The sequence below is a fragment of the Mustela nivalis genome, assembly GCF_964662115.1.
Source record: "Mustela nivalis genome assembly, chromosome: 2".
Classification (NCBI taxonomy): domain Eukaryota; kingdom Metazoa; phylum Chordata; class Mammalia; order Carnivora; family Mustelidae; genus Mustela; species Mustela nivalis.
In genome coordinates this window covers 177,802,198-178,087,155 of record NC_139021.1, presented here as the reverse complement: position 1 = coordinate 178,087,155, position 284,958 = coordinate 177,802,198, and the positions used below count along the sequence as shown (strand labels likewise).

At 51.2% G+C, this 284,958-nt stretch overlaps 5 protein-coding genes across 22 annotated transcripts in view; 2 read left to right on the top strand and 3 right to left on the bottom strand.

Annotated features, from left to right (window-relative positions):
- The window catches only part of BTBD16 (BTB domain containing 16), a 42,238-nt gene extending 3,026 nt beyond the window's left edge, over nt 1-39,212 (bottom strand). The window contains exons 1-13 of one of the 5 annotated variants that reach the window (XM_082722705.1): nt 38,289-38,675; nt 37,772-37,833; nt 36,089-36,237; nt 32,429-32,502; nt 30,173-30,316; nt 26,214-26,303; nt 25,133-25,247; nt 21,983-22,052; nt 20,616-20,746; nt 13,062-13,181; nt 3,645-3,736; nt 2,743-2,825; nt 945-1,022 (exon numbers count right to left, since the gene is read on the bottom strand). In XM_082722705.1, coding sequence (XP_082578831.1) covers nt 945-1,022; nt 2,743-2,825; nt 3,645-3,736; nt 13,062-13,181; nt 20,616-20,746; nt 21,983-22,052; nt 25,133-25,247; nt 26,214-26,303; nt 30,173-30,316; nt 32,429-32,502; nt 36,089-36,237; nt 37,772-37,789 — 1,164 coding nt within the window. In that variant the 5' untranslated portion in view covers nt 37,790-37,833; nt 38,289-38,675. Of the gene's footprint in view, nt 1-944; nt 1,023-2,742; nt 2,826-3,644; nt 3,737-13,061; nt 13,182-20,615; nt 20,747-21,982; nt 22,053-25,132; nt 25,248-26,213; nt 26,304-30,172; nt 30,317-32,428; nt 32,503-36,088; nt 36,241-37,771; nt 37,834-38,288 lie in introns of all 5 variants that reach the window. The other 4 variants (XM_082722706.1, XM_082722704.1, XM_082722708.1 and 1 more) reach the window with 4 other exon arrangements.
- Nucleotides 39,213-46,191: 6,979 nt separating this feature from the next.
- Nucleotides 46,192-248,845, bottom strand: TACC2 (transforming acidic coiled-coil containing protein 2). 14 transcript variants are annotated; one of them, XM_082722662.1, is made up of 23 exons: nt 248,751-248,845; nt 231,428-231,505; nt 224,595-224,654; nt 209,613-209,722; nt 183,183-188,390; nt 182,510-182,623; nt 146,010-146,135; nt 92,348-92,493; nt 84,595-85,906; nt 80,909-80,969; nt 79,619-79,817; nt 72,999-73,060; nt 71,821-71,936; nt 70,426-70,597; nt 69,024-69,164; nt 68,061-68,150; nt 61,315-61,458; nt 60,726-60,802; nt 56,838-56,881; nt 50,855-51,015; nt 50,563-50,669; nt 50,070-50,190; nt 46,192-46,741 (listed from the first exon to the last, which is right to left on the bottom strand). In XM_082722662.1, the coding sequence occupies exons 2-23, from the start codon at nt 231,458-231,460 to the stop codon at nt 46,676-46,678; spliced, it is 8,670 nt and encodes a 2,889-aa protein (XP_082578788.1). In that variant the 5' UTR covers nt 231,461-231,505; nt 248,751-248,845; the 3' UTR covers nt 46,192-46,675. The 14 variants fall into 14 exon arrangements, with proteins under 14 accessions (XP_082578788.1, XP_082578794.1, XP_082578795.1 ...); XM_082722668.1 differs by having other exon boundaries at nt 92,357-92,493; XM_082722669.1 differs by lacking the exon at nt 224,595-224,654.
- Nucleotides 245,699-248,744, top strand: LOC309858764 (uncharacterized protein; the record flags this gene model as incomplete). The annotated part of the gene is made up of 3 exons (XM_082719066.1): nt 245,699-245,745; nt 246,103-246,719; nt 247,215-248,744. The coding sequence occupies 3 exons, from the start codon at nt 245,699-245,701 to the stop codon at nt 247,418-247,420; spliced, it is 870 nt and encodes a 289-aa protein (XP_082575192.1). The 3' UTR covers nt 247,421-248,744.
- Nucleotides 248,846-258,531: 9,686 nt separating the features above from the next.
- NSMCE4A (NSE4 homolog A, SMC5-SMC6 complex component) lies at nt 258,532-271,373 on the top strand. Its single transcript, XM_082722726.1, has 11 exons — nt 258,532-258,939; nt 259,654-259,731; nt 261,665-261,795; nt 263,619-263,770; nt 265,546-265,645; nt 266,540-266,630; nt 267,492-267,586; nt 269,351-269,399; nt 270,105-270,199; nt 270,291-270,375; nt 271,204-271,373. The coding sequence occupies exons 1-10, from the start codon at nt 258,654-258,656 to the stop codon at nt 270,363-270,365; spliced, it is 1,152 nt and encodes a 383-aa protein (XP_082578852.1). The 5' UTR covers nt 258,532-258,653; the 3' UTR covers nt 270,366-270,375; nt 271,204-271,373.
- A 3,301-nt stretch (nt 271,374-274,674) lies between these two features.
- LOC309859378 (uncharacterized protein) lies at nt 274,675-282,825 on the bottom strand (the record flags this gene model as incomplete). Its single annotated transcript, XM_082720007.1, has 4 exons — nt 274,675-276,511; nt 278,480-278,555; nt 279,850-280,208; nt 282,787-282,825. The coding sequence occupies 4 exons, from the start codon at nt 282,823-282,825 to the stop codon at nt 275,822-275,824; spliced, it is 1,164 nt and encodes a 387-aa protein (XP_082576133.1). The 3' UTR covers nt 274,675-275,821.
- Nucleotides 282,826-284,958: the final 2,133 nt, after the last annotated feature.

The window sequence follows — 284,958 nt, the reverse complement described above, 5'->3', positions numbered from 1 at the left end:
GGGTTAGCACTCAGTGACATATTAATTGCTCTGTGCGCCCGCTAGTGGGGTGAAGAATGCATTAGGCATGTTCTTAGAGGTTCAGGGGCTTGCAGGCCTTTGGAATAAAGCATCTGCTCCAATTTAATGGGCCTAAAAGACACTCCATACTCATGGTATCGTGAGGTGTGCTGACCCCGGAGGTCGGCAGTCTGTCTACTTAAGCAGGTCTCTGCAAGCAAGGCGGGAGACCCAGCCCATCCAGTCCTGACCCAGAGGGGAGTTTCTGATGATAGATTCAGAGCCTCAAGTCCCTGGAATACAAAATCTTTTGAGATCACTACTGGGGAGGCTTTAGAAAATCAGAGAGCAGCCATTTCTTGGAGAACCGTGCCTATCCCAGGTAGCCCAAGATAGAAGACCGTCCCTGGCCTTGCATAGTCCCTTAGGGACTGAGCGCCCAGATGCCTTGCAACCAAGCTCCCTAACCCCTGCTGCTTGGATGTGGGGGAGGGACCCATCAAAATATCCACCCAGAATAGGTTCCCCCTTGCAACTGTAAACACAGGCTTGGAGTAAAATCTCTCATCGAGCCGTTGGCAAGTCTTGATGTTTGTGGAGAAGAGAATGACCAATTCGTCCCAGTTTGTCCAAGCCTTTCCTGGTTTTAGAACAGAAAGTTCTGCATCCCAGGGAAACTCCTCCATCCCTGGAAAACTAGGACAGTTGGTTTCCCCTCAAGGAGAAATTCTGGATGTGCACACCATGTCGATGAATGGCCTGTCCCAGGCCCCTGACTTGTGAATTTCATTTCCGAGGGTGTTGTGAACATGCAGGAGGAGACACGACAATTTCCTTTTCTGTCCTGGTCTTGCTAAGGGAGGGAAGAAGCGATTATATAGAAGTCCTTAACGAAGTGTGGAAGGGGATGGTCCTTCTCCTTGCTTGGGCCCAGTGGTCTGTACCTTGTTAAAGAGCAGCCCGAATCTCATAGCCTGGGTGGCGAGATCTTTCACATGGACCATGTCACCTCCATTCTCCAGCTGAAAGAGAAGCCCACGAGCTACCTGGACACCAGCTCCTCTCACCATCTGCACGTCGGTTCGCTGACCCCACAACCCCACCCATGCTTGAAAAAGAGTTCTGTCTCTGGATCCCACACTCGGCCACCCAGCCAGGCTGCAGGATTTGTTGAAGCCTACCATGCGCCAGGTCCTGCCTCAATGCTTTGAGAAGATGCCAAGATGAGAATGGGAAACATGCCTCAGCAGTCTCCCCCGGGAAATAAAATGTGTACATAAATAGCCTGATCACTTGTAGAGGATGATGGTGGCCATAAAGTCACCCGCATGATCCCGCATGGTAGTATGCGTGACACTGGCAGCAAGGGGCAAAAGGATGGAGGTGGGCTGGGTCAGAAGAACAGAAAGGGTGGGGAGCAGGGGGGACTTCCTGAGGTGTCCAGCCCCAGGGACGGTCTCCTGCCTCAACTGTTAGAGCCTAGATCTGAGTTACGTCCAGAGACGCTCGGTTCCATGGAGTCATTATCTGCTGTGCTGGGGCACTGGGCACTGTGGTTTGCACATGACAATAGGTGTTTGTTGGGCTGAATTGAGTTTTAACCAGTGACTCATAAATCCTCAGAACTCAAACACTGCCCTACTTCATCCCTAAAAATGCATGATTAGAAACACAAGAAGTACAACAGTTCGTGTGGACAATTCACAAAGGGGGACATGCCACATGGAAAAAATATTCATATTTACTAGTAATAAAAGAAATGCATAGAGAAAAACGGGATTTCATTGTTCACTTCTCAATTAACAAAAGTGATCCAAAACAAAAACGCCCCACATTGCTGAACATGTACAAAGGGAAGTAAGCTCATTCATTCCTGGAGAAAGAGTAATTTGGTCCTAAATTTTTAATATGTATCAAGAACAAAAATGAATGTTCCTTTTTGGGCCAGTATTTTCTATTCTTAAGATCGCCTGTAAGAAAATAATTCTGGGACGCCTGGGTGGCTCAGGTCACGATCCCAGGGTCGTAGGATCAAGCCTGCATTGGGCTCCTTGCTCAAGCAGGAAACCTGCTTGAAACCTCCCTCTCCCACTCCCCCTGCTTGTATTCCCCTCTCTTGCTGTCACTCTCTCTAATAAATATAATCTTTTATAATAATAATAAAAAAGAAACAATTCGCAGTATGGTAAAATAAACTATCACGTGCAAATATGTTTCTCATACAGTCATTTATAGTAGTTAACAATTAGGAACACCACAAATTTTCCACTCGAAAGGAAAGGCAAAGTAGCATTGTTTAGAGCCAATGTTCTTGGTGGAAGAGTTTACAGCCAATAAACACAATGAGATCTTAGCAGGCGTTGTCTCTGGGCGATGGGTCTGAGGATATGTCTTTTCTTTCTTTCAATTTCTCTGCATTTAAAAAATTCCCAATAGCAAGCACATGTTACATGCGTGTCCCGGGAGTTTGGTCCAGAGGGCCGTAGAGCCAGCGCTCCCGGACCCCATCTTGTGCTCTGGGTCAATAGCGCGCATGCGCCGGGTGCCTGGGTTCCTAGTCTGGGGTCCCCTCCCCCTCTGGCCCTCCAGGCTTGGCTTTCCCCACTGCCCCAGAGGAGGAGCCAAAACCATCTCGACCTCAATAGCCCAGGGGTTTCAGATGCAAAACACATCTCCAGAAAAAGCCAAGTCAGAAAAGCAATAAATTTCAATAATTATTTCCTTGCTGAGCTGGAAACTCACTGCGTGGTAATGGTTGGCTGTAACTCGGATCAACCAGGACTCCGGGAAGAAATTAATGTGCCTTAACTCCTCCAGATTTTTGCCTTGGAAGAAACACAGAGAGAAATTTTTATAGTATATTCATCACAGAATGGCAGAAGTCTAATTTATGGAGAGAGGAGGAAGTTGAGGGTTGAAGACTGGAGGGTCTAACCAGGGTCCCAGAGATCATAAGGTGCGTGGAGCCCAAATGCGACAGCACCGAGCGTTTTCCCCCAAAGTGTTCACAGCCCCCTGGCTGAAATCCTGCCCTAGTAGGGCAGGTTGGGTCTGATTGTTGGTGTCTTTGGGGTGTCTAGAAGCAACTTGGACAGAACTAGCTGGGGTCCATCAACTATCCCTGGGTTTTAGAGTTATCCATCATATCTGGATAATGTCCTTTCATTTGCAAAGTTCTCCCTGGGGGGCCACCTGGGCAGCCCCAAACGCAGTCCCCACTAGCTTCTGCCTCTTTCCAAGTCAGAGAGGCCTCTGCCAGGCCCAGCACAAGAGGCTGGCTTGAGAAAGCCAGGCATGGAGCACAGACTCACAGGCTTCCCCCCAGCTGCTTGACCTGGAGGGGATGCTACTCTTAAGAGGGGGGCACATGGCTAGAGGACACTCACGCAGCCCTTGGCAGCCACACATGATTTTGCAATCCATAGGGCCCTCATCCACTATCATACTTCATGGAAGCTCTGACTGTCCCCCACTTTACAGACGAGGACACTGAGACCAGAAAGGTACGTTACTTTCCCAAAGTCACACAGTTTGAAAGTGACAATGCCGTCGCTCAGCCTATTCCTACAACAATGCCTACTGGGTCTTTCCCAGGAGTGGCTGAGGGGCGGGGCGAGTCCCCAGCAGCTCCCCAGGAGGCTTACCTTTGATGATTCCGTGCAGGCGCAGGCAAAGGAAGAGGGGCACCAAGCTCTGTCCTGCGTCCTGATCCAGAAAGGAATGCTTCTTGGGGAAGCTTAGCAGAGAGGAACAAGAGACCGTTATCAGACTGCTTTCTGGAACTGGTGAGGGGGGTGGGTGGAAGTCACGTCAAAGGGACTGGTGGTTTCGCCAGCCAGGAGTAGACGGGGCTTGGTTCTCTCTGGATGGGTGAGGGGTGTGGAAGCAGAGGGCAGCTGAGGCAGCCTGGGTGAGGGCTGACCCCAGAGGTCGTAATGAGGCACTGGTTCTAGTCCCCCTGCCATCCCCCACTGAGACACGCGCCTGGCAGGTGCACAGAGCATACCCAGGAAGTGACTGACGGTAGTGAGTTACTGTATAGAGGATTTTGAGAAACATTTTCTCACTTGGGTCTCACAAACCTTTTGTGGGCCAGAGAGGGCACATGTCTTGGGCTCCATTTCACAGATGAAAAACAAAGACTCAGTGAGGACTTGAACCTGGGACTTCAGGTTCCTCCTCTACACAGGCTACCATTTCAATAGTGGCCAATGTAGACCATTTAAAAGTGCTTGCTCGGGCACCTGGGTGGCTCAGTCATTAAGCATCTGCCTTCGGCTCAGGTCATGATCTCGGGGTTCTGGGATCCAGCCCCACGTTGGCTCCCTTGCTCAATGGGAAACCTGCTTCTCCCTCTCCCACTCCCCCTATTTTGTCCCCCCCCCTCAGTCAAATAAATAAGTGAATAAATAAATTTTTTTTTAAAAAGTATTTTCTGGAAGGATTAAAAAGGAGGACTGTGGGTAGCGAGTTCTAGTAGCTGTTTCCCAATCAGGCCTTCAGCGGTTACTGCCCATATTAAACTCCAGTTAATTTCCACACGTGGCTGAGGTCAGGGCTGGGTTGAGATCAGATTCCCTTTGAGAACACGCGTACACATAGACACACACCCACCACTCTTGTTTTGAAACAACTCGTTTCGTGAAAGGGTCACTTTTCACCAATGGAGACCACGGGGGTAATTTTTCCAAGTCCCTTTGGAAATGCAAAGTCATTCCCTCAAGGCAAATCCGTATGAGACCAGCCAAGGGCTCTTGTAGATTATTTTTCCATGAATCAAGAGGGATGTCCAAATCGCACCCTGTCTCAGCCAGACTGAACGCACCATTGGCCCGTGTCCTGCCTCTGCTGGGGGTGCCCGCCAGCCTGCCGAGGACCATTTGCTTTCAAATGGGAATTCTTGGGACTCTCCGTGTGAGTGGTCCCAGGAGAGAGTGTAAGAATGCCGAAGCCTTGTGGGAGGAGAGAGGGGCACAGCAACAAATGAGTTGATTCAACCCAATGATTATTAATTAGAATCTGCTGGGCGCCAGTCTCCAGGAGCGGACAGGTCGGGCCTAGGTAAAGGACGGCTGATGCTTTCAGGAACGCAGTGCTAGTGATGCCGGAACCAGCCCTCCATTCCCAGGGCAGGCGGAGCTGGGCTAGTGTGGGCCACACCAGGGCCCAAGAACACGGTATCTTAGCCAGACAAATAACACTGGCTTGCCTCTCTCACACCATTTAACCAAGGAAAGAGCTCCGTGCTATCACGTGGGGTGCAGGTGCCAAGGAGGGAAGAAGGAGCCGGGCTGGCACAGTCCCTCTCATTCCCTGTCAAGCTGAGCGCTCTGGGGAATGAGCCTGCGCCCTTGGCAAGGGTTCCCACAGCCCAGCACTGCCCCTAGAGTGAGAGCCTGCTGGAGATGTGGGTTAAAGACAGTTTCAGCCCAAACGGGAAAGGACAGTAAGAGGACAGCACTTCAGTGACTAGGAAGCCCCCGGGCACCAACTCTGCAGCTTTGTGGGAAGGAAGCCAAGACCCCTGAGTCTCCCTGGGGCAGGTGCTCAGACCTCAGAGCCCATCAAAGGAGCTCTCCAGACAGACCACCTTTCTGTCCTCTCTGAGGATTCCAGGAAGAGATCTGTTGAGATACGTGATTGGACTTTAAGATCCCTTTGGGTCACAGGGACGGCGCATTGGTGGCGGCCAACTTGCGAGGTCATGAGTCTGCTCATCCATTGTCCAGCCATGCTTTGGCGAGGTGCCAGTCCCACGCTAGCTGGCCATCAGTCATGGGACTGAGCCTCCCTGAGCTCAAATCCCCTTCTCTGTCCTGTGGGGACAACAGCCATGGGTGATGGTGCTGGGCACAGTCCACCCCCGAGGACTCCCCATCGCGTGACCACCACCACTGTCCTCTTGTCCCTGGGAAAGGGACTTAGAGTCAAGCTGGCTAAGTGCGTGGACTTTGTGATCACTGCCACCCCGTAAATGGCCCAAGCCCGGGGCCACCTCCAAGGAAGAAAGCAGTGGCCTCTGCTGATCTTCTAAAGTCTGAAAGCATGAGCATCAGGGGGCTGTGGTCCAACGAGTCAGTAGAGCCCCGCCCCTGGAGCCCAGCGAGGTCCACTGTCACAGAGCCAGGACTCTCCCAGGCCTCCTGAGGACAGCCTGGGGGCATTTCCCCCTCTCCTGGCTCCTTTCAGCTGTCCGGAGGCAGAGGCTTCGACTGTCTCGGTCTCAACCATGAGCGCATTCACCCCACTTCACACAAAGTGAGAAAACGCTGACGCTAAGTCGGGGGCCTCTTTGTGTGGCTCTGAGGGTGCGATCGAGCGCCGGCGTGGGCCCCCTGCCACGCGGTGCCATGTCTGTGCCAAGATCTCTCTGGGTTTAGAACCAACTTTTCTGGGGCAAACTTCAGGCCATGGTGTCTGAAACCTGAAACCCTTGGGTCATGACCCCTTCTGGGAGGACAGTTCCTAGGCCTTGAGACTGAAAGACACACCCAGGTTGGCTCTGGGTCCTGCTTTCAAGGGCCCGGGGACAAATCCCCCACAGACTTCCTGAAAGGCAGTGCCCGGGACAAGTGCCCCTCTGACTGTCTCAGGTTGTCATTTTAGAGCCGCCCTTCGCCACAGCCTTCTCACTTCCCCCATCCCGTCATATGTTGGTCATTCGTCCTTCCTGTGAGCATCTGACTCAGAGCCCCAGTACCCCAGGACTTGATTATAGCCTTAAAATTCACCCTTCAGAATTCTGACCCATGGTGCTCCACGGACAAGCCTCGGGGACTTCATGCTAGGAGAAATAAGCCCAACACAAAAGAATGAACACCGCCATTCCACGTAAGCGAGGTCCCCGGGGTAGTGGGACTCACAGAGACAGAAGCAGAGCGGTGGGTTCGCTGGGGCAGGGGGCTGGCTAGCTGCTACTGTTGAATGGACACAGGGCTTCCGTTTGGAAAGATAAAAACATTCTGGAGATGGAAGGAGGTGATGGCCGCACAATAGTGTGAATGTGTTTATTTATGCCACTGAACTGAACACCCCAAAATGGTTAAAATGGTCAATTTTATGTTCTGCATAGTTTACCATAATAAAAAAAGAGAGTTAAAATATCGCTCCATTTCTATGAGCAATCCATGAAGTAATAGTTTACATTTTAAGGGGAAGTTTGAAGAAAAAAGTTACACATTTTGGGACAATAACTCATGGTGAGAAAGGAACACGGCTTTTTTCAAAATGGAACTCGGTATAGAACCGGCCACCTTCGGCCAGCTGGGAGCCAGGACCCGGTCCTCTTGGCTCCCAACCCGACAGCCCAGTACATGAAAACGATTCTGAAGGCTAGTAGCGTCTAGTAGACGCCGCTGCCCAATGAACTTGCCCCTGCCCCGATATGCTAATGTCCATGCAGGAAGGTCAGGCCCTCGCCCGAAGTCTCCCAGCCAGTTCATAGCAGGGGCGGGAGCCAGACCCCGGGCTGCCATCTACTAATGTACATCTTATTGACCGAATGTATGGTCTGTCTCTGCTTCTGAGGTGGGAAATGCCGCAAAGACGGGGCTCGGCGTCTGTTTTGGCTCCGCTCCTCTTGGTGGTTCTTGCAGGGCCGGGCGCTCCGTGGCCTTACAGTATGTTGAGTGAATGAACTGGATGAGGAGTTGGTCCCACCGACCTGGCAGCTTCCACCCTTCCATCCCTTCCCTCCACTCACCCACAGAGTCTCCTCGAGGAGGGCCAGCTGTCCCCGTCCCCAGCGCGCGCGCGCACACACACACACACACACACACACACGGGTGCACGCAGATGAGGCTCTTACGTGCTGATGTTCCTGTGCTCATGGGAGTCCCTCCTGCTGCCGTTGCCGGCTTATCTGCCAGGCCAAGTCCTGGCAGACATTCATTGAGTCCCTGTTCCAGTCCTGACCTTTGTCCCAAGGCAGAAGTGGGTCTAGAAATAATGGTCATTTGCTCTGCCCTTTGTAAGGACTCTTGAGTCAGACACTTCTCATCCCTGAGACCCCTGCCACATCTCTAATCTTGCCAAAGACGATGCACTGGGGCTACCCGGTTTGAGTGGAAAGCCAAGAAGCCACAGGAGGGAAGTGAAAACTTAGCAAGGCATATGGATCAATGATATTTAGAGACTTTGAAAACAAAGGAGCTTCAGTGTCCAGAGAGCTAAACTCTAGGGGAGCAGGGGCAGCGTGGTCAGAGCAAGAGAAGAAATTAAAAAGGGCAAGAAACACCAAAGTCCAATGATGAGAAACCCTGTTGCCCCCAGATATAGCCACCTCCCTGCACAGGGCTTGGTTATCTGAGACAGAACCATCCGAAGGCTCTCATGCCCGTGACTCATGGGATGTTTCAAAATGAATGCTGTGGTTAAGAGATCAGAGTTGTCACACCAGGGGTGCCCAGTTTCATGATGACTGTGGGGCCACATCTGCAAACGCCACTCTTTAATCACAATAGACACATGGCTGATGGCCTCCCTGTCACACAGCATCACAAAGCGTGTCCTTGGAGACATCAGTGGGCTTAGGTGTCAGAGATGTAGGGGGCCGTGGAGTGGCTCTACGCCAAGGCTCCCCTCGCGGGACATGAGGGGAGCACAGTGAGAGCTTTATCAGGCCAGAGCCCGCTCACACGGTCAGCACGTGCTTTTGTTCTCTCTGCAAAGAGAAGCTCAAGGAAGCAATTGGTCCAGTGAGCAGGTGAAATCTGGGAGGGCTTCCTGGAGGAGTCCTTGGGTCACACTGGGATAGCGCCAAGGAAGGAGGGGAGACTCAGCTGCAGAGCTCATCGAAATCTGGGAGTTGGGGTCACGTGGAAATTGGCTTTGCTGGTGGCTGTCAATGACCTCCTGGAGAGGTTGTGAGCCCACTGCTGGAGCCCACCCTTGTGTCAGAGAGGGACCCACTTAGTGATCAATCAGTCTGTTAAGGATTAGAATTATGGGTCCATCCATGACTTTCCCTCGACCCAGAGAATCTCAAAATAAAAGAAGTTCAGGGAAACCCAGGTCAGCTCCTACCCCACCACCATGTTGCTGACGGATCCTTGCCTTCCCCGGCCATCTGTCCCTGGATGGAGTTTACAGATGCTCCAGTGAGTGAAAGGGAGGGGAGACATTAAAAGTGTGTACTGGCAGGTTCTATTTATACAGCGTTCAAAAGCAGCCAAGACATCTTGAAAGGAAAGGAAGCCAGGATGTTGTTTGCCTTTTTCTGGGAAAGGTGAGGACAAAGATAAGACACTCCAGGTGGCTGGTCACGTCTGTCTGTGGGGCAGGGGGCTGCTCCCACTTTCTGGAAATCCACTTTGGGTTCACGCACTTTTCAGTATGTATTTTATACTTTGATGAAAAATGTGCTTTTTAAAAAAGTGCAAAGTTTGCCTGCCTCTGGCTTTACTCCAACCAAGGAGACTTTCCAGCTCTCGTGGATGTCCTCAGACTGCTCACTGGAAAGAAATGATGACTTTTCCTCTGTGGACAGAGGCAACAGCTTTGCTTACATTTTTTGTTTTCCTACAAGGAAATGTTAAATTTAATTCTGGCCAGTCTATTTGTTTTTCTAAATTAACCATTGCCAGAAAACAGACTGTGGGTGCTGAGGGGAGCGAGCGAGCGAGCGTGCGTGTGTGTGTGTGAGTGTTCCCTTCCTATAATATTATACTTAGCAATGAAAGTAAGTTGGAAGATGTTCATACACTTCTAGCTAGGCGGAGAAACTTCCCTTTCCCCTTTCCATCAGTGTCTCTGGCATAGAGTGCGTGTTCAGTAACTATGTGTTGAATGCATAAAACATTGAAAAAAAATCAATGGATAAAAGAAAGTAGGAGAATAAGAAAGGCTTGGACCTGTGTCTTTATTTGCAGGCATTATTCAAATACCTTCCCTCGTGGCTTGTTTTCTGGACATTGCTAAAAGAGATCAGAAAAGGGGCATCTGGTCTATTTTTACACCATCACTGCCCCAAGCCCCCCCGATGTGGATGCTGGGCTAGCAAAGACCACATCCAGCATGGCAGTGTGGCTTGTCCCCAGGGGTCACAGGACCTCCCTTCCCCAGCTCAGATTCAGGCGGCACATGTTATCAAAGTACAGTCCCTTTGGGGAAGTCCCCATCTGGTGATGGTCTCAAAATGTCCACTCTGAGCACTGGGAGACCCCTTGATAAATCACTCTGCCATTTACATTACATCACCAATAGTAGCAACTTTAAAAACTGGGCCAAAGGGTCAGCTTCGTTGATTCTCATTCCTAAGCCTACACCTTGTCTCCCAGAGGCGGCTGTCTCATCTTTTAAGGCCCCATGGCACATCCCTGTTGGCGGCCACAGAAGCATGACTACCTGTGGCCTCATTGAACTGTGTAGTTTAGTTCCCCTGGTGACCCGGCTCTGGCCTAGGTCTATGAGCAGAGATGCCTTCTCACTGCCCGAACCTTCAGGCCACCAGCCCCATTGGGCCAGCAGCCCCGAGGCCCTGCCCTGCTACGGGTCAGCCCCAGGGTTGGGGCTGGCTAGGACGGGGTTGGCCAATACAGAGTAAGGGAACCACCGCCGTTCACTGCCATGTCTGGGGTAGACACCGCTAACCCGCCAAGACGTAATTTCTCCCTGAGTCTAGAGAAAACCTTGGAACCCTTCCTTGGCCAGAACACCAAATGGGCACCTGCCCCGAGTCACCTGCCTCCGAGCCCCATTACTCCTAGTTGCTACAGACAAGGCATTCTTTGAATTTTACTTCAGCCTATGAAGACCCACTTCTGTGAGGGGAACCAAGCTACGTGAAAACCATGGATGGGAACTCATCACTCAGTAAGCCCTTCTGTGCACAGCACAGTGCCGGGAAGCGAGGGCTCAGGGGGAGGCCCACACCCCCTTCCTTCAGGCCGCTTGTGGTGCTCCTGGGGGTCAGGACGAAGGTACCACCGCGTGGTCATAAGGCAACTGGTCACAGAGGCTCTCCAAGGAGGCCCCGCCATGCACAGAGTGGCCGAGTGAACAGAGCAGCCTGGGGTCAGGGAAGTAGGAGCAGCAAGTTCAGGAGCTAGCCGAGGTTCCAGAGATTGGGGTCCCTGGGCACATGCATTTGGGAGGTGGAGGCCCTTGATGAGGGAGCCCTTAAAGGTGACCCTGTTCTGGGGCAGGAGACCTGGGATGGGTGGAGAACCACTCAGAATCCTAAAAATGGGCACGCGGTCCTCAAGGTCGGGGGCGGCCCTGATGACTAAGTGAAGGGGCACCAAGGCCCAGATGGTGCGTCTCTTCTCCCTGGGGGCACAGAGCTTGCTGGAGGGAGCCGGAGGGAAGGCAGGCCCGCAGGGGAGTCCCTCCTGTGCCGCGGTCTGAAAACACGGGGCCGAGAGGAGGTATGGACACCAAAAGGAAACTCACAAGTGGTTTCTAACCAGGAACGAGGTGGCACCGGGGTCTTGGGAAGTGCCACGGAGGGGAGGTGTGGGCTTAAAATAAAACCCAGTGTAGATGCAAGAGAAATGGAAAAGCTAATGATGGTGGGGAGGAACCTCGCGACCCCAGCTCAGGAAACCCAAGGACACCCCCCCCCAACTCAGCGGAGGGCGCTACACACCTGAGAGCCTCATTCCCAGTGTTTCTCCCACATTAAAAACACAGTTTCCACATCCCAGCTCATTTCCTACCTCCTGGTTCTAAGCCGTTTCCAGTATGAGTGCTAACTTGGAGCCAAATAACGAGTTTTCCTGGTGCGTGTGACTCATAGGAAAAAGTGTCTTTTGGGCTATTAAAAGAGTCGGTGGGGGGGTGGTTTAAGCATTTGTGTTCAAAGCAAATTATATAGAAACTAAGCAAAGTGCATGTCATTCTGGCACTGAATACCGCTTTCCACAAATAATGAGGCAGGAAAAATGAGCTCTGTAGTTAACATCGTGCACAGATGTTCCAGAAAAGGATTAAATGCGTCAGAACAATGCAAATGAAAAACTTGGCTTACACAGGTCAGTCTGCTGATGACGATGGGGCAGATGTGTTTATCTGTGAAACTTATACGTGCACAAGAAACGGAGCCTGTGGGCTTCCTGGGACACACTGGATGGTGCCTGGAGAGCCCCTTCCCGCCAAGGTGGGGGACAGGCTCCTCAATCTGACAGTGACGGTGACGCCATCAGTGACTTCCTCCAGGCAGAGCCTGAGGACCACCTGAGACTATCTTTGGCGACAGGACCCCCACACCCCACAGCCAGCCTGTGTGATAGACATGAGTGTATTCACAAAGTATCCATTGAGGCTAGAGAGGTGCAAAACAGAGCCAGTAAACCACCAATTTCAGCCTCCCCCGACCCTGCCCTGCTGCCCCCAAGCTACCACAGCTTAACGGGGGACTCTTGACTGAACAGAGAGAAAACTCACAGCAGAGAGCCGACCAGGGAGGGGAGGACACACTGTAAGTCCTCAGCTAACAAAAACATGGAACCTAGAGGCAGCCTCAGAATCTTTCTTAACCCAGCGTGCAGGGAGCTATGACCAAACCAGCTAGAGCGGACACAAGAGAGGAATCCTATCGGCCATCCTAGGGATGGGAAGCAAAATGCCTTGGGATTCAGCAGACCCGAGTTCAAGTCAGACCCCGTCACTTGCATCATCTCTGACAAGATAGTTCATCTCCACCTTGAGTTTCTTCATCTGTAAAATGGAAACAAAACCAGCCCCCGAGTCCAACTGAGATTACAAAGTGCCGTTATCAGAATTACGGCACTTAACACGCAATTAAATGGTGTCCATATAGCTGAGATTACTATTTTTGACTGCTCTTTCGAGAATTTCTAGAATTTATAAGTTTGGAGCATATAAGAAACTGAGCTAATTCTATGAAAGCTTTGTGCATTTTCCATTTGTCTAGGAAATTCACGATGTCATCTGCTCTCATGAAACATAAGAGAGGATGACCTGGTCTCATTTAGACACATTTTAAACATCAGGGCACTCTGGGTGATGCTATGAAAAATCGTATCCCTGAGGCTTTTCCTCCAGGATATTATGAGTGTAAAAACCAGGTATTGTTTCATCAATCCGCACGGTTACGTTACCTTTTAAAAAACGCCAGCACAGTTTCATGCACCGGAACCGTCTGGATTTTGTGGTTCAGTTGCAAGAAGACCCACAAAAGTAGGGTTTTCAGAAGATGAAACTCGTTAAAAGTGAACAGCCTGCCAAAATGAAAGAGAAGAAATTTGAGGAGTAGCAACAACTCAGGCCATTCGTAAGAAAAAACAAAGAGTGAGTTTAGGAAAGAGGCAACACCACCCCTGAGTCTGCAGGTCAGTTCAGACAAAGAGATGTTAAATGACGTTCTCAAGGTCACATTCTCAAGGTCACGGGACACAGTGACCCATGGGTGATCCTTAGAGTGAGCTGGGATATGACCCTCAGCAACCCGCCCCCCACTGGCTGTGCTGCCAAGCCAATGGCCAGCTTTAAAGAGACAGGAGTGCCAGAGATGTTTTCATCTGTTCTTTCATTTAATTCCATACAACAACCCTGCAAAGTATGTTCCTTACTTATGTAGATAAATTCAGACTGACCCTATATTTATTTAAAATTTTAATATTTCGTTCATTGTGGGTTTTTGCATTAATTTTGATTTTAAAATACTGTACCACAATATACTTAAGTTTTGCACTGAGATAAATGCCTCCATCATCACTTCCTAGTCCCAGCTGGGACTGCGGGCAACGTAACTGAGTTGAGTTCACAGGACTGTGGGGGCAGAGCTGGGCGGGGGTCAGTCCAGCCTCCCGCAGATGCTTGTATCCATAGATAGTGGTGACAGCAGGTGCTCAGGTTTCTTTAAGTGGCATGCTGTTTCCTGTCGCTGCTCTAACAAACCGCCATGAACCAAGTGGCTTAAAACAACACACATTTATGATCTTATGGTTCTGGAATTCAGAAGAACACAATGGCGCTCACTGGGGTAGGATCAAGGTGTGGACTGCATTCTTCCTGGGGACTCTACAGAGAACCGTTTCCATGCTTTTTCCAGCTTCCAGAGGCTACCCACATCCCGTGGCTTAGGGCCCTTCCTCCATCCTCAGGCCAGCAGCACAGCACCTTCCAATCTCTTTCCTGGTCTCACGTTCCTGCCTGTGGTCTTCTGTGCGCAAGGATCCTTGTGATTACACTGGGTCCACCCAGGTGATCCAGCAAACCCTCCCCAGCTCAAGGTCATCCCTCTGCAACCTTCCTTCCCCTTTGCATGCAACCGAACATATTCACAGGCTCGAGTTGGCATGTGAACATTATCGAGCCAACGACATACACAGAGATCATTAGCGCAGGGCCTGGCATGGAGGAGCGAGCTAACGAATGGCACCTCGGACTCCCAAGTGACAGGGCTGGGTCCTGGCTGTGGAGCCCACGCTTTGCCCGCAGTGACATGAGACTTCTTATCTAGAAACAAGTGGTGAGGAGGAGTGTCACTCCCTACAACGTCAACTCTGTAACCTAAGGAGGTCTCCCGGAGAGCTGCTCCGAAGCCTCCCGCCAGCTTGATTATCTAAGAAGTCATTCCAGCTGGTCTTAATACCCTCCATATCTTCCACCATGAGCACAGGGATGGCACGTTTGGCTCCCTAACCTATCAGAGCCTCTGATAGTCCACCACTTTGAGTGGTCTTGGTGGGTGGGACCCAAGCTAAATGGTGACTCTAAAGGAAGTGGAAAGGTCACCCACCCACCTTTCACACTATTTCTGGCCACAGGAGAATGTCTCTTTGCTTTTGTTTTCAGGCCACCTACAGAGGCATGGGCTTTGATGCTGGTTAGACAGGGTCACATTTGCCACTGTCTGGGCAAAGACGGGGCGAAGGGATGGGGGATGTCACAGAGCCTGTCCGTACACGCTGTGCCCACACAGAACTCCGCCAGTCCACCACCAGCTCTGGCTGGGGAGCTGCGTGACGCCTGGTGCAGAATCCAAGCCCCGGGTCCCCAAGCTCGGAGGTTCTTTGGGACCTCACCAAAGAGGAGCTGGCAGCAGCATGGGAAGAGTCACTGGGGCTCCAGGAATCAGGGTCCTGGTTTTACTTTATTATGAAGGGTAATTGTTCAAAGAAAGTCCTCTGTCTTTAAAGATTTATTTGAGAGAAAGAGAGTGTGTGTGCGTGTGTACAGGTCGGGGAGGGGTGTCAGGCAGGCTCTGCACTGAGCGTGGAGCCTGACACAGGACTAACTCAGGACCTTGAGATCACGACCTGAGCCGAAACCAAGAGCTGGACGTTTAACTGACTGCACCACCCAGCTGCCCCAGTCCCTCCATCTTTAGGCCAAGTTCCAGTCTCCTGAAGTACTAGTTCCTGCTGAGGACATTCTAACATATTTTCATTTACTCAAGAGCTCTGACGGCCTCCCAGGACCCAGAGATCCCTCCAGCACAGGTGAACATCTGGGCTGTTCGACTTGTGTTTACGGGTGCTCAGTAGTAGCCATTGGGAGGTAAGTGGTATTTGTTCATGAGAAAAATGTTAACAAGACACTGCTTGTCTTTTTTTTTTTTTTTAAGAAAATTATACATAAATAATAAGGGCCCCCCTTTGAGTACAGACTATGAAGAAAGCTGTATCAGGGCAAACAAGAAAGCATGAACAAGGATCCCGAATAAATAAAAAAGCAAAATAAAACAAATGGCTATTAGGAAGGGAATGAAAAATTGCTCTCTATCCATTCACTGGCAGCCTGCACAACTTCAAATTGAAAATGCTAATGAGATAAGCAAGCATCGACATGGAGAGAACACGTCTCATTGTGCCAGAAAATCAAGGAGGCTGGAGAGCACTACGGTCACGGTGAGAACATTGATTCGAAGTTTAAGGTTTTTTTGTTGTTGTTTCATTTTAAAGATTTTATTTATTTATTTGACAGACAATGATCACAAGAAAGCAGAGAAGCAGGCAGAGAGAGAGGAAGAAGCAGGGTCCCCACTGAGCAGAGAGCCCCATGCAGGGCTTGATCCCAGGACCCTGAGACCATGACCTGAGCCGAAGGCAGAGGTTTTAACTCACTGAGCCACCCAGGCGCCCCCAAAGTTTAAGTTTTTATGAAACGATATTACACGTTATTTATAGACACGCATGTATGGAGTAAGAATACAATCACAGGACTGGGTTCACGCAGGCCCGGGACAATGGTCTGATTGTCTTGGGGAGGGGGAGAGGCCAAGAGGATGCTGGGGAGGGAGCATGGTCGGCTTCTGCTTTGTTGGTGATGTTTTCTTTCTTACGACAAAATGTCACTGTTCATTTTGGGAGGGGCGTCCAATGGTGTGTTCTAGTCGCCTCCTAACTTTAAAATTGTTTTACAATAAAAACTAACCATCAATATCCTTATTGATCTTGATTATCAATAGGGAAAAATGAGTCCTCGTGCAGAGCACAGCGGTGGGCCGGGCTGGTCATTACCTGGGGCTTTGAGGCTGCTCAGACCTGTGTTCAAATCCCAACTCTCATGCTGTGCGCAGGGAAACTGGGCCAATCCTTTCCTTTCCTACACATGAAAAGGCAGATAACAGCACCCACCTCACTGCATGGCTGTAGGAGTTAGGCCAATAACCCACTCAAAGTGTCCTGTATACAACAAGTGCTCAATAGTTGGTAGCTGTCATTGCCATTAGCCAGAGAGCCATCAGCTTCAGGAAGAAGCTGTTTGAGAGCCACGCCCTATGGTGCTCCAGATGTTGTGGGACTGGGTGGAGGGTGGACAAGGGTGACTTCTCCTGGGAATTCCTGAGCCCTCAGGACCGATGGTATCATGGGCAGGAAGCCTGGGAAAAGTGGACAGAGCCCGGGTTGTAGGGCGGCTCTCCATATAGATAGGAACTGGACAGCTGGCGGAGTTTTCCATTTCTCCTAAGTCTACCAGGAGCTTGGCTTCCAGAAAAGCAGAAGTTGGAATGAAGCTTTCATAGTATTGGAGTTCACGGAACAGGGTAACCTAGTGCTGACCTCTGAAGAGAAACTGAACTGGCAGCCGAAGGCCCAGGCGAAGAAATGAAAAACCAGAGGCCCCAGAGGTCAGGAAAGCTGTGTGTAGTTTATGTAAGGCTGTTTACGAAACCCAAAGGAAGATCAGGTCAAAGGGGCTTCAGAACGAGAAGGTGAATGGCCCAAAAGCTGAAGCATCTGCTGAGATGGACGTTGTTCCCACGAGGCTTAGAGACCCACACGCCATGACCAGAAGCTGGGGGATGGGCCGCTGTTGAGCCTAAGTGGGCCCAGCGGGATGGGCCATCCCTGACCCCTCATGTGCTGGCATTTCCAACAGCCCCTCTGGGGCCATGTGACTTGCCAGGACAACCCAGTCCCAGCTAAGGTCTGGTTGCCAGGCAGCGTGGCCTCTGGAACAAATGACGAGATAGTGTATTGCGGAGGGAGGGAGCCTGGACTTTGTAGCCTGAGCTCTGGGCTTGAGCCAGCCCTACGTTTTATTGTCCCTCTTATCCTTGGGACACTAATTGCACCTGTCACACAGGGCCGTGGGGCTTGAAAGGGACGGTGCACAGAGCAGGGCACCTACCCCAAGGGGCTCAATAAATGTGAACTCATCTAAAGGTGCTTTTTTTTTTTTAAATTAACATATATTGTATTATTAGCCCCAGGGGTACAGGTCTGTGAATCGCCAAAGGCAAGGGAAGCAAGGGCAAAAATGAACTATTGGGATTTCATCAAGATCAAAAGCTTTTGCACAGCAAAAGAAACAGTCAACAAAACCAAAAGACAACTGACAGAATTGGAGATATTTGCAAATGACATATCAGATAAAGGGCTAGTATCCAAAATCTATAAAGAACTTCTCAAACTCAACACCCAAAGAACAAATAATCCAATCAAGAAATGGGCAGAGGACATGAACAGACATTTCTGCAAAGACGACACCAGATGGCCAACAGACGCATGAAAAAGTGCTCCACATCACTCGGCATCAGGGAAATACAAATCAAAACCACAGTGAGATATCACCTCACACCAGTCAGAGTGGCTAAAATTAACAAGTCAGGGGATGACAGATGCTGGCGAGGATGCGGAGAAAGGGGAACCTCCTACACTGTTGGTGGGAATGCAAGCTGGTGCAGCCGCTCTGGAAGGGTTTGTTCTTAATCAGCTGCGGTCCAAGGTGGCAGACCCACCAGCCAACCAGCATGCCCAGGTGAGGCGCCCGAGCCTGGGTAAATGTCTCAGACCCCACCAGGCACCAGGTATGGCCAGGCCCCGATTTCCAGCACCTTCTGTTCTCCACCTCCCTCTAGCTTCAAAGCAGGTGGGGGCTGACACCACCACGGCGCCCCGCGACCGCGACCGAGGAGCCTCTGCCTGGGGGAACGTGAACAGGAGGTCAGGGTGCTGCCAGCTGAAAGCCTCCAAGGCACAAGGGCTGATGACTTGCTTGAGGCCACGCAGGGCCCTTTCCCCTGTCGCTGGGATGGCTCTGGACTGTGTGTGTAGACAGCTCCCGGGGAGGGGCGGGAGGAGCAGGACCCCGTTCCCACATCAGTCATGTCTGCCCAAGCTTGTGCGTCTAGACACTTGACGTGGAATGTACTCGACCTCTTTTCCTGCCTCATGTACATTTTGTAAGACCCAATTCCATCACCGAGGCTCTGGCTGTGGTCAGACAATTTTTCCCTGTTCTTGGTTAAATGCTACGAGGGTGCGACAGCTCAGTCTTTCCAAGGGAGGGACAGTGTTAGGAAAAGTCTAAGGGATGCCATGTTTATCTTTTCTTCAATGGTTGTGTAACCTTTGCTCTGCTGGAGGGTGGGGGAGGGCACATGCGGGGGGGTGGGGGGAGCAGCAGGGAGTGGGGCAGAATGACACCAGGAGGTCGCCCAGATTCCCCGGGGTGCTCCTGATAAGACGGTCTCCCTCAACATTAGAACTCTGTTCTAACAACCTCATTACTCTTTAAGTGTGAGAACATCGCAAGCCCCTGGGTAAATTCAAACCAACAGTGGAATGAATCTGTTCAGATCTGATTTCTGAAATCTGATTGCTTTCTATGCCATGAGCACGAGTAGACATTTCATCTCTGACATACGGCTACAAAGTTTAGTAGGATTTACTTCTCGCTTTTGAAGTTCACCCCAAGGGGATACAATCCTGGTAACTTGGCAATGGCCTTGTAAGGAGGTCCAAAGATCCTGACAGGTAAATACAGCCTGTCGCCCTAAACCAGAATGTTCTAAAGGAGAGCGCTGGGCCAATGTCGTCAGCTATTAACATCAATGCCACATCGCGTATGGTTGGTAATTGCACTGTGGTCACATTAAAAAGTTCTTTTTATCAGCAAATAAACACGGAAGCATTTAGGAGGAACTGTAGCTGGTGTAGGTACCCTGCCCCCAGAGGCTTCAGGAGCAAGATGTGGGTACGAAACTCCACACTGATGCAGATAATTGAGCAAATAGCAGAAATTGAACAAAACAGGGTAAAGGGTATATAAATATTCTTTGTGCCATTCTCACTATTTTAAGTTTGAAATTATTTTCAAATAGACTTTTTTTTAAAAATACTTTTCACTTGTGACAAACCCAGAAAGTCCTTTTGACTTCGTTAATGGCATGTCTAGAAATTTAATGTGGGAAAATAGTCCGAGATAGACACACGTACATTGAAGGAGATCACCACGATACTGTATTTATATTGGTAATATACTAGAAATAATCTAAAAGGTCAAGCACTGGGGATGTTTCCGTGAGTGACTCGAAGGACCAGAAGGAGCCAGCCAGAAACCAGGCATTTCGGGCAGGAGGGAGAGCACACCTGTGGGTGGCAGGTGCTCAGCGGGGCTGGAGTCTCAGGTGGTCCCATGGATGTCTCGTGGCTGCTGAGACGGAGGGACAGATGCGCGCACCAGAGGCCCTTGGGCTAGAGACGTTCTCAGTGGGGGTCAAGAGCAGACACAAGACCCTGAGTTAGAGGTCCCTGCAGTGGTGCAGAGAACACATCTAGGCTCTGGCTGGTGCCCAAGAAGAGAAGCCCATAGAGATGGGCTGGGTCCTGGAGTGTTACTGACGCGCTCGGGGTGAAGGCCAAGTGGGTGTGGAAGGGTTCCCAAGGTTCTAGCTTGAGCAGCTGCTGAAGGAACAGAGGGCGGGGCCCCAAGAGTTGGCTGTTAGCTCGAGCTGTCAGCTCAAACGCATGTCTGGGTCAGAGCTGTTCCGGAGTCAGGGCTAAAGATAGAAACTGACTTAGGATAAGAGGTTTTATTTTCTGTTTTCTAATTTTCTCTATTTTCCCTTTACCACCATGAATGTGTATTAATGTTGTCAGGATTTTTTTAAATTACTTAGGCAATATTTGAATTAATTACCATGTGGGTAACGAGACCGCGGGCACCCAGAGCGTCCCTACCCCAGTGAAGGAGTGTGAAGGGATCCATCCCCACTCCCCCCAGCACTCCACCTGGGGCGGACTGGCCAGGATGGCGGGGAGTTTGGGAAGGAGCGGGTGCTGAACACTGGGCCTGGCCATCAGGGGTATGGGGGTGCCCCGCTTGAGCACCTCCCTTCCGGGACCAACCCTACTGCCCCAGGATCCCCCCAGGGACAACTCCTGGTCCCACACACATCACCCCTCGGGACCAGCTCTGACCTGGGGGACCGAAGCACTTTGTGGAGCAGCTCCTGTGGGATTTTCCGGAGGTGGATCTGCGTCCCCACCAGAGGGACCAAGTTCATTTCCAGCCACTTCTCACAGGCAGTGGTGAGCTGCTCTTCCTTATACTGAGGACAAGAAAAGCCAATGCGTTTAGAGATCCCCGAACTCCCAGCGCCCTCTGCTGGCCCGTGACGACACTACAAGCGGGCTCTCGGGTGTGTCCTGCTAAACCTTTTCTTCCAAACACACAAAATGCAGCAGATAACATTTTTGGAATGTTTGCTATGCTCCTGGCCATGCACCAGGTTGATTTAAGTTAATATTCACCATAATCCTGTGTGGTCAGTTCCTTATTATCCCTATTTTTACTGATGGAGAAACTGAGGCCCCAAGATTGCTGCTCTTGCCAACGATCCAAAAACCAGCAAGTGGCAGAGCTGGGAGCAAACCCTGGTGGTGTGACCACAGGGTGGCACGCTGAAACCACTGATCGTGGAAGGGCCTGCAGGTGTACCCCAAAGGGAGGCTGGTCCAAAGAAAACGACAACATTCTCCCAGGGATGGACCTGGACAAGGTCTTAGCACCCCTTGCATGTCCTTGGAGTGACAGTCCTTCCCAAGCCAAAGAGTGGCTGAGAAATGCTGACCAGAATGCAGAGATGCTGCCCACAGAGTGATGCTTTAGTGCCCGATGGAGTGAAGGTGAGGGCACTGCATTATCTTTGACGAAAGAGGCAGTGAGTGCCTTCTTAGAGGCCATCGCAAGGGCACTCTGACATGCCGATTGTGCACGGACTGAACTTGGCAGTCAGATGGACCTGTTTCCAGGTCAATGGCGGCCTCACAGAGGAAGGCTGGGATCGGGCCTGGGGTTCGAGCCCAGCACCGCAACTCAGAACTGACCCTGCTCTGTTTGCTCCCCTCCTTGGGTCTCAGTGTTCTCCTCTGATAATGTGACCCTTATGATGACATCATTTATTCCCAGTAGACACAGTGGCTGGCCCCAGGCAGGGAGACACACATAATTTCACCTGACTCCAACAAGAATGTCCTGGAAGATTGCCTGCTATTTTGGGTGAGAATAGCTGTGCTTTTGTCTTCCTAATTTTTCAGGCTTTTTAATTTCTCAATTAAAAAAAAATTTGGTTTTAAAATGTCCTTTTAAACAAAAGTGATTTTTAAAATTGTTTCCTTGGCAAAATAAAATATTGGTACAGTTAAGTGGGTGCTTTCAGATAGGTCTGTTTGTTTTTTGTTTTGGTTTTTTTTTTTTGGAGCTGGGCCTGATAGGTAAAATCCCAGAGCCTGAGGTGCTCCCGAAGTTCCCCAGGGGTGATGAGCTCAGTCCAGGTTATCCTCACCTTGCAGCCGGCCAGGTAGAAGTCCTTGATGGTGCTCGGCATGAGTCCATTCATCATCATGGCCACACACCTGCAGAGAGAGGAATGGGGTTCTTGGAGACCCCCAGGCAGAGAACTCGGCAACCCCAGAGGTTTGCATCAACTCCAGGACGGTAGCAGGGGTGGAACCGAGGTGTGAAAGGGCGTGTGTGGAAGGTGCTGGTCCTGCCCCCGACCAGGCCCTGTGTTCTTCAGGTGCTGGCTTTTGGCAGTGAGACGTGCGAGCAGAATTAGCAGGGCTTGGAGTTGGGGTACAGAAATTGGTGCTCCAGGAGGCTGACACGTCACATGTGTCCCCCCTTCTCATGGTCATACTCATTGGCCAGGCTGGACTGGAATGGTCAGGCTTCCCCAGATTGGGGGACACAAAGCAAGCCTAAAGCATGCACATACGTCTACTCACACAGCAAGCAGGATCACAGCTGTGCCACTGCAGGTGTGCAATGCACAAAACCAAGGACCAGTACCAGCTGGAACCTCCAGGCACACACCACACCCCCCGAACACTGGAGACCTCGGCGGTGTGGGATCCAGACCTAAGCAGCCACGGGGGTGATTTTGCACTTGGCCAGGAGCTCAACTAAGATGGTCTTCGAGTCTCATCCAGCACCTGGATTTGTGATGCTATCAGAGTAACCCAGGGCATTTCTGTTCCACTATACGCTACACACACACACGCACACACACACACACACTGAGGCATGTGCTGCCACATCCTGGCCAACTGTACCATCAGCCTCTCAAAGGCAGGTGAGAGCCAGCCCAGTGGCATGCCTGGCCCACTTGGATCCGACCTGTGACACCCACCACAATTATCTGAAGAATCCTGAGCAAGACCCCTCTGCCCCAGGCAGGCCGAGGTTTGCTCATCTGGGTAATGAGGGCTTGTTATCTCCAAAGCCCTTGCTACTCTGACCGTTAAAGCAAGTCGTGGAGTGGAGGAAGGAAAATGAAGCACCGGTCATTCTTAGCTCAGCCCCAGATTGCCAACACCAGGGCTCCGAGAGTGAGCTGCGGCTAAGAATTTGGGCCCAAGGTAGGGCAGCTGGGGCTGATAGACAGAGGCTGCAGACCCTGCTCCAAGAGGAGGCAGACCTTCCAGCTTTCAGGTCAGAGATATCAGAGAACCAGGAATCAGGAAGCCGTGATATTGTTCTCATTATGGCGATATGGGGCTGTAAACGGGTGGTGCAGGCCATGAACGGGGCATGGGAAATCCCAGCAAAAGCCAGACCTTGCTCCAGTGGAGTTAGCCCCAGAGCCCACACAGCCCAGCTCTGCCTACACCTCTGGTCTCCCATCTCCCACAGCCACCCACCCTGCAGATCAGGCCAAGATGACATGCTGGAATGTCTCTTCCAGACTCTGGTCCCCTTGGCTGTCACGTCCAGGCCTCTGAGAGCCTGCAGCCCTCAGCTCACAGGGCGTCTGCCTCCCCAATAAGACTTCTTGAGACTCCAAATCACGTGTCTGGCTGGAGTCATTTCGGATGCCCCAAGAATGAGATACTGGCTCAGAACTGTCTTTGGGGTCGAATCTGGCTGTTTGGAGTCTCCAGAAATTAACTTGAAACCAGCACAAGTCTGGAGAGATCTTGCCCTGCCCTCTCCAGGGCAGCTGATGTCCTCTCTTGATCAGGACAGGAAGTTCTTGCATTCTTTCATTTCCTCGGATAAAGATCCCGAGGCAGAGAGTGGAACAAGTCAGACGGACCGTCGCTGCCCTGAATCCTTCTCTGTGTGGAATCGCCTCAGGTGCTATAAAATCAGAGTTCGACGATACCAGCTCGATGCTCAGGATGTGAGGGCAGTAGGCACACATCCCAGGAAAAGCCCGAGGGAAGGGACAAAATATTCTAGAAAAAGCGAATCCCATCAACGATTTTCCATTTGGTTCACTTACCCTTTCATAAATGTTACTGGAATGGGGCAGTGTTACAGGATACAGAAAAGGGAAGCCCTAAGAACTGTTCTGGTTAATCACAGGGACCTGTTTACTTGAAATTAATCATACGTAACACAAATGTTCCGTTTGGGATCCCCATCCTTCATTCCACTTTGCTCATTTCCTGTGCCCTGGAGACCTGTGGGGCAGGAAGCTCTAGAGAGCGGGGACTCTGACCCTCTGGTCCTCACTGTTCCCAGTGTCCTGAAGACACCCGAGGCATCGTTCATAAAGGAGGAGATGAGTGACTGAAGGTGTGTTGGATCAAAATGACCGGTCACTGGCCCCCAGCAAACCCGGCCTCACTAAGTGCCCCTTCAGGGAGGGGAGCAGGAAGGCTTCATTCCGTGGCAAGTGGTGATGTCACCACCCCGCCTGAGCAAAACAGAAACGGACAGTGTTGGGGTCCAGGTTCTGCGGCCCCTCGACCTCCTGCAAGCTCTGGCTGCTCTCCTGCGGCCTTGAGCAAGTCACTCACCTCACAAGGGCTCTGTTTCCTTGTCTGTGAAGTGGACATAGTCACGTACCACCTCCCAGGACCGCAGGGAGGATGAACGAGGTCACCCTGGCCAGGAGCTGAGGGCAGTGACTGACTGTGCCCGATGCTCCTGCTCAGAGCACAGCCCCTCACGCCCGACAAAGTCCTGGAAATGTAATGAGCCCCAGTTCACAGCTGAAACCACTGAGGCACACGAAGAGCAAGGAACACCTTACCACAGGGTTGAGCACAGCCCTGGCTGCTTACACCCTAGGTTTGCTGTTGGCTCTGAAGAAAAAAGTCTAATGAAAACCGGGAGCCTGAGTGGCTCGGTCAGTTGAGCGTCTCTTGATTTTGGCTCTGGTCATGGTCTCAGTCCGCCCGCGGAGGTGTGCGCGGTCAAGGAGAGGCTGGTCAGCGACCAGCGAGCGCGCTGAACTGACAAGCAAGCAGGGTGGGCGGCCCGGGGGAGGCTGGAAGGCGCTCGCTGCTGGGGCGGAGGCTCAGCCGTGAGCGCAGCACGTGCAGGTTAGGGCCTCGGTTCCTCTGCAGACTCACAGCTGTGATCGGTGCAGAGAAACCCAGCTCTCCTCGCCCACGGAGAGAAATGGTCTATGAATGGGCCAGGAGGCCCCCCCTCTACCTCGCCCAGGGCTGGTCCGGGCCCCGTGCCTTGCCAGGCTTCTTACCTCTGAAACAGGCTGCTGAGCTGGAGAATGTGCGCGGAAGCCAGCACGCCTAGCACGTCGTTCGAGTTGATCTCCACCTCGCTCAGGTAGAGGTTCTTCAGGGCCGTGGCGAAGGCTGGCGGAACAGCAGCCGAGAGAGAAAGCCGTCATCTCAGGGCTCTGCACCCTGTGTCCCTTACCTGGGGGTGCCCTCCCCGCTGGACATTCAAGTGTCCTGGGGCTGGCTGGGCAGAGATGCCCTTAGAGGAAATGAACCTGCTCGGCCCTGAGTGCAGATCCAGCCCGGGCTCCCACCCTCCCCAAAGGAGTTGAGGATGAAGCCGAGAAGAGCCGGCTCCTGCTGAAAGAACGCTGCCCTAATCCCATCCTGGTGTCTGTGCCTCAGGGGTCCTCCGCGCCCGGGCCCTGTGTGCTGTGCAGGGAGGTGACTGCCCCAAAATGTACAAACACTGTGTGCGTGTGCGTGCACTTTGTTCTCTGGAGAGGACGCTTAGCTTACAGCAGACTTTCCTCAGAGTCTTCAAAAAGGCTAAGGACTCCTGGCAAGAGCCAGGCTGATGTCATGTTGGAGAACTGAGCTCCTGTGACCCGGGAGCAGAGGGATGGGGCTTATTCTAAGTCCGTCTACCTGGTCCCATTCAGCACGGCAGCCCAGCCCCGTGCTCTCCGAGGACAGCTGGCCTGGCCAGGGCTTTCCGGGGCTGGTGTCCTGACCTGTAGGTCCACACACCGTGACAGCATGCAGCTGCTTTAAGACAACCCTCTGTCTCTTTTCCCAGGTGGCAGGCAGGGGTGGGAGAGGGTGAGCCCAGCGAGGGAGGGGCGTGTGCACAGCTGCCCGGGAAGGGCTTCCCTGTCATCGGGTCGGTCTGACCCAACACCTGTTGCTTTTTTCCTCCCTGGCATCCTCCACGCCTCTCTTCCAGGGATGAGCACCTCTCTCTAGCACCTTCTCTGCTCCGCACAGCTATCTTCAACAAGGACTGAACACCATGTGCCACTTGTTTGTTCTATTGTTTCTAAATCTAGCAGGGCTGCAGCCGCCCTGGCATTTCAGCACAAGAAGACAGGTGTAACTTACCAACTTTAGTGACCAGGGGGTCATTGATCTTCAAGGAAATGATCATCTTCTTTATGGGGGGTCTTTCCTTGACATTCCCACGCAAGTGGGCTGGTAAAGGAAACAGAATGGGGACGTCAGGACCCGACAGTTGTGGTGAATTGTGTAGGATACAGCGTGAGGTCCCCTGGCCCTTTGTACAACCTTGACCTTGGCATTCCCCACACCACGTGTTGTTTCTGCTTGCTTGTTTAGGGGATGCTTTTTTGAAATGATTATTTAGAAACAGCTGAAGACTCCCAAGGAGGGGCGAAGCCAGTTCGGAGCTCTATGCCCCCTCGGCCGCCTTCCCTGCTCATCTTCCTGAGACACCGCGGCGGCCAGGGCTGGGAAACGGATGCTGTCAGTGCAGGAGATATTTTTTACTGGTCCCTGCCCCTCTCCCTCTCTCTCTCCCCTCTCTTCCCTCTCTCTCCTCAGGCCATGAGCAGTTGGAGGGCAAGAGCCGGGCCTTGTTCCCTCTGCGCCCCCAGCCCTCAGCCCAGATCTGGCAGGAGATGGGACGACAGACACCACCTGCAAAAGGGTGCGCATGGGACAGACGCAACCGCTTAGTAGCTGTCAGAGCTTTGCCCCACAGACGTCCAAGGACCCCCGTCATTAAGGGCTCCCAGGAGGCAGGGAAGGGGCTGCCTGGTTCACCACCCACCTCCCCCGACCACTCACACTTATTCTAAAATGTGAGTTACAACACCCACAGCTCTCATGTCTCCAGGGACATCCCAAGCCTTTGGCACAAAGCCAAAGGCCTCTAACGGACCCAAGCTCACTGGCTCACTGGACCCCAAAACTGCCTTCTTGTTGTTCCATAGAAGAGCCACAGGGCTCCATCCCCCCGCCCCATCAGAGACCCACCTGACTCCATACGGAAGGTAGCACCCAACACTACCTTCCCCCTAAGTGGCTTTCCTTTTCCTCCCAGACCCACCGTTACTACCACCTGTTGCCACGTCGTGTCTCTGTTGGGCGGGCGCACTGGATGGCTTCCTCGCCACTCCCTCCCCAGGCCCCGACACCGTCTTGCACACACTGGTCCTCAGTAAACGTCACCCGAATTACCGGAATGAGACTCTATCAGAACCCCAAGCCTCCTGAGCTCAAGGTTCTGGGTAATGAAAAATGGCACGAGGCAGGATCCAAGAAAGGATGTCACACGGCGAACCACAGAGACCACAGAGCAAAGGGGGAGAACAAACATCCGTTCTGTCATCGTCGGGAGAGCCGGGCTGTCGAGCCTCCCCTCACCGGCCCCCTCCCCGTGCTCAGGGCACCTGGCTCCGTCCACGCTCCCACTCAGCAAATATTTACTGAGCATCTGCTGAATGTCAGGCCCTGTTCTCCGCTCTGACTCCTGGTCCTCCAGGATTTCAAGACCGCCTCCCGCCTGCACGAGGCACTCTGTCACTCACCCGCCCCGGGGCACAGCCCAGGCCGTCCGGTGGCAGCTCCTATCATGCTGCTCCTCACACTCTGTCCTTGTTTTGGGTTGCCTTGTCCACCCCCCAGCCCAGCCCCCGACACCGAGTTCCTAGCACGACGCCCAGGCTAAGTTCAGCGCTCAATATTTGTTGAGGGAAGAAAGGAAAAATATCTGCTAGGTCAGTCAGTGGAAGTCAGAATTTCAGCACAGCCTGTTTTACCAAAAACTTCAAAATCAAGCAGGAAAGTAATAATCCAGTCAAGTGTTTCGGAAGTACTCTGAAACCAAGTGGTTCCTTTTTATGAAAAGAGTACCATTTCCTTTTGGGGCTTCCTCCTAGAGAATAAAGGGTCCTGGGGGTTGCCTGGGTGGCTCAGTGGGCTAAGCCTCTGCCTTCAGCTCAGGTCATGATCCCAGGGTGCTGGGATCGAGCCCCACATCGGGCTCTCGGCTTGGCAGGGAGCCTGCTTCCTCCTCTCTCTCTCTGCCTGGCTTTGTGCCTACTTGTGATCTCCGTCTGTCAAATAAATAAAATAATATTAATAATAAAAAGAATAAAGGGGTCTCGCTGAAGCGCAGCTCATCCCGGACTCTCGGTGGCAGGAACACGACCAGCTGGGACAGCCGTGTGTGGCCAGGGCAGGGCCGCTGGTGCGGGGCTGCCTCTGCACGGCGCCCACTGCTCCAAGACGGCAGCACATAAGGCAGTAGCTGCGAGACCATCTAAACTGTCATTGTGGGGCACCTGGGTGGCTCAGTGGGTTAAGCCGCTGCCTTCAGCTCGGGTCATGGTCTCAGGGTCCTGGGATCGAGCCCCGCATCGGGCTCTCTGCTCCGCGGGGAGCCTGCTTCCCTCTCTCTCTCTCTCTCTGCCTGCCTCTCTGCCTACTTGTGATCTCTGTCTGTCGAATAAATAAATAAAATCTTTAAAAAAATAAATAAATAAATAAACTGTCATTGTGAGCACATCCTGCTTTCACAGGAGCACAAAGCCGGGTGACCATGTCCCCGGAACAGTACGGGCACACAGTTCCCAGGACCAGACGCAGACCCTGAGCGTTCTGACAGTGTGGGCAGCGGGGGTCTTCATCTCTGCACTGACGCAGTTGCCCCCCAGGCAGGCCCAGCCTCCAGCAGGGGACTTGGAGCCGACGGGCTGTGTTAGCAGGGGCCAGCCTTTTCAGTGAGACCCTTCTAGAATGATAAAAACCAAATCATTAACAGTAAGTCCATCTTCTCTTTCCAAATTCTCTTGGTTTTCAATGCATTCACGTCTGGATCTCCATGGCCTTTCCTTGGGGGCCTGGGGAGTGCTCCGACCTGGGCAGGGGACACGCCGGGAGGGGCTTGGTCCCACTCTCAAAGACACTGGGACCATGAGAGACTATGGACTCTGAAAAACAATCTGAGGTTTTGAAGGGGCGGGGGGTGATGGGTATTATAGAGGGCACGGATTGCATGGAGCTCTGGGTGTGGTGCAAAAACAATGAATACTGTTATGCTGGAAATAAAAAAATAAATTAAAAAAAAAAAAAGACACTGGGACCAACGCTTGGAAAGAGCAAAGGAGATTGTCGAGTGAGTGTGAAGGTCGTCCCAGTGCTGGGGGAAAGCCGCAGCCTGCTCTCAGCTCCCAGCTCGGCGGGGAAGGGCTGAGTCAGAGGCCTTGTGGCCGGGCTGATTCCGGCTGGCAGCCGGGCCCTCTCTCCAGGCTCAGGGTGGGGCAGCAGCTGGGGGGCTGGCCAGCCTGTCCGGCTCTGGAATAACAGAGCTTTGCTGCCACATCCTGGAAATGTAGCCTTATCCTGACTGGTCTGCTGGTTGGCTTTGAAAACCTTGAACTTTCCATAGTACCTGTTTAGAGCCATCCTGAAATGATGCCCATCTGTTACCCAAAGAAGGCTATGTGTCCGGAGAAGAACTTAGGGGACAAAGAAGGGAGCCTGGGGGTTACTAGAGTTGAAAAAGGAGAAAAGGAAAGAAAGGAGTGGCCCAAATACTTTACGTAATGACGCGAAGTTAAGAAAAGAGAAACCAAACCAAAAGAAACATAACCTCGACATTCACATGAAACCTCTAACCAGCATCCTGGGCTAGAGGTCAGAACTATGCCTTCCTTCCAAAGAGCCATCCAGAAGACTCAACACAACTGTTTGCTCCTCTCTAAGAAGTAGGTAGAGTCTCCATTTCTGCTGGCTAGGCAGGATTGGGTTGTTAGGAGAAAAATAAATGACATCTCCTGAGCACCTAATATGAGCCCGGCATTGTTCTAGAACTCTCAGCTCTACCGTCTCCAGGCTTCAACGCAGCATAGTGAGAACGATTATTCCCATGTTATAGCTGCAGACCAAGGTTAAATCTGTGATGAGGTCACACCATGGGCTTTGCTCATCTCTGCCAGAGTGACCTTAGTCCCTAGAGAGATGACCATACGCCAAGCTGGGGACCCTCAAACCAGATGGCATTTGGAGATCTGTGGAGGGTACCCGTAAGAAAATACCTCGCAGAAGCCTCTCCAGTTCTTTTGTGGGGCTTGTGGTGCCTTGGGCCAGTGCCATCAGGAAGAGCTTGGCCAAGGTCTCCGACTGGAAAAGCTGGGGCTGGTGGAGTTGCCATTTGGAGCCCAGACAGGTGAGAATCACGTCTATGGAGAGAACGCGGTGATGAGTAAGTGGTTTCGTGGCGCCCCTTCCAAGAGACCGGTCAATTCCCACCCGCCATCTCGTCGCAGTCACAGAGCAGATGGGCAGGTGGCTTTGCTGGGCTGCTCCAGGAACAAAGCAATGAAGACCGTGTGGGTCTCAGGTCAGTCACTAGCCCCCAACAGATACAGTGAGCGGCCTCACAAGGTAACATAGATGGAGAAAAGTATCCAAGAGCAGCTGACGCATAGCTGTAGGACTTCGGAGGCACATGGGCTGCCCTCCAGCTGGGGAACTGGAATGGCTTCACTGGGAAGGGACACTGGCTGGGACACGTTTGGGGACTTCACCATGCCCTCCCGTTACAGTGTTTCTCACCCTTGGCACTCTCTGTATTTGGGGCCGCCGTGTCATGGGGCTGTTCTGTGCCTTGTAGGTTACTTAGCCACATCCCTGGCCTCTACCCAGAGGATGCCAGGAACACCCTCCCCACTAAGTCGTGACGATCCGGAATGTCTCTAGGCATCGCCAAATCTCCCCTGGGAAAGGATCTCACTACCCAGTCCCTTGTTGAAGCTACTGGCGACTGGTGCTTAGTGATCGGCCACCTGAAAAGTGACAGTCAAGTGCAGCTCCAAGGCCCATCCCCAGGAGGCAGAGACCTTGTGAGCCTCACTTTCCTCGAGGGAATGGGGAGCCCCAGAAAACCCAGCTCACAGGTGTGAAACAGGATTACAGAGTAAAGGAAGCTTTTTGCAAACTGTAAGGGGCTTTATGCACAGGGCTTTATCTCGTCCATGGATAGCATAGGTGATTAAAGAGAGAGCCTTTGACAGGAGGCCAGATGGAGGATCCAAGGATAGGTCAGGTGAGGCGGGAGGGGCCGTGGGCAAGAGACCTCTGCAGGCTGAACTCCTGTCAGCACAGAGCTGGGGGAGGAGGGTGGTGCTCGCCCATCCCCCAAACCTTTAACCTCAGTGTTGGATGAGACTTTGAGAGCCCCATCCACTTGTTAATGACCTTGCCATTACTTTGCCTGAGTGAGCGCAGGCATCTCCTCTCATTAACATTGTGATTCACCAGCCCTATGATACTGTTTCAGGCTGGGTTCAGAATGTGGGCTCGCATCTCAAATCTCGGGTCACCGCTGGTCATGCTGGGCTAGAAAGTATCCCACCCGTTAGGGTGATTTTAGGCAGGAGCAGCATGGGGAAAGCGTGTCTTCTCCCCAGACACCCACAGCTGCCTTTACAGGGGCACATGCATGGGAGACGTCACTCCCAATCCCAGAAGTCTTTTCCCTAAGCCGGGAGATGTTCTCAGACTACTTCTCAGGGCCTCCAGTCAACCAGAACCCACAGGCAAGGAAATCAATTAGCCTCCCCTGGGGAAGAAGGCTGGCTCTGACCTCAGGCAGCTTATCTTAAAAAATAAAAAACTCCTTTACGGGGCGCCTGGGTGGCTCAGTCAGTTGAGTGGCTGACTCTTGATTTTGGCTCAGGGCATAATCTCAGGGTCAAAAGATCGAGTCCCACAGCCTCTGAGTTTGAGGATTCTCTCCTTCTACCCCTTTACTCTCCCTCTTTAGAATAAATAAACAAATCTTAAAAAACAACAACAATAACAATAACAAAACCTCCTTTACGGAGCAGAACTGTCCAGGCCTGGTGAGGTTCAGTGAGCCTTTGCCCAGCAGAACAGACCTAGCCTGGTTCCTCATTCTCAATCAGGAAAGTCCTCTTGGACAAGTGCAGAGGTGATGTCCAGCTCATGACTGGTTAGAGCGAAAAGGGACAGAGAAGAGCCACCCATGCTTGATGGGGCTTCTGTTTAGTCTTCATTCCAAACGCTGTTTATTTACATCAGCATGTTTGTCTTCCCTGTGGCCATTAGCATATAAAAATGTGTTTGCCAAGCCTGGCTCCATTCATCATCCCATGGTGTGTCTGACAAATATTTACAGCGCCTGTTTGTAGTTACACGGTGTACAGTGGACAGAAACTGGGACTTACAGACCAGTGACCTGGCCTAGTGTCTAGTTTCCTTCTCTCGAAACCACAGCTGGCCCTGAGTGAAGTGGCATTTGATCATATCCACTGGTGACAAGCACTCACCTGCCTCCCCACTTGGGATGGTCTTGTTCTTCAAGTTCCCCGAGAAAATTTTCTGGATTTGTGAAATGCATAACCTCCAGGGAAAATACAAACAGAAGAATCAGGAGTTAACACTGACCTTCTTCGCCAACTGCCACACGCATCATTCTAGTTTAAGTGTCCCTATGGCATCCATTCATCTAGCTTAGGTCTAGTCTTAGGTCACCATTTGTCTGCTGCTTTGATTATCTGTAAGCTTTGTGATTATCTGGCTCCAACACCCATTCCCGTTTTCAGTTTGCCGATAGGCTTTCCCGAGAAGGTAGTTGGAATTATATCCAGTTGCCTGAATGACTCCTCTCTGGGTGAATGTCTAAAACAATGTCTAGCATAGAGTAAGTATTCCATAAACACCTGCTAGAGAAAGCAAGAGAGGGTTCTGGGCACTTCTGGGAAGTGACTCACTGACACTTCTGTTTAGGGGACATGCATGCCACAGTCTTGAAGTGTCCGGAAACTAAACTCAGATTTTATGCCAAACCAACCCTGCTCTTTCTCCAGTAAATGGTACCACTAGCCTCCAGTTGCCCAGGCCAGCAGGCTGACTGTTGTCACAACAGATCACTCGCCTAGATCTGACAAATAGCAGATGTCCCTGCCCCCTTCCTGCTGTGAGCCGCATCCAGGCCATTATTATCTCCCTGAAATCGTGGCCAGTCTCCAGTCTCCAGGAAGCTCCCCTCAGATACACAGTTGATGCCGCAGCTTGAGAACCGTGTGCAACGCACATCTGCTCTCACCTCTCTCGTGCTGAGAATCCTTCCGTGTCTTCCTGGGGCTTTTGGGGGAAGCCCACACTCCTCAGCATGGTTCAACCCTCTACCATCCCTGCTCTAGCCCTTCTCAACAGACTGAAGCCACCATCTCTCACTTCCATTCTCTTGCACCCACAGCACCCGCTGCCCTGAGTGCTGTCCTCCTGGCCTCGTCACTTGATGAGCTCCTACTCTCACCCTCGTAGATGAGCTCAGCTGTGGCTTTCTCTGGGGACACCAAGCGAGTGGTCCTTCCACTGACCGCCTGGAACTCCCCCCATCGGAGCTCCTTCTATTGTGTCTTGCGGCCACCTGTTTGCTCATGTGTCCTCCACTCAAGACTCTGCATTCCACAAAGACAGATCTGGCATTTATTCGTTGCAGGAACCCCAGCATGGGCACTATGCAAGTGCTCAATAAGTATCTATTCAATGATTGAATGATGACAAAGGTAAGATACCTTCTCATGAACACTGACTTCGTCCCGTTGAGCAAGGACATGAAACACAGTTTGAGTCACATAGTCCCAGCTTGAAGACAGTCCATCCCAAGAAAGCCAGCTGGCCAAAGGACACTGGATGACCACATCTGGTCCGTGTCACTTTTACCATGCTGTTTTCCAAGGGTTCCAAGAACCCTCGTGGCCAGGGTACATAGAGGGGGGCCTGGGTGGGGGAAACCATGTCCAGAATAACACTGACCACAATCTGCCCTTTCCAAGTGGAGAGGGTAGCTACTAGTGACTCAGCCCCAGAAAGGCCATGAGAGCTTGAGGTATTTATCCAACAGGAGTAGTGGACCTGACCCAAGCTAGCCTCAATCCTTCTGGTGGCTTGGGTCACACGTCTAGTAAGAGTTGGCCAAGGTCAGGGGTTCAGACTGTGATCTCAAAATGGAGCAATGGACTTTGGAAACTGTGGGCAATGCCTATGAGCTCAACTACCCTCACAAACATCAGTGTCGTCGGCGGAGCCAGACAACAGAAGTGACCTCATCGCCTTCTCCTGGTGTCATGGGTCCTCGCCAAGATATACCATCTACCATGCGGGCTCTGCAGATTCCAAGGGCTAGGTTTATTTTAGGACCATTGGAAAAGGTAATGGACTAAATGGCATCTGTGAGCTGTCCTCTTCATTCTTTGGGACTAGACAGCCTGGGATAAAGTAGCATGTGGGAAAACTGGAAGCATGCTAGTAGGTTGGGGACTTGGTCTCCCCAGTCATGACCCACGATGGAGAAACAAGATGGGGAGGGAGAAATTCCCTACGTGTCTCATGGATGGAAGGACTTCCTGCAGCCAACTGTCCAAAGGGCTTTTGGCTTAATACTGGCAAGTCCAATTTGATGTCCTGCCCTTGACTTTGAGTTGGGCCACGTGGCTTGCCTTAATCTTAGCGGATGTGATGTGGCTAGAAGTTTGGAAAGCACTTGTGCCCCTGGGCTTGCCTTTGTCCTCTGCCATTATCAGCATGAGAGCACACCCAGCGAGTCGACCGTCTCAGGAGTGATCAGCCTTCCCAGAGTACGTCCTTGCCCCAGCCGGCCTCTGGACGCACGGCTTCCTAGCGTCACCAAGGAGAGAGGCGCACTGTGCCACCCGAGTGGGTAGGCCAGGTGCCTTGCTTTGGGGGAAGGTGGTAAAAGGCAGAATGAAAAATGGGGCTGTTGGCTGGCAAGAGCACAGGGCCGGCACACCCCAAAATGAAATCACCAGGACCATTAACTAAAACTTGCTCAGGTGAATAAAATCTCCATTTATACATCATCTACTGTTCGCTAGACACGGCACTAAGCATTTGCAAGGGATCGGCTGATTTAATCCTCAAGATAACGCTTCCAGAAAGATGCTCTTATCACCATTTCACAGGTGAGGAAACGGGCTCAGAGAGGTTACTCCACTGGCTAAAGGTTACAGTTAGTAAATGGAGGAGAAGGAACTCTAACCCTGTCTGACATGTTACTTTTAATAGTCCTGATTCCCAGCACGACTGCCACCACCCTCTGGCTTCTGTGCCTCGCCTCTCAGGCCACCCCCCAACCCCCAGTTTAGCTCAGCGATCGCACAGACGGAGTCCCGGAGACGTCTGCTCCTACCGCCCAGCCACACTCATCAGCTTTCCGGATCAGTTTGCTTACACTCCTGCCATTGAGGAACACCATGCATTTTAACCCTAAGGCTTCTTCAAGGCCCTAACCAGACAAAAAATAAAATCAATATACAATAGAAAACAAATTCAAGATAGTTGAAGGCTAACGTCCTAAATGGTAACTCCCAGCACTCACCTTTTCTAATCCGGGGTCATCCGAGAATTAAGGCGCCAACCACAGATGGATTTCATTTACCCAAGTGTGTGGAGGAGAGTCGCCGGGGAGCGGGGTGGGGATTGGAGCAGGGCTGGCCTGGGACAACCAGCTCAGCCAATAGGGAGCGAGCGGCTCCTCTGTGCCCGGTGCTTTCCAGGCACAGGCTGTGTGCTCACGAGCCGGGTACCAGCGCCCAGGGGGAAATGGCACCAAGTAAAGTTCAAAGCACCAGGGAAGGGACTTCTTCCTTCGGCAGTGGGGCCTGGCTCCATGTCCCAGGAGAGACCAGAAAGCACTTGTCACAGGGAGGAGGAATGCTAAGCCAGCGGTTAGAATGCCTTGGGAAGGAGGGAGGAGCCAGCTTGCCACACACGGGGGGTCGCAAACATCTCAGACATCCTCAGGGGAAGGGGTGACCCTGAAGGCTGGTACCAACAGCAGCCCAGATGAGCCCATCTGCCCAGGGAGAGCGGCCCAACCACCCGGCCCTTCCCAGAAAAGCTTGTCCGGCCCCCGCCCCCACCAGGGCCATCCCGGCCGCCATGGCCTTTGATCACCCTACCTGTCTGGGTTCTTCAAAACTTCTTCAAAGTCCACGTTCAAAGCCTTGCACATCTGGGAAAGTCCCAGCAGGTCCCCGGAGAAAGTCTCTCTGGGAAAACGCCACCGATTGGTCGAGCCAACGATCCGGCGCTCCAGCCGAGCTCTGTGCTGCTTGGGGAGGCAAAGGCAGGCAGAAAGTCCTTTCTGAACCTCTCCCAAAGGCCAGGTTTTCCAACGTGTACATCAGAAAAAAAATCAAGACACATTTGAAAACACTGGCTGATTTTCAAACATGGCCAGGGTTTCTCAGGAGCCATCCTCTCAAGGCCAATATTGTACTCCGTAGACAGAGGGGTTCAAGGAACATAGTAATTAGGATCTAGAACAGAAGGTTCCAGAGACAACAGGTCAGGAGGCAAGATTGTGTCTTTGCGGGCGGTGCTCAGGAGCCCACGGGGTGGGGGGGATAGGATGACATTTCAAGAGACTCTTCCTTAGGTGTTTATCCTCACTGGGGGTTCGGAGAGACACCAAACTGAGAGATCGTAGGTGGGGACTGTTTTTCTCTCTCCTTGTTGTAAGAGACACAAAACGTAACATTCCCCATTTTATCCATTTCATCACATACCACTGAGGGGCATTTGGTACATTTACAAAGTTGCACAGTGATCGCCACCATCCAGTTGGGGGCATTTTCGTTTCCCCCAAAAGGAAACCTTGTAGCCATCAGGCCCTCGCTCCTAACGCCTTCCCCCAGCTCCTGGCAACCCGCCGTCCGCTCCCCGCTTCTATGCATTCGCTCTGCTGGACATTTATATAAATGGAATCAGACATGTGAGCTTTTAGCCTTGGCTCCTTTCCCTTAGCATCATCATGTTTTCCATGTTCCTCCCTGTGGGAGCAGGTATCAGAACTTCATTCCCTGTTAGGGCTGAATAATATTCCAGGCTGTGGAGAGACCACATTTTGTCTGTCCATCCATCATCTCCTGGACAACTGTGTCCTTTCTACCTCTTGGTGATTGTGAGAAATCCTGCTGTGAACGTTTGTGTACAAGTTCTTGTTTGAGCACTCGTTTTCAGTTCTTTGGGGTCTATACCCAGGAGTGGAGAGCTGGGCCACTGGGCAGGGACTTTGACTTAGATGTTTCCTTGAGGTCCTCAGGCTCAGCAGCCTCCTTAAGGGAACAGTAGAAGGTTCAGCGTGGCTGGGACCCTCAGACTTGGTGGCTCGAGGAAAGCTAGCCGGAAAAGGTGTACCACGAGGGACCCGGAGATATGGGTGTGGTTGTCCCTAAGCCAAGCCAGTCCCTGGCAGGGTGATAGGGAGACCAGGGGCCAGGGAACGGAGAATTTAAGGTCAAATCTTGTTATTGCCACTGAAGGGTTGTATGGCCTTGGGCAAGTCATTTAACATTTTGAGGCTTTTGGTCCTCATCTGAGGATGGCCCTGGCAGCAGTGATGATGTCAAAATGACAAGAGGAAGTCTGGGAACTAGATTTCAGTGTCTGGAATATGGCGGGCGATCAAACAGTGTGGAGTGTGAATCTGATGCAGTCCTGTGGGTGCTGGGCTCTGACAGGAGGGTCAGCCAATAGAGCTTGGAGTCAGGAGTTGTACACAACCCGTCCCCTCCAGTAAACGCGGCGACAGAGCTGTAAGCTGGTGCTTCCGCCGCTGGCCAGGAGCCCACGCTACTCACCGGATGCAGCATTTTCATGAACGGTCGTGGTGACGACACCCAGGGGAGGGTGGAAGAAACACCTGGAAGACAAAAGAGGTAAGGTTGACATTTTCAAAAACTCTCCAGAGGGGCTCTTCAAACAGGGGATTGGCCTGAAGAGCCTGTATTTTGCCACAAAACAAGTAATGGGAGTAAACTTCCAGGGTGGGTTATTTGTCAAATCGAGAGTCTCTCTGACTTTTTAAAGCCCACTGGGAGAATGACCGTTCTCTGCTCTTGCGCCGGAAATGTGGCTCAGGAAAAGCCAAATGGGAGATGAGCCACCACGCTTCGCCCCTTTGCCAGGAACCGAGGTCTCTAAGTGGGCTGCTCAGATCATCTGCTACTCGCGACGGTCCCCGGCTTCCAGGCCCCCTGCCCTCAGCCTGGAGCCCCCGCAGCCCTTCCCTGCCTAGTCCAGGCAGCGCCGGGCCCTGGGGATGCCCCAGGATGGCCTCCGTCTCTAACAGGGATGAACAGCGCTGGCCGTACTCACGGATCCAAAGCCTCCTCGCAGCCCTGGGCGGGGGGTGTTCACAAGAGAAGCGGGTCGAACAGAGGCAGTTCCGTGGCCTTGGTCTCGGAGTGACAGGATCGCTGCGGGCCGCTCGCCTTCTCACCCTGAATCCTGGGAGCGCTCATGACATGCGGGGGCTCGCCCTGTTCTTCTTAGAGGCCAAGGTGCCTTGGCAGGAGAGCTTGCCCTTGGTTTCCCAATTGTGGGCACCATGGCAACCGGAGGAAAGGTTCTGAGCACTTCCTGTTCCTGGCCCGTCTCAGCAGGGCTGGGGGCTGCGGGCAGGGTGGCGTCTCGCAGGCCGCACCTGCCCTCTTGCCCCAACAGTGCCGTGTTTCCTCCCAGCACCAGAGGTAACCTGGAGGATCCGCTCAAAGGGCCCAAAGGGCCTCAGGCAGTGTCCAGCCCCAAGTCCGCAGGCCTCCTCTGTCACATGAGAGGATTGTTCCGGAAGGTTCTCAGATTCCTGCCAGGTTGGGCATTCTGGGTGCTCTATTTCTGGCTCGGGCATTCAGATATGTTTGGACAAAAATATCTAAATAAGAATTAGAGAGTTTTACATTATTAAAACTATGCCTCATGATTTATTTTGTGGAGAGATGATTTTTAGTCCACTCTCTCCAGGAACAAAGATCTGCCTAAAAGTCAAGAGTTTTCATGCTGGGGGCCACAGTGGAAATTTCCAGGGGCTCAGTGACCTGATCTGTAAGGCGCAGGCCCCAGACTAACCCGGAGGTGGAGAGGTGGAGACACATCCACGATGCCTGGAGTCTTGGTCCATCAAAGTCTCAGACCTCCAGCCCCGGGCTCCCCGAAATCCCAGCCACAGCAAGAACCACCAGGAGTCGGTGCAGCTCGTGTGACCCAAGACAGGCTCCTCATGGGCAGCCTTTCCCGAGTCGTATAAACTATGCAGGGAAACAGGAAGGTAAGTGCTTTGCCTACTTGCAGCTGAGTCCCAGAAGCCATAACACCCTCCAAAGACAGGAGGCTTCTCTAAACGCCCGACCCTCCTCACCCTCTGATCTCTGCTTCTCCCTTTCCTGGCACCCACACTCCCTTGCTGCTCCCTTCCCTCCACTCCGAACTTTTCTCAGCTACCTGTCCCTGGAATGTAGGCCCCCATGGAAGGTTTCGGGGAGAGAGTTTGAAATACCTTGTCATGGACCCTGTTGTCCACCGCAGGCAAGCGCAGGAACACCCTCCAGGCACCACCGCTGGGGCACCGCTGAGAGCTGGGCCTTGCGCGCCCTCTAGTGGCCACTCGATGGAAGCATCCCAGGGTGCCATGCTCCCCATTCCTAAGCAGGACCTTGGCCTTGGCTGTGTCTATCTCTCCCTGTCGAGTCTGACCTCAGGGATTCCAGGCCTTCAGCTCATCCGCAAAGCCCTCTGCACATGCATCCCCCATAGAGCTCCGGGGAGCTGAGCTATTAGGCAAAGCAAAGCCAACTAACACAAATAAGTGAAAATGACTCCCAGCAGGTTTCCCTAAAGGCCTTTTCCAAGTGGTACCCAGTGTTCCAGAATATATGCCCCAGAATATATGGGCCCAGACAAGCCAGACATCCCAAGAACAAAGAATTTCAGACACCAAACTCCACTGAGCACAGCTCTCAGCTAGAACCACCTTGTACCAAAATCTCCCATGCCAGTTACAGGGGGATTCTGGTGGGATATCTATCTTCTTGAACATTCCAGGGACGAGCTGCTTCCTAGCTTATGAGAGCCCATTTCAGCTCACTTCATCCAGTCACCCATATGGGGAGAGAGTGAAGTACAGAGTCAAGAACTCCTAATTCCGACCCTGGTTCTGGCACTGACTAGCTATGTGTGACCTTGGACATGACCTTCACCTCCCTGAGTGGAAAGTTGACCCAGAGGCTTGGGATCCTGGTGGGTTAGGTCTTACCCTCAGAACCTGAGTGCTGGCTCTAAGGACCCTCATTTTAAAAGATTCAGAGGCCAGGACACTGTGTGTCCTGGGAGGCTCCTGTGAGTCGCCAAATCTGGACTGCCTGGCTCCCCAGGAAAGGGGGGGCACCTATGCACCAGGGTCTAGGCTGCAGGGGATGGGGTGGGATGGGGATCCTGGAGTCGAAGTCTCTGGCTGAGGCAGTGCACGAGCCTGAAGACGGGCAGGGGCTTCCACCAAGAAGCAGAGAGTGGGTCCTGTCCTTGAACTGCGTCCTATATGGCCAGGAGTGGGGTAGTCTCAGTGCCAATTGAGGAGCCCTGGATTGGCTATGACCCTGGCCACTGACTTGCCATGTGAGCTAGGGGCAGCCTTCTCTCTGGCTCTGGGCTTCACTCGCTCATCTGTACAACAGAGCTCACACGGAACAATTCCTCAGCTCTGTCCCTGCTCATCCCATCATCCCCAGGCTCCCAGGTTGGTACAACCAGGGCTGGGGGAGGGGTGGGGTGACGACAAAGCGTACTGGCCTAGGGCTAGTCCCATCCACACCTTTAAACAGAGCTTGAGGGTCAAGTTTGTGGTGGGGTTGGGGATAAAATGAGAGCTCAGCGGAGGATGAGAACCACCTGTGCACCGTTCTAGCCCCTGGGATGTTATTCACTTGCAATTGCTTTAAATTTATCTTATTGATGAAGTAACATTTGGGCATGCTGATTTATTTCTAACACGCATTCCATTCACTACATAACTATTTTTAAAAGTCCTTTGTGAGCTGCCCCGGAAAATCATCTTTCTGGATATGCACTGCACTTGTGGACATTGGTTTCTGCCCTTAGGAGGCTCGCAGGGTCAGGGGGATGGACAAGCCAAAGGTCAAGCTCAGTCCGCCCAGGAATGCACAGGAGGGTGGCCGTCTGCCGTAAGCATGTCCGTGTGTTCTGCTGCTTGACATCTTGACGTCTTGCTGACCAGGGGGACTGTCTGACCTGCTCAGGGTTAGCCAGTTCCTAGAGCCAGTAAAGCAGCTGCCTATTAGCGAGTTCCCACCTGCAAACCAGCCAACCCAGAGCCCACATCCCCATCACCTCTTTTATTGGCTTTCACATTCAGGGCTGCTGTCCTCCAACCCTGATCACCCCAGGGCCAGAGAGCCCCTCCGGCTCAGAGCCTACTGAGATGATGTCAACTAGCCGACCCCAAGCTGATGGACTCCCCTCACCTCTTCCTTCCCTCGGGAACCACAGTGGAGTCCCTTATCCACATCTTCCCTTCTCCTCTGTCTCAGGACCAACACTGGTGCTTCCCTACGTGATCCTGCCTGGCACGGCATACCCTCTTCTCCGGGGAACTGTGAGTCACCAGCTGTCCTCAATGACACTTGTCTCCTGGACTGTGGGCCTCATCATGCCTGAGTAATAATAAAACCCACATTTAAAAACACTGACCCAGGCCTGGGGGTTCAAGGAGGGCTCCTTGGAGGGAGTGGCATCAACAATGAGCCTTCAGGGAGTGGGCTGGGGAGACCAGATGATGGGGCGGGGGCGGGTGTCCCCGGTAGAGGGATCAGGACCTACTAAAGAAATGACCGTGCGCCTCACTGCACCATAGGGAATGGGGGAGGAGCTTTGTCTAGCCCCACCTCGTTGACCTCCACGTTGTGTTCCCCACTCCTAATAAACCCCAAAGATGTGAATTCTCTGTATTCTGCCTTGATGCTCCAGCCGAGGGGACGCAGGAGCCCGGCCACATGCAGGAGCCTGGGGAGAGGCCACAGGTCTGCTGAGGGCAACACATGAAGACCAGGCAGAGCGGAGCCCCTCACTCACACCCACCCAACACTGCGCCCCCCGGGGAGCCCCACAGCCACTCCCAGCTACTGGACCAACAGCAAGGTTTCGTTGCCCATGAACACAGGAGCAGAGCCAGCCCGGGCTCAGGGCAGGCCTGCCGACCAGGACGTGACTGTGACCAGGAATGGCTGTGAGGACCCCTGCGGGCTCGGGGCCGCACTCCCTGCCCTGTGCCTTCTCTGGCTGCCGCCGTCTGACGGGCGACCTTACGCAGGAAGCTGTCGGCCGGAGGGATGCTAGGGACGTCGCAGGCACGGAAGAGCCGAGGCCCGTCCGGGCTGCCCCATCTCCAGGCCGTGTGGCTCCATCAAATCCCCAGGTTTTTAACCTCCAGGAGCCTCTGCTTCCTTCTTGTAAAACAGAGGTAACAGCAGCCCTTATTCACCAGATTGTCTCAAGGCCAGAGGGCGCAAACCCCAGGGAAGCCCCGGCGCCTTAAATGTAACAGCCTTTTCCTCCTGCCCACCCTGCCTGCCCTGCCCATGCGCACACCTGCACCCTGCCCTAGTCAGAACACCCCCCCCCCCCCGCCTGTTCTACTTTTCAAGCGGAATGTCCTGGAAAGCGGAGAGGCTTGGCTAGAAAACCTGAGCATCCTACCAGGGCCGACATTAAGTGAGAGAAGCACCGTCGGGGACCCTGAGCCCCCACTCAGGCCTGTCACCTTGTCACCTGTCCCATGCACAGCACGGATCACTTCTCTCCACGCCTGGAGTGGGTGGGGGGTGGGGGTGCTCCTGGCGTGGCCTTGGGTCAGACCTCTCCCCTCACACCTAACGGGGCTGAAGCCCAAACTTGAAAGACAAACAGCCTTCCTCCGCTGAGCGCCCCCATCCCGGGCACAGCGACCACCTCCCTCGTCTGCATCTCCTTCCCCATCTACTCTGTCTTCATGAGTAAACTTAGTATCTCAGTCACGTCCTCTGTAACTTGAGAGCCCTAAGGAAATGCTGAGCCAGAAAAAAAGGAAAAAAGAAAAAAAAAAAAGAAAATGATGTTCAAACTTCAGGATTTTAACTGACTTGGCAAACTGAATTTCTAGGAGCCGCTAAGAATCTCAAAGGTTGTCACGCGGGCCGCCGGGGAGCTGGGATGGGGGTCGGGTGCTCCCGTCTCCTGCTCTTCCCACTCATTCAGCAGCTGAAATAGCCCTCAGCAGCCGTCACATGCGTGCGTCTGCAAACGCGTGTGGCATTCTAGAAAGTGAACGCAGGACCAAAAGCAGCTGATCTCAACCCACAGGGGTTCCCATGGCCGGCACTCTGCGGGTAGGTCTCGCGAGGGAGCCTGGCACCCCGCGGGCCTGAAGCTCAGGTGGGGGCTGGGCATCCTTTCAGACAGCCAGGAAGCCCAAAGACAGACGGACGCCTCGAAGGTTATATACTGAGTATGTGTGTGTATTGAGTATGGACGGGGGAGGCTGTGTATTTTAGTACAACCGTAGTGAAGGCCTATTTGGCCATCAGTTTCCCAAACTTTAAAAATGTGTATAACCCTTATGATGCCCGGGAACAGGCCTGGCACGCCTGCGGGGCCTTGCTGGTCTCCTGCGGATCACAACTGGTTTTGCCGAAAATCAGTGTCACAGTGGCCACACGTGATGGAACAGGAGAAAACAGGCCCACGCCAGAGTCAGTCTGGACACACAGAGAACCTGAACCTCACAAACCACAGAAAGGACCAAACAGCCTTCCACCCTGGCTAACAGATACCAGAAACTACTGCTTCTTTACCAGTAGGTTTGACCTTGGTCTAGATGAGAAGTGCTGAGATGCCCCACCTGAGAACGGCCTGCCCGGAGAGCATCCAGCACGGACCAAAGCCCTGCTTCCTTCTGCCCACCCCCCCCCCCCCCCCAAGCAGCGGACTCAAGCCCGGTACCTCCTGCCTTCCTCACCGTGGCCCCGCGGCTCCCCCTGGCGGCTGTCCTCCCTCACTGCAACGAGCCGCACAGCCAGTTTGCTCAGCGCACGTGTTCCTGGTGGCCTTTGGCTGGAGTAGTGACAGCCGTCACCCAGGTTATCCGCTTTAAAAATTCAGCCCAAGGAAAACTCGTGTTCATAAATGCATGCACGTAAGGAAACTCAACGCAACGCGCGTGCATATAATGACCGCAAACCACTGGTCTCTGTGTAAATGTCCATCAGCGGGCGGCTGCTTACACGCGTTTTGTGACCATGAAACACACACAGTCAAAATGTCAAAATGGTGACAAAAAGGTGTATTTATTTACAGAAAAGTCTACATCACATGATGGTTACATTCTAGTATCACATGAAAAGAGGGTTTATAAAACGGTGCACAGGGGCACTGCAGAACTCTAACGAATCCTGCCTTTATAAAGATACATATTTCATACACTGAGAAAAAAGTATAGAAAAATCAATATAAAAACATTCACAGTTATTATTGCTTGGTTTGGGGATTATGGTTGGTTTTTTTTTTTCTTACCTGCATCTCTAGACTTTTTAGCAGTGGGAAAAAGTTTTTTTTGAAGATTTAAAGAGAAAGAATGTGTACACACGAGTGGGGTGGATGGAAGAGAGACAGAGGGAGGGTGAGAGAGAGAGAGAGAGAGAAAGAGAATCTCAAGCAGACCCAGCACTGAGTGCAGAGCCTGACGTGGGGCTCGATCCCATGACCTGAGCCAAAATCAAGAGTGGGCTGCTCAACGGACTGAGCCACCTGGGCACCCCTGGGAATGTTTTACTTAGGTAATAAGAAAAAAGGAACTTTCAAGAGCTAGGGGCTGGGCTTTTCTGAGAACACAGCTGAGAGCAGAATCTGGGGTGAGTGTGGAGGAGGGGTTTGGTCTGGACAAGGGTGCATTGGGGTGAGGGGACACAGCTGTGCCCCAAGGAGGGGAGACTGGGAGAGGGGACCCAGCAGAGGTGGCTGGGCAGTGGGAGGAGGCCAACCCCTGGCCATCTCAGGGTCCCTGCCAGGTGGGGTTCAAGGGGGAACAAGAAACGGGCATTCTCTCCTTGTGCTGCCTGGGGTACCTGCCCCACCGGCGTCGCGTCGGCTGGGCCCGAGGAGGGCACCCGGAGCCGAGGGCCACCAGGGGCTCAGGGCTGCTTTCCAAGCTCACGCTGCACACCACACCCCCCACAGGCACACTTGGGGGGGGGGGCACAAAAACGCTTCCAGCACTGAACCCCGCTAGCTGCGAGTGTGCCCTTATGTGGAAACGGAGTCTTCATAGATGTAATTGAAAATGCGGGGCGGAGATCATCCTGGATTTGGGATGGGCCTGAAATCCGGAGAGCGGTGTCCTTACAAGAGAGGGGACAGGGAGCTGAGCACAGAGGTGACACGAGTGACGCAGCCACCGGCCACTATCCAGAAGCTGCGAGAGGGGCAAGGAAGAGGCTCTACCTCAGAGCCTCGGCGAGTGGGGGCGGGAAGGGGGGAGAGAAGGGGGGGAAGTAGGGGAGGAGAGTGGGGGGAGTGTGGGGGAGGCGAGAGCCGCGGGTGCAAACCCCAAAGGCACTCTGATCTGGGACTTCTGGCCTCTGGAACTGTGAGAGGAAACATTTCTCCTGCTGAGTATGTGATGTCGGGGCAGTCCTAGGAAACGAAGACCTCTTCCCACCAGTGCCCCCCAGTGACGCCCGCCCGTCAGCCTGGGGGCTCCAAGGTGAGAAGCAGTTAAGGAATCTAAGGGCGGGCGCGACCCGATTTCCTCTCCGACGCGGCCGTGCTACGTGTCTCCCACGGGAAACCGCTCGCCCGGGCCTGGTCCGTTGGCGGGAACTGGGCGACATTTTCGTGTTGATGGTCACACGCTAAGGAACACACAGGAAGAGGGACAGCCTGCTACTTCCTGGACCCAGTCAAGGGAAATAGACATTCCCGCCGAAACTCACAGAGGCTTTGTAAAAACAAAACATACGCCAATTCAGAACACCCCCTTAACCATTTAAGCAGCAAGTCGAACCTTCCCATTAGCTTCCATCTCACGAGCAGCCACGATAACGGAGGAAATGTTCTTGAAGCCCCAGACAAAGAAGGGAGCTAGACAGAGAAGAGGGAAGGGCCAGATCTGATACGATTTTAACAAAGGCCAGAAAAGACTCAACCCTTCCCAGAAAAGAAATCATAACCACACGTATTGCCAAGATCCAAAGAAAAAAAAAATTTATTTACAATAGAGAATTTTATTCGAAACATGCATTTTTTTTTAAAACAAATCAGCAAATGCAGATCAAGTTTACACTCCTTAAGGCAAGAGTCCCTGTGCAAGCTGTACATGTTCATATTAAATCCAAAAGCCGCTCACCCTGGGAACTCATGTACAAAGGGCAAGGCCAAGGTCAGCGACTTGTCTTTTATTAGAGAATCAGACAATCTCCCTGATACAGGAACTCTGAGGTCAACTTGCTATGAATTTATACTAAGAAAATGCAAACCAATAGCAAGAAATTCTGATAGTCTCCTTAGTACTGCATACAATCAAATCAACGTTATTTAGAAAGGAAATACAGTAGTGCATACGAAAAAGTGAAGACAGAGCCTGTCCGACGTAACCAGAGGGACAGCAGGGAGCCGACGGTCATATTGCACGCAAGGGTCAAGTCCAAACATTTGGTTCAAAGTTAGCTTTTCCCCATTTTGGCAATCAGTTCATCACAAATCTTGGTGAGTTCCTCTATCTCTTTATTCTGAAAGTGAAGACAAAAAAGAAAGAGGTTGCTGAAATCTCCTGGCTGTTGGAAATCAAGCCCAACAGAATGAGCTTTGGCTTCTGGGTCCTCCCTGAAATTATCTAACGCAGGGAGAGAAGTGACATGGAGACACATCAACTAAGCACACATCCCAACTCTACCTGTGACCTTGAGCAAGTTACATAACCGGAGCCCTGGTCTCCTTATCTCTACCATGTGGAGGATGGCGTCTCTCTCTCTGAGAAGGGAGTGAGGCCGGAAGGTAAATAAAGCTCCCGAGCACAGTGACCAGTGCCAGGCAAAGGCTTCAGTGGTTTGGGTTTGCTTGTTTTTGCCTCCGAAGGATGTGGACACAAAAGGTTGGTCCTGGGTGAGCTCTTGGGTGGTTTACTTGAGAAACGCCACCAGGAGGAGGTAAGCGATTCTACTTGAATAGGGTTGCTGGCATTATTTAAGAGGACCCCCAATGAGGGGGTGCTGTGGGTACAGGGGGGTCGAGCAGGGAGAGGGGGGAGATGAAAGATGGCGTCAGGTGCTCCTTGCGCCAGGTCCTGCCCTTGCCTGGAAGCAAGGGAGGCCAACCACACGCTCATCTCGCACCAACGATCTGGAAACACCGTCCACACTCTAAGTACTGGGATCCAAAGGGCTGAGTCCATTCTGAGGCAGGTCAGGCTTTGCGCCGATGCAGATCCGCTTCAACCACCGGTGTCGAACCGCGTTCTTCAAAGAGGCTAGATCTTTCTGGTATCCCAGGAACCTACTGCAGCCAGTTTTTTTGAGGTCCCTGCAGAAGGTGAGTCTTAACCACAGGCCTCTCCCCTGAGACTGTACTGATGCCCTTCCTTGGAAACCGTGGAAACTTCCTGAGACACGGCGCCCGGAACCATGCGTCCTGTGTTTCCAGGCTGGGCTCCGGGCACCACCTGTGACTGTGACCGTATTGGGAAGAGCCGGGAAGTCCCCAGTAGAAGAGGAACGCAGTCCTCACTGCAGTGCAGCCACCAGCCCCGCCAGAAGAGAAACATCTGGAACAACAGCTTGGCTTACGCCCTTCTAGAGTCTCCAGCCCCAAGAGGCTCGATTCTGAGAGGAGCTGAAATGTCTGTTGGAAGACATTCTGCGGGAACGCGGCTCCAACTGTGAATCCTGGAAGGACTCTTGCCACGACGGCATCTGCTGGAGCGGCTGATGGGGACTTTTCAACCTCCCGTGTGCCCGGCACCAAGCTAACCACGCCCCAGGCTAGCCCCGCTGAGCTCTCACAACAGGGCCTTCATGGGAGCCCCTGATATTTCCACTTTCCAGTGAGAAACCGAGGCTCAGAGAGGTTGAGTTGTGCTTAATTTAAGGTCACACAGCAAGTCAGAAGCGGCAAGCCTGGAGCGTGAAGTCAGGCTGGCCTGGGCCCTGGATGACTTTGCTGTTTTACTTGTTAAACATAACATCCAGCGACTGACTGCGAGGTACCGTCAGACCCACCAGCTACGGACTCCTGGAGGTTCTCCAAGCTCCACCTCGGCGTGCCGGCCCCCCACCCACACACGGCTTTCGTGCAGCTCAGCTCGCTGGGCTTCCAGCACCCCAACTGGGCAAAATGCCCAGCGCCTCCACTTAAGGACAGCCTGGGGTGGGGGGAGTCATGCTTCTGAAGCTCTTTACAACAGAGACCGACCCCTCTGTCCCACTCAGAGAACTTTACGGAGAACGTGTGTGACGAGCCCATTGCTCCTCGGTTTCGGTCTAAGACAGAATTATATTTGCAGATCTGTTTGTATCTTTTCTGTTCTCCAAAACCACGCAAGCCACCTTGCCTGCTTCTTTGTCTTTCCGTTGCCCAGAACACTCAGCGTCGCCTTCGTCCGGCAACTGGAAGGGTCTGAACAGGCCAGGTTGCCCAGAACACATCTACCCTGGCTCCGGGTTTAGCTCTATTATTTCAGCCAACACCGGGTGCAGTTCAAACACCATCAGATCCGGACGGAACTGGGAGGGAACAAACGTGCCGCCGCCTTTCTCACCTGGAAACACGTGCTGCGAGCTCACTGCCTTCCCCCCGAAATGATGGGGGCAGGCGCTCCTTACTTGAAATACGGATGGGGTGAGCAAACGCTCGTGTTTGACGGCCCCGGCTCTGGGCTCGCGGCTTGAACAAGGCTCAGAGCCGGGAAGACCGAGGCAGTCGAAGAGATCCGGCGTATTTGACACAGTCCCGCCTCCACCCTTCTTTCCGTTTCGAGGGACTCTTCCCAGACTTCAGGTTTCAGCCTCCAACATGACAAACACACACAACCTGAGGTCAAGTGTGAGGCTTGCGGGGGTTATCACGGACGGCAGGGGGTGGGGGGTCCGAGGCTTCTGAGTCCCAGGGCTCGGTCCGTGACATCATTTAGGTGAACTGAGAGATAGTATGTGCCCACTGCTTGGCCCAGACCCACCTTGGGACCACGGTCAGTCCCCATGGAACCTGGCTGGGTAGGTGCACAGGAAAAGGGCCAGAGGCTGCTGGGCGCTTCTGGGTCAGCAGAGGCCATCGGGGAGACACGCTGGCCTTCAGATGCCATCAGTCTATAAAGGACGTCATCCCCCCCCCAGCCATGACTGCCCTTTAAGGTCCAAATGCACGAGAAGTGACACTACCCCAGGCCACCAGACTCTCCGATTACCATCCAAGGGACTCCTAAGACTCAGTAAACCAACCAGGATGCGGTCACTTCTCCAGAAACTCCCTTTTTAGAAATGCACTTAGGGAAGGGGCTGCCTGGCCCGCTATAATCTGGATTCAGGCTCGCGAGGCACTGCTGGGCGGAAGCGGCTTCTTGTTCAGATGCCCAGGGAGAGGGTATATGGGGTACACTGGGCGCTGGACCGGAAATCAGGACAAGCTGGAGGACCTCAGGAGGGACCCCCCCATCTATGGATACAGGAGGACATCTGGGGGCCCTTTTGACCCCAGTGTGGCCTGGGGGTTACCCCATTCCCTCAGCAGTAAGCATGCTGGGGAGGGTTAAAGTACTCTGGCACCCTGCAGATACTCGGTGAATGTGTGACGGGTGAACGCGGACAAGGAATGGACAGACAAGGAATGGACACCGGCCCTAAACCTCGGAGCAATTCCAGGACAGGCAGGCAGGAGGACAGCCTTGGGGCTGGCATTACACAAAATCTTCTAGAGGGAGGACAAGCATAGGCTCCCAGGGTCTAAAGCTGTCCCGGGAGCTGCAGAGCACACAGGGAAGCCCAGCCTCTGCTTCTCTGAGGCTCTGGCCAGACCCCCGCCGCCTTCAGGCCTCTGCCCCTCCACCCCCCAACCCTTGGCTGTTACCTTCTGCTCCAGCGTCCTCTCCAACGCGTCCACACGAAGCTGCTCCTTCCGCAGACTGGCCTGGTAGGCAGCCTGCTCCTGCTGGGCCTTGCCTCGGACCTGCGCGATCTCGGCGTTGGCCCTGCGGAAACAGGGTGAGGGGGTGCTCAGAAACGACCCACCTCCCCGGGAGACCCCTCCCACCTTGCCCCTCCCAGCTCTGGACACCCGGCACTGTCTGGCTCCTACCACTGGGGGCCTGGTTCGGGAGCCCACGAGCACGCCCTACTGCAACCCCATTCCCGTGATGCAGAGGTGCTCTGGGCGGGTGTCCTGGAAATGACATGTGTCTTCTGCTTATCAAAATGCTGAGAAGACACTCTTATCACAAGTCACCCCAAAAAACACAAACGGATTATCCGCCTTTCCCCAGCCAGCGGGAGCGGTGCCACGGGAGCGCCTGGCCTGCGGGGCTGCTGAGAGGCCTCTGGGGGCCGCCCGGGGGCCGCGTTACCTGTCCAGCTTCTCCTCCGCGTGCACCTTCAGGGCCTGGTACCTCTGCTCCTCCTTCTTCACGCGGGACAGGTACTCCTGGGCACACTTCTTCAGCACCTCCTCATTCTGACGGGACAGAGGACAGAGGTTGCGCCCACAGAAGAAACACCCCAGGTGCTGGGAGCCCCGAGAACTCCCTGATGCCTGCTGAACCCTGGGCCGCCAAGTCCTGGCCCCTGTAATCTCTCCCAGCCGGCTCCCACGTCTCCGAACCCCGGCCCAGCGTCCCGCTCTGCCCGGCGCCAACACACCTTGCGGAAACCCTCGAGGACCTCCTTCATCTTCTCGTATCTCCTGAAGAGGTCGGCCAGAGACTTCTCCACAGAGTTCAGGTCGGACAGGGCTTGCTCCTTCTCCAGGACCAGCTGCTGGACAGTCTGGTGGGAGACGGACTTCTCCCTCTGCTCATCCTCTGTCAAGAGACACAAGGATCCAGACAATGGGGCTGGGGGCTCCCAACCCGGTCTTGGGGGCAGCCGGGGCCTCAGACCCAACTCAGTCTGAGCAGCAGGACATCCCGGACCGGGGACAGACCCACCTCCCAAGCCCACCCAGACTCTGCTTCTAAGAACAACACCTGCGGCCCCAGCATCCCGGGGCTGGGCCCTTGCAGTGCAAGATAGGATGGAAACTAGCCACGGATCTTGAACCTGGTCACTGCAGACCCTTAAGAATCCACATTCGAGGCCCCATGGAGTCTGTTTGGTTGATGGCAGCAAACAGATCCCTAGGGGGGTAAATCAGACTGAATTCTGAGATGACCAATATTGCAAGGTGCCGCAGTCTGAGCTCCAAGGAGCAGGCCTTTCTGGGTGTGATCAAGGTAAAGAGACGGTTGTTGGAAAAAAAAAAAAAAAAAGAGACGGTTGTTGGGAAACAGAAAAGATTTCTTCATCCTGAAAATATCCCACGAACCGAAGCCCACATCACAGTCCTGAAACTCTGCGTCGCCCAGAAAACGGACATCTCCTTTGACACAGCAAATGTCAGCTCTGAGAAAAAATGGAGCTCTTTTTGGCAAAGGGAATGTCTCAGTTACATACAAGAGAATTAATTCTGGCGCAGTTCAGAGTGGTTGATCCTAGTAAAAGGATCGCTCTATCCCCGACCCCACCTCTCTGGGCGGCCACCCGCTAACACTCTCCCCCAAACGGCTTGCTACCAGCTTACATTTACGGGAGAGGCCTTCTCTGCCCACGCCATATGAAGGACCCTTTCCCACACGGCACCATCTTTTGTGTGCTGACCCGTTCGTCTCCCGTCTGGGTGGGTGAGGAAACTTTTGCTCCCATCTGTCTGGACCCTTAGGGGCCCCGCACTGGACAGTGTGGGGAGGAGAAGCCCCCGCTCAGAGCTCTTGGGGGAAGGAACCCTGCAGAGCTGTCCCTCCATCAGCCCCAGGTCACCTGGGTGGGGATCCTACCGCCCAGGACTGCCTCCAAGGGCTGGCTGCCAAAGGGCAGATAGCTCTGGAAATGACAGACGTAACAGCAGCAACCAGGGCCCACCCAGCTCTTGCACGAGTCTGGGGCCCTGCTCCCTGTCCTATTCATGGGACACTCCTAGACCAGCACTAGGCACCAAACTGAACTTAAGTCCAAACTCAGTCACCGGGCTCCAGCTCAGAGCCCCCCCCCAGGGTCCTCCCTGAGCACTGGGAATGAAGTCTAAACTCCAGGGATGCCTGGGTGGCTTAGTCTTAAGGTTAAGCATCTGCCTTCAGCTCAGGTCATGATCTCAGGGTCCTGGGATTGAGCCTCACATTGGGCTTTCTGCTTACTGGGGAATCTGTTTCTCCCTCTCCCTCTCTCTTGTGCTCTCTCTCAAATAAATAAAATCTTTAAAACAAATAAGAAATAAAATAAAATCTAAACTCTAGCCCCACCTGCTCCAGCTAGGCTGGCCGGCACACCCCCCAGGCAGTCCTGCCTCAGGGCTCAGCAGCCCCAGAGCTCACTCATTCCAGTCCCTGACATCAGGCCACCTCCCCAAAGGAGCCTTCCCAAGCACCCTCGGGGAACACCTCCTCCCTACTTTCTAGTCCATCAGACTGGCCATTTCTAGCAACGGCCAGACATGCAAGCGCGCTGTCCGCCCAGAATGCACGTTGCAGGAGTCTGTTTTGTCCACTTCTCTATCCTACAGTCTAGGACAGTGCCTGAGTCACAAGATACCCCAACACATCCATGCTGGGAAGGGTGGAGTGGAGGCCGGCCACAGAGCCTGATCCAAACCCCAAGCCGCGCTCATGGCCAAGTTTCTCCCCCGAGCTCCCTTAGAAGCAGAAGGCAGCTGGGGGATTCCGGAGGGCACCAGTGATGAGCACCAGCCACAGCACCGAGTGCTGAAGCACCATCTGGTACCTGAAACTTGTATCACACTGTATGTTCACAGACTGGAATTGAAATAAAAACTTTAAATAAGAAAAAAAAAAAAAAGCAGGATGCTGCTGCTTTGGGTTCTTTCCCTTAGATTCCTGATAGACACTGTCCTGTGCCCTGAAGTTAGACCTATTCTTGCTGCGTGCTGTGGAGGAAGTGCCCAGAATGGGGGTGGGGTGGCGGGCACATCCTGGGTTCCAGTCCGACAGGTGTGCGGTGTGGCCGAGACTCTGCATGGGGGACAACCTCCCCGATGACAGTGAGGCAGCGGGTCTTGGGGAAACGCCTGGAGGGTCAAGGGCCCAGAAGATGCCTGATGTAACCTCCACCCCTGCCTCTCAGAGCTCCTGCTACCAAGATGGAGGTGGAGGACCCAGGAGCCAGACCCTGAAGGCCCCGGTTCCATCCTGGCTCTGACACTTCCCGGCCTGGCCACCCTGGGCAGGGTTTGTAACCTCCCCGAGTTTCAGCCTCCAGAGCTGAAAGAGGGGTTCATGGTATTTATCTCACGGCATTTGGGGAAAGATGACATGAAAATGTATATAAAGCCTTCAACACTATAAGAACCTAGATCAGTGACCTGTTACTGACAGCATCACTGTCTCCCCAAACTGGCGTGATGTCCCACTACAGTGACTTCCAAAGGGGAAGCTTTTAACACATAGCGAGAACCAAACTGCCAGGGGCTGGCTTGCCATTCCTAGGCTCCCCGCAGAAAAGACGCTTCAAAGGTTCACTAGCAACCCAATGCTGATATTTATTCTTTGGGTTTCAGCTGCTTCCTTAGTCCTCGGCACATTCTGGGCTGATCTGAGGCCATGTATACATTTCACTTGGCTCGAAAAAAGCCATTTATCACACGGAGTCCATCTGATTTCCTGGATCTGAGGCTCAGCTGGCCTCAGGTTTCCTGTCCTCCCCATAAATGTTTGTAAAAATAGAATTTCCCGGTTCCCAGGATACCAAGGAGGTGCGGCTGCATCGCCAATTTCTGTAAATTATGAATGCAGTCAGGTTCTTCAAATCAGGAAATCAGCCCCAAACTCCAAAGACTCTAGCCTCAACCACAAAACAATGCCCCTGGAGAAGTTTCTGGCTTTTTCAGGCAAAATATGATTAAATCACGTGGGGGGATGGGGGAGAAATGCAGCAAATACACAAGAGCAAAAGTAACAAAAACAGAAACCAACCAACCAACATGGGATGCAATGGGCAGGTGTCAAATGAGGTGAAAAGCATTTACTTACCAGGCTTGCCTGTTTGTTTTGCAAGCAAAGGGCAAGAAGCAACAGAAAATGGAAGCAAAACAGAGAATCAGAGCAGTTGTTAGGAAAGCAGGAAAAAAAAAAAAATCAACTGCAACAACCTGGAATGCAAAAAGCACAGAGGTCTCTTTTTTCGTTCTGAATCCCAAATAGTCAATATTTGAATTCGGTTTAGTAACATGGCACGAGAGCGGACGATGACGGCAGGACAGATGTCACGCTGGCGTGGAACGTCGGCGAGGGTTACATGAAGGCCAGAGAGCCGGGCGCAACCAGGAGGAGCTCGCGGAGGTGGGGTGGAACCTGGTTTTAACTGCAAAAGGGCTACTGACATTCATCCCTCCCTCCACTGCCAAGCTCCTGGGGGCTGAGTTTTCCATCCCACCAGGGCGAAAACCAGAAGAGACAAGGGACCCAAGAGCCACGTGGATGTACCTCCGCATACGGAGACTCACGGCCCCCCCAGAAAGGAAGCAGGTGCCGCCCACGGCGACAGCGAGTCCCTGCAGTGCCTCAGCCTCAGGCTGTCCTTTTGCAAGGTGACGAGGACCTCAAAACCCGCGGCAGCCCTCATCAATGCCCTGCAGTGGTGACTGATGGGATGACAGCCACCGACGTGCCACCTGATGGACGAGGCCTGAGCAGTGGCTGATGCCGACCCTGGAGGTGCACGAGGATGGGGAACCGGGGGCGGACAGGCGCTGTCCCACCCCCCCCGAGTGGCAGTGCCACTTGCCGCTGGGGACGCTGGAGGGGTCTCCCGGAGCCGTCGGGAGTGCTCAAACACCCCTAAACAGGAAAATGCTCGGAGGGGTGAGATCACACCTCTTGCGAGGGGCCCTCAGGCCAAATATACCAGGTCTCCCGGGGGGGGGCGAGGGGGCTGGGGTGCTGAGGGTGGGCCTGCGCGGCCCCAACCTCGGGAGTCAGGGTTCTGCGCACTCCGCGTTCTTCCAACTACTCTCACCTGCAAATACGCTGCGAGGGAATCAGAGCCGAATCGTGTTTTCTGTCCAACAGGGACAGACAACTTGCACCAGGCAGACACTGCCTGCTCTTTGGTTTTCAAGAGGGAACGTCTGCTTATCTCCAAACTGTCGGCAGATGCGTAACCGACGGCTCAGGGCAGCTTCTCACAGGGGCAGAGGCTCGTGCCCTTGTCCCCCCATCTCAGTGCTGGCCCAAGTGTCCTCACCGAGAGCAAAAATAGCAGCATCGAACTCAGACGCGGAAAGCTATTTCCAGATGAGCCACTGTAGGTCTGGGGGCATTTGCACAACCCGAGACTCCAGGAGGCCAAAGGCTGGGCTCAGCGTGCCAAACGCTGTAGGTTGGAAGGCATAAATCCTTCTCCCTGATTACGTTTACAGGCAGTTTTGGTTCCAAGAGTTTCATTTTTTATCTCATCCATATGTATTCATAAATTCTTATACCGATTTAATAAAGAGGCTTCATTTGATAGAAAGCATATACCATGAACTGATCCTTAGGAATACCCCAGTGGGCTTTCTCTGAGATCTGGGAGAAATGGCCTTTATTATGATACATCAAAATTAAAGCCCCTTTGAATAGAAAGCACTCAGCTGTCGGCCTCTTCACCATTCCCAAGCCTGCTCTCATATTTATTCTGGGACAAGCCAGAGGTGTGGTGTGACTTGTATCCAAACGTTTGAGAGAGAGGAATCCTCTGTTAACCCAGCATCCAGCTTTAACACAGAAACTGGTTTGCAGAGAGCTGGGATTTTTTTTATTCCGAAGTCCGTAGGAGTGAATTTTTTTTTTTTTAAACCGGTATCACGGACCTAAGCAGCAAATTAAATAGAGAAACAAGTATCTTCACGCTACCACTCCCCTGCCAGGTCATAACATCATTTCTGAACAGTGATCTTCAGTGTAAAAACAGGCTTAGAACTTCTGCAGGATCTCATCTCATTATCATCATTTTTTTAAAGAGTCAGGTTTTTAAAAAAGAGTCTCTTTTTAAAAAGAGTTTTTAAAAAAGAGTCTCTTTTTTTAAAAAGAGATGGTGACTTGAGGCCATCTTTTCGCACAGGCCAAGGCAGCGTCGGTACTGGCTTCCAGGGACTCTGGGTTAAGATGGATTCTGAGTCTGCGTCCATCTCCGGGAGGTGAGGTAAATCGCAGGAGGGCAGGGAGGGGTGGGGTGGGCAGCAGCGCTGACACGGGTCCCCCATTCTTGCCCGAGAACCCTGCATAAGGCTGAGGATTTTGTCACTTGAGTCTAAATCAGAGTTGAGGGATTTGATTCTTAGTCTCTCCCATGAACAAAAAACTCCCCCCAAATGTACAAGGAAATGACCCAAATCTGTTTCCCCATGAGGCTCAATGGTGGCCTTGGAGGTGACCGCCATGGCTTCCCACAGGCATGAATAACGCTAAGGGACATGCTCGTGTGTGTTCCCGAGAAGCCCCCAGGCTCACATTCTGGGATGCTTTGGTCTCTCCCTGAAGGACGTCATGTTCTAAGAGGGGCCCAAGATGAACACATGCAGAAAGTGTAACTTCAAAGCCCAGCCCAAAGGTTAGAAGCTTCGGGAAGGGCTGAGCCCACCCGTCACAACACCCACCTATCATCTGAGCGATGGTCTTCTCATACTCTGCCACTATTTTCCTGTAAAAGAAGCAAAAACATATTTGGAACCATGACAACAGGATGGTTTCTCATTAATACTACAGCCCAGGTGCTGGACAGCAGCAGCCTGACCAAGGTACTAGAGGGTCAAGTCTTATTTATTTGTCGTAGTTGGCTTACCCCTCTAGGTTCACCTCCAACCTGAACTCTCTTCTTGCATACCCAAGTAGGTTCATTTTCCCAGTGCAGGACTCTGAACACACCACACCTGGTGCAAAACCCTCAATGTGTCTCCACTGCCCACAGAGGAAAAAAAATAAGACTAACCCCTTCAGCCTGATAACCAAGCCCTCCACAACCCGAGCCTGATCACTCTCATCAAGCTTACCTCCTTCTCTGCCATCACGAACAAAGTGGTTCCATGAGAACAAATGAGTTTTTGTTGGCTCTGGGGTTTCTCGCCGCCATGACCTTCCCTGCTCTATTTCCAACTTTCATTGTCTTAGCTACTCCTCAAGGCCCAATTCAAATGCTGTCTCCTCCAGGAAACCTTCCCCGATTTCTCCTCTGAAATGCATGACATTTTATCTGACTCTTCTAAAACACCTCACACATCTGGAGTCATAGTACACAAGAAGGTCCTCAAGGCCCAGGGCCAATACTTAGTCACCTGTGTCAGGGGCCCAGGGATATGTGTCTTGGATAGCTTCATCAAACTGTAGCTACACAAAAGCATGAAGATCCCTTGCATTTAAGACTGCCTCACTGCTGCCCCCAGGCAGAAAAACCCAGGCGAGAAGAAGCCCTCTATCCAAAGTCAACCTTCTGGAAGAAAACTCTCAAAAAAGACTCGAGGGTTTCACCTACATTATCCAAGAGTTAGTTCTTCTCCATAAGAGAACCAAGAACTGCTAACCACCAACAGAGTCAGGACCTGGATTACAGCTGGTCCCAGACACTGGGGGCTCAGCTTACTCCCTGGTGTGGTGAGGATTACCCCACACCCTGACTTTCAGGGCCAGAGGGAGAATTAAATGAGGTTAAAAGGGGCAGTGAGCTAGGCTGGTGCCCCTTAAGGCTTGAACTTACAACTCCAAGATCAAGAGTCACATGTTCTACTGACTAAGCCAGCAGGAGCGATGGGTGTTACATACAACTGATAAATTACTGAACACTACATCTGACACTAATGATGTACTATATGTTGGCTAACTGAATTTAAATTAAAAGGACAGGGCGCCTGGGTGGCTCAGTGGGTTGGGCCGCTGCCTTCGGCTCAGGTCATGATCTCAGGGTCCTGAGATCGAGTCCCGCATCGGGCTCTCTGCTCAGCAGGGAGCCTGCTTCCCTCTCTCTCTCTTTCTGCCTGCCTGTCTACTGTGATCTCTCTCTGTCAAATAAATAAATAAAATCTTTAAAAAAATAAAATAAAAAAAAAATTAAAAGGACAGTGTCTCACTCAAGGGCTGACCCTCAACAAAAAAGGGGACCACACCACGGGCCCACTTGGGTTCTTTCTGAATCCTACACAGAAGCACAGCTCCCTGTATCCCTGAATCACAAAGCAGTGATGGACTTTTGAGGCTGCAAGGTCTAAAGCCCCCACTGCCAAGGACAGAGGCGGGACCACCGCAGGTAAGGGGTGTGTCCTTCCAGCGTAGGGAGGCAGTGGGGGGGGGGGACCCATGCTCCAGAGCTGCTTTGGTGGCACTGTATTTGCACTGTGTTCTCACAGCAAACCCAAGGGGTGGTGTCCTGAGGGTCCCCAGAATTGCTGATGGGAATACTGAGGCACGGGGTCACGCAGGAACCTTTCTAGGATTGACAGAGGAGCAGAGCTAGGATTTGAATCCAGACATCCGCCTCTGGAGCCCTTTCTACCGCCTCTGGAGCCCTTTCCACCCCGGATGCCTCACAGCCCCGAGGTGTTGAGATTCCTTCTTCCCAGAAGAGGCGGGTCAGGTAGAGCTACGCAAACACGCCCCACAGCAGCCAGGAGACCAAGCCCAACGGGCCGGGTCCAGCTCCAGAGGTGGACTTGGGGGCCTTCAAACACAAGGGCTGCTGTGCCGGCTGGCGAGACCCGAATCCCACCATCCTGGTTGGTAAGCAGCACCCCCCAAAGCTTCCAGAAATGGAACTTGGAGCCTTCCCAGCACGCCCCGCTGTCATGCCCAGAGTGCGCAAAAAATGACAGCCACGTAGCTCCCTCCTCCACTCCCCTACCCCCCCAAAAAAGGGAGAGAGAGAGAGAGAGAAAGAGAGAGACAAAAGAGAGGTTTTCAAATGATGCTACCGCAGGGCCCGAGTGTGAATGTGGACCCACTGAGAGTCACCTCCAGAAGTGGTCACAAAACACGTCAGGAGGAAGAAGGAACTCACAAGAGAATTTTCGGGAAGATACTATTTGACCTAGAAAACGGGATGGGATTACCTAAATCCTTTGTTTGCTCCTTAAAGCAGTAGCCAGGAAGACAGCCGCTTCTGATAATTGACCAGCAGCTGCCTTGCTGTTAAGTAACTAGAAAAGTACTCATTCCTCAACCCATTTAAAAAAAATTCTTCTATTCCCTACTTTCAAACTGTGAGCCTTAAAAAGGAAACAAGCCTATCAGAGATTTTTAGCATCGCACCAGATCTTCTGTCTTGTGAAAATGATCGTGCTCTAACTCCCATCTTCCCGTGCAACTGGAAAACCCATGTGCCCCTTCAGCCTGTGTGAAGAAAGGCAGCGGGGGCAAAAAATGAGCTGTGCCCCTGGCAGCCAATCTCAGACTTGGCGGCAGTAGCAGCCAGAACCCGGGATGGCCAGAGCAAAAGTTTGCTCCAGGTTTCTTTAAAAATGTCGCTTACAACAGTTTTTAAGATTACACCCCAAGGGTAAGTTCCAGCCCCAGAGATGGGTTTTTAGACTCTAAGATAATGATGAATCATGAAGGAAAATAAAGGGCCAAAATGTGCATCAGATGGGACAAGGAGGGAGCCAGGCCTCTGGGCACCGTGTGAAGAGTTTTGGTTTGGGAATCAGAAAAGTAGATTCAATTTCACAGACTTCTTCTTCTTCTTCTTTTTTTAAATATTTTATTTATTTATTTGACAGACAGAGATCACAAAAAGGCAGAGAGACAGGCAGAGAGAGAAAGAGGAGGAAGCAGGCTCCCCGCTAAGCATAGAGCCCGATGCGGGGCTCGATCCCAGGACCCTGGGATCATGACCTAAGCCGAAGGCAGAGGCTTTAACCCACTGAGCCACCCAGGCGCCCCAAATTCACAGTCTTCTAAGTAGAAGCTGGGGGAGCTTCCTACTCTTGGTTTCAGCTCAGGTGGTGATCTCAGAGTCGAGATCAAGCCCCACACCGGGCTCCAAGCTCAGCAAGGAGTCTGTGGAGTGTCTCTCTCCCTCTCCCTTGGCCCCTCCCAATTGTGCTCCTTCTCTCTCTCACATAAATAAATAAATCTTAAAAAAAAAAAAAAAAGATTTGCTGAGTTAAAGAGAGCGTAGAGTAATGTACATTTCCCCTTTGGAAGAAAACAAAGGCGTCTGTATAGGGACACATTCACACATTTGCAATCAGAAATGGAAAATTCTTGGAAGGCTACCCCAGCACGAGTGGACAGCAGCTACCTGAGGGGGATGGAATTGGAGGCTGAGTGGGAAAGAGATCTGGTTTTCGTTGCAAACGTATTTATTTGTTTTGCAGTATTTAGCTCAGGTGCATTATATTTTAATAACAGTAACATTACTAAAAAGACTTCCGTGACCAATGTAAACCTTGTCTTACGAAGAACAGGTAAGTCTTGGGAAGACACTGTTCATAGACCTCACCAGCTCTTAGAGACCGCAGGTAAGCAACCCCCCGGTACCAGGAAGCATCGCGTCTCACCTCATTTCCATCACTTCCCGCCTGCTTTCTTCGTATTTGTCCTTCCACTCGGAGACCTCTCTCTCCTTGGTTATGATCTGGCATCAGGGAGAAGAGAGAGGTGAGCCCCAGAAGTGTGAATTCAGATCTGAGCAATTCATGGACCCAAGATAAGGAGACATTGAATTAAAACTTCCTACACCAAACAATAATTGTATTGAGAGAATTTCCCAGAGCATGAGACAGAAATCAAGCAGATATCAGACTCTCAGAATGCCCCACCGGGGAGCAGCTACAGGCATGTGCTTTCTGTTATAGATCAAACAAGGCCACAGAGGCACGTCAAACAAGGCCACAGAGGCAAGTTAAACAATGGTGTCTAGGAAGATCAAAGACAGTTTGCTAAAGACGCCTCTGCCCATAGTGGTTGCAGGAGAAAGACTGTGTCCAAAGATGCTGGCCTTGTGGACTGTGGGTACATATATGCATACAGATATATATATGTGTATATATATATATATATATATATTCATTTACATGTGGCAGAAACCAGAGCTTTCCCAGGGCAACCAAAGCCAGCCTCCCCCAAGCCATACCCGTGGCACAGTACCTCCGCTCGAGCAATCCGGAGTGCGGAGTCCAGGTCGGGCTGCTGGAACAGAAGGCCTGCGGGCTTCTCCACCTCACTGGTCCCGATGCGGGAGTACAAGGCTGTTTTGGAGATGGAGACATCTGTTGGGTGAGCAGCTTCTCTCTGTGGAATGATTTTTAATTAAAAAAAAAAAAAAAAAAGTTAATATCGCTCCTATGACAAAGAGGATTTGCATTCATCCCCGCGTGAATGGGTCAGTTGTATGGTTTTGAAACAAAGAACATCCAAAGTATGAGAAAATGCTTGGACTGATGAGTGGGGAAAGGCCAGATCCGATCTATGGAAATCGATCATTTGGCACCTGCACCGGGCAGACAAAGGAGCTGATGGCAGGGGCCTCGCAGCTCCCCACTCTGGGAGTCCGGCATGTCTGCTGCCTGCTTATCACAGCCATCTATCACCCGCAGAGGCATTCAGGCACAAAGCTTAAGAACCAAGGCCATTTTCCAGCAGGCCCCACTTGCAAAATAAAAGCCTGAGGGTGAACTCTCATCTACATTTGCCTAGTTTTGAAGAACTGCAGATCTGATCATTTTTGTAAGACTGTCCGCATTTCAGTGTGGGGGGCGTGGGGGGCATGGGTTGAGCTCCCTCTGAAAGGATAGCCTGGCACAGAGCTTAACGTCCACCATACCGATCAACCGGCGTCACCTTCCAAAGCTAGTTTCTGGATGCCTCAAGGGAAGAGTTACTTTGCAGCTATGTTGCCTTAAGTCTGCTGTGACAACGGCAACACTGAAATCTGGGTCAATGACAGTATCCACATTTGCTGGTGAGACCCTCAACACCTGGTGGGATTCCCCACCCCCACACGACTGACACTGGTCTGACTGTCCAGGGCAGCCACGAGCCTCTTGGGAGGGAGGGGACAAGGGAGGAGAGGGCCGCGGTTACTCTCCCTCCCGCTGCACAGCAAGCTCGAGCCGTCTCCAGCACACCTGGAAGGCCATGTTGAGCATCATGGACCAGCACAGAGGGGCGGGGGGGTGGCCGGTGATCCAAGCCTGCAAGACACTCTCAGCCTAGCAGACTCTCAGTCCTATGCATTAACCTCCTGGTGGCCGGCACGGATGCCAGGGTAAACTACTAGAGTCCAGTTCGGTGTGGAGGCCTGGCGGTCTGCCCGTCAGAGTGTGACTGCAGCTCCCAGCGACAGTGGAAGAGACGTGAGCGGGGAGCACAGCAACAGGTGGCGGAGAGGGGTCTGCAGCAAGAACCGTGAGGCCCGGGAGTGGAAGCAGACGCGATTAAAGACCCAACAATGAGGGGGGAGGAGGCGCCCCTGAAGGCACTCTCTCTGTCATTGCAAGAATAGGCAGCCCCCCCACCCACCCAATTACAGAGAAAACGAACTTGAAACAACTTAGAAAACTCAGGCAGAAATGTAACGGATAGAACTGCAGAGGACAGGTTAGGCCCAGTTAGCTGTACACATGCACAGTGAAGGACGTGGTGTGGGGCTGTCCTAAAAAGGGGCCTGGATTTCCCTGGCTCTGGGGGTGGGGGTGTCCGTATTCTCCCTGTGCAGGAAGACCCTAATGATTACTCCGGTCAGAGAGGGGAGGGAGCATAGGCACCCCTGTTCTCCCAGACCCTGGAGATGTGCTCTCCGGGCCAACGGGACGCCATGATCTTTCCATCCTCAGGTCCTAAAGAAGCCCCCATTATAGGACATTTGACCAAGGCCCAGGGGCAGGCAGGCTGACCTCAGAAGAAAGGACGACCTCAGACCACAGGTGCAGAGGCTTCCTTGTGCTTGGGTTCATCTCTGCTGTTTGAAATGTTTTCAGGCCTCTACTTGTCATATGGGAAACTTTTCAGGAAGTAAACAGAAAATTATACCCAGAGGTCTTGTTTTCCACTCAGGTCAGGACCTCAGGATCATGAGATCAAGCCCTGCCTTCCTAGGTTCTGTGCTCAGCAGGGGGTCGGCTTGGGAGGCTCTCTCCCTCCCCCTCTGCCCCCACCCCCGCTCCCACTGTCTCTCTCAAATAAATAACTAAATGTTAAAAAAAGAAAAAAAGGAAGGAAAAAAGAAGTCATACCCAGACAATAAGACTCTACTTGTATTTATGGAGGAAATTCATAAACACAAGATTCTGGGAAGAAAAAAAAAAAAACTATTCATGTTACTTTTTAAGTAAAATAATGTGTCCTTTGAAAAAAATTAGAGTAAAATATCAGAATGGAAAGAACACCCACCAGCACCCAGCACTTCGTGGGCCTTTGGAAAATGAAAAAAAATGGAGGATTTAAGGGATTTGACCAAAAGGTTTCCCAGAATGAGATTCAATTCTGACTCCAAACAAGCCAGCTCTGAAGGGCGAGGGGAAATGTTGTAAACCTGACTTCATCACGCTGGGCAGAAATGAAATCCGACCAGGGCAGGAACTGGTGATCTTCAAGCTGCCTAAGTCCTTTGTACAACAAGGAAGGGAATGAAAACTGAATGCATTAATGAGCTTTCTAAGTAAACACAATGGTTAACCACCACATACAGTGACTCAGGACCACCTTTCACCCGGCCACCTGGTGTTTTCAATAAAGGAACAGATGACTTCAGAATCCATTTGAATTACTGCCTGGAATATCTGCGTGTTAATGAAATTCAAAGTACACACCCTGGTTTCCTCTGACAACCAAGAATCATTTCTAAGGGAGATAGGCTTGTTTCTCGCTGATATGTTAACATCAGGCTTAGATTAAGCTGTTTCTCTAGCAGAATGCTCCACTGGCTGCCCCAGGGGAGCCCAAAAGCCAAGAGAATCACAAATTAAAATGTGAAATAGCCACCGCTCAGAAAGAGCATGAGCTTTTGGAACCCGCTTCCAGCCCCACAATCCATTGACTCGCATCTCCGGGGACCGGGCACCTCCGGGAGTCCACCTCCGGGGACCCCCAGGGTGCCGTCACCCTCAGACCTGCAGACGGCCTGCCTGGGGGCCCTTCTGGCCTTGCAGTCCTGCCACTCACCCAGGCTCACGTCCTCCTCGTGGCCAGTTCCCTGTCGCTAGGCCTCAGGGGAAGCTGACACTGGAACCACGGCGGGGTTCCAGTCTCTGGGAGTGGGCTGGCCGGCCGTGACCATGGCAGGTGTGTACGCAGTGTGGACCAGGAATCTAGATAAGGCCAGGAGACCATGGTAAGCTGGGCCAAGTCATGGAGAGTGGACCAGGCTGGGCCCTTGGGTGGAGTAGGAGGGCGTCCAGGCTACATGACGCCAGGTGGGGCAGGAGAGGGCCCTCTCCCTGGGGAGCTGCGCATCCAAATTGGACAGCAGCTCAGGATGACGAGCAAGAGGACACTCAGTATGTGCCCCAGTCACACCCACAGGAGGCACCACCAGCCACCGACTGGTCACTCCTTCCCACTGAGTCAAGACCTGGCCTCAATCCTTCTCAACACAGGCTCTGTCTGACGGCCAATTCCCCAAACTGGCAAACAGTTGCTGAAACCCAGGGGGCAGGCCTCTGCCCCTGCTCTCCAGACTTCCTGCAGCTTTTAGGCATCCCGTTGTGAAACGCCGGGGGTGCTGGGTGGTTTCTGGACACAGCACTAGAGACGGAGCCCTGCTATCAGGCCAGTCACCAGTTCAGGTTGTCCCAGACCTAACTCCTTCCCTGCCCCCGGAAAATTCAGGTCTGCCTTTATGGGCCAGGACTCCTGGAGGAGAAAGATCAGCACCCTTCCCCTCCCGGAGGGGCCCGCTTCTGGGACTTCCTCCGGTCCGGCAGCTCGCTGTCTGTATGACCCTGGTTCCTACCGGACCCACACACATCCCTGGGCCCCCTACTCCAGAAAGGTCAGTGGCTTTAGGGATCACCACCAGTATCTGTCATATACCTGAATGAAATCCATCCCCCACAGGCCACATGCCCCTCGCAAAGCCACACAGTCGGGACACCGACCGTCTACCCATCCTGGTCACACTCGGGGCTGCTGTACCACAGCCGGCCACCCCGGTCCGATGAACCCCGGGAATGCAAGTGAATCCGAATTCACTTGAGCCAGACGCGCCCCAGCCCAACACTCCAGCCCCACGGAGCCTTCCTCCTCTCTGACATTTTCTGACTAACGCGGCAGGAAACCCCCACTGGGTCCTCGGAAGGTCAGCTCAAGGTCAGCTCCGTCTACAGGGAAGCGGCCCATGTGAGCAACCAGGAGTCGCGGCCACCACATTTCATGCCGCTCTGAGCCCTCCGAGTGATTTCTTTTCATTCCAAGTGATTTCGTTTTTGTGTTAGCAACAGTCTGAGACCACGCTGCCAAGAAGACTGGGCTATGTCACCTGCAGCCGAAATTTATGGGCAGAAAAAAGAGCAAATTGGATACACAGCTGCTGTTTCTCTCCATCAGCGATTTCCGAGGCAGCGAGGGGCAATCAAGCGTCTACGTGAGCAAGAAACCACAGGAACCTGAAACGTGGTACCAGCTACCGTGGCCGAGACAAAGGCTCCCCACACTCCCAGACAGCTCACCCCCACCAGCATTTCTTTCAGCAGATCCTTCTGAGATACATAAGGAGGTAGCTGGGGCCCGTCCCTCCAACCGATACGAAGTGGATTCACGTGACAATGTTTTCTACATCATAAGCAGGAAAGGGGGTCAGAGAACAGGCTGTCGTTGACAGACGTCAATGGCGGGCAGTATTTGCCGACCGTCATCGCTGATGCATCCCCAAAGGAAGAAGGCCAGGGGGCACCAGGCACTCGAGAACATTCCTCGCTCCATCTGAACTCTTACTAGAACAAGCTCAATCCTGCCTCAACCCTCTGGACAGGAATATACTGTAGTTATGGAGGTCAGATCTGAAGCCATATGTTCTGTCCTTAAGCCATTTCCCCTAAGATATCAAGAAATAAATCTAATGGGGAAACGAATCCTCACTGCTTGATGCTTTCTAAAAATCTTACTCATGGGCACTAAACCCAACCTCAAGGGCTGACGACGAGAACGGGAGTGCCAGCAACGTGTATGAACATTCTCGTCCCTGTGCTGGGTCCCAGTATTCCCAGTCTGGACACCCACAGCGGGACTACCTTCTTTCACTGAGAGATGTCTCTGAGAGGGAGCCCCCCACCTTGTGGACAGTTCCCAGGGGAACCACATGTGGGAGGCCTTGAGGGCAGGAGCAGCCCATAAGCTCCTGATCCTGGACCAAGTGAGCTGTTCCTTGAGATGGGATAGGCAAGGGGTTCCCATCTGGAAGCCGGAGTCTGTTCCCGCCGGGTCAGTGAATCACTGCTGGGCCTTGGACCCCATTCCATGACTCCACTTCCCCATCTATAAAATGGGACCTGGACCCCTCCTATGGCAGAGATGCTATGAGTGTCCAGTCAGACAACAGAGGCAAAAGTGAAGGTCAGTTATCAAGGGCAGCTGTCAGTTACTGCGCACCTACTGTGTGCCCGCCACGGTGCCTGTTTTCCACACATCATCTGCAGCCCTTACAGCAATCTGCAAATGCACAGTTAGTAGCCCCATCTCACAGCTGGAAAAACGGAGGCCCAGAGAGGTTCACCAACACGGTCAAGGCCACAGAGCACGCCAGGCTACCCAACACGTGCGGCATCAGGTGGGAATGAAGTGGCCTGAACCTCAGAGGACCACAGTTTTGCACGCCTTCAGCAACTCGTTCAAATTGTTAAGAAAAATTACTCCAAACTTGGAAGCCAGGCAAAGAAATTTCTGCATGCGCTGTCAGTATCTCACTCTAGAGCAGGGCTTGGCCAACGATGGTGTGCGGGCCAAATGGCCCAACACCCTCTTTGGTAAAGAGGGTTTGACTGGAACGTCGCCACCCCGTTCATCTACACATTGTCTGTGGCGCCTTTTGAGCTGTGACAGTAGAGGGGAGCAGCCGTGGCACAGACCAGATGGCCCACGAAACCTAAAACATGTACCATCTGCCGTTTAGAGGGAAGGGTTGCCTTGCTCTAATTCTACTGACTCTGGCCTAAGGGGCTGTCCGAGGTCTCAGGAAGGTCTCGGTTTCTCTCTTTAGTATTGATTAGCGTCCCGTCTCCGTACGGTTAGATACTAACTTGTAGAAAACAGAAAGGCTGCAAATGATTTCTGTTCAGTGGAGAAGCAAATGATTTTTGCAGAACACAAACAAAAAAACTTCGAAGGGTATACTGCACTGTCTTGTTTAGCCAGTATTAACTGGTTTTATAGCAAACCTTGCAGTAAGGTCACAGTTAAGATTCTGGCCTTCTTGGGGCGCCTGGGTGGCTCAGTGGGTTAATGCCTCTGCCTTCAGCTCGGGTCATGATCTCAGGGTCCTGGCATCGAGCCCCACATTGGGCTCTCTGCTCAGCTGGGAGCCTGCTTCCCCCTCTCTCTCTCTCTCTGCCTGCCTCTCTGTTTCCTTGTGATTTGTCTGTCAAATAAATAAATAAAATCTTTAAAAAAAAAAAAAAAGATTCTGGCCTTCTTTGTTCCACTGGCTCTACACTGGGTTCCCCATTTTTCTCCACTCGACCTGCTTCACCGCCCGGCTGGTTCCTTCATTACCAAGTTAAGCAGATCTTAGACATAGGCTCAGCGTCTACTTAAGCAAGAGTTAAGCTTTTAGCTTTTTAGAAAATTTTAGACGACTTTGTAGAACACCGGCATTGACTGCTTGGCCAACGGTTAGCAAAGAAACTTCTGGACCACACCACATTCTCAAGAGGCCGTGCACGGCAGCAGCAAACCCGTACCTTGGTGTCCTGGCGGCTACGGGAAGCCAGGGCAATCTGCCTGGCTAGCTTCAGAGCTTCTATCCGCATGACAGCAAACTCTAACTCCTCCTGTCCGAGGGGCGGGGGGTGAGCAAATCGCAGGGGAAATGCATCAAGACAAGACGTCAATGTGCCCCACATCCAAGAAATGAATGTGCCATGTGAATGTATTATAACAGGGACTCAGGAAAAACACACGCTCTGGCTTTCTTGCACAATTAACACCTCAGCAGATCATGAAATAAGTGTTTAATTTTTTTTTAATTGCCCTTCAGAATGTCTGTTGGGAAGGATCATGTGGTCAAATATGAGCTGATTTTTAAAACGGGATCAAAATTTTGACTGCACTGTTTCACTGGATTTCTTTCCTTTTTGTTTGTTTTATGTCAAGATGGTCAACAGTTTCCATGAATGGTTTCATATTCTCAAATGACTGTTAACCATCTCTCCAGGTTTGCTCTGAAGTTCTTAGTCTAGAGGGTATCAAATTAAGTTGTCAGGTTTAAGGCAAAGAGTAGCTAATTGTTTTGGTTCCAGATGTGAGACTGAGTCCAGATGTTATCTCAATGGGAGTCTGAGATAGCCTCCCCTTCCATTTATACAAACAGCTTGGCTCGCTGGTGATCTAATACTCTTGGTTCTGTGAATAAATCACAGACACTGCTTTGGGGGCTATCAAAACTGAAAAATGACTCTTTGGGTCCAATTTCCCATTTGGAATACAAATGGTTTGTCCCATCTGTAATCACACAATTTATATCATTTTGGCGTCTTGGATCAAGAACAGCCATCACACATCAGTCTTTGAGGGAGAAGAGATTTCATCTGGAACATTTCCAGCAATCCCTTGTTAGATCCTGTCTCATTGCATTTGGGGCTTGGAGTTCATTCTCTACTGAGGTTTTCACAAACTCCCCAAAAGGTCACACATGGGCTACAAACCTGAAGTTTCTGGGCAAAAACTGGGGGGTTCTTTTCTGCTAAGTCGGGTTCCAGATAGTCAAGCGCACCACAGAGAGAGGCTGGATGAGCTAGCCTGCTGAGGAGGGCGTCAGCAGAGGCAAAGGAGCCCTCAGGAGCTGTCTGAAGGCCAGAAGAGGACACAGAGGAAAAATAGAGGAGACACAGAGTGACATCGATACCAAGCAAGGACCATGCACCCATTTGCTGGACATTTCTGACTTAACGTTAAAGAGCATTAATGAGGTGACACTACTTTCCTTCTCATCTGGACTAATCCCCACCTGCTGGTGATGGTATCTTGAGATTGACGGGCTCCTGCGCTCCCATCCCCCAAGCCTTAGGTGCCCTCTTACCCCCCATGTCGCCCTCACTCCCTAACCAACCAGTGGGATGGAAGTTAACATTTACTTAATTATTTGAAAATCTTGGTGGGGGAGACAAGGCAGTTGATGGGTTATCCAAACATAATATAACTCATCAAGAAAACACCTACAAGTATGTGTCAAAGGTTTTGGTAAAGGTCATTTTCTAAATAATAGAAAGACAATTTCCAATGAAAAATTATCTCTGGATCTATTGGGAAGACTCCAAAGTCAAAAGCCAACTTTGTAGAAGTTGAATCATGCATGAGACCTTCCATAGTGTCTTTTTGAGAGACTGAGTCCTATCTACTTTCTTCTTGCTTACTAATATTTTTCCAGCATCTAACTGCCACACAGTAGGTGCCACACAGTAGGTGCTCAATAAATATCTGAAGCACGAGACAAATGGTCAACTAATACAGAACAACAAAAGTAGCACTAAAAGTAACTAAGTCAACAGCTTCAAACCCTCTTGGGGAGGAGGTAAAAGAGAGAAAAATAAAAATTCACCTAGAAGGATAGCCCGTTTTAGATATTCAAGGAGTCTGTTTACTCTGCAAGACTCCAGAGGGGTTGGAAGGGGAGGGATATACAAAGAGGTCTACAAACAGAAGGGATTTCCCATCACCAAGGCCTGGGAGAACCAAGTGTTCCCTAAACGAGTGTCCCCTGCCCTATCATTCTCTGCCCCTGACCTAGAGTATGGAGAAGCAGGTACAAACTGAAGTCCGTTCCAAAGCAAGAGTCCAGCCCCAAGGGACTAAAGTGGAAAATCAAGAACCCTGAAGGCAAATAAAGCAGTGAGATAAGAACTACAAAACCACAGAGAATGAAGAGCTTTTCTCTCACGGCTAGGGCGCAGGGTCTCGGAGGCCGGCTTCTGTGGTCTGGGGGTTGGGTGGGGCCCCACGCCAGGTGCCAGGTAAGTGTTGCTCTGAAGGACTAGACCCCTTGGTGACGGGACCCACCTGGCCCAGGCCTCACCCGCAGTGATCTCAGGCCCCTCCCACCCCACTTACAATTTCAATTGCGTCTGAAGCAGTGCCCAAGGTCATGGCCTCCAGCTCCTTCTGGGAGGATTTCTCTGGCACCTGCAAGTGTGGCTCTTGGTTGGGTGCCAGTCCTCGTGGGACAGGATGCTGGATCTTTGCCCCTGCGTTTACAAGGGCTTCGGTTTCCTCAAAACTTGACCTGAGGAAGCAAAGAGCATCTTTGTCTCGTTGGAAATCCCACTGAAACTGACCAGGATGGAGTCCGGACTCAACCACCCCCCCACGACACCCCACGCTTCCACAGCTGCGTTCCCAGAGCGAAACTGGGGAGGGTGCTGGGTGGCCAGGGAGCCTGTCGACTGGACAACCTGAGGGAGAGGGTGGCCCAGCCCCATCTCAGGGCCGGTCAGGAGCACAGACACTCCCAGCTAAAGGCACAAGCCAGAGTTAGGCAGACTGTCTGTCCCTTGGCGGCGCACCTGGGGGAAGTGACTGTGTACCACATCTCGGTTTCCTTTTCTGTAGCACAGGAGACCGCGCTGGGTGAAGGTCAAGGGAGACACTGCCCACATGGGAAGCACCTGACACGGTCCCCATCACCATGACTATCGCTGTGACAACACCACCACCATCTTTCTCAATACCCTGGGTGGATTCAGGAGTCTGTCTGGGAAGTCAAAGCAAGTGCCTTCACTTCTGCTAGAGAATGGGGCAGGGAAAGGGATGGGAGGGTCCCAGCCCCAGAGCAGTACCCCACCCGCACCCATCTGCACCCACCCGCACCCACCCGCACCGGCTCAGAACAGGGCCCTAACCAGTGCTGATTCACAGCCAGAGAACAGCGAACGTCTCCCTGGCACTCCGCTTTCCTTATAGCATCTCTGTTACATCCTCTTGGTAGCTTTGGAGGACAGGCACCCCCGGCCAAACGGCACAGTTGGGGGGGCTGCCTGGAACACCGAGAGCCTCATTTAATCCTCATAAAATTTCTACAGGATCGGTTTTATGACTACCCCCTTTTACCCACGAGGAGATGGCAGCACAGGGGCTCAGGGAACCTGCATCAGGTCACACAGCTAGTAAGGGGTGTGAGTAGAACTACGGGTCTGAGTGCTGTGGCACGCTGCCTCCCCATGGGTCAAGTCACAAGACCATAGTGTAGGTGCGGGGGTGGGGTGGGGTGGTGGTGGTGGTGGTGATGGTGATGGGAGGGGCTCACGCATTCAGCTGTGTACAGGACAAAGGGCAGCCGATAACACCCTCACCAGCCGGTGTGTCCGTGGGGACACTCAGAGACCCGGAAGTGGGCTGCATGAATTCATCCATGCAAATGAACCCACGTCAGGATAAGCAGTACCATGGGGCTCAGAGGCTTGGGGACAGACGGCCTGACCCGAAACACTCTCCTCCTGGAAGTCATACCCTGAACACGGCGTCGGGGACTCTGACGTCCGGACGGGGGGAGACTTGACCGGGCTCTCCTGAGACGTGTCGAACACAAGGTACAGGGCCTGCTTCTTCGGGGCATCATCATCCTGCTGCAGGGATCAAAGGCACAGGTCAGCTCGGCTGCAGGTGGCCTGAACACGCCAGCGAGATAAAAACCGGAGCTCTCTTCTACAGAACAAGGCACTCATCGGGGAAAAGCCTTCGTTCTTCTCAAGCCAGAAGGGAGCAGGAAGCCAGTGTGGCCCGGGGAGCGGAGAGGGAAGGTGGAGGGCAGAGGAAATGTGTGCTGCCGGGAACAGTGTCTCGGGGAGAGGGATCGTAAGGGGGCTGGGGTGCTGCACAGTGTGGGCCGGCGTTTCCTGGCCACGCGCTCTGGATGGCCAACCATGGGGCCACTGGGGATAAATACAGGGGTAGGCAAGACCCCAGCCTGGGACGGGCAGACGGAGGGGTGAGGGGACGAGCACGGTGGCCCAGTGTGGAGAGCAGCTCCACCATGTTCTGCCGACCAAGGGTCAGGAGATGCAAGCCTAGCATCTACACATGAGGCAAAGAAAGACAAAGATACGAGGATATGTCCAGGCCACTAATGTCACAGCAAGCCCTTCTGGTGCCTCCGGGCCTCTGACGGCATCACTGGACAACAGCACGACGCAGGAGGTCCTGCTGGGCTCTAGAGGCAGCAGACAGGAAACCCGGGGTCCACCACCCATCACAGCCACTTAAATGAGAAAGGGATGGCAAGTGGAAGGCGGGGAGGGGGGGATGTCTTGCCAGAAAAGCCACTCTTCAGTCACATAAAGCAATTAATTTGAAGAAAACAGATAATCGTACACCTTAAAAACTACCAACCCACTGCTACACCTTTTTTAAGAAAATCTCCGACTACTTCTTCCATAACCTAGGGAAATAATGATGCAGGAAGCCTAACTGCATTCTCATTTGCTCCCTGAAAATGCCACGTGGAGGGGACCGAATATAAACCTCCAACCGCCCGTGGTCCCTGTTCACCCTTACTGTGCACCCAGGACACTGCGGGCACAGAGGACCCCCCTGGATTTGCGACCCGAGCTCAGGAGGAGGCCGGCGCCTGCGTTTTCACAAGACAGGGAAGTGAAGCCAGTCCGCTGCTGGCCTGAGGCAGGACTTACAGGTAAGGAGGAGCCAATCTTCTCCATATATTCAATTTCATAGGAGTTTCTGTAATCCAACTCTGCAAAAGAAACAAAAGGAGAGTTAGTGACTGTGGGGCGGGGAGGAAAGGTCTGGGCCAGGCAGGGTGGGATCTGGAACCAGACTCTCAACTCTGAGCTTATCCACTAACTCTTCGAGGTTTCTGATTTGGCTGGAAGGGGAGGCTCCGCTCAGCCATTTTCAGACCACGCGTCAGCCTCTTGCAGCAAAGGGACTCCTGCCATCTGGGGGCCTGAGACAGTCCAAGGGAGTTCAGGTGTGAGCGGCAGAGGTCTGAGCTGGGGCAGATCTGGGCTCCATGCACCGAGTTTTCAAACAGTCTGTTCTGAGTGTTGCTTTTCTCTGCGTCTCCCGCACGACATGGAGAACATTCCCACATGGCTACAGCATTTAGAACCCACCCCTCTGCGCTCCCTCTCTGAGAATGCAGCCCCGCCATGCTCCGAGGCAAGGAAAGAGCATACATTGTTCCTACAATGTTGCTTGTTAAGAGAAGCTTCACAAGTCCCCTGGAACATTTCCAAGAACCCTGCCAGCGCCCACAGGGCTGGTCCAAACCAGATTTCCAGATGCAAAGACTATGCAAGTCCAGTTAGGTGGAGAAATGACCTATTTCAAACAGACTGGAGACCAGAGGCTGGAAGGGAAACTTGAAAAACTCTCACTGGAGACTAGAAGCCCTCGGTCCCTTGGGTCCCCAAGTGCGGGATTGGGGGGGGGGGAAGTCCATGAGGACACCCAGGTCTGCCTCTCAGCAGAACTCCCTGTCCAGGGAACGGATTCCGAGCCCACATGACGTGCCCCAAACCGTGCTGGGCACAGTGGCTGTGGAGGTGAACCAACCCAGAAAGGGCTTGATTGTCCCAGAAGCCACATTCGCCGCTAACAGATGGCCTCTCCTACTTGAGAAGAAAACCAAGAGGTCCCACGCGACCTGCTCAGAAAGCAGGTCTGCAAGAGCGTCTGTGGCAATCCCTGATGTTTGTTTCTACCAAAACATGGGAAGAGCAGTTCTGCGTTACAGCACCTGTTTCTCCCTATGGTTGAAGGTATCATTTAAACAGTGATTCCTGAATCTGAGCTCTAAGAGGACACATTTCCTGGAAGACAGTCCCCAAACCCACGAGCATGTGGGGATGTGGCCATAGGAACTCAGGCACTGAGAACACATGCACGGCTCTTGAGTCTCTGAAGCTCCCTGGGGAAGTAAATGCCTCCGGCCCAGGGACTCGGCCTGCCCTGGGCTGCAGTTCAGCATCCGGGACTGGAGTCGGTATCCGTTCTTAGGGCGCACAAGGATTTATGAAGACTCACTGTCTTCCTTGTCTTGTAAAGGTGAGGTAAGCGAGGGGCAGTCAGAGACCAGGTGATTTCTAGAGCCCCCTGCAGATCGCTCACTTTCCAGATGTAGGACCTCAGGACTATCATTTTATTGTCCTATTAAAGACTGTTTTAAGTTGAGAAGATAACAGTGCGTCTGCGGCCTCCTTCGCCAAGGTATTATTATCAGCACCAAGGCATTATTCAACCCTAAATTATTTAGCAGAAACCCTTCAGCACACCGGCAGTGGCACAGAGCACCCAGGATGCACCAAACAGGCGTGGAGCCACCACAGGGATTTTTCCAGGGACTGAGGCCCTGGGTGCGTGCCCAGCTCTGGTGACCAGCTCGACTCGGTCATGCATCCCACTTGGAACCTTAGCTCGTCCCCTGGCAGCTGATCGGGGGAGTTTCAGGTCACCAAGCTCACTTACCTGCCTTCTTTCCCACCTGCCAATGGGGTCTCCCTTCCCATTGCCCAGTGCCCCCCATCCCGCCCTTCAGAGGCAGCAGGTGGTAGTAAAATAGTGGGGGATTGTCTCACCACCCCCCACTCCGTCCCAAGAAATGTCTGCATCAGCCACGGGAGCTTCCGTTCCTGGTGATGCCTGGAGGCGCTCCTTCAGCACAGGGCCTGAAACTTCCAATCAGAGCCATGTGGGGTTCTCACTTATTATTTACCAACTGGTGCCTGGGTGGCTCAGTCAGTTAAGCGTCTGCCTTCGGCTCAGGTCATGTCGCCAGGGTCCTGGGATCGAGCCCCACGTCGGGCTCCTTGCTCAGCAGGGAGTCTGCTTCTCCCCCTGCTCGTCCTCCCCTACCTGCTCATGTTCTAATAAATGAATAAAATCTTTAACAAAAAGAAAAAGGCCTGGAAAAGGTGCGAAGAAAAACAAATTCTCTTCTTGTCATTGACATCATCTCCTGTGCTTTGATGGAGAATCTTCCAGAATGTTGCTTTCAAAATCTCACTCATCTGCTCTCAGTCTCTCAGGGCTAAAGCCTCTGCGGGTGGGCCTGGAGGCGGAGCCACGTCCGGCTTCAGCTGTGGCCACACGCAGCTGACCGGCGGGGAAGGGCGACACCACTTACACCAAGTGGCCCAACACCTTCATGTCCAAGAGAGGTGGGTGCGGCCTCCCGACGCAGAGGCCCAAAGGGATTTTTAATGGGTCCTGTCATCTCTGAGGTCGCTTCCAGTAATCATTTCACGCTCGTCAACGTCCCGTGAGGGGGCCCGGTGGCTGTTCTCCTCCGACTCTGGCTGCCAGAGCTTGGCTGGGGACTGGGCAGAAGCTGGAGGATGCGGATGAGTCCACATCGTCCTTCCCAGAGTCGGGGCAGCCAACTCCCGGGCTTCCTCTGCCTGCTGACTTCCCTACAAATGGAGCTCAAAGGGCCTCCATGTTGCAAAAAAAGTTAATGATGTCAGGTAAAAGCCCTACCGCAGGTTACACAAACCTAAGGAATTGTGACCCCGTATGTTTAAACAGCTCATGGCTAGTATTTCTGGAACTTCTAACATAAGTGATGAGATGAAGGGACCCTTTGTTAGGGGATAAGGATGTTCCTCCCAATGTCCTCACTGTCACTCCTCTGAAAGTCTGTAGTGTGACAGCGATGGCGCCTGCCATAGAACAAGAGTTAGGCTCTTGAGGGGGGCACCTTCCCCTCTGTTGGAGCGGGAAGGTGAGGGTAAATGTCGCTGTGTGTTAGGGAGACAGGGTTGCTGGGTGACCCTCAAAAGCCCACCAGACTTGTGATTCTAAAACACTGCTCTCCTTGGGTCTCGGGGACCAGAGCTGGGAGAGGCTTCGGAGGCTCCTCATCTTGGAATCCCTAAGGACCGCAAGAACTAGGATTTTCCCTACCATGTTTCCAAGATTGTGCAAGAGGCCATTTACTAAGCAAGCATCTGAAGAAAAACATTTGAGATCACCAATCTGAGTTGTTTTGTTTTTTTTTTTAAAGATTTTTATTTATTTGTCAGAGATGGAGAGAGAGTGAGCGAGCACAGGCAGAGGCAGAGGGAGAAGCAGGCTCCCTGCCGAGCAAGCAGCCCGATGTGGGACTCGATCCCAGGACCCTGGGATCATGACCTGAGCCGAAGGCAGCTGCTCAACCAACTGAGTTTTTAATCAGGGATATGATCAGTGTTGCCATGAGCTGATGATATTAGCACCCAGACACGTCCTTTTAATGAGCTGGGCATCTTTCTAAACTAGTTCCATCCAGGTTTCTCCAACTACTCCGACAGCGTGAAGCTCTTGTGGACCCAGGTCGGGAAGCACCGCTGCGTTCCACACCCTCTTTCTAGAGACGATGAGAGAAGGCAGCAGGGCGCTCACACACGGAAGCGTGGTGAGGAAGGGCAGGACGCTGAGGAGTCTGGCAGCCCTGATCTACAGGGACTCGCCCCACATCGCTCAGCAAGTTGGCACGGCTCAAAGTCTGGGCTTCCTTGCTGCTAGGTGGGGAGGAGCAGAAATCCACTCTCTAGAACTGAGAACGAAATGAAACCACATATCTAGGAGCCTCAGTGGGACTCCGAGCACTGCACTGGTGTCAAGCCCTCCCTATACGTCACTTTGAGAATTGGTCTTGTAGCAAACACCTGTTTAGAGGGTCCTTATTTCTAACCCCAAATCTCGTTTTCCTGTGATTTGTGACTTCTGTGGAACAAAGCCTCAATCAAGGCTACAGCTCTGGCCAGATTCTTTCTGGTGATGATAGCAGCACCCCTGGGGCATGTCTGGACATGACCTCAGTAAGTTAACAGGAAGGACGATCTGATAGGGGGGCCGGGCATCCAGTTTCTACAACTGACCGCTGGAGGGAAGCAAGCTGTGGTCAAAGGTGAATGCAGGGTCAACACCTCCTGAAACTCTAACTGTCCCTTGTACGTACAGATGACAGTTTCCGATTGCCCGCCCAGTTGGGACTTCCCGAATCTTCCCGATCATTTTCTAAGAAGGCAGGTTTAATAGAGCTTTGTTCAAATGTACAGGTTTACCTATCAGTTGAATTTTTGCAGAAAATAAGCAATGATCAAATATGTCAGCAATGATCAAATATGTCACTGAGCTAATGAGTTGTCTGTTTTGGTTCCATGCCAAAGACGAACAAACATGTTAGCATAGATTGGGACACTGATTAGCTTAACAGGTACTATTAGGATCTTTATATTTTCTATTAAAAATGCACGTATTGGGGGGCGCCTGGGTGGCTCAGTGGGTTAAAGCATCTGCCTTCGACTCAGGTCATGATCCCAGGGTCTGAGGATCGAGCCCCACCTCAGGCTCTCTGCTCAGCAGGGAGCCTGCTTTCCTTCCTCTCTCTCTGCCTGCCTCTCTGCCTACTTGTGATCTATCAAATAAATAAATAAAATTTTTTAAAAAATGCACGTATTGGGGCACCTGGGTGGCTCAGTCAGTTAGGCATCTGCCTTCGGTTCAGGTCATGATCCCAGGGTCCTGAGATGGAGTCCCACACTGGGCTCCCCCTGCTTGTGCTCTCTCTCCGATAAATAAAATCTTTTTTAAAAAAAGCATGTCATCATCATTACATCAAAAAGTGACCCCAGGGGCACCTGGGCGGCTCAGTGGGTTGAGCCTCTGTCTTTGGCTCAGGTCATGATCTCAAGGTCCTGGGATCGAGCCCCACACCGGGCTCTCTGCTCAGCGGGGAGCCTGCTTTCTCCTCTCTCTCTCTCTGCTTGCCTCTCTGCCTACTTTGATCTCTGTCAAATACATAAATAAAATCTTAAAAAAAAAAAAAAAGTGACCCCAGAGAAGCCCAAGCCAAGCATGGGAGACAGGACACGGGGCACTGCGGAGACAGCCAAGCCGGGGAGGAGGTGCACACATGGGGCCAAGGGGTTCCTTCCAGCGGGGCTCGTGGCCCAGGTGTGTGTGCAGAGGAAAGGCCTACGGAGGGGCAGAGGCCAGGACCCAGGGCCCCTGGGGTCAGGCTGCAGTGAGATGGTCACTATCAAGCCTCCCAAACCCCAACCTGAGGGCAGCCCGGAGAGCCAACCAAAAGGCTCTATTCTACAGAACACACAATGCCAAAACACCCAACTACACATACTTCAGATGGTCTTTTCATCCTCAAACCGTAGAGCGGCAATCTGGTGAGAAGGTCCATATCCAAACCCCCCTCCCCGCCCAAAATGAAATGGACCTCACTCGTGTCGTTCAGAGACTATGGGCACAAAGCAAGCTGGCGAGTGGCCAGGACAGGGGAGCGTGCCAAGGAAGCAATACAAGCTACCCACTCTCTGTTACACCACTGCCCGCGGGGAGGGAGCAGGTGGGGGTGGGGGGAGGGGCAGGGAGGTGGGGGTTCCTTAGCAGCAGCCAAGAAGTACGGGTAAGCTTTTCAGGTGCGGTGGCCGTCATATTGATTTCTACTCATTTTTTTGGAATGGTCGGATATCAAGAGCTTGGAAAGGGAGACTGAGAACCATCCCAACAGTTCCGAGTGCTGGAGGGAAAGACCACCATCACCATCAGCCCACGAGATGGTTTCAGGCCCCAGCAGTGTTCCTGACAAAGAAGGGAAAGTGTGGGAGCCAATACAGAGATTCAGAAAAATCACTGTTAGCGGAGTAAGCAGTTTACCAAAAAAAAAAAAAAAAAAGAAAGAAAGAAAAGAAAAGGTCTTGATTTACCCAATCATGCTGTGCTGACTTAACACAGATGAATTTTTGAAGCCAAAGGATCAGACAGAAAGCTGAAAGCAAAAATACATGTAGGAGGAAGACAGATATTGATGAGCAAAGCAACACGCCTGGGGCCCCGTTCAGGAAAATGGGCCTCTGGCTGGCAAGCCTGGAGTGAACCGTCTGGTTTGGGGGCTTGAGTGGAAGGTGTGGCTCCCACTGTGGAACGTGCTGTGGGGCTGATGCACGGTGGTGGCCCTGGGAGACCCCAGACCTGGGCGGGTCTTGACCCACACGGAGCAACTGGCTTGACGGTGCTGCCTACAGCTGCGATAGTGTTTCAAAATCACCCAGGCGAGTAAGCCAGAGAGTAAGCAAAGCTCGAGTGAGCTCAGGGCAGGAACTGGGGGGCTCTGAGCGGACTGGCCCTCGGCTGGCATCTTGGGGTTGGGGTACAGCTGGGTTCAAGCCTTAGCTTGGAGTGCCTGGATGGCAAGGAGACCTGGCTTGGAGGTTTTTTCCCTGGCCCTGTGCTCCGCAGGGAAGTGGTCTCCAAGGCAGGGTGGGGGTCCGGCCGCCACCAAGGGGCTTACCCTCTGTGGGCGAGCTGAATTTGGTGTCATTGACGAAGGTAGACAGGTCCGAGGGCTGTGGGTAGTCCTGCTTGTCAGCCTCCAGATCCACCGTCACACACGTCCACTTCTGGTTGGTGACCGCCAGTTTCTCCTCATCGGTGGCGTGGACCACCGCGGAGATGACCGGCGTTTCTGGTGTCGCCGCTGGCGTGGAGTCCTGGGAGCAAAAGAGAAGCAGTCTCTCCTCTCACACGGTCTCTGGTCCCCAGCGGCGCCCTCCCACCCGGGTCTGCGGTCCCTCCAGCCAGGACAAGTCCCCATCAACGTCCTCAGCACGTCCTTGGACTTTGCTCAAAGTGGTCCCAAGCACGCAAATTCTTTCCTCTGTGAATTCCCTTATTCCCTTTCCTGATGGGTTGTTACTGGGGTGGAGTGGGGGGGTGGGTAACCGTGGGTTTAAAAAAAGAAAATCAGGAGTTTGTGTCTGGGTTATCACAGAACTTCCTGCTCATTCACTTTGAAAAAAATAAGGAAATTTACTTATTAGCACTTTTATGTACTGCAACTACTGTGTTATGTCCACACAGTGCTTTGGGGCCTGTGAACTGATCGCATCAACATCACCTGGCAATCTTCATGCCTGTCCCCAGAGGATCTGCACAGGGCGGGCAGAGGAGCACTGGTGGGGAGCCCAGAATTGTTAAGAGCCGACTCAGGCTCCTCTCCTGGGTCTGGGGGCCTTTCTCGGCAGCCACCTGCTCCGGTCTGCTGGCTGGGACGTCCCTAGCTCAGATCAGGGCCCGACACACATGCCGGAGGCCAACCTTCTCGGTCCGTCATGGTGCAGATCTATCTCATGAAGGAACTAGTTAGAGGGGAAAGGGCCCAAACCCCACTTCTTCAGGGCGTGATTTCCTCGATCTCCCTGCTTGGGTTTTGGCTACACAATCCAGTGCGCCTGACACTCCTTTCTCACTAGATCTTCATTTATCTCCGAGGACTTTCTCAATTTGGTATTCACAGGTGTTCTCCGCAGATGAACCGACCAGAATGGGTCAGCGTGATTCCTCCAGAACCCACCAAACACCTGTTTCTCTACTCTTGAGACACGCTCTCATCAGACCCAAAGGGCAGGGATCAAAATGATGTCTTGCAAACGGCAAGGGAGCCCCCAGGCAAAGAGGATGCTGGAAACGGGCCCGTGATGAGCAGAAAAGAAAGCTCTGTTGACCAACAGGGAATCAAAACGCATGGGCGTTCGCTGCCCAGGTAAGGGGTAAAATCATGCAAATCAAAGGGATATCGTACCTGAGAAGGTGGATCAGAGAGAGGAGACCGTTTTGGCGATCTTTTCACCCTAAATGTGTCACTGGAAATAAAACGGAGAATGTGAACACAGCAAACAGGGGTACAGAACAGTCCAGAGCTACACAGCGCGGACCGAAGCCACGCCCTCCGGCCTCCGCCGCCGCACACCGGCTAAGAGAGGGCCACGCTGACGATCCATCCCAACCCGACACCCGAGATCATCGCTGCCCCCCAGGGAAAGAATCCTGGAGCTGGAAATCTTTTAAAGAGATGCCATTTTGGAGAGCTGGCCCAGAACACGCAGCTAAAATTAGCCAGATGTTCTTATTTTAAAAAGCAGATTTTGGTGAGGTTAATGTATCCAGATTCATCCAAGAACGTCTGAACCAAGTGAGGTGCGGGGCAGGGACCTCGACTGCTGACACGGATGAGCGCGACCCCACTGACGGACTGGCAGGTCGACACAGCAAACCACGGACAGAGCCAGAAACAGGAAGAACGTTCTGGGTCTTCAGGGAAAGTCCCTTCCCGCTCACTGGAACTCAGAGAGTAAAGGAGTCCAGCATCTTGGCACTTCTGGGTGAGAGTCTAACCAGAGGCGGGGCCAGGGTGAAAGGATTCTTTTTTAAATTGCAGCGCAGTTCACACAACATACAATTTACCATCTCCGAGCGCCGTCAACTACTTCCACACCGTGCCAGCCACCTCCGGCGCTCTTCCGGCACGAGAGGATTTCTCTACGGTCTATTCCGAACCACAGTTAAGGACTCTAACCTCCCTTCCTTTTTCCTTCATGTAAATAATTAGGGGCAGGGGCAGGTCACTCAAGGCAACGGGAACATCAGATCAGACTTGCAAAGGGGTCCACGGTGGAGAGCATTTTTAGCATAGACGGTTCCAGTGAATCCCTGAGCGGGCAGGGGGGTCATTTCCCAGGCAGAACGGAGGCCTCCCCACCTGCAGCCTGGCCCCCCGTCTCAGGCCCCTCTGTGGTATGGTCTTGCCTCCAGCAAAGCAACAGTGTTTTGGGGTGTGGGTTGTCCCCCAATCTTAGACCCCACTCCTTCTCCCTACTCTAACATTAACTGGATGGACAGGGCAATTCAGGACTCAAGTTCCCTCTCTGTGTCCCCTTCAACAGCACGCTCCAGCAATGGCATCCAGTCATGAAAAAGTAGAGAAATGGTGACTTACAGCATTGACAGCATCTGCCTTGCTCGCCATGCAGCCGTAGCCCGGAGCATGTATTTACCCATGCATATAAACATTTAATTGTGTACTGGAGAGTTGCTAACTGGCTCTAAAAAAACTCAAGAAATCCCTTGGGCAGAAGCAAGCCTGACAGACTCGACCCTATTCTGGGGGCCGCTGGAGGCCTGGGACCAGGCCAGCTTCCCTTGTAAGATGGGGTGGGTACCTGTCCTAGGGCCCCTTGGAGGTGCCCACAGTGACCCTCCCGTGGTGGCAAAGCAGTACGGGCACAGAGGGGTTGGCTCGGGCTCCACTGATACCCAGCAGGGTGGCCCACAGTCGGCAAGCCAATGGAAACCTGGCCTGATCCTGGGAGGCCACGGATGCGGGCCCAGAGCAGGCTGGCGAGGGCTCTCACAGCCGTGCGCTCCACTCCGAGCCCACCTGGCATTTTAGGGGATCTCAATTCGAACCAGCCCCACGACCTCCACTTCATATGGTAGCATGAACAAGCGACCTCGGGCCGCTGCTGTGGTTGGCCAGGTGGTTCTGTCATCGTGAAGCCTCCGAGCTTTGAAAGCAATCGCTCCCTAGTCCAGTTGGAAATGAGAGAATGGAATGAAAGCTTAAAAAAAAAAAAATGTATGGGTTTCAGATGAAGACATCCAATATGCAAGAGGGGAAAAAAAAAAAGTTCCATTCCTGACAAGCAGACAGATGTGGATAATCACATTTTCACAGCCAAGCAGTTTCACTTATGCTAATCGCTCTGAAACAGGAACGTAAGTCTGCTCCTGGGGAGCCCCACGCCCCCCGCCGTCCCCAGGCCCGACACGGAACCATGTAAGCGGCAGCCATGGCGAGGAAATGGAGAAACAGAAAGCAGAAAAACAGAAAGCAGAAAAGCACAGGTAGGGTGAGAGGCAGATTCCATTCAATTTACTTACAACAGAGAACACACAGACATCACATCTTCAACCATCCTAAGACAAGAAGACAAGAAAAGAGAGACAGACAGAAGGAACTGACAAAAAAGATAAATCTGCAGGCGGCCGGCTGTCAGTGGGTTGGGATACAGAAGCCATCCCTGTGGCAAGCATGGCCACCGTCCCTGCTTTCTGGAGAGGGGCTGTGGCAGAGCACCTTCCTCTCCTGCTCCCAATCACCCTGTAGGTGCCAGTGCCCGGAGGGCTTTGTCTCGCCCATGTGGGATTCCAAGCCTTCGGCACGAGCGGTGAGACACAGAGACGGGCTGGCTTCCCTGACCGGTCAGTTAGCGCCGACGGCAGAGCAGACGGTACCGCGGCTACCCATGGGAAGGAAGGGATGCGTGATGGCTACAGGTTGGCCCTCGGTCCAACAAGGAGAGATCACAGCTTTGTAGTCTGGGCATTTCAGACTTCTGTTCGAGGCATTGAAAAAAGCTTCCAACACTGCTTTGACGGAGTGTCTAGGAAGGGCCTGGCTGGGAAGCTGATCTCAGAAGAGTCTTGGGATCCACGGCCAATGCCTGCTTAGAGAACCTCCTCTCAGGAAGCCCCGAATGGGAGTAAAAAGGTCACCTTATCTCAGTCCGTACCAGGCACAGTCAGAGAGGCCAGCGGCTGTACTCTTGTCTGCCGAGTTGGAGGCAGAAGCCTGGTCTCTGGGCCTTGTTCAACTACTGACCATACTTCCCGGGAGGGCAGGAGAAAGGCTCTAAGCACCAATCCCATCACACTGGGACCCACATCCTGAGCAGGGACCCGCAGCCATCCAGGTGACAGCTGGGTCTGGGTCTGGACGCCAGAGGCACTGACATGGAGTCCTGAAGGGTACCCTACTTGGCAGGGGTATGGACAGCAGGACTGATTAGGAAGGGCCACCCAGGGACTGTTTTCTCATTGATCTCTTCTGGACCTCCCAGAGCCTTGGAGTCTTGTGTGCAAAAGATGGCCAGAAACACGAATGAGCACAAACGAGGTACTTCACACGGGCTGGCTGCAGGGCAGGCAGGGGTCCAGGCCAGATCTCTCGCTTCGGGACCATTAAAGGGCAGATGCAAATCCTACAGATTCTAACAATATTTTCAAGATAGCTCTCCCTAGCTTGTAGGCCACCCCGAAAGCAATTCCCATGCTAACCAGGGAAAAGCTAAGTCACCAACGGAAGGTTGACCAAGTCTCTACTGGACAGTCCCTTCTTTATGGGCCCTTCCACACTCCCCTGGAATCAAATGTCAGGTCTGCAGCTAAAAATAATGCTTTAAACCACTGTCATAAGACGACAAAGGATCAAGGACTCTAGACCCAAAGGGGTATGTGGCGGGGAAATGCCACCACTGTGGGTGCAGACAGGAAGTTGAAACAGGGACAGTGCTGCAAACCTAGCGGCCTTACGGCAGACAGACGGAGGGAAGGGTCAGGGCAGCCACATTCATCCAGACACACGACCCAGGATCACAGCCAAAGCACAGGCCCGCCTCTGGTCTTACCACCTCGCACCCCTGAACTTACGTCTTTAGGGGGGTCTTCTTCTTCTTGGCGGGCTTGTTCAGCCCATCCCCGTCCGCTCCATTGGCTTCGATGGCACTGGCCGGGATCTCAAAGGAGGCTGGGGATTTAGAAGGCGAGCTGGGGGTCTTAGAGGACGTCTTAAAAGGGTCAATGGATTCATCACAGGCGTCTGGGTCAAAGTTGTAGGACTGCTGGGGCAGTGTGGGAGATTCTTGCATTTTTGAGGTGGAAGAAAAAGGGTTAAAATTGGGGTCATCCCACTTGTCAATATCAAAGGTGTAGGTACCTTTGGCGATAGGGATGTCGTTGGGTTCATCGGGGGATCTGGTCGGCGAGGCAGGAGTGTTGTCCAGTTTCTCGGGTGTTTTTTTCATCTTTGGCCTCCTTAGGGGCATTTTGGCAACCGGCTTTTTGCCTAGCTTTTTGGTAGGAGGAGGGTTTTCCTGTTGGGTATCCCAACTACCCTTGTCCTCAGAATAGTCAAACTCCAGCCTCACCGAGAGCCCTTTGACTGGGGAGTCCTCCTGCTCCCCACTATCGGATGGGGTCACCTCCACTGCCTCTGGAGCCGTGGCAAGGGGCAACGTTTTCCTTCCAACCGGAGGGGAGTTCTGCACTCTGCCACTTCCAGAAGATGGGGGGATGGCCCCTTCGGCACCCTCGGGGTCCAGAGGGCAGGCAGCCTTGGGCACAGCAGTGGGTTCCAGGGGCGTCTCCTCCAAGAGGGCTGGGACAGAACCCTCCGTCTTGGCCAATTCTGGTTTTGTCTCTAGTGCTTGATTCTCCTCACTGGGGACAGTATTCTCCTCCACTGGCTCCTGTTGTGTCTCTTTTACTGGGGGGGTTTCGGTGGGTTTCTTTGTGGTCTGCTTCTTTTTTAAGGAAGGCGGCCTTGGCTTTTTAGTTCGCTTAAGGGTGCTGGAAGCACTGCTTGAACCTGTGCTATATGCATCTGGGGCCAGGGCCACGGCCTCGGGGTTGCCTGAGCAAGAAGCACCATCAAAGTCACTGGCTTGCAGGCTAAGAGAGCGGGACAGCGTGGACTTGGAGACGGGCACAGAATCGGTGGATTTCCTCCGCGTGTTCACTTTGCATTCCTGACTCTTAGAGTCTGAGCAGCGGGGCTCCAAGGTCTGGAAGTCGTCCACCAGCTCGATGCTGTCAAAGTCTAAGTTGTAAGTCCCGCTGCTGGCTATAGGCTTGTCTTCATCAAAGACGGCAGAGAAGGAGTGTGACGGGGGGCGGAAGGGGCTCCCTTCCACCGAGCTGCTGCGTGGGCCATCGGGGACAGAGGCCGGCTCGGAACCGCAGCCTGAGGAAGAGGAGGCAGAGGAGTCACTGAAGGACACAGGACACCGGAGCATTTCGGCCAGACTGCTACCCTCTGAGCAGAGGCCCAGCCCCTTCCCCTGGGCCCCCACTGGGGGGGCACAGTGCTGGGGTACAAAGCCTGCTCTCACCCATCACTACCCTCCAGGAGGGTAGCCTTACCCTCCGGTCTCTCATCTGTAAAATGGGAGTGATGAGGGCTGTGTAGGGAAGAGCTCAAATCATTCAGTCATTCAGAAAAAACCTTTACCAAATTCCCAGTCAGGACCAGGCACCACTGTGGGAGTTGCGGACTCAACAATGAACAAAACAGACCAAATCTCACCCTCCTGGAAATTACATCCTTCAGGAAGAGGACAGTTTAGAAACAAATAAGTAAGATGTATAGACGACCAGATGGTGATAGGCACTACAGAGAAAAATAAAGACAGAGTAGGGGCATTGCAATTTTAAAATAAAGTTGTTGGCAAAGCCCTCCAAGGAGGAAAAACATAAGCAAAGATCAGAAACAAGGTAAAGACATGAACCAGGAGGATATCTGCCCCCTCCCCACCCTGCCCTGGGAACGGGGAAGCATCATAGGTACCAGAGCAGAAAGTGCAAAGGTCCTGGGGTAGAAGCTCACCTGGCATGTTAAAGAAATAACAGAGGCCAGTGTGACTAAAGCAAGGGAGAGAAAGACAGCCATTACTACCGTCAAGCCTGTTCTTGACTACTCGGAGCTTGTTGTGAGGAGCAACAGGCAGACTTTCTGTGGAGGCCTCAGGCCACTGTAACACGCCTTGCCTGCCACCTGTCCCTATACCAGGCATCCCTTGTAATCTCTCCCTCTAGGCCTGCCTGCCATGCTCCCCTTCCTGGCCTCTCCTCCGGTCTAGTCCCTCTCCTCTCTGCTGCTCTTCCTCCCAGCCTGCCCACGCCCACGACCACTGCCGGCCACAGAGGCTGCTCCATCACCTCATGACCCCACGGCTCCATGGAGTTCTGGCCATCCTGGCCTTGGCTCGGCCCCATTGGGCTCTGCCTGCACCAGCTGGTGCCTTTCATGCATTTCTGGGTTCACAGCTGTCCTGGGCAGTCAGCACGCCAGAAGAGGATGGGCCAGGAAACTAACAATACGTCACTGGACAAAGAAGGACAAATGCTGGGAAGAGGTCTGCAGAAGAAGGGACTGGCGAGTTGGCGCAGGTAATGGCCTGGGGCAGCGCTCCCAAAGTAGTGTTTCACTAATGCGAGTTACGCCCCTGGCACCCACCCTGTGCCCGGCTGCGACAGAGACCAGATAAAACACAGGCGTTCAGTTAACTTGGAATTTCAGATCCTTGAAAAAGGGTTTTCGTAGAAATTTGTCTTGGTAATTCCTTGTTGATTATCCGGGATTCAGATGTAACCGGACACCCTCTATTTCCGTTTGCTGAGTCTGGCAGCCCCGGCCCTCATCCCCACAAACGGACATGGCTTGGGACGCACTCAGCTAACCCCGCATGGGCCTCTCGCTGGACATCTCGGAGCAATCTGTGCTCGCGACTGCAAATGCGCGGGCGGGCGTGCTCGTGCGCGGGCCCCGACTTGCTCACGAGCAGGCATTTCCCTTGGAGCACCTGACCGAGAACCCAGCCCAGGCCACGACCACACAAGAAAGTCCAAGCTTCCTGAGTTCAGGACTGCGTCTGACTCATCTCTGCTCTTCCTGGATTGGTCACACTTTCTGTTGCGGGCTCAGTAAACACCTCCAGAATCGAAGACACCTTCTGGAAGCAGGTGCATTCACGGTTCTAAACGTTCCAGTCTCTCCTGCCCCCGGTGCCCCCCAGGCCCTACTTGTAGCTGATGCCCTGGAAGCCGGGGGTCGCTTCCTTAAAGCCTCACATCTCTGCCAGCAAACGACTCCTCCCGCACCTCGGGAACACTCCCACTTCCTTCCCATCTCAAAAGAAGAAGTCTCCTCCCTGCTTCTTTCCAAAACCAACTCCCTCTCTCTGCTTCCTCCAGAGCCTGGTCCCCTCAAACAGCCTATCCTCTTGCCCAAACACATGACACAGAGGACAGAGAAGGACCAGAGGACCCAGGGGAACACGGGCTTTCAAGGGGGCCTTGCAGGAGGGAGAAGGAGCCTCAGTCCATCCCACTGTTTCTAAAGCGAGGCCCACAACCACCAGTCTCCTCTCTCTCAAGCTGCCCCGGGCCTTCTGAGACCCTCAGACGGTCGGTGGTTCCCCAGAATCAGGGAACAGGCTGCCATCTGCTCATCGTCTGGCGCAGAAGGAAAGCTACCTGCCCACCGTCCTTTCCTCTTCACTGACATTCCCGAATTAACTCATCACGGACCAGGAAACCTAGTCTTGCTGCAGGGTGTCTCGGCCTTGGCACTGGGCCATATCGGGATGGCTACTTGTTAGGGGGGAGGGGGTGCTGTGCCGTTCACTGTAAGCTGTCAGGCAGCATTTTCAGCCTCTTACCCACAAAAAGCCACTGGCACACCAACCCCAGCTGCGACCATGTTTTAGGGGCACCTGGGTGGCTCAGTTGGTTAAGCATCTGCCTTCGGCTCAGGTCATGATCTGGGGGTTCCAGGATCAGGCCCCACGTTGGGCTCCCTGCCCAGTGGGGACTCTGCTTCTCCCTTGCCCTCTGCCCCTCCCCCTTCTTGTGTTCTTGCTCTCTCTCTTTGAAATACATAAATAAAATCTTAAAAAAAAAAATGTTTCCAAAAATTGCTAAATGTCCCCTTGAGGGGCACCGTGATCCCTGGCCGAGAACCAGTCTCATTGTGTGGTCATTAGCAGGTGGTTCCACAAGGCCCATTTCAGGGCCAGAAGAGCCTGAATTAATCTGAAGACGGGGGCCTCGAACTACCATGTGGAACCCAACCTGGGTCTCTGCAAAGCCCACACTTCCCATGGAACAGTAAGGAAAGGTCTAGAATGGGCATGGTGTCTCCAGTCACCTCTAAGGCTTCCACATGGGCTTTCCCAGGCAGTGTCCCAGCGAGGCTAAGAAAACCGTCTTCACCCCAGGGGGAAGCAATGGCCCTGGAGGGAGGCCACCATTGAAAGAGCCCACCTCTGCGCCACGAAACCTGGTTCACGGGGTCACTGACCACCTGCTTGCCCCGACAACCACTGTGTCCACCCTCTGCCTCAGGGTCCTTACATGCACCAGCGCACTCTACCTGCACACAGCAGCCTGGTTTCCCAACGGAAGAGAGTCAAGAGGCCCGGGTTCCTACCCCAGAGCCCCCCCCCTGCGCTGCAAGACGGAGGGCGAGGTCTGGAAGCCGCACATCTGACTGGGGAAGCAGGAGATGCCATCTGACACGCAGGATGCTGTAAGCACGGGGAAGGACGCTTGGCTGAGTCAGAGATGACACCCCAAAGAACCCAGCGCAGGCCTGGCCTCAGGGGACACTTCCAAGGGAGCTGCCATTTAGTGATGCGACACTTCCTTCTGTCCCTCGTCGTCCAGTTCTGCGCTCTAGGAACACGGCCACCGGATGGCAGCCGCACGTTGCCAACCCCGGACCAGAGAAGGTCAGAAAGGGAAGGGGGACCTCAGAGGGCTGGCAGGCTGCCCTCCTCACGTTACGGGTAAGACAAAACCAGGCTCAGACAAGCTGCGTCCTGACCCAGTCCAGCCCAGACGAAGGGCAGACACAGGCGAACGCCCTGCATCCCCCTCACCATCCTCCTGTCCCATGGGGCACAGCCGTGCTAGCTGGACCCAAGGTGAGGCTGGTTGTTCCCGACAACGTGGGTTTCCAGGGGAGCAAATCATGTCTTTATTCATAGCCAAGGGTCTAGTCTGTTAGTTCTCTTTCAGCACCTTTAGCAATACCCCAGATGCTTTACAGAAGAGAACCAAACAACAGATATGCTCCGAGCCCTTTCCTCCCCGCGGGTCTTGGAAAGAACTTTTCTTCCCCTCTAGCCACCTCTGGAAGCGGGCACACCTGCCTGCTCACGCCTCTGCTGTGCCCCATAGTGCCTGCAGGATGGACGAGCAGACTTTTCTAACAAAAGCCGCGAGTCAGATGGCTCTTTGCACAGCCCAAGCCCGGGGCGGGGCGGGGGAGACTTTGAGCCGTCACGGTCACGGTCCTGGTCCCAACAGTAAGAGTCCTGATTGTGGAAGCCACGGATATTTAGCTTCAGTGGAGTTTTCCGAGAAGGAGAAGCACAAAGTCCCGGTTCAAAGACTCCCACTGACGCAATCAAGGTTCTGTGGGGCTGTGACTCGTGGCGATTACCAGCCCCAACCCCTTCCAGGTGGGGGTTTCCTCCTAATCCCCTGCAATGCTCATTTCGTTCTGAAGTTGCCCTCTAAGAAAGAGGCGGGAGCTGCGTGTCTGTTTATTTTTAAGAGTGGAAACGGCTCTTTGCTTTGTTGAAACGCAAGTCAGGCAGAAGGAACAAGGACAGGCCACAGACAAGAACAGAAGCAGCAAACCATCCCCAGACTCTGTCAGGTTATGTGGCTGGAAATCCCAGAAGTGGCACATGGACTCACACAATGGCCCTTCCCTGTTCACTCCTTGGTGCAGGAGAATGGGCCGTACGCTGTGATGCACCATCATTTTCTTCTCAGTTCTTTCCCAGAGTAGCTCATGTATCTGTGGCCATAAACTTGTACCCACAAAAAAAAGGATGGTTGATTTCCAATCACGTGTTTGATCTAGGGATGACGATCTATTTGTCATTCCCTTTCCATTAAACCTAAGGGTGATTTTTTAATAGTATTATAAAAAATGAATTGTTATATGCTTCATAATATGAAAGAAAAAATGGGAATGTTAAAACCCTCTCAGCAGACCTTCTGGTTCCTCCTCTACCTTAAAATCAAATAAATTGCAACAATTCCTCTCTCAGGGCCCAGCCCCTAGACTAGCCATGCAGAATCAGATACTACTAGCTGAGCTATCAGAGACGGAAGACTATAAAAACAGCATTTGTCAGACACCAGCAAAGACACCTGCCCTCCCCCCCAAATGGTCCTAACCCTTTCCCTCAGGATTGGGGAGCCTATCTGGTTAGGAAGGGCGCCTGGGTGGCTTAGTTGTTAAGCATCACCCTTCAGCTCAGGTCATGATCCCAGGGTCCTGGGATAGAGTCCCACATCAGGCTCCCTGCTCGGCAGGAAGCCTACTTCTCCCTCTCCCAATCCCCCCGCTTATGTTCCTTCTCTCGCTGTGTCTCTCTGAAAATAAATGAAGAGCATCTAAAAAAAAAAAAAAAAAGGAATCAGCTTCCAAGTGTCTACCCTTTCTAAAGTAACAGCCTATCTGAACCTAAGATAGGCAGAAAGAATTCTGCCCATTTCTTTGTAAAACCAACATCGAGGTCAAAATATCATTTGACTTTATAGTTCACCAGGCTTCTGGCCAGGGCAAGAGTATGAATGGAGGCCCAGCCCTACACTTGTTCCTCCTCCTCCTACCCCAGCTCCATCCCTTACCTGGGGTGGCCTTGAGCACAGGTGTGTGGACACCCCACCTCGGTTCCTCCTTGGCTGAGAGGTATAAACATGGGCACAGTCAGCCCTGGGAAGACGGGCCATGAGAAAGGGTGTCCAGAGTGCCCAGAAGGTGGTTTAGGAGGAGATGGGCCCTACAGCCTCACCACAGAGAGAAGACCGTGGCTGGAGGAAAGCCAGAGTGGGGTCCACTAGAACACACAGCCCAATGCAGGAAGGTGGTCCAGGTCTAAGAATGGTACCGCCTGGCTCGCTGACCAGTCTGCTGGGCCAGTTCGGGCCGTCCCCGTCTCCTTCCAGGTCTCGTGTTAAACTTGCACACTGGAGGTGTAGCTGGAGGATACAGGCACAAAACCCTGGCCGGGTCGGGGGCTGGGGAACGAGATCTGTCCCATCCCCTGGCACCTCCAGCAACCACAACTGAAAGGTATGGAAAGATCCACATTTTAAGTCTCACTAGGGGAGAAAGGAGGCAGGAAAGTGATACGAAATCAGGTAACTTGAGGTTAACGAGGAATAAATGAACCATTCATGCATGGGTTTGGCTATCTATGGCTTTCTCTTCTTTCCCATTTACTACGTATCTCCATTCCCAAGCCCAGGGGGGCTATGGTCTTTCATAAAAATGCAGATTCATGTGGGCTGTCAAGCACCAGTGTTCTGATGGGAGCCAAGGGCCACATATTTGAATCCAAGATAGAATCGCAAATAAAAACCTCCCAGACCCCCTGTCCCCTTAAGCCCCATTCTGGATGCCAAGTAAACGGTACCCAGAGCTAAAGAAGGCGTTTCCCACAGGTCCCCCCCAAACACCTTCAAAGCAGACAGAATAATCCGCGGTATCTGCTCACTCTTAGTTTTCACTCACAAAACGAGCTCCGAGCAGGGAGGGGGCCCCCCTCCAGCTGCCCTAGCCCAGGGCTGCTCCCAGGCTTCCCCGAGGGGAGCACCTGACCTTGGTTACCTGGTTCTTCCAGGGGGGGCTGCGCGCTGACCTCAGGTTCTGGAGTGACTTCGGGGGGTGGCGGGGGAGGGGCTGGTGGAGCTTTGACAGGAGTCGTCGACTCGGGGGTCTCAAATGCTTCTTCAGAGTCAGAACTCCTGATGGAGAGAGAAGGAGAGAAACTGGGTTAGGCAGGCGTCTGGGCCAAGTCGGCTCTGAGGGGCCAGGGGCCCCTGCTGCTGAGGCCATGTGGCCCTTGGATCCCTGCCTGGGACCCCTAAAACCGGGCTGGTTGCCCGATGAAGCTATTTGAGGACAGATGTGAGGAAAGTCATTTCCCAGCATGATTCCCAAGACTGAATCTCATTATCACCCGCTTTGTTCCCAAATGACATATGCTTTGAACTTAGCCCTATGAGAAATACGTATTTCTGGCCTCAGGGACAAAAACAAACAGGGGAATCTTTTGATCAACTCTGGCACCCAGTCGGTCAAAAGACAGTTGCAGAAACACATTTCTTTGCCATGGTTCCAACACATCATAGGGTCCCCACTCCGTGAAAGCAAATCGCGTTCGGCCTTTCCACACCCATCATTCTCTCCTGCCGCCCTTCCCGGAGCTTCTCGGAACTTATGTAGATTTAGTCACCTCCTAATTGTGTTAATTATCATTCTCATCTCCTGAGCTTCAAGGCCATGAGGGCAGCAGGCCTTACTTATTACAGCACCTCTGAGCCTAAGCCAGGAGGCAGTGAATACACATCTGTTGAATGAATGAATGAATGAAAGAAAGCTGGCAAGCCAGATCTCTGGAGGATGTGCCGGACCAAGCCACAAACACAGCCTGCTGATCTCCGTGATACAGTAACAACCACTGCCACTCTACCCAAAGGTCTGATCTCAAAGAAAACTCTTCATCCAGAGAACTGGACCAAAATTTCACCCACAGGACACCCACCCCACCCAGAAACAAGGGGGAGGCTCCTCAACCAACGAAAGCCGTGTCCTGGGCTCTGGAAAACCCAGAGTGGACAGCCCTTCTCCAGCACTCTGCTTCTACAGGGGGTTCAATTTTAAGCCAGAAAGAATGAAACTTCCCCAAATCATGGAGCCAGGCCTGCGTCCCCAGGCCACGGGGCAGCTCCTCCCTTGCTCAAATGCCCAGCGGGGCGCGATCCTGGACCAACCCCACTCAAGGCTGCCAGCGGGGCATCCCCTGGGCTGAGTCCCTACTCAAGCCATCATACAGAGACTAAGATGCCACTCGCTCATTTGCAACAAGCAAGGTCATTAGCAAGAGAGCGGATACTCAGGGCCGCGGCTAGCACGTGTGACCCAACTGGCAAATCTGGGTGAGGACGCGTAATCAGAGGTGGACGAGCCAGGAGAGTGCGGAGCACGGAACGCTCTCGCTGCTGAGCTCCCACAAGGTCAAAGCACTCGTGACCTCCGCACGGGGCAGCCTCTTCTATAGACTGTGTGCCAGCCGGGAGAGAGAAGCAGGAAGCCGGCCAGTCCCTCCACCGTCAGCCAGCACAGGAAAAACAGCCATTTGGGGAGTTCTCCTTCAGAAAAATGTACACACTGATGTTTTTACGACTTGTTAGTGACTCGTTTTACCAGTGCCTCAAGGATCCTGGCTCCTACAACCCACCGCAAAACCCTCCCACGGCCCAAAGAGATGAACAGAAACACCCAAGAAGCTTTTGATGGGCTCCGGGGAGCTGAAACTTGCACACTATCAAATTTCATGAGGAAAGACTCAACCACCACACACAGGACAGCCACAAAAGCTGACTTTTTACAAACACACGTTAATATCAAAGGCCTTAGCTTTTGTCCAGGGAAAGTGAAGGAAAACAATAGATCAAGGTACCTGAGTTTTGCAAGGTCCCTTCACTGGCATGAAAAACACAAGGAAGTTACACAATGGAGTAGCAAAGAGAACCAAGAGTTTGGATCACCCTGGCGGGCCCCGGCTGTCACCCTGCCCCCAGCATGGCTTGCGTCAGGGGCAACACTGACAAGACACACGGAGCCAACTTGCCTCTTTCCAGAGCTTCCTTGAAGGGCCATCAGACTGGCTTCTCCACTGCTGGTCACTGCTGTCCACATCCACTGGGCCCACTCCACCAGGGGCCACATCCGCCAGGAGGCAAAAGCCATCTCTGCCAAAGGATAGCCTCTGTCCCCTGTATCTCTGGGATCTAAATCTGTCCAAGATGTCAGCAAGGAGTTTTCTGCACTGCCGGCCACGGACACAGCAGGCTTCCCCAGCGTGCAGCCGGGACACGGAGTGAGAGGCTGCGTGCTCCTCCTGTCGCTTCTGTAGCCCTGGGCCCTGGCGATGCACAGCCTTAGAGCACAAAGGACCCCTACTCTTTCCCTCAGCATGAGCAAGCGACAGGGAGAGCCGGATGCTCTTGGGTCCGAGCTGCTGAATTCCAATGAGGTCTCCCAGGCTGCAGCTGCCCGGCCCGTGCACCTGCTCGGAAGGGAACGCCATTCACCACTGCCCTGTTGGGAGGGAGACGGCCCATCAAGCCCCTTTGTGGCTCCTTGCCTGTTGACCATGAACCGTTTCTGCATCAAAACACCACGGGGGACCGTGGACCACGAGAATGGCCCTCACTTCCGGTGATGCCTGCGTTGTGTTCACATTTCCGCGCTCTCTCCCAGGAGCAGAGAGCAAGTTAATTAGAGGAGGCGGATGGCAGCTTTTTTAATTAGCTCTTTTCCCCCTGTTCAGTTTCCCAGAGGGCTCAGAAACATTTCTGAGAGCAGGGATTTCTGCAGTCCACCCACAAAGAGCTTGTACATAAAAATAAAGCAGCACTTTGGAGGCCCAAGGCGGAAAAGCAGCTCCCCGTCGGCTGTTTGATTTTTTTTTTTTCCCCTACTAGAAAAAAACCAAAGTACAATAAATGATTCTGTTATGGCTCCACACACTTTCCAAATGAAAGAAAAGGAAATTAATTTGCTGCAAAGATGCATCAGAAAGAACGTGCCACTCCAGTCTGCTAAAACATCTCTAAATTAGAGGGAAATGCATTCACCAGGATAGACGGGTGCTATGTTATTAGATAAGCAAATATGCAAATGAATGCAAATAAAATGAGACATATGTCTTTCCCTCATGTCAAAAGCTAGCTCATAATGACCACGCATGAAATATGGTCCCAGCATGAAAAGCTTTATAATGGTTATCATATGCCCAACTTTCTGTTACGAGTCAGGCACTGGGCGAAGCCCATTTGCACATTTCTCTCTCGTCTTCAAACCAGCCCGCCTGCTAGAGAGCAGGCCCACTTTACAGATGGCATCACTAAGGCTTAGGGAAGCAAATTACTTTGCCCTTGGCCATCTAGTTAGCAAGCAATGGCAGATGGGCTCAAATCTAGAACTGTATGCCTATAAGATCCGTGCCCTTTTCACTGTCTTGGTGGTTTCCAAACATTCTCAACAGCAGAATTCTTCTTCCAAATACATCCCCTGGGCGGAGCAAAGCAGTATTTCATTGATTTTATAAGCTCAATTTATAATATATTCTTATGACAAAGTCTATCACTGGGAATAATAAAGCTGTCTTGACAAACTTGAAAACCTGACACCAGGGGTCGGGGATGCCAATCGCAGCATCAGACCTGCTAATAGCTCCCGGGCTGGCAGTCCTGACACAGACGATGACTGACTGCAAACAGCACCTGTTTTTTCATGGCTTGTCCTATGAACACAGGATCTTCTCGAGTAAGGCAGACAGGGCCGAGTAGCTATGTAGCGGTACAAAACCAATTCATCCATCACCACCAGGCCATATGCTGATGGTATCCAACCCCACGCAGTGTAGTGTGCACGGACGGCAAGGAAAGACAGAAACATGTAACCCCGAGGGCAGAGAGACTGTGCTAGCCACCAAAACCAAACCCGCCAAGCTCCCAGCAAAGTATTAAGAGTATTTTTTCGAATATTTTTTCAGATTTCAGAGAATCTCTAGACAGTTCTGAGCTCCCGCTGAGCACACAATGAAGAAATCAGTCCCTCCACAGATGACGCACCGTATTAAAACAGAGCACTATGTGGAAACTGTCCCCAAAGTGAGCCAGCTGGCAAAATGTAGAACTCCCTAGGGCCCGTTGCCCTATCTTTTTGCTTAACTCTCAGTATTTTCAGGTTTTCCTTCTATGAACTATAACAACGAAACAGTGTAAGATCAACACCCACCAAAGAATACATTAATGTAATATAAGTTAGCATAATAAATGATAAAAGTTAGTATAATAAAATCACATATACACAAAAGTATGTGTGAATATATCCATGTATAAATAAAATACGATTATCTCTTTTTTTCAAGATTTTATTTATTTATTTGACAGAAAGATACACAGTGAGAGAGGGAACCCCAAGCAGGGGGAGTGGGAGAGGGGGAAGCAGGCTCCCTGCTGAGCAGGGAGCCCAATGCGGGGCTCGATCCCAAGACCCTGGGATCATACCTGAGCTGAAGGCAGACGCTTAACAACTGAGCCACCCGGGAGGCCCTCTTTTTCTTTTTAAGTTTATTTACAATCCCTACCCCCAACGTGGGTTTCAACGTGGGGTTCAAACTCAACAACCTCCCCATCAAGAGTCACACGTTCTACAGACTGAGTCAGCCACGTGCCCCCAAACCTGGGCATCTCTTACTAAAGAGACGCTATAAACGTAGTTTTTCAGCTTATCATTAAACAGTTACATTTTGCTCAAGTTTTATGGGAAGTAATTCAAGGGCTCAGGAAAAGAAATCTCAGACACAGTGGAATGAATCTTCCAACTCTGAAGATGGAAGAAAATGTCCTATCCCGACACGCTTACCACGTCCTTTTAAACAGGAAAGGAAACTGAGGCCAGGAGAGCTGAGGCGACTTCCCAAGGGTAACCAGCCCATTTTGGCAGAGCTTCAGGTTGGCCTTCCATGGAACCAGCCTGCTTTCATTAAACGCTGCCCGCACATAAGAAGGCAACCCCCACCTCCTAGCCGCAGTGCCCCGCCCCCTGAAAATCTAAAGTTACCTGTACCTACGTGCTATCTGATTACCAAGAAAGAGTTCATTCTTTTTTCTTTAAGGATTTTATCTATTTATTTATTTTAGAGCAAGGGAGAAAGAGAGAGAGAGCAGGAGCTGGGGGAGGGGCAGTGGAGAAGGGAGAGGGATGACTCCGTGCTGGGCGTGGAGCCCCATGTGGGGCCTGATCCCACAATCCCCAGATCATGACCTGAGCTGAAACCAAGAGTTGGACGTTCAACTGCCTGAGGCACCCAGACATAAGAAAGAGATCCTTCTACAGCATGGCTAAAGGGAAGTTACTATGTAGAAAGTCGTCTATTTCTACAGCAATTTCTCAGGATTCTAGTGAAAGGGAGCCTGGGGACTGAGGTTTTGCAACCACCTGCCCACCAAGAGTGAAAGGCCACAGGCAGGGGCCCAGGAGACCCACTTTCCGTGACATACGCCCCACTCCCGAGCAAGACTACAGGCGTCCCTCTGGCCTCCCTCCCTTTGAGACCAAACCCAGAGAGATGTCATAGTGCTGGCCCAGAGCCCGCTGTCGAGAGGAGGCTCAGATCCTCCAGGCCAAGAGAACGCCTGTCATTGCTGAAGAGAGGGAGACCTTCCAGAAACAAAACGGAGCTCTCGGCAGATCAGACCAGCTCCTTCCTCTCCGCATGTAAGGATCTGATGGGTTTGTACGTGAGAGGGTATTTTTGAAACTGCTTTGCATTAAATTCGATTGATCAAAATATTCCCCTCCAGACAGCCCTGACAAGAAACGCTGTCTCTGTCGTCACATGGGCACGTACTCCCGCGCGCGCACCCACACAGGTTCCCCTCCTGCTCCAAACATCCTGACCAGACGGGCCCCGTTTTCGGGCTGACCGAAGAGAGTCCATCACGGTCCTGTGCCCGTCGTGCGGACAGAAAAGGAATCCGCTCTGCAGGATCCCTCCTCAACATTCAGGTCATTATTTCAGGAACATGATTTCAACACGACCAAGAGCTAAGACCCTTCTTGAGCTGTGAGGTGACTGAGGAGACCACGGTCAGGTGCCGTCTTCCACGAACACAGAGCTAGTTCTGGCGAGCCAGGCTGCTAGAGTTTTCCAGGCTGAAATTCCCGCCAGCTACGTCGCTCCCTCTATCTGGGTGAATAAGGGCCAGTCACTTGACCACCTGGGCCCTTGGATGGTTTGTCCAACCTAACTGGGAAAAATAACTGTAAGGATCATCCTTTCCCCGTATTACTGCAGCTCTGATACTGCCCTTGGCCTCCAGCCCTTAGAAATTGGGGGAACTTCCTAGCAAGCTAAGTCTTCCTTTTCATTTCGTCACAGCTACCGATCTGGGCATGAAAGAGAATCTGGAGCCTACACACTATGTGGGATGTCTGTCCTGCCAGGCAAAGGGACTCTCAGGGTCACACTGACCTTGACTTCATCCTTCCCTCCAAGTGCACACCACCCACACACCCCAGGTTCGGGGAGGGTTTCCAGAATGGAGGAGGCTTTGGTGTGGGTTGCAACGGTGTGTACACATGTGCCCAGCGAAACATCCCTACACACTTTGTTTTGAAATTGGCTTCTCTGCAGCAATACCAGGCACTTAGCAGAGCAGACGCTCCAAGGGCCGAGTGCCTTTGCGCAGGCCACATCGGATGGAGGCCGAGCCAGCAGCCCTGGGCTCCTGCTTCTACCTGTTTGTAACTGGATCCTGGAGAAATGCCAGAATGCCAATCAAGTCTCAGGAGAAAGAAAGAAAAAAAAAAGAAAGACAGAGAGAGAGAGAGAAGGAAAGAAAGGCCTCGACTGCCCTTCAATGCCCTTGCCTTCTGCAACGATATCGCCAAAATCTCATCTTTGTAGCTGAACTCCTTGCTTGGGTAACTTAAGCTGGAATCTTTAAACTCAGCTTCTTAAAAACTCAACTGGAAAAAAGATATTTATAGACACTAGCAAGAAAAGATGGGACACACAGAACTGAGAAAGACCTAAGAAGGAGCTTCCAGCAGACTGTCGTTAAGGGTCCTGCTCTTTTCTCTAGAGAGAACCCCAGAGCACTGTGCCCGGTCCGACGGCTAACAAGCAGTCTCCCACGCAGTGAAGACAGCACCAGCAGTCAGGGAGACACAGAAATGTCTGTGTTCAACCACGTATGCTGAAGACCCTGCACCTTCCTCAATGAAAAGCTCTTCTGGTCTTGTCTGAAAACACACTTATCCTCCTTTTATATGCTGTTCTAATGGGTTTGTGTTACGGATCGTGTGTGTGTGTGTGTGTGTGTGTGTGTGTGTGTCTGTGTGTGTTCCCCACATTCGCACTGAAATCTCACTCTCAATGTGATGGACGTGACTCGAAGCTGCTCGCGCCCCATGAAGGGTATGAGTGCCCCTTACAAAACAAGCCCCAGGGAAGAGCCTTGCCCCTCTGCCACGTGAGGACGCAGGGAGAACACGACCATCTATGACCAAGGAATCAGGTCCGCACCAGACACCCAATCCACTCATGCCTGGACCGTGGATTCCTCAGCCTCCAGAACTGCACGGAATAAATGTCGGTTGTTGAAGCCGCCCCGTCTGCGGCACTTTTGTCATTCCAGCCTCCGCAGACCAAGACAGTCTCCTACCTCATTTCTGAAACCAAAACAAATCAGAAGGAGCAGGGAAGACAGACACGTAGGCAGCATCCAGGAAGCCTGAGTGATCTGTGAGACAGAAGGGCCATCAAAGACGATGCAGGAACTCGGAAAGAACAGTAATGCCTGCTGAACCCCTAGGGTGTCCCCAGCGCCCCGCAGGTACCAGAGGCCCCCCTCCCCCAGCACCCACATGGCTGACGCGGGCGTGATGGGTTCACGTGTATAGTCAGGATAGCTCCAAATTGAGTAATAAGTAGGAAAAAACAGCAAATTAAGGAATTACATAGAGTGAGAGCTTATCTGGGACACAACAATTAGATATATATGCAAATATACATGAACACCCATGCATATTTACATAACACACGCATATCTGTGTGGAGACAGATATAGACGTACACATAGACAACAACGTGTGGTTTCTGTAATCTGAAAGGAGTATCCGAGCACAAGCGCACGCTGGCAGGGTGCTGGCCTGAAGGGGGCAGAGCCCAGCCACAATGCTGGGGACGCCAGTGGCCTTCCCAGATCTGCTCAGTGTGATCTCCCAAAGCCCAAGGGTCCAGGATGCAAGGAACGGAGCTTGGCTGGGTCTGATTTGCTGGATTATGTCCAAGGCGACATGGTGTAAGGGAAGGAGCTGACCAGGAGTTCGGGGAAAGGGCAGCAGCCAGAACCTAGCCTTCCTCACGCACAGCCTAGGACAGACCTGCCCGCCTGGGACCTGCCCCTTCAGGTGCCCCCGCAGCCGGCAGGAAGCACCCATCCTGCTTCGCGAGCTCACGCGGCACACGGCACAAGCATCGCTCTGATTTCGGGGTGCCTTCCCCGGCACTGCCTGGGTTCCAGGATGGGAGCCTCAAGCAGGGACCGCGCACCTCAGCGCATGTCACAGTTTGTTCCTCAGTTCCCTCACCTGTCCTCCCCCTGGCCCTCAAACAGGCAAGGCATGTGGACATCATTCCACAGTTTCAGTTGGGCTGGACACCTGTTCCGAGCTGGGCACCGGGGCGACCACGTCGGACACCCCAGCTCCCTGCTCTCAGGAAGCTCCAGTCCTCCTGGGGCCTGAGGGTGACAATCCAGAACCGAGGGGCCCAGTGGCTCGCCGAGGGGCCCAGAGCCCTGCAGAGGCAGAACCGAGACGAAGCACAGGTCCCTGTCCCAAACCAGTGGGTCTCCTCTACGTACCAGGGGCTCCTGCGCATTGGCAGGCTGGAGGGTGTGAATCAGTCTCTACCACGTTTGGGCACCAACGGTTTCCAGGGCATCGCCAGCTCCAGGGCGAGGGACCAAACAACAGGGTTTCCGCATCTGGATCCGTGACCGCCCCCATGGGGACAGCCGGCCAGGCCAGCCGGTCTCCCCTGCCCTCTGCCCCTCAGCCTCACCTTAACCCATCCCTCATTCAACCACCACTTGGGTGCCCAAGGGGCCCCAGCTCTGCCCTCCTGACTATAACCTCTGGAGGTTCCTGGAACCTACCCTGGGTGACAGGGGAGGCTGTAGGCTAACCACACCCAAGAGCCTTCTGCAGGAGGGTCAGGTCAGGTTACCCTCACTGATTGGCATCTTGGACAAAGAGAGAGATCATCACCGGGTCAAAGGAGACTCAAGTGCTAAGCTCAGAGCAGATGCCGTCCGCTCAGTAGAGCAAGGGCGGTCCGGCCTTAGCTTTCTGGGCCCCCAAGTTCTTTATGTCCAAAGCACCCTCACCGAAGTGTCTGTCTGTCCGTCTCCATGTCTATCTCTGTGCGTCTCTGTCTGAGGCTCTGAATTGGGTTCGGTTTCTCTCTGTCCTAGAGCGCGTCTCAGTACGTGTCTTCCTCTCCTCTGCCCTCCCTTGCCCCTGTGTGAGCGTGAGTGTGAACGTGAATGTGTGTGTGTGCGTGCACGTGCCCTCCACCCCTGCCGGGCATCTGCATCCCCGACCACCACCACCCCACACTGATCTTTGGTCAAAAGGGGGAAAAGCACATTTGGAGGCTGTCCCGCTACCCTGAATTCTGCCCTTTCTACCGATAATTAAAGCTCATGTGTTTTGACTTTATAATTCATCACTTATAATTCTGTCTTTAGAGTGGTCCTTCAAAGCCTTGCAAATTATTATTAATAATAGCAACGGAGAAAGGATTTGAGGGCTCTTACTGCATGGGACGTTATCCGCCCCATACTCACCCCTTCCTAATGTTCAGCGCACACTCATTACTGACTCACGCTGAGGCCAACGCTTTTAACATACAGAGCTGACCCATGGACCACACAGGGGTTGGTGCACCAACGCCCCACGAGCCGTCAGAATCCAAGTATAACTTTTGACTCTCCAAAAACTTGACTAGTAGTAGCCTACTGTTGATCCAGAGCCTTCCTGGTAACATAAAGAGTTGATCATCACATATTTTCCATGTTACATGTATTTTATACTGTATTTGCACAAGACGGTAAGCCAGAGACAAGAAAGTATTGAGAAAATCGTAAGGAAGAGAAAGTATATTGACAGTACTGAACAGCCGCCAAAAAACCCATATAAAAGTGGAGTTGTGTCGCACAAACCTGTGGGGTTTGAGGGTCAAGGGTACATACCTTACAGGTAGATTTCACCCAGTCTGCTAAAAACCTCAGCGGCCCAGAAAGCATTGTGAGCTCCCTGCGCCATCCAAGCAGCTGTGACTACAGATGAGAGCATCACGCCCTCCCACTGAGACAACTGACCTTGATCGAGACCCTGAAGCTTTGCTCACTGAAAGAAGTGAGCCCAGAGTGGGTTTAGTTTGTTTTATTTCATTTATCTGCACATCAGTAATTCTCCCGACATTGCCCAGAGGTGACACTCGGCCAATACCTCCCCCAGCAGCTCCTCGTGAAGCACCAAGACAAACTTCGGAAAAGTTCCTTCCCAGCTGTGCTAAGTAAATGGCGATGTGGGATGCACTGGGTATCTCAGCCACGACCATGACGTTGCACCCAGAAACATAAATGGAACAAACCTGGACGTGAGCTAGAATACTTTAGTAAAAAGTCTGGCATGTAGAAAATTTTAAAAGCTCATTTTTCTACCAGTGTCTGCAAACAGGCTTTTTGTGCGATAAAGGAGCAGCACTTAAATCTGTCCTTTCCTTCCAATCTCTTTACGGGACCAAAAAGAAAAGAAGGACTTGTAAACAGCCTGACTGTTGCAGAGAATAAGTATTGTTCAACGCCTTGAAAACGTGCATTTCCTGAAGGCACGGACTGCTTCAGAATATTTCCACCCCGTTCTCTCATACATAATGCAGCAGCATCACACAGTTTTTGACCCACTTATTAAAAAAATTCTGAACAGAGGGGCGCCTGGGTGGCGCCGCTGGTTAATCATCAGACTCTTGATTTTAGCTCAGGTCAGGATCTCAGGGTCCCGGGATCGAGCCCCCCGCTGGGCTCCCCCCATCGGGCTCCCTCCGTTCTCAGTGCGGAGCCTGCTTGGGATTCTCTCCCTTTCCTTCTTCCCCTGCTCCTCCCCACCCCCCTCGAAATAAATAAATAAAATCTTTAAAAAAATATTCGGAATAGATAATGTCTGAATGAAATCATGTTCTTCACGTATACTATCGGAATGACCTGATTCGGATAATTTCGTAGAAGGAAACCAGCACAATATTCACAAACTATAAACAAGAGTGCTTACAGACCTGGCTCCAAAATTTGTACTTCTCCACCAGGAAGGTGAGCGATTTCGGACAGGTTCCTGACACACCTTACCTGGGCCCTTTTCCTCATCCGTGCGGTGGCACCTGCCACCAATGGCATGAGGTCGTTCTGAGAAGGGAGTCTGCCCTCAGACCATGCCGGGCACACAGAAGGTGTCTACTCTCCCCAGTCCTTACCATGTCAGAATTCTACAGCCAGGAGTATCATATCCTTTGCTGAACATAATCAGAGAAACCCAGAGCCAAGTCCATTGTCCCTGCTTGTAGTCAGGGGACAGCTATACCAATGATTGGTGAATTTCCAGAGCAATGAGAAAAGAATGTGATTTTTTTGCTCTTCCCACACACCCTCGGCTCCCCTCCCCAGCTCACACACACACACACACACACACAGCCTGGTAAAACGGCTGTGGGTGAGGAATTGTAAAATCAAGCAATAAATCCACTCGAATATTTACTGAATTAATTCACAGGCAGTCTGACAGAAATTGTAATCAGCAAAGGAGAAGGAGTGTTCTGGGTTCTGGGGTGCACTGGGGAGCTTTTCTCTCTCTTGCATTCCCTGAAAGGAAGACAGACATGATGAGGGAAGGAGGAGCCAGTCATCCCAGGGCTGGGGAAAGAAGGTTCCAGGCAGAGAGAACCACAAGATGGTGAGTCCTGAGATGGGAAGGGGCTTGCCAGTTGCAAAGGGCAGGCTGAGTTATGGGCCCCCCAACCGCTGGGGAAAAGAAGAGGGCCAGGAGGAGAAAGTCTGCCCTGAGGAGCTGGAGAGCCTGGGGAGGGCTTCACATGGGGAAGAACTTCCCCTACATATGGTCTTCAAGGCCACCAGGACTGCTCTGACAAGGGCAGCAAGGCAGCAGTGGGGGAGGGAGACAGCACATCACCTCGGCGGGGAGACAGGAGTCCAGAGACAGAAGGTGGGGCCCTGCACTAGACAAGCAAGGGGGAAGGACAGAGGGAGAAACAGCTGCAAAGATGAGTAGTCAGACTCGAGACTCCCATGGAAGGTTAAGGAAAAAGCTGAGATCCCAAGTGTGCTTTCAAAAAGTTTTGGCTAAGATAAGCATTCCCTTCTTCTGTCACTGTAACAGATACTAGAAAGAAGATAGCTTTTCTCAGGGCGCCTGGGTGGCTCAGTCAGTTAATTGTCCGCCATCAGCTCAGGTCATGATCTCAGAGTCCTGGGATGGAGCCCCCGTGTGGGCCTCCCTGCTCAGCGGGGCATCCCTCGGTAGCCTCCCCACCGCCCCCGCTCCGCTGGTGCACTCGCTGGCTTCAGCTCTCTCTTTCTCAAATAAATAAATAAAATCTTGGAAAAAAATAAAGAAAAAAAAGAAAGAAGACAGTTTTTCTTGACTTCAAGGGACCCTGAATCATCTCTTAACAGCAGTCGATTTAATAACAAAAGTATCAAAGCCGTAATCAGTGGTTTGACTATGACAGGGCTGAGAAGCAACCTCAGATTTCAATTACATAGAACAAAGCTCCAATGAAAGATACGATTTCCCACAACAAAGGAGCAAACTGTCCCAAGGTTAAGGGTTTTGTGACAATAACCCAATTGAGTTAAAATAGACTCTCAGAGCTGACCTCCGTGCCACCACACTACTCAGTTGGATGATAAAAGGAACAGAGTAAGGTATAAATCTGACAACGGCCACCACCTGACAATTATTTCCAGTCCTCATGCCTTCAAGCCCTCCGACTTACCAACAAGCCCCAGCCCTCCCCCTTATTTTTAGGACAAGGGCAGCCCTTTGTGCTTTGTCTTCTCAAATCTCTTGCATCAAAGGCTCCAAGTTTTCCATTATCTCAAGGGTCCTACTATTTTAAAAGTCATGCTTCTGGTTTCAGCTGGAATCTTAATGAAAGTTGAAGCAAATAATTAGGGGCTTATCTCTTCTTTATTTGTCACAGGACATGCCAACGGGCCAAGCATTAGAAGTAAGAAAAAGAAATAATCACGGATTTTGGCTCGCACAAGCGGAAGGAGGTGATAGCACACATGCTCTGGTATGAATGGAGAATCTGACACATGCTGCCCAAAATTAAGATGGGAAAGCTCTGACTCTTGACAATTCCATATTGCACTTCCTTCAAAAGCCAACACCAGAGGGGTTCATTTGCTTGTCTCAGGAAGTCAAGGCCAACAAAGGACTGAACGGATTGGCCCGTTCAACATCAGACATGATGATGGAAATCCATCAACCAAATCATCATTCCCGGGGCACCTGGATGGCTCAGTCAGTTAGGCGTCTGCCTTCAGCCCAGGTCACGAACTCAGACTCCAGGGATAGAGCATCAGACTCCCTGTATAGCAGGGAGCCTGCTTCTCCCTCTGCCCATCCCCCCTTTTGTGCTCACGCTCTCGCTCAAATAAATAGGATCTTTAAAAAAAATAAATAAATCATCCCAGAGCTGCTAAACAAGTAAATACAAAACCTACAACGAAGACCTCAGTGATGGAAAACTAGCATTTCCACCAGAGAACACGCAGAAATACTCTGATACAGGAGAAGAACCAGACACTCTCCTATGTGCTATTTCAAGACAGAGGCCCCGCAAATCCTCGCTTTCCCCCCCGGACACCACTTTCACCCCAGGATGTGGGAGCAATGCCTCCGAAAGAAAGAGAAAGAGAAAGAGGAGAGAGCCAGCATCACACAGAGCAAGGGACAGACACTTGGTGCTCGAGCAGGTAACGGGGGCTCGTCTGCGGGGCAACCAGAGGTGAGCCGGACCGTCCCCTCCCCGTGCATCAAATGCTTTCCAGCTCTTTCCAGGTCCCACACAGGAGAAAACGCCCGCTGCTTACGGACACGTACGCCTGGGGTGAACTCCAGGCTTGGGCGCCTCTCAAAGCCTGAGATGCTGCTCCTTCATCTCCTGGGAGAATTCCAAGTGCCCAGCCAGGGTCTGGCGCTGCAGCAGGACCCTGGTGCCTGGACAGCCCCACCTCCACTCCGTCCCCCAAATCCCTTCTTCCCGCTGCGGAGTAATGCCATGGCTTCCTCGCAGCTGCCAGGCCTGGGCCTTATCCCTCCCCGTTGCCTTGTCCTTCCTGCTTCAAAAACCTCACCTGGGAGCCTCCCTTCCTTTTATTGCTTCCAAAAGGCCCCCCGCACAGGCCCCTCGCCCTGCTAGTGCTGCTTCTCCCCCACGCAGCTGCCTTTCTCTCCCTCTCGCCTCCAGCCACCATGGCTCCTTCCAAATTCCTCAAGTTCCCACCGCCGCCTCCCTTGGGGGCCGACCTGCTCCAGCCAGACCTGCTCCAGCCAATCGCACACACATCCTGGCTTCCTGGGGTCAGACCAGCCCTTTAAGCAGCTCTCATCTGGGAGGCTAGCTACAAAGCCATACATTTTCTCAGGAAAAAGAAAAAAAAAAAACCAAAATTATTTCTGTCTACACGTATAATGAGATCCAAGTAAAATGATGCTGTATATTCACTCAGTCGGGATGAATCGTGGGCCCTGCACAGATGTCCTCTTGTACCCTGAAGAACAGCCCCGCCTACTCCAAACAGCCCCCAGATGGGCAGCCGTGCAGGCACTAAACCGTTATCTATGGGGGCATAAAACTAGAAGGTTCTTTATTAACTAGGAGGGACCTCGGGGGAGAATTTCAGGAAAGCCAGTTTTCAAACAGCTCTAAAGAGGAAGATCGGCTCTTAAGTCTATGAATAAGGCTGCCCAGTATCTTCACTGGCAAATCTGGAAACTCAGAATTACAGTTTATGTGACAAGGAACATAATAAAGAAATAAAGGTGGGCTGTCTTCTCCCTTGCCCCTTGAACACACACCCAAATCTGGTCACAAGACTCCTCCATCAAAGGCTGCCCACGGCTGCCCGAACTCCTTAGTGCGACTTGCGAGGCCTTCCAAGATCTGGCCCCTGCAATCTCCCTCTAGTCCCCCACACCCAGCCCTCCAGGACCCTCCCGGCCCCTCTGCACTGGCTCTTGCTGTTCCTTCCACCTGGCTGCCCTCCTGCCCAACAGACACCTGCTCAGGAAGGTTCAGCAGGATGGCCCCTCCTCCATGCAGCCCTCCATTACTTTATCTCCACTGGACGCTAAAGTGTCCGTCCCAGTGCCTAAAACACCCGAGTGCATGTTTGGGGTGCACAACATCAGCCTCCCCCAGGAGACTGTGAGCTCTTTGCATAACGGTTCCTTTGTCTGTGCGTGACAGTGGCCTCCAAGGTACAAAGGGCCCAGCCATCATTCTGCCTCTTTGGCTTCTTCTATTTTTCTATCTTACAACCTGACTGGTCCAATCCCATCATATATATACGTATTATATATACATATATTATATATATATATTTTTTTTAAACCAATCAAATATTACACCTGGGTATGAGGGCAATACTTCCCAAGGCCCCTGAGATTTGGGTAATTTATAGTTTCTCCAGGCAAGCCTTTACCCATCACCCCCGTACCTCTGGTTCCTTCCCACACACCATGCCAGGAATTTAAGCTCTGAGTTTTAGAAGAGGTAGTCACGTATGGAGATGGGGGAAAGGCAGTATTCAGGAAATTACAAATATAACACAACATGTAATAATGTAGCATAACAATATAATACGACATAACATAACATAATATGATACAACATAACATAACATAACATGACCTATTTTGCGTAAAGCCAGGAAAGCGAACACAAGGACGGAAGGGCATTATTTGAGAAAGCCCATCCGAGCGGGCTGGTTTCCGACGCCAGGACCTTCTTTTCCACTTCACAGGCACTACGGGGTTTTCTCGGGGAGTGATACTAATGCATCCTTTGGCACCATGTGCCAGCATTTCAGGGTTTTCTTCCCCAGACTTCACTAGGAATTATGCTATATTAAAACAAACAAAAACCCACGAGCAGAATACTTCACAAACATGTGCATGTGCTCCCCAGCGTCACCAGCATGACCATGCCTCCTCTCTCCAGCTGCAGAATCTCCCAGCCACAGGGAGGGGGCGGGGGTGCTAACCCCACCGTGCAGATGTCGTGACCGAGGCTCCACGGGCACAGAGTCGGCTGGCAGTGCACACGTCCGGGAACCCAGGACAGCTGTGCACTGAGCCAGCGCCACGTTCCGCTAGCTTTTCAAGGTGGCCTCTGTCGAACCTCGTGCTGCTCCTAACAGCGGAGCTGGGCTTGTCTGTGGTGAGCACGTTCTCCCCATGTTTTCTTGGGAGCAGTGGGTCTGTTCGTCAGGCATCCTGTCCATCTTAATGCTGCCCGGCTCTCTGGTCCAACTACAGTGCACTGGCCACAGAAATGGACCCACAGTCACCCAGTCATCCAGTGAGGAGACAGAACCCTGCCCTGGCCCACGGAGGCCATGTGAAGGGACAGGACTCAGGGCCTCCCTGAGGGAGGGAGAGAGAGGCCAGGAGAGCTCTGCTGGCTGCAGCCTCCGCTCAGGCCCCTGTCCACGGTCCTGTGCATGGGAGCAGGTGGCTGGTGACCACAGGGCCCCAGCTCAACCTTGAGGTGGCCCCAGAGTCTGGAGGCAGCCCCTGGATTGTACAGTCAGGCAGGGTGCTGAGAGCTACATCCCAGCGAGGGGCTGGCTCCGACAGGCTCTTCCCCCATCTGTTACTAGAACAACTGGACGTGACAGACTTGGGGCACGAACACGTCTTCATTTCCGAAGTCCCACTTTCCCTCATCCGCACAGACAGCACCGTCAGGCCCCACCTTCCACCCCAGTATACCTCATCCTTTTTTACGTGGAGCCCCTTCCCTCAGCAGGAGGGAAACACAATCAGCAGGAAAACACTGCTGGAAGCTTCCAGCCAGACGTGACTGTCCTCCTCCTCTTGCTCCTTCCCCTTCCCTGGGCTTCAGGTCACGTCTCTCAAGCCTGGTCACTAAAGATATTCACTACAGGTGTCAAAACACCTGAGTTGTCCCCAAGCAGGCTTGCCTCCCGAGACATCCCAGTTAGGGCAGGAGATGTAAGCTAAGCGGCTCAAGATCCATCACAGACCAGCCGCGCACTCCAGTGCTCCCCAGTTTCCTTGCCCCTCTGCCCTGGTGTGTCCAGGTCCGTGCAGACAGTACCAGAGGCTGCGGCACCCAGCTCCCCCAGCAGCTAGGGTGCCAGGTCAGAGGGGTCGCGTCAGGTAGTCTCAGCGGCAGGTCCCCTGTTGGACATCAGAGAATGATCCTAAAGGCCACCAACCCTATCACTTTAGGTGGTTCGGAGCTTTCTTCCAAAGGGGAAGGAGGGAGCAGGGTCCTTTTTTCCAAAGTCGTCCTGGTAACTATCCCTGGAAGAACCCTACGTGTTGGTCACAGGAGACACAGGAGACCTCTGGTCTTTAAGTTACTCTGAATGGTTTGCGTCCACACCTTCCACCAAAGGTGCCTGGCTAAGTCCACAGGCAAAGCCCTTCTGAGGAAGGAACATTCTAGGTACACCTCTCTCCAGGGACACCCTACCAGATCCCAGGCTCCTGGTCACAAAACTTCCCATCCAGCACTTACAAACGTTGCCAGTCACTGGTTCAGGAGTGAAAACGCCCAGCAGACTCGGGCTGTCCTGCCTCCGCGGCCGGACTTGGCCCTGTGCTCCAGCCCCACAGCCTCACACACGCCCAGTCCCCTCCACCTTCTTCCCCAACAGCAGGGTCCCTCAGACACTGATGCTGTGGGAGACCTTCTCTTCCCCACAGCCCTGCCCTGCAGAGTGTGCCTTTGGGCCATTCTCTCTCCCCTGAGCATTAGAGGAAAGGAACACAGTCCCAGGATCCTCCTCAGAACGAGGCTGGGCCAGGAAATTCCACGCATGACCTACGTGTGTACAGATGTTTTCCCTAAAGTAAAGCCAGCCTCTCCAGCCTTCTTCCTGGAAAATACTCCCACTTCCAAGGCATGCCTCCCTCAGCAGAACAATTAGCCATTATGAACTTCCACCAGGGCCCTGATGAATGGTTAAGAGGAACAACTCTCAGAAGTTGGGCCCCTGTGATCCAGACTATTCCTGGAGTTCCAGAGACCCAGACCTGATCCCCATGAGAGATGGCGCTTAGCGGGGAGCGCCTCGGGAAACGCCGCCCCCCCCCCAAAGCAAGCCAGCCACACACGGATTGGGAACTTTTACTCTGACCTTCTGCTCCCCCGAGTATTTCCCCCAGCCCAGACAAAGAGCAGCCCAAGCTCTAACAGATGCCAAGCTTCAAGTTCAACAAATGGTCTATCTTTAGCCAAGTCCCACTCAGGATGAACCTGGTAAACAACCACCTTTTTTTGGAAACTGATCGTCTGAGCATCCCTGAGGAGATGGAAGGAATCAGAAAAAAAATGATACTTTAGGGCAAAGACACAAGTTAAGACACAAGGGTAGGCCACAGTCATGGGCCCACGGTCCATGATTTTTATCCCCAAATTAACCATCCACTGCCTTCCTCTGGGGAGAGAGAATCTGCAGTCTCAGCTACTTTGCTGCCCTGGGAGGAAGCCCCAGTCCCTGCTCATCAAACGATACAGTCCATCTAAAAATATATTTTTTAGCAAATCGGAAGTTAACGGGAAGAGACTCAAATGACTGCCAGACTCTCTGAATGAAGATCAGCAGGAAAGGCCCCAGTGGTGTTTCACAAATGATGGGCTTGTGGGATCTGAAACAACGTTCTGGCAAAAATAGGCTCCCCATGACTTCTAAGATCCTGACGTTTCAGCTCTAAAATTCCCCGACTCTGGGTCTCCACAAACACCTTGGAGTAAGTGAAGCCCAAATGCTGAGAGCAGCATCCTGGGCCCGACAGTCGGCCTGCGTTCTCAGCCGCACAAGGACACAGAGCAAACTGGGGGGGGGGGGGGGGGGGGGCGCTGCTCCCACCCCTGCCTGGAGCCAGAGGCTGCTCCGGCCTCCATTTAAGGACGAAGCAGAGGAAACCGAGGAAGGGGCCAACCCAGAAACAACCTTTTGCAATCAGGAGGGCTGACAGGTGCAAAACGTGCTCTGGGAAGCCCACCAGCCCTGCAGGGACTTTCCTGCACAGCCCGGGCAGAACCTGTGCAGAAGACCCAACTTCCTGGCCCCGGGAGCTGCTCTCCTTCGCAAGGGCTAAGAACGCAGAAACAAAAGGAATCCACTGCAGTTTGCCCTCCACGCTCCCCCTCTGCCGCCCCCCACACTCTCCCCTCCGCCCCCCGCCTCCTCTGAAGCCTCTGGAGCTCAGGCAGGAGCTGCCTCGTCCACCCAAGAGGCTTCCTGAGGTGGAAGAGATGAAGGCAGCAAGAGACACCCCCCGAGAGATGGCCAGAGAGAGCGCAGAGCTGAGCGCACAGCTCTCTAAGAAGAGCAAACCATGTCAGAGGGGAGAAAGGGAGATGGGCAGAGAGAGGCCCCAGCTGTCACGGAGCTGACCTGCCGGCCACCGAGCCATGGTGCACTTTCCTGGGACGCTGTGGGAACAAGCATTTAGGCAGGATCACACATCCTTCAGCCAGTAGCACTGGCTGGCTCTTGTGTCACCACACGGTGGCGACAGGCAGGCCGATCACCAAACTGGCTGTCCCTGCGGCCGTGGGTCCAGTCCTCACGTGGGGCCCGGAGGACCTTAACACCTGAGGTCCAGTCAAGCTCCCACTGCCCCCCAAGTCCCCGCTGCAGGTCCCCCTCCGCGGGCTCAGTGTGCCTATGACTGTGCTATATGTGTTCAACGAGACACTTAGCGAGCATGTCCTGTGCTGTGTGAGAGACTGGGGACAAGCAGGATAAACAGAACGCTCTCAGGATCCTTCCATTCTGACGAGACCCGTGGAAAGAGACTGCAAATAACTACCAACAGGCAGAGAATTACAAAGAACTCACACAGGAGAAGGCTACGGAGCTGTGGTGTCCAACACAACTGTCTCCTGCCAGACGCAGCAATTTCAATTAAAATTTAAAATCCAGTTTCTTGGAGGGGCTGCCCACATTTCGAGGGCTTAAAAGCCACATGTGGCTAGGTGGCGGTCATCCTGGGCCGTGCAGATTATACAACTTTTCCATCATCCCAGAAGGTTCTACTGGACAGCACTGGAGAGTAACGGCAGAAAAAGCTATGGAGGACTGAAGCTGGAGAAGGAGCCAGTCCGACCAGCACAGCGCAGAATGCTTTCTGGACCAGCTACCGCATGTGCAAAGGCCCTGAGGTGGCTGAGCACTGCATGTTCAAAGAGTTGACAGGTGCTCAGTGTGGGTGGAGAGCAGCTGGCAAGGGGAGGTGGGAGGCCAGTCCTGCAGCACCCTCCCCCACACAGGGAAGCTAGAACTTCAGATGGAAAGCCATGGGAAGCAGACACAGGGAAGGGCCATGATCCAGGCTGTTTAAGGAAGAAGGAAGGAGAGGGAAGAGAAGATCAGACTTTACTACCAGGTTTCTGGGTGCAGCAGGTGGCTGGCTAGGGAGCCATGCGCTGAGACAGGGAGGGGCACTGGGACTGGGTTGGTGCGTATATAGGTTATTTGTGGTTGAGAGAAGGAAAGTCATCAGTTAAGTTTTAGATACTCAAAGCCCGAGCTCTCCGTCAGAAACCCGAGAGGAGACACGAAATGAGCCGCTGGAGCTCAGAGGAGAGGGGAGGGTATAGACCAGGCGTTCTTGGTATGTAATAGTACTCAAGTAATAGTACTCAAGTCCATGAGACATCTTGGGGAGAGCAGAGAGAGACATCAGCTTGGCCCAGGCCAAAGACTTGAGGATCCCTGAGCTCATATATGGTCATGAGGGTAGGGGGACACGGAGCCCTGTGCCACCCCAACCAGCTGTATGACCGGGGGCAGGGGATCAGCAAACTATGACCCACTGCCTGCTTGTGTAAATAGGGTTGCCTAGAACAATGGCTTACTAATGGCCTGTGACTGCTTTCACACTTGAACAGCAGAGCTGAGTTCCTGCAACAAAGACCATATGGCCTGCAAAGTCCACAGTACTTACTCTTCAGCCCTTTACAGAAAATGTTTGCTGAGCCCCCGACTGCTCTCCCAACCTCAGAGAGCCCTCGGTTTCCTCACCTATAAAATGGGGGTGGAAGTGCGTGTCTCATAGGATTCACGGATATAAAAGTTCTATAATGGGAAACACCCAGCCCAGCACACGAAAGTTTCTGCTAAATCTAGTCTGCTGGGCCGGGGGCTGCAGAACCCCTCACTCTCGGCTTTCCCACTGCAGCATCCAGCTCTGTTTCCATGTTCCGTGACGTAAACAGCACACACCTGCTCTCCAGAAACAACGCCTAACCTGAGTCTGTAAGTACAAACAGTGTCCTCTGAGCGACTGCCCACGAAGGGTGGGTGTGTGCAAGCGACTCGGGCTAAGTCGGCTCTTCGAGGCCAGCCAGTCCCACGCCCCAGGACTCCCACCCAGGCTGAAACCCAAGCATTAGCCCACACATAATTGGTTTTCACGGAGCCACTGTGTGCAGTGCCCAAGTCCTCACCATCAATCTTAAGGGGAGAGGAGGGAATTATTCAACATCCTTTGCTTACCCAGGAACTCACCCATCTCAGGCAATCCATCTGGCAAGGACAGCCAATCACATTGCTGGCAAGGACAGCCAATCACATTGCTGGCAAGGACAGCCAATCACATTGCTGGCAAGGACAGCCAATCACATTGCTGGCTGAAGTGGTTCCTAGGCAACCAAAGACAGAGCCACAGAAAGAACCCACAGAAGGTGGAAAGAGACATGGGGACGGGTGCTGAGGGTCAAGGCGGGGAGAGTGGCCCAGACTCCACTGACCCAGAGGTAACGCTCGCCCGTCCTGGCTCCTCACCCCACCATCCCGTGGGTGGCGCCCCAGCCCAGTGCCCCAGCCCAGTGCCCCAGCAGAAAGGGACAGCATGAGTTCCCGGGCAACCGGCAGCTACCTGGGGGCCTTGGAATGTTCTTGGCCGTCAGCTCACCTTAGAGAAAGCCTACAGGTAAGCCCCACAGAGAAAGCAGTAAAAGGCAACAGGGGCCATACTGGACGCACCTAGGAACGACAGCCAAGGAAAAGCACCTGCTATTGGACTCAATGTTTTTGCAACCCCCCCCCCCCCCCCGCCCCGGCAATAATCCATTTGTTGAAACTCTAATCCCCAGTGTGTTGGCATCTGGACGTGGCACCTGAGGGAAGTAATTAGGTCAGAAGGGTGGAGTCCTCGTGAATGGTGTCAGCGTCCTTCAAAGAAGACACAGATCTCTCCCTCTCCCCGCCCCCTCCCCTCTCCCTCCTCCAGCATCCTCCTCCCCTCTCTCCCCCACCACAAATCTCTGTTCCCTTGGCTGTGGCCAGGGAAGCACGGAGGGCACAACCATATGTAAACCTGGAAGAAGGTCCTCACCAGACACCAAATCTGTCCGCACCCTGACCACCTGGGACCTGAAGCCCCCAGAACCCAGAGCCATCAGGGTCTGCTGTTGAAGCGCCCCCAGCTGTGGTATTTTTGTCCCAGCAACCTGAACTAAGAGTCCCCAGCAGGTTCCTTCAGGACTCGGGCAACGCCCAGTTGCCCAGCCTTCGGAGGGTCGGGGGAACAAAACTACTAAATTTCGTCCAGCGCTAATATACAAAGTGAAAGGCACTTCCTGGAGCTGGACTGCTGCCTGCAGCCCGCAGCAGGGATGCTGTCATTTAAGCGAAATGACTTCGCCAAGGGTCACCTCAAGAAAGATCCAGGGAGGCCTAAACACTGATCCTTATCAGGAGCTCCAGCAGGCCTCTCCGGCCCCTTCCGAGCTACTGAAATGACAGCAACTTCCAGGCACATAGTGTCCCCACTTTTGTCACAGCCCGGTGCTCTTGTCTTCTGAGTCTTCACAGACAAGGGTCCTCCCCTCTGAGAAACTCTGGGAGGCAGGTGAGGACTGAACAGCCTCCCAGATGGAAAGACAGGACGGAGGATCGGGAACCACAGGAAAAGGAAGGGCCCAAGTCTCTGCTTCCTCTGCTTTCTCATCTGTGACTCAGATGGGTGCACAGGTCTGTCCCCTGCCCCCACCCCCGGCCCCAGGAGGTCCACCCACAAGTTCTCCCTTGGCCTGGCCACTGTCTCAGTTACTGTTCTCATCCCACCTGCTCATCAAACCGCAGCCCAAACTCATCAACTTTCCCCCAGGCTCCCAATCCAGTTCTGTCCTGGCCAAGGCGACATCGTTCTCTTAGTCCCGAGAGGAGCGTAAAACCTTCACTGCATCCCTGCCACCATGTGCAACCTTCCCCACCCCCCCACCCCCACCAAGGCCGGCTGCTCCTGGCTTCCTTGCCTTTCTCCACCTGGCCTGGCGCTCCTACTCTGATCTACAGGAGCATGGGCGGCACGGGTTCCCCTAGCTGATCGGGAGCCCTGGGAAAGGGGGGGGGGGCGCTCCAACCACACAAAGGGTAAAGTACTTCCTGCTGCTGCACTTAGCAGAGGCTGAGCCACAAGGGGCTGCCGGGGAGGGAAGGCACAGGCAGGAGCGGCCAGGCCAGTCTGACCCACAGCCTCTGCCTGCCACGCTCCCTGGAGCACTTCCTGTCCCCTCCCCCCCACCCCCACCCCCAATCCTGCACTGTCCAGCTATCCACGCTGGGAAGGAGTGTTTTCTGCAGAGGATTTCTTCTCTCTGAGCCACTCCTGTTCTGTTTGGAAACAGGGGCTACTGCTGCTACCAGACCTTCTTTCCCAGACAGCGAAGAAACAGCCCAGAAGTGGTCAGAGTTCCTCAGGGACCAGGACGGAGATGCCTAGCTAGCTTGGGGCTTCTCAAACTCCCTTTTCTACATACAACTCACCTGGCATCTTTACAAATCTCTGGTTCGGGGCACCTGGGTGGCTCAGTAGGTTAAACCTTTGGCTTAGGTCATGATCTCAGGGTCCTGGGATCAAGGCCCACATCCGGCTCTCTGCTCAGCAGGGAGCCTACTTCCCCACCTGCCTCTCAGCCTACTTGTGATCTCTGTCAAATAAATATTTTTAAAAATCTTAAAAATAAATAAATAAATAAATAACAAACTCTGGCTAAGTGGAGATTTGGATTCAGCTAGTCTGGTGGGGGAGGGGGGGTGCTGAGGTCATCTGTAACAAGCTCCTGGGCAAAGCTGATGCAGAGTCTGGGGACCACCCCGGGAGGAGCAAAGGCAGGGTCAGTGCTAGAGCTTCCAAGCCCCTGCCCCACCTCCCAGCACTAAGGGCCTTCCTGCTCCTCCAGACCAAGCAGGAGACCCAGGACTCACCTACCCCACCCCGACCCGCTTACCAGACTGCACTCTGTACAGAGCGACACCACCAGCTGGGGGTACAAAAGCTGTCCAAAGACCCCCCAAACCTGAAATCAGAAGGAAAGACATCCTGGAACTAACAAAATTCCTGCAGGCACTTCCAGATCATCTTGCCTCCCTTGGTCCTTGGGTTTCACTCTCTGCACAGGCCCAGCTCAGGCCCACCTTTCCACAGAGAAAAAGGAGAAATGGTCCCCCTGGATTCCAGGTTTCATGGATGGTGTCTCCGCAGGTGTGCACCCCGAGTCCGCCTCCATCTCCGCAACCCCCACAACAGCAGAAGCTCCTTTTTCCTCCTTGAACCAGGTGCTGCCCTGAGTTCTGTATTACTCACACACGCACGTTTTTAGGCGCATGGAAATACAGACTATTGTGAAAGGTTTGTGCCTGTACAGAAAAGGGGTGCTCTCTTAACACATTTTTTTAAACCTCTGGACTGGAAATGAGTGACCCTGTACTGGAAAAACAAGCTCTGATTACTGAGACAGCAGAGTTGGGATTTTAGAGAAGAGCAGTTGCTAGACATGGCACCAGCCCCGAACATTCCCTCTCTCTTCATTGCAAAAAAAAAAGGTTAGGGGAATGGAGAGTGGGATCTGTGAGCGACTATCCTACAGACCCATATTTAGAGACGTCGTCGCACAAGCAGCCCTTCCGGGAGAGAAGCCCCGGGCTGGTGCACGGGGAAGAAATCAACAGACAATACTGATAAGCGGCTCCCAGCACAATGTGGCCCGTCCTACTGGAGATTCACTGCAACACCACTATCCCCACAAGGCAGAACCTCAGGGGCCTTACCAAAAGGCAGCTTCTGCCTAAAACAGAATCTTCCCCAAACTCAGCCCTCAACCAACAGAGTACGGGGTCATTTGTTAACTCAATGAGGAAAGAGGGCGGGGCTACTAGGGGCTGGTGAGCTCAATTTCCAATGGCTGAGGAGCGTATTTTCCCAAACATGTGGTCACATTGTCTTTTCCAAGTCCCGTCTGCTCTTTGACAGGCGTGAGACCTGAAACCAGCTAGCTGGGGACTCACCCCCCCCAAAACTCACTGATTTCCAGTTTAGAGACTTAAAAAAAATGGGTTGAAATTGTTCTGTTCTGCCCAGGCTGGAACATGTCATGGTGGTTTGTATTTCCACGCATCTAACAATACTACACATGGACGAGAAACAGGGTAGGCGTAGTCCAGGGCTCATGGCATTTAAAAAAAAAAAAAAAAAGTCTCCAGCTTGATGGGCCTCCTGTTGTAAGATGACGCTTTCCCAAGCTACAAGGATGAAGACAAATGATCGGTGCACACCTGCTCCTAACTATGGCTAAAGAGACCCTGGAAAACCATGAGGCTCAGCCCCGCATGACATCACCGCACTGAGACAGCTCCTCATTGAAGCCCAGGCTCGGGGACCAGGAGGAAGCCCACATGGCACCGGGTCCCTACTACCCCGGTCCCTACTACACCCGCAGACCAAGCCCCGTTTATCGTTTAATCAACACATTAATGGTTCTCACCAACCAGCCACTTTACCTACTGCCCCACCCCAAACTCCCCCAAAATACTCTTTTCTGAAACACATTCTTCTCTTTGGGAAAGCAGAGTAGGTAAAGCAGGGATAGGAAGGCCCACTCTGGACATGAGCCTGAGCTGCCGAAAGGTGCCCCTGGCAGCCAGGTCGGCTCGGTAAGCCCCATCCTCCAGACATGCCTGGGGAGGAAATGGAGCAAACCGTACAGAAATGGCAATTCCAACTAACACCCAGCCAGGATAAAGGCCACTTCTGGGCAAATCAGCTCTGTGGTTTAGAGAAAAGATCGGTTCCTGAATCAATGCAGTCAAACCCGGCTTCCACCAGCGGACCAATGACAAGACTTGGGCTGGCTTCACAAATAATAGCAAGCAGCCTCGGCCCCAACAGGGTCCACCCGGAGTGAGTGTGGATGTCTAGGCTAAGAGGACTGAATGTCCACTAGCCATGATCCACACCATCTGCCGGCCACGCGGCCAGCTGCCCCTAAACTGGTCTGTCTCCATGGCCACCAAGCTGCCACACTCAGGGGCTCTTCCCAAGAGGCCCGGCCGTTCCGCTGCAGGAAATACCACTGTGCCGGGGGTGCAGAGTTAAGATGCCCACGGTAGGAACCCCGGAACATGCACTGGCCTGCTGAACTGAAATCGAACGCCAGAGGGTCATTTTGTCCCCCCCGCCCCCTTTGTGGGGGTGGGGCAGTATCCTGGCGCTGCCAGATGCCCATTCCAGAGCGAGCACCAAATGCTACAAGGAGCAGCCACCAGGCAAAGCCGCGCAAGGCTGCCGGGAATCCTGGGCCGGCCGCGGTTCCAGGCTGCCCCCGCATCAGGAGACTCGACACTAACAAAGCCCAGGCAGCCTCTCCTCCACCCAGGAGGATGGGGCGGGGGGAGGTTCCGGGCTGGCCCGGCGGAACACTTACATTGCCTCGGAAGCCTCCAGGTTCGGGTCGCTGGCTGGGACTGGCTGCAGGGACTGCGACCCTCCCATCCTCGCTGCGCCCTGGCGAGCACACTAGCCGCGAGCGGGGCCAGCGTCCTGGCGCGGTTCCTGCAGCCGGGAGCCGGGGCGGACCGGCCGGCGGCCGGGGCTGCTGCACTGCAGATGGGAGCAGCTGCGGGCATCCGTGGCGGCGGCGGCGGGGAGCGGCGGCTGAGGGCCCGAGCCGGAGCCCGGGGAGCGAGCGCCGCGGAAGTGTGCGCGCGAGTGTGGCCGGCGCGCGCCTAAGATGTGCGCGAGTGTGGCCGGCGCGCGCGGCTCTGCCCGGGGCGCGCGAGTGTGAGCGTGAGCGCCGGTGTGGTCCAAGCGGAGCTGCTCCTAAACCCCTCGGCAGACCGGCTTCTGTGTGTGACACGGTGATGTCATCACCGCCGAGCGCCCCGACGCCTGCATCTCCACAAAGCTCCGACGCAGCCTCCGGAAACGGGCCGGAGGAGGGAGGGCGAAGACCCTCCCTCGGCACCCACGCCGCCTCCCCCAGCCTCCCCCAGCCTCCCCCAGCCTCGCCCGGACCGCCCGCATTGTGTGGCTTTGAAATGCAAATGCACTGTGGGCTGGGGAGGGGGGGCAGGGGGAGGGGCGTGGTGGTCTCCGCCTGGCTGACCGCAGAGAGAAGTGGGGGTAATCTCACCCTGGCTGGCTCATCCTTCCAGGAGGAAGGGAAAGAAACCTCCCGGTCCTGGGGTGTGTGTGTGCAGGGGGAGAGGGCAGGTAAACAGGCTGCAGTGGGAAATGGATGAGATGTGTGCGGTTTCGCACTGCCGGCTTCTGCCTCCTTGGTTGTGGGGGGTCAGCGTTGCCAGGCCTGAGCCCGATGAAGCTTGTTTACCATGGCGCTTCCAGGGCCTGGCCCCCTGCTCACAGAGAGCCCAGGCCCGGCCTCCAATTTGCTCACACAATGCAGACACAATGCGGACGGTGGGCAGCGGACGGTGGGCAAGGCGGAGAGAAAGCAGCACAGGGCCTGCCATGGGGTGGGCAACCCCACCTTTGGCCACCAGGTGAATTCTCCACGCAGAGGCCCTAAGCAAGTGCTCATCCTAACTGTAGGCCTGGAAAGCTGATAAGCCCAGGCCAGGCCACCAGGTGTCCAGGGAAAAGACAGCTTGCTGTGACCTGCAACCAATGGCCCATCTCTGTGATTCTAAACACATCCCATGGTGGTGTCCCCAGCACCCACCCCACAGCCTGGCTAGGACAACAATGCCTACCTAGCCAGGGCCCCCACCTGGCTCCAGCTACCTCAGAAAGGTTCAAGGCTGGGGCCCCTGCGTCTTCTCACCAAAAGCTGTTAGGGCAGGGTTTCATGTCTCAGGTTCAGAGGTTCGGGGCACACCTGGGAGCCTGACCATTTGCCCCTGCTCTGCTTTCTGTGCAACTGCATTCAGAGCTCCAAACACAGACAGACAAGGGAATTAAAGTGAGCCCCTGAGGGTAAGTTGAAAACCCTTCTACACTTTCCCAGTGTGCCTTCACCCCGCCGCGTAGTGAGCTTAACATGCATCTAAACTGGGGTTAAAAGAAAAACAAAACGAAAACAGAACTGCTCAAAGCATCTGAAAATGTCCTCCAATGCCCTGAGTGTTTTCTGAAACTGTGGCAAGGATATGTGGACAGGACCTTTGCAGTCTGCAGCTCATAATGTCAGAAGCGTACTAGACTTCATGGTGGGCTGCCTTTCCTCTGTGCCTGTTTAAGATTAGTGTCAAACAAAAAGCCAGAAAAATCAAAACTGTTTCCCAGGACGCAGCAACATGAAATTTCCAGGAAACGCTGAGAAGGTTTACTTTTGCATTTCCATGAAGACGGCTAATGACTGTGTCCCTCTTGCAGGGAAGATCACTGTCAAGGTGGAGGAGGCTTGCTCTGGAGAGCAACTTCTGGCTGCTCGTCACTCACTGCCAGGGCAGGGTGTCATCTGGGCTTGGGGATCCTGCCATGTGTTCCCCTCCAGTGCCCCGAGGCTTTGCTTCCCACTAGACAGCCCATCTCTTGGGCCCTGTGGGCCATTGGGAGTCCCAGCAACCCTATCACGGGGAGCTGAAGATTCCAAAAGCCCTAACCTAGACTTGGGTTTTTAAGGAAAGCAACCCCTTCCCTGGGCACGGAGAGTATGGCCCTGAGCCAAACTTGGCACTACAGCAGTGAAGAAGCAAAATCAGAACCCATCTGCTTTTCCGTTCGTGACACACGAGAGCACAGAACCATCCAAGTATCCTCCTTGCCCCTCGCAGGTAGGGGTTCGCTGCAAGAAATTGGAGAGAGCTTTGAAATGAGACCGGAATTCAAATCCTGGCTTCTCCTCCATTGTGGGGTGGCCTGGAGCCAACCACTTAACCATCCCGATCTTCTGCTTCCCCAGCGGGCAAAAGAGAGAAAGCATCTATTTTGCAGGATATTGGGAAGTTAAATCAAATAATATATGTGTATACATAGGGTCCCAGGAGCAGGACTCTAACTGGTGCTGAGCAGTGCTAATTTTCTTTCCTTCTTTATGAGAAGCATTTTCCCCTAAGTCAGTGCCATAAAGGAAACAGAGAAGCAATAAAATGAGTTGCTTTTATTACAAGTCCCAACAACTCTAACGTCAGGGCCCACTGACACTTCACAGGCTGCCACCAACTCAGTGAGGCCAAAAACACCACCCAAGAACCAGGGCAGAGACAAGTGCAACACGGGGACCAGCGATGCCACACAAATCCACACAAGGTGAGCTTGCACGGCGGGCTCACGCCCTCACTGACTACTTCTTGCTGCTTAGTTTACACACAACTGAAACAGATTTGGTCATCTAGTAACTGAGCAGACAGAAAATGTAAAATGAGAAAAGGGGGGGTGGGGGGAGGGAGAGCTGTTCTGGAAGGACAAGGTCTTGCTGTGGGCTGCAGGTGCGTCCCAAGTTTGTGCACTCACTCTGGTCTCCCCCCCGCCACCTTCTCCCTCTCTGTCAGGTGAGGACAAGCAACAAGGCTGCCTTCTGCAAACCAGTGAGATAGCTCTGGCTGGGAACCCAGCCACGCCATCACCCTTGCAGCCCCCAGAACTGGGAGCCATATGTGTTTCTGTTTGTGCCACCCAGACCGTGCTGTTTTTGCCACAGCAGCCCAGGCCGCCCAAGACAAGCTGCTTAGCTTGGACCCCACGCCAGTGCTCTGCAGACCCAGCCCGGGGTTACGGTCCTGCTCAAGGACAGCTCCTGATACAGACGCCACCCCGCCCCTCCCACTCCTGCCTGTCCCCTGCCTCCCCCTCCTCCCCGATTCACCCTGTCCCACCCAGATCATTCCACGAAGGCTAAATCATGGGTCTGTACAGTGACAAAGCACAGATTCCATCTGGAATTACTAAAGCGCAAGCAGTTAGTGCTCTAACCGCTCGCTCCCTCAGGTACGTGCGCCCACACGGAGCACCCAGTGGGGTGGGGACCGGGGGCTGAGGCTACAGATGTCATGCCCGTGGTGGTTCCCCTCTGTGGACTCCGAACCTTCCGGGAGGGACTGCCTTCACGCGGCCCGGCTGGTCCTTCCTTCCCTACCACCTCTTCATTCCCAGCCCGTTCTCCAGACTTCACCTGGGCCGTCCAGAGCAGAGCATTTCCCCTCCAGAGCAAACAAGTGATCCCTGGAGCTCCTAACCATGGCTGCAATGAGATCCTGAGCTCAGCCGCTCTTGGGGCCTTTGGACCATGGGCCACATACTCTGGGACCCTGATGCAGGCTAAGCCCACTTAGGCAACGGGCTCCCCTACCAACCCTCCCAGGATGTCTCCCAGACCCGAGAAAACTAGATACATCAAGGGATGCACCCATCATTTCTGAAACTATTAGCAATTCAACACATATCAACACACCTGCCATGTACTGACCTATAAATGAGTAAGAGGAGTAAGAGGAGCCTATCCTCAGGTTACTGACACATCCCGGAAAGATGAGCAAACCTCTATAACTGACAGAAACTCTGGTAGAGACTCTTAAATGCCAGTGAGGTCCGAGGGACTGAGCCACAGTCCAGAAGGGCGAGCCCTTTGAAGCATCTTTGATACCCCAGGAAACACACACTGGAGTGGCTCTGTCCTGGCCTGCGGCCTCGGAGAAGTCTCCAGTTGCCATAGCAGCCACGCTTTCCAAACAGGACCGATGGACCCCTGCACTGCTAATTAGCCCAAGCACAGACACTAAAGAAAAGTAGGTCAGATCACAGAAAAAATCCATCTGGAGAGCACGAAGAATGTAAACACAGATGGAGAATGGCCCGGGTCCTGTTTCTTCCAGTCGCTGGCCTTCCCCACCGTCCCCCGTCCCGCGGTGGGGACTGCAGGGAAAGCATGAGCACCTTCTCTTTAGGGGGCCCAACTCCAGCCAGGCTCCTGCTCCGCCAGGACCACCACTGCCTGCTGGCAACTCGCTCCTCCACTGGGGACCCCCCAAATCCACGTCCTGTCCCACAAGTCTGTGCTCACTGCCCTCCCCCGAGGTTCCAGCTGGTGGGAGCTCTTCCATCTCAGGCCTCCCGTGTGGCCAAGCTCCACATCCAAGTGTGAACAGGAGTCTGAGACCGGCAGGACTGGCCAGGGAACAGGACCGGGGTGGGGTTGGGGGCAAGGAATGGCACACTGCTGGCACTTTCCCCACCAGGATTTACGGATCTGGGATTCCATTCTCTGGGCTTTGGAGATATAGCTTTTATGTCACACAAACTTGCTCCAAAAGCTGACCCCAGCCTTCGGGAAGACGTCCCAATTCCGTATCCTGGCCTTAACCTCGTGACTCACTCCACCCGGGACCTTGAGCAAGCAGGGTCCTCCCTGTGACCTCACTGCAGAGGGGAGTCCCTCCCCACCTTCTTAGCTCTCTCGATGCCTCCTGGGTATCAGCCCCAGCTCTGGGCCAGCTCCTGGGAGGGAGAGTCCCGGCTGAGCCCCAGACGTCTCTCAACCACTCGCAAGTCAGAGCCTTGGCATTTGCTCACGCCATTCATCCCACTGTATCCACGTGTCTGCACCTGCACTCTGCTCTCCAGCCCTGCAGCACACCCTACGCACAGCCAGGGCTCCATAAACTCGTGCAGGGGACACCTCAGAGGGTGTGGGAAGAGGTCCTGGCAAAAGTCTTCAATCATCTGATAAGCAGAGAAAGGGGAGAAGATCGATGGGTTCTTCCACTTCCAGGGCCACGGGTACTTATCCATCTTCCAGACTCCAACAATCAACTTCATATGCTTGCGCTTAGGAGCCCGAGTGGTTTTCTTGGGCTGAAGCACAAGCTCAGGTAAAACCCCATCTCTTCCAGAAAGTTCTTTCTCTTTCTTCTTGGAAAGGGCTATCTACTCTACGTTTTCCTTGTCAATTTCATACCAGATCTACACATGAGACCTTCCAGAGTTCCTTCCAAGCAAAGACAGCTCTAAAAACTACCCTTCAGGGGGTAAATCCTTTCAATTCTGTCATGATCAAGAATGGAGATTGAGGGGTTCACTGTCACACCCAGAAAGGCACCCCAAAATGTGCTAGAAGAGAAATGGGTAAAGAGAGATGAGACTTACTTTTGTTTCAGAATGACCAACGCAGGTTACAATGGTAATCTTTGATGCCCACGAGAAGAAAGGCAGCCAGGCTGGTGCAGAAAACACCAGGTCTACACAAAACTTCAATTAGTGCCAAGAAGTCTCATCATGGAGGAGGAGTCAGTAACACAAACACCACATCCGAGAAGACGAAATAAGAGCCTCGAAATCTTTCTGTCTTTACCAAATTCATTCAGCTCGTTTGAGATGGATATGGTAGGAGAACTCCTGAGATCATTTTTTTAGGAAATAATACCTACCTAAATTTAGAAAAGATTTAAGCTTGCAGTTCAAAAGAGCACAAAAGAAATTGGGCTAGAAAAGGTGTATAAAAGCTAGAGGGGGTGAGGTTATTCCAGAAATACTTATTGAAGCCTTTGTTGGAATAAGCTGCAAGTCTGGCCCTAAGTTTCCCAACAGCCAGGGCAAAAAGGGAAACAATCGCAAGCAGTTACATAATTCATTAAACCCAGCAGGTTTGGGTGGGGGGAAAGTCACTCCCCGGATGAGCAGGTGTCTCGTGACTGCCGTTCTCAACATACTCTCTCCTGTGGGCCCTCTGTCAAGAGACCTTGACTATGGTGGACCATGCTTTGACAACAGCGTTCCACCCATATAATGTTCTGTGCCATTGGGCTGCCCCTGTGAGCAGAGTCGCCGCTACTCAGCTCCCTGCAGCAGTCAGTAAGATCAGAAAGTGAAGAAGTCCCCAGAGGATATATCTTGAGTTGCCCCATCCCGCTGAAAGCATCTCTAAGCATCCATAGTGCTAAGGCAAATTGGTTATAGAAGAGAAAGGAAAGGTCAGCCTGCCAGGGTCTTTAGCAATGAAGCAACCACTTACAGACTCGGTGCTCCCCTCAAGTAGGGAAGGAAGCCCCTCCTGGCTTCCAAAGTCTCTGCCAGTTGTCTCTCCACGACTGTCGGGGCAAATACAGAATGCCACTGACGGCACAGGAAGCCTACGCCTGGCAGAACGCGCAGGACCCCGTGAGGTCAGTGAACTGGATTCTGAGGAAGGTGGGACGCCCTTCCATGGGAAGCTGTGACAGGTGGCCATCCGTGAGCCGCGCAAGAGAAGTTGGGGAGCATGAAGAAGGAGGCGGCTTTGAAGAGGGAACGTCAAGCTCAAGGGCCCATCCGTGAACTGCTGAGGATTTACGGAGAAGAGACTCAAACGTAACATAAGGAACACACGACCTTGAAAACCGGACAGAAAAATTGGGGCAGACTTCCTTGTTCGTTCTAACTAGTAGCCAGTTATCATGGAAACCTACATCTGGTTCAATATAAAACTCACCGTTTTCATAATTCTTCATTTCATTTTTCAAGGTAAAGTTGCAGTTAAACCCCTTCCGTGCTATTACCATAAAACTTTGACTTATTAAGCAGATTCGTTTTTAAGTGGCCTTTCTCAGGTACCAGCTGTCTTTTTCCAGACCTGTTCCTCTCACAACTTTTACAAATGAGGTTTAAGGTCCCAGGCAAAAACTGGGTGGCCAGAGGTGGTCACGGGCCAAACAAAACTCTGACCTCCAATGTTCAAGCTCGTACTTAGAAATAAAGTCAAGTTTCCCCTCAAACCTGGGAAGAGAGAAACAAGCGACGTGCCGCAGCAGACGCCTCTCTCTTGGACGGAGAACAGAAGCAGCGTTCTCTCCCTTTCTTCTCCAGGAAATAGTTCCAAGAACAGAAAATTCCACAAGCACTTTCCAGTGCCTGTTAAGAGCTCAAATACTGTACTTAGTTTGAATGCCGATGTGTTAATCCACAGAGTTCCTCCAGAGCTTAAGCGGACTGGTTTTAGAGGCTACTTGGTACCGGGAAAAAGAAGAACATTCAGGTGGAAACAGAGAGGGGCCGTCCCGGCTGCCAGAACCAGCAGCAGAGTAGTTTCTGCAGCCAGACTGGAGGGCCAGACTGGGTTGAGAACTCCAGGTCCCACCGTCTACAGGGGGAGAGGGTTCCTCCCTGTGGCTCCAAAGACGCCATCCCGGGGGTGGGGGGGGGGCAAGGCTTCCCAGATGAAAACACAGACAAGCACATTCAGAGGCTCTGGGTGTCTCACTCCTTCCCTCACTCTAAACAGAGGGTGGGTCCTCCTGAAGTCCCGGCCGGAGCAGCAGCCCCCTCGCAGGGCAAGGTGGTCAGCTGGTCTGGGGGGCATCCCTTTCGAGCCTCAAGAGCAGGGACACAGAGCCTGGCGTGGGGCTGCCCTAATTGTGAGCCGCGCACGGAAAGCCAGGAGCTGAGGACCAGAACTGCTGACTCAAGGCTCCGGGAGAGAAGAGAAATCCAGAAGGGCTGGGCCAGAAATAGCATCCACGAGCACCTACTGATACTTAATTAGCATAACATCTGAGGAGAGACTGAGCGAGTGTGCGTGCGTGTGTGCGCATGTGTGTACACCCCCGTGCGTGTGCACAGATATGCGTGTGTGTGTGCATTACCAAGCCCTCAAAATATTTCCCTCTTCGTAACCCTCCCAGTGGGTCTGTGTAAATCCCCCCCGCGCCCTGTCTAGTCGTCGCTGGATGCAATTAGCCCGCAACGGTGTCTGAAGAGAAGGGATTACTTCTAAACACTCAGATTTTTCGGAATTGATTTGTCCACGTGAAGACAGTCTTGCCGTGACAACAGACTGACCCAGTTCCATGCCGCTGACTTTAAGGAAATGTCGGAGGTCTCCTAGCAGCTTTCAGAGGCTGATTACTTTTTCAATTTTGACACAGAATAAACGCATGGTACGTTTACATGGTTTTGCAGCTCAAGTGAAGAATCCAGAAAGAGATGAAGGGCTCCTGCTTTGGGATGGCTCAGCCTGGGAACATGCCTCCAATCCCCAACATGGGGGCGGGGGGAGGGGGCCGTTTGTTTCTGGGAAGTCAACATCTCTCTCCAGAAGGGCCTGCCCCGACCCCCTCATCGTAGGGTATCATCCCCCTAGGGGAGGTGGGGAAGGCTGGGTGCCCAGGAACGAGGTTCGAATTAGACTCTCTTCCTCATTCACCTAACTCCGAAAGATTCATGGATAATAGGAGAAATTGCTCATTCACCTGAATCCTTAAGCTGACCCAAAGAAGTAACCAAGCCCCTCTGGCCCTCAGTGTTCTCGTTTGTATAACAAAAATAAATTGGAACTTCCCATCAACATGGATATTGCAAAAATGAAATAACAGATAAGAGGTTCTTTATACAGCTGTGCCAAGCATACAGCAAGTGCTCAATACGCATCAGCTACGACTGCCGCTGCGGCTGTTTCATGGAAAAGCAAGAAGGCCCTCTGTCCCCACTGACTCTCACAGCAGCCCCGGGACACCAAGTCCGGAGCTCCTCATCCAGCTGTCAGGCTTCCTGGAAAAGGAGTCTGCTGAGACACCAACCGAAACGGGTCCTACCACAACCTTGCTCCAGGAACTTGTGACCTCGGGCAAGGTCCTGACCTCACTGGGCCTCAGTCTGCCCATCTTTAACATGGGGCCGATAAAAATGGTGAGGAGGGGAGCCCCATTATCTAAACTCCAGAAAGGCTGCAGGACCATATGGTTTGCAGAGTCACCAGGCAATGATGCTCAGTGAGATGGATTTCTGAAGTCAGGAGCAGGGGTACTTACTGGGGGCACAAAGTAGGGGAGTCATCCCTGAAGAGCCAGCCATTTCGCCTTGTAGCCAGGACAGAAAGAGCTAGGACTGCATGCTGGATGGAACCCCGTGGCAGATTATACCCCTCCCCTCCTGAGCCCCAGGTTTGGGCAGCACGGGGAGGAAAGGCTGGTGCCGAGCCCAGGGTCCCTGGTGACTTGGCCTGGGAGCTCCCCCCACCCCAGAATCACAACCTAGCCCAGGAGTCCCTGCCCCTGCAGAGTCCCCTCAGGAGAGTGTGGCCCCGGTGCGTGGGAATCACTACTATACCCCCAGAGGCCTGCACAGAGCAGAAGCTCAACAGACATTCACGTGTGAATGAAGGAAGGAAAGCATGCAAGCCATGAGGACAGATTCACATCCTCTATACCCCCACAGCCTCCACCCATGTTCCCGCCACCGTCGCCTCCCAGCTGGACCATGGTGACAACCTCCAGTGGTCCTGTGACCTCCAGCCTCTAATCGCCACTCCATCCCCCTCCACCCCTGCAACTCACCTGGGTCCTGACTCTCTCCTGCTTTAAAGGGGAAACGATGCCCCCTGCACATCGTGGGTCCCAGCGAACTTCCGGGACCCTGGCTGCAGGCCCTCCAAATCCGCCCACCGCCCACCCCATCTGCCACTCCGCCACTAACGGCACCGCTCTACCCCCCGGCCACCTGTGCTCCCCCGGCCCCAGGGGGTCCAGGCCTGCCCTGACCTGCTGCCTAAATCTGCTGGGCCTCTCCACCGCCCATCCAGCCGCGGCACCTGTGCTTCCCCTCTGAAGCACCCTGGCCTTCTTCACCCCTCGGAGCATCCCCGGCCTCTCCAGGCCGACCAGATGCTTTCTTCTGGCTCTTCTATTCTCAACTCTGTGGGACACTTGCCATGCTGTATTAGCGCTGTGTCTGTCTCTGTCTCCTCTGCCCCAGCACTCCCAGCATGACTGGATGTCAGCAGAGAGCCGACATTGCTGAAATGGCTCCTGTTTGCAAGCACTGAGCCACACTCTCCATATACCTCGTTTACTCAGTTAATGCCAGTTACACAGTTAATTCCAGGATGCAGTTATGACTAGCCTCGTTTAACAGATTTTAGTGAACGAAGGCTCAGAGAGGTCAAGTAACTTGTCTGAGGTCACACAGATCCTCAGTGGGGCAGAGGCAAATCTCTCCAACTTGACATTCCTCCCCCTAAACCACCTCACCCATGGGGTAGGGCACAGATTCAACCCAGGACTTGTATACTGAGCGGGTGGGTGGATGGATGGATGGATGAACGAACTGACAGACAGACAGAAACCAAGCAGAAGACCGCACTACATGATCTGCTTAGACTCGGAGCACCTGTCACCTTCCTGCAGCTGCCGCACCAGGCCTGGGACTTCATCTCATGAGCCTGAGTATAAGAGAAACTAACTTGCCAAAAAGGCCCTAGGAAGGGAGGAACCCCGAGGCAGGCATGTTCTGGTGAGAAGCCCTCTCCCACCCTCCCTGCCTGGCACCCTGTCTTGGTCTGCGGGTCTGTTTCTCCACCTCCCCTTGGGCAGTCTGTGACCAGGCCTGCTGCCGGCAAGCCCTCTCTCCTCCTACCTCCAGCCTGTCTGGCACCTCCAAGGCACGCACTTGGCTTGGAAGCAAAGCAGCCACCTCAAGGGCAAAAATCTGAAATTATCACGTGGCAGCCAACATAATACCGGGCCAAGGGCATTACCAGGAATGGAGGGGGAGCTCCCAGAAACTCCCGCTGCCCTGAAAGCACCCACCCTCCAGCAGCTGAGATGGGCACCCCCAGCCACACCCTCACTGGCCCCTCCCAGCTCCCCTGGACCATCTGCTCCCCATGTCAGGTCGGACCCCCTTCCCGGCCACTCTGAGGATCTGGGGACTGCAATCCCGCTGGGGTCACAAAGCTGTGCTCCAGAGAGCCTCCACCTGGCTGCCCGCTCTCCTTCCCACAACAGGGACAAGCAAGGACATGGCCAGGGGCCTGGGTCGCTCCTCTCCACACTGGCTCTGCCCAGAAGGACAAAGCCACCTTCTACTGACTCCACTGGTGAAGTAACAGTCCCTCTCCCCTGTACCCCTCTGCTGAAGGAGGCGGGGTTCCAGACGTGACCACCCAGCTGCCCAAACACCGGCTCCCACTCAGGAGGCCGACCGCAGCCAGAAGCCCCAGCTCGGAGGCCTGTGCCTGGGCCCGCCAGGAGAGGGACACTCTACAGCACATCCGGGCCCAGTCTGCCCTAGAAGAAGTGGTCTTGCAGGCACGAGAATGCAGGTAATGACGTGTGGCTTAGGTGAATAAGGAACAAGCCGGCTCCGGTGTGAGTCTGCTCAGAACAGTGCCTTGCTGATGGCATCAGCATCCTTCAGAGAGGAGGGTCCTGATCCCACCTACAGAATTAACCACTGGGCCGGCAGCTGGCAGACACACGGGCTCTGAGTGCAAGAACGTGCAGCAGTTTTCAAGGAGGTCACGTGTCTAACCTGGAAGGAGAGGGGACCCGCCTGGGTGGGGCCAGGGCCAGCGGCACTGACTGCCTCTCCACCCAGGAAAGCCTCTCAAGTCTGGGACGAGCCTGGGGAGAGAGATGGGAGCAGTGCAGGGCTGCCCGACGCGGGCGGGGCCGGCAGACATCTCACCAGAAGCCATGGTGACCCAAGGCCACCCGCCTGCCCCCACCCCAGGCTGCGGTTTGGGGCAGCCTTGCTCAGGGGTGTTGCACCCTGGGCCTTCTGCCCCAGCACGGAGCTACTTCCTCCTTGCTGGAAGATGCTTCTCCCGTCTCATTTCTTCCAGGTCTATCCAGGCAGCCCTTGGTCATTCCTTCAGAACAGCAGTCCCCAGCAGGCCGACTGGTAGATCAGCTCTGGACAGGGACACTGGCTCAAGTTCACACCCACCTGGCCCATAGGCCAACACACCAGGCTCTTTGCCACGAGCCTCCAGAGGGTCCAAAAACGCATGGTCAGCTGTGGCAGCCTTGGCATGAGTGAGGGCTTTGGACCTGCATCACTAGAAAGTTCTTTATCATGACTGCCTGTATGGAGTCAGCTTCCTGCAGCTCAATGCATTGATAGCTGATGCTCTCAAGACCACCTTCGTAAGCCGGGGGGTCCGCTGAGCATGGATGCTGCAGAAAGGCAGAGCTGGAGGCAAAGGGAAGGCCGGAAGCCTGGCCCCCCGCAGTCGACAGCGTCCCTCCCAGGACAAGTTCTATGCTTTAGGCAGGGTTGCACACAAAGCTTGCTTCTCCCAGAGTCACATCTGTTCTCCCAAAGGCTTGTGTCCTAATGATTACCAGCGGGCATGGGTGGGGGAGGTGTGTGAAAACTCCTGGAGAAAAGCCATTTGCACTGGAAATGTGGGGTTGTGTCATCATTTCCATAGCTGCCGTTAGAGGCAGAAGGAGGTGGCAGGAAGTCACCCAGCACGCTCGCAAGAACAGAACATCTGTCGATTCTGTAATAAGATGTGCCCCGGGTCTCGCTGGCCCACCACTCCCCTCCAAGCCCAAAGAGGTGAAGACAAACCAGCACTGGCGGGGGAGGAGGGAGTGCGGGGAGGGGGCGTGTGGGCCACACCTGGGCGTGCCGAAAACACACGGAAGGCATGCCAGCGCCCACAGGAGAAGCCCAGCCGGAAACGGGACGGATGCAGGATGTGCCTCCAACCCGGGAGGCCAGTAAGGACCTCAGATTCTGGCCCACACTCAAGCAGCAACAACTTCCATTTCAGCAAAATGAAATTTTCACGGGTGCATTTTTGAAATTAATTTGAAAACCTCCAGGGACCCACCAGAAGGGAAAAGACATGTTTTATTTGGATCCGTACATCTAGGCCACCGCCCTGTGGCTAAAAGCCACCGGAGAGGGAGCGAACTTGGCACCGGCCCACAGGTGCGGTGGAGGGCGGACTTGGGCAGCGGAACCACAGCCACACCCAGTCCTGTCCTGGCCCACGGGCCTGACATGGAGCCTCAGGACATGGGGTGAGGCAGGGTGGGGAGGGGGGCCCTGGTCAGTCCAGACACCAGTCCTGCCCTGCCAGGCAGCTGGAGAAAGCGCCTTTAAAAAAATGCAAATCTGACTCTATGTCTGTCGGGCCTTGGGCCTTCTGGATCCTCTCAAAGGAAAGCCCGGCAGCCCAATGGCCAAAGCTAAAATGAGGTGGCAAAAATCAAAAAGTAAAAAAAAATTAAGTGGTATTATATTATGGCCTAAAGTATAAAACCGATATCCACGAGTCCATCTTGATAGGAATAAATGAGGGGAAAAGTGGGGACCACCCCTCCAGGGAAGAGGGAGTCTGCCAGCAGGCGGCCTTCAGACTGGAGCAGCGGCTTCAGCCCCTGCCCCCCGCCCCCCCCCGCCGCCGGCCACTCCTGTGGGCTTTAGACCCGCCAGTCCCCATCATCACTTGAGCCAAGTCCTCACCATGAATTTCTCTGTCTATACAGATCCCACTGGCTCTGCCTCGGAAGAGCCCTCATAACCCGTTTGCTCCTGCAGGGCATCCCCAGCATTCCGTGGACACTTGCCTGCAGGGGCAAACTTCAGACGAGCTCCAGCCCAAAGGACCACTCATGGCATCACAGATCTGAATCGTCAACACCTTGCAGGCCCTGTTTCCAACGCAGCCCCCGCCAGGGCCTGGGGGGGCAGAGAGCACCAGGCCCCTCCTCTCCCGGGGCAGCAAGCGTGGAAGGAAAGCTTTCTACGACAGCTGCTTAAGTCCTTGGCCAGACCCTGGTGGGAGAGAGCAGAAGCTTCTACTCCATCACAGCTGGAGCAGGAGGCAAAGACACAAGTTCGGAGGCTCAGGGAGCGAGATCCGCAGGGGTGGCAGCTGGGGACGTGCTACGGACACAACGGGAGAATTGTTCCCAGCAGAACACAGCTCCTTAATGGCACATTCATCAGGCCCCCCCACCCCACCAAACCCACCCCAGACATGTGGAAGGGGCTATTTAAAGACGCAGCATGCTGCTTCCCTCCATCCCTGCCCTGTTCCCTGCGGCCTTGGCTACACGCAGGGGAGGCACCCTCCAGGGCAGCAGCAGCCCCCATCCTGCCCTGCCCTGGCCCGCCCCCGCCAGGCATGAACGCCTCCTGTGTTAGGTTCCAGCAGAACCTGGAGTGTCTCTGATGGAGCCCGTGTGGGTGCTCAGGACCCTCTGACTTGTTGTTTCATTTTGGGGAGCAGACCTTTGCATGATCGTTCCTAATACTTCTTTTAATGAGAAGTGAACTCTGTGAATTGAGAACTACAGCACAGCTTTGCAAACTCCCTGGGATACACCCCAAAATCCAAGGCTAAGAAAAGCCAAGGCCAAGAGGCTGACGGGTAACCAAGGAGCCTGTGCCAGGAACAGGTGGGGGACCCCTCGGCGGGAGGGAAGGCAGGGGTTGCACAGAGATCTTTGGAAGAGAGAGGTCCCGCATTCAGTGGGTGAGTGCCCCCTGCTGGACATCCCGGGAAATGCCTGGAGTGCAGACCGGCCTCCTGGCGGATGTGAGGGTACTTGGGTAGGAAGGAGAGCCAACTGCAATCACGCTCTCAAGCAAAGAGCTCAAAACAAGTTTGGTTTTCTCCTTTGGCAAAAAGCAAGGCTATCGATGCTGTCCAAGGGCTAACGTGTGGGAACAGTCCTCTGCTGCCCACCAGGGACCTGGCAGGGCCAAAGGTGGCCCAGCTGGTGTTAGATGACTCAGCAGCAAGAGCTGAAAGCAGGCCCGAGGTTGAAGCCAGGCTCTGGGGCTTCCCAGCCTCTGGGAGGGCTCGGTTCTTCCCTCTGGGTGGAAGCACCTGCAGGAAGCCCCAGCTCCAGAAATGCAGGACACTTGGGTATCAGTGTCCATAATGTTCTGCTCATTTCCAGCTCCTCCGACTCCACCGCGTGGCCGGCTCCCAGGCCTGGAGGACGGCGGCCCTGGGCCCCCCACACTCACCGCGCTCAAAGGACTCACAACTCTCTCCCCAAAGCCCTGCTGCTGCTTAGCCTCACACCCCGCCGAGCTCCGCCATCCCGGCCCTCACTGGCTTGCTCCCACCAAGCAGGCCTCCCTCAGTGCCCACAACACTAGCTGCCCATGCTGCCTTCTGGGCTTGGGGCCCCTTCGCCTGGCCAGGCCAGCGACCCCTCAGCCTCCACGCCTCGGCTTGGGCCTCGCCGATTAACAGCATGAACACAGCAGGAGCTCAGCCCCACCGGGGAGCTCGGGCTCTGTGCACGGTCCTGGGCGCCTGGTGTTGGGTGCCCAGCCCCACATGCCCAGCACGGAGCACTTTATCTATATATGACCTCAAATAACCCTCACGACAACGCTTTGAGGCAACTATCACCTGCCTGCTTTATAGAGGACACGGAGGCTTAGGGAGCAGAGGTCACTTCGGCAAGGTCATGGAATCAGCATCCCAGCATCTGGCCAGGACCAACCCCCGGCTCCCCCTGCCCGACAGTGAGCACCTAATAAACACGAAGGGGGAGAGCTGGGGTGTCCCAGCTGTCTGTGACCAAGCCGGGGGTCAGGAACAGAGGCAGAGCTGGAGCTCACCCTGCCCTCTTCCCTGAACCCCGCAGACATGAGGAGAAAAACAGACCACAGAGTCAGGACCAGGGCTAAGCCCGGAGCGAGGCCAAGCCACAGGTGACCAGCGTGGGTCGACCGAACTCGGCAAAGGCCCGAGGGGGTTTCCAGGCGGAGGGACGCCTCGCCTGTTCACGCTGATCCGTAACAACTGGGACAGGGGCTAGACGAGTCTATTTTATAAAGAAATGACTCAAAAAGAAGAATGCGATCTATTGAGGGCGTTTAAGCTCCTCAGCCACTTCCACACTTCAAAGCTTCCATTCGCTCATATTCCCCGGCCACGGGCCGACTCAAACTCCTCATCTCAAACTCCGTTTCCGAAGGAAGGCGCGCTGGCCGGGCGCCCTCCGTGCACACCTCGTGAAGACTGTATTTGACGGGACGTAAACCGAAGAGAGGGGACATCCCGTGTGGTTCTGCGACATCAAGTGCAAGGAGAGATTCTGTCTGAAAACCCTGGCAGAGGGGAGAGGTGGCGCTCGGACCTGTGGCCTCAGAGCAAAGCCGAAGCCACAGGGGGAAGCCCAGCAACAGTCACACCCCACTGACGAGGGTGCCCACAGGTGACAGATTTGCCACCCCCTGAGCACACGGGGGTGTGTGCTGTCCAGGGTGCCCCCTCAGCTCTGCAGCCCGTCAGCCCGGAGGCTGTGGCACCTGCCCCTTCCACTCTCCCTCCTGCTGGTCCCACCACGGGGCCCCGTCCTTCCTGCGCTGCCCTCTCAGGACCCCAAAGACCAAACAAGGGACTCAAGTGCTGATACGAACGGACCCCCACCCCCACCCCGCGCCCTCCCGGCCTCCAGCCTGCTGCTGGCCCAGCCCCAGGGACCAGGGAGGTCAGGCCCGACAGGGAAGCTCCCGGTGACTCAGATCAGCAGCAGAAGTGGGGGCTGTCCTTGCCTCTCTGTCACCCCTTCCTGCTGAATCACCTCCTCCTCTTTCCGAAACGTCTCTATCCTGCCCCCCCTACCCCGGCTCTGCTGGTGAGGGCCACCGCCCCTCTGAGCGGACTCCCACATGACCTGTTCTGCCTGCCTCCTCTGTCCCCTCACATCGACCCCCAGAGACACCAGGATAACCCCGCTCGAGTTCAGATAAGGGCCTTGCTTTGCCTGAAACTTTGAGTAGCCTTAGGAATCCAGGCAAGAAAACTCCCTGGCCTCCCACATGGGCTCCTGTGCCCCATCCCTGGCCCTGTCCACTCCCAGGCTTGTCCCCTCCCTCTCCCTGCTCTAACCTCACCAAGCCAATGCCCTGATGCTCCTGGCAGCTTCTTCTGTGCCTGGGCTCCGGCAGACGCTGCCCCTGCATGTCTACCCTCTCAGGCCCCTCCCAGCCCACCCTACAGTCATCCTGGGGTGTTACCCAAACACGGAGGCCCACCCCAGGTGGGGGTAACCGTGCCCACCCTGTAAGGCCAGGCTGGGCTGGGCCCCAACCTCTGAGTGCCCTGTTTTCAGCTAGGGTGTCCTGCTCCCCTACTAAAGTCTTGGCCACTGCAGCTTCTCCAGCCCTCCGCACACAGCCCAGCCTATGTGAAATGCTCAACACATGGCAGCTCCTTCCCTGCGGCCCCGACCTCCCCCACGGGTAGGACAGGCCACTGACAGCTGACAGACAGCAGGGACAACTGGGCCATCTTCTTGGAATCTGAGTCTGAGGCAGGACCTGCAACCTAATTCGCAAGCAAAGTGGAATGCTAATGAATGCAAAGTGAAAATGCAGAGCCCCAGGTTCCAGAGGGATTGAGAATTTTAGGACCAGGAATTTCAGGACGGTGAGAGCACAGCACTGAAATAAGCACAGGGTCCTTCCAAGCACCAGGCCCTGGGTGACTGTCCGGGTGGCATGTCCATGAAGCCAGTCCTTGTTCTAGACCCTAAGGAGGAGTTTACCCCGGGGTGCCTGTACTACCCCCTGGGCTGCCGGAGGGCTGCGCTGCTAGAGCAGAGATGAAAAGCAGGTGGGGACAGTTCAGCCCCTCCGTGCCAGCTCGCCTCCACCCATGCATCCCTGACCCGCTGGGGCTCATCCTGGGACATCATTCTCAGGGAGCTGGGCCCTCGGCCATGCCCAGTGCCCCTGCCAGCCCTTAGCAGGACTCCTGGACAGACCCTGAAACAGCAGAGCAGCCAGGGCCCGGAGTTGAGGGCCTCACACGTCTATTCTCGTGTCACGTCGGTTCGCATGCCTTCATTTCTTCTCCTGTAAAATGGGCTGGGGGTAGGGCAGGTGAAGGTCTTTCTAATAAAACTCTCAGACCCCTTTTCCGGGTTGAAGAGTTAACCAATGTTTTCCAAGTCCTAGTGGAATAACAAAGAAGCTGAATTCAAAATTCACAGCATGTTGGGGCGCCTGGGTGGCTCAGTGGGTTAAGCCTCTGCCTTCTGCTCAGGTCATGATCTCAGGGTCCTGGGATGGAGCCCTGCATCGGGCTTTCTGCTTGGCAGGGAGCCTGCTTCCCCCTCTCTCTCTGCCTGCCTCTCTGCCTACTTGTGACCTCTCTGTCAAATAAATAAATAAAATCTTTAAAAAAAAGTTCACAGCATGTTGATATTTTTGGAAGATGACAGAAATGTTGATTTAATTTAAGCTTTTTGTGTCAAAGAGAAGCGTTAACTCCCAGAGGGCACATAAGCCACCACCTTCCAGGAGGCAGACTGAACTTACTGTCATGACATCCTGTCCTGCTACGTCTAGCTGTACGGAACCTTACAATCCCTTGGGACACAGAACCTTAGGGAGTCATTACTAATGGTCAGAACTCACCCTCCCTGACTCAGCACCTCGCTGGCAAACAACGGGTCTCACTCAGATGCAGGTTCCCCCCGGACAGAACCTGAGAAACATGGACAGTGCCAAAGCCGGGCTTGCACTCAGCCCGCCAGCTCTGCAACGCCGGCCCTGGGGAGGTGCCGTCACTTACTGTTGCCTGTTGAGTCCCTGTTCTGGGATTTTGAGCCCTTCTCGGCAGATCCCCCACAGACCTGATAGCAAACTGCATTTCAGAGATCGGCCAGAGTTCCCAAATGAAGCCCCTGTCCAAGGACAGGCACGAGAGTGACCGGGCTGTCGCAGAGGGTGACAACACCCCTACGATCCAGGCCCAACACACCACGTCCTGTCGGGCCAGAGGGGCGACAGCATCTTATCTCCCGTACACATCACCATCTGGAAGGTATTAGCACCACCATCCTTCCTCACAGGCGCTTGGTTTTTCCTCCTCCGATCCCCAAGTGCACATGATCACATCATCGGGTGGGAGCTAAGGCCAAGAGCTCAGCTCAGATGGAAAGTCACATGCAAGCTAGAGGGAAGAAAGCACTTGGACGCTGCTGCCCCGGGGAGCTCAGCTCAGTGCGTCGGGGCACTGGCCAGCTGGCCAGCAGAGGGATGTGCTTCGATAAGGCGAGCCCGGGCGATGGGAGACACAAGCACACTCCTCTGACAGTCAGCGGCCGCCGTGCAGCAAAGCCCAAATCCAAGGTGCCCAGACCAGCTTACAAATTGGCTGGACACTCCAAGGCAGGCCCCTCGAGCTATTTCTGGTCTCCCTGCAGATAAACCAGCATGTGAAACCCAGCCCACGAGAGAGTGCGAACAGCCCCTTAAACACTGCTGACCTTCACACGTCCAGCTGGGGGCTGGCTATGCACAGTTAACCCTGAACAGGGGTAGCCATTCCTTTCCGGTACATTCTCACCCTCTCTCCCTCCATAGAGCAAACCTGTGCTCACAGAGGAAAATTACTTTTAAGCTCGACCCAAGCAAAACTGTCTACTTAAGAGAGAAAAGGTCATAAGCACCATCCCAGACCTATGTGAGGGCCTCTGTGGCGGGTCAGGAATTGCCACCGGTCACCGGTCACCCAGTCACCCAGTCACCTGGGTCCTGATTCCTTCCAGGCCCGCCCAGGCGCTGGTGACAGAGACTGCAGACAGGGGGAGGCAGAGGACACAAGGAAATGCCTCAGATATCCAAGATTCAGGGATTTCTTCAGCCCAACACAGTGAAGCTGCTCGAGGCCCGTGAAAAACCACCACAAGAACATCACGTGATCATCTGAAGTATGAAATTGTCAATATTTGAACATGGCCGATGGGGGCCTCCATCTCCTAGGAGCCGGCTGGTCTGGAACCTCAAAGGCCCTGAGCAGGCGCAGAGATGCACCCCGATTGCCTACGCCTGCTGGGAACGGGCCGTGTCGTTTGGATTTGTCGGCATGTACCTTTCACAGATCTCTTTTAAATGGCACAAAGGAATTCTGTTATTTACTTTTGATTTTTTGAGAGTCTGTTGTTTAGAGAAGAATTTTGGGTTATCCCTTTTCTTTAAAAAAAAAAAAAGGTTTATTTATTTATTTGAGGGAAAGAGAGAGGGAGAGACAGAAGGAAAGGGAGAAAATCTCTGCAGACTCCACGCTAAGCACAGAGCCGGATGCAGGGCTCAATCTTATGACCCTGAGATCATGACCAGAGCCGAAGTCAAGAGTCCGACGCTTAACCAAGTGAGTCATCCTGGTGCCCCTGGGTTGATCCATTTCTAAATTAAAACAAAAACAGTAATACTTCCACTCTGTCATTCAGTTCTTCCTAAGGAGCTTGCTTACATAAAGATTCAGCTAACTCTGTGAGGCAGCAGAACCCACTCGGGCTAACCCACAGCTGAAAATCTTTTTGTGCATCGGATGCCGCCAAAATAAACGAAACGACTTGGGAGCAAGAAGGAAAACAGAAGCTGTAAGTTAGGATGAATTCCCTGTACTTCCAACTTCAGAACTTTCTGAACTGGAGGCTCTGACTCTGGGCCGGAGGGAACCACCTGTGCTCCCGGCACTTTCTGCCGATGACAGAAATCAGAAACCCCAGCCACCAGCCGGGGCAGAGGTCTCCAGTCCTGGGGAGCTGCTGGTAGCCAGACAGGGGAGGAGACCAGCATCTGGACAGGACAACTTTCCCCCATGGTTCTCCACATGTGGAGCCCACACCAGCAGCACCGTCACCGGGGAAGCTGTAGGAATGCCGAGGCCGGGGCAGCTCCCCAGGCCTCCCCAGTCAGACACCTTAAGGCCGGGGCAGCCACATGTGCTGTAACTGGCTTCTTCTGGTGCACACTGGAGTCTGGGCTCCACGGACTTGAGTCAGTTGACAGGCTGCCCCGAGGTGTCCAAGGGAGCGCTCCAGGGTCTAAAGGGACCCTCGGCTGGGATTCCTGACTAAAGGAAAAGCTCAGGAAGTTCTGGGACATAAGCAGACTGCCCTGCTACTCTGTTTATTAAGTGTGGTACCGCTGCAAGGTTTCATCTAAACGATTCTGTGGCTTTAAAAACATTTTTGAACGTACTTAACAGATGGGAGCATAAGCGGCCACGGACACACAGTCATCTGCAGAATGTTCTCAAAGGTCTGGGCCCAGGGCAGCCCACAGCACAACGGGAAGCTCAGCCCGTAAAAGCAGGCTCCCGGGCTGCTCCCTGAGCAAGGAGCACTCTTGGATGTCCTCCAGTGGTTTTCCGAGAGGAGATGGGGTTCTCCCCAATTCCTTCTACCTTATTGGAGAACTGCCTCAGAGATGGGGATGCCATCTCTCTTTTTTCCCTATTCAGAAAGAAGACATCTTGGGGTGCCTGCGTGGCTCAGTTGGTTACACAGCTGCCTTCGGCTCAGGTCAAGATCCTGGAGTCCCGGGATTGAGTCCCACCTCAGGCTCCCTGCTCGGCGGGGAGTCTGCTTCTCCCTCTGACTTCTCCCCTCTCATGCCCACTCTCTCTCTCTCATTCTCTCTCTCTCTCACAAATAAATAAATAAAATCTCAAAAAAGAAAGAAAGACAGAAGACAGCTTATGAAGGAAGGATATAGCACCAAAGAATGGACAGGGAACTGAGAGGGACATACACGGCTTAAAGCAAACCCTCCAGCCCCACTAAAAATTTTTTGTTAATTTCTAAATTTAAAGTAACAACCCTGCTCCTGAGGGGGGCAGCCCTCTAGGGGGACGGTCACATGTCTGCTCTGCCTGCTTCCTCCCGTTCCCATGCCTCACGCTCTGCCTCTCCTGCCACTACTCTCAGCAGGATGAGGAGGGGCATCAGAGGAGGGTGCTAGGGTGCTAGTGTTCCCCTCAAATCACAGTTTGGAACCCTAATCCCCAGTGTGCTGGAATTAGGAGGTGGGGACTTTGGGAGGTGCCCAGGACCAGAGCACCCCCACAGACAGGATTAGCGCCCTTCTCAAAGGGACCTCACCGAGCTCAGCCACAGCTTCCCCTACATGAGGACACAGCAAGAAGTCCGCAATGTGGAAGAGGGTCCTCACCTGACCACTGGGCAGCCAGCCTCCAGACCTGGGAGCAGTACATTTCCGCTGTTTCTGAGGCCCCTGGTCTGGGATGCTTTGTCACAGCAGCCCCAGCGGGCCCAGACGGGTGGCCTGGCCCCGCAGGGCCTCGGCTGACTTTGCTAACAGTCCCTGCCCGTCCAGAATGCCCTTCGTAGTTACTCCCACTGATCGGCAAGGTCAGGTGCAGCTGATTCTTATTATCCATGAGGTTACATTCTAGAAAGGTGTTACGGGCACTGAATTAGCTAGTTCTGAACCACTGTCCCCAGGGGCTATGCTGGCTTGGGTTCCTGCAAGTTGCTGGTCATAGCTCTTTTGTTAACGGGTCACCACGTAACCCGGTGTTACGTGCATTTCTGTGTGAAAATGCCTTATTTACTAGACATCACTGAGTTCACAGCCAACAGTGTCGGCACCCCTTATGCCCAGGCTGTTTATCTAGCAGGAGTAGCCCCTACAGAAGGCACACCACAGCCTTCCTGCACCGAAACGCACTCCACAGCATTTCAGCAACTCCACTTGGGGGCCACGGTAAGCAGCAAAACCATGAACGAAAAAGCACAACATGATAAAAACCGTGGCAGTAAATATACCAGGAGAGGACCCTTGTTTCCGGCACGAGAGCTGGAATAAGACAGGGCCTCCTGCTCTACCCCAGCTGGGCACACGCCCCCCAGGCACCCCCGAGTCCCTGGCTGCTCTGTGCACACTCCCGGAAGGCCACGAGAGAGCCGTGAGCACTGATCGCGGGGTCACAAACAAACCTCAGTGAGAGGCAAATTCACGAAGACGGAAGCAACGAATAAGGAGTATTTTGAGGAAGCGGCCGGTGACCAAAGCCAGCCGAATCCCTGCTCCCGTCAGCACGGCCCCTTTTCTATTAATTTCCAGTAAAATCCAGACAATGCACCTCCGGACAAATGTTCAGTAATGCTGGCCAGGCACCAAAGTCGCTCACTGGACTCTACCTGAATCTGTCCACTGGGAGATGAAGCTAGAAAGCTGGGCACGTTCTCAGCATTGAGAAAATCTGTACTTAACCCCGGGTTCCTTCCTGCATCCTGTGATCCCTCTTGGTCACGGTGCGAGGTGACACAGCTTCTCTACGATGCGTCACCTTCCTTGGACTTGAAAGAGGCCAGGGATGTAGGTGGAACCCCAGGCGTCATGGAAGGAGGAAACGGACTCTGCTGGCAGCCAGGGAGGCTCAGAACACAGGCTTGGCAGACACGCTGAATCCGCCTCAGATCCCAGTGGGGCCGCTCACCAGCACCGGGCCCTTGAACACACCAGTGTGACTGAGGCTCGGTCGGCCCCGATGTTAAAGGGCAAAGAGGTACAGGACAGAACCCCTCACCTCCTAGGGATGTTTGTTGGAGGACTTAACGGGGACACTCGATGTGACGTGCTCCGTAAGGCACCTGGAGCAAAGGAGGCTGCCTTGCGTGCAAAGAGCAGTCCTCACTGGAGAGTCTGGGACACATCACTTAAAATACAGCCCAAGTTGGGGTGCCTGGGTGGCTCAGTGGGTTAAGCCGCTGCCTTCGGCTCAGGTCATGATCTCAGCGTCCTGGGATCGAGTCCCGCATCGGGCTCTCTGCTCCGCAGGGAGCCTGCTTCCTCCTCTCTCTCTCTCTCTGCCTGCCTCTCTGCCTACTTGTGATCTCTCTCTGTCAAATAAATAAAAATAAAAAATCTTAAAAAAAAAATACAGCCTAAGCGCTGGGCAGGGACTTTGGAAACACTGATCAAGACCCAAGTGCACTTCAGTTCTTCTTGGAGCCACAGAGCTCCCCAGCCAAGTCCTCCTGCATCCAATGCTCAGAAAGCTTCCCCCTCGCCTCTCTGGGTCCCTCCGTAAAATGGGAGGATGAGGAATGATCTCAGGCCCCTTACAGGCTTCACTATGGGAGAGCGTGCCCCACCAGCTTCCCAGGTCGGGGTCAAATGGGAGCAACCTGTTCACCATGGTTTCCCTAGTGCCGTGAAACACTGCAAACGGGGAGCTGTTTTAGTGATACAAACATAAATCAAAATGTCTGTGTATAACACCTTAAACTTATACAATGTCACATTTGTATGGAAACAGAAAAGACCCCAAAGAGCCAAAGGAATGTTGAAAAAGAAAACCAAAGCTAGTGGCGTCACACTCCCCAATTTCAAGCTCTATTACAAAGCTGTCATCATCAAGACAGTATGGTTCTGGCACACAAACAGACCTAGAGATCAATGGAACAGAATAGAGAGCCCAGATATGGACCCTCAAATCTACAATCAACGAATTTTCAACAAAGCAGGAAAGAATGTCCAACAGAAAAAAGTCTCTTCGACAAATGGTGGTGGGAAAATTGGACAGCCACATGTAGAAGAATGAAATTGGACCATTTCCTTACACCACACACAAAAATAGATTCAAATGGATGAAAGACCTCAATGTGAGAAAGGAGTCCATCAAAATCCTAGAGGAGAACACAGGCAGCAACCTGTGACCTTGGCTGCAGCAACTTCTTGCCAGATACGTCTCCAAAAGCAAGGGAAGCAAGGGCAAAAATGAACTATTGGGACTTCATCAGGATAAAAAGCTTTTGCACAGCAAATGAAACAGTCGATAAAACCAAGACAACCAACAGAATGGGAGAAGATATTTGTAAATCTCTTATTCAATAAAGAGGTAATATCTAAAATCTATGAAGAACTTACCAAACTCAACCCCCAAAGAACAAATAATCCAATCAAGAAATGGGCAGAGGGCATGAACAGACATTTCTGCAAAGAAGACATCCAAATGGCCAAGAGACACATGAAAAAGTGCTCCACATCACTCGGCATCGGGGAAATACAAATCAAAACCAGTGAGATACCACCTCACACCAGCCAGAATGGCTAAAATTAACAAGTCAGGAAATGACAGATGTTCGCAAGGATTTGGAGAAAGGGGAACGCTCCTCCACTGTTGATGGGAGTGCAAGCTGATACAGCCACTCTGGAAAACAGTATGGAGGTTCCTTAAAAAGTTGAAAATAGAGCTACCCTACGACCCAGCAATAGCAATACTGGGTATTTACCCTAAAGATACAAATGTAGTGATCCAAAGGGGCACATGAACCCGAATGTTTATAGCAGCAATGTCCACAATAGCCAAATTACAGAAAGAGCACAGATGTCCATCAACAGAAGAATAGATAAAGAAGATGTGATAGACACACACACACTCACACAATAGAATACTACTCAGCATCAAAAAATAAAATCTTGCCATTTGCAAAGACGTGGACAGAACTAGAGGCTAATACACTAAGCGAAATAAGTCAGTCAGAGAAAGACGATTATCATATGATCTCACTGATACGTGGAATCTAAGAAACAAAACAGAGGATCACGGGGGAAGAAAGGGAAAAATAAAAGGAGACAAAATCAGAAAGGGAGACAAACCATAAGAGACTCTTAATCATAGGAAACAAACGGAGGGTTGCTGGGGGGGGGGGGTGAAGGGGTGGGGTAACCAGGTGATGGACATTAAGGAGGGCACGTAATTTAAGGAGCACTGGGTGTTATATAAGACTGATGAATCGCTGACCTCTACCTCTGAAACTAATGATACACTACATGTTAATTAATTAAATTTAAATAAAAATAAAATGGGTATAACACCTTAAACTTATACAATGTCCTATGTGAATTAAATCTCAGGAAAACTGGAAAAAATGTATCTGTATACATGACATAATCCTTTATGCATACACTTGGGGAGTGGGGTGGGGAGGAGCGGGTGTGCACAGAGAGATGGTGTGTGTGTGCGTGTGTATTAGCACAGAGAGATGGCCGTGTGTGTGCGTGTGTATTAGCATCTGAGCCACGTCCTGGGGCTGACTCTGAGCAAGTCCGGGTCAAACACAGTAAGTGCCAGTGGGGTTAAGAGCAGCAGACGTGGACGTGCGCGCCGGTGTGGGGCTGCCGGGTATGAAGGGCAGGTGAGGGAAGACCCCGCCGGCCAAACCCGTTCGCCAAGCAAAGGCCCAGGACCTGCTCCCGTTCCCCCTTGCGCCGCCTGCTCCTCTCTCCTCCCAGCACCCCCAGAAGACAAAACAAGCAGCTAACGCAGCTCGTGTCCTGGGAGGTCAGAGGCAGCTAACCAAGTTATTCCTTGGCAAGGTATAAATAGCACGTCCTTTCTCCCAGAGGACTTCTATTTTAAACAGGGGCCCTCAAAGATCACAAGGGAACAAATTTCTAAAATGCTGGTTGGGGCAGGGTCCTCCTGAGCTGCTAAGGAAGGGGCCCTAGCCCTATGTAGGGGGGCATGTAGACCTAGGTAGAGGTGGGCATGCAGGGGAGGGGAGGGAGAGGTGGGAGGCAGCCGCAGGGCCTGGGCCCTGAGGTCCCACCACCAGATGCAGACCCAGCCCCCATGTACCTCTGGGCCGTCACATCCCTGGAGACCCGGCTGAGGGCATCACCGTGGTGTGAAGAGGCAGCTAACAGTGGGTTTTCCAGGTCCTCAAGGGCAGCTGGCTGGATGACATCATCTGCTACATGTGACCTGGGGAGAGGAGAGGGAAAAACCAAGGCTCAGAAATGTTCCCAAAAGTTTTCAGTGTGTTTGAATAGCACATTTTATGCGGACGGTGAGCAGGGCCGAAAGTGAGGGGTCTGCTGCTACTCCAAGTGCGGCCCACAGGTGGCGCTGGCCCAGGAGGGCTTTGTTAAAAGCAAAGAAACCCAGGGCAAGTTTGGAAGCCTGCAGAGCGACCTGAGAGAGTAATTTCGTCTGCTGAATCTAATAATAAAGGTCAGGATACTGCAAAACATCCTACGAGGCACAGGCCAGCCCCACAAACCAAGAACTACCTGGCCCAGAACGTCAGTGGTGCTCAGGCTGAGAAACCCTGGCCACAAGTCTTGCTCCATTTTCTAGGAATTGTATTTTTTAAAGTTTTGATCTATATGCACTAAAAACTTAAAAAAAAAATTTAAGGGGTGCCTGGGTGGCTCAGTGGGTTAAGCCTCTGCCTTCGGCTCAGGTCATGATCTCAGGGTCCTGGGATTGAGCCCCACATCAGGCTCTCTGCTCAGCAGGGAGCCTGCTTCCCACCCCTCCCCCCCTTCTCTCTGCCTGCCTCTCTGCTACTTGTGAGCTCTCTCTCTGTCAAATAAATAAATAAAAATATAAAAAAATTTTAAAATCCTATTTTTAAGTAATCTTTACACCCAATGTAGGACTCAAACTCGCCCCAGGATCAAGAGTCACACACTCCACCGACTGAGCCAGCCGGGTGTCCTGAAACTCAAAACTTAAAAGCAACACTGGCCCTTCATCTGTTGAGAAGGTGGACACCAGACAGCCTCCAAGAGCAGCAGGCTTTGCAAGTTCAGAGGGACATGGGTCACTGTCATACACTGGTCACACTTTAGCTCACTCCGCTGATTAACCCCTTCCATAATCAGGTGCGTCTTACTAGCTCATCGGGGAGGAAGGACCATGAGTTTGTCTTTCTGATGAACTTGGCCCTGGGCAGGAAGTTGAAGGACGATCTCTTTCATTCCCTGAGCGAAGAGCGAATGCATACAGGCCCTTAGGCCATGAACAAGAAAGAGGTGGGCCAAGCCATTGGAGTTGAGAGGCTCAGGAAAGAGTCATTTTTTAAAAAATGCTTATTTATTTAGTAACAATTGTAGTAGACACTAAGAAGAACCATATCGATGGCTAAGAGCATAAACCAGGAGGTCTGGGCCAGTGGTGGGAGTAGGGAATATTTCCTTGTGGAGTGGTAAACTGAGGCCAGACAGACAGCTTGGTGATAATGACTACACGCCAGGAACTGTTCATCTAAGTATTCATGGATGTCACCACTTATGGTCCTCACAGCAGCCCTGTGAGGTGGGTCCTCTCGCTATCTCTTTTGATGGATATGGAAACCAAGACACAGAGAGGCTGAGTAACTTGTCCTTGGTTACACAGCTAGTAAGGGGGCAGAACCGGTTACAAACCCAAGCCTGATGCTAGGGACCATGTTTTTAACCACCACTCTAGGATGTGTCCCAGAGGTTGAAGAGTAAGAGAAACGGAGAGTGTGTAAGGTCAGGGAAGCCACCTATCTGAAATTCCTGAACCAGGAAGGAGTTCAGCATCTGGGAGCAATGAATGCAAAAGGTCACTCTTGCAGGAGTGTGGATGATGGAGACTAGGAAGGGGAGAGGTGGACAAGAGCCAAACCCCACGGCCAGGTCAAGGGACTGGATCCTAAGCCAAGGAACGAGGCCCAAATCTGCCACAAAGTGCTGCCCTTGGCCTGGAGATGAATGAGAGGCGGGGAGGGTTAGGCTGAGTTTCCTACGTTTAAGTATGAGTTTTAAGTATGTTACGTTTTAAGTATGAGTAGACCAGCCCATGCCCGCGCCCACCCCTTATTATTCATCCCCGTGGACCCTGTGATGCTCCGTTCCTCCTCCACTGTTCCCATCCACCATTCCAAATCCCCCAGCACAGGATCCCAGGGCCCTGGGACCGTGCCCACAGAATCCGAGAGAAACGGGTACAAGGGAAAAGAAGGAAGGAGCCAGCCCGGAGGGGAATCCTCAGCTGCAGACACTAGCAACTTTCCAAAGTCAGAAAAAAACCTGAGTGGAAAAACATTACCCAGGAGCTTTGGCAGCACACACTGAGAGCCATAAAAGACTTTGTTTCCTTCAACACAGTCGTTGTACTTCCAAGAATTTATTTTAAGGAGATGATTCAGGGTATGAGCAAAGATGCTGATCATAACTGGGACCATCATAGCAAAAAAAACAAAACAAAACAAAAAAACTAGAAACCACCAAAATGTCCCCCAGTAGGGGACAGCTGATCACATGAAGGCACAACTGCAGAATGAGCTCGTTAGCAGGTATTTAAAAAGATTAAGGTAGATCTCCGTATAGCTACAGGAAAATGTATCCATTGTTAACTAAAAAGAGGTTTTAAAACTATCAGGGGCATGACCCACATTCATGTGCGAGTGTGTACTGAGGTCTGTGAGCGTGTATATATATACGTACACGTATGTATAAACACACATGCAGGAAGTGTGCAACTGAGTGAATGAGTACCCAGCAGTGAGGGAGGATGTGTGGCAAGGTGTGAACAGTAATTCTCCTTCCGTAGTGAACTTAGGAGTGTCTTCCTAAAAGATTTTATTTTTACATAATCTCTACGCCCAACCTGGGGCTCGAACTCACAACGCTGAGATTGAGTCGTATGCTCCCCCGACCGAGCCAGCCAGGCACCCCATGAGTGTTTTCTCCTGTTGGATTTATCTCTGTTTTCTAGTTGGGTGCTGACCATGCCCTGGTTTTATAAGCAAAATAAATAAGAAAGCATACATAAGGACAATTTTAAGTGACAGGGAAGAACTTCAGTTTGTGCATAACTCAGGGAAAGTTGTCAGAGATGGGATAATCGCAGGAAAGCCCACTTTTGTATTCACATTTTCCATGGGGAGGACCCAGACTTGTCCGGCTCATTCCGTCCTGAGGCAGAAGTGCAGCCACACCTGACTCATCAGGCACTACCAGGACAAGGACGGTCCCAGGGGAGGATCTGTGGAGGAACAGATACAGCCTGCATATTCTACAGGGTGGCTTTTTTATTTTAACTCTTTGGGAGGAATTATGTCTGAAAGCACATCAGACACTTCTCTGAATTTTCTTTCTTTCTTTTTTTTTTTAAGATTATTTATTTATTTGACAGATCACAAGCAGGCAGAGAGGCAGGCAGAGAGAGAAGGGGAAGCAGACTCCCCGCTGAGCAAAGAGCCCAACGCAGGGCTCGATCCCAGGACCCTGAAATCATGACCTGAGCTGAAGGCAGAGGCTTTAACCCACTGAGCCACCCAGGCGCCCCTTCTCTGAATTTTCTGGACAGAGAATCTTGAACACAATGAAATGTTTTCTCAACGAAACACAATCAGCATCTTGAGTAACTATGATGTAAGTGACAAAGTATGCTATGGCACTAAAACCACAATTGTCCATGAAGTCGAGAGGGCGGGGCTCTGGACAGGCCCCACCTTGGGATTTCAGTCAGGTGACTTCTCCGTCTGTGAAAGCAAAGGCACTAGACTGCCCGGTCCCCAAGGATGCCCCCAACTGAGTCTCGCCCCGCACTCGCTGGCTATCAGCCACCACTTCTACTCACTCACCTGCCTCTTCTCTACTTTGGGCCTTCAGTTCTCTGCTTCTCTAAGACAAGGGGCTGAGGGTGTTTAGAATAGTGCGTAAACCAAGAGTTACTAAGCACAGATAAAGATTTATATACCATACATCATTATAATAATTTTAAAATATAAGTGTACGTGTATATATACACATATTAGCTTGAACCACATGAAACCGCTAAAAAAAAATATGAAATTCACACTGTACCAGCAGCTCTAAGGCCTTTTTGTCTCACTTCCTAGTGACCCAGCTATGTTCCCGATGGCTAAGAATGGGGCAAAGCTGACTTCTGGGTCAGTGGAGGGATTCCTACAAAGCAGCTCTTCCCGGGCCAACTGTAAGAGGCTATAAATGGCTTCTAAATTCTACCAGTGCTGCTCCTCAGACTAGAGTGACTGAAATATTTTTCAGAGGGGGAAAAAAAAAATCTGTCCGAGATTTTAACCACCAGCTGCTGCCGCCAGCTGCCAGGACCAGCCCGCTGTAAATTTTGCCAGGCCAGCAAAGGGTTGATTTTCCACTGGAATGTCAGGGAGGGACCTTTGCATCAACAAGTGCTTCTCCAAAGGGCCATGAGTCACCCTCCCGTCAGAGAAGGAGGTGGGGAGGGTCTGGCTTCAGAAAGGAAAGCAGTCACACTCCTGTCTAAAAAGCCAGCACCTCGAGCTCTACACACAGGCTCTGTGTCCCAGAAGGGCCCCAGGCTCAAAGTCCTGGAGAGTCACTGAATAGTGATCACGACTGACACCAGTAATGAGAATGGGAGGTCTGGGAGGTGAGGGACGTGTTCACACCCTGTTGGCGATGAGGGCATCACAGGTGTGCAGCCCGCTCCAAACTCGTGGAGCTGCGGACAGGCACTAGGCACAGCTTTTATTCAATCACACCTCAGTACGGTGGTCTGAAGAAGGAAGGGGGCCGCACCGTCCAGGGCGGACAGGCCGGTCAACAGCACAGCGGGTTCAAAGTCTGAAGTAAGGAGAACAACCTGCTGCTGTAGAAAACCAGGGTTCTCTCGGGCGGGGCTGTCTGGAAAGGCCCCTGAGGGCTGGGGCAAGCCAAGAGTTTGACAGACCCAAGAATGCAAGGAGCTTTCCAGATTATAACAAAACAAAGCCTTCACCCTCCTCTCTCTCTAATGGTTCAGATGGAAAGCCATTAGGATTCTCTTCCCTTCTCGTGAACAGGGCAAGGAAGGTCCCAGAAGGGATAGAGGCTGCCCCTGTGTTACCCACAGGGAGGGTGATGGGAGCCAGGTCCCCGCAGTCAGAGAATTTGCATATACAAAAGGTGATTAGGCTCCAAAGCACTCCCAGAGCTCTGTTGCAGTCGGAGGTGTGTGAAAAGCAGAGCTGGGTGTAGGGGTGAGTGTGTGTGCGCACATAATCGTCTACTTCCCAGCTCCCTCTGCAAAGAGAGGTCAGTCAAAAGGACATTAAGAATTACCTCAGGGGCACCTGGGTGGCTCAGTCACCAAGGGTCTGCGTTCAGCAGATCGTTCACAATCTCAGGGTCCTGGGATGGAGCCCTGCATCGGGCTCCCTGCTCATGGGGAAGCCTGCTTCTCCCTTTCCCACACCCCCTGCTTGTGTTCCCTCTCTCACTGTCTCTCTCTCTGTCAAATAAATAAATAAAATCTAAAAAAAAAAAAAATTACCTCAAAGGGGCTGCTACTGGCCAAATCTGGGACCACTGGAGCATTAAAAAAAAAAAAAAAAATACAGACACTAATGGGTTATAACCCATCAAGTAAAGTAAGAATCCATGGGTTCACACAGATATGAAGGCGCACAAATGCACAGCGGGAGGGAAAGGAAAAGTTCCTCTTTCCACTCCAAGGCCAACTTGGAAACGCAGGAGGAATGACGGAAGCCAATCACCACCCAAGGGCTGAGAGAGTGGTGGTCATTTTAGGTAGCCATTGAACAACGCTAGGGCAGGTGGGTGGTTTAAAGGAGTAAAGGACATCATGTGGTCTTGGACCCACTTACGGGTGGAGAAACCAGGGGGGCGTCAACCTGACCCGGTGTTGACCAGGAATGCCAGCCCTGGTGGCAGGACAATCATCACACTGTGCTCAGGGACAGGACCCGCTGGAAAGGGCATAGCTTCGCATCTGTGGGATGCCTGAATAGAATGGCCAGCCAGAACCTGGTCAGGAGCAAACTCTGGGTAGACACCGGTCGAGGGGTTTTTCCAGAATGAAAGAGCTGTACTCTCAAAGGTCACGAAAGACAAGGCGAGCCTGAGGACTTCTCCCAGACTGAAGAGGGTCCACAAGCATACAGTTGAGTATGACCCAGGGTTTTGGACTGGATCCTGGATGGGGCAGAAAAAGGCACAAGCTGGCCAGTCTGGATGGATCCTGAAGGCTAGGGGAGGCATCTCAGGGCCGCACTGGTCTCATCCTGGAGCATCCTTGTTTGGGGAAATGAACACTGGAGTGTTTACTTTGGTTTGTATTTTGGAGGGGGACAGCTTCATGTTTGCAGCTGGCTCTCAGATGATCCAGACAAAGAGAGAGGATCACACAGGGGAGGGACCAACTACCTCCTGATGAAGAGTGTGCAACTTAGGCACCAAGGCAAAGGGTGAACAGGAGCACTTGCCTCTCCTTGCGGCTTTTCTCTGCTTGGAAATGAAACGACAACTTTCCGGACAAAGGCATGCGAGGACACAGACACACCCCAAGACCCCAGAACTCAGTGTGGGTTCTAGAGGACACAGCAGGGCGTGTGATAGGGCCGTCGGGAAGGGGAGCTGCGGACCCACGCCTGGGCAGCTGGGGCGCAGGCCAGCGTGGAGAAGGTCTCAAAAGTCAGGCCAAGAATCTGTTGTTTGGGCGGCAATGGGAGCACCGAGATTTGAGCTGCGGGGCAGCAGAATATCCGGGAGGTAGCACTCGGTTCCAGAGCACAGAATGACTGAAAGGGAGAAGAAATGCAAGCCAAGCCGGGGAGTGGTTCAGGCTCCAGGGAGTGCCGGTGGGATCCTGGATCCTGGCGCATGCATTAGAGCTCGGATCTGCTGTGCGGGAGGCTTCGTGCTGCCCACCGACACCAGGTGTTGGGGGTCGGGGGAGGAGATGGAGAGAGAACAGAGCTGATTCCGATTCTGAGTATCCAACTGGCCGGAGAACCACGTTATTAACCAACTGCCTGCCTCCCTCGTACATGATATCTTCATATTTATCTTTCGATGAAGTCAGTTGTTCAGTTTAAAAGAATATTCATGAGGCACTGGGGAGTGCCTAGGTGGCTCAGTGGGTTAAAGCCTCTGTCTTCAGCTCAGGTCATGATCCCAGTGTCATGGGATCAAGCCCCACATCGGGCTCTCTGCTCAGCGGGGAGCCTGCTTCCCCCTCTCTCCCTCTGCCTACTTGTGATCTCTGTCTGTCAAATAAATAAAATCTTAAAAAAAAAAAGAATATTCATCATTCTAAGTAATAACATCAGTGAGGCTGTGGTTTTGATGCACTACTTTTCCTTTTTTCTAATATATAGGTCTTAAAATGACCGGGCAGCACCCAGGCTCAGTGCAAGGCCCCTTGGGAGCTACGCAGCACACGCTGGAAAACACCGGGGCAGCTCTCAACGACACGGCGGAAATAGAGGCCCGCGCAGCTCACATCTGCTCACTCCGGTTTCAAAGAGAAGCAAGGCCTGTCAATAAACCAGCAAACTGTAATTTTCCTAAATCGCACATCTTTATGAACTGTTGATCTGTTGCAAGCTTGGCATGACCCGGCCAGCAAAGGGCAGGAGCCACAGTAACGGCCCATAACATATGGAGCACATTGGGGCACCCTCTTCGGGGCTCCCTGTTGGCGTTCGGAGACAAGAGCTTCGTCCTCTGGCCTGAGGAGCGGATACACCTGAGCTCTGCTTCTGCTGCTTCTCAAGAAGCTGGGCTTACCAGGCATCTCCCCGTGCTCAGCACAAGCCATGTTTTGCTGTACTTGGTCTCCGTGGAGAACAGTGTGCTCTTTCGTGATCCAGGAAACAGTGAGGTGGGACAAGTCTGACCCGGCCATCCTGAAGGCCATGTACAAGAGTTGGGCTCAACAGAGAAGAGGATTCCTAAAACCCAGACTTCCACTGCTCCTGGGAGCAGAGGAGCGTGACACCCTGACAGCTATGGGGGTGACGAAGGTCTCAGACACACTGTTTTTTGCTGCTGCTGCTGCTATTTTGGCAAATACCAAACGTTGTAACAGATGTAAATAAGTTCAATGAAAGACTGACGATAACAGTAAAGAATCATAAGAGAGGCTAACATTGTTGAGTGCGGACCATGCGGTGAAGAGCTGTGCATATTTTACTCTCCAGCCCTCCGAAGGGGTGAAAATTGGTCAGAATTTGAACCCAGGTCCCAAAGCACAGGATCCAGGCAACCCCACAGGATGGGGGTCCTGGCTTGATCCAAGAACACAAAGAGTCTCCCATGTGCCTCCAGAAAAAGCAACGTCTGAGAGATCCTAGCGTCCGTGTCAGGGAGAACACAGATTTCCCACTCCCATATAAAAAAGTCCAGCAATGTAAAGATTTCCCTTCAGTTAAAAATTAAAATTAAAAAAAATACTAATTTTTAAAAATAACTTAAAAAAAATATACACAGCTACCTGCATTTGCATAGTATGTTAGATCTTTGCCAAATGGTATGTTTTATCATTCTCCATCATACCCTATGCAGTTGGCAGACAACTTAATTTCTAGAATAGGAGACCAAGGCTCACAGAATTAAGTCACTTGGCAAAGAGACACAGTGGCAAGAACCCGGGCCTTCTGCACTGAGCCTGTCCTCGTTATAGGAACCCACGGTGTGGCCCCCGGCTGTTCTCCAGCAGGCACGGCCACCGTTCTGTCCCAGTTCAGCCGCACATAAAGGTGTGGGCTTTGGAGGCTCCTGGGTGAGCAGGGACCACGGAGGCAGGGGAGGAGCACTGTGGGGCAGGAAGAGGGGATAGGCCAGCAGCGGGATTGTGCCTCCAGCAAGAGGAAGGGACCCTCCACCTTGTTCCCTGGGATCTTCCCAGCCCCGACTCAGCAAGGACAACGCTGACACCGAAGGGGATGAATGAGCCCCAAGAGACAGAGCCACAGGGAGGCAAGCCAGTATCATCAAAGAGGTAAGAGAGTTCCAAAGAGAGGGACACAATGTGACATTTTACAGACACTTAACACTGAACATCTGTCCATTTCAGTTGGGAGCTGTGTTCTTCATATTTGGGGACTAAACATTTTTTGCACACTCCTGGTAAGCCCTGGGCTTGGTACTGGGCCTTTGCTGATAAAGAAATAAGCCCCCCCCCCCCGGCCTCCCGCCTCCCCAAGAGGCAGGATGGATGGGGCTAGGGGCTGGAGGCTGGCCCCCACTCCAGAATTAAAGAGCTGTGTGACCTTGTGGAAAGTCTCCTCCGTGCCTCCGTTTCTCCATCTGTCGGAGAAGACAATGGTAGTCCCTGCTGGGACAGGGAGCGGTGAGGGTTGAGGTCAGTCCCGGAACTGTCCTCCAGCGGAGGACCCAGCCATGAGAAGCGCTCCGCAAAGGAGCAAAGGATGGCCTCGTTCATACAACCCCAACGGCTACACCATCTTCCCGACAGAACACCCCGCAGGGCTTTTTCACAGTCCGCACGCCTGCCTCCCCTGCCCATGCGTGTGCCCCGAGGGGTACCCACGGCTCCTTCACCCCCCGCCCCCAGGGGCTCTGTGTGAACATCAGCACAGGTGGTGAGATCGGACTGAACACAGGTGGCCGGCCACAAAGGGAACTGACGTCTATGAGCACCCACGATGTGTCAGGCACCAGACAGGCCCTTTGTCACTGAGCAGCGTGAAGCCCATTGCACGAAGGGCAAATGGAGCCTCTGGGCAGGGCAGTCACTCTACACAGGGCCACGCTGAGCTGAGCACCGTCCTCTGCTTGGACTCCAGACCTCACAGGCAGACAGGATGCATGGCCTCAAGCAGCAGCTCTCTCATGGACGTGCAAGGATTAGTGACAGGCAAAGAAGCCTGGGGGAGGTGGGGCAGGGTCTGCCTTCCCAAGGAAAGCACAACCCTCCCCGCCCCCCCAGACTGCAGACGCCTCCTCCGTCAAAGGAGGTTGGGACTGTTCGTCTTCTGTGTTCGCTTCCGGCCCAGAGATTCTACCAATCTGCAAACTTTGAGGCTCTAGAGGTGTGTCCCCTGGCCTGGCTGAAGGGATGGCTTGAAGGAAGCCCTGGATAGTGCTCCCTTGGCCAGGGGCCAGGTTCCCGGTTAGGACCTAAGGATGGGCAGCAGGGGTGACCTGCTGACCCAAGGCTCCAGCCCCCAGGAGATCTGGTGGTGGAGCCAAGGTACAGCGGGAGAACCTTCTTCTCACATACAACTTAATCACACCTTCAACATGGCTATCAATCCCACCCCCTCGGGGCTAGGGAGCCCAAGGACAGAGGCTGATGACAAGCTCAAAGGGGAGGAAGTCATTCCAGGAAGGACAAGACAGGGAGGCAGTAACCCACTGTTCTTTTTAAAAGATAAAGAAGTCACCCCACCCAGGTAGTGGGAAAAGCCACGCGGTCAGGTGAGTGAGGATGAAGTTGTCCCCCAATCAAAGGGACAAAATCAAGAGAAGACACCTGTCCAGAGGACCAAGGGGACCTCCTTCTCCCAAAAGCACAGGGAACCCACAGGTGTGTCAACTCCACCAGAACACTGACACAGAAATCACACGGAGTCATCCGTGGGGTGGGCGGCAGCGAGTGTGGTGTAGACAGTGCAGGCTCCAGACACAACAGAGCTGAGCCTGAATCCAGCTCTGCCATTTCATAGTCCTGGGCAAGTGCGCTAACGCCGCTGAGCCTGTTTCTGACCCTGGCAAATGGGGACAAATCGTATAGCTTGGAAGGATTGTTAAAAGAAAGCATCTGGACAGCCCGGCATCCACCCCGTGATTGGTCCTCACCTGACAGTCCGCGTTTAGGAAACACGTGTTGGCTGTACGGATGCTTGGAAAGTCACAACAACACGAAGGTGTTCCCAAGGTGTTCCCAGCCACAGCCGGTGCTGCCCCTGTCGCCTACTTTAGGCCGGAGCCGGCTCACGCTCTCATTTTCTCGAGCCCAGGGCAGGCCTCTCAGCTCGCAAACAAACCAGTCTGAACGAATGCCTGGTGTGTTTTCACACAGACAAGGCAAAAGGTTAGTTGTTGGTTTTTTAGCACCTTGCTCAGTCCTTGGTTTCCTTCGATGGTCACAGATTTTTCCCTGGCTCTAGAACCACACGAGCAGCACAATGAACCCTAGATGGCTCTCCCTACACCCAGAAGGCAAGGTACAAGGAGCAAAGGTATTCACCCCGCAGTTCCAGAGGGGGTGCCGAGGCAGACAGTCACCGCCCCTAGAACCCAGGAGATGGCTCTGCCCAGCACGGTACCGGGCCCAGGGCACCATGGGTGTCCCGTGGCTGAGCACAGGACAACCTAGAGCTCAACTCGGGAAGCCGTCAGATTCAGTTTGCCGGGCCAGGTAACTCCCAGGTGAGCTTCAGGGAAGACATACAAGGGGACATCGGGTCTTTGCCTGTTGAGTGGGAAGAGGGGAGGGGGACCCAAGGCAGCAACGGACCAGAGGGATAAAAGGAGGGAAAAGATGCTCCCACCCCGGGCCCGGGCCAACCCCTTACAGCCTCTCCTCAGTTTGGAAGGGGGCCCTGTTAGGAAAACTGGCGTGATGGGAGCCACCCCGTGCCCTCAGGAGCGTAAGCCCATGCTCTGAACACCGCGGGGGGCCCCCAGGCCTCCAGGCCCCACGTGGACACAAGCACACCAGGGGAGAGCGCGGAAGGGACCAGAAATGGTCAAATCTGCTCGTGAGCTCGGGCAGCAACTGCTTCTTCTTTCCACTTTCCCCCCAGCTGTGTTCTCTGTCAGCAGAACTAAAGGGAGTTTCCTATTCTTTTACTTTTACTTGTTTTCTGGGGAAAATATAAACGAGCCATGAAGCAGGAGGAAGGACGCGGCAAGGGGCCGGAGAGCCCGCTTCCCAACACGCCAGAACCGCGTTCTCCAGCAGCCTCCGCATTTCCGCGGGGAAGTAATTCCCGTAAAAAGAAGCTCGCGGAGGTCGTAGGAACTCCACCTCCCCTAATCAAACCCCTTTCATCATAACCAGGTGAAAAGAGAACCAGAACCTTCCACGCGCACAGCACTCCACGCTGACCCATAACGGCACTTGCCCCCACAGTCCCGTGAGCCAGGCGGGCAGGGATACATGGGCTGGTGTCCCCCCCAATTGGGAGATGGACGTGGAGACACAGGGGCCGTTAGCGACCTGCCCAAGGACACACAGCTGCCAGGGGTGGGGCAGGGACTCAAATATAGGAGCTTGGTCTCTAAACTGGGCGCTTCGACTGGGCTGCCTCTCCCATCCCAGGGAAAACCCATCCTGGGAACTTGGCTTTCTCTGAACTGGCCGCACTGAAAACCCTTGCCAAGTGCCAGGCATAGACCGGATGGGACCAGGAAGGGAAGGGGGACAGAGCCGACCCCCAGCGTACCCGTAATGAAACCCCCACTGCAGAGCCGACCCCCAGCGTACCCGTAATGAAACCCCCACTGCAGATGGCTGCTCTCGAGGCCCGGGCACGCTTCGTGGTCCTACTTCTAGAGCCACTTCCCTATAAACTTCTGTTCTGCCAGGTCGTTTTTTTCATGCCTCTCCTTTCTCCTGAATGGTTCCATCATCCTTGGGCCGTTTTGTCATCTCAGTCAGTTGCTATGGAAATGATTCCTGAGGTTATAAACAAGGGACCGGGCTCTCGGTGGGGGAGAGACAAAACCCAGCCACCGAGCCAGATGTCACATGCCTCGGTCACAGGCCACACTGGGAGAGACCAGGGCACCCAGCCTGTGGCCTTCCTCTTAGACTTGCTCTTCTGGCCAGGGAGAGTCAGAGACTGGACCACCAGCCTTCTGGACCTTCTCATTGTGCAAAAAGTATCATGGCCTGTAAACCCAAACCATAGTCAGCTGGCGGCGGACCCAAGTCCCAGGAGAAAGCACACACACATGCACACGTGCACACACACACACACACACACACATGCTCTTAACCCAGCCTCATGGACACCTGCAGCCTGCGGCCCAGCAAGCCCCCACTCCCCATCACTGCTCTTCCCAGTAGAACTGGTCTCTCTCAGTTCCCCAAACCCTTGCAGGGTCCTCTCCAGGGGCTCCAGGGGGTGCTACTGGCATTTGGGGTGAAGCAGTTCTCGGTCGTACAGGAATGTCACATGCATAGCATCCCAGACCCTCACCAGTGATGGCCTCTCCAGGCAGGGTGACAACAAGCACCCTCATAGACTTTCAGCCATCCCCTGCTGGGTGCTAGCCTCGTCCTAAAGCCTGCCCAGTGTGTGCGTGCTCTGCTGAATCAATCTCTCTCTCTCTCTCTCTCTCACGTATGGCTCCGCCCATGTCATTCCTGTGGCGTGTGCTGCAAACTCCCAGGTCCTCCCTCAAGCAGTGTCTGTCTCCATAGAAATGGCCAACATAAATAACCACAGTACAAAGCAGGACGAGACCCCAGAGGCCTCAGGACTTAGCTGAGGGAACAGGGCGCCCAGTGCCCGGGGTCCTGGGTTAGAGGCCCACCTTCATATGTGACTCTGGACTTCTGTGAGTCTCCCCTTGGGCATATGTAACATGCAACTTGGATCTTTAAGTTTCCTTCCTGCTAATGTATTTTTAGCTGAGTTTTTTAAGTGCTCAAACTCAGAGACAAAAAAGATGGAAGTAAAGAGAGGGACCAGAGGCCAGTTCCTGGCACGTTTCCCAGGGGGGCGCATTTGCTCCCTGGGTCCCCATGAGCAGTGACACCCATGTGTGGGGGTCCTGCTCCATGTGCCTGGCCAACCTTTAGATGAGGGACTAGAGACAGAGCAGGGGCTGGGAGGCTCGGGGAAGCTGAGAGCTGGCTGTGGCATCTGCACATGGGTACTTCCTGACCTATTTCCTGCTCAGACTGTCCTCCGAGGAGAATGCCTGAGGCCAGGGCAGAGTCTGTGAGAAGGAGCCCCACGGGACTCACCTGCCCAGCACAAGAGGCCCCATTCTCTCCAAGAGCTCCCAGCCTGAACTGGGGATGAGAAATCCCACGGCTGGAGGCTGGGCGGTGGCCCACTCCCGAACCCCCAGGGTACCCTTCCTCCAGCTCCACCAACTTCAAAACCGGCCAGAGAACAATGGTGAAGACTCAATTTTTAAATATGTAAGTGATTCAGAGTGGATGAAGCCACAGAAGAAACCAGCCTCGGGACACGGCCCCAGACGTTTCCAAAGTCACTTCCAAATACTACAATGAAAACAGCTTTTGAAATGTGGCTTCAGAGTGAATCCCAGAGAAGTAAGAACAGAGAGTTCTCTGCCTTCTAACAAAGCTCCGCCCTCTTCTGGCATAAAACAGAAACCAGCACCAGGACCCTTGATTGTCCAGTACAAGGGGGCGGGGGCTTGGGACCGCAGCCTGCAGCCCTGCACACACCCTCTGCACACTAACCTGGCCCCCAGGCTGCCCTTCCATTCCCACCTCCCCAGCCCACCCACCCCTGAAGACAGAGCTTCTCACAATGTCTATGTGTATTTAATGCCCCCCCACACCCGGCCACAAGGTCCTGTCCCAGCATCTGACACAGCTAGAAGATAACAACTAGGACAACACTGAGATCCTGATGATGATGATGGTGGTGATGCCACTTTAAGCAAAGACAAGCGCTGAGGACAACAAACACGGCCCGAGCCGAGCCGCAGCCTGCAGCCTGCACAGGCAAACGGGACTCCTCAAGTCGCTTTCCCAGGACGTCCAGAGGCCAAGGAAGAGTCACGCCGCGAGGCCCTGGAGTCAAGGACGCCCAGGGGAAACTCGGCAGGTCACGTGCTCGCCGGAGCCCTGAAGTGCGCTCGGCCCCGCTGACGTAACTACTCGAGAATTTAAAAGTCCCCAACTCGGAGGAAATGCAGTGCAGTTTTGTGGCTCATTCACGCGCCGCCGTGGACCGCCGCGGGTGACCCCGCTCGAACTCGGAAGGAGCCCCCGCGGGGGTGGCGCGGGGTCGGGCTACGGGCGGGGAGCCCCCACCCCCCTTGTGGGCGCTGACCCGGGTCCCGGACCCCAGCCGCAAGTGGGGACTCCAACGAGGGGTGGGGACCGCGGCCCCGGGTCCGGACCCCAACAGCTCACCCCGGGGGACCCCAGGTAGGGTGAGAACCCGGCCACGCGCGCGACTCCAACCGCGGGGGGAGACCTCGACCGTGGGCGGGGACCCCAGCCGCGGGCGCGCACCCCGACGGGTCTCACGGACGGAGCGAGCCTCTCGGGCACACGCCCGGGACCCGCCGCTGCCCCGCAGACACACTCCTCTGCCAGCAGGGGACACAGATGCGTGCTTCGCCTCTTTCCTGCCCCGAGCCAGTGCCTCTTGGGGGAAAGCTAGAGTGAGCTCCGGACACCACTTCCAGCACGCCTTTGTCTGGCGGCCAAGGTCCCGGGGACGGCCGTCTCCTCCCTGACCCCGGGCGCCCCTCCCGCCCGCGGCCGCGGCGCACTTACCGGCCCGGGGCGTTCGCCCATGACTCGCGCGGTGTCGCCTTCCTTCGGGGACGCGACTGCCAAAACGCCCCGAGCGGCTGAGTTTCCCGAGCCGAGCGGCGGCGCGCGGAGTGCCCCCCCTGGCCCGGCCGGGCGACGCAAACTTTCCCGGGGCAACGGCGCGGGGCGGGCGCGGGGGCGGCGGGGCCCCCGAGGGTCAGGCAAAGTTGCAGCACAAAAGGCCAATGACTGGGAGCGCGGCGGCGGCCGGGCCAGGCTCCTCCCCCAGCTCTCGGCGCTCCGAGCGGCCCGCGCGCAGCCAGCTGCTCGCGCAGGGCGCCCGCCGCGCTCTCCTCCCGGGCCAGGAATGCGCGGGGCGGGCGGCGGCGCGCCCAGGAGTCCCGGGGCCCCGGCGGCCGCGCGGCCAACCGCGCACCGGCGCAGCCGGACCCACGACGCAGCGCGGCCGGGCCGCGGCTCCCGAACGCACGGCGGGCTGCTGCCAGCACGCTCTGCGGCATGACCACTTGTCACAGATCTGAGTTTTTCCACGGCGCTTCCCACTACGCGGGGCTACGGCGGGGAAGGCACCGTGCGAAATGCCCGAGGCCAGGCGCGGGCCACGTGTCCCAACACGGGGATCCACACACGCTGGGGAGCGGGGAGCAGGCCCCGGAAAGAAGGTGGGGACGAAACGGTGCCTCACTAGTTCCTGGAGCCAGATTTTGGCTCTTCTTTCTTCCTCTGCCTCGAGCTAACACCGCCTGACCACAGACCCTTAGAGAGCGCTGTGCTCTACAGTTTGCAAAACTCCATATGCCTCCTCCCCGGCTGTTGCACCCTCCGTGGGAGGCAGAGACTATAAACACAAACCGCTTCCCGCTGCTATGTTTCCAGGGAGCCCGTTTCTATCTGGGAGTTGTTGGTTTTATTTTTTCCCTTCTGGAGTTCCCACATCAACTCCTCTGCTAACATCGACCTCATGCCCAGAAGTGGCGCTTACCTGCACCCTGGTAACTCGGCAAGGTATCACCTTTCCTAGGGCTATTCCTGCAGCTAGGCAGGAAGAAGAAAAAGAACTAAGAAGAGCCTGTGGCTATATGTGGATGCCAGGCTTCCTATTTTAAGTTTGGTTTCAAGAAGCATTGCTATATTTTATATGCAGGGACCAAAGGGCAAGAGACTCACCAATGACTCAACGCTTCCTTTCTTCCTCTTAAAGAAACAGATGCCCAAGGTTTGCCGGCCCTAAATGAGAATTCTATGTAGAATAAAGAAATCGACTTTTATTACCTTCCTCTTAAAAAAAAAAAAAAAAAAAAAAAAGTTTTTTTAACACCATGCTTTTAAGAGCCACGTTTTTGATAGAAATTTCAGTAGATTCCTTGTTCACAATGGGTATTAATGTACCCATTTCACAAATGGGATAACTGAGACCATAGTAGGCTAATTTGGTTAAATGTATACCATCCACTATTGGTAAAGTAAGAATTGGGATGCCCAGGTTTTTTTGCTTTTTCGTTTTTGGTTTTTTCCTGTGTCCTTGTGCCCTAATTCCAGGTTACACCCATTTACGGTTGAGGTATTAAGCTCAAGCACTCCAATTAGGCCAAGAACAAAGATGCATTTGAGGAGCCAACCCTTTCACATGGAACAGCCCCTCCCCACTTGCTGGGTGCACCTCTTTCATGACAAAGGACGATACCACTCTGCTTTGAAACCCACTGGTGTGGTCAGCCAGATGATGTCCCCCCACTGACGATGTCCACATCTTAATCCCCATGGGCTGTGAATATATTAATTTACAAGGCAAAGGGGAATTAAGATTATCGATGGAATTAAGGTTGCTAATCATCTGACCTTAACATAGGAAGATTATCCTAGATTATCCAGGTGGGGCCCCATGTAATCACAAGGGTCCTTGGAGGTAAAAGAGGGAGGAAGAGGAGAGGTCAGGGAGGGAGGTAACAACAGAAGCAGAGACAAAGAGAGATGTGAAGATGCTGGGCTGGCTTTGAAGGTAGAGGAAGGGCACCATGAGCCAAGAAATGTGGCAGCAGAAAAAGCCAGGACATAGACTTAAAGGAACGTACTCCCAACAATGTGATTCTAGTCCAGCAAGACCCAGGTCAGACGTTTCACCTACAGAACTGTAAGAAAATAAATCTGTATTGTCTCAAGCCATTCATTTTTGTTGGTAATTTATCACAACAGCAATAGAAAACTGACACAGTAGGTATCTATCTGGTCATTACTACGATTTACTCTTCTTTGAAGGGCTTTATGGAAGTATCTTGGATTCTAGAAATAGAGACATAGAGTCTAAGATCACTCTTTGCAGGAGAATGCTCTGGCTGAGCAAGGCGTGTCCCCAGCCCTTCTCTGGGGCATCTCCATACTCTAACAGTGCAGTGGGGTTGGGCAGCCGGCAGCAGACAGAGCCATGGTCCGGTTTAGGACATACTCTATTAGAAGATGAAGTCAAGAGTTCCCAACTTCACAGGGGATTGAGAGTCAAATCCTGCCACCAGATAGCGATACCGCCACGCTGGAAACTCTCCGCCAACCCACTGAGCCCTGGTCCCAACTACAGCCAGACACACTGGCCAGATGGCAAACCTGAAGCTACGGTAAATGTGCACGGCCTGCCTCGTGCTGCTGCAGCTCCGGGTACCACCACACTGCTGATACAAACGAGGAAAGACGTGTGTGTGTGTGTGTGTGTGCGCGCGCGCGCGTGCGTGCCCTCTGGCTTGGGATCCCTGGAATCTAGACAGAAAGACTGAATCACAGGCAGAAAGCATGTGCCTCAGTAGTTGCCTCCATGAGTGAGGGTCTTCACGCCGTAGGAATTTTTTGGGTCTGAGGACAAGGCCAAGGCCTCTGCACAAATGTAGTCTGTCTAAGTGTTGTCAGCAGTGCTATAGTGCAGTCGCTGTTGACCTGTCTTCTGGAGTCCTGAGGTTTCTGGGGTTACCCTAAAGCCTGTCCAGGAGGCACCCACAGCACCTGTAACCACAACTATTCCACTTTTATGGGCCACGCCTTTGGGTTCCACAGAAGATTTTGTTTGGAGCAAAGGTTCATTTGGAGAGAAGGGGAGAAAATGAGAATGTGCAAACGCTGCTTTCTAGGGTAGAATTTGTGCAGGTGCGCTCCCAGAATCCAACCCAAATCTTGAGGAGAGTGACACATCCAATGTCAAAGGCTGCGGAGTGACTGAGAAGGTGTCTGAAAGGAGATTTTTTTTTTTTAAATGTAAGTAGAGAGAACAGTATAATGAACCCTATGTATATTACCTACTTTCAATATTATCAAATCGTGGCCAGTTCACATTGCTGGTTTCCCAGCAGTGTAGCTGGGAAATGTAGCTGGTAGCTCCCCAGCTTATTCTGCTACCCAGATTATTCTGAAACAAATCCTAGATACCATCATTTTATCAGTTAATAGTTCTGTTTGAATCTCCAAACAGATTGGGAAGAGAATCTTTGAAAGCTATTTATTTATTTATTTTGCTCTCTCATCCTCTCTGAAAAAGGACCAACTATAATCTGTAAATATTAATGAGAGACAACCACAAACACCAGACCTGTGGTCTGAAACTCAGTGCACATAAGACTCACTGGGTTATTGTTAAAATGCTCCCAGAGATTCTGGTTCAGGAGATCTGGAAAGGGGGGGGGGGTGTCTCAAGAATATACATTTTACTTTTAAAAAAATATTTATTTATTTATTTGACAGAGGGAGATCACAAATAGGCTGAGAGGCAGGCAGAAAGAGAAAGAGAGAGAGAGGGAAGCAGGCTTCCCACTGAGCAGAGAGCTCGAGGGGGCTCGATCCCAGGACTCTGGGATCATGACCTGAGCCGAAGGCAGAGGCTTAACCCACTTGAGCCTCCCAGGCACCCCAAGAATGTACATTTTTGCAAGCAGATTCTGGATGAAGATGCTTTCCAAACCACACTCGGAGAAACTCTGAAACTAAGGTTTCATGGCAGGAGTCACTGGTTGTCTCCAAAACTGCTCTTCCCTCTCTGTATTGACTTACTTGCTTATACTCAAACAATTCACGTAGGTGTGGTGACGTGACACACCCTTAGCCAGTGAGACAGGAAGGCAAGGCAGCTGGGCTTATGGTGACATTCCCCTCACTCTTTAGAGAAAACACAAGATGGCCTATCTCTTGTCCAGATGTCCTCCTGCCTCTTGGCATTGTCTTGAGGGCACATCACCTGGCCACAGCCAACTTGAAACAATGAAGGGGATGTCTGCCAACATGCTCCATGTGGGTGTAAGGGAAGATGAAATATGCTAATGAACCATTCACCCTTAAAAGTGCCCTGTCTCTGGACTCCCTGCCCGGTGAGATGATGGACCTATTATTGCTGACGTTTCCATGCATGGCACTGTCTGTTACTTCTACCCAAAGTAGGAACTGTCTACTGTGATGTTGAGAAGGGCTTCTTTGGTAGATACTAGACCTAAGGCTGCAGAAAGCGATGAAAAACCACAGAGCAGATAGAAGATCATTTGCCAGGGGAGTTTTCTGGAATCCCAAAGGGAAGTTGGTGCCTAGGAAATGTCCCCAGCCTTGTGCACTAAAGAAAGCTTTGGTATATGTCTGCAGTTTAATACTCTGTTGTGGCAAAAATATTTTGCTTTAGCTAAGAAGTGACAAGCCAGATGAAAACAGGAAGCCGGGCTAGAAACCTGTGCCCAAATTTACCTGACACATCAACACCTGCAAACTAATAAAATATTCACGAGCATCGGCAATCATTGTTCCAGGTCCTCGTGGGGGTATCAAAATGTGTAAGACAGGAAAGATGGGGACCCCTGGGTGGCTCAGTTGGTTAAGCGCTGTCTTCGGCTCAGGTCAGGATCCCAGGGTCCAGGGACCAAGTTCTGCTTCGGGCTCCTTACTCAGTGGGGAACCTGCTTCTCTCTCCTCCTCTGCCAGCCTCTCTGCCTGTTTGTGCACGTTTGCGTGTGCATGCTCTATCTGACTAATTAACTAATTAATTAATTAAAAAATAAAGACAGGAAAGATGGTCTCATGCTGGAGAGGTAAGAAGCAGGCATGCAGAACCAGGAACACAAGCAGATACCAGGTGTACTGGTGTTTAATGCAGGAAAAATGAGAGGATGCACTGAGTGTATTAGAATTTATGTCAGTAGACTGAAAGGAACCTTCATTCTATCCAAGGACTTGCTTCTGCTGCACCAGACCAAGTGTCCCCTCGCTGGATTGCCCATGTCATGGTCTGATACAGGGAGAAATCTGGGAAACAAGGCCAGAGACTAGAACTACGGCAGGGCCGGCTGGTTGACGGATGGGGAGTTTGTGATGTCTCCCCAGACAAAGAACACGCCAGATCTTTGCTGGGGTTGTGCATCGAAATGGAAGTTCATGTATCTGACTTGTGGATGGGCTCCTGAGGACAAACTCAGAAACACCAAGCCCCTGAAGGATTGCATGTTGTCCTCGCAAAATAACAGGGCACCACATGTAGCCAGGAAATGTACATTTTTGTAAACTCAAGGAGTTTCATTCAGTCGATCAAAATGGCTTATTGAGTAGCTGCTGTGGGGGGCCCCTGTACAAAGTCAGACGCCTAGTGGTCCCTGTGCTCACTCCCAGAGCCATGACAGGGGCAGAAAGGGAATATTCGATCAGCCCTGCTAGAGGTACGGGGAGACTTTTCCAGAAGAGGGAATACTTAAGCAGAGTTTTAGAGGACAAGGAGATGTTACCATGTCCAGATTTCTCATATAAGAATATTTTAATAATTATGTATTTTTTATAAATATATATTTATATTTTATAAATATATTTTTATGGATATATTTTTATAAATATATTTTAAAAGATTTTTTATAAATATTTTTTAAGATTTTTAAAATATATTTTTTATAAATATTTTTTATAAATATACTTTTTAAAGATTTTATTCATTTATTTGACAGAGATCACAAGTAGGCAGAGCTGGAGGCAGAGGGAAAGGGAGAGGCAGGCTCTCTGCTGAGCAGAGAGCCCAATGCGGGGCTCGATTCCAGGCCCCCGAGATCATGACCTGAGTCAAAGCCACAGAATTAACTGACTGAGCCACCAGGTGCCCCTAATAATCATGCATTTAAAGCATATTAGGAACGAAACATAATTAGCACCCCAAGCCCATAACGTCTCAGACATTGCCTAGGACAAAGCAAAGTAAGACACGGAAATACAAATGAAGCACCATAAGGGAAAACGGTATGTAGGTAATGATACAAGTGGTCCACGGATAAGGTCAAAGTCTTCGGGGTGGTTGGTACATGCCCGAAGCACACTGCTGAAACACTGAACTAAGAAAAAAAGGGAAGTGGACAGAAGAGAAATAGACTGTTCTGGATCATGAGAATTAAATCCGTTCTTGACTATAGCTAGGAACGTTTTGTGATAACAAAGTCTATGATCAACTCATTCAAGGAATGTTCCTGGAGCACCGGCAGTATTAGGTCCTCCTCCGTCCGGGAGAGAGAGACGCAAGGACAGGATTAACCAACTCCTTGCCTTCCAGATGAGTGCTGGGGGCCACCTACAGCGATTAGCAGATGAAACAAAGACAAAGGTTAGGGCCCCGCACTGTTGTAATCTTCTAATGCCTGTGCCTTGTCTCGTGAACCAGAGTCCTGGTCTGCTTGAGGGCAAAAAACCGAGTCTCCCCCACCCCCCACCCTGACAGAGAGTTTCGTCCTGTCCCACTGTGCTGACTCTCAGCCAGGGCTCATCCCTGCCACCTTGGCCCTGTCCTGGCAGAGGAGTCCCCTCCTCGGGGACCAGCCTCCCTGAGCCCATCTGCCCAGGACCTCACTGCACCTTCAGGCCCCTCTTTCTGCAGCAAGGCAAACCTCAGGCCTTCACCCAGCCCCAAGAAACCCAAATCCCCAAAGCATGTTCACCTAGAGGGCTGTCCCTTAGACCGCCAGCTTGGAAGGGTGGCAACATACCATCCCTATGACGGCTTCCTCTCTGCCTTCCCCACTTAACAGTCAGATAAAGGAAACCAAAATTGAAACACTTTTTAAAATGACTACCATCATATTCACTACCGTTTGTCAGCATCTGACACCCAGCTGGCGCTCTGCTAAATGGCTTTCTTCTCTTCTCTCGTTTCGGCCTCCCATGGGACTTCGCAGCTATTGTCCTCAGCGGACAAAGGAAGAAACAGCCTTGGAGGTCTCTTGCCTCAGCTTGCACCTGGCAGAACCATGTTCACATACAGGCTGCGCGTCTACGAACCCAGGCTCCTAACCAGCCCGCAGTGACGAAGAGCGAAGCTTCACGTTATTTTTTTTTTTAAGATTTTTAATTTATTCATTTGACAGAGATCACAAGTAGGCAGAGAGGCAGGCAGTGAGAGAGAGGAAAGGAAGCAGACTCCCCGCTGAGCCGAGAGCCCAATGTGGGGCTCGATCCCAGGACCCTGAGATCATGACCTGAGCCGAAGGCAGAGGGATTAACCCACTGAGCCACCCAGGCGCCCCGCTTCATGTTATTTTTACATACTCTGTGGGCAGAAAATACGCCACCAGGTAGCCAGGACCAGCGGCCGGCCTGTCATGTGAGTTCAGCGCTCATACTCATAAAGTAAGTTCTGCTTCACTAGTAAACTCTGAGAAAGTTTGTTGTTCTTCTTTGTTAGTTTTTTCTAGAAGGAGTCACTGCTTTGGGCTTCTCAGAAAAGTCCTCACATTCCATGAAGGGCTGTCCAAGCAGCGAGGTACATTCCTGGGCTGCAACGCATCAAAACTTAGTTGTATGGGCGGAGAGAAATATTTGTAGGCGGGATTCAGGCCTTCGAAAAATTTGGCCATTACCTCCACCCATGCTAAGATGAAATGTCAGCCTGAACCCAAAATACATGCAGGAAATGTCTGGGGGCAGCTCTCCACATGACTTCTTAGCCTCATCTAGACTTTCTAGATGGGGCCTTGAAATTTTCCTGGAGTGCACACAAAGCCTACTTCACACACAGGCCCACATTGCCTGAATGTGTGGTCAGCTCAGCCCACATTTGAACTTGGCCTTGTCATAACTGTATATGATTGATTAAATGGGAAGCAAAGCTCTGCCCACTGGACTGTCTTCTTGGGCAGAAAAATGATCTCCAGGGGTCAGAGTCCAATATTGGTGTGATATCGGGGTAAGAGTGAAAAAATAAGACATTTGAAGGTTAGCCACGATATATCTGGAGGGTCTAGAGGGCTGGGAGTGAGGGGTGGTCACAAGGCATGGCTGAGTCTACGTGGCTTCATTCTACGATTAGAATGGTGACGTAGATATCTTATCTCCCCACCAGACAAGCATCTGAAGCCCCAGTCTTTGACTTGCTTCTATGTCTTTTAGACTAGCAGTTCTCGAACTTTGTTGCCCAATAGAATCCCCTGGGGAGCTGTGACATTTCCCTGTGCCTGGGGCCCATCCTTCTATCAGCTAAATCAGAAACTCTGGTGGTAGCACCCAGGCATCAGTATTTTTTTTTAAATCTCACTAGGAGATTTCTGCGTGCAGCCAAGGTTGGACACAGCACCCCAGATCCTTGTTACTCACAGGGTGGCCAAGGAACTCAGCAGTGTCTGCAGTCCAAGGTGTGAACGAGTCCCTGAGAACCTTCTAGAGCACTGATTCTGACTCAGCAGGTCTGGGGTAGGGCCCGAGGTTCTGCCTATCTGAAAAAGGCTCACAGGGGCTATTGAGGCTGCTGGGATCAGGATCCACATCGTGAGTGGCACAGCCCTAGAGCAGTGGTGCTCCAGGGACAGCTCGGCCTTCTAAGGGACCTTCGGCAGAGTTGGGCGACATTTTCGATCATCCCAACTTGGAATATGCCACAGTCATTTAGGACCACTGAACATCCTACCACATACAGGACAGTCCACCCCAGTGATGACCCAGGCCCCAGTGTCAACGGTGCTAAGCCTGAGAAACCCTGCCTCAAGCACCCAGCTGAAGATTCAGCTGGAACAAATGAATAAATGGATGAGTGACTGACTTATCACCACAGTGATTCTGTTGTGTTGTCAAATTAACCTGGCCCACAGAGAGCTTTTAAGGGATGTATCAAATACACGTGCCCTCTAACCGTCAGACATGATACAGTCACTCTACAAACAGCAGTGGAGTCCTCACTGTGCACAGCCCGTTGTGCTAAGGACCAGGCCCACATCCCGTCCTCAGAGGCCTCACTCTCCAAAGGCAAAGGACATCCACTGAGGACCCGCCTGTGCCAGCCCCGAGCTGCACTACCACACTGAATCCTCCAGAGGTAGGTACTCATATTATGCCCATTTTACAGATGAGGAAACTAAGGTCTAAAGTGACTAAGCAATCTGACTGAGGTCCTAGAATGAGTAAGTGACAGATCTGAACCCAGATCTGTCCAGCTCAAGAGCCCAAAGCTCTGCTGTAAGGGATGAAATCCTAGATGATAAACTGTAGCACATTTGTCTGTGTCTCAAATCGAGGTCAGGTTACAGAAAAGACTCTTGCTACTGAGGCAGGGGAAGGGGAGAGGTGTCCTGCGGAGCTGGAGCAGGAAGAGGGTTTCACACTCCATTTGCCTCTCTGGTCTCTTGAACAAGAAGGTGGTCCCTAGAGGGCTGACGCGGAGTGGGAGGTGCAGGGCAGGTGGAGGGTCCCCCTAAAACCTGAGCTGGTGTGTCTGCTCGGCACCTCCCAGCCATGTTGCAGCTCTCACCTGCAACGCCTGTGGAATCCGGGCCTGCCTCTGTGTTTACACGTTTCTCCACATTTTATGTCAAAGGAAAAGGGAAGAGAAGAGAAGGCACAAATGCCCTTACTTGGATTTGTAGAGCTGATGGTTTTTCAGGACAGGGGGAAGGATCAGGAAGATGTGACCACCTCCCACATCGCATCGGGTCAGAGTTCCCAAAAGCAGAATGCAAAGGAAGGTCCTGAAGAACCCAAACGGCCCCCACAGGGGACATCTCTGCAGAAGAATCACCCTCCACTGAAGATAAAACAGGAACGAGACAGGAGGAATAAACCTCAATTCAACACAGAGCCTGGTGGTTTCTAGTGGATAAACTTCCTATCCTTGTGCAAAAGCAAAGCTAAACCCTGCCATGTTGGGGAAGAGGGTTTTCTCTCCAGGCGCCTGGCTGGCTCAGTCAGAGGAACATGGGACTCTTGATTTCTGGATTTTGAGTTCGGGCACCACGTTGGGTGAGGTGATCACTTACAAATAAAATCTTTAAAGGGGCACTTGGATGGCTCAGTGGGTTGAGCGTCTGCCTTCGGCTCAGGTCATGATCCTGAGGTCTTGGGATCAAGCCCCACATCGGGCTCCCTGCCCAGCAGGCAGTCTGCTTCTCCCTCTAACTCTGCCCCTCCCCACCGACTTGAGTGCGCGCTCTCTCTCTCTCTGTCTCTCACTCTCTCACAAATAAATAAATAAAATCTTTTAAAATTCAAAAAAAACCCGAAATCTTTACAAAAACAGTATTTTACCTCCCAAGCTCTCATGACTCAACTGTTTGCAAAGAAATTTAGAGAGAAACCACCCTGAGCGCTTCCTGGTAAACTGCTCACACAGACACACTCAGCTAGGAGACCACGCTCACGTTTTCACAGAACTTTCTCTTGAACTCTCGTCCGAGACTGCCCTCTCCACCCACATCTGCACCCTCCCCGGATTGTGGCAAATTAGAGAATCCGTGAGCTCTCGTCCAGCTCACGTTTCACAGAGGGTTGGCCGCACTCTGCTGCAACTGCCACCAGCCACAAGCGAAGGGAAAGCCAGCGCCAGGCGGCCGCTTACTTTGCAAAAAAGCCAGAGCAAGCCTGCCTGTGTTGCTTTCTCCGAGCCGACCCGAGCACAGGATTCCTTTCAGCCGTGACCAGCCCCTGAAGGAAACAATCTGTGACATCAGTGCAAACCTGGCTCACCTGGGCAGCTTTCTGGGCTTGGCAAGGGTGATGCTTACTCACCACCGTCCAGTGGGTTTGTGGAAAAGAACCAAAAGAGGCCAGAAGAACTGCACTTAAGAGGAGTTGGACTAGTGATCTGAGGATATGCTGTGTGTCCTTAAGGAAGTCACACACCTTCTCTGGGTATCGGGTTTCTCATCTGTAAAATGAGGAGGCTGAAGGTCCCGAAGTCCTTCTGGTTGTGCTGTATCATGACTGCAAATCCCTGAAGCCACGCATGAGGTCATACCTGTCTCCAAGGGTGAGCACCCCTGCTCTCATGACTCGGGAGACAGAGTCAGACATCCTTCCTAGGTGGCCCGGAAAGGCATTCTGGCCTGGAGCTGAGACCTCACACCATGGCCTATACTCCCTGCTCCCCCAGACTCTCACTTTCTGCCAACGCCGGCCATGCATGTTTGAATTCCAGAGGTTTGGTCACCTGCCAGGAAGGGTCTCCTCCTGTAGCCATCATGCTATGCTATGCTGTCTGGCTGTTAGGCAAGGACAGACAGCTTGCAGCCCTGCCCCTTCCTCTAGGAGGTTTGGGATGGGCCAGCAGCTCAAAACGTTGTGCCAAAAGTGAGGGCAATCTGTCCCATAAGATGCGTTTGGGGCTTGCGTCCCGGTGGTGTAGCCCCAGCCGGGCTCACCCACACAGACGCTCCCTCCCTCCCACAAATGTTAGGTTTCAGCTTCTTTGCAGCCACACTTGGCAAGAGGTTAACCCCAAAGCCTGAGTTCCCCGAGGAAAAGAATGCATTCCCCATGTATGCTGGATGGCTTGACCTTGCATCAGATATAATGTTGCAACATAGAAGCCACCCGGGTAGGGAGGCTGGTGGCTCTGGGATGGGAGGTATCTTTAGATGGTGGTGACCGGTTCCCAAGAATCCAAAGCAGATGCAAATGAACTTTAGCAAATTTCAGCGAGCCCATGTGTCAAAACACAAGTTTACCAGTAACCTGCCTTGATGATAGTATTAGCTTCATTCAAATTATGACGGTAACAATGATACTAACAATAGAAGCAATTATCCCTGATCTTTAAGTACTTACTGCATGTCAGGCAGGCACTCTGCTAAGCTCTTTACACACATTAGTTTTGTGCAATCTTCATAATATGTCCATGCACTAGACCCTTGTGTTATACACATTTTACAGGCAAGGACACTGAGGCTCAGAGTAGCTAAGGAACTGGCTTAGAGGCTAATGGCAGAGCTGGAAGTGAGACCCAGCGCCCGCCTCTCAGTCCTGCCTGACCCGATTTTCCAGGACAGGAAGCCACCAACTCACCGGATAGTCACTCGGGTTGAATTATTCAGAAGTGCTTATGGAGTGCCCACTGCCTGTCACGCAGAGTATCAGATGCTGGGAAACCAAAAGCCTTGTCTGCAAGTCTAACATTCCCAAAGAAACAAGATCGTGGCTTTTTCTCTTGGCCACCAGCCAGGACCCCACCCTCCTCTGGAGATGATCAAACTTGTATCCAAGGAAGCACCCCTAAACAGAGGATTCAGAATCGTGACCCTAACTCCTCATCCCATGTGGGAGAATACAGAGTCCCAGGGAGCGGAAGGAAGTACAGTCCCCTGGAGAAGGCACAGGGAGTAGAGAACCTACTGAACAACCTGATCCCTTCGGAGCATGTGAGCACTGAGCTAGGAATCACCAACTCGCATGCTGGTATTACCCGCAGCCGGTCAACCCACCCATGCATTGACCCCAACCATCTTCCCAGCAGAGGAGCCTGCGTGCAGGTTCAGGAAAGAGACCTTGACTTCCCTTCTAAGCACCCAGGCTGGGTGTATTTGCCGGGTAAGTGCTGAGCCAGTGGTGGGGATGGAGCTGCCTGCTGGCTTCCGTGCCCCTCAGGGACCTTGTTCCTGGGCTCTCGGAGAGCTGTCAGGCCCCAGCTCTCATAGTCACAGCTACTGGCTACTGAAAGCTGGCTCGGGGTTCCTGGGGGGCTCAGTGGGCTAAGCCATGGACTCTTGGTGTCAGCTCAGGTCACGATCTCGGCGTCAGGAGATCGAGCCCTGCGTCAGGTTCCACACTCAGTGTGGAGTCTGTTTGGGACTCTCTCTCCCTCCCTCTCTGCCCCTCCCTTCTGCATGTTCTCACTTGCTCTCTCTCTCTCTCAAAATAAACAACTAAATCTTTAAAAAAAGAAGAAGAAAGAAAAAAAAAGCTGGCTCTATGCTGAGTGTTCTGTGTCTTGCCTCCTATAACCTCCATTCAGGGCGCTGGGTGGCTCAGTTGGTTGGGTGTCTGCTTCCGGCTCAGGTCCTGATCCTGGGGTCCTGAGATCAACTCCCGCATCGGGCTCCCTGCTCAGGGTGGAGTCTGCTTCTCCCTCTACCCCTCCCCTGCTTGTGCTCTCTTGTTCTCTCTCTCAAATAAATAAATTTTTAAAAACTAATAAAAAACAAACACCTCTTTAACTCCCCAGAGACATTAGCGCCCCCCCCCCCATGTACCTATGAGGAAGCCGAGGCTTAGAGTAGTCACTTGACCAACCAACAGAGCCTTGAGAGTGAAGAGGTGTATTTGCACTCAGGTGGCCTAACATGCCCCCATACCTCCAGTCTGCTTTCCTCCTCAGCCTCACTCTGGTCCCTCCCCATCTGACCCTCCTGGCTGACGTGGGGCAGCATCGGGGACCCAGTCTCCCTGCTTCCCCCGGGTGGGGGCTCCTGGGCTGAGACACAAGTCCACCACGCACTGTGGTCCTCTCGTGGCTCACCCTCCCCTCTCCCAGGGCATAGATGCACCCCTCCCCTGAGGTTTCTGTTCCAAACACACTCTGCCCATTTTGCAAAAGGAAAGGGCATTAGGAGTATCAGTACTCAGACCTGTGCCAGTGCCTTCCCTGGAAACAGAAACACTTTCACAGTCAAGGTCTGAATCATCAGGCTGCTAAAATATTTAACGCTGAACGATTTAACAAGCCCTAAGAAGAAAAAGGAGGGAGGTTGCGAGGCAGTTAGCTGGGGCCTTCTGACCCCCCATGCTTCTGGGCAGCCTCTCTGGCCCTGCCAGCTTCTCAGCACAAGAATGGTGCAGACAGGGCAAGTGGAAGGCCAGTATCTGCCCTGAACCCATTTCTGCTCCACGCAGGTGGGGCCAGCGGAGAGGTGTGGGCAGGGAGGTTAAGTACCACTGTTTAGAGCTAGTTGACTGGATTCCCTGAGGCCTCCGCACCAGGCCTGGGCATGAGGTCATGCTGGCTAAGCAAGGACCTCTGGCTGGCCGGGGTTAATCGGCTTGGCTCAGGGGCTCGAGACGCCTCTTGCTGATCTGTGCTGCTGTGACTCTACGCCAGGCTCTACTCCGGACACAGAGCTCCCTGGCTTTGCCACTTGCAGAGCCACGGCGGGAAACGAGCGCTCACTCACCGCCCACGGGCGCCCTAGCCCCGGCTAGGCTGCACGTGTAGAACCTTCCGGAATCCACACCGGCTCTGATGGTGATGATTCATCTCACTTGGATACGTGAAGAAACAACGTCTCTGAATTGGGCTCTCCCCTGCAGAAGCCACTAGCCCTGTGTGGCTTGTCCAACTTCAATTTAAATAATCAAAGTTCAGTGCAATTCATAGTTCATTTCCTCCGTGGCCCTGAATCCACCTCGCCCTGAAACTGACGCTTGACTTTCAAGGGTCCCCATTTCAGGGACTCAGGAACCCCATGTAGCGAGGGTCAGCCATACTGGAAGACGAGATAGAGAACATTTCTATCACCGTAGAAAGTTCTAGTGGACGGTGCTGTCGCAGAGAGTAACCTTGCCAAGATTCCACCTGGCTGATAAGTTCATGATCAGGGGTCTAAGCTGAGCTCTGAAACACCTTCCAGAAGAGAAATTCTAGCCCCCCAGCTCCAGCTCTTATGAGCTCTCTCTGCCCTTGAGGAAGCCATACCGCATGCCCGAGCCTCCCCTTCCTCCTCTGCTACGGGGCCCACCAACAGCCCCTACTGAGGTGCTGGATTTCTCTGGCAGAGAAGGAAGGTGCTGGGTGTGGAGGTACTTTGGGCCAGAAGGAGGCCTGAGTGAAAGGAGACTCCCATCGAGCCCTCGCTTCGTGTCAGGCATTCCGAACAGAGTGGCTCCTGGGATCCTAACGATGCTGGGAGAGTGGCGAGCCCCTGTTCTGCAGGTGAGCAAACAGGTTCAGAGGGCGACGCCCCCCGGTCACAGAGCTGGAGCTGGAGCTGGAGCTTGCGGTCTGTCCAATTCTAGGACCGCACTTACTCTACCCTAGAACTAAGAATTCTCTCAAAGCCTAGAAGCAGGTGCGGGACGGCTGGCCTGGCTAGAAAGAGCAGCCCCTCCCTGTGGAAGGGCCCTTGGCTCAGTTCAGGCATCAAGGGGGAAATCTGCCATCAGAGGCCACTGGGGCCCAGAATCTGGTCCTAGCTCCCTACCAGTTGGCTTCCTGTCCCTTCCCTATTCTGAGCCTCAAGGAGAATGCCCCCAAGCTTCCTTCCTGCAATCAACAGCCAGAGTCCAAAATACCCATTTCTCAAACCCCGCTGCACCCAGGGCCGCGCCTAGGGCTTCCGCCAGTGGTCGTAATGAGAGGTTCCAGAAGAGCAGCCAGCTCAGTGCGGACACATTCATTTGGAAAATCACCACCCAGCTCGGAAACAAGTTTCTCAAGTGGCGGCGAGCGGCTCCTCCCCACCTTGGTCCAGGTGCCACAGGGCAGAGCAGCTCAGAAACCCAGAAGAGCCAGAAGCCACAGCAGGAAATCCAGCCTCCGCCACCCTTTGTGTGGTGCCTGGAAGCACGGTTTCTGGCTTTCCAAAGTGACCTGGTGAGCTTGCAAAGGACAGCTTCACCTCCAGGAAAATGCATTTCAATTATGGAACACAAAAGCTTCCGAACATCAAGGCTATGTTTTAAAAGGCCCTTTGACTTTTATATGGGATGGCTCACAATGACTAGAGCTGTCGATAACACTATAAACCCACGTCATCGGTAGAGGCTTTAGCTCCTATGGACCTCTGAATCCTGTAACAAGCTCCTTTTGAGCCCAGCAAGGTTACACAAGACAGACGTGTAGCTGCAGACAGGCCAAACCGCCGGAAATGACCCTTCCCCAGTGGCAGCCCCCCTCTTTCTGCGGGGGCTCTCACTATTTCATTTAGGGACCATGGCTGTGTCTTCCCTTTGCTTAATTGCCAGGATGCTTATAAATACATACATTTGAAATTAGAAAGGTACCATTTTTATTATACACCGACCATATGCCAGGCACGATAGCGGATGCTTTGGAAACATTCCAAGCGTACCCTAATTCCAACCCTAATACAGAGTGTTTTTGGTTTTTTGGGGGGTTTTCCCATTTTACAGTTATGAAGCCGTTCATCCAAGGCTGCTGAGCCAGTAAGATACTGGTGGGGTACGAACGGGTCTGTCTTACTCTACTGTCTCCTGGTTGGGGAGAATTTTGCTCCAAGTCATGGGGGTGCCTGAGCTCTGCTGGGCTCTGCCACAGCCCAACACTTCTCAAAAAGAAGTTTAAAATAATCTAAACAAAGTAATACAAATGCAAACCCAGAAGGATCTCGGTAGAGAGGGGGATCCGTTGTCCTGGTTTTATCTACTAAGAGACCTATGCTTGAATCCTTCCCCCCAACCCCTTTCCTTAATTTACTCAGCTGTGGCCATCCTCGAAACCTTATTCTTAAACTCAAAAACACGGTGTCACAGCTGGTAATTTTAGAAGGAGGAGGGGAGAGAGGGAAGAAGTGGAGAGCGAGTGTGGGAGGAAGGTTAAGGATGACTCTAGCGCGGCTCTCAGGCCCGGCGGGGACTTCCTCGGCACAACACCCGGCACCTCCCTCTGTTCTCTCCCTCTCCTGACCTCCTCCAACTTTTCAAGCCAGCTGTCCTTCATGGTTTAGCTTAGGTCTGCACTAGGACCCCAAGTATCTGGAAATAATTTAATCCTCTCAAAATGCACTACGCATTGGAAAGGATAGCTTTCCAACCATCTCCCCAAATGGAAAAGAAAAAGACCACTGTAAACAAATATTCAGCAAAAGCAAGCTTGCGGATATCCAAGACAGGTCCGGCACTACAGCCCTCACCATCCATGGTGTGGCATCAGAATATTCAAGTCTAGATTTTCCATTCACAAGGAAGAGAGTCATATATGCACAAAGTTGAAATCTGCTCAAGTACTTTCTGTAGAACAATCTAAAAATAAATTGAGGCCGCCTGCAGGCCCCCGGCTCTTCCAGAGGCAGAGACCACACAGTGGTAGAAATCAACACCTGCTTCCCAGAACTGGGCGCGCATATACCCGTCAGGTGTGGGGGACAACAAAGCCACAGGATACCCAGAGCGTATCCACCAGAAGTGCCAAGTGGGCTTCAAAATCGGGGAAATAAAGCAGTAAACGTACTTGTGCTCCTAAACATCTTACATGTATATGAGATTGGGTTCTCATACTATCCTGTCACCGAGGTAGAAAAGAGACATTTCTAAGATACTGAACCCGATCCATGGTATCAGCTCTATTCAGGTCAACAGAATCTTCAAAATTCAATAAATTCAACAAATGCACGTCACCTGATAACCAAGAAGAGACTAGAAACTTTGGTTTTGGTTTGTTTTGCTCTTCCTGGGGCAACTCCATACAATATAGTATGGTACGCAACGAAAGATATTCATAAGGTTTTATAATAAAACACCATCTCACAAACTTCCAATTGAAGCAAATCACTGTGAGCTACCCAGGAGGGGGTAAGAAAGAATTCACTCCCCTCAGCCATTAAGATATTTTCCCAGACGAAGAATTCAGCACGAGGAAAGGAAGCAGCCGGGTTGGAACCTTGCCCCGAGGAGAAGGTTCTCCACAGTCTCCACAGGAGGGGACATGGCGGCCATTCAGGTCACAGCATGAGAACAGGCCACACCACAGAAAGGTACCGGGGAACAGCCAGTCAGCTCTAGAATGTGCCAGAATTGTGCTGGAACCGATGATCTCAGCCCTCGCAGCAATCCCATGAAGCAGGGACAGTTGTCCTCCCCATTCTACAGATGGGAAAACTGAGGTTACAGATGTAATTAACGGGCAGAGCTGTGGTGTGAATCTGGGGCCCCTGCTTTGAAATTTATCCCCACCCAGCTCTTGGCAGCGTCTACCCGTTGTGTAGCCTCTTAACTGACCCCAGGCCACTGCTGAATTTCACCTTCACAGACAACACCTGCTCTTCCCCAGGATGTGTGCCCCCTGGCCTGGGCTGAACTCTCTCTGAGGCCCGCCCAGGTCCACTACACAGCTCCCTTGTGGCCGAAGGATTCACCAGAGGTCCTAAGCCTCCTCCCTGCAAGGCCAGAAGTGTTTCCAACGTTTATGTTTAACTTGTAGGAATAAGGGTGCTAGGCAGAGAGATGTGGGCATTTGGGGCCCCCATGGGAAGGCTTGGACCTCATTGTTGACAGGTGTCAGAGCTCTGGGAGGGGCGGTGGTGTTCAGTCGAGCAGCCCCTCACCACTTGTGGCTGTTGACTACTTGGAATGTGACTGATCCAAATCATGCACCACGGCTATAAAATACACACCAGCTTTCAAAGACTTCGTATGAAAACAAGAAGGTAGAATTTCAAATTAATCATCTTTATATCAATTACTCATTAAAATTTTAATATTTGTGATATACTGGGTGGAATAGAATATGTTATTGAAATTAATATTACCCATTCCTGTTTAGTTTTGAGTGTGGCTTGTAGAAAACTTCAGCTCACATACGCGGCTCGCGTCCTATTTCTGTTGGACGGAGCTGGTCTCTATCTTCGGGGAGACCTCTGATGGTCTACCGAGCCTAAGTTGGAATCTGTGGCCGCTTATTTGCCCGGATGTCGCTGCCCCCGTAATTCCTCCAGAGGGAGGGGAGTTGAAGGTCACCCCACTGGGCAGGCTGGGGCAGAGGGTCCATTCGGAATTCTTTCTGGAAATCCTCAGCCAGTGTGACGGGGGCAGGCATTTTTCCCAAGAGCCCAAAGGACAGGAAAGGCCAGCCCTCCTCTGTCAAGGACCAGGGCAGTGAATGTTCTGGAGCCAAATGATCTAACCAGAAGTCGACTGTGAGTCACACATGCAAACCACAAATGCCAAAGTCACATATGTAATTTTAAAAGTTTTGGTAGCCACATTAGAAATAGGGGAAAGAAACATGTGAATCAGAATTTAATAATAAATTCTCACCCAATATACCTGAAATATTATTTTAACATGTACCAGCATAAAAACTATGAATGATGTGTTTTATGTTCTTTTTCCATACGAAGTCTTCACCCCCCGGGATGTATTTTGCACTCACAGCACCCTCGCAGGGGACGAGCGGCTGCCAAATTGAGAGAGTCTGAGAGTCTACCCCTTAGCAGACCGTCCTCCATCAGGGCGAAGGGAACCCACCAAAATGTCCGCTGCTCAATGAAGTGCTAAGTCAGATACCTTCAGCCACGAAGACAAGCTTGCAGAGTTCTGATGGCAAAGGGAAAGAGCACTGTGCACATATTTAAACAGAGAAAACAGTGGCTGAAAATACACATCATAAATACCAGTCATCATTAGGTGGTGAGGTTGTGGCCTTTTCTCTCGTTCCTTATACTTTTCTATTTCTTACAGAGTTCTAATAATAATTTAGAAATTATGATTTAAAATGTTTAAGCAGGGGTGCCTGGGTGGCTCAGTGGGTTAAGCCTTTGCCTTCGGCTCAGGGTCCTGAGATTAAGCCTGGCATCCGGCTCTCTGCTCAGCAGGGAGCCTGCTTCCCTTCCTCTCTCTCTCTCTGCCTGCCTCTCAGCCTACTTGTGATCTCTCTCTCTCTGTCAAATAAGTAAATAAAATCTTTAAAAAAAAAAAAGATTTCCTAAAAAAAACAAACAAACAAATAAATAAATAAAACGTTCAAGCAATTAGAACGGTCAGCCCTGAACCGTTTCTTGAACGACTATACATACGTCTGGCCCCAAGTACTCCAAGAAGGGGTAACACCTCCAGGGACGTTGGGAGGGGGGTTCATATCTTATCGGGGGGAGGGAGAGGATTTTCCTATGAGATATTTGTCCTGGGTGAACTGGAAGCATCACAGAGACAGACCAGCAAGGGCCGTGGGAGGACTCTGGTGCTACATCAGCAGCAGAGACAAGTGTCCCTGTCCCTTACTCCTGCCCCTGCCTGGCCAGCACGCGCCTGCATCTCGCTGGCCCAGAGTTACAGGAGGCGCCCTGGTCAGGGCAGAGAGGCAGCCGGGGGTGGGGGGAAGCGCTCAGACTCGAAAAACAGGTGATCGCACATTCTTTCCGCGTGCGCACACTATGAATCAAATCGTTTCTAACGTGCCTACAGCTGTTCAGGAGGATACACTGGGCTGCCCCAGGTACTCATTTAAAGTCCAGCCCTGCTCTACTCACACACACACACACACACACACACACACGCACACACACTCACTCACACACGCACACGCACAGAGCACCAGAACAGCCAGAGGTCTAACTAAGGATGTTCACAATATCTCCCTTTCCCGTCTCAGCAGCTGCTTTTCTACGATCCTCGGTGGCATTTCACTTGGGAGAGACGTGGGAGGCACACTTCACACACGTGTGAGGGTCCGGCGTTCACGGTTACGTCTGTTGTTTGTCCCCTGTTCTCGACATCTCTCTGGAGTGTGGCTGGGGTTGGTGAGACGACATTCCTGCTCCAGAGACTCAATCATGGCTGAACCCATTTGCCTCAAATTCGTGCTTGCCTAGCGCTGGGGGTTGGCATGTGATGTCCAAGGGGTACAGGGTTTCTTTGGGGGAAGGGGGATGACAAGGTTCTAAAGTTGATAGTAGGGATGTTTGCACAACTCTGAGAAGCCATGGAATTGTACAGTTTAAATGAATGAACTATATGGTATGTGAATTACATCTCAGTAAGGCTGTTTGGTTTTGTTTTAAGGTAATAAGCTCAGACGTGAAATTCACTCCATCCCGAGGATAACAGTGGAGCTTTCCGTCACCTTGGGCACTGCTTTCCCTGTATAAAGAATGGGAAAGGCTCTTTGCTCCTTGCTTATGTAAAGACTCGTGTGTGTGAACAGAACTCTCCTCCGCCTCTCCTCGCGTCTTCCGAAGAAGGCCTCGTGGTTCTGCAAAGGCTGACCCCTTTTCACTGACCTTTCTGCTCCTCCCACGCTTCTGGCCGCGTCCGGGATGACCTCGTCTGGGGCATCTGGAGCTTCCTTCTCGGGAATGGAAGTTAAGGTGGATAGGCCAGGCCTGGGGCTGCTTCTGGGACAATACATAGACATAGATGGTAAGAAGGGGATTTCTCTCCACATGTGACTAAAACAGTCCATCTCCCAATTCAAGCTTTAAGGTGCCACTACCCCAAAATGCATAGAAAAAAAAAATCACCTTCCAGCAGTCAATGGCTTTGGGATGCTCTTGGATCATCGGGGCCTCTCCGTGTAAATAAATCCAGATTCAAAAGCAAAGGTATTTGGGGTCCAGAAAAACCTGTGATTGACTCTGACCTACACCCCTAGAGCGTGGCCAGCTAGTACACATTTCACTCTTTTCAGACAGTTTGAGTGAGATGAACTCAAGAACGCAGAGCAAACGGGGCTCTGTTTGGGACCAACACGCAGCTTCCCACTTCCGCCCAATTCTCTCACCTTTTTCAGAATCTTAGCACATCCAGAAGTTGCGAGCAGGTAAATTTAAACCGTTAAGCATAGAAAACCTATCTTTTTAAAGCACCACCCATCTATTTGATTGACTCTTAAAAACTGGGATTCACTTTTGACACTGGCCCCACATCCCCCTGGAAGTTTGTTATTTTCTGTACCTTTCGGCCTGGAGCACTCCCGGAGCCAGGGTTTGGGGTCTCGGGTCCTGATCCTTGTCAGGTTCCGGCGGTGAAGAGACGTGCACCTTCCCGCCCCCAACAGGAGTTGGGGGCTGGGGCCCGGGCTGCTCCTTAGCCGGCAGGTGCCCGGCCGGGCTGGCCCCCGGCAGAGTGGCGGCATCCTCCGAGCCTGGGGCCCCAACAGAGCAGCCTGCGTCCCCGTGAGCAGCACCAGAGAACATCCTTGTTGTACCTGTCTCGGGCAGGTCCCCAGCCACACGTGCCGCGGTCTCAGCTGTGCTCGAAGTGACGTCACCGTCTGCTTCCCCAGCAGCTCCTGCCCCCAAGCCAGGCTCCAGGGGCGTGGCTGTTACTTCTACAGCCTCTGGCTCAGGAGCACCCGGCTCACCCAGGGCACCACCTCCACACCTCTGCTCGCTCCCAGGGGCGGCAGGGGTCCCGGATGCACAGAGGGCCTCGGCCACAGTTGAAACCCCACTGTGGGGAGAAGATGCTCCCAGGACAGAGGTGGACAATGGCACGTCACTCGGACCCCCTGTGTGAGCAAAGCCCCAGGCACCATCCTCCCCGGGTTGACGGTCCTGGGAGTCTATTCCAGGAGGAATTCTGCCTTCTGGAACTGAGGCCCCTTCTTGGTGGCTCTGGGGCTCCCCCTGGAAGTCCGCAGCTTTTCCCCCGGGAGTCTCCAGAACGGCGGTGGGCAGGGAAGGACCTGAGGCTCGTTCTCGCTGGCCCCCAGCCTGCTGGGAGGGGGCCTGGCCTGCACGCCCCGGCCCGGCCTCCCCAGCCCCATCTGGCTTCTCACCGTCCTGCACCATCGGTGGGACAATGGTCATTTCCTTTCCCACACCGGCACCTGGCAGGCTCGGCTCAGAGGCTGGCGCTGCCGAGCCGGGCAGCCTTTCCGGAGCAGGATCCTGGGGGACCAGAGAGGGCAGCTGAGCCTCTGTAGGCAACTCTTGCTTCTTTTCCTTTGTGTCCACCCCGAGTCCAGAAGGAACGGCAAGGGGAGGGGCGATGGCCGCTCCTTGAGCCCCACCGGGAGTCTTCTCTGGGCGTGGCCCGGTGAGGTCCTCGCCCTTCAGGCTCCCCTCGGCTCCTGCCTTTTCTCCCGCTGTGCTCTGGGGCCGATCGGTGGTCAGGGCTCTGAGCACAGACTTCTCAAAGATCTTGGTGATGTGCTCCCTGAAGTCAGGGAACCCCGTGATCATGCCGATCTGCTTGGAGCTTGCGTCCACACCGCCTGACGCACCTCTCCGTGGATCTTCGGGAGGGTCTACCATCCTCTTCCCACTGCCCTCTGGCTCCCTTGCTACCTCACCTGCCAAGCTCTCCTTGCTGATGGGGTGCACTGGCATCCCGCCAGGCTGGGTGTCTGCACCCGGCGCTCTTGCCTCCTCCTCCTCCCCTGTCATCTGCTTACTCTCCATCAGAAGGGGGGCCCTGTCCAGGTAGGGGATGGAGCCCGCGGGTCCCTCAACGCTTCCAGCTTTGGGGCTTCCACTGCTCGCTTGCACCACAGAGACCTCCGCACTGGCTGCTCCTGGTCGTGAGGGAGGGGTGAGCAAGCCGGCAGAAAGCTTCATGGAGGTGGCTTGTCCCGAGGCCAGAAGGGGCTCTTCAATGGGACGAGGGCCTGCGCCTTTCCCGGCAGCACCATGGATGTGCAGGTAAGGAGTGTCTGGAGCGGCCTCTTCTGGTGGCCCAGGTGGCAGGGGTCTCTTTGGGTCGGGGACAGCCTGGGCTGCAGAAATATCCACCTCGCTCCCGGGCATGCCCCCCACTTCTTCGGCTGGCAGCGAGGCATCCTGGCAGCTGGCTGAGAGCTGCGCTGCTCCGCTTGGCTCACTCGGGGCAAAAGTAGAATCTTCCTTCCCAGGGGAGGCGCGCTGCTCAGTGTGGAGGGAGCCGCCACTCAGAGCAACCTCCGTGGGCCCCTCCAGAGCCCGCTGCACCCCCAGCTCCCCTCCCTCGGCATTCCCACCAGTCTCGGCGGCCCCACAGTCCGCACCTTGATCCTTGGCCACTGGGAGACTTCCCAGGAGCTTCGGGGCCTCGGCATCCGAGGCGGTGGGGAGCTCCATTTCCTTCTGCGGGGCCGGCACGGGTTGCTGCACGCCTCCCTGCGTTTCCCCACACGCCTCTGTGTCTGGGGCATCCTGGCTGGGTGTGACTCTAAGGCTGGCGGGCGCCGGGGCTGGCGGGCCCTGAGCTGCATCCAGGAGGGCGACTGAGTCAGGCCCACAAGGTGGGGTCACCTCTGTGTTCCCACTTGCCTTCTCTGTCTTACCCAACCCCTGGAGCGGGGGCTGAGCGTCAGCGGCTTGAGAAAGTTCTGCATCCCTGAGACATGCTTCTTCATGCCGGCCGCCGGCTTGCGACACACCTGCCCGTTCCTGCTGGGGCTTGTTGGGCCCCTGCTGTGCACAGCGACTCTCCTCTCCGCTCAGGTGACCTTCGAGAGGAGAGTCCTTGGAGGCATCTGCTGCAGGGGGCGAGACTACGGAAGGCAGGCCGCCACGGCACGCTCCCTCCCGCTCATCCTGCCCTGGCTCGGACGACGCCGGTCCTACTGTTGCTGACAGCTCTGGTGCTTCTGTCGCTGCACTCCCCGGAACCACGCCCCTGGGAGCCAAACCTGGAGCAGCAGCCAGACCGCCTTCGGGGAGCTCCCCTTGAAGGTCCAGTCCGCAAACTTGTTCCTCTCTGCCATGGATGGACAAGCACACGTCCTCCAGAGGTCCCACAGGGAGGAGGGTTGGAGAAGCATCTGTGTCCAGGTTCTTAAAGCCTCGACTGCCTGCATAAGTCTCTTGCTCATTTTCACACTGCTGGGGCTTCTCCCTGAGCATGTCAGACACGGATGCTTCTGGTTCTGATTGCAATGGCTGGAGACGGTTCTCAGAAGATACTCGGGGCCCCTCAGAAGCAGCTACTTGTGGCCAGCTGTCGCAGGATGGGTTTCCCTGCTGATCTCGCTCCTGGCTGAGCACTGAAAGACCACCATCCACTGCCAGATTCTCCCCCTCGAGGGGATGTGGCCCATCAGCATGGACTTCCTGACCAGCTGCCTCACGTCCCAGCCCACAAGGTTGGCCCGAGGGTGTCAGCAAGCCCTCCCCAGCACAGCTGCTGGGCCTCCGTGCCGACGGGCAGCTCCTCATCTTTGTGTCAGATGGGCTCTCCGCCTCCTGGGCTTTGGGGATGACCTCTGCCGCAGAAGTGAACAGGAAGTCTGATTTCTCCGATTCTAAAGCAGGAAGAGCGTCCATTCTTTCCAATCCCTCCACATCCCGAAGGGGGTCGGGACACTGGGTCTGCAATCCCAGCACCTCCCAGACAGCTTCTTTGGGAAGAACGTGTTCACCAGTTCCATCTGGCCCGGGGGGCAGGGCGAGCTCCTTCTCCGGGCGCTTGGGCAGTGAGCCAGAGGCCTGGACCACATGGGCTTCCCCCATCATCCCACAGGCCACCGAGCTCCTCACTGCATCTGCGGGTGGAGAGCCAGACCTATTGGTGTGCCCGGGACCCTCCCTCCTGGGTGGCTGTGCTGAGTCGGTGCTGGGATGCACGTTGCTGTCCACATCAGGGCTTAGCTTCGAAACCTCGTCTTTTTCCACCTCTGGGCGGGGCTTGCAGCCTAAGGCCCCGGGTTGCTCCTCCCATGGCTTCTCAGGATCTCTACCAGCAAGTGGCTCTGGGACTTCTTCCTGTCCCCTAGAGTTGGCCCTGGGTAGTCTGCTCTCCTCCTCAGCCACAGCTGGGCTTTCAGGGGCCATGGCTTCATCCTTTGGCCCTAGTGTGCTTCTCGCCTTTTCATCTGATACACTGGTTGGGCCGGGGGGCAGTACTCCTTGTTGGACTTTCTGGTCCCTCACTGAGACCTCTCCACTGTCCTCCTGGGGCAAAGAGGCAGTGCCTTTGCCACAGTTCCCTCCTAGACCCTCTCCCTCACTTCTGAGATCAGATTTGAGCTTCTCCCGTCCTGCCAATCCTGCATCTGCTAACTTTTTGGCCAGATTCGTAAGAACTGGCATCTCTGCCCCGGAAACCATCTCCTCGGTGAACCAGCTGGATTCTTCTGCAGCGGCAGAGGCCTGAGCAGTTGGTGATGCAGCGGAGCCCGAAGCTGGACGTTTGTCCTCCATTGGTGCAGGTGGGGCAGGCTCTGTGCTCGTGAGCAAAGCCCCTCGGGGCTGGCTGTCTGCTGCTGCAGGGTTGGCTGCACCGGGCTCACTTCCTGGGCCCCCTGCCTGCAAGTGACCCCGAGCATCGCAGGCCTCCCCGGTCTCCTTCCCAGAGCCCCTGGCTCCAGGCACCGGAGTGCAGCTCTGGGAATCCCAGGGTGGCTCGACGTGTGCCAGAAGTGCTCCCATTTGCTGCTGGCAGTTTTCCCGGGAACTTGTGTCATCTTCCTGGGCAGCCCCTGCAGGGCTCCTCATGGGATGGCAGGCCCCGGGCAATCCTGAGCCATCAGCAGAAGCCCGAGGTGGCACCTCCCCTTGGCATTTGTCCCTGTCCAAGGCTCTGGGGGCTGGCTCTGGTAGAGTCAGGGTCTCGGGCTTTGTGGGAGACTCCTCTGGACCAGGCGAGCCTGCCTTGCCTGGCTGAGTGGCAGCAGGGGCTTCCAGGGCCTGTGGCACAGAGGCCGGCCCCTGCCTGGCCTCTGCTAGGGGCTGGCCACCTGCAGCCTCATTCCCTTGGGACTTGAAATCACCAGGGTGGCCGTCTTCTCCAGGCTGTCCTTTCATCAGCTCTTGATGAGGTGCTGGTGAAACCCCCACGGACCGGTCAGTGCAGCTAGAGGAAGACAATGTGTGCCCAGCACTGGGGACAACAGCACCCACGCTGCACTGAGTAGAACTGCCCCCCTCAGGGACAGATGCTGTTGGGGCCTCCCCACAGGCATCTGGGGACAGTTCCCGCCTGGGGTGTTGAACGAGCGGCCAGTCTTTAGGTTCTGCTACTGGGCTCGCCAAGCAAGAGTCCGGAGGGCCCTCAGCAAAGGGCATGGAGGCAGAAGGGCACTCCTGCTCCCAGGGCACTCGTGAGAAGGCCGGCGGAGAACCTTCCAGGCCCCTGGCCTCCTGGGGGCTTTTGCTTGGCTCAGTCACCTCCCGGGACACGATGCATGGGTCCAGGCTGGCAGTACCCTCAGAAGCGGAGCAGGAGCCTCGGTGCCCGGTGCTGCCAACAATGAAAACATTTGATTTTTTCATTTATTCTCGTGGATGAGCGTCCAGACCCACATCCAGGCAGAATCACCCCCCACCTCTTCCCCACGAAAGACCCCAAAACACAGCATCCCCATGCAGCCTTTCCTCTCGGTGAAGAGACCACGCCTCCCATCCGCCCCCTCGCATAACCATCCACGTGCCCTTACTTTCTCCCAAAGTCAGTGCAGGGAACCTCAAACATTCAGCCTGGAGCTTTCCGTGCTGGTCAGGTGTGAACAGGGAAATATGAACACACATTCACGGTGTTCCAAAAATGCAGGAAATTCAGAACGTTTCCAATAGGTATAAGCGATAATAGAGGGTTTGAACCCTTTCTGTGTAACTTACAAGGAGGTCCTAAATCCTTAATGGGGATCTTTAGATGTCTGGGGAAAAGGCACAAGTGAACAAAGCCATGCTTTGAAATAAAGAGCTACCATTGAGAGCAGTTGAATTGATTCTTTAATTCAACATGTGGTACTCTGAGAGGTGTCATCCAAAAATCAATTCTGTTTACCTGTATATAAAATTCTTGGAAGCCGAATTACCTTCACATGCATACATGTCTTCACTTGAACTTATACAGCTAGACAGCATGTAAAGCAAAACTATGGGAATTTAGGGGAACGTGGCTCAGAATTATGGATTTGCTGTAGATAACCAGCTATCTAGGTACTGTAGAATAGTTCATTATGGGCCATATTTGGATTGGGGTTTTCAATTCTGCGTGGTTTTCATTAAGTGCATTTTTAAAATTTTAAAATAATATGGCCAATACAACATTTTGAAAATGTAGGGAAAAATATCTCCCACATGCTTACCACTTGAAGGGTTCTGGTGATTTTCCTTTTTTTTTTTTTTAATACACAATTGTTAAAGGATGCAATTTTATTATTTTTGCATAGCTATGATTCTATGTCCTTGTGATGATCATGTATCTTTTAGCACCAAGAGAAATCATGCAAAACAAAGTTAATAGAAGTATGGTTTTCCTGGGGCTTTTTACCATGTTCTTTGAAATTATTTTAGGGAAAAAAATTAAGTTATTATAGGGAGGAAAATCTATGGACTGTTCTTGCAACTGTTACATATGTACCTATTCACAGACCCACAGTGTTTTGAACATGACCAAAGAAAAGATTCTACTCTACACATTCACTACCAAAATTCCAGCTTTCCAATGCAAGGCAATGCCCATACCTTCATTTATCAGGGATGCACACAGTGGCAAGATGAAATACATTCCTGTTAAAATTTAGAAATTGAATTGTGTCCCCCTGAGATCCATATGCAGCCGTCCTAACCCACCATGTGACTATATTTGGAGACAGGGCCTTTCAGGAGGTAACTGCGTTAAATAAAGCCGTAGGACTTGAGTCCTAATGCCATCTAAGTAGTGTCCTAATAGGAAGAGAAAGAGACTCCTCTTCCCTTACGGAACAAGCCATAAGGGGACACAGCAAGAAGCCACCATCTGCAAGCCAAGAAGAAACGTCTCATCAGAAACCACCTGTGCTGGCCCAGTATAGGTATACGGGTATTTATTGTACTTTCTTGCAACATTTTGAGGTTTCAAATTTTCCAAAATGAAAGGTTGGGAAAATAATCTGTACCGCCTCCAAGAATGCAAACTTCCAAGGATGGAAACTGAACGTTTGGGACCCCCCAGTTCATAAACACGTGTTGAAACCCAATCCCCAAGGGGTGGTATTAAGAGGTGGGGCCCTTGGGAGGTGACTTGGTCCTGAAGATGGAGGCCACATGCATGGGATTAGTGGCCTTACAAATGAGTCCCCAGAGAGCTCCCTCGTCCCTTCCGCCTTGCGAGGAAACAGTGAAAAATCACCCAACTATGGACCAGGAAGCAGATTCTCTTCAGACAGAATCTGCAGGTGCCTCCTTGAGGTTGGATCCCAGCCTCCAGAACTGTGATAAACCAGTACCTGTGGTTTATGCCCGAGGCGCTTTCCCTGACTCCATTTCAGCCTCTCCCCAAGCCCCTCACCTATGAAATGTACTGGACCTCTTTGAGGGGGGTGTGTACACATCACCACGAGACCAAACATCCTCACGGAATGCCTGTTCCCACCCATATGGCACATGAACTACGTGCCTGGAGATATTTAGGAGGGACCCAAGAAAGAGTTAGCTATTGTCTCAAGCAGATTCTTGTTTTCAGACCCACAGCAGAGCTGACAAGGGCAAAGGAGAGAGAACTCGGAGGGTAAGTTATCCAAATCCCTTTAATCCTCAGCTGGCCACAAGGACAGCTGCACCCAGAAAGCTCTGGGCCGGCGCTGATGGCCGTGTGCGGAACCACCCCCGGAAGCACCAGGCTTGGGAAGGCTCCCAAGCTGCAGGGCTGTTGGATTGTTCTGGAACCAACCACTCTGCACTCGGCATCTGGTCGGTTTCACAGCCACGTCACATTTTGCATCCCACCCGTTAACGTGGGGTCACACCACTTAGCAGTTAATGAGATTAATGGTGTGTAATTCAGAAACGAAGTGCTCCCACATACGTCTGCCTGCTGCAGACACGCAGAACACAGCCCCTTCCACACGGGTAAGAAAAATAAAACCACTTCCTTGTCCCTGCCTCTGACAGGAGCTGCTAGCTTAGAGGGAGCGTGTGGCTTCCCCTCAGGTGGAATGAAGTCTTTGTTACTGGGGACAAGATGACAGATTCACTCAGTTTGGGCAGCTTGAAAACCTGTGGGTCTTAGACAAGAACCAGGAGCAAATTCCCACCGAGTGTGAGGGATACGACTCACTTCCCGCACACACCGCCCCCCTCCTTTGCCCCCATAAAAACCCTGCTTGTTTTACTCAGCATCAGCTGAGCACCAGCAATTTCTTTGATTGCCCATCCGGAGCAGTTTTTAAAACCAGATTAAAGCCACTTGTCAGAAGCAAATTTGCCTAAGGGCAGGAAAAATCCCAAGAACTGATCAGTGAGGGCTCTGCATTAATTGAAGCTTGCATAATGTCCCTTTGTGCTTCAAGATTCTATCAAAATGTGTGGGATGGAGCAGCGCAGAACCCTAGATGGGAGGTTTTCCGCCTGTAGGGGGCGCTGCCTCTGAGTTGAGGTTGTGGGATGAGACCGGATGCGGTCTCTTTTTTTTTTTAAAGATTTTATTTATTTATTCGCAGACAGAGATCACAAGTAGGCAGAGGAGGCAGGCAGAGAGATGGGGGAGCAGGCTCCCTGCTGAGCAGAGAGCCCGATGCTCGATCCCAGAACCCTGGAATCATGACTCGAGCTGAAGGCAGAGGCTTTAACCCACTGAGCCACCCAAGGCTCCTTGGCGCACACCAGACACCCCCAGCATGAGAAAGGGGGAAGCACAGGGTAAAGCAACCTGGGAGGAGAGGTGATTTGCTGCAGCAAAGTTCTGAGCAGACAATGGAGATGCCCTCCCTGCTACCCTAGCGGGAGTCAGTCACCCCAGATGGGCTCCTAAGTGCGAAGTTCTGAAGACATGCACTCGAGCCAACCAGAATGTTCGGGGAAGGAGGCCGGGAGAGCAAAAACAAGCATGGCCCCTGAACTACCAGGCTTCGAGGAAACCAGCAAAACCATAAAGCAGAATCGTCCAAAGGAAAGTTGCCACAGACGGAGCATTTATTAAGACCAGGTCCATGCTGAGTGCTTTTCAGTTACGATTGGGCTTAATCCACTTTGTAGCTCTGCTGAGTAGATGGCCCTTCTTGCGTACATGTGGAAATAGCCCCAGAGACGTATAAGCCTGGACCCAGGGTCTCAGAGTGCCCAAGGCAAGGCAAGGCAAGCACAAGCCTTGTGCTGCCAGGCTCTGGGGCCCCGGCGCCTCCCGCTTCCCTGGACTTGCTGGCCTCACCTCTTCTGCATGGGAGCTACAGCCTCTCCTCCCACTCACTCTGGCTGCCTCATTCCGGTTTCCAGTCTGCAGCCAGGGCAAAATGGCTTAGAAATAAAAGCCGGTAGCCCCGGGCGGCCTTTCCTGTCTCATCCGACTTGGACCTCACCATCCGTGCATCTGCCTGCAGCCCGGAGCCCTCCTACTCTTCCCCAGCAGGTCTCAGCCCTACTCATCCTGGTCAATAAAGCCTTCCTGGTCTTCCAGTTCTGCTTCACAGGCCCACTTAGTGATGGCTGTAGTCACAGTTGCCATCAACATGGGTTGATGATAGTTCCCTCCACTGGAGTAAATGAAGACTGAGTCTTGTCTCTTTTCAATATTGTTTCCCCAGTGTCTAGCATATAATAAACATTGAATATGTGAATGCATGCATAGATGGATGGATGGATGGATGACTAAGTGGATGGGTGATTGGTGGATGGCTGAATGGTTGCATAGATGGAAGAATGGTTGGTGGAAGGATGGATGGTTAGAGGGATGGTTGGGTGGATGGATGGTTGGAAAAATGGATGGATGGTTGGAAAAATGGATGGATGGATGGATGGATGGATGGATGGTGGGTGGATGGACAGTTGGGTGGGTGGACGGTTGGGTGGGTTGGTGACTGGTTGGTGGATGGGTGATGGGATATTTGATTGAATGAGTGGATGGGCAGATACAAGTGAACACAAATCAAAGATGCCAAATATGCAGAAATGTTTCCAAATCATGGTTGTTTGATATGATGGTTAAGAAAGTTCTTTTCTTCCAGACAGTCTCAGCATTCTCGTACCTATTTAGTCCAAATCTTTCATTTTACTGATGAAGATACAGGAAAATGAGGCTCAGAAAAGGCAAAGTACTTTTGTTTAAATGTTACTTCAAAAGAAATGAGGTCAAGGCAGCACTTTTCAACCACAATTCCCTGTGCACACTGGTGGGTCTGATGAGTTGGGGGGTGTGCTGCAAGAAATTTGTTACTAATTATAAAGTACAGAAGTCTGTGAATGATCGGTTATTTTCATAAATTAGTATAATTGAAAAGATTAGAAGATTTCCCCACATAACATCACTGCTACTCATTGCATTCCAGTGTTCTTTCTGGAAAAGGAAAGCAAGGGGTAGAGAGAGATCCTGTGAGTTTCATTGCAGCCCCTGAAAACCACCAGTCCTGATTCACTGTTTCCAGCTGTGGCAGCTGGGGTAGTGATGAGGAGGCTCTGGGCTGGGGGGTGCTCAGCTGCATGGAATCCTGCCTTGGCCCACACATTCAGGGTATTTAATGACACAGCTGAGCTCTCAGACGTATGACACTTGGCCTTACTCTCCATTAGGGTTACCTCCCAGGAAGAAGTGAGACTTCTCACTTCTTACAAGCAACCCCCATAGGTAAAGCTTCCATACAGGTGGGGGTTAAGGTGCTCAAGGTCACTGAGATAAGGAGAGCAGTCCAATCTCCTCCCCCAGCTGCCTGCCAGGTGATAAACTCACTGGGGCTGGCCCTCCCCAGCCTTCGAGGCACCCTGCGCATGTCTGCAGCCTAGCACTGGGTGGGGAAGTTTAGTTTAGGGGGCAGTATCAGGAACCCACATTTTGACTTGTCTTCCAGTCCAAACTTGCCAGTGATAAAGCTGGCTTTCTTCTCCTTGCAGACTCTGGTGCCAAGTTCATGATTGACTCAGAATCTGGTGGGAAAGGATGTGACGAATTAGCTACCCAAACCCCAAGAGCAATTTCGGAGGACTGTGGTGTTTTCTTTTTCCCATACATTTCTAGGACTTGCCAAAATCTGAATTAACCCCGGGGCCATGTTGGTCATGTGACTTTTCTTCAGTAGAAGGATGACTGAGACCCCAACCAGAGAAAGAAAACTAAACTCCAAAATGTTTTCGGGTCTTCCCAACGTTGACTCAGAATGAGCCTGGTTAATTTGGGTACCACATTGATCTTCACAATGACACAGTTAAACTGCTAGTCACCTAATCAATTCAGTGTCCTTTATTCTTGCCCTTTGCTTTGTATTTTTCTTTCTGTGAATCATAAGTCTGGTAACCTTATGACTCTAGGGTTATCAATAACTACGATTCCTAGAGTTAGTCTCCTCACTATGAAATGCCCAGTTCCGAGTTTTTCTTTCTTTCTCTTTTCCATCCCAAACAAGGAAGACTGCCTAAGAAGATAGTCTCCTCAAGAATTTGATATATGAGGGACACCTGGGTGGCTCACTGAATTAAGCATCTGATTCTTGATTTCTGCTCAGGTCATGATCCCAGGGGCATGAGACCAAGCCCCACATCGGATTCTGTGCTCAGCAGAGTCTGCTTGGGATTCTCTCTCTCCCTCTCCTTCTGGCGCCTCACCCCCATTCATGCATGTGCTCTCTCTGTCAATAAAAAAATAAAGTCTTTAAAAAAAGACAACTTGATATATGATTGGGCCAACTATAGTAGATCATTCTAGATCACTTATTAATGACTAGCAAGAGTTGTGTAGGATATGTCCTCCATTTTTACATTTCTATCAGGAGCTTTTATATACTAAATCCTGTATTTCTCATAATACAATTGTTAGATGTGCAAGAAAGCTTTCTCTGGTCTTTAGATGATACAGGAAGCACTAGATGAAACATGGTTAAACAAGTTTCTTTACTGCAGGACTTCTCAGTGCCTTTGAGATACCACCATATATTGTGAATCAACAAGAAGATATATACACAGTGTATCCCAAACTTGGTGTTTCTCAAAAATCTTCCTCTGCCCCTTTTTCTGACAGAGCACTTAGTGAGACGGATGTGCCGCACACAGAACATAGGATGCGATGCACAGCCATATGTGAAAGGAAGCTTTGGTAAGGACATTTCAGCTGTCCTTTATAGAACTAGAAGGATAATTCTCAAAACACACTACCACACACCCCCTGTACTCACCTCTCACCTGCTCTGGAACGTGCTTATAAATCAGGAACATGTGAATAGCTCTTTTGTGCCTCAGAGCAAGACCAGCTGCGGGCTTTGTGCACATCCAAAGTTCTTTCCCCCTCTATGGTAATATCCCCGAACTCTTCTCTGAAATGAGCACTTCCTACTCCCCTGCATTGTGGGAATCCCCCCTTTCCCTCCTCCATGGTGAGACCCCCTTCCTTCCCTGAAAAGCCCAGACCCCGTCACCTTCCTCTGTGGTAGGATCCCCCAGGCACCTCCCTCCATGGAGGGACACCCCTCCCTGAGCCATAGATGCTCCCTTTTCTCTGCTCCTGAAGCCGGCGTGCAGACGCTCTCGCTCTCTCGGTGGTGGTATTTGTTCACTCTCTCACTTTCCCGCAGGGTACGACCTCCTGGAGGTTAGAGGGAATGCATCTCATTTATTTTGCTATCTCGGTCTAGCACTGGTCCCTACTCTGCCGAATGAATGATTGGATGATGGAATGAATACAGAAGTGAGGAGCAATTTTTTTAACTGACATTCAAGAAAACCCTTACTTCGGTTAACTCCCGTACTGTGAGATATACTGCCTATTGCAGGGACTTTGGAAAAGGATTTATGTTCTAAGTGATTCGAGCCAAGGAAAGTAGTCTCAAGTTAATCAAGAGAGGGAGATTGCCAAGTCTCAACAACTAAACCTGGTATTTCATGGAGAAAGGCACTGCCTCAGAAACTTCTCTGCCATCCCAGCAGATTAAATCCGATCTACAAACGTGATCCTAATTTGTCCAAATGATGCTTCCTGCACAGATTCCAAGGAGCCCATGACCTTGGCAGCCCTGTCAGACTCAGTTTTGAATTTTTAATCCAGTTTTAACTCTTTCCTGTGCTCATTCTGGGCCCGAGAAAAACAAAGACCACAAAGCCTGTGTCACCCATGCAATAGACAAGAGGAAAACAGTGGTAGGTTCTAAAGAGTTATGGGAGGAATGATAAAACCCCAAAGTATCCTTATTATTCAAGGTGAGCTCTGCCACAAGGACTTACATGACTTCAAGGTCAAAGTGTCAGTCCACTTGTGAGAATCCATGATCCAGCATAGTGTGTGTATGCGGGGGGTGGGGGAGGGGCAGGCAACTGAATACCAAGGAAAATTCAAAAAAATTGTCTTCTAATCAATTTTGTCAGCATCTGTCTCGTGGGGTATAAAAGACAGTGGAATGACCCAATTTTGCGCTTCCCAGACTAATTGCTGGAAGGGGTTGCCAGATTGTTGCACACAAAGCTCCCCAGAGTTGGCACAAATCCACATCTCTTTCTGGGTGTCACTCACTTCTGTCATTGTCCTCCCAATGTATCAAGGTACGGTCATGACCAGACACTAATTCATTTAAACGCATTTAGTTTTTTGTTTTCTTTTTTCTTTTCTCTTTTTTCCTTTCCTTTTCCTCTTCTTTCCTTTCTTTTCCCTTTCTTTCTTCTTTTCTCTCTCTCTCTCTCTCTCTCTGTTTCTTTCTTTCTTTCTTTTTTGGTGAGAAAGAGAGAAAGAACCAGAGAGACAGAGGAAGAGAGAGAGAGAGAGAATCCTTAAGCAGACTCCCCACTGAGTACGGAGCCTGGCATGGAGCTCCATCCCAGGACCCTAAGAACATGACTTTAGCCAAAACCAAGAGTTGGTCACTCAAGTGACTGTGCCACCCAGATGCCCCTTTCTTAATTCTTCTTTTGGTCACACATCTTTCTTTATTGTAAGCAGCAGGTAGGACACTTCCAGCAATAGTTCAAAAAAAAAAATTTAATTTACAGAAGCAGGAATTCAGTGACACCAGCAGATTGGAACCCTTTGGAGCTCATATGTAGACACCACTCAGAGCAGGCAGGAAGAGGACCCCAAAGTCCATGAAGAGCGAGGCCACCAAGGAGACGAGGAGCTCTTTTTAGACATCCCTATTGTACTTGGTGGAGGGAACCTCATAAACAAAGAGCCAGGCAGTAAAGAACATGCCGGTGGCCAACAGCACCATGGTGAGATGGGGGAGGAGAGCCAGGTTCATGGGGCTGGTGTACCTGCTCATGGCCTTGAGCTCCATTTTGCCAGGCACAGGATTATCCACCACTCTGCCACCGGAATAATACATCAGCAATATTTTCTTCATTTAAAATTAAATCCTACTACCTAGCCACAGAAAAATGCAAGCAGTGGTTTCTTGTGTGCCTGGGTTATGGTGGTATTTTTTCTTTGTTTTGATATCAAGAAAGAACAAATAGCGGTGAGTATATTTTTGTTAATATTCCTTTTTGATAAGACTTCTAATGTGTATTAAAATCATTTTCCTGCCTTCGTCAACACAGTATAAGCGGGAAACATATTGGAATCTTCCCATGATGACTGAAAAACCTTTCAGAAAATTTGGGGCATTCCCTGAATAAAAGATGTCACCAATGTTACCTATGTGAGGCTGAGCTCATGTGTACTGAGCTCAAAAATGTGCTAGTCACCGGCCTGTTTGGTTGGGATTTGTCTTTCTATAATCCCACTGGCCTAAATGTGTATGGGATGGAGGGAGTTGATGAGTCAACATCACCGAGGGGCCAAGTTGTTTCCATGTTAAAGAAATAAAACCATCCCAGGCTCCTTCCCAACATGAACACAGCTGCAGTGATGATTTGGGAAGATTTACTCCTGTCCAAGTTGGCATTTGAGGCCACAAAAAGAGACTAGAAGTGTTTGGAATACAAGCTGCTCTTGAAAAGGAAAGAAAAACAACTCTTGCCCATGGCATCCTTTCTTATTAATATTTTTTTTTCCCCTAGGAGTGTCTCCCCACGTCTCTCAAAATAAATGCCAGGTGTTTTGCTGCACTTCCATTTAAAACCAGAGAAAGAAACTTGATACGGGTGGCTTTTTGGTCTTTTCAGAGAGCTTGGGTTGGGAAATGTCATCTAAAGAATTATTAACACAACAGGGTGTTGGACTAATGGAGGATCGGCTGCTATAGAAGACACGAGAAACAGAAGCCTGTGATCCCTGGAGATGGAAGGCAGCAGAGTAAGTGCTGTTCTTACCCCAGCTAAGGCCTGGAGGAAGCAGCACAGGGAGAGTGGAGAGTCTGCCGGACTTGAGGGGCTGGAGGAGGCATCTGCATCTCGGGGCATCAGAGAAGAGAAAGCTGGACAAAGACAGAACTCTGGGGATAGCCAAGTACTGATCAGCATGTATATGCACAAATACCACCTGCGTCTAGGTTCAGACCACCTGTGAGGTTTACAAGGAAGAATCCTTAAAGCTAACACAGGGCTGGGAAAATCTCCTGTTCCCACCAGCCACTGTGGAAACTCTCACAATGCATGGAACATCTGCAAGAGTGCTAGGAAGAGCCTTGCCTCTGTAGTGGAAAACATGAACCTGGACTAAACACTGTTCTAGAAAATATGAAGCCTGGGCTAAATACTGCTCTGGTCCCACCTAATGAAACCCCAAAAGGATTAAGCTGTTCCAAATAACTGCACTGCACCCCCAGAGCAAAGTTCAAGAGTATTTAAAAAAATACAAAAATATCCAGAATCCAAAAGCATAAGACCCACGGTATCTGGAATACAAAGAAACAGGAAACTATGACCCACAATGAAAAGAAAACTCAATAAAAACCACCCCAGAAATTATGCAGATGATAGAATTAGTATACAAGGACTCTTTAAAATGTGTTGTAACTGTGTTCCCTGCGTTCAGGAGGCTAAAGAAAAGATTGAGCATGTCAAGTACAGACATGGAGGATATAAAAAAAGATCCCAATCCACACGTGCCTGGCTGGCTCAGTGAGGGGAGCATGCAACTCTTGATCTTAGGGTCATGATATTGAGCCCCACAATGGGGTATATGGATTACTTAAAAATAAAAAACATCCCAATAAAACAGGTCAAGATGAAAACTCTAATTTCTAAAATGAAAAACACACTGCGTGGTATCAGTAACAGATTAGTCATTACAGAGAAAAAGATTAGTGAACTTGAAGACATAGCAATAGAAACAGTCTAAAATGAAAAGCAGAGAGACAAAGACAAAAAAAAAATCTTTTAAACAAGAGTATCAGTGAGTGTGAGATAACTTCAAGCACCCAAATATATGTGTAATTAGAATCCCCAAAGGAGGGAGGGAGATTTTTTTAAACTATTTGAAGAAATAATGGCTGAAATTTTTTCCAAAAATGACATAAACCATAAAACTGCAGATACAAGAATCTCTCAACACAAGAAATGAGAAGAAATGTACACCAAGGCACATCATAACCAAATTGTTTAAAACCAGTAAAAACATGAAAAATATTAAAAGCACTTGGAGAAGAAAGGACAGAACAAAAGAAAGGGTGGCAGAAATTTTTGTTGGAAACCACACAAGTTAGAGTGCAGTAGGGCAGTATATTTCAAGTAGAAAAAGAAAAAGAACTGTCTACCTAGAACTCCTTGCCCTGCAAAATCTCTTTCTAAAATACAGGTGAAATTAAGATTTTTTTTTCAGACATTTAAAACTAAGAAAATTAATTACCAGCAGACCTATCTAGGAATCTAGACCTATTAGGAATGTTGAAGGAATCCCCTCAAACCAAAAGGAAATAATACCAGATGGCCAGCAGTATCCACCCAAAAGAATAAAGAACAGCAGAAACGGTGACTGTGGAGGTAAACAGAAATTCTTTTTCCTCATTCTGTAAATCTCCTTTAAGAGATAATTGGCTATGTCAAGCCAAAATAACATATACTGTGTGATTTTAAATATATGTAGAAATAAAATGTATGACAACAAAGCACAAAGGCCAAAAGGGGAAAGATAGAAGTCTACTGTTATACAGGGCAAGACTCTCAAATGTACTTGAAATGGTGCAACATCACTTGAAAGCAGATTGTATCACATTAAAGATGTGTAGTATGGGGGCACCTAGGTGGCTCAGTGGGTTAAATCCTCTGCCTTCGGCTCAGGTTACGATCTCAGGGTCCTGGGATCGAACCCTGCATTGGGCTCCCTGCTCAGTGGGGGGCCTTCGTCCCCCACCACCCACCTGCCTTTCTGCCTACTTGTGATCTTTGTCTCTCAAATAAATAAATAAATAATCTTAACAACAACAACAAATCACAGACGCATTCTCTTAAAAAAATTTTTTTTAATTTAAATAAAAAAAAAAAGATGTATGGTATAGATCAGAAAGCAACCACCTAACATAAATAGTTGTGGCTAATAAGTTAAAAGGGAAATAAAATAGAATCATAAAAATAATTACTTTTTCCAAAAGAAGGCAAAAAGAGAGGGTAAAAGAGATGGAGAAAACAATAAGACTGTAGATTGAAGTCAACCATATTAATACTCACATTAAATGTAAATGTTATAAACATTTCAGTTAAAAGGCAGCAATATTCAGAATGGATGAAAAAAAGGGAGACCCAACTATAAGCTGTCTACAAGAAAGTGTTTCAAATTTTGCTTAAAAACACAGAGAGATTAAAAGTAAGAGAATGGGGTGCCTGGGTGGCTCAGTGGGTTGGGCCTCTGCCTTCATCTCAGGGTCCTGGGATCGAGTCCCGCTTTGGGCTCTCTGCTCTGCAGGGAGCCTGCTTCCTCCTCTCTCTGCCTGCCTCTCTGCCTACTTGTGATCTCTCTCTGTCAAATAAATAAAATCTTTTTTTTTTTTTTTTTAAAGATTTTATTTATTTATTTGACAGAGAGAGAAATCACAAGTAGGCGGAGAGTCAGGCAGAGAGAGAGAGAAGCAGGCTCCCGCTGAGCAAAGAGCCCGATGCGGGGCTCGATCCCAGGACACTGAGATCATGACCTGAGCCGAAGGCAGCGGCTTAATCCACTGAGCCACCCAGGCGCCCCTCAAATAAATAAAATCTTAAAAAAAAAAAAAATAAGAGAATGGGTGGGGGAAGCCATACTGTGAAAATACTAGTGAAAAGAAAGCAGTTATGTCTGTATTATATGGAAAAAAACAGATTTTGCAGCAAGGAATATTGCCAGCCATAAAGAAGATCATTATAATGATAAAAGGTTCAATTCATCAATAGGACATAAGCATTCTAAAGTTTATTTAATTACAGAGCTTTAAAATATATAAAGCAAAAACTGATGGAAAAAAAAAGAAATGGCCAAGTCCACAATTATAAACTGATAGTTCCACACCCTTTTCTTAATAATTGACTGAGCAAGTGGATGGAAAATCAGTACAGATATGAAAGACCAAAGGAACACCACCAAGCAACTTAACCCAGTTGCTACTTACTAAACACTATCCATTAGTGGCAGAATTACATTCTTTTCAAGTGCAAATGACACATTTATAAGGTAGACCACATTCTACCCATTTTTTTAAAGTCTCAATAAATTCTCAAAGATTCAAATTATTCAAAGTATATCATCTGGCTGCAATGGAATTATATTAAAAATTAATAACAAAGGATAACTGGGGTGCCTAGGTGTCTCAGTTGGTTCAGCATCTCTTCATTTGGGCTCAGGTCATGATGTCATGGGTCACGGGATGGAGCTGAATGTCCCCACATGCCCAGTGGAAAGTCTGCTTGAGATTCTCTCTCTCTGCCCCTCCCCTGACTCACATGTGCTCGCTCTCTCTCTCATTAAAATAAATAAGTAGATCTTTAAAAAAAAAAAAGATATCTGGAAAATCCCCCAAGTATTTGAATATTAAACAATACACTTCTAATAGCCCATGAGTCAAAGAAGAAATTAAAAAGGAAATTAGAAAGCATTTGAATTAAATGAAAATGAAAACACAAATATCAAAATGTCACATGCAGTTAAAGCAGGACTTGGACTTTCGATGCACTAAAACACCTATAGTAAGAAAAAAAAAGTCTCAAATCAATGACCTCAGCTTCTACCTTAAGAATCTATAGAAATAGGGGTTCCTGAGTGACAGCCAGTTAGGTGTCTGACTCTTGTTTTCAGCTCAGGACATGATCTTAGGGTCGTTAGATTGAACTCCATGTGGAGCCTGCTGAAGATTCTCTCCCTCCCTCCCTCTCCCTCTGCCCACCTCCATCTCTTTCCCTCTTTAAAAAAAAAAAAAAAAAAGGAAAGAAAAGAAAAGAAAAAGAAACCACAGAAATATTTGCACAACACTGACCTGTACTCAGAATTGGTTAAGATGGTAAATTTTATGCTATCTTTTTTTACCACAGTAAAAAATCATTTGAAAATCCAACAAGTAGTTGTGTACAAAAGAACCCAGACACCAAACTGTATGTTGCTGTTTAATCCCCCTTTAGGTGAAGTTCAAGACCTGGCAAAACTAATTCATGGTGGTAGAAGTCAGAATAGTTGTTATTCTGGGGCTGGGTATTGATTGGGAAGTGACAGGATAGAATGTTCTTGGGCAACAGGAATGATCTAGCCCTAGAGCCGGGCTTGATCAGGTGCATAGGGATGTAAACATTCATCAAGTTTTCAGCTTCAGGGGTGCCTGGATGGCTCAGTCGGTTAAGCATCTGCCTTCAGCTCAGGTCATGAAACCAGGGTCCTAGAATCGAGTCCCGCATCTGGCTCCTTGCTCAGTGGGGAGCCTGCTTCTCTCTCTACCTGCCTCTCTGCCTTCTTGTGCTCTTTCTCTCTCTCTGTGTCAAATAAATAAATAAAATCTTTTTTTAAAGAAAAAGCTCTCAGCTTCATACTCTTACAGAATGTATCTTACAACAATACAAAAATGTAATTGGAAAAAAAAAAAAAACCCAACTATGAAGACAGTGAAAAGATCAGTAGTCACCAGGGGCCGGTGGGGGAGGGAGAGAGGAGGAATGAACAGGTAGAAACAGGAGATTTCTTGAGGCACTGAAACCCTTCTGTAAGGGATTGCAGTGGTGGGTACATGGTATTATGGATTTGCCAAGCCCAGAGGCTGTATGTCCAACACAAGGGTGACACTTACTGTAAGCTGTTGATTTTAATTAATAACAGTGTCTCAATATTGGTTCAAAATGTACCAACTAATGCAAAATGTTAATAATAAGGCAAACTGGGGGTGCCCTATTAAGCATCCGACTCATAGTGTCAGCTTAGGTCTTGATCTCAGGGTTGTGAGTTCAAGTCCTTCACTGGGCTCTATGCTCAGCATGGAGTCTACTTAAAAAAAATAAAAATAAGGCAAACTGTTAGGAGGAAGCGGGGGTTTGTGAGAATTCTCTGTATTACTCAATTTTTCTGTAAACATGAAACTGCTCTAAAATACAGTCTATTAATTATTTAAATGGACCCTATATAAATATTTATACTAATATATTGTTTACATATTTAAATATGATTATATATAAACATGTATGTTCATACGTTGAAGGTATTTGGTTATTTAAATATTTATAAATACATATGTTTATACACACACAGCTATCACAATCAATAAAGAACTTGGAAAATGAGAAAAGCCTGAGGGAAACACTAATATTTTAAGAGCAGTTGTCTGTAGGGGTTGAGTGCATTGGTGATTCCCCTCCCTTCACTTTCATTTTTCTGTATTTTCCAAAATGTGACAATTTTTTTTTAAAGATTTTATTTATTTATTTGACAGAGAGAGATCACAAGTAATAGGCAGAGAGGCAGACAGAGAGAGGAGGAAGCAGACTCCCCGCCAAGCAGAGAGCCCGACGCGGAACTCGATCCCAGGACCCTGAGATCATGACCTGAGCAAAAGGCAGCGGCTTAACCCACTGAGCCAGCCAGGCGCCCCAAAATGTAACAATTTAAATGGGATATTATCTCAGGATGGAAACACACCCCTGTCCTCTTTTCAAATGCTCTGTGGAAACCAGATGAGCAGAAAGCAGACACACACCTAATTCAGCGCATGACCTTCTTTTTCAGCCCGTGTCACAAGTCGGGGAGCTCATTACCCCTCCTCTCTGTGTTTACTTCCTGCCAGAGATAAACAGTGAGTCAGAAGCAGGACCGGCAGGGCGGAGGCGGCCCTGGCCCAGCCCGGCACACCCTGCCTTGGCCGGAGCTCTCGAGCGGATCTGGAACTTTGCACAACTTTGTTCGGTGGGAACTGTTTCCTACTGCATCAGAGACACGGGCTCACTCAGTAAAGAGCTGGTCCCAGCCGCTGCTCATAAAACAGATCTTTCTGATTTTTCTTTTGTCTGGGTCTGAGAATGGACCTTGTTTATAGGGAAATTACATGTAAAGAACAGACAGGGGATTGCTTTCTAATTCCGGAGGCCACAGCACAAATGTTTTCAGACACCCGTGAGAGCTCAGAACCGTGGCTCTGAGCCCAGGCTTCCGGGCACCACCAAACCCAGCTGGATTCCAGGCCCCATCAAGCCACACTTTGGGCGGGGGGCATTTCTTCACCTCCTCCTCGAAAGCCCCCCCTGCCCGTGGCCTTCTGGAGGTCATCTGCAGGCATCAGCTGCTGGCAGGTGGCTCGTGGCAGGCAAGGCTCAAGGAACACCCTCCGCCAGCGCCTCAAGTTTCATGTTTCAAACCATCTTTCTACCCTTCCCTGAGCTCCTGCTACCCAAACGCTGAGGATTTCTGTGCTAGTAAGAGTTTGTATGTTTGAAAAAAACAAGCGGTTGAGCTCACTACATATGCCCCAACTTCCCTTTCCAGACTTAAAGAAGTTCTGGAATTCTCTACGTAAGAACCAAGTACAACTGGACCCACATGTCCTGTTTGTCTTTTTTACCTCTGGGGGCACCTGGGTGGCTCAGTGAGTTGAGCTCTTACCTTCGGCTCAGGTCATGATCTCAATGTCCTGGGATTGAGCCCCACATCGGACTCTCTGCTCAGCAGGGAGCCTGTCTCCCCCCCCTCTCTCTCTTGCCTGCCTCTCTGCCTACTTGTGATCTGTCTCTCTCAAATAAATAAAGAAATAAAATCTTTTAAAAAAAAAAAAGTGTCTTTTTTACCTCTGGTCTCAGGCTCAGAGCTTGGCCTGTGGTGAGCTGCAGATTCATGTTTGCTAAATGGAACATATCCCCCTGCTTCCCCCAAAGGGACGACCTAGGCTCGGGTGTTGACAGCGCTGCGCATAGAGCAGGAGGTGAGCTGTCCCTGAAACACCGGAGCGCCCGGCTTTCTTCCCAAAGATGGAGGACTGTCGTGTGTCCCCGGTGAGCCCAGGGTTGTGAGCGGTACACTGTCTTGCCAGGTAACAACAGGACGGCCTCCTGGACACTGGCCCTGTGTCTATGGCCCTCAGTAAATACACCTGGTTCACTTTTTCACTTCCCAGCAAATGATCCTCGCCACCCAATTGGTCAAGCGAAAGCTTCTGGAATAGTCCTTGACTGTTCTCTCCTTTCTTCCAAATCCGATCCATCAGCAAGTCCTGGCTTCTCTCAGCTCCAAAATATCCAGAATATCAAAGCTGTGTTTGTTCCTCCCTCATTGTCACCACCTCAGAGCCATGGGCTCAGGGGGCCTGGACCCTCCCCAGAGGAGCGAAAGTGGGCTCTTGGGAGGGGGAAAGATATCTCAGCTATCACAGTGTAATTACAAAGCATTATTGGTCTGATAGGCTATCCAAAGACCACAGAACGTATACAATAGATCTATAGTATGGAAATCTTCTGGGGAAGGGCGGGCAATTAGGAATAAAATGTCCAGGAAGATTCCTGCAGCAGGAGAGAGGGAGATACTGAATCTATGGTTGAGATCCCTGCCCTTCCCCGGAGTGGTCTCTCAAGCTGTTCCCTTTAGTTCAAGATGCCCCGCCGCTGCCCTCAGAGAGCCCGGACAGCACCCAGCCTTGGCAATACATAGTCCCAGGGGATAACACAGCAGGTCTGGACCAGCGGCATCAGCATCACGTGGGAACTGGTTAGGAGCTCATTCTTGGGCCTGGCCCCACACTTACTGCATCAGAATGTCTGGGAAAGAGACCCAGCGATCTGTGTTTTAAGCAGCCTGGTGGGCGATCCTGAAGTCTGCTCACATTTAAGAACCTATGGATCATGGTTAAGACTATAGGCTGTCGAGTTTCCGGTCCTTCATCAGTGACGGAGGCACCAGAAATTCACATCGGTTCTCCCTGAGAAAAGTCCGTCATCTTTGAACTATCACCGCCGCCTTCCTTGGAAGAATGAGCGGGTAGGATGCCAAAGGTCAGGAAATGGCCACAACACAACTTTTCCCTACAAAGCAGTCATTTCCTCTGGTGCGACCCAATAGCTCTATGATCTGGGGAAGGTTGTAGAATGAGATTCATTGTGTATTGAGGATTTTAAAAAAGGGGGGTTGGTTGCTGCCATCCCTGACTATTGGTACCCAAGCAGGGAGGAGAAAGCTCACAAGACGGTGGGCAATGGATCCAGAACAGGACGTGTGTACCCAGGGCAGCCGTGCTCGGGATGGACATTGCTGAGCAGTAAGAGGGCAACCCGGCTTTGTCCTGGGAGTGTGGGATCATCCTCCCTCAGGAGCCCTGGACTTGTGCAAGGATGCGCATCAGGGTCGTGCCTCCCAGCCTCTGCCCAGGTTTGACCAACATAGAGCTCAAGTTCCAACAGCGACACCATGTGGCGGAGGGAAAGCAAGGCAGTTAGATTGATGGGACTCCTTAGGATGAAAAGCTGAACCCCCTTGGGGATGTAGGAACGCCTTCCTTGTGTAATTCAAAGGGAAGAAGCCTCAAGGCAGAAACATTGGACTTTCTACCTCTATCACTAAAGCATAAATGACACAGGGCTCCAAGCCTCAGTGTCCCCATCTGTACAGCGGAGAGAATGCTGTGTGGAGGTTGTTAGACCGGATTAACATAGGCCTTTTCCCCACGTTCTGCCCTTGTCTCCAGGCCCAGCAGGAGCCACTGCAGGCCATTCTGTGCTTTCTCTCTGGAGTTTTTCCAAGGAGAAAACACAGTATGAGGTCAATGGCTTCTTCAATCTTTTGTAAAAACCTATAATATATCCTATGAAGAGAAAATGCTGATCGTCTGATGTGGCAAAGAAAGAGGCAACTGTATTTGAGAATGACAGGACAGCCAAGTCGTAGAAAGTGGCCAACGTCTGAGAGTCCCTCCCTGCTTCCTGACTGTGTCCCCGGGCTCACGGGGGACGGGCACAGAACCCTGAAGGGAATGGCTCCGGGGCTCCCAGCCTCACCAAAGATTCCCCGGGCGCCAAGAGTGTCCTGAAGACAGCACAGTCTTAGGGCCTGAGGGACTGTGTGGTGTGGACTGGTGCGCACCACGGTGGTGAGGGGACAGACAATGGCGACTTCCAGGGATGGCTAGCAAGGGCCAGCCTGGCAGAGTAAGGACTTGGAATTGGAAATGAATTGACTTAAAGAAAATCAAAGTGTATTCTGTGTGCCTAGAGCCTTTGGCATGGTGTCTGGTCCCCATGTGCAAACTGGTAACTGCCGTTATCTTTATGGCAGATGCCGAGGGCGGGTTGTGTCTCCTCCCGCATGCGGCCCGACTCCGGGAGCCCGCTCACCTCTTGAGAGTTTGCGAGCAACTTAGTCCAGAGCCCTGCACCACAGACAGTCTCCCATCTATAGAGCAGAATTCATGTTTCTAATTGAGAACAGGAAGTTGCTTCTTTGGGCTTGTGGAAGGCACCTCGTTTATGATCATTTCATTTGGCAACGAGAAGCAACTCTTCCTCAAGGGAAAAAGAATAATTGACTAAAGCTGAGGGAACAAGGAGCAAAAGCCCTCCCAGCTGCTGTTATCCCTCAGTCGAGCTGTGACCCAGGCCTCAAATACTTCCCAAGCCTCTTGAGGGATCCCAGAACCTCCATGGGGGAGGAGGGGGCTGGACCTTGGGTCTCGGCCAGCACGGGGGGCCTTCGCAGAGAATTCTAGAAAAGATGACTCTATTAGTTTCGTGATCACCCTGAGCCAGTTCAGATGGGTCATCTGGTCTCATTGGAGCCGAATATTAAAACCTCTGTCCAGTTACCCTGATAAAAAGCTCATGAACGAGGAACAGCCGCAGGGGGTCTACGAGGCCAAGGAGGGCAGAAAACAGGATCAAAGGTGTTGGTCAAGGCGTATTCTGCGATGCCTTCAGCAAAAAAGAACACTCTGGGGCGCCTGGGTGGCTCAGTGGGTTAAGCTGCTGCCTTCGGCTCAGATCATGATCTCAGAGTCCTGAGATCGAGTCCCGCATCGGGCTCTCTGCTCAGCAGGGAGCCTGCTTCCCTCTCTCTCTCTCTCTGCCTGCCTCTCCGTCTACTTGTGATTTCTCTCTGTCAAATAAATAAATTAAATCTTAAAAAAAAAAAAAAAAAAAGAACACTCTGCCCCACCATTTCCCTGAAGAATTCTAATGTTCAGGCCAAGATTTCAAAGTGCCTCTTCTGGAGGGCACTAGTGTGAGCGGCCCAGAGAGTCATACCGGCCAGGCCTGGGAATTCCTGCCACCAGGGGGCGCTCTGACCCACCCGTGGTCCCCCATTGTTTACCGCCCAAACACACAAATGTTGCTTAAACTCTTGGGTAACATGATACTGCAAAGCATTCATGACCTAAAAATCTCATTATCTACTGTCTATGATGTGTATGTGTGTATAGAGGGGGGCGAGGTCTACCTTTCAATTTCTCATTTTTGTGTTTGGAGCTCCTGTTGACTTATTGCTTTAAGGCTGTGATTAGAGCCTCCTGGATCCCCAGGAGGGTTCTTCCAACCAGATCACGCACTGAACCCGCAATCACTGACTGCCTCCAGTGTTCTTGTCCCGAGTCTGTCCTGGGGACTGAATGTTCACGTCTGCTGGCCCTCTGCTTGGGAACGTCCCTAAAACTATGGGTGCCAAACACCACATGGGAGGAATCTGTTGGACTTTTTCCCAATAGCCACAGTAGGGAAATCGGGACCTCCCGGGGATCATAATGAGGAAGGCTCCCACCAATGGTCCACACCCGCACTGGCCTTGTTCCACTGCACCAGTGTGGTCTTCTTAATTTCTGGAATTCACCCACTAGCCTCCCTGGGACTCAAGGTACCTGTCACGTTAGTAATAGAGTTTGAATCCTGTCTTGACCTCTGGTGCCCTCATTGGCTACCAGGCCTGAACACAGACTCCCCCAACTCACCATGCATGAGACACCCCTGATACATCCTTTGGTAGCCTTGATCTTCTTATTCAAGCCTTTATAGGCTTAAATAAGTTCTGATAATGAAGATAAACAACCTGGAGTATTGCTGGAATGAACGGAAGCCCATAATTGCTAGTTTCATTGGGCAGAAAAACATTAGTTCTCCCATCGTGCAGGTCGAGGCAATCCCAAAGCCATCTACGAACCACTGCTTTGACCATGTCACCATGGAGGACCATGTCACAGGTTTTAGAGTAAATTTTTCCAAAGCAAATGCTGAACCAGTAGCGAGCAAGCCACCCGTTGTGCTGGGCCAGTCCTCTGACCCGGGCTCTTACCTGTGCAAGTCTCCATGCCCGGCACTTCCAGAATTCTCTGGGTCCCCTTTCACGTTCTGACCTCTCCCAGGTGGTTGCACAGACCCCGGACTCTGAGCTGGTGAAGTTTTCTGAGCCAGAAGGAAGAGAAATTGGAACAGAAATCAAATAGGAGTGTCTGAAGACACAGAAGCATTTCTCAGCTGGCCACCGGCCGCATCAGGTTGTTCGTTTGCTTTCTCATCCGCCTGAGCAGCACTGCGCATGGGCGCAAGCCACATGGGGAGGCATGCAGGGAGCCCTGCAAGCGTGGCACCTGCACTGCTCTGATGGAGGGAACACACAGTTACACACGAGACTCCAGCTGAGCAGGATGCCTGCGACAGTCCAAGGCCAGCACTGGGGACACCTACCAGACTTCGGTGGGGGGCATCCGCTCCCTGGAGAAAGGGAGGATGTCTGCTCGAAGATCTTCAAGTGTCTAACTGGCTTGTGGCGTCACCTAGATGGAAGCCATCTCCTCCTCCCTCCCCCGCGGTCCCACAATTCCACCGGAAACCCAGGCAAGACACTGAACAAAGAAAATGATGAGCCCTTGGAAACTTGGGCCTACCGGTCCAAGGCCCGAGCCATTCTGAGAGGCCGTTTCTTTTCCTTCACTCCCACATTAAGCTCGTCTGCCAGGTAAGCACTTTTTAAAACCAAGAAAGGATGGTCCAAACTTCAGGCCATGGGACAGAAAAAAAATGAGAGGTTTTTAAAAATCAGTTTAAATAGTTCTCATTTTATGGGGCGCCTGCGTGGCTCAGTTGGCTAAGCTTCTGCCTTTGGCTCAGATCATGTTCCCAAGGTCCTGGGATCGAGTCCTGCTTTGGGCGCCTTGCTTCTCCCTCTGCCTGCCACTCCCCCTGTTTGTGCTCGCTCTCTGTGTTAAATAAATAAATAAAATCATAGCTTTGCGCAGTGGCAGTATCATAGCCAATGAGGTTTATCCGAGGTGCGATTATTGCTAATTAAATAAATAAAATCATAAATAAATAAATAGGACTCTTTATAAATAAGTAAGACTCATAAATAAATAATAAATAAGGCACATTAAGTATAGAACAAATGTCAGAAAGGGGAAAAGGGCTTCTTTAAACCCAAAGCAGTGGCTGTCTTTCAGCCCATCTGCCCGGCAGTGCTCCTTCTCAGGGCCCCACCGCCCTGCCCACTGGGGCGCACACAAGACTCCCCAAAGACCCAGAGGGGCAGGAATCTGGTGAGGATTCTGCAGAATAAGAATGCGGCGTTACCAGCAGCCTGTTCGTAGACACTGCGGACAAAGGCTGCCTGCGCCGAGAGAGACTAGTGCCAGCAGGCAGAGAGAAGCCTGGGTGAGGGACAGAGGGGCAGCGGTCCCAGTGATGTGGAGGCTTTGGTACCACTTGGTCTGGGGCCCAGCCTGTTCTGCCCCCTCCAGCCAACGATTACCTGAGATCTCAAGTTCCCGTTTGCCTTCTCTGGTACAAGGTGGATTTCTGTCACTTGCAACCCAAAAAAGTACATTCCATTAATGATCAGACCAGCTTTGAAGGAGACATAGTGCTCTATGTCAGCTAAGTTTAAGAAGTGCTGGTTATCTAGCCCTGTTTTCAAAATTCACCCAGAAAGGGTCTGAGAAGTTCTGTGGTCAAATGCAAATGACATTGAATTCTAACTCCCTTTCCCAAAGTTTCTTGACCACAGGATCCTTCGGTTCACGTGTCATCTGTCACCATCTCCTAGAGCTAGTGTTCCATGGAACACAGTTTTGGGGACAGTTAACACAAGGCCTCATTTCTTTTCACCTTGCTTAAACCTGGCAGATGATCCAAATCCACAGGGCAGGGCAGCCCCTAGCCTGGGGGGCACCTGCGTGAACACTGGAAGGCGGTGCCGCTCTGGGCAGGTGCGTGGCCTGTGAGCAGACAGCACCTTCATGTGAATTAGAAACAGCTTCCCTGTACTCCAGCTGTTACAGCTCAGACCTAGGCACATGGCTTGTCAGGTGTTTGGGAGAAACAGAGCTCCGTGAGCCCCTGGTCCTGTCCTTGAGGGAGGCGGTAGAGGTGAGGCACCAGGAGACAGGCAAGAAGAGCTCCTTCGGACTTTGCGGGGCTCGCTGTGTCTGACTGATCCTTGTTGCTAGAAATCTTCTCTCACCCCTCGGGGGCCGCTGCTCCAGAGACAGACCCCGCCGGCCCTGCCCAACAAAACCAGCAGCTGGAAATACAAAAGGCCTCTCCTAAGCCCAATAATTTACCAGTTGTGACTACGGATCCTGATGCAGCCAAATCATTTGATAAATATCTCATTTCACCCAGTTTTCCAGAAAGTATTTATTGATGTGTTGATCTATTCAATTATCTAAAATACACTCATCGGGTGGCTCAGGCAGTTAAGCGTCTGCCTTCAGCTCAGATCATGATCATGGAGACCTGGGAGGGAGCCCATGCTCAGCAGGGAGCCTGCTTCTCCCTCTCCCTCTGCCCTTCTCCCCTGCCCCTGCTCATGCTCTCTAGATTCATCTAAACCATACCATGCACAAGAACCAATGCTAGAAGTGGGGGCTACAAAAATGAATGAGGTTTCATCCCTTCCCTAGAGTTGCTCAGTCTAGGGAGACAGCACCCCATGCCGTGACCACAAATGTATAAATGCAGGGCCCCCCCAAGGGGAGACCCAGTCCTCCCAGGAAGGGTGAACGCCACCCACCAGCTCTATCAACCTCTAGGCTGGGGTTGTTGGAAACCAATTCTGGAGCTTCCATGGGACATGTGGGTGCAAATCATCAGCTCAATCTGGACTTGGGGGTCTTCCTAACACCTTGAATCTGCTGTTGGATGGGTGGTGTCCTTGACCTTCACACAGAGCCTAAAGAGCAAGCCAGCGTTGGGCTGTTTCCCCCGACTAGGGCACGTATCTGAACAGCTGGCTGCTTTGATCCTCCAGTTGTGTCCAAAGGTAAAATATCAAAGATGCCTCAGCTCTCAGGGGCCACACATCCTAGTGTGCTAACATGGTCCTACAATTAGAGAACCTCCATTCACTTTTGTTGAGACAGAATGTGGGAGGAAAGGACAGTAAGACTAGCGCCTGTTTATTGAGCACTTACTAAACACCAGGCACTGGGCTACTGGTCTCCATGAACCATGTGATTAAAACTTCACAACAACCTTAAGAGTAAAGTGCTACTCGTGTCCTTGTTTTAGAGCTGAGGCTTGCAGAGGGGAAATCTTTGGCTAAGATCACACAGTAGTGGAGTCTAGAGGGACCCATCTCTCTCGGACCCCAGTGCTGGAAAAAGGCATTTTTGTTCCAACCCTTTAGTGGGGAAGTGTTGAAGGTGGCGGAGAGAGCGGGGCTGATCCCTCTCCTAACAGAAGGGCTGCTGACCCCCTCCCTGCTGGCATGACTTCCAGGCTGGCTGGACCATTCTCTGACATGAGAACTCCACCCTGTGCTATAGGCCTCAGTCCCCCGATCTGTGAACCAGAATGACAATCATCCCTGTTGGATAATATCAAGACAATTCAAACTTTAAATCACTGTCATTCAACCTCCAAAGTGTTCTTCTAGAATGTTCTTTATCTATATAAACACTACTACCTTTGGACACATGAGTTAAAAATTTTCACTACAGTAGCTCAAGAAAAACAATACAGAGTGAGTGACATTTTCATACCAGGGTCCTGAATTTTTTTTTTTTAATTTTTTTTTTTTTTAAGATTTTATTTATTTATTTTACAGAGAGAAATCACAAGTAGATGGAGAGGCAGGCAGAGAGAGAGGGAAGCAGGCTCTCCGCTGAGCAGAGAGCCCGATGCGGGACTCGATCCCAGGACTCTGAGATCATGACCTGAGCTGAAGGCAGCGGCTTAACCCACTGAGCCACCCAGGCGCCCCAGGGTCCTGAATTTTTAAAATTGTAACCCAATTCCTACTTGTCTGAATTTCACGTTGGCCTTGGCTCCAAACACCTTCTGCAGCCAGGCTTCCCATTCAGTCACATCGTCAGCAGCAAATGCTTCCGCAAATAATTTACAGATAAATCTCCTGCTCTTTATACCATGCAAGGTTACACTAAGTAATTCTGGAAAGACACTGACATGTCTAAGAGCCCAGACAGATGCAAACAACAGATGGTGTAAGGAGGCAGATCCCTGCTCTCACTAGAGGGGATAAGGGACCATGTGTTAACATTCCTCAGGCAAGGAAATCTAAGAAGGGCTCAGATTCATCTTTGAAGCATACAAAAGGATCTGCCTTTCTGCCTTTTCAGTCCCACTACCTCCTCCTAATAGAAAGCTAATCTGCGAGAAGAATGCCATCTCTCTCCAACAAAACAGAGCCAGAAGGTTTCCTGCATGCACTGGTACTGGGGTGCCTGGGGAGCTCAGTCCAACTCTTGATTGCAGCTCAGGTCATGATCTCAGCATTATAAGATCAAGCCCTACATCGGGCTCCACGCTTCACAAGGAGTCTGCTTCTCTCTTTCTCCCTCTCCCTCTGCCTGCTCACTCTCGCTCTAAAAATAAATAAATAAATGTTTTTTAAAATTAAAAAAAAATGGGGCACCAGGGTGGCTCAGTCTGTTAAGCGTCTGCTTTTGGCTCAGGTCATGATCCCGGGGTCCTGGGATTGAGCCCTGCATCAGTCTCCCTGCTCAGCTTGAAGCCTGCTTCTCTCTCTCCCTCCTCCTGCCGCTTCCCCTGCTTGTGCTCTCTCCCTTTCTCTCTCTGTCAAATAAATAAATAAATCTTTAAAAAACTTTTTTAAAAAACAAAAGCATCATTACTATCAATAGGAATGGCACATGCACTTTTCAGTGCTTTGAAATCGATCAGAGTCTTACAAAATCCCTGTGAGCTAAACAGGAAGGCAAAATAATGTTTCCCATTTCTCAGATGAAAACCAGAACATTCCATGAGTTGGCCAGGTCTTCCCTCTTAAAGCCAATACTTTGTGCACAGCAAGAGTCCACCCAACACCAACCTAGCACTTCCTCTGCTGTAACAGTAATAGCGAACTTATTACTATCAACAATTTCCATGGGCCAAGTGCTGTTCTTCTAAGAGCCTTACCTGTTGAAATTCATTCAGTGCTTACTGCAACTCTATCTCACAGATGAGAACACCAGCAGAGAGAGGTTAAGCCCCTTGCACTAGGGCACACAGCTTGAAAGCGACAGACCTGGGATTCAGTCCCAGCCTGTGCTCTTGAACCCTACCTTATGTGGCTTCACCATACGTGGAAACAGTTGCCTATGACCCCTGCCATCTTCCTGCCACACTCCAAGTAACTAAAACAATGGGACATTTATGAATAACGTGGTCCAGGGGCCTAGGTTCATTGCCCAAAATAGCACCTGGCATAGAGAAGCGTTTCATAAAAATGTGTTGGATGTTTTAGAAAATTGAGTATTTCCATTTCAGGGCTCCTGGGTGGCTCAGTTGGCTAAGCGTCTGCCTTCAGCTCAGGTTATGAGCTCAGGGTCCTGGGATCGAGTCCTCACTAAGCTCCCTGCTCCGTGGGGAGTCTGCTTCTCCATCTGCCTCTGCCCCTACCCAATCGCCACCCCACTCATGCTTTCTCTCTCTCACGCTCCCTCTCTAATAAATAAAATCATTTTTTAAAAGATTTTATTTATTTATTTGACAGAGAAAGAGATGACAAGTAGGCAGAGAGGCAGGCAGAGAGAGGAAGGGAAGCAGGCTCCCCGCCGAGCAGAGAGCCCGAAGCGGGGCTTGATCCCAGGACCCCAGGATCGTGACCTGAGCTGAAGGCAGAGGTTTTAACCCACTGAGCCACCCAGGCGCCCTAAATAAAATCTTTTAAAATAAATACATAAATAAAAAATAGTGTATTTCCATCTGGTCCCATAGCCACTTCTGCCAGCCGGGAGAAGCACGCGGAGGCCTCAGACCTCACCCCTCCACCACATTTCCCCTCAGAGACTCTGAGTCCCCCTTCCAGTTTCTCCATCCTAGCAACAGCGCTACGTCCTGCTGCCCTCAGGACCCTCAGGGCTCTGCTGTGTCCAGAAAACAGCAGGCGTGTCTAAAATTTCCCTCACACTTCCCAGCGTCAGGCAGGACAAAAAAATTGGCAATCCTCCCCACGACGAACAGCCTTGTCAAGTTGCTTCTTCAAATCTTTCCTGTGCTGCCACTGCTTGAGTAAACAAACAGCCTTTCTTTGGCTCTAGAATCCTCCAGAGCCCAGGGTCTATTTTAAAGCAATCCTCCAACAGGCACTTTCCAGCTCTAAAAAAATATACTTTATCAAGAGCTAAAGTGTCTTACCATTAAAAAAAAAAAAAAAAATTCCCCTGACCTTACCTGTGCAATGGGCTCCCTCTGGCTTACTGGTCATGCCCATAAACATGGTTAGATCATGACCAGAGTGTCTTGCCAACTCGCCCACTCTTTGAGCAAGATTCTTGGGAGCCGTGTGACTGCAGGTGAATGCTGGGAAGTAGACCAAAGGTCATCCCCATGGCACTAGGAATCGGATTTCAGAAACAACCCGGAGGCTGCCAAATATGGGGGAACACATGTTCTGTGCTGGGGCCAGCTTGGGCCGCCCATCTGCCCTGTCCAGGGAAGCAAAGGCTCAGACCAGTTCTGCTGGGTCATCCCAAACATTTCTTCCCCTCTGAGGAGAAAACAAAAGATTGGAGCAGCTTACCCATGCTGGCAGCTGAGGACACCCCAGTCAGGAGTCTTACCTAGCAGTTACTTTGTTGGGCTGACGGGGGGATAGGCCCCAAGGCTGGAATTTTCAGCTACCCCAGATGCAATGTTTTCTGACACAAATATGGCAGAAAAATGAACAAGGTTTGGAGTCAGAGAGAGCTGGGTTGTCCCTCAAAATACAGAGAAAACAAGAGTCATGTTTCAGGGGGATTTTGATGCTTCTGCCTCATGTCCGGGAGGGGTTGAATCCAGGTTCTAAGCGGACACGGAAGTTTTTAAAAGACATGGTATAAGAGGTTAATTTTAGAGGAAGCTGCAGGAAGAGAAAGCAGGAGTTCTGTATTATCTTTACAACATTTTTGTAAACCTGAAAAACCCCAAATAAAAAGTTTAGAGGGGAAAAAAAAAAAAAAAGACATGGTCCTCATCCTCCAGTGAGTGAATAAGAAACCCACATTCAGTGAATGTTATCTATCTAACCTCCCCAGACAGCATCTGGGTCAAAATGGTAAGAGTTACCCTAAAAGAACCCGGAAGCCTCCAAGATGCCCAAGTTGACATGTTCTGACATCTTCTGTCAGTGGGGAGAAAGGAAAACCTTTGAGACTTCAAAAACACTGCCCAATATTAATGTCTTGTGTGGGTTTAATATTTTAGAAGCAGTATAAATTCAAGAAGTCTGGGCCATTCAGAAAACCCACATCGGTGCACCTCTTGGAGCCTGTTTCTAGACAGAGGCCTGCAAAATGGCAGCACAGTCCCCGGCCCGCCTGCCCCAGTGGCTGATGGGAGCACCTCGTCAGGACGGTAAAGAGCTCCCCACATGGTGGAGAGTCTCTTCATTCAAAGAGCTGGGTTTGTCAGGATAGCCTGTCATGTCCTATAACATTTATTCAACTCGACCTGAAATGCAGGCATAAACCTTGTGTTTTGCCCTCTCAAATTCCTCCATCACCGCCCTGCCAGAGCAACATGAGGCTGGACCCAAGAATAAGGTCGCAGGTGCAGTGGTTAAAAATCGAGCTTCAGGGGCACCTGGATAACTCGTGGTTAAAGCCTCTGCCTTCGGCTCAGGTCATGATCTCAGGGTCCTGGGATCGAGCCCCCCATTGGGCTCTCTGCTCAGCAGGGAGCCTGCTTCCTCTCTCTCTCTGCCTGCCTCTTTGCCTACTTGTGATCTTTGTCAAATAAATAAATAAAATCTTAGAAATAAAAAACAACAAAACCTGAGCTTCACAGCTTATTTAGCTGTAAGGCTTCAGGGTCCATGCCTCCGTTACCGTATCTGGAAAATGGGATCATAATTACAGGCTTTCCAGGGTTAACTAACATAATACATGAAGAGCACTTCACACAAGTCTCCACTATAGAAGACACTCATAGATGCTAGTTATTATCATTACAAAGAAGAAACTGATTCAAAACTCATTAACTAAGAGCCCCAGGGGCTATGTCCATGCTTAGAGCTAAAGCAGTTAATACAACTCTTCAGAAGATACAACCCGCCCAAACCTAGCAGTTTGCTAATTTTATTTTTATGTATTTTTAAGATTTTATTTATTTATTTGACAGAGATCACAAGTAGGCAGAGAGACAGGTGGGGGGTGGCTGGGGAAGCAGGGTCCCTGCTGCAGAGAGCCTGATGTGAGGGCTCAATCCCAGGATCCTGAGATCATGCCCTGAGCTGAAGGCAGAGGCTTAACCCACTGAGCCACCCAGGAGCCCCAGTTCGCTAATTTTAATAACTGTTCCAGTGAGTGTTAGCAACAAGCCTTCAGGCAAGGGCGTCCCTAGGAGAGACTGTGGGAGATTCACAGGGGAGGGGCTCTCCATTGTCATGAACTGCGGTTCACACTGGTTCATTGTCTCTTCCTTCCATTTTTCTCTCATTAAATGCAGTTAAATCATCCCAGATGGCCACCCACAGCCAGTGGAATATTAGAAGACATCTCTTCTAGGGCTAGCTTAATGCTCTCAGAATGTTGGGTTCCTTGGGTCCCACAGGAAAGAGAGATACTGCCCCCCCATTTAAACTTGGGGCCCCAAGCATCTGTAGCTTGAAACCACACACATACCCACACTGAGGGGCTGTTTCTCTATTAATGAAACCCAGTAACCATCACCCAGTGCCTGAGCCCCAGCTAACCTCAGCCTGCAGAGACATGCGCAGTGACGTCTCTGGGTGGTCCGGACCCAGGGTCAGCACCCCTCGCACAGGATCTCCTGTCCTCCTGCTCTTCTGTTTCTGGGATGCCGGGGAATTCCACAACCGGGGCCACAGGGCTGAGGTCGCCTTCAGGAACAAACCTCCAGCCCCGGCTACCTCTCAGACTTGGAGCCAGGACCAGGGCGACCTGCCTCAGTGTGGCCGGGGCTGCGGTCAGGGTGCACGAGGACCTGCTCTCCACACTCTGGGTCCCGTTTCTTCTCTGCTCATCCTTCAGCTCCGAGCCCAGACAGCAGCTCCCTGGGGCTGACACCCAGGGGCAGGTCAGGTGGCTCTGCACCTGTCATCTTGCTTCAGGACATTGCTCTCTGTTTCTATAGCTGAGAATCACTTTTTTCTGGGACTTGAAATACAGAAACACCCAGATAATGAAATCTCTTTAAAAAAAAAAAAAAAAAAGAGGGGTGTGTGTGTGTGTGTGTTCTAAGTGATCATAGATTTTTAAGTCAGGCCATTACAATAATAGGGTGGGTTGTTTTTTCTCCTCCTCATGCTGTCAGAGCCGTGAATGGGAATCATGACAATCCCAAGGGGAATCCCGGAGGTGGTGATGCCAGTGCGTGGAAGGCTGCCCTTCCGCTCTGGAATCCACGTGCTCGGAGCTCCGAGGTCTTCTGGGGGGAGGGTCCCCCAAAATGAACACTCAGTAAAGAACAGGAACAACTGTCACCGTCATGTTCACTGTCACAGCCCGGGACAAGGCAGGCGGGGTTCTTATTTCACCTTAAGTCCTTCCACGCGGGTCATGACGCAGGAAACCCCAAGCAGTGCCACTGGATGAAGCTACTCTTGCCACAGTGCCATCTCTACCCCGAAGAGGGACACACACACCAGGACCCTGACCCTGCCAGTGACAGAACAAGCTCCCCTGGGCTCAGTGTGAGATGCTCTGCTGAGCCCTGGCTGCCCTGTGCCTGCTGCCCCCACACGAGCCACCATCCCCAGCCCGGGTTGGAACCGTGGCCGTTTCTTCATTCCCCACCGACACGTCTGCAGGAACGAGAGCTGCCAGGAAGGAGCCGTCCGGGGTCTGGGTGTGAGTCACAGCCATGCATGTTAGTAACGGGGCTGCCCTGTGCTCCCCAAGAGCAGCTGTGAGGCCTCCGTGACTCAGTTGCCAAAGGGACGGAGCAGGAGTGACAACGAGGACCCAGGACCCAGCATGCAACAGCAGGTGTCCCTCAGGGGCTGGTCTGGGGCTGAGAGCTCTTGCTCCTGAGGAGGAAACTTCAGTAAGTGGATAGACTCAGTCCAGCCTACTTGTGTAAATTTTCCCTGCCAATGGCTTCTGTTCTCTTCAGAGCACAGGAAGAAGGAAAAAAAAAGAAGAAGAAAAGAAAATTCCAGGTCATATTCCTAAATTTCAGAGTTTAAATAAGGTTCGTGCAGATCGAAGAAGAAATAACTGACCGGTCAGCAGAATCCAGATCCCGGACAATTGTGATGTTATTAAACTTGACTTCTTGAGTTGAAGTTAAAAGGTCAATCACCAATTCAACAATCAGCTCTTGCCAAAAAGTTTCAAAAGCAAAAATCATTAAGATAGTTTGCAGGCCCCCTGCCAAGAGACTAGGAAGAGAGGTCCTCTTATCAGGCCTCCTATCCCTGCTTCTCTCAGTGACTGCATGAAGGTCTGTTCCCCTTAGGCACCTGCCATCCCCCAACTCCCATGCAGCTCAGTATACCCCTGCCTCAGTGGACCCCCCATCCTCTGCCGCACGTGCACCCCAATCAGCCATCAGAAGAGAGCTGCCTCCTCTCCCTCCTCCATCCTCACAGTTCCCAGGTGGGTCTCCTTCTGTCTTGTCTCCACCATCCACAATGGCAAGGGACCACTCCTGTAAGCCCAGGTCGGCTCCAATCCCTCTCAACAGTCAAGGTCAGCCTTCCTTCCGTCCACACCCTTCGATCGCCGGTCCTCCATCGACCTCTGCCTCTCTCCCTCATTCCCACCAGCAGGCAGACATCTAGGATCTTCGATCTTTAAACCCTCAGGCAACTCCCTCTACTAGCTACTGTCCCAGTATTCGCTCCCTTTCCTGTCCTAGAAAAAACGGACTGCATCACCTGCACCCCTCTCTCTACTTCCTCATCTCCAATTCCCTCTTCAGGCCTCCCCCAGCCAAACTGCATCCCTGTCATTCCACTGGAAATGCTGATCAAGGGCTGGAGGGCAACATGAGCTTTCCCTCGCACCGATGGCCGTCACGTTGCCAAGTCAATGGGCAGGTGTCTGCTCCTTGATTTCTCCGGAACCTCTGATGCCTCTGCCTTCTCTTGACCCTCTCTTCCACAGATCTCCCAGCTCCCTCATTTTCCTATGTCTTCTGCTACCGCTCCTTCACAAACTGCCCCCCACCCTGAGGCTCACACCTAAACATTAAAGGACATCTCAGGGGATTAGTTCCGAGTCCCTTCTCCCATCCTCACTCGCTCCCCAGGAGTTCTGGACCAGCTGCAAACACCCATGCGCGAGACTCCACATGCGCCCCAGGTTCCACCTCTTGTGCAGCCAAATGCCTATTTCACTGGAGTGTCCTAAAGGCATTCAGCTGTGATGGCCAGACCAGAACACTGGATTCCCCCCCTTCTCCCTACACCTGCCCCTCCTCCAATTCTCCTGATCTCGGGAAAGGATGTTTCTATCTGCTCAGCAGCTCAGACCAAACATCTAGGGCTCAACCCTGATTCTGCTCTTTTTCCCGCTCCCAAATTCCATCACCATCGGGCCCACCCTCTCTGCCTTCAAAATATATCCCCAATCCCGGGACCCCCTTCCCTGCCACCTCATTCCAAGCCATCACCATCCACGTCTCTGACTTCTAAATGACCTCCTAACTAGGGCCCCTCCTCCATTTCTGCCCTCTGCCCCATAAAGGACATTCTCTACATAGCAACTGCAAAGCTCTTCTTAAAATCTCAAACCAGGGCAACTGGGTGGCTCAGGAGGTTAAACATCTGACTCTTGGTTTCAGTTTGGGTCATAATCTGGGGTTTGTGAGATCGAGCCCCTTGTCAGGCTCTAGAGTCTGCTTAGGATTCTCTCTCTCCCTCTCTTTCCGGCAACCCCCTCCCCACCAGTTGCACACATGCTTCTCTCTAAAAAATACAACTAATAAAATAGAAAGTAAAAAAATCAAATCTCAAGTCAGCTCATGTCACTCCTCTGCTCAAAACCCACTGGTGGCTTCGCATCCCAGTTGGAAAGCTGATAATGACCTACAAGAGTCACCCCCACCCACACTCCTCACCTCACTCTTGACATAATCTCTCACCCACTCTCCTCCAGCCACACTGGCTTTCTTTGCTGATCTCGAAACACAAAAAGCGTATCCCTTCCAGACATGTCACACAGGCTATTCCCTTTTCCAGAATGTTCCTTTTCCCAGAACTTTATGTGGCTGTCTCCTTCTGGGCACATCAGGTCTGCAGAGAGGACTCCTCTGATTAAAAATAGGCTCTAACCCCAAGGAGACACCGCTTCACACCCACTGGGATGGCTCTTAGAAAACCAACAAAACAAAACAAAAGCAAGAGTTGGCAAGGATGTGGAAAAATCAGAACCCTTGTGCATTGTTGACAGGAATGTAAAATGGTGCTGCCGTTGTGGAAAAGTCTGGTGGTTTTCTGAAAATGAAACATAGAATTCACTTATGACCCAGCAAATTCCACTTTTGGATATCAACTGCAAAGAAGTAGAGTCACACATATTTGCACAGCCACGTTCCTAGCAGCATTATTCATGCTAGCTGAATGGTGGCAGCACCCCACGTGTCCATCAGCAGAGGAACCGATGAAGGAGACGTGGGCTCTAGATCATGGAGTACTATTCAGCCCTAAAGAGGAAGGAAATCCCCACACAGGGCGCAACGAGGATGAACCTTGAAGGCATTGTGTTAAGGGAAACAGACCAGTCACAAAAGTGACTCCACTTGGGTGAGGTACCAAGTGGCATCAGATTTATAGGGATAGAAAGTAGCCTGGTGGCCGCCGAGGGCTGGGAGTGAAGAGGGGAATGTGGCGATCTTGGCTAATATGTACAAAATTTCAAAAGTTTCACGAAAACTTTCTGGAGATGGACGGCGGGGATGGCTATACAATATGAAGGAGCTTCACACCGCTGACCCACCCCCTGGACACGGAAAAAATGGCTGCCATTGTACATTTCATAGTAGGTATATTTTACCCCAGTAGAACAGTTTTTACAGAACCTTTTGTTTCAGGAACTCAGTATCAGACACTGACATCTGGCAAACTCCGTAGTGAGACTCGAGTGGTGCTGATATGGGAAACAAAGGCAGAATTGACAAGTCCTTGAAACAGGCAAGAGGGACCTTCCTCTAGGGACCCAACTGCCTCCATGCTGACACTTCGCTCAGGGAAAAAGGCATTCCTAGCCCCCCACCCCCCCGCCAGACCCAGGATCCTGTAAGCCAACTTTAACACATAAAAATTCTTTTGGAAACTTCCTTTATCTCTAAACCCCCAAGATACATGTTGGCAATCATCCCCCAAGCATATGGCCCACCGATATACCCCTGAAGGGTCTCATGATGCGGGTTTTATTAAACAGTAATAAGTGACCTTTTCCCAACAATAGCTGGCCCCTCAAGGTCCTGGAAACCTTGCTTCCAAAATTCCTAAGGGACTTGGGCTGTCCTCCCAACTTGAAAGTATATAATAGGCCACTCCTCATGACCCCAGCGCAGCTCTTTTGGCTCATGGGTCCTGTCCCTGTGCTTTAATAAAATCACCTTTTTGCACCAAAGACATCTCAAGAATTCTTTCTTGGCCATCAGCGTCAAACCCTAACATCTTCCCTCCATCAGCCGGCACCAGCGCCCATCAGGAGACCACCTGGAGGACATGCCCCTGCGGCTGGCAGCACGCGCCCCCTTCCTACCGGAACAGCCCAGATGCTGTATTTTCCTGTAAAACCCATCAACCTGTTACTCAGGCCCCGGTCTGCAGTGTTGAAAGCATTAGCCCGCAGCAGCCGCCTTTGCCTGGCAAAGTAACAAAAATGACTGTTCCTCTTTGTCTCCAATCTCTGTCTTTGGCTGCTGGAGCACAGAGGTCAGTTTGCAACGTCACTGGTAGGATATAGAGAGAAACAGGGGCACGGATCAGACCTACCAGGCAGCCACCCTTGGGGTTGGAGCAGCTCTTTTCTTTTATTTTTTTTAAGATTTTATTTATTTATTTGGGAGAGAAAGAGGGAGAGAGCACTTGAGCAAGCAGTGGGGGGGAAGGGAGAGAGAGAATCTCAAGCAGACTCCGCAGGGCTCGATCTCATGACCCCAAGATCATGATCTGAGCCAAATCCAAGAGTTGGAAGCTTCACCGACTGAGCCCCCAGGCTCTTTTCTTCAAGCCAGGAACACACCACCCCCGGCCTCACACCCCTCCCTGGTGGGAGAGGATTTCAGAGCGAGTGGCGTTTTACTGTCGCACCTTGACCACACCCACAAGTGCACACCAACCCGGCCTGACATTCTCTCCAGGAAAAATCTCCTTAAAATGGTTGCGAAGCTCCTAATTTAACCTTCTCCCCTGGGGATGGCAAACACTTCAGCTAAACCAAAAACTCTGGGACTCAGCCAGGGGCCTGACGACACAGACGGCTGATTGCGAATGCGATCTTTTCTTGCGACACATCAGTTCTGTCCACCAAGGGGAAGACGGGGCCACGAGTCACTGTCCCATACAAAGCCTCACGCCGGGGCAAGGGAGAGCAAAGCCCAGGAGCGTGGAAGGTTAGTGCGGGCTCCCAGCGTCTGCATGACATCGACAACGTGAGCTTTGTTGAGCCTCTCGCAGCCTAGCAGCTGGGCCACCTCTCACGCAGGCCCACCAAAATGTTACCTTACAAAATCTAAACATCGACTACAGATTCTGCTGTGTTTTACAAGTCCGTGGAGGTAGCTGAAAGGAGGCAATGGGAGAAGGCGGAGGAAACCTAAGAACTTAAAGGAACACAACACACACAAGGTGTGCAAACCCCGAGGTGCTGGGAAGGGGCCGAGAAGCAGACACGCACAGCACATGCCCTGGTACCTGCACAGGCTCGGGCTTCGGAGGCCACAGGACAACATCAGGCAAGTTGGAGTTCTCTTGCTGAAAGCAAAGGAGTCTTGCTGTTAGGAGGGGCCACAGCGAACAGAAAACCCCTATGGCACCAGAGGGACAGCCTTGGCTGGTTTCTATTCCTGCTGGCTGCACTCCCTGCCCACGGCTACCAGGGGACATTAGTCACCAGAGGGAAAGGCAGTCTGAGGGTGTAGGAAGATGGCAAGGGTGGGCCTTGGGCAGGCCTGTCCTCATCCTTTGCCCTGATGACGTGGCTGGTCCTTGATGCCCAGTCTTCCATCTCTGGATAGACGGGTCCTCCAGACCCCTGTCTTTCCTTGTTTGAGTTCATGTGTGTAAGCAGAATATTGCGACCTCCAAGTGCATCTCTGTAGAGGACGAGCTCTGGGCGAGGCCTGGGGGCATGGATGCTGTGGTGGGGAAGGAAGCGTGGAGGCAGAGAAACTGGTTTGGGGCAGCCTGCCCTGATCCAGGTGTGGGGTAATAGGGTGTGCGGTGGGGGTGGGGAGGGAAAAAAAAACAGGAAGAAAACTACATCTGGGGTATGTGCTACATGTCCATCTTTTGAGAAAGTGCTCTGACAGGGATTGGGCCGTCACCCCCCTGGGGCCCACCTTTCCCCTGCATGACTCAGGCTGGCCAATCAGTGTCCACAACCGGTGGCGCAGTGACCAGTCCCAGATGGGGCATGTGACCCCATTAGGGGCAGACCTCGGCGTGTGCTGATCGCCAGGCTGGACCATTAACGGGAGGAAGTCTAGATGCCTGGAACAGCCAGTGGGGTTTTAAAATTTTGTTTTGTTCTGTTTTGTTTCTCCCAGGCTGAGGGCCCCTCCCTGAGCACCCAGGCATCACCCAGGAGGAGAGCAGAGCAAGAGCCAAAGAAGACAGAGCTCCAGCGTCCTCTTCTGAACCTCAGCAGTCAGGGACTTCTGAGAAGAGACCCTCTCTTGGGACCAATTCTATAGGCCAAATAAGCTTTCTCTGCTTATGGTCATTGGAGATAGCTTTCTGGGTCTCACAACTGAAAAAAAAGTCCTAATTATCCTAATTACATAGAAACTTGAAAGGCTAAATGGCCAGGCCATTCATTTATTAGTTACAAATCATAGAGCGACTTATTAAATGGGGAGATTGGGAGTGAGTGGAGTCAGAGGTGACCCCCAGATTCCTGTATCGGATGGTAGGGTAGTAAACCTGGTAGTAAACCAGCCTTCAATTCTAGACAATCATCTAGATCATGGTTTTGGGGAGTGGGGGACACAGGAGGAGAAAAGGATGGGGAAGAGGAGCTGAGTTCCGGTTTAAGGAATGTGGGGTGACAGTGATGTTTGGGAGACAGTGGAAAGTTGAGTCTGGAACGCCGGCCCCATGGGGGAGCCCCAATCCTGTAGCTGCATGTACTTGTGCTTCCTTCCCCTTGTTTCTCTGTGGAAGGCAAATCTTGACCTGACCCTGGAGTCCTAGAGGTAATGCCATCCTGCCCCACTGGGCCATGTGTGAATTAGGCTGCAGTTGTGAAGATTCACAATGGCAGGAAGACAGCTCCTGTCTGCTCCCGGAGGGAACTGGGGAGGGGGGACAGGTTGGGGTCTAGCAGGAATTGGAAGTAAAGATCTGAAATACTGAACTATATTCATTGCTTGCAAGGATATAGTAAGATTTGAACCCCCTTGTACCCTAATGAGAAAAGTATAAATTTGCATCATCTTTCTGGAAAGTACTTTGTACGTAGATATAGAGAGATCTGGATTTAGTTCCATAACAAGAGTTTTGAAAACGCCCTTTATTTGACCTTGCAATTCCATCTCTCTGAGTCTCTCCTGAGTAAACCAGCCTTCAATTCTAGACAGTGCCATTTAGTAAACATGAAGAAAACATGTAAGCCACTTTAATTTGCCTGTATTCAGAGAGACATTCATCTCGGATTCAAGAAGTTCAGCCACCGCCCCAAGGAGGTCTCTTCAAGCAGGTAAGACAAATGTTCCTCTGTCTACATTTTCTCAGCCTTGGCACCTTTGACATTTTGAGAAGAATAATTCTGTTGTGGGGCTGTCCCTGTGCCTCAAGAACATTTTAGTAACTGCCGTGACCCCTACTAGTTATCAGCAGTACCTCCATTCTGCAGCTGTGGTACCAAACCTGCCTGCAGACATGGACAAATGTCCTGGGGTGAGCAAACACCCCCACTGAGAACCAGTGCTCTGTCGTATTTGTAGCCAGGAGTGGAGCTTGCTGGTGGTTTGGGGCCCACAGACCTGCAAGTGTTTAGAGAAGGTACTGATTCTGAGCCACTTGGTTTGCTAATCAGCAGAACTAAAGGCCAGAGTCTAGTGCCTATACTGTGTCTGTACATGGAAGGCACTGAACCAATGGCCATGGTCTTCTTCATTCTGAAACACAAGATAGAACATTCCTTTAAGTTAGAGGTTACAAAGAGGTAGGGCCTGAGCCAACCTCAGCCAGCAGGAGCATCTTTTTGGCTCACAGGGTGTTTAAAAATAATTTAAATTAGTTGTCAACATTTTGAAAATTGTAAAATTTCTTTACAAAACCTCTTCTAATAAAATAGGAAAAAGCACTCCCCAACTCGTTTTATGAGATTAGTTGTTTTTTTTTTTTTAAGACTTTATTTAATTGTTTGATAGAAACAGAGATCACAAGTAGGCAGAGAAGCAGGCAGAGAGAGAGGAAGAAGCAGGTTCCCTGATGAGCAGAGAACCCAATGTGGGGCTCGATCCCAGGGCCCTGGGATCATGACCTGAGCCGAAGGCAGAGGCTTTAACCCACTGAGCCACCCAGGTGCCCCATGAGATTAGTTTTAACATGATACCAAAACCAGAGAAAGAAAGGAAAACCACTAAGCAATGTTTATCGTGAATTTGGACACAAAAATCCTCAATAAAATGTTAGCAAATCAAGCCTAACAGTCTTTATAATAATTATACACCATGACCAAGTAGGACTAATTCTAGGTATGCAGACTGTTTCAACATTAGGAAATCAATCAGTGTACTCTAACCTATCAATAGCCCAAAGAAGAAAGAAAGATCATACGGCTACATCAATTGACACAGAATATAAAAAAAATTTTGAAAAGATCCAATGCCCATTCATGATAAAAATCCTTAGCAAACTAGGAATGGGGGGGGGGGGTCTTCCCTAAGTTGGCTTAGTCAGTACAATACGCATCTCTTGACCTCAGTGTCCTGAGTTCAAGCCCCACATTGGGCCTAGAGCTAAAGGAAGGGAGGGAAGGAAAGAAGACAGGCAGACAGGCAGACAGGCAGGCAGGCAGACAGGCAGGCAGGCAGACAGGCAGACAGGCAGACAGGCAGGCAGGCAGACAGGCAGGCAGGCAGACAGGCAGACAGGCAGACAGGCAGACAGGCGGCAGGAGGAGGAAGAAGGAAGGAAAGAAAGAAAGTTAGTGTAAAGAAATAGAGAATTTACAAAAACCTGCAGTTAGTATCTTACCTAACAGTAAAAGACGGAATGCTTTTACCACACAACTGGGAACCAGGTAAGAACGTCCACTCTGATAATATTGGAATTCCTAAACCACAATAGTAAGGCAGGAAAAAGAATCGAAAAAAGGAAATGCAACTCTCTCTAGTTGCAAATGCCATGACTGCCTACATAGAAAATCCCAATTAATCTACAAAAAAGCCTTTTGGAACAAATAAGTGAGTTCAGCAAAGTCAAGGACACAGAATAAAAGATCAACACAAAAAAATCAATACACTAACAATGAACATGTGGAAACCAAAATTAAAAACACAGTACTACTTATAATTACTGCAAAGAAAATGAAATACTTAGGCATACACTTAAAACATAGGCAGTATCTATATGCTAAAATTTATAAAACGATGATGAAAGAAATTAAAAAAAAAAAGCACTGTGTGTTCGCAGACTAGAAGACTCATCATAGTCGAGAAGTCAATTTCCCCAGTGTATCTATAGGTTTAATGTAATCCCTGTCAAAATCCCATCACAGAATTTTTTAGACGCAGACAAACTCATTCTAAAATTTATATGGAAGGTTTTAAGTCCTAGAAGAGCTAAAACAATTTTGAAAACTAGTTGAAAGGAAGAGCACTTACTATGTAGCAGCAGTAATCACGACTATGTGGTATTAGCAGAAGAGTAGACATTGATCAATGGAATAGAAAAGAGAACCCAGAAACAGACCCACACAAATACAGCCAACTGATTTTTGGCAAAGATGCAAAAGCAGCTTACTAGAGAAAGAATAGTGTTTTCAGCACATGGCAGTGGAGAGATGGCCACTCACAGGCAAAAGAAAACAGAACAAAAACATAGAGAATAAACTTCAACCTAAATTCACACAAACATGAGTGCAAAATGGATCATGGGCTTAAATATAAAATGTCAAACTATACGGCTTTTGGAAAACATAACATAGGAGAAAATCTTCAGGACGTAGGGGTAGAAAAGAATTCTTAGATTTGACACCAAAAGCATCAGACTCGGCAAAAAAAGGAAAAGGAAAGACTGATCAATTGCACCTCAAAAAACTTTTGTTTTACAAAAGACCCTGTTCAGGTGATGAGAAGGCAAGCTATGAGTGGGAGAAAATATTTGCAAACCACAATCTGACAAAGGATTAGTATCTAGACTGTATAAAGACTCTTAACAGTTTATTTTTAAAAAACCAATTAGAAAATGCATAAAAGACATGAACACATTTTTCACCGAAGAGAACACACAGTCAGGCGACAATCTCATGAAAGATCAGCCACACCAGTTATCAGGGAAATGCAAATGAAACCCAGAACGACACATCACAACACACGCATCAGCATGGCGTCCCCAAACAGGGACAACACCAACGTTGGCCAGGGTGTGGCAAAACGGGAATCACTCATCCGTGGCTCATTGTTGGTGGGAATGAAAAATGGGACAGAGATTCTACCTGACAGTTCGGCGGTTCCTTATGCAACACGCAACTAACAATGACCCAGCAACTGTGCTTTTGAGCATTTGCGTCAAAGGAACGAAACCTGTTCACACACACACAAAAACTCGTATACAAATGTTCACAAGAGCTTTTTTGGTATTCGCCCCGAGCTGGGAACAACCCAGATGTTTCTAGACCATGGAGCACGACTCAGCAAGTAAAAGGAGTGAACTACTGAAACATGTAACAACCTCGATGAATCTCCAGGAATTTAAGCCGAGTGAAAAAAGCCAATTCCAAAAGGTCCCATACCGTGTGACTCCATTTACAGAACATTCTCAGGAAGCCAAAATTACAGACATAGAGGACAAATGAAGAGGCGCCAGGGGTTGGGAGTGGAGAACAGGAGGTGGTAGGTGTGGCCCTAAGGAACCGCAAAGGGATCCTTCAGGTGATGGAAATAGTTCTCTATCTTGACTGTCTCAACGTGGATATGAGTGTGCACTGTGGTTCGAAAGATGTTACCCTCGGGGGAAACTAGATAAAGGGATCAGAAACCTCTCTGTATTGGGTCTTGCAACAGCCTGCTCATCTACCATTGTCTCAACATAAACAAATTTAACTATACGTTTGCATGGAAAAATGCGGCCTTTTGACTTCTCTTAAGAGATGGGAAGGTCTTCTAACACTGGGCCTGCACTTCTACCTGGCAGCCATCGGTCGGAGCTGACGGCGGGGCCTCCATCGGACAATAGGACAGGATCCCTCCTGTTTGCCTCCTGTTTGCCGCAGTCCTTCCTTCTCCCTATTGTCTCACACCTTCCTTCTCCCTATTGTCTCACACCTTGCCATTGACCACAATTACCTTTCTGGCATGGGAATTTGCCACATTTTGTCCTGTGTTCCTCCTTGAGAAAAGAATATCATAGGGAAGAAGCAGCAGAGGGAAAGCAGATTGCTTTATGCTGGCTTTCAGATCCAATGATCTCCTTCAGAAAACTCAATACCATTAATCCGAAATTTCCACGGTGTGTGAGATAAACAGGAAAGCGCCCCCCCCTGATTTTGTTCACCAAGTCGTTGAATTAAGTCTCTCAAACTGAAAATGCAGAATTGCTATAAAATTTGAATATATTTTAACAATCCCAGCTCTATGTGCCCTCAAGCAGTTAAGGCTCATCCCTCAGTTGTGAAAACCTTCCCTCACATGGAAATGATCGTTCACGTTTAATCTGCTCAACATCAACAGATCTGAAGATCACTCTTTAAGGGCCATAACTTTATTTGGGGGAGAAGTGTGAATAAGTTTTTATTCCAGCCTCCTCCAATGTAGCCACAGAAGTAAATGGATTGGGGGGGGGGGACACAATGTGGGGAAAATATGCCAAATTCTTACTATGTCACTTTTAAAAGCACGGAATAAAGAGTTAAACTAGGTTCTTGGGGGGTGGGGGTGGCCCTGGTCGCTCAGTGGGTTAAGCCTCTGCCTTTGGCTCAGGTCATGATCTCAGGGTCCTTCTCATCAGGCTCTCTGCTCAGCAGGGAGCCTGCTTCCCCCCCCCCTCTCGGCCTGCCTCTCTGCCTACTTGTGATCTCTGTCTGTCAAATAAATAAATAAAATCTTTAGAAAAAATAAACTAGTTTTCTTAAAAATATGGTTTATAAAATCAGGGCTAGCCTTGATACAAGAATTCTGAAAATGCAACTGGTAAATGCTTCTAGAAATACATATGTGCCCATATGTATCTATGCATAATCTGTGTTATAGCTTGCTCCTTCCTGGGTGGAGAGGAGAAGCTGGAAAAAAAAAAAATCTAGCCAAGGTCAGTCAAGGGACCCTCATAGGTTGGGGTTGGGGGGAGACCCTGACACCCACCTGGCTTCCCGAGGTGCTAGTCTCGTTGCCCATGGCGATTCAGGGTGCCAGCGTCCCTCAGGATTTTACCAGAAGCCACTAGAAGAAATAAAAAGGTATACACATCTGTAAAATTGAAGATCTGAGGCTTTTTCTGCGGCATGTCTCTCCAAACTCAAAAGCCAGATGATGGGAAAAATGGATCTCTGCGGTCACATCATGGAAAAATCGCCCTTGAACTGTTTTCTTCTGCTGTATGCCTCCCAGACTTCTTTCCCAGGATGGGCTGCTGTGTTTACTCCCCAGCCCGGGGTTGGCAGCCGCTTCTGAAAAACGAGTTTGTTCCTGAGTCTGTGTGAACGCCAATGCACACACAGAGGTGTATCCAGTAATGGAGTGACAGAAGGGACACAGGTGCCAAAGAGAGCTCCAGGGGTGGCGCTCTCGGGGTGCTCTCTGTTCCCAGTGGTGCTCTTGCTGGAAATGCCGGGTGTGGCACTTCCCCCAACAAGCGACCACAGAGCCTGGTGTCCCACATCAGGAGGCACGAAACCCACTTCCCTTCAGTAACATATGGTTTTTATATTTTTTACTCTAAGCACTTGTTTCATCAAATCAGTTTCGCTTCTGCACATATTTCTATGAAGGCAGAACAGTTTTCTTGGGGAGGAAAATGATTAACCGGGGCCAGACAAGGAATCAATCATCAGGTACAGCGGCAGGCGGCCCAGACCACTAGACCTCATTCCATTGGGCTCACTTAGCGACACTGATGACTGATCACCGTGTCGTGAGGAGGCGTCCACACAGCTCACAGAGTTCCACAAGACCCCCTAACACCAGCAGGACAGGGACTCTTACCCGTGCTTTTGCGGCACCGGAGAAACTAAGTTACAGAAAACTTGTAAAATTATCGACTTTTAGAGCTGGAGCCTTAGAGATTACCAGTCTGATGGGGGGGGGGGGGACTGAAACCAGAGAAGGAAAGAGGCCTTGCCAAAGACCCAGTGTGGGGAAGGCAAAGCTGGAAAACGGACTCCGTCTCCTGCCTTCTAAGTCAAGGTTTCCTCTACCGCAATATTTGCCCAGAAAACTGCAGTGATTGACGCACTTCTAATAAAATGTGTCCGTTGATTGCTTATGCATTCAGCCAGCACGGACTGAGTAGCTACTGCGTGCTCTGCATACTGAACGGCCACTGGAAAAGAAAATGTGAGCATTTTCAGGAGCACCAAAATGCCCCCAAACTGAGAAAATCGAAGTGACATCACTGTCGTGAACGACTGATTCTCTCGTTCCAAATCTTTGGGTCAAAAGGATACAACTCCTTAAACTTTTCTCGCCATTACTGTTAGATGAACAAAAAAAAGTCATATGCTCGCTAACAGAACATAAAAATCTTCATGGAGTTAAAATTAATCACTTCAGGGTTTTTTTCTGAGTTTCATTTGGAAAATGATGCCTCATTAGCAAACAATGATGAGTGTTAATCATTATGCCCATATCAAGGATTGTCACTTCCCCTTGCCTACCAGTTTCACCTACACACAGTTGGGATTTCATACAGTTCGATGTAATATTGTATGTATGTATATATTTATCAGAGAGAGAGAGAGAGCACAAGCAGGGGGAGCGGCCGGCAGAGGGAGAAGCAGGCTCCCGCCTAAGCAAGGACCCACCCCCCACGCGGCCTTGCAGGGCTCCACCTGGGATGATGACCCAAGCTGAAGGCAGCCGCGTAACCCACTGAACCACTCAGTTCAATGTAATATTAATTTTTGCAACTCATTCACAAGATTAAATTAAATAATTATATTAAAAATCAGAGTACTTGGGGTGGCTAGGTGGCTTCGTTGTTAAGTGACTGCCTTTGGCTTCAGGTCATGATCCCAGGGTCCTGGGATCCAGCCCGGCATCATGTTCCCTGCTGGGCAGGAGGCCTGCTTCTCCCTCTCCCACTCCCCCTGCTTGTATTCCCTCTCTCACTCTCTCTGTCAATTAAATAAATAAAAATCTTTATTAAAAAAATCAGAGAAATTGAACTAGCTTTTGATATAGGCAAATAGACTAAACACAATGATAAAACTGTTTCTGGCTCAGGGAACCTGGGTGACCCAGTTGGTTGAGCCTCGGACTCTTGATTTCGGCTGAGGTCATGACCTCTGGGGTGGGGAGATCGAGCCCCGTGTTGGGCTCTGTGGTCAGCAGGGAGTCTGCTGGAGATTTTCTCTTTCCCTCTCCCTCTGCCTCTCCCGCTTGGGCTCGCGCTCTCTCTCTAAAATAAATAAATCTTTAAAAAATAAATAAATAAACCTACTTCTGGCTCAGTGTAAATTTCAAAACCACGGTGAGAAGACGCGGCCGTTTGGGGGACCCTCCTCCCGAGCGACAGCACCTCCAGTCCCTGGGGCTCCCCCAAGACCAGGAAGGCAGGTGGGTGCAGCTCTGCCGTCTACTTACATTCGGGAACGTCTGGGGCTTTGGAGGCTGTGGGCCCTCGGGAGGTCTGCTTTCCAGCCACTGAACTTTCTCTCCCATTCAGAGGCAGGTGAGGCCTCTGCGGAGGCGTGGACCCACGTCATCCAATTGGGCAAACAAGCCGTCTCCGCCCTTGACACTGACACGAACCAGCTGCACCTCCTACCTGGGCTGCGGGCCGTGCGCAGCCCATGGGATCACCCAGTCGTGGAATCAGCATTTCTGAGCCCGGGGCGGCGCGGGCCCTTCCCACAGAGGATTTTCCCCGTTATTACAGGAGCAGGGCTCCTTTCAGAGAGGGCTTATCCCAACAGGCCTCGTGACCTGACTGCACCAAAGCGCTCAGCCTGGTCCTGCCCTGCAAGCCGGGTGTTCCCTCCCCAGGTCGTTCGCTCGCCCCTTTCCGCAGCAGAGCAGGGACAGACCTCCCGTCCGGAAAAGGAGCAAAATGCACCAAGGGCTTCCTGGTGGCCCTTGGGAAAATCCCCCCCAAATAAAGGCGCAAGACAGAGAAAACTTGTGCAATTACAAGGACGCCGGCAATCTGCCCCTCTGGATGGTGTGCTGTGTAGAGAATGTACTCACCAAGGCGTGGCTTCAGTTTCAACAAGAGAACTCATAAAAAGCCACAGGCTTGGCGGGCCCGCAGAGGCATACCTGCCCAAGGGGGCGGAGGAGGCCTCGGGGCCCTTGGGTGGGACCCACGGGCAGCCGCTGGGAGCCCCTGGAGCCCGGCAGCCTCCCACCTCCCAGGATTCCTCCCATTTCCACAGGTCAGCCACTCTTCTGCATGGATGCAGCTGGTTTCAGTTTTGTTTTTTGGAGGGCAGAGTCCCTCTCTCTGCAGAAGCCCTGATCCCTGCCACAGGGTGTGACCTCTCCAGGGAAACAAGTTGGCTTTGCCCCCGAGGCTCCTTGAGACCAAGCTTGGAGGAGTGCGGGAGCTTCTTGGAGGAGCGAGTTAGATGTGGAGGTGGGGGATCTCGGGGCCCCCACTTGTGGTTCCGACAGAGCAGAAGTGTGGAGGATTCAACAAATGGATGGGTAATCCGATTGTGGCACATCCATACCTGGGAATATTAATCAGCCATAAAAAGGAGTGAAGTTCTGATTCCTGTAATCAACCCAGATGAACCTCGAAGACTTACTGAGTGAAAAAAGTCAGACACAAAAGGTCACATGTTGTGTGATTTCACAGATAGGAAATGTCCAGAAGACGCAAATCCAGAGGGACAGAAACCAGGCTGATGGTTTGCAAGAGCTGGCGGCAGGGCAAGTAACTTCTTGATGGCTTCAAGGTTTTATTTCGGTGTGAGGAAAATATTTCTGGAACTGGATAGAAGTAGTGGTTGCCCAGCATTGCGAATGTGGTAAATACAACTGCACTGTTCGCTTTAAAATGGTTAATTTTGTGTCACATTAATTTTGCCTCATGTTTTTAAGGTGTGTGTGTTTCACATCTTGGGGTTCTGCACCCACTCTTGTTTGAAAAGGGGGGGGACAGGAGGAACATCTGAAAAGTGTTACTTTTATGTTTATTAACACCAGGTTTCTGTACAATTAAGGACTGGCGGGATGAGAAACGAGAACGCTAGCTTTCCCCTTTCCCCACCCCCCCAAATCACAAATATGTTGGATGAGCTAATTGGAAACGAAGAGAGGTCATTCAGGGGGCAACAGGGGGCAAACGTAGAGAACTAGAGGGGGGAGATTGGAGGCCGACTCCTGAGGCGAGAGGAGGAGGGAGAGAGGATGGCCAACAAGATGGTGGAGGTGCATGAGGACGCTGAATGGGGGCAATGGTCAGTATTCGGTTTCAGCTGCGTACTTTTGGCAGCGTGAATTCCTTCCACGAACCATCCCCTCTGCCGCCATTGGTCCCTGGACCGCCCCTGTCATGCCTGCTGGGTACCGAGCATCACCCCTGACACCCATCCCACCCGCGCTGCCTCTGGTGCCCAGAGGTGGCCACAGCCAGTGGGGAAGGGAACAAATAAATAGACCAACTTTTCAGCTTCCATCCCAGAAGTGGGTGCTCCATCCCATAGATGGCCTGGGCACTGGGGACACGTTCAGATGCCAGGCACTATGGAATCCAGAGTGTCCACATTCCTTAGTCATGACTGCCTCTCCCCAAGGCAGTGCTCTGATGGCGCCTCAATGTCAGTCTCCATGACTTACCACTGCCTACACATGTCCGTGCTGATCAGCTTCCCTCTTCGTCTTCTTCCGGGCTGGACATTAAGCAAGCAACCAGATTCCCATTTCCCACCCAAACGTGTGTGGGTTCCCTGGTCCATCTCTGGGACACCCTCCCTTTGGAGGCCAGGGTTGGGATTATGAAGCAGACTGCTGCTGGGTGAATACCAGCTTCGCCACTCACCTGGCATGTAAATTCTGGCAAATTATTTAATTTGTTTTTTTTTTTTTTAAGATTTTATTTATTTATTTGACAGGCGGAGATCACAAGTAGGCAGAGAAGCAGGCAGAGAGAGAGGAGGAAGCAGGTTCCCTGATGAGCAGAAAGCCCGATGCGGGGCTTGATCCCAGGACCCTGGGATCATGACCTGAGCCCAAGGCAGAGACTTTAACCCACCGAGCCACCCAGGTGCCCCAATTACTTAATTTCTGTGTCCTCAGTTTTGCCATCTCTAAAATGGGAATCATAGCAATACCCGCCTCATGTGGCTGTGGTGATTTAATTTCAGTAAAGCTCTTGGAACGGGGTAAGCCCTCCATAAACTGCTGCCTATTGTCTGACTGCTGGCCACGGGTCTGTTTGGAATCCCGATAGGCAAATCCCTCAGTGAAACAAGGCTTATACTACCATCTTTTCATCCCTTCAGTAAAATCATGAATTTGGGTGCAACTACTTAGAGATTGGTACCTCTACAATAAGACCTCAGCTAAACTGACTTGTGTACTAGAATAAACACACGGGGACTAGGACATTTTAAAACACGGGCTCAGTTAAGAAGAAAGTAAATGGTTTCAAGCCATTTACACTGAAATGTTTACTGGGCTGGTGACACACCATTCCAAGCCCATCCCTCTCCCTGGCCATCGCTGGGCACCAGGTATTATCTTCGCTAGAAGACCTCTGTGTCTTCAGGCGAATGAAACTGCATGTCTTTAAAAAGGATCCACAGTTTAGGCTTCTAATTCACCTCAGTCGGTTACTACAAATGAGACCAAGACCACAAAGTTTTCTTCTACCCACTTGTCTCTGTGCGGAGCCTAAACAGCCAGCTGACCTCAACCCTCCCATAGACTGAATATATAAAATACATAAATATAGATAATTAATTATATAATTTTAATTATATATACAATTTATATATATAATTACATATAATAATATATAATAATGAAATAAATATATAATTAAATATATAAAATTCATTTTAAAGGATGACTGTTTGGGAGGATTTTTGTTTCTCAGCTGGTTTACTGGCGTCACATCATCAGAACCGCCAAAGACCCCGAATGTAAGACAGGACAGTGTTTGACCCATTAATTCACACCTTCACGCATTCTATAAATATTGAGCTTTTTTATGTACCAAGCACTGAGGGGCTCATGTGCTCTTTACTACTTACGGCGAAGCGATGGGTAGGTATTTTCTCTTTCTATGGATGAACAACGGAAGCCCAGAGTCACACGGTCAAAGGCCAGCAGAAACCAGGAGGAAGGATGGGGAGTCTGGCTGGCCCCAGGCCCTGCATTCACGAAGGATGTGAGGCTACCAACTTAGAAGATTTTTCTATACAGTTCAAAGGTAATTGAAAACCTTTTTCTCCCATTTCTTTTTCTGCTCATTGACTTCTAGAGCAGAGCATGGTTTTTAGCTGTTGGCAACGGGCAGTTGGTTGGGAGGGTCCTCACTGAGGCAACCCCGCTCTTGATCTGCCAACAGTGCTGGGTTGGGGCCGCTCCCTTGGCGCAGCGGCTGAGATAGCCTTGCAGGGCTGTGTAGCCGGAGCACTGCTGAGAGGAGCCGAGAGAGCAGGAACGGGGAAATGGGGCCTGGGGCCAAGTGTGGAGGAAGAGGGCGAGTGGAACGTGAGAACCCGCACGGCAGCTGGGCGCCGCAGAGAGGCCGGTGGGTGGAGGGCGCCGCTCAGACCCAGATCGCCATGTCCAGGTCGGGCCAATGCCCCATTTTACGTGCTAGGTGTAGGGTGGGGAGGCACAGGGAGCTGGGAAATCAGAGACAAGATCACGCCGGCCCCATGGCATTGATGATAACACGGAGGCTCAGAGAGGTTTTGCAACTCACCTCCCCTGTCTTGCGAGAGCAGCGAGCTGGGATTTGTGATACATCAGACAATTGTACCGAGTTTTCTACTTAGGGATTTTTATTCTCTAGGTTAAAAAAACCACTTTTGTGTAGGTGATGGGAATGTATCTGGTTGAAAGGCTTAAGAAGTTTTGATTTTTCTTCCGCATTGAGCATGTTAGGCTGTCAGTGCTCGGAGAAGCTTGGGGATCATCCGCACCGACACCTCCTTCACACGTGGGGAAGCCGAGGCCCAGAGGGTGGGGAGGAACTAGGCTGGTCTCCCAGGGAGCAGGGTCCAGAGCCCTATCTAGACCCGGACAGGCGTGCGAACATCAGACCCCTGAGCGGGCCTCTGCCGACTCTGCTGTCGCCTCCGGACGAGACCCGCAAGGTCAGCCGAGACCTGCCTTCCCTGCTGTGGCATGGCCCTCGGGCCGAGTGGCGTCCAGCCAGTCCGGTCCTGTGAAGGCTGAGCGTGTGGGAGGCGATGACTGGAGGCATCCAGTTGTGTCTGCTGCGTGAAGGTGAGCTCAGGTTCACGGGACCAGCGGTGACTTTGGCGGCCGGGCACGCCAGCGCCTTGTTCCCACAGACAGCCGCAGCAGGCAGAACTGAATTCTCCCTCCGGTGGCCGAATTCAGTTGTTCCAGCTCCCGGCCTCGCACAGCTGAGCGTGGAGCTACTTATAGCTCCGTTATCATGTTCCCGTTTTAATACAAACAAACAGCCGTAGCCTGGGAAGGGGAATTACTGAGAGACCTCGCCTGCCTTCTGGTCTGCCGGGGACCTGGCAGCAATGCGGGGTCTGAGTAACAGGACAAGGCTTCCTGGCCCGCCACTTGCCATCACCACCCCCACCCCACCCCACCCCACCCCCGCCTCCCAGTTTCCCCTCCCCCTTCTCTGAGGCCACCAGGAAACTCTGATGGGAGAAGCCCAGCCTCGGGGAACCTGGGGACTTGGGGGGAGCTCAGAAATGGTCTGTCCTGCCCCGACACCAGAGACCACGTCACCCAGCCCAGCTGCAGGGGAGAGGCTGGGCCAGATGCTGAGTTTCTGCTTCCCAGCCTCAAACCTACTGCGTTCCAGCGGGGGGACTCCGCCAGCCCACCTCTGCGAGGCCCTGCGCTGGGAGGCAGAGGCCTGGGTGGACCGAGGAAGGAGAGCGCATTCCTTCCGGCCTGTTTTTCCGGTTCCGGGAACAGTGTCCAGCCTCTCCCCTTCCCCTGGGGGGGAGCAGGGGGAGGATAGTCCCCTCCTGCCCAGCGCTGGGGTCCCATGTGCAGTTCTTTCAAGGCCTACAGAGCTTGCCTCATGGCTAGGGCTCCCTCTGAGGGTCCCCTCTCTGAGACACCCCCACCCCGAGCCTCTAAATTTTAATAATTCCAGCTTCTCTCCACTCCCTAAGCCCTGAGTTGATAACCACCTCCTGCAGGGCCGCCTTCCCTTACAACTCTGAGCTGGCTTTTCTGCCTTGCTATTTACCTAGATAACAATTCTTTACAACCAATTGTCTCTGTTAATAACCAGGATGTTTCTGTCTTCTAACTGGACTGGGCTGATAGGCTGGCAGGGCAGGGATTCCAACCCAAGATCTTCTTTCTCCTGGTTCCGTACTCCCTGCTTTGAATCCAATAATCATGTGTTCCATTCAACGAATGACAAGGTGAGTTTCCTCCATTCATCAGTTCTGACTTTAGTAAGATTGGTTAGGATTCCCCACCACCCCCGGCAACCCACTGTCCCCAATCATAACATACACTTGCTGTCACGCCAATGCCAGTCTCTACCAGCAGCTGTCAGAATCGGGGTGCACGGTAGCTCTAGTTCATTGTGCGGCTTCCCGACCTTTCACGTCTTGGCCTGCACTCTACTGTGAAGACATGTGCCCCGCCCCTGACCTGGGGACATGGACAAGGCTGTGTGAAGCCTCATGCCCAGCCCGGTGACCCAGGCACCACCTGACCACACCGAGAGCTGAGGGGTTTGGAATTCTGGCAAACCCATGGCCTGTCGGCACATGAGTGAGCCTCCCTCCACGTGGAGAAGCACAGACCTAATCTAATGCCCCCATTTTACAGATGACCAGCCTAGGCCAGAGACCTCTGGTAGCTTACCCAAATTTAAATCTCAGCTCCCTTCCCCCTCCAGCTGCCTTATCAGGCTGATTCACAGCCCGGCACCAGAATTCCTCTTGGGAAGTTACACTCTTTGGGCAAAGAACCGAATTTCGTCTGCGTAGGTGGCGAGGGTTGGCAGGAGCTGTAGCTCAGATGGCTAAGGGGCGCCCCGTGTGAAATGAGAGTAAGGAGGTTTGGTTCCTGAGGTCAAGGTCAGAGAAGAGGACAGACGGCAGAGGAAGGACCTGGGCATTGGTGTGAGATAGAGAACAATGGAGGCGAGTCAGGGAACATCCCCTGGAAGCGGGCAGAGGACAGCTGAATAATCACGCCCAACGTCACTTCCCTGCCCTTGTAGCACACAGCCCTCCTCCCGGGACCCAGACGGTCACACTACAGTCACGAATTCCTGTGAGCCCTTTGTTCTGCTGTGTTTTATTTTTGGCAAGGGTTGGGGGCCTGAACCTTGAAGAAGCTGCATTTTATTCATATTTGGGTCAATACAGTAGTCAAGTAGGCACCTAAGAACAGACGATACTGGAGTATACAGGCCCTGGAGGTTTCACAGAAATCGTGGGGTGCACCTTGGCAATCCACTAGGCATGGGCTTGAGCTGGAGTCTACAGGCGCAGAGAAACACCAGCCGACATCTGGGTGAGCAGACATTTGAAAACTTAAATAAAACCCACAGAATCGGGACGCCTGGGTGGCTCAGTTGGTCAAGCAGCTGCCTTCGGCTCAGGTCATGATCCTGGCGTCCTGGGATCGAGTCCCACATCGGGCTCCTTGCTCCGCAGGGAGCCTGCTTATCCTCTGCCTCTGCCTGCCATTCTGTCCGCCTGTGCTCGCTCTCGCTCCCTCTCTCTCTGATAAATAAATAAATTAAAAAAAAAAAAACCCACAGAATCAAAATTGGGGATCATGAATGTTGTTTGTACTCATTTGAATTTTCTTAAATTTTGTTTTGTTTTTTAAAGATTTTTCTTTCTTTCAGTAATCTCTATACCCAACATGGAGCTCGAACCTATAGTCCCAAGACAGAGTCCTACGCTCTTCCAGATGAGCCAGCCAGGCCTCCCTGTCTGTACTCTTTTTGAAACTGCTTTTTGTTTTCCATTTCAGTGGCCTATCAAAAACAATTCCTCATGCCTGTAACATCTGATTTAATAGCTGAAGTGGACACCAAGTTGTCTCTGTTTGCTTGGAGATCTCGTTTTGTAGGCTGGTCTCCGCCTAGATGGTCGAAGACGTTGCACGGTGAGGAGCCTGGGCAGCCTAGACCAGCTGCAGGTCAGACCAAGCAGGAAAGTACTGAGTCCAGAAAACTGTGAATGGCGACCGACTTGGGGGCCCAATCAGGGCGGCAGCATCGACCACAGAAGTAGGGACCATCAGGGTGGAGAACAGGTGGAGGGCTTGATGTGCAAGGACACAGTGCGGCTGGAGGCCGTGGGAGGGCTGCTGCCATCATGGGGAGGGAGGACATCTCCAGAAGCACAGAGGCTTCTTCTTGTCTCAGGAGAGCATTGTAGCCATGTGCAGCTTGTTGATGGAGAGACCTGGGTTCTCCACTGGCAATCATATCCTGGGATGTTTGATACAGGTCTTGAAGGGCTTAGTTCATCAGCTGGAATCTGGCTCTTTGGGAGGGGGACAGAGGCCAGGTACTTTTGGTGATGATGCTTTCTAAGTTTTGCACGTCTAAGCCAAAACATGGGAATAATCATGGACTCTTTGGATCTGCTTGAATACCTCCAGTGATGGGCAGTTCTCTGTCCTGAGGTTTCCCTCTGGAAAGAGTGATAACTGGATTTCTGGGAAGCTCTTTCTCTTGCTCCATAATTGAGGTCCCACCCATGATTCCATGAGATCATGTCCCCGGGCTCCGGACAATAATGACACCACGAGGCCTGGGCTGCTCCATGGTCAGTGGTGAGGCTTGAGGACAAGAGGGACAATCTGGTTGACCTTATGAACAATCATCTTGGGCTGGCCCTTTTACTCAAGGGTCAACCTAAATTTGCCTTCTTCTGGGACCCCTCTGAATCCGCACTCTCTCAGCCTCACGGCTGATGAGTAGTTGTTAAAAGCTAGCCACGCCACAGCTGACCACAGACCCCTGAAGGATCCCAGCCGAGACCAAGAGAACAACCCAGAAGAGCATCTGAGCCCAGCCCCAATGCCAACGCACAGGATCAGAGACTAAATAAATGGTTTTTGTTTTATGAGGGTCAAGTTTGTCACATGGCAAAAGCTAACTGATAAGATTTCCCCCAGGGGGGCCCATTCACTTTCCTTTATACCAGCCTACACCCAACCCTGGCTGGCCATCCTGAAGATGGGAGTGCAAAGCACGGCACATGACGGAGGAGCGGGGGAAGGGTCCTATTCCTCTCCCCGCTAAAATAACGGTTTACAAGCATGGCCCCTTGACTACCGGCCATTAGCGTCATCTTGGTCCATGCCAGACTGGGTATCACTGCTTTCTATCTCTCTGAGGATTATGTTCGGAGCACCCCACATTTGAAACAGTGCCCAGTCCCTTAGTCCAAAATGGAAACGTGAAGGCACATATTGGTCTGCAGTCAGGGTTCTCTTCTCCTCCTGCTAAAACAGATATTTGATGACACATTCAAGTCCAAGATTCTCTTTGCTCACGATTTTCATATGGTCCTAAGCACACTGGATATTATCAAAACCATATTTCTTATGAAAACAAGCTGTTGAAACCCACACACTTTCAGACATCATTGGAATCTAAATGCTAAACTGTGCTGTCATTTTTGGAAATCGAAGACAGTATGAACGTAACTGGGGACTGCAGGCCAAGGGCAGGGGAAGAGGAGATGGGACGAGGGGGTGGGAAGGAAGAGCCGGCAGAAATCCTGAGTGTGCATGGGCTATCAGTGCCAATTATACTGGAGCCAAGATATTAGACTGACCAGCCGTATGTTAGAGCCACATTAAGAAATTAAAGGTATTTGCCTTCTACGTGACGTAATATGACAATGCAATTATTAGTCCTTAGAGAGAGTTTCAGATAACATCAGGCAATGTTATTATGTAAAATAGAAAATAGCTTTTTAAGACTTTTGTTCTTCAGACAATTTTATTGTAAACTCATCTTTTAAAATGTAAGGTTAGTAATAATTACCTTATCAATAAGACTTTGTTAAGTCCCATTTGCTCCGACTATAATGCTTTCCAACAAGAACAAAAAGAACATCTTAATCATATTTTCCTGTTTTGTTTTGTTTTTTCCTAATTAACTTTTGGAGTAGTGACCTACATCCCAATGCTTCCTCCCCAAAAGATATAAAACAATGAGGGATGCCTGGGTGGCTCAGTGGGTTAAAGCCTCTGCCTTGGGCTCGGGTCATGATCCCAGGGTCCTGGGATCGAGCCCCGAATTGGGCTCTCTGCTCGGCAGGGAGCCTCTTCTTTCTCTCTGCCTGCCTCTCTGCCTATTTGTGATCTCTGTCTGTCAAATAAATAAATAAAATCTTTTTTTAAAAAAAAAGACATAAAGCAATGAGAAAGAGAAAGTCAGTGTGTGCAACCACCAAACCCTCAGGACAACTTGAAGATCAGAATAGAGACAGTTAAGCATTCTTCAGAATAACTGTGAACAATGAGAGGAAAGTCAATCTCAGAGCGCAGTTTCGCATGTGTCCACCTCGGCCCTCCATGAATCTGTGCAAATCACAGGAAGACCTAGTTCTACAGGAAAACAGCAGAGAAGACAGAAGGAAGCTAAAACTCATGATTAAGTGTCCTGGTTGGACTTCAGATGTGGGAGCCGGTGCCTCCAGGGAAGCTCGGCCCAAGCACTGCTTCCCAAGTCCCAGCCCCTCTCTCACCTCCCACCCACCCTGGTTTGGTTCTTAGGACCATGTGTCTGCCCACTACCTGGCTTCCAGAACGTGGGGTTGAGGACTCATCTTGCCATGTACAAACACAGCTCCCAAAGGATGACTTCCTGAATTCCCTAAGGGTAGGATCTGCCCAGCTGATAAGAAGGTTTGGCACTAATGACTGACTGCCCAAGAGAATCGTTCCTCCTCTCCTCAACCTGAATGCCCTTGTTTAGGCTCAAGGAGGGAAAGGTATTTTGCAAAAGCATGGGCAGTCCCGGGGCAGTAGAGCAGGCTGGAGTGGGGAGAGAGAGAAGCGTATCCAAGACATGCCAAACAGCGAAACTTCCACCAGGCGATGCAAACAATAACATCACCACATGTTCTTCAAAGAACTGGAACACACGAGAGGCAGATCTTGTGACTGACCAGGACTCAAGGTTTGGTTGTCTCATCTGTTCGCTTTGAAACACGAGACGCGAGATAACTCTTGTCAGATCCTAATTTGAGCCTCGTTATCTGCTTCAGCAGAAACATATTCGCAGGAGTGGGCTTTTGAATGGCCCGAATACAAGGCCTTGCTTTTGAAGCCCCCAGACTGACTAATAAAACCACGTCCCCTCAAAATGAAAAGCTTGCCCCCCGCTCACAAAGGACCACTCCAGCTGGACCCACATCATACCCTTTATTGTCCCTTCACCCAAAACGAGCACAGCCAGAAAGAATAATCATTCGTGATCTAAGCCTTGCAACTCAGGATTCAATAAGCATGAAAGGCAACGACTCTGAGGAAAGGCAGTCCTTTGGTAGAGGCTGGGAATTTCTCTGGAACCCCAGAATACTGAGACACAACCAATTTTAGTCATTCCCGAACCCATGTGAGCAGTTCGACTACACAAGGTTAGCTCTCTTTGCTAGAACACAGCCTGTCTCACTGGGTTTAATCTCTTTATAATTCTTTGGCACCAATTCTGGCACGGGGCTCTGCTGAGGCCATTCCCTGACTTGAGAGCAGAGCAGAATTTCCCCTTTTTAGGTCACAAACTCAGAGCGCTCACTTATCCCAGCGGCTCCCTCCACCGTGTCAATTTTAAACACCCTCATTAACAACATTCATGAAAGGTTGGCGAGGGGGCAGCTCTCTCGAGTTGTTCCTGCCGTACGCAGCCGTTTCACGAGACTGAAACACAGGCCCAGGCTTGCCGCAGCAGGTAGGACTATAAAAACACAGATATCTACCGCTTCTAAACACAGCGGAATTAAGGACCCCAGGACAAAGGTCGTGGACTGCCCAGCGACTCTCAAAGGGTCCAGACAAGCCCATGAAGTGCGGTCTTCTTGGACAGGGTCCGCTGCTCCCTGGTGTCGCCACCTGGATCTCAGGCCCCTGCCCCGCCTTCTGTGCTGGGGAGGACCATCTCACCCGGGCTTCTGATCTCCTCGGGAATCAGAGATGGAGAGCACGGTCGGCCTCCTAGTGAGTTGGGCTGCTACAGGTCAGCACCCCACAGTCTGGTGCGATGCATTTGTCCCGCCCCCCGCCCCCGGTGTTGCCTCTATGCCCTACACTCCCCTGGCCCATTCGGGGCACATCATCGCGTCTGCGTAGCGGCACCCATCATTGCAACCAGCATCTCTGCTGCAGTCCCATAAGATCAGATGCTTGCGCAGGCAACTTCTGAGGACCTGCCATTGGCCTTTGCTCTGAAAATGGCTCGTTTTTCATTCGCCACCTCCCACGGACACAGCATCCTGCCCACCCCACCAAACCACCTCCTTCCTAAACACTGCTGACGGGCTTAAGCTGGGCCAGTCAGATCTTCTCTCTTGATATGTAATAGGGGTCCCGGAAGTTAATCAAGATGGTGGGGGGGGGGGGGGTTAAATCGCCAGGCAATGAGGAATGGAGGCCAGGATCAGTGCCAGAGAGACCTGGAGACGACCCGCGGTGACCTGAGGGAGGAGCAAGCTGAGGAGCCCAGCGGACACCGGCCCACCCTCAGACCGGAAGGAAGCGGACCCTGGCCCACTCTCAGACCGGAAGGAAGCAGACACTGGCCCACCCTCAGACCGGAAGGAAGTGGATCCCAGCCCACCCTCAGACCAGAAGGAAGCAGACACTGGCCCACCCTCAGACCGGAAGGAAGTGGATCCCAGCCCACCCTCAGACCAGAAGGAAGCAGACACCCGCCCACCTTCAGACCGGAAGGAAGAGGACCCCGGCCCACCCTCAGACCGGAAGGAAGCAGACCCCAGCCCACCCTCAGACCAGAAGGAAGCAGACATCGGCCCACCTTCAGACCGGAAGGAAGAGGACCCCGGCCCACCCTCAGACCGGAAGGAAGCAGACACCGGCCCACCTTCAGACCGGAAGGAAGTGGATCCCAGCCCACCCTCAGACCAGAAGGAAGCAGACACCCGCCCACCTTCAGACCGGAAGGAAGAGGACCCCGGCCCACCCTCAGACCGGAAGGAAGCAGACACCGGCCCACCTTCAGACCGGAAGGAAGCAGGTGGTAGCCGAGAAGCCCGGATGCAAGGAGCTGCTACAGCCCAGAGCGGTGTCTTCTCAACTCACAGTGAGTTTCTGCTTCTTTCACCCGATGTTCCCTGATGGACACCATGCTCGAAGTGGCCAGGATCTGCAGACTGGGGCCTTTGCTCCGTCCACACCCTCCCTCAACCTCTCCACAGCCTCTGTGACACTGCCGCCCCCACTTCCCTTGAAGTTCTGTCCCCTTATGTAGGCGCGACAAAACCCACTTTCCCTGGCCTTCTCCAGTGGCCCCTCCCACCCTCTCAGGGGAACCGTCTAATAAGACCCAGGCTCTGGTCTTCCAGCCTGGTCTCCTCAGAAGCTTCCCTTTGTTCCCATGACTTCCTCCACAGCGTCCAGGCAGAAGGTTCCAGATCTAGGCCTCCATTCCTCACTTCCTCCTGCACCCACTGTGTTTTCAACTCTGGCGGAGAGTTCTACTCAGATGATTCACAGTCACTTAACCTCGTGGAATATAAATGTGTATCTTTCTTCTTCAACCCAAACCCTCTCCTGACTCCCTGATTTCCACTGACAGGACCGTGGTGTTTCAGTCACATCCGCTGGGGCCCTCATGGTGATTCTGCGTCTCCCAGTGATCTCAGCTCGGGATCCGCCTCCCTTCCAGCCCAGGCGCTCCGCGGGCTCCCGGCTCACGTGAGAGTGGCTTACAACGGTACCGCCATTCCCAGGACCTGGTACATGGGGTTAGCTGAGTGTTTGCTGAGAGGACGGAAGAGATGAATGATTGTGTTTTAATGTCGCCTCTGTCTCATTCCTCGTCTCTCCAAGACACATTCACGGACACCTCTGGATTCTTCCTTCCCGGAGTGTCTTTCACTGTCCCTTTCCTCCCATTCCCTTTACTTCTGGGCCAGACCCTTATCACTACCCATTACAGCTGCTGCAGAAGCAAGGCCGTCTCCTGACTGCGATGACAAACCCGACAAGGGGCACTCTGGGAACATTGTGGGTGCAGAGTTTTGGATCTTCCCAAATCTCCCCGTATAAACAGAGCAACAAGATAGGAAAACCAAACCCTGTGGACTTTTAAAGCAAAACTTGACACTTAGCCTTGTCCTGAACATCGACCACCAACAGCCACAAGACCCCCCTCAGATTGGTGTCCGTGCAGGAGGACATGGACAAAGGCCAAAGGGCCCTGCCAACTGGACCTGAGGGCAGGACAAACCCAAAGTAGCCAACAGGTACTCACTAGGAAGGACAGCGTGCCAGTTGGGGAGCAGCAGCTAAAACCGGAGGAGGTTTGCCCCCCTGCACACATGCATAGGCAGAAATCACACATGAGAGAGCATGTAGTCTGAGTCTGGTCATTTCTGTTTCATGGAACGTCCTATGAAATAGACCCACACATGCACACACAACACACATGCACTGCCCTGGGTTTCACTAAGCTGTAAGATTTTCAAATGAGGCTCAGCATTCTGCCCTCCTTCGGTGTGGCCTGATGAGTCAGTTCTAACCGACACCAAGTCAGACTCAGAAACACAGTGTTTGCTGAAATCCTATGGCGGCTCAAGTTGCCAGCCACAGCACCAAAACTGGTCGGAAAAGGTACTTGTGTGAGTCTAGAGAAACACTGCAAACATGTCAAACTCAACACCATCAAGAGTTTTAAAAATAACTTGTGCCCATAAAGTCTCGGTGTATTGGGGCCTCAGGGGGTCTATGAAACCATCACTCCGCAGAACCATAAATACTTGAAAATCCAGTTTGCAAGGGGCGGAATCATAACAGAGGCTAGAAGAATGAAATCTCCTCCAACCAAAAAAACCCTTTTTTAAGAATGAGGGGACCAAGGTCTAGATCCACAGGAACTCATCCTACCAAAAGGAGACAGTAACTTATTGGAAAGAAAAAAATACATGTCATGCAGCTTAGGAGACCATGGAGTAGGGGAACGTGGCAATAAGAAGCATAAATGTGCCTTTCATCTCCCTTTATAAGGAAAGAAAAGAAAGAAATGCATTTATTCCCTCTAATCTCAGTAGCCAAACCAGTTTAAAGCCACACTGTTCAAAGGAAGAAAGCTGGCCGTCTGAGACGTACTTACCCAGGGTGCTCTGAGCATGAGGAGAGCAGAGCTGAGAACAAGCCTTCTCTTCCTGATGTGAGGACTTCTCAGCACTGCCCTCCGCCCGTGGTCTGTCTTCCCCCAGGATCACATGGAAGTGTTCTATAAATGTGCATTGGCTTAAGGTTGGGAAAGCTGGCCCGGAAAGCTGCGGCGCGTAAGCAATCTGACCCAGGCTAGGCAGCGGCTTTCCAGAAGGCTCTGCAACCCTGAGAGGGACTAACAGAGGCCAGCGAGTTTGCAGGTGCCCAGAGTTTGCAGCTCCCTGTTTTTCTCACTCTACGTTTTGTTGGGGATCCGGATCCCGTCTCAACCGCCTGGGGCTGCAAGTGCGTTTGGTTGGGGCAGTTCTGTATTATGGCTTGGACCAGCCACTTTTCAAAACAAAGCAGCCTTCAAAACCGAACAAAATGAAAAACTGTAAAGTTAGAGGTGCTTCTGGTAAATGGGAATAGGTCTTTGTCAGCTTCTCCTGACCTCATAAAATCAGTTTGTCCTTTTTGAAAACGTCAGTCTGCTCCCTTCAGAAAGGGAGGATGAGCAGTTACTCTTAGAGCATTTCTAAATGGCAAAGCTACCTAAAATTCCATCAGTACTGAATGAATTAAATGTGCAGCCGTATGATGGAAAACAAAGCAACCGTTAGAAAGAATGGAGCCCTTTAGGTGCCAACAGTGAAAACTTTCCAAGATGCATTGCTGAGTGGGAAAAAAATTGAGGTACATAATAGTATGTATAATGCTACCATCTGTGTAAAAAAGGTATAAATCTATGTGCATGCTACAGTATATGTAGTATGTTAATTCTTTTTTTGTAGTATGTTAATTCTATGCTCTGAAAAAAAATCATACTGCACTATATAGATTTTTTTTATTTTTTATTTTTATTTTTTGGGGGGCAGAGGCATAGGGAGAAGGAGACAGAGAATCTTAGGCAGGCTCCAGGCCCAGCACATAGTATGAGGCAGGATTCGATCTCATGACCATGAGTTCATGATTTGAGCCAAAATCAAGAGTCGGATGCTTAATTGACTAAGCCACCTGGGTGCCCTACACTATTTTATAATATGTGTAAAAATATATAAAATAATGACCTTCTGGAAATTCACACAAGCAATTGTGGCAGTGAGTGGTTGCCACCAGGAAGGGGTGGAAACTGGGGGACAGGGAAAGAGGAAGATTGTCTCCCCACGTTTTTCTGTTCTAGGAATTTTACCTCATGTGAATAGTGATTTTTCAAAGAAAATTTTTAAAGTAATCTAATTTCCAATAGAAATGTTTAATTTTCAAAATTGCTTTTCAGGCACTGAATTCAATTGACCATTACACTTATTTATTTATTTATTTATTTAACATATTCAACATCTTTTATTGGGTTGTAAGGAGCCTGTCGTACAGAGGCCCCGTCTGTGGGTTCTGAAGGAGGAGTCAGGGCTGGATGCCTCGGCCCTCGTTCATCTCCTCTGTAGCCATGACTTGGAGCAGGTGTCCCCAAGCCTCATCCAGGGTGGAACTGCCCCACCGCCCACCTTCTCCATGGGCCCAGCAAGGCCTAAACAAGACGTTGTACATAAAAGCTCTCTGCAAACTGAAAGCCTTTATTCAGGAATAGAATTGTTCGCAGTGATCACATTTGGCAGGACTTTTTTCTGAAGTTCTTGGGTAATTCAACACTCAGAACGCAAATGTTCCCACGAGCACAAGCATAGAGGTAAAGCAGATACTTCCAGAGGGCCTGGGTCTACGGTCGCCAGGGTGGGTTTTCTCCTTAGCACCAGTTTTGATGTCCCCAGCATCACCCCTCCGCTGTGCAGGGCGCCTCTTTGAGTGGCCTCCCAGCATGTCCCGTGGTCAGGTCTTTGCCTCTACCTTCGGTTCCCACTTAACGCAACCAGGAGCAGTTTTCAGCGCTTGCATTTGCACTAACACATAATGCTTGGTCGAAGATGCCTTGAGATGTAAGAAAGCTTTTTGGGGTTTTGTTTTGTTGTTCTGTTGTTTAATTACGCTGAGATCACAAGTAAAAGTCCCACTGCCCAGGAACAGGGTGGTTCCCACCTTTCTCAGAAGAAACTGCAGGAGTGGCTCAGCGGCTGAAATGGCGCCACCGTGTGGCAACACTCTCAGGGTCGCTTTAACCCTTCATGTGACCCGCCAGCCTTGAAACGCTTCTCCGCTCAAACTCTAATTAATTACCCAAAGCAAAAAATTGTTTTAATCTGGTGAGATTTGAAATGTTTTCAAATTTGCTCATAAAGTGCTGTTTCATTAATATTTTTATTGCGTATTACCTACTTGCCCCATGTAAATTCACATAAATGCGGCCTTGCTGAAAATGACTGGCATATGGCATAGAACATGAGAAAAAACATTTCTCAGGCAGTGCTTCGAGCTGGTGATTATTTTAAAATTCTGAGAGGAAAATAATTCAAAGTGATGTTATGACAGCAAACAGGTGGATTTATAAAAATAAAAGGATAATGTTTACAGCCTATTATCTCCCTACGCAGTGAAAAAGAAACTCTCGTTAATGAAGCAGGCAGAGCTCCTTTCCTTTGAGAGTTCACTGAAGTGACAGCAGGGATTTTTTTTTTTTTTTTAAGTTTTTTGGGACCCTAAGAAAGCAAACTGGGATGGCACCTTGGTCAAGCGATTGGTCCATGTCTGTGGATGCTGGCACGGGGATTGAGGTTTGGTCCTGGAGGGCACAGGAGGCTCAGCCAAGAGCTGGGGTCAAAGGAGGTGGTGGGATTTCAGCCCCAACAAGCCCCAGTCTGCACTGCAGACCCAGGACAGAAATCCCAGGAACAATGGAGGCAACAGAATTGGGGTTGAATATTTGAAAATTAAAAACAGGCCTAAGCGGAGTGTGTGCCTTCCCCTTGTTCCGTTCTCCCCTGATGCCCGCTGAGCAGACAGAAGCTGAAATCAAACAAAAACCAAACCTCCCACATAGTCTGAAATAAAAAATTCAATAGAAGGCTGAAGACAAACAAAAAATATGTCAAAAAATAGAATTAATGAAAGACTTAAAATATGAAAAAAATATTACAGGCTTAGAGAATCAATCCATGAGGTCCCATATCACATTCACAGAGAGGCAGACATGGAACCGAAATGTGGAAGGAAGAAATTATCAAGGAAGTAATAGAAGAATATTTTCCAAAGTTCAAGGAGGTGAAGCTCCAGATCGAAAGGGCCCAGCACAGTAACTTCACAGTCTGTCTCATGGTTCTGTGGGCTGGGCTGGGCTCCGCTGCGTGGTTCTCGTGTGCAGGGAGGGCTCTCACGGAACTGCAGTCAGACGAAAGCTAGAATCAGAGCCATCTGAGGGCTCAGTGGGCTTGGATGTCGCAAAGCCTCGTGCACATGGCTGGCGGGTGACCCAGGCTAGCAGCTCACCTGTGACCTGCACATGGCCTCTCCCTTTATCTTCAGCTTCTTTACAGTATGGAGAATAGGTTCTAAGATAAATGTCCCACTCAGCAGAACGTAGAACCGGCCGATCTCTTAATGCCTCGGTCCAGAACTTGGCACAGGGTCACTTCTGTATTCTGTTGGTCAGACAGTCGTGGGGCCCACCTTAAAGGGGAGGAGACAGAAATCCGCTATCTCAGTGGGAGGAATGTCAAAGAATTCACGGCTGTCTTCAATTCACCACCAACCCTGCATGTTTCTAGAAACAAAACAGTATAGGTCAATTAACTGATAATGAGAGTCAAAACTAAATTGACCTTCCAGCACTCTCTCCCCTGGGTACCACTCTCCACATATGTGTGTCTTCATACAGTTTCAAATGTGCCCGACTCATTTTATCCTCAAAGACTTTTCTTTGTCATCCCCTCTGACCAGAATACGATTTCCCTGCATCTTTGCGTGACTCAAGTCGGATCTCAAATAGCCCCTTCTCAGAGAAGATGTCCCTGCCCATCATATCTAAAATAAGTTGCATTCAGCATTTCTACCCTTAGCCTAAATTCTTCTAAATCCTTCATAGGACTTGGGGGGAGTGAGGAGTGACTTCTGATAAGTATGGGTTGTTTTTTTTCCTGAGGGGATGAAAATGCTCTAAAGTTGATTGTGGTGATGGCTGCACCAATCTTGTGAACAATAAAAACCACTGAATCGTATACTTAAGAAGTGTGAATTTTACAGCAGGTGAATTATAGATCAATAATAATAATAATAAATCTCACTCTGGCCTTCGGAAGTGAGTAAACATATTTAAATTGTTTTGCATCTCTGCCCCTCCAGCAGGTGTGAGTATGGTCTCCGATCAGCAGCCTGGGTATCACCTGCGAATTAGAAATGGCCAATTAGGGGCGCCTGGATGGCTCAGTGGGTTAAGCCGCTTCTTCGGCTCGGGTCATGATCTCAGGGTCCTGGGATCCAGTCCCGTGTCGGGCTCTCTGCCTAGCGGGGAGCCTACTTCCTCCTCTCTCTCTCTCTGCCTGCCTCTCTGCCTACTTGTGATCTTTCTGTCAAATAAATAAAATCTTAAAAAAAAGAAAGGAAAGAAATGGCTAATTAGAGGCTCCCTCCCAGACCTACTGAATCAGAATCTACAGTTTTAACAGCCATCCCCAGGTGAATCAAATGCACACTAACATTTGGAAAGCACTGGAGTAAAGTATTACTGAGGGCATGTAGTCGAGTTTTGGGGTGACAAATACATAACAGGTGTGATCCCATCAAGACACTTATTAACATGGGATTAGGAAAAAAATTTAATTTACAGGCCTTTTTTATTTATGCATAAATCCTCTTTAATGTTAACGAAATGAAAGGAAGGGGAGGGAGAGACTTGGAAGACCAGATGAGGCTCAAGGCTTACGCATGTTCCCAGATGTCCCCAAGCTAACACTGGTTTGTTTGTTTTGCCAACTGGAAATCACTCCAGGTGCAGAAGTTTCAAGGGCCTGTTGCTGTTTACTAATATGCTGTGGCTCCTTTCCATAAAAAGAGGGAGGAGACAGTGGGGTGGGGAGGCTAACAATCCATTTGGACCCGTAAGTATTGAGAGCCTGGAAAATACTCATTTGCACTGTTTGATTAGTAATTTGCACATATTGTTTGACAATACAGATGAAAAATTAATATTTTTTGTTAAACATCTCGTCTGAAACGATAAAAATAACGCATCCCTGAAACAGTACAGATTTCATAATCTCTTGCTATCTCTTCTCCCCATTCCTGTCCCGGGTAAGTGGTATTCGTGGCGTAGATGCCTTTCTCTGGGTTTGTGTTATACATCTGACCACAAGCAGCCCCTCTGCTCTCCTGCCAAATCACAGCAGAACAGGTGCTTTCTCTCTTGTCTGCATCCAAGTGGGAAGCGCTGGGAGCCATGTGTCCCCTTCCTTCCCACACTCAGGGGTCTTCGCTCACCTGGCCCCGAGGTCTTGATAATAGGAATGAATGTCCCAGTCCCGGGCCTCTCAGAAGCTTTTGGATCAGCCTCTAGACTTAAGGGAGGGGCTTGGGAAAAAGAAAAGTCTCTAAATCTGGCAAGTTCTATCCCTTGAAATTTATATGGTTGACTCCTGTTTTGTTTTGTTTTGTTTTGTTTTAATTTATTTGACAGAGAGAGAGACAGAGAGACGGAATACAAGCAGGGAGAACGAGAAGCAGGCTTCCAGCTGAGCAAGGAGCCCCATGCAGGGCTTGATCCCAGGATCCTGGGATCATGACCTGAGCCAAAGGCAGACTCTTAACGACTGAGACACCCCGGTGCCCCGTGGCTGACTCCTCTTCTTAACTGAAATGTCAGCTTTTCAGAGGGGACTTCCCGTACTACACCTCAGTTCAAGTAACCCACGCACACTCCTCACTGCCTGGTAGGTAATTCCTTGCCACAATATGCTTTTTAATTGCCTCAGATTGCCACCATCTGAAATTATTTATCTATTCCTTGTTTGTTGTCTCTCTCCCTGGTAAGATTGCCAGCTGGCGCCTGCCTGCGACAGCAGGGATCTTGTCTGTCTTGCTCGCAGAGCCTGGCATCTCATGGGCACGTGATGCCCTTGAGCGTGAACAGTGTGTGTCACGGGCCTTTTGATGCTCAGGCCCTCCGCCCCCCGCTGCCTCAGAGCGCACCCACGGCCTGGGTGGACAGTGTTCACCTGTCTAGAGCTCTCACCTTGAGCTCCCGGACCCTCTTTTGTGTTCCTGTAGAAATTCCCTTTATTCTCAGGGAGCCCGGTAGCGCCATACAAAATATGGCGTATACAGGATTGAGTCGTTTCATAGCATGACACTCTCGGGACACGTGTGATTACTTCCCACCTTGAAGGAAGCAGCCCCCGGACACCACGTGATGGCCAGCTGCCAGACCCTTGCTCTCCTCCCCGCCTGCACCCCCAGCTTCCCTCCTGGGCTCCTTCCCATCCCATGACCCGGACTTCCCTCAATGGCCCTGATTCTTCTACCCAGGTCAGATTCCTGCCTAGCTCCAAATCCTTTGCTTCCGAGCGTTGAACACAACAGGTGTTCTATATTCGTCTTTGTCTCACTTGCTTGACATCTGACTACCTCCAAAAACCGTCAGCTCCCTGAGTGTAGGACCTTGTTTGCCGTCCTCAAATACTGTATGTCTAGCCTCCAGCCCGTGGCTTAGCACCTAGCGGACCCCTCGATAAACCTGCATTAACAAATGAAGCACCCAGAAAAGAGGCAGATTTTCATCACTGACTCACGTAATCATTCGCACAGCAGGTACTATTGGAGGACTAAGGGGTCAAGTTTTTACTACCTTCTACCTTCTCCTTGAGCCTGGCCGATGAGGAGAGCCAAGATAATCTCCCTGAGAGATCTACTAAATATCAAATCACACCAAGTGACATGTTTACGACACTAGCCACTATAAACGCATTGTAGATGACCTAACTGGGTCCTGGCTGGACATCTATACGGCCCCTAAATCCGGAATTCCTAGCATCAAATCAGATCGGACCCGAAGGATCCCCCTGTGGCTGGCTGGCTTCCTCAGTGCCAGAACAATCATACACTGTTTCCCACCCGAGAATGTACATGTTTTTTCCCATTTGAGTTGCAAGAACGCTGGTGCCCAGCTACAGCGTGGTGGAGACTCCGTGCACCAGGCCATTCCGTGCCTCTACCTCAGCCCCAGCTGGAACTCTCCTGCATCCCTCCCCTCTGCATGGTGGTCCTGAAGGCCTGTTTTCCAGATGTCCCCCTCTGGGTTAGTCCTAACTTGGCAATAGTTCACTGTCCTATCATGTTAGTTAGGAGGGTGACCCAGAAGCTCATCTCCCAGGGAGGGAGGAGGGAGGCTACCCAGTCAGCTCTTCTCCCCTCACTGGTCTCTGCTCCTTCATCTTGTAACGCTCTGTTCCTGATTACTGTGCGTGACTACTGTGCTAATCATTCTTTCCTGTTTCAGGCACAGTTCCTACTTTCTGGATCCATCTGGTTGCACGTTTGGCGTCTTTATATCTTGGTAATAGAAAATCTAAACCAAACTGGCTTAAGGAAGAAGGAAATGCATCATTTGGGTTGTTTTGTGAGCCAATCACAGAATGCCCGATGAAAAGTGATGTAAGCAACAAGGACACTTATTACCTCTTGTGACAAGATATCCAGGGGGAGGACTGTTGCAGCTTGGGTTCAGCAATTTTGTTAAGTCATCAAGGACCTGGGGTCTTTCTGCCTTGTAATGTTAATTTGTTAATTTTTCCTCATGTGGCCACAAGATGGCTGCCTCATTTTGAAGAACACAGGTGGACAACCTTGGACTACAGGGGAGCATTTCTTTTCAGTGTCTGTTTTTTTTTTTTTTTAAAGATTTTATTTATTTATTTGAGGGAGAATGAGTGAGAGAAAGCATGAGAGAGGAGAAGATCAGAGGGAGAAGCAGACTCCCCAAGGAGCTGGGAGCCGGATGCGGGACTCGATCCTGGAAGTCCGGGATCATGACCTGAGCCGAAGGCAGTTGCTCAACCAACTGAGCCACCCAGGCGCCCTCAGTGTCTGTTTTTAATGTGGAGAAAACATTTCTGAGAAGACCTTCAGTGACTTCTCCGTAGTCCTTTCAGTCAGGATTGCACCACATTCCATGCCACAGGTACAAGGGAAGCTGGGAGGAAGGGGAATATCTGGTTTTGTTCATTTGTTTGCTTTTTGGCCTCTTTGGTAGAAAGGGGGCTTTGACAGTAGAGAACAAAGGATAGGGAAACAGAAATAGAAGGTATGTCTCCCATCTTACCCTGTGGTGGGGTTGAGGCCTTGTGACCAGATCTGGCCAATGGACTATGAGCAGTGGTGACATGCGCACATTCTGGGTTGACGCAATTAAGCCAACTCACTAATCCTGGACTGTCTACTTCTGGACTTCCAGTGTCACAAGGAAAATTCTAACTATTTTGGCTAAGGCCTTGTAGTAGAATTTCTATTATACCTAGCTAAATAAACCCTGATACACCTTTTACCCATCATTTCGGTTATTTTCCATGTGTCCTCAGCCTTACATCAAATTAATCTCCACCTTTCTTAGCCTTGCTCTGCTCAGAGACTAATTTATGGAGTGTATCACACAGGTTCTCTTGCCCTCTAACTTCATGCTGCCCTTAGCCAATGGGAGGTAAAATCGTTTGAAGACATGTTCGGGAGAGAGAGAGACCAAGGTGTTTTACCCCCACTTCCTCTTCACTTCCTCTTTTCTCAGCACTTCCTCTTCTTTTGGCATGATTGCATGTCTGTAGGACCACAGCTCCTGTCTGGTGGCCCCCTTTCCATGGCCTCAACCTTCATCGGGTTCCAGTAACACTGCTTCTTCGATCTGACACTTCAGGCCCAGAAAGAGTAAGGTCTTTGCACGGCTGTTCATCCCAGGTACCACTGTTAATTTCCTACTGTTGCGAAATACCACAATCCTGGTCTCCACTTTTTGGCTTTGCTTGCTTGTGCTTTTGGGAAACAACATCTGCAGTAGAACTCAAAATATAAAGAATGAAATTTAGGCATTTTCTGAATAAAATTCCATCTGTCTTGGGCCCTGTTAAGGATCTTTTAGAATATTTTAGGTTTTTTTTTTTTTTTAAAGATGTATTTATTTGACAGAGAGAAAGCACAAGTAGAAAGAGAGGCAGGCAGAGAGAGAGAGGGGAAGAAGCAGGCTCCCCGCAGAGCAGAGAGCCAGATGCGGGGCTCAATCCCAAGAATCTGGGATCATGACCTGGGCCAAAAGCAGAGGCTTTAACCCACCGAGCCACCTAGGCGCCCTTAGCAATACTTTAGTTTGAGAACCCGTTGTGAACATCAACTGCCACGATGTAGACATTCAGAAGGGATCGTAAACAGAGTTTACTAGGAGAAAGACCATCTTTGTCGTTAAATTTTGCTTGTGGTTCTTCTGTCTTCCAGAGTGGGATTGCCCGGGGCCCATGAACCTCATCTGATGCGCCCCGCGAGGGCTCCGGGAAACTGAGGTCCCAGAGCCACATCTCTTGTCTCCAAGCCCAGCGCGCGCCCCGCTCCAACGCAGCGGCCTCCGCCAACACACGTGCTCCGGCGCCCTGACGTCGCCCGGCCGTGGCTGGGTCCCGGGGAGCCGAAGACACCCGGGAAGACGCAGGTGCGGTGGGCCTCCGAGGCCCAGCCCGGCCAGGCTCTAACTCCCACACGGCGCGGGCAGCGGGTCCCCGGTGCGGCCACTGGGCGGGGCGCGGAGGGCCCGCGCCCGGCCCCGCGGCGCCTCGGGAGCGCCCCGCGCCGCGCCCGCCGCCGGCCTCCCGCCAGAGGCGTCGCTGTGCCCTGGCGCGGGCCGGGAGCCGCGTTCCGCGGGGAGCGGCGCTCGCGCCGAGCAGGGGTTTCAGTTTCTGGCGCGAACTTCCGCCGTTCCGAAGTTGCTCGGCGAATTGGCGCGATGTCGGGGGACAGCAGCGGCCGCCGGTCGGAGGGCCGGGGCCGGGGCCGCGACCCGCACCGGGATCGCCCCCGCTCCCGCTCGCGGTCCCCGCTGTCGCCCGTGTCCCGCCGCGGCGCCGCGCCGGAGCGCAGGGAGGCCCCGGAGCGCCCGAGCCTGGAGGAGACGGAGCCGTCGGATTCCGGGGACGAGATGGTGGACCCCGCGAGCCTGGAGGCGGAGACCGACCACGGCCTGTGCCGCCAGATCCGCCATCAGTACCGGGCGCTCATCAACTCGGTCCAACGTAAGGCGGGGCGCGCGCGGGGGCAGGTGGCGGACGCAGGCCCGCGCCGCCCGGCTGGGCTACGGCGCCCGGGCCGACCCCGCGCCTCCCGGCAGGGCCTCCATTGGCTGGCGAGGACGCCCCGCGCCGTCGCGTGGAGCGAGTGCGCGACCTTGGCGGGGGCGCGCGGGCCCCCAGGGGGCAGGACGGCGCCGCGGGAGCGGGGACGGCCGGGAAGGGGCGGAGGCGGCGAGACGCGGGGGCCCTGGGCGTCTTTTCGGGCTGTCGGCGGGTCCGGCGCGCGGCCGCCCTTCCCCCGGGGGAGTTGTCAGAAATGCCAGTCCTCGGGCCGCACCCCGGACCCCCACTCCGAAACTCGGGGTGGCCCGCCCATTGGCCGGGTGATCCTCTAGGGGCCTCTGTGGCTTGTGAAGTTTGGGAACCACCCTTAGGAGCGCTCCTCGGAGGCTGCAGACGCTGTGGAGCCCCTTGGGTGAAGGTTCAAGGCAGCCCGACCCCTTTTTGAAGTTCATGGTGCTTAAAGGGACGGTCACCTTTCTCTTTCCGAGCCACTTGGGTTAAAAAGATGGAGCTGTGTGAAGGAAGCCCCCCTCTCCCCGGGGAGCGGGGGGCCGGGCTTGGCTGTACTCCAGATCGGTGATCCGTGATCGCTTTGTCAAGGACTTGTTCCTGCCTCAGGAGCACATTTCCCAAACCTTGTACTTTTTTACATAGAAAACCGGGAGGATATACTGAATGCCAGCGACAAATTAACAGAGGTCCTTGAAGAGGCCAACACTCTGTTTAATGGAGGTAATTCGTTATTTTATGTATGGGAACTTTTTATTACAAGTTTTAGAATAATTTTGATTAGTTTTATAGAAGAGCCAAATTACTGACCTCAGGCAGTCCCCACCTAATATAATAGTGCTTTACTGGTGCTGGAAGCTTTTTCCTTGTAGAGGTAATACTGCTTTTACTGCACTTAGGCACCCCCTCGGGCCCCCCTGAAGGCTTTATGAGAAATTGTGGGGGTGCAGCCAGCAGCCTGTTTCAGAAAGCCCCCCTCCGCCCCAGGTGGTCCTATTCTTTGATCAGGGTTGAGAACTTCACATGTACTGTTGTTTTATCTGTCTGTGGTCTTGACTGCTATATTCCCAGGATGCACTTGGTGATTAGAACATGATTGGTCATGTTCTTTGAGGACCAGAAGCTTTACCTCTGGTCATGTCCTGATATGACTAATGGCTCACCTGTTGACAGCCCTTAACGTTTTTCTGTCTGTCTGTTCTCAAATGAGTCTTTTTCTAGCTCTGCTCACAGCCTGCTCACCATCCCCCAGGTGGGTCTCCTACATTTGCTGAATCTCATTTGAATCCTTCCAGAACGGGGCATTTCCCCTCCGCCTGGTTAAGTCCCTCCTCCACTGTCCTTAGCTCTGTCTTCTCTTCACTCCTGGACTCCCAGTCCGTGTCCTCAAGGTTCCTCTGGACTCGTTCATGGCCTTGCTGTTTTACTGTGGGTCTTAATCTTGAGCCACACATCGCCTTGCCCTCGGCTGATTCTGCCCTGTGGACTGGGTCACTCTGTAAGGCAAAGTTATTCACTCAGCTGGGCTTTGGGAGTCGCTCAGCAGAGAATTCTAGATCCTTGGCATTCATGGTTTTAACTCAGTGGAGGCCTCAAAGCCATCTGTGACAGAGAAGTCTGTGCTCTTCTCTCCAGCCGTGCTGGGAGGCGGGTGGCCGAGGCCCCCAGGGGCAGCCCAGGAATGAGCCTCCAGCCGTGGCCTCTGCTGCCCTCTCTCAAGCGTGGTCACTTCCGTTGCCTCGCTCCCGAAACAAAATGGGAGAAAAATAATGTATACAAACAAAACCCAGAGTCAGCCAGTTCAGCGGCCTGAAGCAGGTTCAGGAAGTGGGGGATCCAAGTGAGGAGGCCTTTAGGAGTGAGCCAGGCACGGGTGTTTCTGGGATTGAGAGTTGCTCCGTTCCCCTCTTCTTGGCTCCCTTTCCAGATTGCCTTTAGGGTGTTCCCACAGCACTTCCTCCCTCCCGGGGCCCATGAGGCCTGCTCTCAACTCCACAGGCCTCGACCGCCCCCTCCCCTCCTTCCTCCTCAGTTTCCTTGCCTCCCTACTCCTCATCTCCTTCTGTTTAAATCTTTTTCTCTATGTAGCTTATCTTGAGTCCTGGGTCCTCTGTCAAACGTTTTCGGGTCACCCATCCTCACAGTCGCTGTCCTACTGTAGACCATTGACCTGGTGGCCTGTGCTGCCTCGCGGGGCGGGGGTCCTAGGCTTCCTGCCCAAGCCCGCTCTGTTCCTTCAGTGAGCTTCCTCGACAGTTTCCTCCTGCCCCTCAACAACTCACCCTGCCTCACACGGAGCAGGCCTCCTTTTTGACTTAGTTCCGCACAGGTGGGAGTCGTGGCAGAGATGGGCTTGCTGGGGTCAGAGGAAAGAGCCGGTGTGGGAGAGGAGAGGGGCTTTGTGGAACCAGAGCTGTCAAGTTCATAGGAGCAGGACCCCGGAGGGAGAGTGGCTTTTAGGAGGACTGGGCAGCTGGGACTCCGGATTTTGGTGGGTTGGGTCGAGGAGGCAGGTTTTCAAGGGAGATGGGTATGTTCGAGAATTTTTTTTTTCTTTTGTCCAGTAGGAAATGTCAAGTTAAGTAGGTGGAAATTTGGGGAAAATCCCTGAGTAACGGGTATGTAGTAATGTGTATTTTCCTTCTTTTCTGAATAGTGTCCCGAGCAAGAGAAGCCGTGCTGGATGCCCAGTTTCTTGTTTTGGCTTCAGATTTGGGCAAAGAGAAAGCAAAGCAACTGCGTTCTGATCTGAACTCATTTGATATGTTAAGATATGTCGAAACTCTAGTAAGTTCAAAGCTACAGAATCTTAAAAAAAAAATACTTCCCATGTCACATAGTGTATAATTACCTGCTCTGCTTATCTGCTCTGTATGCAAATGCATTTCACTTCCTTTTTCCTTTTTGGGGGGAATGGGGGGGGCGGGCGGGGGGAGGTATGTCTCAGATTCCTCCGAGCAGATCTCACCAAGTTAAATGATGAGGATGACAGTGAGGTTGATGGGAGAGCCCTGTGGAGGAATTTAGGGTGGCAGCTTAGAGGTTTAAAAATCTGTTAGCATTCTAAGACTGTGGGTGCTCCCTTTATTTAGAAATGACCATTTTTTCATTCTCAGTGACCCTGGACCTTTGTCCTGGGCTGGGCAAAACCTACACTGCAGGTGGGCAGAGCTCAGCTGGAGAGGAGTTAGGCCTGGTTGGGCATGATTTCATCGGTCCTTGACAATATCTTGGAACCCTATGAATATACTTGGGGTTTTGCTTTTTTGTGGATCTTTTGTTGTTTATTCACCTTTATTTGAATGGTTGTTAGCTAAAGTGTTTACACTTTTCCTTGGTGGATTTACCAAAAAAGGACAGTGAGGCTGACCTTGCATTTTACTATGTTGTGGTGGTTTTTGTTTTTGTTTTTGTTTTCTGTTTTCTGTTTTTTGGGTCCACTCTGAGCTAACCTCTGTCCCAGCATTTCTGACTGCATGTTTATTAAATGGTTATTAAAATAATCTGGTACCAGGAGACTGGCCCAGGTAAATTAATTCTTTTGTAAAGGCAGGAGGCAGATGAATTTTCTGTTGTTTTTAAAACCTTAAATGGTTTAACATTACCAAAATTTAAAACTTAAAAATTTTCTTTTAACTTTTTTATTGTGAGGTATAATGCATTTGGAAAATGCACACTCGTGTGTAGCTGAATGAATAAAGTGACCATGTGCTGGCTTATCTTTTTTAAAGTTGCTGAGATTTATCTAGGTGAGCTGTGTACCGTAACAAATCAAAGTAAATTCTGGAAGTCTTAAGGCATTCAGTGTAAAACCCTAAATTACAGCTCTGTGATCTCTGGGTCAGGAGGGCCCTTCCCAGTACACGTATAGGTACTATACAGAAAAGATGGGTAGATTTGACCAGGCAGAAATGAATCGGGATGATGGTGTGGGCATGGAGGGTGGTTGGGGACGGAGGCTCGCTGACCTTACATCTCTGATCAGGCTCTCGAAGCCTCTCTTCAGAGTTTGATTGCTTTTAATAGGGGCAAGCTTCCTGAGGGCTTTTTGATTATTGTTTATGTTTGATATTACTGTTTTAATTTGATAACTTATAGTTATTTTATGATTTCAAAATGTAATACTTTGATTTTCTGTAACATAGTGTGGGATAAGAGAATTATTAGACTTCTAGCAACTCTTCCCAGGAAGGCAGTTGTAAGATGAGCGATTCTCTGACTCTAGGGCACTGCTGTCTGGATATACCGAGACACAAGCTGAGTAGAGGTCTCTAGGAGGTTGGCTAAAAACGAAAAATCCCGAAAGCTGGCTAAACTTGCCTGTTCTGTCTTGGAGCCTTTGACTAGGGATGTGATTTCAGATTTGTATGTTGGTACAATTTTCCTAATACTTTGATGGGGTAAGGATTCATTCATTCTAATATTTCTACCTTTGAAAGTTGGAATTTATATAAAATTATTTGTATAATAAGAAATGTAGCCAACATGTTAGAACGCTGAGTAGGCTCTTTGCATCTGGCCTCTTAAAGTTTAGCGATAGAGATTATTGGATGTGGTGAATGATTGCCTGTGGCTTAACTGGGGTTTTTTGTTTCCCTTCATTTTTGTAGCTGACACATATGGGTGTAAATCCGCTAGAAGCTGAAGAACTCATCCGTGATGAAGATAGTTCTGATTTTGAATTCATAGTCTATGACTCCTGGAAAATATCAGGCAAAACAGCAGAAAACACCTTTAATAAAACCCATACATTCCACTTTCTGTAAGATTATTTTAAAAATCTGACAGACCAGCCATTTGTAAACCTTAAGCTTTTTTATTGTAGGAATGAGAACTATCTGGTAGGGCGAAGGTGATGATCAGGTTGCCATTTTTTGGAGATTTTTCTAAAGCCCATAGAATTTTGATGTGGACGGAACCTCATCCTTCTGAATTTGGGCAGGAAAGGCTGTGGGCCAGAACCTCTTACCACAGGGCTCTGCTGGCTCCTTTGTTTTCTGGTGTGTGAGGCTTTGGGTCTGGGGCATAATGTGTGACTCTGTTTTGTCGTCTTTAATATTACGCTGTAGGCAGATGATACCTCATATGGAGCGTCTCAAGATTTTACTGAGGTCTGTAAAGTGCCATTCATTGTAATTGCCTGTTGGATGGTCGCTTGGACTTGAAGCCTGCTTTAGTCACTCACACCAGCCGCCCCGCTCAGTTTTTTGGATACAACTCTATACTTCTGAAAAGTTTATCTTCATGATCAACTTGGCTTCTGTCTTAATTTCCTAGTTCAGCCCTTCTGGAGAAACAAGGACTAGCCCTTACTGGTTCTCTCTTGTGAAGCCACCTTCAAAGGCAGTGGTTGTGTCCCCCAGCAGATACTTTCTCTGGGGCAGTCACCCAGTTGTTTCTTCCTTAAGTGCTCTAGCTCCTGGCATCTGTCTATTCCAGTTCACCCTCCCAAAGCTCCGGAGGGCGGGATTAGCTCAGTGAGACGGCTTCAGAGATGCACAGGTGTGGGACCAAGCATCTGTCGGCTAACCCCGGGGCCCAGAACCACTGCGTACCTGACAGCGTAAAGCTCAGACTTACACATTACAGGATGAGGTCCAAGTCTGTTCTCTGCTGTTGAGTTCAAGGCTCTGTCCTAAATCCCAGGCTCTAAATGCAGCCTTGGGTGCTGTGCCTTAAACTTTCCTCATCTTGCATAGCTTGCGTCCACAGCCAATCACTCACAGCGTTGTGCCCTAGAACTTGCTCTTATTTTGGCCTGCAGTGTCTTCCCCCGTCTTTTCCATCTGGAAGGGTTTGCCTATCTCCCAGGCTCTAACTTGGAAGCTTCCAGTAACTTCTCCAGACAGAGGCATCATTGTAACATCAGAGAGCCAGCCTGATCCCTCCCATGTCTGGAAAGATCTCTGCCCCCATGCTCTCGGAGCACTTGCATATCACCCTAGCACAGCACTGTAGGATCTAGTGTATTATGTTGAGATGGACGTGTGTGTATGTGGATTTGGATCTGTCCGTCTACACTGCACGCTTTGAGCTGCTCAGGGGCAGGGACCATACGGGTTTATGCACACAGGGCCTTGGTCTCTGCGTGGTACATGTACAGACTGAAGTCTGCAGTAGGGTTTTTTTTTTTTTTTTTAGAGAGTCCAAAGTAAGAAAGAACCCCATAGCTTGTTCCCCCTTTTGTTCCCCTTCCCCATGCTTTCGGTCTTCCCACGGATCTGAAGTTGGCTTTGCCAAAGAGGCAGTGGGCTAGCTGGGAAGACCACAGGCATATTTCTTGGTTTACTGTTGAGAGCAAAATAGGAAGGCATTCAGGGGGCATCTGTGGTTCAGTAAAGCTTCTAGGAGTCCTTTGAGAAACACAAAGGGAACAGAGGATGTCACAAAAAGTCACAAGAGTTTTGGTCCATGTCAGTTCGAGTATCACTGGAGCCAGGTCTGAATTCGACCATTCCGTGGGAACAGCTTCCGGTTAGTGCAATCAGTTTGTTTAAAAACAAACAAAAAAAGACATGAAAGCATATTTCTCATTAGGTTGGGTTCAATACAAGGAGAGTTCCCTGTGCCAAAGCCACGAAGTGATCGTCCAAGAAAAGGTCCCAGGACAGAAGAGAAGAAGACAATGCCTGACCAGGTTTGTTCTTTAAAAACACCTCAGGTTACATTAATATAATGTTCAGGCAATCTGGCCATCTTCCCAAGCTGTAGAGTCTAGAGTCAGGTTTGGTTCTTAAATAATTACTTAAATAATTTTAGTGTTTAAACATTTTATTGGATTAACCCCTTGTCTTAGTTTTAATCCACGTCTGTAGTCCCAAACCAGGACTTCTTAACCTCTGTACCATCGACACTGAGGGCTGGGTCCTTCTCTGTGGTGAGAGGCTGTCCTGTGTGCTGTAGGACGCCCTGTAACAACCTTGGCTTCTCTCCATTAGGCACCCATTAGGTGCCAGTAGCCTCTGTCCCCCCAACCCCACAGTTATGACAACCAAAAACATTTCCAGATACTGGCACATGTCCCCAGGAAGCAAAATCACTCTCCATTGAGAACCACTGTTCTTAACTGCACTTTGTATATTTTGCTATTTGTGTCCAACCTGAAAATGGTTGATTTGGTAATGTTATTGCTCTATTAAAAAGTTAATATGAAAATGTTGCTGAAACTAGAAAATCTTTTTTTTTTAACTGTAAATTTTTTTTTTTAAGATTTTATTTATTTACTTGATGGAGATCACAAGTAGGCAGAGAGGCATGTAGAGGGTAGGGGGGATTAAGCTCCCTGCTGAGTGGAGATCCCAATGTGGGGCTCGATCCCAGCACCCCGAGATCATGACCTGAGCCAAAGGCAGAGGCTTAACCCACTGAGGCACCCAGCTGTCCCTTAAATGTAAATTTTAAGACAAGGATAAAAGCTGCTAGCAACCCCCCAATACAAGACAGCTAGAGGAGTTCGGATATGTCAGGAGCAGAAAACGTGAATGGGCAGGCAAGTAGGTCAGTCTGCTTGGTAACAACTTTGTATTTTCAGTTAAATGAAATGGAAGAGTCTCATCAAGAAGCAACAGAAAAAGAAGTGGAAAGAATTTTGGGATTGCTGCAAACATATTTTCGAGAAGATCGTAAGTGTGAAACCAAGTTCAAAGTAGAGCAATTTGTATCTATCAGTTAGACACGTATCACTTGCATTGAGAAGTTTTGTTTTTGTTTTTGTTTTTTTAAAGTATTTTCAGTTATAGTAATGTTTGAGTCATTTTGATTCTCTTTTTGGCATGTATGTTTAATGAAGCTTCTTTCCTTTAGCAATCCCGTGAGAGAGTGTTGGCAAAGTAACTTTGCATTTTTGCTTTTAAAAGATGTATTTTTTTCTGTTACAAAATAAAAGGTGCCGTAGAAGGGGGGAAAGTTGAGTACCCATTCCCTCGCTCCCCAGAGGCGGCCGCCTGTACGATGTGCTTGTCTACTTTCAGACCTTCAGTCACATAACCAGGCACATAAGTAAATTGGGGATTTTTGTTGTTTTTTTTAGCTTTTTGCAAAGCTAATCATAACATACACATTCTCCTGCAACATGAGTTTTCCATGTGGACGTTCGGCTACATCCGTACGTGCAGATCACACTTTTTAGTGATTCCCGGCGTATGGCTCTATCCTCCATCAGTGGGTGGACGACTAGGTTCTTTTTAGCATTTTATTCTTGGGAAACCCACTGCAGTGAGAAATCGTGGTACACAACTTTGTGCACAAGTGCTGATACTTCTGTAGGACAGGGTTTGGGAGGAGGGTTGTCAGGTCAGTGGGTGTCCATATTTTTAATAGATAAGTCACATTGCCTCCCCAGAAGGGCTGCATTGGTTTCACTCCCACGACAGGTCGAGCGCCCATTTCCTTCCTCTGCTAACGTAAGAGAATATTGGTCTTACTGATCGGCAAAAATTCTCTTTCCTATTTTAAAGAATCTTTTTTTCCTCTTTTGTCTGTAGCTGATACACCTATGTCCTTCTTTGACTTTGTGGTTGATCCACATTCTTTCCCCCGGACAGTGGAAAACATCTTTCATGTTTCCTTCATTATAAGGGTAAGATTTAAGATTGTTTCTCTTTTTTCTTTTATAGCTTTTAAAATGGTAAATGATAGGGGTGCCTCAGTGGCTGTGTCAGTTAAGCATCTCTTGATTTCGGCTCAGGTAATAATCTCAGGGTCATGAGATCAAGCCCTGTGTCCAGTTCTGCACTGGGCATGGAGCCTGCTTAAGATTCTCTCTCTACTCTACCCCTCTCTTGTTCGCTCTGTTTCACTCTTTCAAAAAAGAGGGCTAAATAATAAAAGCTGTGGATGGGAGCTTTCAAAGGTATTCGTACTGACCAGTATGTATGGTAGACCCGTAGCAGCAGAGCATTGGCACACAGACAGAAGAAATGAGCTGAAATGCCTGTGGGCGCCCAGCTGACTCAGTTGGTGGAATGTGTGACTCTTAATCTCAGGGCTGTGAGTTTGAGCCCCACGTTGGGTGAAGAGATTACTAAACATAATAAACTTAAAAAAATTGTATGCTTTTATATTTTGGGATTTATTTACAGAATGAATTGACAGAATTTGAATATGGAGCTAGAGATTATATAACAATATCGTGTAAGTGTGGGATTTCCCAAATTTGATAGTTGTCCTGTAAGAAAATATCTTAGTATCTTGTGGATACTTTGGGAAGTATCCACAAAGTATTAAGGAAAGGGAGCAGGTTGTCTATCACTTACTCTCTCATGAAAATTCCTGACATGTATGTAGAGAAGGGGAAATAGTTATGGCAGAACTTGAACAGGGGGTGAAGCTGGGGAAAATATATGGGAGGTCTTTAGTTTGAAATTATTGTAGCTCTTGTAGCTCTTTCAGTTTGAAATATTTCAAAATTAAGGTTCCAAAAAAAAAAGAAAAGAAAACCCCTACTCAGAAATATACTATGGAAATTTGCTTTCGACTCTTTAGTCTACCAGCAGGTTGTACTCCCACTCATGGAACATGAATTAGATTTTAACCTCAGTCAAAAATCTTTTATCGACTGGGACGCCTGGGTGGCTCAGTTGGTTAAGCAGCTGCCTTCGGCTCAGGTCATGATCCCAGCGTCCTGGGATCGAGTCCCACATCGGGCTCCTTGCTCGGCAGAGAGCCTGCTTCTCCCTCTGCCTCTGCCTGCCTCTTTGTCTGCCTGTGCTCGCTCGCTCTCTCTCCCCCTCTGTCTCTGGCAAATAAATAAAATCTTTAAAAAAAAAAAATCTTTTATCGACCAAAGTTTTTTTTCCCAGAAATGATAACAAAGGCGTATTTTGTCAGTGGTAAATGAGTTATGCATAATAAGATGCTGAGTGTCCAAAAATAGTCATGAATCCTGTTTAAGAGCCACGTTTTAAGAGCCAAGGCAGTTTCGGTCTTATTTAGGAGATCCTTAGGATGGATGCTATTGAGGAACCTGAGAGGGGACCCCATGTAAAGTCTCATCCACGTAATCTCTTGTGGTACATTCTGATTGTCTGGGATACGGCGTTTCCTTTTTTCTTTTTAGTTTAGTTTTTTGTTGAGAGAAAAGTGGGGAGCAGTGGGGGGTGGAGAGAATCTCCAGCAGTCTCCCTGCTGAGCCTGGAGCCCAATGTGGGGCTCAGTCTCATGACCCTGAGATCATGACCTGAGCTGAAAGTAAGTCGGAGGCTTAACCAACCGCCTTACCCCGGTGCCCTCTAGGGTATGGAGTTTTCTAATTGATGTTTTTTAATCCAATGGTAATAGGTTTTGGATCTAATTTTTTAAATCGGCTTTTGACTCTACATCTAAAATTATGTTTGTGTTTTAGGATGGTTTTGCAAGAATAAAGCTTGACCAAGACCGACTGCCAATAATAGGTTAGTGATAGTACGTTAAATTAGTTTTAGAGAAAATGTGTTATTCAAGTTCATGAAATGCAGTGTTCTGAACGGAACTGAGTTTACATTCTAGGTAACTTTCACAAGGCTGTGTCTTGCTCAACTAACTAATCTGCAGACATGGTCATCGGTTCAAATCAGGGGGTTCATCTGTATCATTGACTCCACGGCCATAAAGAAGAACAAGAAAGTCCCTCCCATTCTAATTGAGAATTTCTGTAATCGTAGTTACTCTTGTACTTTCTTGCCTTCTGTTTTCCCCTGATGCCGCCTCCTTCTCCTTGAGAGTCTTTCGTAGTTGAATAATTTCACTGACTCAGTGAGCCTTTTCTAAGGGTCCCCTGTAGAGAGTCAAGTTCTTTTGTAGCTCTGCTTGCTGGTTCATGAGTTCTCAGCTTCTCTTGGACTCAGTAGGGCTCAGCCCTGAGGTTGGTAGGTAGATAGGCAGAGGTCTTCAAATGATTGCCACGCAGAACTCTGCTGCGGGGAGTTATTTTTTTAATGGGAACAAATGGATTACTTGCTGCTGTAGTAACTCTTTAACACATCAGTGATGCGTGGAATCCTGAAAAGTATGTAATATTTTAAGTGTCTTTTGCATACGGGTTCATTCCTTCTCATCCTTTTCTGTTCAGAGTCCCTCTTGCGATTTGATAACCTTTGAAAACTTTGTCTTTCAAACAGAGCCTGTTAATATTAATGAAGAAAGTGAGGGAATTGACCAAAACACCCAAATTAGGAATCAAGGAATCATAGCTCTGAGTTACCGGGACTGGGAGGTAAAGCTCTGCACGTCGCCCCGCGGGGTAGTTGTGCCCCCCACACCATTTGCTGTAAACCGGTCCCCAAATGTTCTTTGTTCTCTGCCAGGAGATCGTGAAGACCTTTGAGATCTCAGAGCCGGTGATCGCTTCAGGCCAGAGCCAGCCAAGGCTAAGCGTCTGACACCAGCAAAGTAAGGTTTCCTATGTGGTATTAAATGTTAATTAGCGTTCCAGACCCTCTTCCTTTTTTGTTTTTTTGCATTCTGGTGAAACTGGGATTTGCCTCCCTCTAGTGCTCTATTCTTAGAACTGTCTGCCAGTGAGAAAGGCAGCGCTGGGCCCAGTGGCTCCAAGTCTACAGCTTACTTCGGTTAAGTGGAATATCGAACCCTCCCATCAGCTGTGTTCAGCGTTCGATTCGATGTGCTTGTTTTATAGCTAGGAAGTAGAAAAGGAGGATTAGTACAGAATTACCTGGAAGAATGTCACTAAATGGGCATTTCTGAAATCTGATTTAGGCTGTGGAACACTTCTTCATTTTTATGAAGGAGAAGGTGCTAGAAGGAAATCTTCATGATGATCGGGCATTTACTTGTGGGTGGAAGTCAGGAGACCTGGAAGCTCTTTGCTCCATCCCCTTGGTTTAAAATCACTGAACGCTCCACTTAATCTCACTCAGCTTCATTTTGTCAATAAATCTCTCTGTAAAATGGGAGGATTTTGAGCTAGATCATTAAGGATTTTTTGGTATCACAAATTTTCTATAATTTTGAGAGTTTAATACTTAACATAAACTCTTAATATTTGCCTCAATTAACTGAGCTGCTTTTGTTCCAAGATAACGGAGGGAAAGTGAACAGACAGAAGGTATAAAATGTGGGTAGACTGGGGCCCTCCTCAGAGAGAAAGGACTAGTTGTTCGATCCTATCAACGTATATCAAGTTCACGTATTACAGAAGCTTCTGATTCATTTTATCACTTATAAACTGTTAACCAGCTCTTTTTCCCTCTTTTTTAGGACTCAAATGGATAGTGAGATCCAAAAAGGAAAACAGCATGTATTGTATATATTGTATGATTAAACATTTTTAAAAGACAGATTGTTTTTAGTAAAACGTAGCTTTTGATAGTTAATGAATTTGTCAAGGTTGTCTTTGATTAAAGGAAATTCACTGCCATATTCACAAATAACTGTAGTTGCTCTTTATTTTCCCATCATGCCAGGGTCTGGCCTTTCTCCAGTCCTGTCCCACTGAAACTGTTGGCGCGGCTGTTACAGCCTGTACAGCATTATGGTTCTTTTCACGCCTCTTTAGCTGTAAAATGAGCTGGTCAAGTCCACAGATCTTAGGTTGAACTATGTGAAATCGTTTTTGGAAGGAAAACACAGTCACCTATCAGCAGTTTTATAGGCTCAGCCTGTGATTTAGACACAGGAAACGCTTTCATCGTCTCCCAGACCAGGCTGGACCCTTGTCCCCAGCGGCAGTCCTGTCTGCACACACACCACAGAGGAAAACCACCCTGCGGGGTGGACCATGCCCCCCCCACAGCCCGCTTCCCATCTTTGCTGGCCCCTCGGGCCTGGCTTTGATGTTTTCTCAGCCCTCCCTCAGCCCCTTTCCCACGCTCCAGCTTTCTACGTCCTCCTCCTCTGGGTCCCAGGCCTTCCTGGTGCGCGGCTGTGTCCGCCACCCTCCATACCGAGCGCTTTCCCTTCAGCCATGGTGATCTCTCATCATAAAACAACTGTCGTGACCTTTAGTTCCTGTCCCGTCTCTTCCTGGAACAAGAGTGACTCGCGTACTCCCCTTCTGGCCATCCTGGAGCCCGGGCGGAGGGGCACCTCCTTCCCCAGCATTCCCCAGAGGCTGTTTTCAGCCAAACTGGGGATTCCTTCCCAAATAGTTTGATCCCAGGGTTAAATGCTATGCATTTGACACTTAAAAATCCACTCCTGGAGGGGTGCCCGGGTGGCCCAGTTGGTTAAGTGTCTGACTCTTGATTTCGGTTCAGGTCACATCAGGCTCTGTGCTCAGTGTCGTCTGCTTGTCCCTCTTCGTCCCCCTGCTTGCTCGCTCATTCTCAAATAACTAAGTAAAATCTTAAAAAATTGTACTCCCGGAAAGCTGTACATCCTCACGCCTGGTGCTTTCCGTGGCTCCTTTACCCCATCTTACCCTCGTGAGTCCTACTATATCTATGTCCTCAACATTCTCCAAAACTGGTTTGACTCCACTCTGAAAAGCTACAGGCATTTGTGGCCCCTGGCTTAGCGACAGCACAGGGTCTGGGTTATGTATAAACTGCTCCCAATCTGTCCTCCCTTAATCCCTATGGAGGTACTTCGACTACTTGATTAACTCCAAAGAAACTAGGATTTTTTTTCCCTTTTCCCTTATGGCCCCTACTTAATTGGTCATGAGATTCCATCTGGTGTTTTGATTCTCTCCGTCCTGCCCAGATTTCTGCCCCAGACTCCTGTCTGGTGTCCTCCGCTTCCTATCTGCTCTTTGCGTCCCCTCCACATCTTCAAAGCCACTTGTCATTTCTCAGTGACTCCCCACTGCCTCCAAAGCTTGAGACACCTCAGCTTGCAGACCCATGGAGGCCTTACATGATCAAGCTCCTTGCCTCCACCCAGGCTCAACAACCCCCACAGACTCGGGCTTTCTCTTCCATCTCCATGAGCTTCACATTCTGTGCCACTCACCCACTTAAAGCGAATAATTCATTGTTGGCTTAGTCTGTTCACAAGGCTCTGTAACCACCACAGCCTGATGGAGAACATTCTTTCATACCCCAGAACATTCTGTCACCCTTCCACATCCGCCTCCTCACCCCTTAGCCCCAACAGATAACCTACCTTCTGACAGAAGTTGCCTATTCTGGAATCACACACTGGCCTAGACATTACAGTTTTTCAAGCACGCATGTTTAGTTGCTTCTTCTTGCGCTTTCATTGGCCTGCCTTCTGCTTGCTTCAAACTCTGCTCATGTCAGAAATGTAGCAGGGGCCTGAGTGGCTCGGTTGAGCATCTGACTCTTGGTTTCAGTGCAGGTCATGAGATCGAGCCCCATGTTGGGCTCCACGCTCTGTGTGGCATCTGCTTGAGATTCTCTTCTCCTCCTCTCTCTGCCCCTCCCACTTGTGCTTTTCTCTCTCAAATAAATCTTAAAAAAAGATTTAGAGTAAAACTTAAAAACTTAAAAAAAGTGATGACCTTTGACAAACCAAAGTGGCCTAGGTGTCACTTGGCATTTTGTACCTTCCTATAATTATTTGAGTTTTCTAACCATGTCCTTTTTCATTATTTTAAAAATATTGGGGCGCCTGTTGTGGCTAGTCAGCTAAGCATCTACCTTTGGCTCAGGTCATGATCCCAGGGTCCTGGGCTGGAGCCCGGGGTCGCGCTCCCTCCTCAGCAGAGTCTGCTTCGCCCTCTGCCCCTCCCCCTGCTCATGCTCTCTCACTCTCTCTTTCAAGTAAATAAATCTCAAAAAAAAAAAGAAAAAGAAAAAGTATCAATTGAAGTTCTCTGGGTAGGGAGATTAGGGGCCACTTTCTTCAAACTTCTGAATAAGAGACACACCTGGCTGGCTCATAGGGAGAGCATGTGACACTTGGATCAAACACTTGATCTCAGGGTTGATGTTGGGATGGTGAGTTCAAGCCCTATGTTGGGCATAAGCCTACTTAAAAAAAAATTATAAATTTCTGAATAGGAAAAAAAAAACAAAGAATACATGTTCTCATTTAAATATCAAACACACATAACATCCCCAGTCTTTTATTTCCTGCTGAACTCTGTGTTCTAACAGCACCTCATTCTTATCTGTTACTCTTTTTGTGCTTGTCACGTTTGCACCTGTTTCCCAGTGGAGTTCCCCCAGGGCCCAGGTGTGCCTTACTTCTGTGCTGACGGTGCCCGGTTTGGGTCCAGGCCTTCCTGTCCTAACTGCTGTGCTCAAGCACTTCTCACCCAGGGTGGGTATTCTCAGGCTGGCATTGCCCATAAGCTGCCCTACTCTGTAGTCCGTATTCTCCATCCAGTGTTTCATAGCGCAGAACTGGGCATGTGCTGCTTTGACTTTTGTTCTCTACAAGTAGATTGTAAGCTCCTTGAAGGGCTAAATCCTAGAGTCTTGGGTCTCTCTCCAGGCTAGGGTTTAGGCTTCCAACATCCTATAAAATTCTAGGTGCACTGGAGTGTACAAGACAATGTGTTAGCATAATTGCAACAGGCTTTTATTTATTTCTTTTGAAAGATTTTATGTATTTTATGTATTTATTTGAGAGAGAGAGAGAGGGAGCTTGAGAGGGGAGAGGTCAGAGGGAGAAGCAGACTCCCTGCTGAGCAGGGAGCCTGATGCAGGACTCCATCCTGAGCCAAAGGCAGTGCCTTAACCAACTGAGCCACCCAGCTGTGTCTGCAACAGGCTTTTTTTTTTTTTTAAGATTTTAAGATTTTATTTATTTATTTGACATAGAGAGATCACAAGCAGGCAGAGAGGCCGGCAGAGAGAGAGGAGGAAGCAGGCTCCCTGCTGAGCAGAGAGCCCGATGCGGGCTCGATCCTAGGACCCTGAGATCACAAGCCACCCAGGCACCCCTGCAACAGGCTTTTAAACCCTCGATCTGTATTTACTTTTCCATGGAGGGAGCCAGGTCCCTTCAGTCGAGATCACTCCAGGAGCTATGGACTTGTTGGTTTCTTTGTATAAAAACACTTGTTTCGGGGCACCTGGGTGGCTCAGTGGGTTAAGCCGCTGCCTTCGGCTCAGGTCATGATCCCGGGGTCCTGGGATTGAGTCCCGCATCAGGCTCTCTGCTCAGTAGGGAGCCTGCTTCCCTCTCTCTCTCTCTCTCTCTCTGCCTGCCTCTCCATCTACTTGTGATCTCTGTCAAGTAAATAAATAAAATCTTTTTAAAAAAAAATACTTGTTTCATGTTGATGAGTAGTAGTAACATGAGAGACAGCGGAAAGGATAAAGAAGGATGGGCGTGTGTGTTGGGACTTTTCAGAGCCTTGCAGGAGTGGATTAAAAGCTCGCTGCAAGTTTCTTTGAGAGGAAGGGTCTCCCCCCCGCCCAGCCCACTGCCCCCCAGTCTGGACTGATCTTGGTGACATGTTTGAGCAGCAGAATATGGCAGAAGTGATGTTCTGAGACTGCGGATGCTCGGTCACAAGAAATCTTGTGGTGTCTGACAGGTCACTGGAGCCTGGTCACAGTGAAATAAGATCAGAAACCTCACGGAGAGAGGAGAAAGGGACTGGGACCAGCCAAACCCAGCCTTCTAGTCAACTCCAAGGGCACGAGGCCTGTACCCTCTTGTCCAACTGTCACCTGATCATCCCCAAGTAGCTCTGGCAGTGCAGGACAGGGAAGAAAAACTGCCCAGCTGAGCTCTGTCTGAATTCCTGTTATGAAATTGGGAGATACAACAAAATAGTGGTTGTTTTTAAGTCACTAAGTTTCGGGATAATCATGCAGAGAGGTGAAACAAACACTTGGTTTAACTCCCCCGACCCCAAGTTTGATGCAAACAGATTAGGGGTTATGGGATTTTACTGCACTGACAGTTGTCAAAGGATGCCGGCCTGCGAAAGAAATAGAATCGTCCATAAAATAACTTAAACTTCCTTTTTTTCTAGTTGACTTCTCAAAAACGGTGGCATGCTCAAGAGCTCTCGTCGGAGTGGCTTTTTTACGTGTTCCTCCTTTCTGGACTTTTCCGTGAGGATGGTCACTTTTATGAGTGCTTCCTGGTAAGGCTGGGCAATCGGGTAGGCTGTGATCCGTTCGAATTCCTTCTCTTCCTCCTTGTGTGTTGCAGGCCTGTGGAGAGGAGGAGCGGGAGCAGAGACCCTCCAGGCACACAGTCTCTCGCTTCTCTGCTCTGTGAGCTCTCGCCCCCGAATCATTCGATCCTGATGTCCCCTGATCTGTTCCTTTGCCCAGGCTGCCCTGTGCTTTTTGGTCTTCGTTTTGTGGGTTTTCTGGACAACTGCAGGCTTCTCCTCCTTCCCTGGGCTTCGTATTTTGGGGATGGCCGTGTCACTTGGAACCCTTTGAGGGAGGAGCCGGTACTTGTGGTCTCGGAGGCCTCTGGCTCGTTCGGCTCGGTAGATGTGCTTCTCTATGTGGTCCAGCTCCCTCTCAGACACTAAATAGTCCCATTTTTTAGCATCTCCTGTTTTGTCACCTTGTGGTCTCTGTCTCTCTATTTTAATTTCCCACCTTGGAGCCGTCGTGTATCTCCATGCTTCGCCCAGCGTCGTTGCCTGATGCCGTCGATAGTAGTGCTCCTCCGCTTTGGCAAACTGGAAGTCAAAAGACATGGCTTTGAGCTGATGAAGGGTTTCATTCTCCTGCTGAGACTTTCGGAGCAAAAATTTCCTCACTTTTGAAGAATGGACACCACCTAAACTCTTGTCAGAGGGAAGGATTAGAAGGTTTTTAAGTTGAATGTCCTTCGTTGCAGACCATGACAGAGATCACAGAGTGTCTTGGCACTCTGACACCATGTCCCTGGTCAGGGGTCTCCTAGCCATGTTCCCTGGCTTTCTCTCCAAAGCTCTCACACTCCTTTCCCCCAGGGTCCCCTTCACGAGTTCACCTGAGGCTTCCTTGAGAAGGCAGAAGCACACAGTCAGGAACGCCCTCCTCTTCTCGGTGCCAGAACCACCACCGTGCATCGACCCTGGACTCTGCCTTTACAATGGAAACGGTGCCCCTTTCTCTATCAAAGGCCAGTTCTCCCACCTGTCCTTGTGAAGCTTCAGGAACTTCAGTTAACAATTACCAAATTCTTTCCTGCTTCATCAAAATTTCCCCTGTACTGGCTCCCTCCTGTCAGCATAAGAATATGTTCCAGTATCTCTATCATCTTTAAACCGAAAAGGAAAGTGTTTCCTTTGCCACACATCCCATCTTGGCTCCCTTCCACCATGTGCCAGGAAGCAGACACCTAGAAACCCTCTCCACTCCCACCTCCCAGTTCCCCCCGGTCCTCCTCGGGTGGGTTTCCAGGCCCCGACTGCCGCGAGACTGCTCCCATCTAGGTTGTGAAGCATCTCCACAGCCACAAATCCAATGGTCCCGTCTCTGTCCCTGTCATACTTGACGTCAGCAGCATTTTACAGAGTTGAGTACTTTACTCCTCTGGCTTCCAGACTGTGGCCAAGGGCATGTGACCAAGGCTATCTTGGATCACCCTAGACTGCAACACAGCCAGTAGCCGAATACCCCCAGGTGACCGAATAGCCCTTCATTCTATGGCCACGCCCTTCCACCGACTTTGCTGGTTCTGTCTTTTGAATGTAATGTAAGAAAATACAACAGAAATTGTCACTAAAGATGAGCATAGTCTCATTTAGACTTTCTTGGGCATGGACAGTCTCAATCACTCAACAGGTGACCTACCCTGTATCAGGGACTGCTCTAGAGGGGGCAAGGAGAGATGAGTGAGACCATCGAGACACACAAGACTGCCCAGTACTCACCTCTCAACTTCACCCCTAGACGCGATCTACATCTCCACTTGGATCTTCTTCCGAAGTGTTTCCTTCTCTTTTCCACTTCTCAGTCCTGTCCCTACTAACTTCAAAATGCCCCCACCCTAGGGTAGCAGCCTAACTAGCTTCCCTGAATCCATGCTTCTCTCTCTGCCTCCCAGCCCCATCAGACCATGGACACAGCAACTGGGCGGGTCTTTGTATCACAGAAACCTGAGCATGTCCCTTCCCTACATTGAAACCTTAGAATAGTGTCCTGTTGCTTTTAGGAGAAAATCCCAAATCCCAGTATGGCTTTCATAATTTGGCTTCTGACTACCTCTCAGCTGGACTGCTTGCCCACTCTGCTGTGGCCACCCCAACTCTTCTGTTCCTCGAAAACCATATTTTCTTTGCCATCCGAGTATTTTCACATGTTTTTTCTTCATATACTCCCAAACACACAACACAGCAACTCTACAGTACTTACGTACATAATCTTTAGGTTTTAGCTTAAATGTTACTTCCTCAAACCTTCCATGTTTTCATGCAAAAAAAAAAAAATTCCCATCTTTCATGACCCTTATCACAATTTGTTTAGTGTCCGTGTCCCTCACCTGCCCCAGCCCTGTGGGAATACAAGCGATGTTTGTCTTATCCAGTGTTGTCCAGTTGAAGCCAAGCCTGACAGACAAGCACTCTGGCTTGAAACACTCAGGCCCTTTCTATCTTGGGGATAAACTTTTTATGATGGTATTACTGGCTCCAAAGTTCACAGCAAATGTATTTCCTCACCTTAATCTTCTTTTCTAGTGGGGACTGGGAACCCACTGCAATCCGAGGGTCCTGAGTGTTTTTGGCCCAGGCCAATCTGGAAGATTAAAAAGAGAAATTGCACTAGGATTTGGAGAAAGGTTTCAGGAAACACGGCCCTCATGTGGAATGAGGAAGGGAATTGATTTGGGACTTACTGTTCACCTGCTTGTCATATGCTTTTTAATAGCAAGAGGCATTTCTTTGTGCAGATGGGCAGGACTATGGCTAACTTGTAGCTTTCCTTGAAACAAGGAAGGACTGCTTTCTGATAAAAGTATGAACAAAGAATCATATTGAGTTTGAGGTTGAGACTAACAAATACTTTTGACAATGGAGAGGGGAGGCTGAGGTACTGATTCAAATTCCACAAACCACAGTTTGTATAATTGTTGGTAGAACAAAGAACCATACCTTTGATGAGAGAGTAAGTTCTCAAAGCTGGTAAGTTCTTTTTAAGTTCAGTTATGCATAAAATTATAAATAGTATAAGCTATCATTAATTTCTAACAACAGCTAACTGTAACATTTCATAATTCTTGTCAAACGTTTATATTTTAGATAGCCAATAAAATAATTTGATGGCAGGAAAGTTTTTTTTGTTTGTTTTTGTTTTTTAATTTAATGCAGAAAAATACAGCGGAGAAATTTGCTGTCACATTTAGGTATCCCAGAGAACTCTTATTTCTTAACGGGTTTAGTTAGTAAATAGGTTCTGTGTTTAACAACCTAGGTTGTAAATATTCTGTTTCTCTTGACTTATTTTTTTTTTTTAAGATTTTATTTATTTGAGAGAGTGAGACAGAGCACGAGAGCAGGGTGAGGCGCCAAGAAAGAAGCAGACTCCCTGCTGAGCAGGGAGCCTGACGCGGATTCGATCCTGGAACCCCAGGATCATAACCTGAGCCGAAGACAGCCACTTAACCGACTGGCCACCCAGTCGCCCCTCTCTGACTTCCCTCTGCAGCGAAAGAGGATTTTATATTATCCACTGGTTAAAAAACACGACTATAATGACCGTGTAAGTACAGCTAATTTCTTAAACAGATTCCTCCTGCTGCTTTCATGTTTTCTTTTCCACGAGGTTCTTGCACGATCTCCCTGACAGCGTTTGCGGCGCTTACTCCAGGCTGGGAGACGTGCTGGGGCCTCCGGCGGGTCCGCTCAGCCGGCCCGAGCCGTCCGCGGGGCACCCATCGGGCCGCCCTGCGAGGGCCACGGAGGCCGGAGACGCCCGGGTCCGGCCGTTTCGGGGACCGCAGTGCGCCTGCGCGACCCGTCCCGGCGCCCCGCTCCTTCCCGGATCAACGCACGTTCTCCGGCCTTTGACCTAGAACGGACACGATACGCACTGTTCTTCCGCGCTCAGATCCAGCCACTCGGAGTCTGTCACCAGGGCGCCGCGTGAGGGCGGGGGCCGCGCTGCCAGCCGGTCCCCGGCCCCGCCCGGCGCCCCCCGGCGCCCTCCCCGCCCGGCGCCCGCGGCCACCCCTCGAGGAGCCTCGCGCTGCGGCTCCTCCGCGTCCTTTCCTTCTGCCGCTGCCCTGCCGGTCGCCAGCTCGGAGGATGACACGCTCTCCTCCTCGCGCTCTGCGTCACCGAGTCGCCTTCCCCCGCGGGGCTCCGTCCCGTCCCCGCTGCTGCGAAGGCTCGGTTCTCCCACCGGCGCCCCCCGCGCTCCCCCGGCCTTCCACGTGCCTCGGCCTGATTTCTAGGGCAACCGGAGACAGTCGCAGGCTTTTGTGTGTGTCATCACCGTCCCAGATTGACACTACTGTGAGGTGGGAGTGAAGACATCTGGGGCCGCGCGGACCGCCCCGGTGTGAGCCGCGCCGAGTGGCCGCGGACAGCAGGGCCCCGGGGCAGAGTGTCACAGCACAGCCCCTCGGAGCAGCTGGAGAAAGCGTCTTCCAAGGCAGCGGGAGCGTCTTTGTCATTTTTGGATTTTTTTTTTCGGGGGTAGATATAGATTACGTATCTTCCGTATCAATATAATCTGTGCAGGGCCTGGGGGGAGGGGCGGGCCCTGCATGCGCAGTCCCAGTGGCAGAGGGCGCGTGAGTGTGCCCGTGGCCTGGTCCCGCGTTCTCACCATCACTCAGCTGAATGCTGCTGCTGGGGAGGTTCTGAGCTCTACCCCTTCAGCCTACTTTCAACCACATGTTTAATTATGTTCATAACCGGTCATTACTCAAGGACGAAGAAGCACACGTTACTCCAATGTCAATACACACATTAATGAAATGATTCTGCATATTCAAGACACTTGTCACCATGTATTTGAGCTGTGGGTGTCCAAATAAAGTCCTCATTGTTTCTTCTTTTTTTCTTTTTTTTTTAAGATTTTATTTGACAGAGAGAGAGGAAGCAAGAGAGGGAGCACAAGTGAACACAAGCAGGGGGAGCGGGAGAGGGAGAAGCAGGCTTCCCATTGTGCTGAAACCCCCATGCCAGGCTCCATCCCAGAGCTCTGGGCCCCAACAGAAGGCAGACATCCAAGGACTGAGCCACCCCAGCACCCCAGTCCTGTTTTTATTTCTTCAAATGTCTCTACTTCTTACAATGTGAAAGGAGAAAATATAGTGATTAATTAGAACCTGGCTTCTTACTTATTAAGAATAAAATCTGTCCCTCCCCAAATATGCTGTATGCAGTGTTGTGTTTGACACCACAGCTCTGAACTCATTTAGAAAAGAAGAAATGAAACAGTTATGAAGTAAATATGGGTATTTTATCAAAAATCAAAAGAATTTCAAACATTGTCATGACAGTGATTTCTGTTGATTTTCATACCAAAACCTTGAATTACATTACAACCTACATTTTAATATTCACAAGATACCATTTAACATTGATAAAATGTCATGTCACTCAAATATCAAACTTACTTGCAATTAATTCAGCCAAAAAAAAATTTTTTTTTTTTTTTCTAAAAAAGAAGCCAGGGTGACAGCTGGCAGCTTCATGAGCATCTGAAATCATAGGAAACTTTGACCAGAGAGGAGGAAGAGGGAGGACACCAGCTGGGTTCCTAGGATGCTTGGCTTCTTTTTTTTTTAAAGATTTTATTTATTTATTTGACAGACAGAGATCACAAGTAGGCAGAGAGGCAGGCAGAGAGAGAGAGAGAGAAAGAGGGAAGCAGGCTTCCTGCGGAGCAGAGAGCCCGATGCAGGGCTCGATCCCAGGACCCTGAGATCATGACCCAAGCCGAAGGCAGCAGCCCAAACCACTGAGCCACCCAGGCGCCCCAATTCAGCCAAAATTTGTATAAACGTGTGACATGACAGCATCATACTACCCCAAGTTCCTAGTAGTCATTGACTATGAGCCAAGCACTGTGTAAAGTGCTAAAAGGAAGGGGCACCTGGGTGGCTCAGTCAAGTGTCTGCCTTCAGCTCAGGTCCTGATCCTGGGGTCTTGTGATTGAGCCCTGCACTGGGCTCCCTGCTTAGTGTGAAGCCTGCTTCTCCTCCTTCTTCTGCAGTTCCTCCTGCTTGTGTGCTTTCTCTCAAATAAAATCTTCTTTAAAAAAAATGCCAAAAGGTAATCTCTTATTTTACCCTCCTGAAAACTGAATATAGCCTTTTTTTTTTTTTTTTTTTGCAAGAGAATGAGCATGAGCAGGGTGGGGGTGGTGCAGAGGGAGAGATAGAAATTTAAGCAGGCTCTACACCCAGCGTGGAGCCGAATACAGGGCTCAATCTCACGACCTTGAGATCATGACCTGAGCCAAAATCAAGAGTCAGGCAGATGCTTAACCAACTAAGCCACTCAAGGGTCCCTAGCCTCCTTTTTGACAAAAATATGCAATTCCTAATATGAGCCTCTTTTTAAGTAAGGAATCAGCTTAATTAAAATAAAACAAAAAAGACCATCATGTGGACCTAACAGTACTTTTCATTTAAGTATCATGCTTTGAATTGTTCTTTTTTCCTGATAAGAGAAACAAGGAATGAAGACTTTAAGTCAGGGAGATAAATAACTTTTTCGCTAGCAAATCAGGTTGGAACAAACTATTGACAAGACTAGACTTCGCCCTAACATAAACAAAAGGTGGCCTGAGCTGTGTCTTTCTGTGAGAAATCTAAAAAGAACACTTTGCTAACAAATATTTTATCATATACCTAAATTCTCATCGTTTGTCAAAAGTCATGAAATGTGTTTGAGTAACCATGAGAAATCCTCACTGGGGAAGGACAACATAGAGGTTCCTGAGCTGAAAGTGTCATTAACCACTTCTCATGATATGGAACTTGAAACAAACCAGAGTACTGTCACAGACTTACTGCTGGCTTTGGAAACCACACGCTGTCCGCTGGCTCCATTTTGCAAGAATTTGAAAACAGACTTAAAAACTAAAAGTGCCTCTGATTGTATCTGAACATAAAACACTGACACTCCAACCATCCTATTTGGTAATGTTCTTATTCTTCTGCCCATTTTCCATGGGAGGAAACGTGACTTGTTCAAGGCCACGCAGTTGCCAAATGGGAGACTGAAACTTGAACATGGATGTCTAAAAGCCAAGCTTGTGATATTACACATGCTATCCTATCCGACCTTGGGAAACGGGAGGGGTGGAAACAGATCACTTTTGTGGAGCTCACAACGCAGTGAAGGAGGCAAGAAATCGGCACAAATACACATATATGATGTAGCCATACAAAGGCGTTGCACAAGTATGGAGTGAAAACAAAGGCAGGAGTCATCAGCATGAGGTAGGACTGAACATGGAAGACATGCTGGGAGCATTTTCTGAATAGAGTGGCAGAAACGTGGGAGGTGCTCCTGAGACCAAAGAAGCAACTGACTCTGTCAGTGGTTGCCAGAGGAAGTTTCTCAGGCAGGGTACCCCATGTGGAGAGCAAAGACTGGAGCCAGAATATGATGTGGAAGAATTATGATGACTTCCCCAAATAAATGGAGAACTATGAAATGTTAATAAGAAAATTAGTAAAAAAAAAAAAACAAAAAAAACAAAAAAAAACTGGCACGAGAGAAAAGATCCTGAAACCATAGAGCCTAGAATCAGAGATTAAGTAGAAAACTGGGTTCGTCCATTGGTGCTGTGAGAGCCTGGTTCTAGACCAGCATTGTCCAATGAAAATAGAATGTAAGTCAGATGTAATTTAACTTTTTCTAGGAACTACATTTAAAGAAAGTAAACAGGTGAGATTAATTTTAGTGACATATTTTAACCCGTGATATATCCAAAATATTGTTATTTCAACATGGAATCAATTTCAATTTTTTACACTGCTGTGCTGTTTTCATTAATAAATGTAATTTTTAAAATAAATTTAATTTTTTAAGAGCACCTATAGATTTACAGGAATACTGATTAAAAAGTAATCTCTCTCCAAGTTCCTCCTATTATTTGTATCTTGTATTAGTATGGTATACTTGTTGTCACTGACAAATCAATATTGCCACATTATTATTAACTAAAGTCCATAGCTTACACTGAGTTTTACTCTTTGTCTGGTATATTCCATGGGTTTTAACAAATGTACAGTGACAGGTGTCCATCGTTACTGCATCATACAGAATTGTATCACTGCCCTAAAAATCCCATGTTCCAACTCTGTCATTCCCCCACCCCACATCCTAAGCCCCAGAAACCACTGATCTTTTTACTGTCTCATAGTTTTGCCATTTCCAGAATGCCATATACTTGGCATCATACAGTGTGATTTTTTCATGCTGAAAAGGCTTTTTCAGATTGGGTCATTTCACTAAGTAATATGCTCTTCATGTTTCTCCATGTCTTTTCATGGCTTCATACGTAGTTCATTTCTTCTTATGGCAGATCAACATTCCATCATTGTTTTATCCTTTCACCTAGTGAAGGACATCTTGCTGGCTTCCAGTTTTGAAAATTATGAATAAAGCTACTATTAACATTTGTGTGCAAGTTTTTGTGTGGATATAAGCTTTTGATTATTTGGTTATATACTGAGGACTATTGGATCATATGGTTAAGAGTATGTCTACTATTATAAGGAACTGCCAAAGTATCTTGCAAAGTAGTTGTGCATGTGCCTCCCCACCAGCAATGAATGAGAGCTCCTGTTGGTCTAGTAGTGTTGTCGGTGTTGTGAATTTTAGCCCTGGAGGAGGTGTGAGTGCTAGTTTGTTATAATTTGCAGTTTGCTAATAACATATGATGCTGAGCGTCTTATAACATTATTTGCCATCTATTTATCTTTGGTTGGTATCTGTTCATATCTTTTGCCCATTTTTAATTGGGTTATTTTCTTGCTGAGAATTTTAAGATTTTGTGTGTGTGTGTGTGTGTGTGTGTGTATGTTTTAGATACCAGTCCTTTAGCAGGAATGTGTTTTGCTAAGACTTTCTCCTGGTCTATGGCTTGTTTTTTCATTCTTTTGCAGTGTCTTTTGCCAAGCAGAGGTTTTTCATTTTAATAAAGTACAACTTAATTTTTTCTCTCATGGGCC

What these genes read in the sequence shown, in the direction of transcription:
- NSMCE4A (XM_082722726.1), top strand. Translation starts at nt 258,654, where the DNA reads ATGTCGGGGGACAGCAGCGGCCGCCGGTCGGAGGGCCGGGGCCGGGGC. An exon ending in CAACACTCTGTTTAATGGAG is followed by an intron (nt 259,732 to 261,664) that starts GTAATTCGTTAT and finishes TTTTCTGAATAG; the next exon opens with TGTCCCGAGCAAGAGAAGCC. An exon ending in TGAGTTACCGGGACTGGGAG is followed by an intron (nt 270,200 to 270,290) that starts GTAAAGCTCTGC and finishes GTTCTCTGCCAG; the next exon opens with GAGATCGTGAAGACCTTTGA.
- TACC2 (XM_082722662.1), bottom strand. Translation starts at nt 231,460, where the DNA reads ATGGGCAACGAGACTAGCACCTCGGGAAGCCAG. An exon ending in AAGAAGACCCCCCTAAAGAC is followed by an intron (nt 80,970 to 84,594) that starts GTAAGTTCAGGG and finishes TTTTATTTCCAG; the next exon opens with TGACACATTTAGGGTGAAAA. An exon ending in TCCTCGAGGGTTTCCGCAAG is followed by an intron (nt 50,670 to 50,854) that starts GTGTGTTGGCGC and finishes CTGTCCCGTCAG; the next exon opens with AATGAGGAGGTGCTGAAGAA.